The sequence below is a fragment of the Lonchura striata genome, chromosome Z (assembly GCF_050655825.1).
Source record: "Lonchura striata isolate lonStrDom1 chromosome Z, ASM5065582v1, whole genome shotgun sequence".
Lineage (NCBI taxonomy): Eukaryota > Metazoa > Chordata > Aves > Passeriformes > Estrildidae > Lonchura > Lonchura striata.
Genome location: NC_140740.1, coordinates 30828797 through 31072589, shown reverse-complemented (window position 1 = coordinate 31072589; position 243793 = coordinate 30828797). Strand labels below are relative to the sequence as shown.

The window sequence follows — 243793 nt, the reverse complement described above, 5'->3', positions numbered from 1 at the left end:
CCCCGGGCGGGGCTCCCCGGGCGGGGCTCCCCGGGCGGGGCTCCCCGGGCGGGGCGGGGCTCTGGGCGGGGCTCCCCGGGCAGGGCTCCGGGCGGGGCTCCCCGGGCGGGGCGGGGCTCTGGGCGGGGCTCCCCGGGCGGGGCTCCCCGGGCGGGGCTCCCCGGGCGGGGCGGGGCTCTCGACCGCGCGACAGCCGCTTGCCGATGGCGCCCCCTGCCGGTCGCGCCCCGCTGCGGCGCGCGAGCAGGTCGCATTGGCACCGCGCCAGTGGGCGGGGCTCCGCCGTGCTTTGCGCGCTCCTATTGGACGTGCCTCGGGAAGGGGCGGTGCCACCCCCTCACGTGAGCGGGGGCCGCGCGCTCTCGTGCCCGATGGCGCCCCCTGGCGGTCGGCGGCCTCGCGGTCTCGCCACGCCGGCATGGAGGGGAGCGGCGGCGGCGGCGGGGCGGATCCGGGCCCGGCCACGGCCTCGGGCGAGGAGGGCGAGGGCTGCGAGGGGCTGTGGGAGCTGCCGGTGGAGCGCTGCGAGAGGCGGCCCGTGTGCGGGCGCTGCAGGTGACGCGGGCGTGGGGCCGCGGGGGCGCCGCGGGGCGCGCTGAGACCCCGGGCGGGCGCGGTCGGGGCTCGGCAGGGGCCGAGCTGCCCGCGGGGGCACCCACACCGAGCGGGTCGGCGTGAGCGGGGTCGCGCTCGCCCCGTGCGCCCTCCAGCGCCTATGGCACCGCACAGCCCGGGCACGGGTCAGGCTGGGAGGGACCGCGCGGGGTCATCCGCTCCAGCCTCCTCTTCAAGGTGGGCCGTCCCAAAGCACGCCGCGAGGGATCCAGGTGGATCTTGGATATCCCCGGTGACAGAGACTCCACAACCTGTCTGGACAATCTGTTCCAGACACAGTAGAGATGTTCTTCCTCCTGTTCAGGTGGAACTTCGTGTGCCTCAGTTTCTGTTCATTGCCTCTTGTCCTGAGGCCATCATGTCCTAAAAGCATGTACGCACCTCTTGTGTAGCAATAACGTAATATCAATTTACACTGTTGTCCAAGGAGTCGGTAAATGTGGTGGGGAATATCTAGAGGCTCAACACATAGAGTGCTACACTTTTTATCTCTATGCTCACCTTTGAAAAGCAAAGGGAAAAGGGAAGATGTGTCCCCTCAGTGCCGTGCAGCGAGGCACGTGATGCTCAGTACATCTGTGCTGTCTTTGATGCTTTGTCAAAAGAAAATAAGAAACTAGCCTTACCTAACAACTTTACAGCTAATTTTGAAATCCATTCAAGCACTGGTTAATACAGCTTGGAATTCACATGTCTTTTTGAAGAAGGCAGTGACTTCAAAGTACCTCACAATACCTCACAACCTAATTTTATAGTTATGTATGTACATCCTTTTAATGAAGCGAGTGCAGGTTCCTGAACTGAAATGCTTGTGCATAAGTGCCAGGGAAAAAAGCTCAGCACCTATACTGATTGATCTGTTCCTGGTCACTGGTGAAACAAGTGGAAAGGTATGTAATTTTGCTAACAGTGTAGCTGCAATCTCTTTCAAGTGTCAGAGTTCAGAAGCTTATTGATGGCGAGTTTCCTATATGTAAACTGTAATAAAAAAATATGTATTGTGCAAGTCATCGTATTTCTAAGTGTTCACTCTTAGAAAAAGGAGTCAGAAGCAATAGTTGATAATGAAAGATGAAAACCAAGCAGGTGGATGACAGTTGCATTTTGCTGCCTTATTTTTCTCCAATAACTTTTAGCTCGAAGAACTTACTGAGCTGGATGTGGTTCTGTAATATCCCCTACTAAATATAGTGGGTTTTTTTTAAGTTAATTTCCCCCTTGAACCTATGTAAATTCCATGTATCAGCAACATCTGGCTAGCAAGGACACACCACAGGCCTACAAACCACTGTGGGGAGGAATTAAGTTTTATTTTGACTGTGGCTTCTACCTTCCTCCCTTGCAGATAGTATTCCAGGTATGAGCAAGCCAGCTAGAGATTTATACTTTGGGTGATATATTTCTGTTTATATTTATAAGGATTCTTCCTCATCCTATAGCTGCTTAGTTTCCTAGTAACCTTTTGGGTACTCTTTTGGAAAGCCAAAGTTGATTTTTGTCAACTACAGTGCTCTCATTCCTGTATTTATTACTCTTTCAGAGGTCTTAAATGGTTCTGAAAAGTAGGGTTTCCTTTTCCTAAAGCCATGCCAATTCTTTTCATATAAATCATGTATTTTTGTAAGGTTCTACTAACCCTATTTTCAGTTTTAGTTTCTGTTCACATTAGCAATCTGCTTTCTTGAAGTTCTTTTTTTTTTTTAAATTTTTTTTTTTTTGTAATAGTTGCTTACTGCTCAGCATTTCTAGTCCTTACATGGCAAGGAATTGGCTGAGTACGAGTTAACCCACTGTCATCCTTACTGAGCTTTTTAATGTTGAGTTCTTTTAAAATGCTTGTAGAGTACTGCTGTTGTTTTGTTAGTGTGTTTCACAATATCTACTTCAGGTCCTTAAATTTTGAACAGATTCTCTGATGAGTCAAGTACAAAAATGATTTCTAGAATAGGTATCTCTGTTTTCTTTCATAGTAAACATGATGCAAAGTATTTGTCCAGCTCCTCATTACCATGTAGAGTATTAAAACATCAGCTTCCTAAAGAGTTGTGGATGAAGTACTGCTCCTTCTGAGATGTATTGGAACAATGAGCACAGCCTCTGAAAGAAATGTGGGGGGCAGAAAAACCAATGAGAATGAAAAGACCACAGAGATGCTTTTTAAGAAAAAAGGAAAATGTATGGGATATTTTTGTGGTGGTGACAATGCAAGACTAAATTGTACATTCAGTATATTTTTGCACTGTAGTCTTTCCATGCTATTCTTCAAGATTATAGCTAAATTATGCTTTTCATTGATCATGACTTTTGTGGCATGACTTGGAGTTGAAGTGGGTAATGCTGTAACTTAGGGGTGCCTCATGGGAAGCAGTATTACCCTTAACAATATCATGTTGGCTGGGGCCAGGGGTATTTAATTGACTTCCTCAGTTTTCTGAACTCTAGATTTTTGTCATAAGGTTCCTTAATGAATGCAATTTAGGTCTGAATTCAGTACAAAAGCATGGAAGAATGGGCTCTCCTTAGCATCATTAGCCCTGGTGATTCCTCAGGGCAACTGACTTCTGATTCTGATTTATAGAAGTGGCAAGACAGCTGATTGACAACTTGCTAACAAGTGCTCAGTCAGTCAAGATGTAAAATAGGAATGTGTGAGTAAGGATGATAAGTTTTCATTTTGGATAATATGAATGTCACTTGAGTGTCCTGAAGGAATATGATGTTTCTAAGTGGTATGTGTTTGAAACTTCCTAATACCTGTGGTGGTGGTGGGGAAAATAATAGCATTTGTAATAGCTTATGGGGGAGAATTAGAATGAAATAAGCAAATGAGGTATGTGCAGTTAGTTGACTGTTTTATTCTTGAGGAAAGAATTTAATACATAGTCTGTCTTCCAAAACCAAAAGGTTAGTGGTGATAAACTTTGAACTGATAATTTCTTAAGGCTTTCATAGCTGACTTTAAGTATTCTACTTGCTTTCAGAAGTTGAAGCCCCACACCCAACCATTTAAATAGGAGAATAGGCTTAATATAGTTTCCAAGTTGCTATTAGCTTGAAAAACAAAATGAGCAGGCCCCACAACTGAAGTAATGTAGGTCAGCAATTTGATTTTGTGGTGTGATAGTAATTTAACATTTTGAGCTTCTGTGAGCTTCTGTGGGTCAGATTTCAGTGTTTCTTGGATACATAGTGTTCTGTTAGGGAAAAAACTCTTTGGTAGTATAAAAGCCATGAATACACAATTGACTTCTTGCTCTTGACTTTACATATGGAAAATTCCATTGTTATAAGAGAACTTCTGGGTAATATTTTCAGGAGAAATTATGACTTTAAACTGTGAGTGTTATCTGTCGTCTCTGAACATTGCTAGGTCTCATGTAGGCCAACAAATACCTACTGGGAACTGTCCTCTATATTTGCAGGGCAGGTTTATGTTGTAAAGTTAGGTTAACAGCAACTGGTATTTTCTCAGTTCTGCTATTATGTATGCTGCGCTGCTGTACATGTATTTCAAGGGTGGGGGATAAGAAAAGGAGTAACATGAATCTGTTAATATAAATACTCCCTTTGCCTATATCTAAAATAACTACAGTGAATTTGAGTGCTGTGAGGGCTCTTGATAGCATTGATAATTCAATGATGACTTTTCATGACATGGTACTACTTCATATTTTTAGGAAAAATGTAGTGTTCTTATAAAAGTGTCACATATTTGTTAATAATTCTGTTATGTCATATAAGGGCTGAGTCTGAAGAAGCAATATGGGCTTTCTTCAGCACAATAAATATATGCATTTGCTTTATAGCACACTGTTAAAGTATTTAGGTGCAAACATGAATTTTTAAAGTTTGAGTAACAATTGCAGAAAATGAAATAAGCATGCATTAAGTATTTTAGCAATGGCTGTTGTAAGAAGATAGCTTCATAGCCTTTTATTACTTGTACTTCGGGATGATTTTTTTCCAATTGGCATGTTTTTGTTATTACTGTCTGGAGATGAACACCACTTCCTATGAGGACATAATTGTCAATTACCACCCTCACAATTTGACATACTCAGCTGGGGCTGTAGCCTGGTCACTCTGTCATGTCAACATTGCTTACATCACAGAATCTTAGATACTGAATGGGTGAGGTTGGCTTCTGAGATCATCTTGGGTCCAGGACCCTGCTGAAGCAGGATTAGCTAGACCAGGTTGCCCAGGATTGTGTCCAGCTGGGATTTGAATATCTCCAAGGACAGAGACTCCACACCATTCTGGGAATTTCTTCCAGTGTTTGACTCTGTCTGTGTTCCGATGGAGTTTCATAGTTTACCTGAGTGTTTTGCCTCCTGCCCTCATAATGGGTGCTGTTGAGAAGAGCCTAACTTCATTCCATCCTGTCAGTCATTTACACAGGCATAATGTCCTCCTTTGTGTTCTCTTTTCCAGGACAAATAGTCCAACTTCTCAGCCTCTTTTTATACAAAAACATCTAGTCCTTTAGTCATCTTTTCAAAGGCATTTATTAATTTCATGCTATATTGTAATCAGATTAATGAGAAGAGATCTTTTCAGGCTGCTGATTTTGTCCCTCAGCTGACTTGGTTAGCATACTTTTTGATCTGTTGGCATTAAAAAAGGAAGAAGAATATGTCAGGCTGGCCGCATAAGATCTGTGGATAACTCTAGGTTAAGAGGCGTACTCCCAAAGACAAGAACTGTATCAGAGAATAATCTTCTTAGTTAAAACAATGTAATAGGTTTGATTGGCTTCTATTCTGTAATTACACCAAGTACACCTTTTCCTTGGGGATGGTAGGGTATTGTAAAAGAGGCCAAAAATATTTAAACATTGAAATGGAATTGAGCCTTCCCAGTTTAATTGTAAGGAATACTAAAAAATACCAGTGGTTATTTTTCTTGATTTGCTTTTGATTTTTGTAAACATAGCACAAAGCAAAAACCTAAAAAAATACTAATTTTACTTTCCAATCTGTGGGGGTTACTAAAGTAGCTGAAGACTGTTATCCATATACCCAAATAATAGTCGGTTTAAGTGCAGCAAATCCAGTGATTTTTAATGTAATTTCTGGGGTTTACATCTGATATTGGCATATGTAAATTTCAGCTGCAGCGCTGTCTTTTTTGAGGGTAACCAGCCCTGACATATCCCAGAGTTATTTATTATGTAAAGTACTTTAGATCTTGTCTGAGCATGCTGTGACTAACTGGTTTTAATTCAGTTAGATTCTTTTCAATTACCTATTGTTTGTTTTTTCTTTTTCTCTTTTTTTTTTTTTTTTTGTATTCCCTCAGTTTGAGTTTTATTTTTAAAACAGTTTTCCTGTTATTTCAGGTGCATCACTCAAAGCTTCTTCCTTTGTTGAAACAGTATGCCTAGAATTTCTTAGAATTTAGTTTTTCTTCTGAATAGTCTGAGAATGATTTATCAGGGTCATCTGACTTCTTCCACATGTTTTTTTTCTGACTTCTTTCATTGATAATTTTTTTGGTTTGTTTTCCCTTTCAGCTGTGATAATTGTTTGTTGGACTCCTCTCTCTTCCTTTTAATGATTGTATGCCATTCCACCCCCTGATTTCCCATTCACATTTATCCCTTGTAATGCTCCTGTGTGTCCCTTTCTCATTTTTTAAGTCAAATAGTATTCTGAACACTGGATTCAGTTTTCACTTGGCACTTTTATAGCTTTAACAGAATTATATTTTTTCTTCACAAGCTCTGCTTAAATGTTTTTCATCAAAATCTGCAATGCTTTTTGCTCGGAATAAATAACCTCAGTTCAGACTCCTGTATCTGTCAGCCTAATAGTTGTCTCTGCTGTTAGAAGAAGCACACCTGTCTTTTCGCTTGCAAGACATAGTCAACAGATCTTTTTTTTTCTCCATCTTTCTACATACAATTTCTGAGTTACACCAATTATGCCTATGATATATGGTACAAATTTCTTTTCTTTTTCAATTCTTGAACTCTGTTCCTAAATCTATTTAACATGTCAATATGGTAGACTGCAGACTATCTCTAACAAAAGATTTTTTTGTAATCTCAAATTTAATTTCATGGAAATGTTTAGTTGTATTAGTTTACTAATTACTGTCCTTGCAGTACTTAATTTTTGTTTTCCTGTGAACATGTAAAGAAAATGGACCAAACAAGTTCTGAAGGCCTCATCCTACAGCTCTTCTGGCACAAAGTAATAGTTAGTAGGTCATCTATGTTGTAAAGTTAACATGAATTTAACCTAGTGAGTAGCCAAATACTTACTGTGGCTTATCTTTGTTTCTTTCTACATGTGTTCCTTAGTTTTTATATATTATTAATTGATAGTACAATTTTTTGAGAGCTTATTCTTCTTTTTCCCCTTTTTAGAGCAGTCAATCAACTGTTGTCCAAAAGGCAAAAAATATTAAATAACATTGACTATGCATGCATGCTACATTTGGAAGGAGTGCCTTTTAATACACACTTTTGTGTGAATTGACAGTATCAGCTTATTCAACCTTACAAGATTTATTATAAAATACCTTTATTTTCTTATGATATCATGGAATTGGCATTGTAGCCTATATTTCTGTTTAGCACTTTAGCACTTCTATTTATTCCAAAGTCCAGTTTAATGAAATTTAAAGTAGGTAAATTGTGCACTATGAAGAGAGTAAGTGGTTTAAATTGGAATGAATATAAAATGTTCAGGAATTCAATATTTTGATGCTTTTGTCAGATAATGGAAAGAAAATACTCCTTATCTAAAAAGCACTTAGAGTTTATGGGTTAAGTACAGATGCTGAACAGTCTGAGGAAATCTACTGCCAGAAAAGTTAATTAGAGATAAGGCTAGTTTTGTTAACAATGGAGTATATTCTTAACAGATGTAAAATGATAAATCAAGACAGTGGTATTTTATAAAAAAGGAGGATCTGAAAAAAGGTGATTCAGAGGTTCTTAGGGTTTGCTATGTATATGAAACAATAGCAGTCCAATTCACTTTTATAATGGACGGAACTTGTTTTTTCCTTGCATTTTTGAATTCAGTATTACACTTAAGCAATTTAGGAACAAGTCACTTTTCTGCCTTCACCCTTGATTTATTAGAATTGTTGGTTAGAAGCTTCCGAAATTCTCCTTGTTAGAATTTTCAACAAATAAGTTGTAAGGCTGTAAAATCACTATGGTTTAAATTTATTTTGTTTTTAATAGAAGGGGTTGTTAATTGTGCTTTCTAGTAGGAAATTTCTTCATTAAAATACGAAAGAAAGATCAATGAATTCCAATAGTGCTGATTCTTCTGGAGATCTATGTCAAATTCCCCTTGAGCATCAAAGTTCTTTTAAAAATCCTAATGCATGAAAAGCAGGCAGCTAATACAATGTATTAAGTTGATTTTAAGTGCCTTTTAGAATATATCACCTCCAAGTAGGTTAAAAAATAACCCCTAGTATACACCAAGCCTACTTACACCTATAGGTGCTTCATGCCTTACAAAAGTGAACAAGGATGCTGATGAATATGTGCTTTAAACTTAAGTGGTTTTGAAGATATCTAGGCACCCAAATATTGTGGAGCTTATGCCTTTAAAACTGGTTCAGTAATGTCTTTGACGTTTATAATGGTGCAGTGGATATAATGTGTCAAAATCTAGTAAGTTGGTTATGCTGTAATATAATTATGTTCTGAGCCACTGCTTTCATTTTTTATTCAGTTCATGTTGGCAAATGCAGATTTTGTAACTGTTGGAAGAGGAGTCAGGAAGGAATTTAGTAGGGGTGCTGTCAGAGGACTAATGAAGTCAATGTAGCACTAAAACAAATACGGGCAGGAGACAAATGGAAGACCAGCATACCCTTCTTCGATAGACTAGTTAATGGATTTAACTGCATCTGACCATGATGGCAGGTTCTGGTTCTGGAGTAGGGGGTGGTTATGTTTGTCTGAATTTAAGAATATTAAGGGAGTGTTTGAGAGCTTTCTACGAAAGTCAAGCTGGCAAGATACAGACTAGGTAATAGGTTTATAAAATAAACAAAATAAGGAGAGTGTCCCGGTCCAGTGAGCTCAAGCAATCTACAGTTCAAAGTGGGAGAGGTCTTTGTGGGGGTTTATGTTGTGGGCAGAGGTATTGAACATGCTCCCAGTGCCCAGGTAGAAGGCAGGGTGGAAGGTATGGGCAGCCAGCTTGCAGGTGACAGCCAGGTGGAGGGAGCAATAGAGCAATAGCTGTACTGCGGGAGGTTAGAGCTGCCGTTCAGAAAGACACTGACAGCTGTCTAGTCATGAGGAACCTCAGTAAATGCAGCATATTCAAAGCTCAGTTTCCAGGGCTAAATAAGCCCTGGTATCTCTCTCAGCCTGTGTACTGGCCTGCAAGGGAACCACTCCACAGCAGAGGTAGGCAGCAGGGTAAGCATGGGCCAGCAGCATCCCCTGGTGAGAAAAGAGGTCCTGTCCTGTCCTGTCAGTTTCAATCAGAATGTAGCTGTGTTTCAGCTTCACAAAAAACTAATTAAACTTTCTGTGAGCGGTTAAATGCTAGAGCTGCTGGGTTAAATGCTATGTTGCCTGGTGAGACTCTGGTAGGCTAACAGCAGTTGGCTCAAAGCCTTTGAAATTGTGCTTGCTTTGAGTCCCAAGCTGTCCAACTTTGAATTATTTTATGAGTCTGTTTATAGCTTTTTACTGCTGCAGTCTGTTTAAGTTAATACCAGTGGCCTCTCAGACCATGATACTTTTATGAGCATAAAATTAACCAGTAATTATTGTGATCCTTCTTATTCCTGTCAGCTTTTTAATGAGGTATGCAGGTGCAGTCTAACCTTGTTTTTCGTTAACTTTTTATAAGCATGTTTGCTAAATACATACTACGCTAGGAATAAAACTAGTGTTTTCAAGTTAAACAAGAAAGTTTAATTCATGCAACAGACTTCTAACTTTCTTATTTAAAAAAAAGCATTATTGTGGGGTATTTTTTCCTAGGACCTGAAGCCTGCAAAGCTTTGAGTGGTAAAAATCAATGTGGTTCTGAGGTTTGATATGGTGACTGCTATATTAAGCATTAAAAACTATTTTTGCTGAATTGATTGTTTACCTTATAAAAGCATCATCTCCCAGTAGCTAGAAAATTGTTTAGAATGGCTTAATGAATTTGATGCCTGATTAAATAAAAGAGATATTTTGTATTCCATAAAAATCAACATATTTTAAAGAAATAACTTTTTACTGTTAAATATCGGGTACACTGTTTTGAAATACATAATTTTGTTGCATTATATCAGGAAACCGACTGAGTGCTTTTTAATAAGATAGATGCTAGATCAGAATCAGTGTATTTGACAGAAGTGCTGCTCTTCAGAAAAAGGACACTAGAGCGCAGTATAGCATTTAAAGTGCTCTCACAGCTAAGTGGCATCAGGAAGTCTGAACAGCACATTGCACATGGCCTTTTTGGTATTGTTTTATACTGTTCAGTTATTCTGAAGTTTTCTAAGTATCTAAACACAGCTCCATTCTTCTACCCTTCTATGGCAGAAATGAATATTTTACTAGAATACTTTAACTGAATATTCTATTTAATATTTAACCATTTTCACCATACAGGTTGTCATATGAAGCTCCAGTAAATATATATTTTTGCTTGCATTCAGTTGAAGATAAACTGCAGAATCTTTATTTTAATAGTAATGTGTATTCTTTTAAAGGAGTTTTGTCTGATAGACATTATCTACTTTCATGTTAATGCTAAATATAATTTAGGAAGGGAATTCTGTTGTGTGCTCTGTATTACCATAATAAATTATAGCAATACCTTCATTTAATAGGGTTTTAAAAAAGTTTTTGAAAGGAATAAGGGTTAAATTCATAACTGGAAGTAACAGGATATAGCATTGTTTTGTGGATTGAGAGACATAAGAACTTAGCTCTTTTAACTTCTGAAATACGTGTGGGCACTGATCCTGTTTTCATTAAAAATCAGTGACAGAATTCCCTTGACTTCATTTGGTGCAGAAGTGAGCTTTTAATTTAACTCCCTTTTTTCATGTGCTTGTTTCAAACTAGGACTCAGTCTTGGTTTTGTTATTAAAAATAAAGTATATATTTCAATAGATTCTTTGTTTAAAATACTATATTAGATAAGATGAAGTTGCAAGAGAGACCTACATTTCAAGTGTGAAATGACCTATTCCTTCCATGGAGGTAGCAAGGGCGGTTTTATTGAAACTTGGTCAACATGTTTTGAAGATACTGTCACTCATGCAATTCAAACTTAAAACTGAAAAAAACCCATAATCTGACACTTAGTGTTAGAAGTTGTTATTCCTGCCTGGATAGATTTTTGCAATGTTACCCTTAAAGAAAATTTGTAACAATCCTCTTTTGATCAATAAACAAGAAAAAACAACAGTGCAGTAAGATTTTATGTAAATTTAACTTGAGATTTGTAGCCTGCATTTAGACAACTTCAGTTGCTGTTTGAACGCCTCACTGTACTTGGAATGTACTGTCAATGGCTACTGTTAACTGTGTCTTAATCTCAGTTTCCCTGTCTCACTGCAGTTTTAATTTTGAACCTTTATTACACATGGGGTGCTGAAGAACCTGTGTTCCTTCACACCAAGCTACCAGACTGAGAGGGAGAGTCAGCCACAGTTTCTGAGAGTCATGTGTTTGTGCAGGCATGCAAGGCACTACCAAGCCTACCAGACCCAAGATGATGGTGCTGTATTGTTGGAAAATAAAATTTTAAAATTTTATTTAAAATTTTATTTAAAATTTTTATTTAAATTTTTTTTTCCTCTTTCTTGCTTGGATTGTTAGGTTCCTCTCTTCCCTGGGAAATTCAGGACTTTTTTATGAGATGTTTTGGTTACACAGTCTTTCTACTTTGTCTTTTCTTGTGGTAGCATCTGAGCTTGTGAAACAGATTGGGAATTATAAGCTGGCAATGTAAGACTTGAGTTTAACTTCTTTATATCTCAATGGCACACTTTAAACGCCATTACTGCTTCACCTTCTTCAACAAATTTAAAACTCTGCTAGCTGTCTGGCATCAAGTTTGTCAGGGTGCCAGGTATTTTGCCAGACTGTAGAGCCAAGTTGCATGAAAATGTCAACAATCTCAGGCTCATTAGTTTTTGGCTTTCCTGGCCTTTCTGTAATGACTGCAGTGCTGCATAAACTAAATACTATTTTATTTATTTACTCCTATTAGTTCCAGTGGAAACCACAGCCAACTTTAATGTAAACAGTTAAGCTGTTGAAAGAATGTTCTTCTATTGATTTGTTAATTGAAGTTATTTACAAAGAAAGCTGCCTGCCAAAGTCTGCTTCCTTGTTAAAAGTTCAGAAAATGATACAGTGTGGATATTTTGGTTTTTTTTTCTTTGCACCTTCTGTCTTCTAAAGCAGTAGAAGATACTTGTTGTATTGGATATGTTTTCATTAGGCTTGTAAAACTGCCATGAACATACCACGCTGGAAAAAAAAAAACCCAAACTAACTTGTTTGTCATTTATTTATGATTTAATTGGTCAGGCAGAAAGGTTATTTGCCTTGGGAAATGGACACATGAGAACACAGTGCAATTTAAAAGCCTTTAATAAGGTTCGTGCTGCCTTTGTCCGCATTTTTGAAATATATTGGTTTTTGTCTGTATACTTTCAGCATACAAATACACAGAAGATTGCTCATCAAGGATAGCGTACTCTTACAGGGCTCATGCACATGCTGTACTAAAGAATCTGCTAATTTTGTTGGGTAACTAGTTGATTCATATTGTAGTGTCAAAGTCTAAAGGAAATGTCCAAATTAACTTAAAATTCTTACAGTATAATTGCATGTCACTGTGTCGGAGCTCACCTCTAGGTTGGGGGTGGCTCTGTGTGGTGGAAAAGTCTCTCCTCCAATCTGTGCTTTCAAAGAAAGGCTCAGTAGTCTTCTGTTGTCCAGTCTCAAGGTAGTTTATTGCAAGTTATCTAAAAGATTTTCTTCTTGAACTGCTGCGGTTTGCTCAGCAGCTCAGGCAAAGGCACACACACACCCTGACATCCTTTCTGACTCCCGTCTGCTTCTTCTCTCTCCCTGCCCAGGGCTGCTGCTATCTTAATGATACATTACATGTTAAATGTTTATCATTTTTCCCCAATGCCTATTGCCTATATTAAATAATGCCTTTCTACTCTAAACCAATCTGAGTGCCAACATCACCAAGAACATGGAGGTAAGGAAGAAGGAAGAGGGAGGACAGGGCAGGCCCAAATCCCTCCATCTTAAAACTTCTAACCCCCATGTACAAGACCTAAAACCCCCCTGTACAGCACTCAAAAATTCTTCCCTTCACTTTGTGACTATCTCTACTATAATATCTAAACTTTTGTGACTTCTTCCTGCAAAGTTGGTAAATCGTTCCATGGTTCAAATCCAAAATCACAGCTGTTTCCATCTGTGTGCCAGGGTCTCAAATGCTTCTGACCTGGACCCGGAACATCCAAAAATGTCTGAGGGACATTTTGAGTTCTGACATCACTGTAGTGTTATAAACTTTTCCATAACAGCCACTTCACCCATAATTGGTAATTCTCTAGCTACTACATCTTCAATATGTGCTGCTGCTACTACCACTGATAATGACGACAAAATCTCTTGTACTATTTACTTCATGATGAAAACCACTGTGAAAAATATGGTAATGCCAGTGAGTCAAGAGACCTGCTTCAGCTGGGAAAAAGACAAAAGTGGAGTGAACAGAGAAAAGGTTAGGGGGTTTGTGGTGGCGCCCCCTTGCCCTGGAAAGGAAATAGAAGAGAAGAAGATCTCTGTTCTTGAGCCCTCGACCCCAGGGGAAAATGGGGGGGACTGTGGTCCCAAACAATGAAAAACTGAACTGTTGTTTCCTCCCCTCTTGGCAGGGCATCCTTGAAAGTAAAAATCCTAAAGGCAGTCTGTCCATCCATGCATTTAGTGGTGAGAGCACTGGGCATGGAAAGGAGAAGGGTCACCATGGCAAACTTTTTCTCCAGGCGGTGCCATGTGTGACATGGAAACACAGGATCTGGAGCTGTGTTTCTTGGGGGGTCTGTGGCACAGGAGAGACTCTGTTCCCTCGATGGACTGAGTATCGGTTGTTTGGAGGGTGGAAGCCTGATTGGGGTCCAGATTGTGTCTCACTGTGGTTCGTTGGAGTTGGGTGGTGGGGGGAGGGATGTTTTGCAAGGTTTTCATTTGATCTTTGTGTGGTTTTTTTTTCCCTTCTTTAGTTTTCTCTTTTCTTTAGTAGTAGTTTAATAAAGTTTTTTTTCCTGTTATTAAGCTTGGGCCTGCTTTGCTCTATTCTAGATTCCACTTCACAGCATTCAAGGGAGGGATCACATTTTCATGGGGGCACTGGCATTGTACCAGTGTCAAACCATGACATTTACAGATACACATTTTCTAAAGAGAAATGTATGTATGTATGTAGGTTTATTTGCCTGATTTTTGAAGAACTGCACTAGCTGATGTAATTTTCAAAAAAATAGCAAGGTTTTCTTTAATGGGAACTCAGAGCTTGTCATGAATTAATGACTGCTTCTGTCTCTTAGTTCTGGAAAGTCGGCTTTTTAGTCCAGTTTTAGTCTTAAATATAGGAAAATAATATCTTGTAATCTTTGTAAGTAGAGCTTCTGAAATATATTGCTACCGTTGTTCAAATCCAGACCCATTGAACTTTGACTGAAAATCTTTACAACCTGATAGTTGTTTGGTGCTGGAGATGAAATGAGTTGGTGATGTAAATCCTGTTTCTAGTAGCTGGTTGTCAGCAGCTGAAGACTCTAGCTGTTTTTGAGATATATTTGTTGCTTTTTTTTTTTTTTTTTTTCCCAGTTAATGCTCAGGTCATAATCCCTAAAATATATTGGGTTGCTCTGAAAGTAAATGTTAAAATGAAACCACATATAGTCTCTACTCTTGTTTTCAACACTTATGTCGCTGAGTTTTATGTTCTCTTGCTGAGTGTAGGAGCTGGATAATGTCTATTTCTTCTTCTTCTTTTTTTTTTTTTTTTTTTTTTTGAAATAGTGATTTGTGACAGTAAACCATACTCAGAACAAATGGGTCAAACATGATTTCTGTGATGGAGAGTTAAATAATAACAGGTACCTGGGGATGATAATAAATACTGGGCACCTGTAGAGTGATATTTGTGGCTGATAGGAATAGTGGTTTTGTGATTTTCTGAGCTAAAAAGCGTATCTTCATGATATGGACAGCTTGATAATGGACAGCTTTTTATTGCTGTGAATTTCTCCCCTGCCCATTATGTGATTTAACATAATGTTCATGAATGTAATAGGTAATATATGTAAATAGGTGTTTCTTTTTGCCCTTAGTCTCTGCTGGTATTCCTTGATGCCTCTGTGAATTAACTACTGTATTCTTTATTAAGGTTTTCTGAAGTCCAGTGCTCTGGGCAGAGGTCCAGGATTGTTTCAAATTCACAAAGAAGCAAAGTTTCCAAATTGATTGTTTATGATAGAAAATCAGTGTTTTGCATGGGTGGCTGTGGTTAGAGTGGAAAACAGAAAGAAAGGCAAGGGATGTATCTTCTCACCATACCATGTATGAGTACCAACTCTTAGCAGTTCTGCTTCTACATGGAATCTGAGAAATCGACAAGAAATCTAAGTGCTAGGAAATAGTTCTGTGATCTCCTAGCTGCTCAATAGTAGTGGGTGCTTTGTTGTGTGGCAGGGAGCTCTGTCTCCCTGACCCCCTTCTGAACCTCTTTCTGTACGTCTTCTCTGAAGTATCTCTGACTCCATCCCATTGCTTTTTCTCACTGCTCTATCTCTTGACTATTGCATTGCGGCTCGCTCCGCACGCACGGTACCCCCGAGCGGTGGCGTGCTGCGTGGCGGAGGGAAGAGAGATGGTGCGGCCATCCCCCCTGCGAGCTCTGCTGCCCCAGTTACCGGCGTGGGGACAGACAGAGGTGACACGGGACTTGAGATGTGACGAGATGAGCTTATTTGGTGAGCCCCAAGACCCTCCAGGGAGGGCGGACAAAGGTTTTGTACCAGAACTCAAGAGGAGGGGTGCAGGAACAGCAACCAACGAGGGCGGAGCTGGGAAGGAGTTTGAGGTGGGACTAACATATCACAAACCTATCAGGGGTAACAGGGGAGGGGAGTAACACAAAGTAACAAGTAGGGTGTTGAGTCTCACTAAATGGACAGGGAGTGCTTCTGGATGCAGGGAAGGGGCCAGAAGGAACGACAGGGATGTGGTCAGGGAAAGGGGCAGGGAAAGGGAGGCTGGACAATCCGGAGAGGAGAGGGCCGGGGAAGAGCTCGGGAAGACTGGGAACTGGGAAGGGGAGGGGACCAGAGAGGAGGGAAATGAACAGACTCTGAACAGACATCAATCTAAAGAAAAACCACATCACAGCACTTGACCCCATTAGTTGCAGTGGGATTCTAGGTCCATCCGAAGGCAGTTTTTGTTTAAAAATACTGCATTGCTTTCTGAATGCCACTTTATACTGTGACCAAGTTTGCTGTGTTGATAGTACCTTGTGGCAAGAACAGATGCTATGTTTTATCAACTGTACAACTACTCATAGTTGTAAAAAGCCCTCTGGAAATGAACTTGTTGAATACAATGGTAACCTCTATGTAATTAGTCAATTTTATGGTCTTGCTGGTTTGGAAGTTTGTGATACTGCATTAAATGTCTTCTGGTACAAAATGCTAAATTTAATCTGGCATATTTTAGTGAATTTAATATTTACTACTGCGGTGGCTTTTCCTGGAGCTAGATAAAAAGGTCTTGGAACCTGTACCAGAATATATTATAGGTTTAAAGTGCAAAAGGAGCAAGATATAGAAGTTAAAAGAGATAAAATTAGACTTAAATTAGATTTTAGGAATAAATTATTTCCTGTGAGGGTAGTGAGGTGCTGGAACACATGTTCCAAAGGAGCTCTAGGTAACCTATCTCTGGAAGTGTTCATGGCCAGAACAGTGCTTTGAGCAACTTGATCCTGAAAGGTGTCCCTGACTATGTCTGGGGAGTTGGAATGAGATGATCTCACAAATCTTTTCCAACTCAAGCCATTCTGCTGTTGATCCATTGAGTGTTGATCTAAATGAGTGTTTCAGGGAGGATGTTTTTTTTTTTTCTAGCTGACACTCTGGAGGAGCAACAGGAGGAAGCTGATAGTAATATGCTGTTAGATGAAGTCCTGACATTCAAACTCAGGGGCCTCAAGCTCTTTAGCACAGTGAACATTTGATGTTCATTGGAAATGAGCTGCAAAATGGAGAGACACCAAAGGACTCCATAGCTCTCCTCAAGATAGCAAGAGAGCTGTGGTAGAACTTTTCATATGAATTAGAACAAGTATATTCTAGATTTCAGATCAGCTGAGTTAGTTTATTTCTGTATTCTGTTTAAACCTTAAAGCTTAAAGTTGCTGTCTTTATTGTGTTGAAAAGGTTACAAAATCTTTTGTGCAGGATAACTCAATTTTCTTTAAATAGTTACCGTTTTACACCTGAAGGCAATTTGTTTGCAAAATAGATGATTTATATTGTTGGGTAACATATAAACAAATTTTTTCCATTATTGCGTGTAATATTTTCTTTGAACAAAAAATATTACTGTGATTTGTATTAGATATTTTTCCTGTGCATACACATTTAAGTGTATGTTTTTACTCTGGGAACAGAGGTATGTTCCATTAAATTTATTGGTTACACCATTAAAAACCTAAAGTGCTGAAACAAAACCAACTCATACACCTGTTTTATTTATTTATAACTTCTTGTGGGAAGCAAAACTTTAGCAATGTGCCTTTTTTAAAAAATTTATTTTTTCTTTATTCTTTGCCAGGAAGCTGGTGTTACACAGATTATCAAGTGGAAAAGGAAGTCCTATATCATTGTTCTTGATACTCCCTCCGTCTGTGTTTCTGATACTGTGTTTTATGTGGCTATTGACTCTAATAAAGTTCGTAAGGATTTAATTTTATATTTTTATGCCTTATGACCAGTGACTTTCTAAATTTTTTAAAAGAGACAGAAGGAAGAAATGGGAGCTGGAAAACAATAAAGCCAGAATAATCTTCCTAGCCTGATTTTTCTCAGGAAACTTAATTAAAAATAAGGCTTGAAATTTTGCTTGAGTAAAGAATTTTCAAAATAAGCCTAGAAGAAACCCAGACAGTGCTGATGACATGAGAAATTACTCCAGGTATTTTTGATCTGGCTTCTCCAGCACTCAGAGTGCACACCAGAGGTTTGTGTAGTGTCATAAAAATGTTCTGTGTTTAATTATTGGTAACACTTTACAACTGATCTGCATTTTTGAGAAGTGTCTGGCATTAAATTGCTATTTTCACAGGATTATTTATTGAAAGTTTGTACTATTGAATGTTATGTCATCTTAACTTCAGACTGTGGTCTTTTTCTAATTGTTTGGTTAGGATTGTTTCTTCCTAGATGCATAAATTTATACATATCTATGTATACGATCTGCTTACCTATGTATAATCCAGTCTTTCTTTTATGTTCCCTCTATAGCTGTAGTGATTAAGGTAGAGAATGCAAAATGTTTTCTTAAATCAATTTTTAGTTTGTGTTTGTCCTCTAACATAAAAGTAGCAAAAATAGCATTAGTTTTCAAATTTTTAAAAATAAATGGGCCTCTCCTTTTAAACTTCCAACCCTCCCCCCACCCCCCAGCTTTGCAAAACTCCTGAATGTTGTTTTAATACATGGGAGTAACGGACTAGAGTCAGTAAAAACATTCATAAAAGTGTTAGTATTAAACATATGGTAACGTGCAGCTTTTTTTCAGATTTCTCAGGTGGGTTTTGACCTTGAAACTGTTGGTGTTTTGACAAAAACAGTAGAGAAATCTAATTTACTTGAAGCAGCCATTTCTGTTTTGGCAGGCATGTTTTTTAGAAAATACAGTTTGGGGTCTGACCTTGGCAATATGTTTTGGAACATGAATATGTTGCTACAAGTGTTAGTAGTTAATAAACATCAAGTTCTTCCTTATTTTAATATTGGAAACATTGTTTCTAGAACATGTGCTTGGCACACTTAACCTCTGTATGTTTGCATACAAATGTCTACAAATGCTGAGCATAAAACTGCAACTTTGTTAGGTTTTGCTTACTTTGGGTTTAAATCCTTGAATAACTTACCTGTAGTTTTCTGAGTATGGGTGTTTGAATACACTCAGTTGCAATCACAGAATGACCCTTGTTCTTAGAAGAAGCCTTTGGACTTGTAGCAAAGTAAAGTTATGAAGCAAGTTGAAATAAAATAATACAGAGACTTGGAAAGGGCTCCAGAATTAGCTCACTGTTTTCCAGATTATGGCTTATTTACTTTGGGAGTATCTCTGCCCAGAAACAAGTAATCACACTAAACCTGATACCACAGTCCTTTGTCCATATTCAGTTCTGCTGGGAAGATAGACTTAATGTTATTCTGAGTATCATTAATTGAGATATAAATAACGGAGAGAAAGCTATGAGGTCAGTACATGTACATAGCTGTCTTTTTCATGTGGAACATTCTTGCAACATATGGAATTATTAATTTTTTTTCTTTTGGCCATGCCATTGTGATAGGTTACTTCATCATAATTTTTTAGACTAGAAAAGCTGTATTGAAAAACAGGTAGGATTCCACTTTGAGCTGTACTGAAATCGCATACAGGAGAATAACGCAACAAGAATTATCCTCTGTAAAATCCTAATCTCAACCCATAAACCTTTTCCTTAATATTTTGAACACTACTGCTCCTGCCTAGAGCTGATTGCTACTTTGATTTCTAGAAATGAGAAAAAGCTGATGTTCAGTGTTAAAGAAGTTCCCGGTGCTGCTTCTGTAGGGCGAGAGTAAAACAGCATGTTTAAACAAAAGAAAAAGACTAAATGCATTTTCTGCCTAGGTGGCCTTTCTCAGAGTAAAGGCAGCTTTTGTGGGGGTGGAACAGAACTTGGGTTTGTTCTGCAGTGCTTCCTGTCCCACAGATGTGGACTGGTAATGTTGGTTTCATGAACAAATAATGTTGAGGCTTTTTTGTCTCACAAATAACTGTTAGGTTCCAAAGTAAAATTACGGAAGTAAGTCTTGTGCTCTCAAGATGGGGTTGTAAAAGCATGTATTCAACATAATTAGGTACCTAATTGAGTGCTTAAAGTTATGTGATGTATATGCATATGTAAGTAATTAAATTATATTGGGAAATTCTTTATTTGTCATAGTCTGTGCTCCGCTCCCAGATCAAATTATAAGCAGAATTTATTTTTCAGCTATTTGAAAATACTTTCCAAGTAATTTTTTTATTTTTTGCTAGGGTTGATGTTTTTTTCTGTGAGATTAACAAAGCTTAAAAAGCTATCTGTGAAAAATCCAAACCAGTTTGGAAAATACAAAAAACATATACCAAAGGGAGACTTGAAAATAAGTTATATTTAGTGAAATTTGTTATAATTAAACACCCTGAGGTCAGAAATCACTGGAAGTCCTTTTGTGTATATATGAGTGGTAATGAACAGTGTAGCTCATGGGATTGAAGTCAACAGCTAACTGTTCTGGAACAGCTTGCTTTAGTAGATTTTCATGCCTTCATCTCTCTTCAGCAGGAAATGCTATAATGGGGAGACCTTTAACAACTTATCTTGTAAGTGAAACCAGCTGTCGGAGTGAACCAGCTATTGGAGAGAAACCAAGAAGTCACACTTTGTACACAGACCTGAGTTTTTTGACAAACCTGATGATCAAAGAGAGGATGAACTTTGACTTAACAATCAGGGCACAGGCAAAAATCAGTCTCAACAGTATTTGTTGCTTCTAGGTTGTTATCAAAACAGAGATTTTTGTTTAAATTTCTTATATCTGAGAACATTTGGGAAAAAGATAAAGGGATTGTACTAGAGAGTAACCCATCAGACCTGGAAGTGAGGTTATTTTCAGTTCATTCATGATGAAGGTCCCTTGGGTAGCCCACTGAATAGTTAGGTTACAGATTGCTTAATTTTAGGCCCGAAGCCTGGCCATTAATACATCAGAATATGCCAAATTTATGCTGCATTATCAACAGGAAAATGCTAGTACTAGAAGGAACAACAGACATCAGGCTACTGGAATGGTACACCAGAAAAGTGTATCAGAATAATTTCCAGTTTGCCATTAGGCTGATTTATTGTGTGTGAACCTTTTTGTCTAAATACTTAACATTTATTTTTCTGGTGCTTATTTTGAGAAGTACCAATTTCTTGTTTTGCATCAACATTTCCCCCATCCTCATTTTGTATTGTGAGTGGTATTGGGTATATCATGTGGAGAAGGGAATAGCCTCTGTGCCTCAGTAGCTGGAGCTTGAAGTACAGGTTTTAAATTAGCACAGCCTGTCAACTGATAAAGAGGAGCTTATCAGTTCTTACTGCCTTTTTATAATGCTGCTATTTACTATTAAATACTAATATTTGAATGGGGAACAGTTGTACTGATGTGGATCACTGCAGCATTACTTAGTCCACCTGTCTGGGTGCATGCTCTTGTGAGCAAGCAAATTCATTCTCTGTCAAGCTTGTCATGAATTTAATTTGAACCTGTCTTCAGAATTCACTTCTTTGAATCACATCTGCTGCAGTGATTCATTGCTTACTGTCTCTCCTGTGTGGTTAACATATGAATTGTTAACAGTAAAGGTTACAAGGAGGGTACAGGTGAAATTGTGGTTCAAGTCCCTATCACTGCTGAAAATACTGACTTTGTATGTTTTAAGTGTATAGAGTTTTGTTTGCAAAGATGGTGTGATTTTAATTGATGACTACATGTGGTAGTTTCACTGTTAAGGAAATTCTTCATTTTCCTGAGTAGTTGAATAATCTGTCCAAAGAGCTAGAGTGACATCCATCCATGTACATGCACATGAATGTGTTTTTTTCTGGAATGACAGTTCAATTTCTCTGTGAAAATCTTCAAGCTTACTTCTTTGCTTCTGTTTATTTTTGGTCATCCAGCACATCAGTTTCATACTAAGCATAAGTTAATTTCTTTAGATACTGTTCTTCAGCTAGTAATTTCAACAGCTTGAGTCAGTACACTAAAGAATTTTAAATAATTTTTTTGTCTGACTTAAATTAGATGTTCCTAATAAGGCTTTTTCTGTTTTCAGTCTACATGTATGATACATATTTCAGCATAGATAGAATTATAAAAAATTAAAATACATCATGTCTGGGTTTTCATGTGTGTATACTTCTAAAATGTTATATTCTAATAAATCATTCTAAATATTATATAAATTCTAAATATTGTGTTTTCTATTATAGCTCATAATATTGTTGAAATGAACTTGTTAGGAAAGCAGTAGCAGACTTGTCTAATAAGGGTATGGATACTAGTAAGCTGCTCATCTTGAAGATGACAAAAGAATTTTTAGAGTGCTGTAACCCTAACCGAACCGGAACAGGAACACTATTCTCAAAATGCTGTTTCAATGAAAAGCTTGCTTCTTTATTTTTAGAAGTGAAAGGAGTTTCAAACATAAAATTACATGAGGTTTAATATAATGTGGTTAGGGGAAGTTCTTAGAGAATGTGATATGTATTTCTGCAATGTAGTTATATCTTTCATAAACTGCTGATTATCTTTATTGTTCTCTCACTCCCTTTTGCCTTGTAGCCGTCCTCAGAAGGTGTGTTTGTGTCCTTTCCTGCCTGTACATCCACTAAAGGTCTCCACCTGCTTGTATATAATTCAGCATCCAGCAGAGGTGAGTAAGGCTGTTTAACTATGGGATTTGAGCTATAATCCTAATGCAGTAAATGGCAGGCAGGAGGAAACAGCTGTGCTGTCAGTTCAGTCATGCTTCAACCCCAGCCATGAGCTGAGTACCATGCAGTGCCACAGCACTTGCCCCTCTGCCAGATGGGATGGGGATGAGAAGCAGTGGGAGAAAATGTAAAATTTTCTGTGAGAGAGATAAGAGCAATTTAATAAATTAAACAAAGTGAAATACAGGAGCAGTAGTACATCTATTGCTGCAACTAGTAATAATAATAACAGCAAGTGATGCAAGATACAGTGCTCACCACTTGCTGAGGCCCAGCCTATCCCTGAGCAGCAGTTGACAGGTCCTGACCATCCTCAGTTTAAATACTGGGCATGATATTCTATGTGTGACATGACCATGTTTAGCCAGTTCAAGTTGTCTGACCTGGACATGCTCCCTCAAGATTTCTTGTGCAACTCCTCACCGGCAGAGTGTGAGACACTTGAAAGTCCTTGGCTTAGATAAACACTAGTTAATGTACTGATGTTTTCGTTGTTGCTATCAACATTATTCTCATCCTGGATCTGAAACACAGCATTGTATCAACTACTGGAAAAAAATTAATTATATCCCATCCAAAACCAGGGCAATCATATAATGATTTTTCCTTTTAAACTTTATGACTGAATGCCAGTTCATCTGAGTTGCTATATTTGTTGTTCAGTTCTTCTGAATTATTGTATCTTCTGAAGTCACACCTTATTTCTGTAATGCATGCAAGATAGCTGTATAATCCTACTGGGACTGAAATCTACTTACCTTTGTACAAATTGTAAGAATGAAATAACATTATTATTAAGTAACATTAAATAAAATAAAGGCACATGGATGTGATTTGTGGGGTATCCTGTACAAGCCAAGAAGTTGGACTCGATGATCCTCATGGGTCCCTTCCAACTCAGCATATTCTGTGATTCTATGAACTGTGTCTCACAGAGGTGCTTAGAATTGATTGATGGAGAAATGTATTTTGATTACAGCAGTGCTCTTTTATTGATATTAGTGTTCTGTTAAAAATGTGAATTAAGCTATTCATCTTAGTGATGACCTTAGCTATTTCCTCAATGAAAAACTACAGTTCAGCTTCAGAACAGTATGTTTTGGTTTACCAATAGGAGGACATACATTGATGTTTTTCTCTTCAGTTGACAGTGGAGATGGATCATAAGGTGTTTAGAAATTGTACCACAGTTACATAGATCTGGGTAGATGGTGAATCTGCAAATTAGATTGTAGAATTCAGAACACTGTACTCTCATGGTCCAGCTGTTTGCTTGACATCACAGAGCTGCTCAGTCAACATGCAAAGAGTCATTTCCTGAAGGAATTTAAGCAGAACACAAAAAAATCCAATTTTAAAAAAAGTCTTCTCTCACAGGGAAATAAATCAGAAGCCATGACATGTTTGGGCCCTAAATGGGAAAACTGATTTTTAATGGACTGTGTATAATAGAAATCTTCCATGGTACTTCCTACTTCAAAAGTACCCACTGAAGTCAGTTGCTGGGACAAAGAAGTTTAAAAATATGCCAGAGACACTGAATTGGCATTTTAATTGTGTTGAATTTTCTGTTCATGGTGGAGAGTATTAGAAAAAGTCTGCAGATTTTTCTGTATTTATACAGCATTCCTGTGTCTGGAAGACTATCTACAATTTTTTATTATTTAGCAATCAGAACAGCTGTCTATTACAATGGGATGAGAGTTTTCCATTACTCTATATTTCATCATGATAATTCATAAACCAAACTGTCATTGGAAGACCACTGTGGTAACTACCCAACTATATGAGGGCCCTTAGCTTATCAGAGATAAGTCCTATTAAATAGTAGGAAACTAAGAACATCATACAGTGATCTTCAGAAGTGGTCACAGGTGGCGCTTTTGAGCACATAACTACAGAGGTGTACAGGACAAAAGGTAAGTTCCCTTTTCTTGTAGCTGCTCATGCTCAAAACCCAATCAGTCTTGAAGGCATATGGGCCTTTTGGACTGTATCTGATGCTTCAGTCTGCCATTGCATTACAGATACACCCTGAACAGTCAGTTTTAAAAATATCCCATTAAACTAACCAGGTAGAGAATATCTTTCCCCTGCTGCACATCATTCCTGTCATCCGACTTGTGCTTCATTGTTGGCTTTGGAAGTCTGCAGTGCATTGGACTAAGCCTTCAGCTATGATCTAATGGTGCTGTTGAGACTGGTAATGAGGGAAGGTAGTAATGTAGAAAGTCAGGAAAAACATTTACTGTGTTCTGATTAATGTGACTAATGTCTTCACATTCACACTATCCAGAGGCCAAGCACCTGTGCACATACCAGGTATTGTGAAAGGCAGAAGAATCACTTGTTGTAGAAGAGCAGATGACATGTGAGAAATTGTACTGTCAAACTTCCATTTTGCATAACAGCTACATGAATTATTTAGATTTTTATTTGTTGAAGAATCTGATGATAACACAACATTCCATGTTAAGGTGTAAATACTTGGTTTCAGATTGTGTTAGTGCACATCATAAGACTAATTTAAAAACTAAAAATATAGAAACCCAGCATCAGGACTAGTGCAAAGGTAATGAAATTATTTGCTCAGTCTGATTTTTTTTTTTTGCATATATGTAAATATAAATATATACATATGTAAGTAAATAGAATAATTGTAATTTTTCCTTTTTTCTGCCTGCTGTTATGATCCATAGGCCAGTGGCATAGCTAGGTGTACAAGCCCCTTTTTGCCTTACCTTTGACTTTGATTAATCTTGAAGTGATTGCAAGTAGGATGTAGACCAAAATGTACTTCTCAAAACCTGAATGATGTGTGTAACTCAGGACAGAACCCCAAAGCATAGCAGAAGGTATCTGTTTAAGTTTCTTGTTCCCTGCCTTTCTTTCTGTAAGAATTTTCTATGTTAACCATCTAAGAAGAAAATTTAGCCCGTGTGTATTTAATGATTTTGTATATTGATCTAATCTAAGCCAGTAATTAGCTTTGAGTTGCTCATTATAATACCTCTTCCATATAGTATTTCTGAATGAGCAGTAAACAATGTGAGGGGGAAAGTCTTTCTGTTTGCCCCTAAAATTCATAAACAAATATGAAGGAAATATATACGTACTGACTTCAATAAATATTTCTATTAGTTTGAACTGTTGTTTCATTGTAGATGGATAATCAAAACTATCACAAACTCCCAGAAAATGCAAAAAATGCCAGTGCAAAAGTAAATTGTCTTGAGTCTGGAAGGGACTTAGCTTTTCACACTGCAGGTCTGAGAGATCTGTGCTCCTAGTGGTTGGACTACTGCTGAGCAGTGCTCACTCAGCATCAGGGGTGTGCCTCCAAGTCTGCTTTCAGAGGCCAGTAGCTTGGGGGTGGGCAACAGATCGGAGGGCACATATCCAGAACAGCTAAGCTGGGCTGACCAGGGGAATATTCCATACCATATGACAACACAGCTGCGAGAGGTGGGTGGCAAATGGCATCTCTCATTGAGGCTTGTGTAGGAACTGCTACATGTGCTGAAGCCCTATTTCCCAGGAAGTGGGTGCACTTTGCCTGCTGATAGGAAAAGGAGAATAAAATATATTTATTTTCCTTCTGCCCGTTGCTTCTGCCTATCAGATTTATTTACATCTTATTTCCCCATCCCATTCTGCTGAGAAGGAAGAGAGGCTGGTGGGCACCAAGAGGCCAACCAAAGTCAGCCTGCCATGTAAGTCCTTTAGTCCTATTTCTATCTATGTACTTTAGTAGTCACATAATGAATAAACAAAGAGTTGCAAATAACTATTATGCAGAAAATTGCAAATTACTATCTCCGAGGAGAACAAAGGAGAGTAACTTCTCCCTTTCAAACCAGTAAATATAAAATTGCTGGTATGATAATGTTACATACAGACTGGATAAATACAATTTTTTTAAATGAGGAAAATTAGTAACTAATAAAACATTTTTAATGTTAGTTTGATTCAGCTCTTAACTTTCTGTTCTCAATTCCTTTCTGCCTTGCATTTTATATTTTAGCTTCCTATTTATTTAGCTTCCATTTTTTTTAGATTGGAAAATTCTATTTCCTGTGTTAGTAAGAGAATGTATTTGTTTGATAGGAAAGGTAATTCTCAAGTAGGGATATGACATTGCAAGGAGCAGTTGAATAACTTTCTCCTGACTGATGACAACTCTTTTGGTTTTGCTTATCAGAGATATATAGTTGATTTTCTTCCAGTTCCTTTATTACCACTTCTTAAATTCTTATAAAGCAGGGAGGCCTCTGACTGCTGAATTGGAATGTTATTTAATTATGACAAAATAAAAACAAATTATACTGTACCACTGTTGATGGCTTATTCTGAGGTAGAAGAAATTGATGGCAGTTTGAACTATGTTTCTCCCTCCCATTGCTGGCACTTCACTCCCAAGTTACTTTGATCATTGTCTGTCCCTAGAAGACATCATGCTGCTGCTGCCTTGAAAAAGGATGGTGGATGTAGTCGGACAGCTACTTCTTCAATTCCATGATGTTTTGTTTGTAGAGGATCAGGAGATAAGGTTCAGAAAAAGCAAAATTAATAAAAAATTTAGGCAACAGTAATAAGTCTTCAGAAAACTATTTTAACAGTACTTTGGTAGCAAGACAATGTGAGAATGCAGACAGCTGCACATTGGTATTTGTGGAAGCAATATATGCCCAGAATGAGTTAAGCAGGGCCTCATGTTCAGAAATACTCTGTTGTTGAAATAGGGCTCTTAAATTAAAAGGTAAACCAAACCCTTCACCCCTACCTCTGGGGTTCATTAGTTAATGCCATTTAGGGACTGATGTTTGAATGTTCATTGTCTGAATCATCCGACATTCAGGTTGAGAATATTGTAAGAACTTATTTGTCTTACTGGGTTTAAGGCTTTCATGATCCTTACCTGACATTTAGTGTCTTGCCTCCTGCTAGATTCAGCTAATAACCTTCCTTTGTTCATCTTATGACTAATAAAGAAACTGGAACTTCCATTTTTGGTGTTGGCTTGCTGTCTTCACTATGGGCAAGATAAAACTATATGTCTGCTTCCTTGATAGGAAAACAAAATCTGACATCACACAAACTGAAGCTCAAATTGTACTAATTATTGTCTAGACAAAAGTTCATTGCCAGCTCTGCTAAATAAAGCACAGAAATATATTGCTCTTTTTTAGGAGTAGATAGTTTGCTTCAGCTGTTATTACTTCCTCTTCCTTAATTTTCTGAAGTCCTGCTTCAACACAGCTCTCTTTAGTCCTCTTTGAGAAATGAAAAGCCTCTGCTCTCCACCCAGGTGTGTTGGTCAATCTTCCTCACCTGTGGAACAAAGGTGTATTCAGGTGCCTGGTCACCCCAGCTTGAATGGCATGAGACAAAAGTCATCATGGCAGTGTAGGTGTCATTGTCTAGGTTACTCTGAAATGAAGTGACAGCAGAATGTTTGCATTTCACACTGTCTCTTCTTGCAAGAGATTGTTTTTTTTTAGTATCTGTGGAAATTGAGCTCTACCCTAGTTTTCTACTGATCCTGATACTATTTCATTAATGCTAATGCTTTTTTTTTGCCCACTATTTATTATTCTGTGATTTTCTCTGAAGTTTTGTTACTGTTTTTTATACTGATAGCCTAGTTCAAATTTATGATGTTGATCATAGATTAGTTGAGACTGAGTTCAATATTGTCAATCAAAACAATACAATTTGAAGCATCAAGACTGGGGGTTTTTGTCCGGAAGATTTTTGCCTTGTTACCTGCTGAAATTTTTTCTCTGTCTGCAGTCAACAGTATTTGATAGATTCATAGAAGCCTTTCATGATTTTATTCCAAAGTAACTTTTATTTTTTTACAGGAAAGTCGAGTGTTAAGAACAGTACCTTTGCTAGCAGCTTGTCTTCCTCCAGACAAATGTAAAATTTTGGTTGGTCGACGTTTTAACGAAGACAGGTGAGCAGGATTGCCTGTGCATTTTCTGGTTCTCTGTAAGTTATAGGAATATATCTTTCAGTGTCCTTTTAAATAGCCTACAGCACTCTTAATTTTTATTTCAACTGTGCACACTCACTTTTGATAATAGCTTCTGATTTCCAAAGATAGTCAGAAGCACTTGATATTCTTCCTTTAGGTTACAGTTTCAGTTCTGTGCTCTTGGAGTGTTCAGATGGCTACTTTCAAACTCTTATATGTTTCCAGTTCTGTTCTTTCCTAGTACTATTCTATTTTGTTCTTTTTTGATTTACTTTATCTGACTAACCATTTGGTGTCACTGAAGTAAAACTAACAGTTTTTACTCAAGTGTGAGAAATTGAGAAAGTACCCTCATGGTGAGAAACTCTTTAAAATTAAAAAAAAATACATTCACTTTTTCTTAACCTTAAAATTAATTAGAAGAAAACAGCTCTCAGAATTTTTTAAATTATTTTTTTTACATTATTTTTTTTTTCTAATATTCTGAGACATAGGAAAATATTGCCTTCCCATATAGCATCTTTAATCTTGATTAGATGAAGCTAAATCTTACAAACAAGGTCTTGGTGCAAAGCCAGTAAAGTTTTACTGCACACATTTTCAGTAAAGCAAATAGAAATTATGAGTACTTACAAAGGAAATTAATTGTTGATTGAGTTGGATCCTTAGAGGAAATTCTCTGTAGAGTTCAGTGTACAAAAATGTTGGAAGGAAATACAGAATGAGGCTTGCACATCTTTGTGCTGCCTGTGTATTAACTAGAAAACATTAAAAATACCTTGCTTTTCTTTCAGTATTCTATGATAACTCTAATAATTATCTCAATGATTTTAAGCTGCAGGGAGATTTTACTCCCTTCTTATTAAACCTGAAAATGAAATTTTCAAATTGATACGCATCAGGTAGAACACTGTCAATACAGTCTGCCCCTAGTAAATATTTGAATCCTTTTAAATTGATGTTTACAATATTAAAGCTGCTTCAAGTTTGAATCCCGAGGTGTTTCTCTAAACTAGAGGATTGTCTTTAGGTCAAAACCTCTTGTGGAACATCTCAGCCTCAAATTCTGTTAGACTTTGTTGCCATAAACCATGCCGGAGGTGGTGATAGAAATGAACATTTTCATTAGGTTAATACGGATTTTTGTGATCTGTGTTACCCAGGTGTGGGGCTAAAATGTAACACTTTCAGCATCTGTAGTGCCTGCTTTGTACTGTACATGTGAGACTGTAAAAATTGGGAGTGCACAGTTACTGAGTTTATGTCTACCTTCTTGGGAAGAGGAAGGAAGAGTGATGGATAAGAGTTAACTTTCCAGCTTTACAATGTGTTATTGCTACATGTTTTTTCTTCATAGCTATAAATAAATTCAGTTAATGTTTTAAGCAATATTCCTTCCTTGTAAAAACAAAGGAACAGGCACTTTGCAGACTTGTAGAAACATCTCAGTGTTTACTGTAAATGGAAAGGGCTGTACTGGTCCTTAATCTTCTCTTAGGCTGAAAGTCCTTGCTGAAGTATCTTGTGAGACTTCTAAAACCTCACAAATTGCAGTGCTTCATCTTACATTTTTTGCCACATCAAACTAAACAGGATTTGTTTGTTTTCTAGATTTCTTAAAAGCCATGCTGTCTTTAAGCAGTTTGGTACCTACTGTACAGGCAACTTAATCAACCTTGACCCCTGTCAGGGCAAGACTTCTGTCTTTTTTACTTTCAAGAAATAAGTTATTACAGAATGCTTGCTAGTATATTGTAGAAGTATCATTGGTTTGAAGCACACTAAGGCTTCAAATTTGTTGATGCATTGCTTTCTGTTGTTACCTGACATTATTTGTGTCCTTCTCTGCTGCCACTGGGAGTGCATGGTTTGGAAGGGTATAAGCCAGTAAAACTCAAAATCTCTGCTGACCTTGTGTGTGGACAGTGACCTTGTCACTGACCTTGTGTGTGGGCAGTGCCTGGAGATGGAGGCATGATGTGGTGCCCACATTCTTTTCTCTGCATGCATGTAGAACCCTACATGTGTCAGACTTGGCCAAGTGATAACCTGGATGGTTTCCCATATTCTTATAAATATTCATAATAGAATGGTAGTGGAAATATTTGTATTATTTTAGAGCATCCAGCAGCTCTTGGCAACAGCTCTGAAAACTCAGGACAGTTCAATACAACCTTTGTGAGCATAAGTAATTATGGATTATGGTCATTATGGATTTGAGTGAAACCTAAGCCATATGCAGCAGCAGATTTTCTTTGGAAGTCTCCAGCACAGCAGTGCCACAGCTCTAGCAGTGGCATGCCAAGCAGCAAACTAACAGTGGTGAATCTGGAGCTGTCAGAAGTCTGCTTTTAAGGGCCAGTGTACGTACCATCTTAGCTGGGTAGCTCTCAGTGCCCATCACTTAAAGGGGAAGGCATGTTTGCTGTCTAAGTGTATCTTGGTTATTTTTCCAATGCTTTGTAATCAGCATCCAAAATGTATGAAGAGAACAAAGGGATTTTATAACAAGCTCCAGAATTGGGTCCTACGGAATAATTGGCATGACCTGAATGAAAGTGTAACATTTAGATGTCCAATGGTTATGACAGTAAGACTGAAAAATCAGGATCTTATTCTTGATTTGCCTATATTGCAGAAAAGCTGAAGAACCAAGTTTGGAAAGTCTTTCTACAACTTGGTATCTTCAACATATATTGACACCATAATGGTAGAGATGAGAAGGGATTAATCTAGTTTTTTAAGAGCCAGTATGTGATTTTTTTCCTAGTTTTCTCTGTTCTTCCTGCAATCTGGCATTTTAATTCTAATGGAAATATGAGGTGTGTGCATGGTGACTTGGCTTATCAGACAGCGTTTCTCAAATGAAAGACCAGTTCCATCAGTTATCTAAATTTTTTAACACCAAATAGTCAAAGACTTAAACTCTGACATTTTTTGTGATATTGATTATATTAATATCAGATACTGGGATTTCTTTGATGTACTAAAATGATTAAGCTAGAAGTGAACAGTTTGGCATGAGTACTTAGAGCATGGTGGTATTGTAAAAATAACACATTTGCGAGTTGTTAATATTTGCTGTTTTCTTTTCCTTCAATAAAAATGGAATATTATTGTTAATACACATGATATTGTGAGCAAAGGAAGTTGAAATATACAAAAGTGTGGGGGAGAACAGAGGGGTAGCTAAGGCATCTGTTGTCTCAAGTCAGTAAAGTGATTACTTGTTCCTGAATACAAAGTTAAGGTATAATTTACATAGCTGGATATACACTGTATAGTATGGTTTTCTGAAACTGCATTACAAAATCCTTTATACTAGAAGGATGTGTATTAAAATGCTTTCTACAAAGATACAGAACTTCAAAAAAGTGAAGTGTAGTAATATGGGCAAAAAAAGTGCTAATGTCTTTTCCCTGCATTGTTTGTAGACTTGTACAACTACAATACATTAAAGCAGTATATTTGCTATTCACTATAGAAATGTTAGGGCAAAAAACAGTTATTGTCTCTTATACATTAATAAAATACAATTTATTGGATTAATGCTCTTTTTAGGCTACTAATAAAAATTTGTAGGCAATTGTTTTTGTATAATAACACTGTTGTACTCAGGAGTAATTCTGGGCACATATTGAACAGAGATAACAACTGTATCTAATATCTAATTTGTCAAAAATTTGAATTATTTTGGTACCAGACTTTTATAAACAACCTTGTCACTATAGTTTTTAAGTTTCGTTTTATATTTTGTGACTATTTGGATGGGATAATTTTGCCTTTATTTTATTTTCCTGGAAAGGTAATATAATTCTCAAGCCTCCCTCCTTGCAAATATTCACACTTTGGTGATTCTGGATGCTGTGATAAAATTATAGATTCTAATGAAGGAACACTTACAAGACACCAGATGCAAATATTTCTACATCCACCACTTTGTTACTTAGGACAGTGTGGAAGAATTACAAATTTATCTGCTTTGCTCTCTGAAATCAAACCACATAAAGTGCTGGTTCTGCACCTGGGATGGGGTAGCTCTGGCTGTGTGTGTAGACTGGGGAATGAGGTGCTCGAAAGCAGCAATGTGAAAAGGGACCTGGGGGTCCTGGTTGATGGCAAGTTGAACATGAATCAGCAGTGCCCTGGCAGCCAGGAGAGCCAGCCCTGTCCTGGGGAGCATCAGGACAGCATTGCCATTGGGCAGGGGAGGATATTGTCCTGATCTGCTCTGCACTGGGGCAGCCTCAATTTGTATATTGTGTGCAGATTTGGTCACCACAATATAAATGACATTGAGCAGTTAGAGAGCAATGAAGGTGGTGAAAGGCCTCAAGGGGAAGCCATGTGAGGAGTGTCTGAGGTCACTTGGTCTGTTCAGCTTGGAGAAGAAGAGACTGAGGGGAGACCTCACTACAGTTACAACTTCTTGTGAGGGAAAGAGGAGGGAAAGATACTGATCTCTTCTTTCTTGTGACCAGCAACAGAACCCAGGGGAATGGCCTGAAGTTGTGCCAGGGGATATTTAGGTTGGATACCAGGATAAGGCTTTTCATCCTGAGAGCTCTTGGGCCCTGGAACAGGCTCCCAAAGGAAGTGGTCACAGCACCAAGTCTGTCTGAGTTCAATAAGCATTCGGTCAATACTCTCAGGTGCATGATGGTGTCCTCTTGCGGTGTCCTGAGCAGGGACAGGAATTGAGTCAATGATCCTTGTGGGTCCCTTACAATTCTGCATATTCTATGATGTTACGGTTCTGTGATTCTATGAAATACTAGTATATTTGCCAGCCCTCCTGTAGTTCAGTAGTTTAGATCAGAAGTTAAATGGACCACTCGGGAGATTTTGTAGTTTCACTTTCAAAGTAATAAAATGCAACTTATTTCTGTTGATTTTGTAAAGCTGTTCAAGGTAGTTATGTACAACAGATAGGGCACTTTCTAGTGCTTCTTCACATAGAATAATTCTTACTATATCAAATATCAACTAATGTAAAACTGTTTACAGGTTGTGTTTCTTTATTCAGGTAACTTTTTTGTGAGCTTTTTTGTGTGCTTTGCTGTCATGCTATCAAACTAAATGAATGCATTTTTGCCCCTTGCCTCAATCAAGAAGGACTAGATGCAGGCAGAGATCTTCAGGCTGTCACAACTTTTGTCATTCTGTGTGTGAAAGTAATTCGTTATTTTATTTTTCAGGTATTATTTTTCAGCTGGTTAACTGAACATGTGTTAATTTCCATCCAAAACTGTAGTTTACCATATCAAATTTCAGATTCTCAATATAATTTAAATAACATTCTCTCTGGCTATTTTTAATTTGCGTACTATAGACTTCAGCTTTGCAGTAAGTCCAGAACAGTTCCTTTCTGCTGATCCCTCCTCCTCGCATTTTCTCACTCCCTCAGTGTGTGTGCTCTCCCCAGGCTGCAGCACCATTCTGGGCATATTCACAGGGAACACAATAACTCTTTCAGCTTCCTTACTACCAAAACCTTGACAGCCTGTATGACATATGGTAAGACTTCACTCTGTACAGCTAACTGAAAAGAGGTTGTAGTGAGGTGAGTGTTGGTTTCTTCTCTGAACTAACAAGCAACAGACAAAGAAATGACTCCTGAGATGTGTTTCAATGAGAGGTTTAGATTGGAAAATTTCCTCAGCAAAAGGACTGCCAGGCAGTGGAACAAGCTGCCCAGGAAAGTGGTTGACTCACCATCCTGGAAGTGTTTAAAAGACTTGTAGATAAAGAGTTTGGGGATATGGTTTAGTGGTGGACATTGCAGTGTTAAGGATCCAGTTGGACTTGATTGTCTTTGAGGTCCTTTCCAATGTAAACGGTTCTATGATTATCAATGTGTTATTGTTTCTGTTCTTAAAGATTATGCTTTACATACAAAGAAAGTAGATAAACTATAAAAAAGTAGATTAAACAGAGGCAATCTTGCTGGATATCTCTTATGCTACAGTCCTGATCCTGAGAGCTTCTTTCTGAATGTAGAAATGACAGAGGATAGTTACCTTTTTTTAAATCCATGTTATTACCTGATGGAAATTACTACCTTACAGGAATTTTGCCAGTTCACAGTCTTCCAAGCATAGGAGTACTGAGGGAGGCAGAGGCACCTGCCTATAATGAAGGTGAGATAGTAAAAATTATAAGAAAAACTGAGAAGTCCTCATTAACCTGATAGTTTTCTACAGATAATACATTAGCATCTATTCTTTATTAGTAGTATTATTTGCTAGTAAATGTCAGTGTTATATTTTTAAAATTGGAATGCTTGCCTTTCACACTGGATCCATGTTGAATTAAAACCATCTAGAGAGTTTGAGAGCAGCTGAGTAGATATGTAATGAAAATGTATATGATACAAAAATGGGATTATGTTTAAATTACACATTTCAAGAGCATGCATCCCAGAAATAAAGAAATGCTACTGAAGTACAATCATGAGAATGCATGAATCTTTTGTGACAAAGCGGTTCGATATTCAGACATGAATGAAATATCTGAATAGTTCTGCTTAGCAGAGATTGTTTTTGTGCTAAATGGATTATAAAAGCCTGCAATACCTGCTGCAGACCAAAACTAAAGCTGTTTTGTAAGAGAAGCAAGTATTGTAAGTATTTATCTTATGGAGCTCAAGGCCATAGTTGTATCTTACAGCATAACTTTTAAATAGATCATCTGTTTGAACTTTATGTTGGCTGCTGGCCATGTCAAGCAGACAAAAAAATTTGTATTGATGTATTTATAGAAAGAGAAAATTACTATCTTCAGATTGATGTTAGTTTTCATTGTTGCAATAAAAATCTTGGATTGAAGTAAATTACTACAGCTGTAAATTATACAAATTGTTTTTTCTTGGGAATTCCAACATTTTCTGAAGTCTGAAAATCTGCAAGTACTGCAAAGTGCCAATGGAAGTATTGGAAATGTCATTGTGTCTGTATAAAGGATTTTTTTTCAGTATAGTCTTTCTAGTGAATATTCCTTCAATTTCTTGATGTCATTCTGTTTTGAGGATAAGAGCAGCTAAGGGCCATCATTGGCTGTTGATATTCATTACATATGTACTATAGAATTACAGAATACCAGCATGGAAGGCGACTTCAAGGATCATCTGGTCTGAAATTTTTTAGCAAAAACACAGTCTAGACAGGATGGTTAAATCTTACATGTCCAGTGTTGGGGAAGTCATGGAAGTAACATTTGGTGGGAATTAAAGGTATGGAAGGACTAGGAAGAGGAAAGACTAGGAGAGTTGAGATTGTTCATCCTGGAAAGGAGATGAGCTAATTGCAACCTTCTAGTACAGGAATGGAGCCTACCAGATGGATGGAGAGAGACGATTTACGAAGACATTTAGTGACAGAACAAGGAGGAATGGATTCAAAGTGAAAGAAAGTAGGTTTAGATTAAAAATTAAGAAGTTCTTTACTTCTGGAGTGGTGAGGCACTGGGAAAGACTGCCCAGAGAAGCTGTGGATGCCCTGTCGTGATATGTTCAAGGCCGGTTGGATGGGGCTCTGAGCAGCCTGGTCTAGTGGGAGGTGTTGTGGCAAGGAGGTTGGACTGGGATGATGTTTCAGGTCCCTTCCAACCAAGCCATGCTATGATTTTGTGATGATTCTATGATCCTTGGATGAGTATGCATTGAAAACCATTGTTTTCAGTGTATTGTCCACTAAAACATCAGTTGTGGTGTTCGTAATTTGAACTTAAAAAGCTTCATAATCAATACAGATTTGGAATAGTTTTAAGAATTCCTTTTTTTTTAATCCTCTAAGAGGAGTTAAAATCTCTTCTGCCTCAGAATTAGGACAGTCCTGCTCTTTGGAAATGTGGTTTCTCAAGGTAAACATGAAAATAATAACCAGTTTTTTAGGTTTAAGCCTTGCATATTAGATACTGTGTAATGGGAAAAGCCCCTTGCTTTTGATTTTATGTAACAAGACTGGTGGTTAAACTAAAATGATACCAAATTACTATAATGTAAGTAAGGCTTAAAAAAATAGTGGGCAGAGAAGTTTCCAGGTACTTCTGTTTGCCACAGACTTATCTTACAGATTTCGAGTTTCTATTTACAATTATTTTCCTGTTAATTTGGGAAAGACAGGTCATTATGTTTTGTTTTTGTTTATTTGTTTGTGTGTTTGTTCTTTGTAATAAATGATGACAGGAAAGAAACATTGAATCAGTTTGAAACAAACTGTTGAATCAGTTTGGACTGTTTGCTGGAGGGAGGAGGCTGGCAGTGAGGGTGGTCAGGTGGTGGAATACTATCTCCAGGCTTACTCATTCCACATTCATTCATGTACATCCTGTATGGTCCCATTTGAGTCTTAATCTCAGGATCTCAATGTCTTGGACTTCTGTCTGAATTTAACATCTCAAAATTGTTTTTTTTCACATGCTTCCTCAGAGAGTGGTAATGGAATCCAGGTTTAAGTACACCTCATGTGTATAAACTCAAAATTCATTCTGAACCATTTCTTTCTTCCCTAGTCCTCCTCACTCTTACCAATGCTTCCCCCTGCAAGTACACATTATTCTTGCTTGATTTTTGGAGAAGTGGTGCAGGTTCCTGGTTCCTGAAACTTAAAAGCTCCAGGTGGCAGTGACAATAGGAATTTCTCAGTGTGAACTTAGGTATTTACAGTATGCCTGTGTTTGTGTCCATGATCTTGCACCTAGTGGGTCTTGATAGGTATCATGAAGAGCCCACTTTATGTGCTGGCTATTGTTAATCCCATTCTGATATACCTGAGGTGTGCTGGCTTCTCTTTCCACTTCACATGGTGTTTCAACTGCATGTAGCTCTTCTCATCTTACCAAATCAGTTACACCTTATAACCACTGAGGTACTATGTAGAATTAATTTCTTATTTGATGTCACATACTTTGGACAGTCAATCCTTGCTTTATATTTCTTCATGCTTTCTGATTGAGGTGAGACTGAAGACTGAGAAATGAGTTTCAGACAAGTACTGCAGCCTTTATTGCACGACTAGACTTTTCTTGGGTTCTCCCCTACCAGTCTGCTTGACTGCTCCATTCTGGTGAGACCCCATGTGGAGTACTGTGTCCAGCCCTGGACCCTCAACACAGAAAAGATATGGGCCATGGACATGTTGGAATGAGTCCAGAGGAAGGCCATGAAGATGATCAGAGGGCTGAACACATCTCTTATGGGAAAGGCTGAGAGTTAGAATTCTTCAGTCTGGAGAAGAGAAGGCTCCAAGGGAGACCTTATAGAAGCCTTTTGGTACCTAAAGGGGGTTTCAAGAAAGCTGGAGAGGGACTTTTGCAAGGTCTAGAACAAGGGAAATGGTTTTAAACTGTCAGTAGTAGGTTTAGATTAGATACTAGGAATAAATTGTTTACCCTTATGGGAGTGAGGCATGGAAGCAGGTTGCTTACTTATGGCTTTGTTGGTCCCACGTTTGGCCTTCCCGTGGGGGCTCTCCTGACAGGGGAAACCCTCCTGGAGCAGTTTTGTATCAGGAAAGGGAGATGCACTGGACTTTTTTGGTCTTCAGCTTCTTGTTTTATTGTTATCTTATCAAAACTTCAGCACACTATCTGCACCAGACCTTGCATACATGAAAACAGCACAAAAATGGCTAACAATCTCATGTTACAAGGCCTTTTAAGCCTCATCAAAAACTAAGTTGCCCAATTAGGAAGTGACACCTAGATTATTTTCCCTTGTAACCCAATAACAGACCCCGAAAGACCCATAATGCAGATTTTTCTACCCAATTACAAGATACCAGCTAAACCCATGAAGAAAGAAGAAGGAAGATAAAGGAACACAGGACAACACCCTATACCCTCTATCTTGTCCCCATCTACAAAATGCTAAAAATCCTAAAACCTAAATTTCTCACCCAAGTGACATACTATACTACTCTCTATAATCTATTTCACAGTTTTGTGGTCTCTGAAGAAGGCTTTGGAGGCCTTCTCCATGAATGAGGGTCAAAGTCAGTGCTTCCCTGGGAGTCAGAACCCTTCAGGGTGGACAGAAATATTCCCCTTGCCCTAGGTTTCCAAACTTATTGAAACTGTGGCTGTCCTATCCTTGGAGTGTTCAGGCCAGACTAGTTTATGCTTGGCTTTTGAGATCTGGAGTTCTATTTAAATGACAATGTCTTTCACAGGTTTTTATAGACTAAGACAGTGGTGTCCTGCAAAAACTTCAGGAGTTTCCATGTACATTAACTGTACACTTAATAGACAATTGTTACTCCTGTGGTACCATTGACAAACGTAGAAGGCAACAGGAAGGAAGAAGAGAGTGTAAAAGTATGGGAACTATAACTGTGCCAGTTAGTTTAAGTAGTAATTAAAACAAAACCCAAACCAATGGAAATTATAACATTCTCAAAAGTGTCCTATAGGTGTGGACCATTAATTGCTAATATGCTGCATATATAGAAGGATAAAAATGGGATAATTGCAGTAACTTTATGCCAAGTGTTTGAACAAATTTTTCTAGAATATGTGTATTAAATTCTGGTAAAGAATTCAAAATGTCTTCGGCTCCACTACTCATTAGAGTAGTGATTAAGCATTGGAAAATATATGACATACTGCTTTATTCAGCTTTCATTGGTCACTTTTGTGGGATTTTTTGACTTCTCCACTTAGAAGCTGGGGAAAACCAACAACTTCTGAAGTGTTGGAAGGTGAAGGTGATAGATGAGAAAGAGGCATTCTAAGTAAAATATGGTGGAGATGAGTGGGAGCTAAGATTTGAAAGTATGTGTATGTCATGAATACTTTCAATAATTAATTTAATTTTGTTCTTTCTGTGCATTGAAGGTATCCTGAATTAGCAACTGTGTGTAGAAATCCCAAAACTCTAATTTTGTATCCTGGAGCCGAAGCAACCAATTTGGAAGAAGTTGCAGTGATGTCTTCTAGTCCATCTGTTATGATTATCATTGATGGAACATGGAGTCAGGCTAAAGATATATTTTACAAAAATTCTCTCTTCCGCCTTCCGAAGCAGGTGAGTTATAAATTGTAAAATAAAAATTCAAACTTTGTCTAATAGCTGCTTCATTATGATCAGTCAGAAGGGAGTGGTTTTCTGAGGATGAAATCAGCTAACAAGAGAAGACAGCTTGAGCAATTATTTAAGCAATCTGTAAGATTGTAAAGATGATTCTAAATATTGAGGTTTCTACTTTCTCACTTGAAATTTACTTTTGTTTGTTTTTGAGTTAGTGTATGTAACTTCATAGTGAATAATTGTTTTGCAAGATTAAAAACTAATTTGTGTAGAAAATTTTAGTATCTTGTTTAAGATGTTGGAATATATAGATTGAGTGCCGAAACAGGAAAGCTGAAAGGTGAATTTTCATCCTATTAGAAAATGGTCACATCCCTCTCATATGTGGTCTCCACAGTATTAAAAGTTCTGTCTCAGGTAACGTGTTACAAATACTGTCCATTTGACTGTGTGAAGAATTTTGTGTCTAGATCTTAAGTATTTTCATCAGACTAGGATTCTTTGTCTACATTTAATTTTTTGCTAAAGCTGCAATTTTTATTCAGGGATAAAACTGAAAGTGCATTTTAGAAAAATTATTAATATCAACAGGTTTACTAATGGAAAACATAATTCCCTTCATCATTGGATTATAGTTAGTATCTCTGGGACTTTTAAATTGTTTATTTTATTAAAATAATGGACAGCAAACTTATGGACCATTTTACATACAAGTAATGCTTTTAAAAGTATTAAAAGTATTGCCTAAGGCAAATTGGAGCTGATAAAGACTTTGAAGTGATAGAGCAAGTAAAAATGATGTAATGAAAATGTGCTGAGATAGTATACCAAAAAACTATTGGAAAATTGAGCAGTAGTGTTGACTATAATGCATGAAATCTTATTTAACAAAATTAATAAATATATAAATAATTTATATTTTAAAAATCCATGATACCCAGTTTGTTACTTTAATTAACATTTATTTTACTATTGCATTAGATTTCACCAAGTTATTAAGATGTATGTGTGCACTATAAGAAATGAAAAAAAAAATTCATGTTTACAAACAAATATGTTCCTATCATAGGAGTTTATTACACCACAAAGACTAGGTATACGTCACATCTACATGTAGTTTTATAGACACCTAATTTGCCCATAACTGTTTTCTGTATGTTAAGATGTTTTGTACAAAATTTTATAGCCGTAGGAGCAAATTTAGGTGTAGGGTGTTAATCTATAACTCTCTGTACATGAACATGGATAAAAACCTGTAAAGATGTGACAGCCCAGAGAGATTTTCTGGATGGAAGTTGATAACTGGGTACTGTGTACCTTCCCTCCCTGCAAGCTGGCACCTCTGTACAGGGTGTAAGACTTTGCAGAAGTAACGACCAGATGTGATTGGTCACTGGGGTGACTCATAGACTTCATTTCTGAGAAAGTTCAGAGACATTGATTTATGAAACAGTGATGCAAAGGATCATACTTCAAGCTCTAGGGAAAAACATCAGCAGACAGCATGAATATAAAAAAACATTCTTAGGAGATTTGCTTCTTTGTGCGTACTTGAATTCTGTATTGCATTGATTGCAGTCTTTAACATTTGCATTTCTTCATCAATGCTCTACTTTGTATCCGACCCTTTTTTCAAGGAAAGGTATATTCTGCCATCCCTGTCCTTTTTTATTGGGATTGCATTGCTGCTCTTTTTTAAAGGGTTTAAATTCTTAGAGTAAATGAATACAGTGATAGAGTGATTCTTTAAGTATTATGTTAATAAAAGTATTAATTTTTTCTTAAACTGTGGTAGATGGTTTAATCCATCTGGTAAATATGTCAGAGCTAAAATCAATATTTGGTTTGATTTTATTTTATATGCTACTTGATACTTTCTGTTATTCAAATCACATGGCTGTGTTATGATGATATTGTTGGAGTTCCCAAACACAAAAATAGCTTCCTGCAGGAAAAACTATTTTCCCATGCTGAAGTATGACCTGACTGACTTCAGTTTCTTAGATCAAGTTTAAAGGCTACATTTAGTGGTTTGACTATTATTGTAGCTTTATTTGTGCTGTGCTGTGCCAACTTAGACCTTGTTCTGTAGCTGCAATTAGTCACCTGTGAGATACATAAGGCTCAGTGAAGACACCCACTGAGTGCAAAGCAATGCAAAGGCTGTGTTGGACCGCTGTGCATATACATGCATGTTTGACTCAGTTTGGTAATTTTGTGTTGAAATTAGCTTGAGGCACCTGTGCAGCCCCCTAGAAGCTTCTTAATAGTTAAAATTAGCAGTAATGTGGGAGACGGTTCCTTTCTGGGGAGCTCCTGCCCGGCTCCGGCGACTGCCGCTGGTGGTGGTGCAATTCAACATCTGCTTGCTTGAATCCACGCATGCTGTCCCTTTCAAGCCCAGAAGCCTCATATTAAAAAAGTGCATAAAAATTCACATACAACTAGAAGAGAACTCAGGCATCTAACTACATTAGCTATGTACATTTTGGACTTTTCATACAGAGAAGACAATATTTCAAATCCTGAACCAGATTTGGAATTGTCAAATTGTTATGCACTTAGGCAATACCATTGATGATGAGATTTTTTCTGCATTGAAATCTTTGTACAAAATACACCTTATACACTTCTTGTAGTATTACAAATTGAAAAACTGTTGGTCCAGTACAGAAATTCTTTTAATTGTTAATTGGAACTGGGATTCCAATTTGCTGACCTTCTGTTTAGTAGTAGTAATCAAATATGATGACTGATTAGCTTTATGCAAGACTCTCTCTTAATATATGCAGTCTTTGTAGATTTACTTCCATCATATGTAAAATAATACTTGTAAAGCCTCAAAAAATGGTTTGACAGCCTCTTAAAAAGGGGATCACAGTTTTTCATGTACTCAGAGTTAGATGCATGGGAGAAATGCTGACAGGATATCCTCAAGCAGTCAAATTAAAAAAGTAAGCTTTAATGCCAACTTCAGAAAAGCAGAGAACTTGGGCAAAAGTTCAAAACATACAATCAACATAAAACACTTCACAAAGCGTTCACTTGATGCCTCATTCAGCTTAGCAGACTCCAAGCCCATCCAGTTTTAAGTTTTTCAAAACTCCAGTCAGAGGAAATTAGAAGAAAGAGAGAGAGACAGAAAAGCTGTATAAAAGAGCACTTCTGGTTCATGGTGTTCAGTTGATTGGAAGTCCAGCAGGAAGAAGAGTCAAGATCTGTGCTTGCTTCCTGTCCTGGCTAAACTACCCTTCGGCTTTCCTGTGCCCTTTCCCCAGATGGCACTTCCCTCATTGGCTGCTCTGGGGCAAGACGGGCTCCAGGGCCAGGTGTGGAGTATTGCCTCTGTCATGCCAAGTAGTGGTGGCCACTGTAGGGCTGCGATACAGGCCCAGGGGATAGGTGTGTGGGGCGAGGCATCGCCTCAACAAAGGCAAGGCCCAGCCTTTCCTTTATCCCCACATGTGCCCGAAATGTTTCAGCCAGCAATCCACCCAGTCTCTTGGATACCCTCTCCAGTATTTGTACCTGAGTTCATTGCAGCTCACCTTACTTGCTTTTTACTGCCTTGGCAATTCGTTTAAGGTCTTCTGTAGTGTCTACAAAAATTTCTTTTGCAAATTAGAGAACTGTAGAATGGTTTGGGTTGGAAGGGACCTTAAAAATCATCTAGTTCCAGCCCTTTCTACAATGGAGGGGCTACATCAGTGGACAGGACTATGGGAAAGGGATACAGGTGTCATCTATCTGGATTCCTGTAGAGCTTTTGACCCCACACAACTTCTTTTCTCTAAATTGGAGAGAGATGGATTGGATAGGTATACAGTTAGTTGGATGAGGAAGTAAGTGAACAGTGACATCCAGAGGGTAGTAGCTTAGTGAGGGTCAATGGTTCCAGTGGCAATCAATGGCAACGGGTACCGTCAGTGGTCTCTACTGGAAGCAGTGTTATTTAGTATCTTCAGGAATGACACAGACAAAGGGATCAAGTGCACCCACAGCAGATTTGCAGATAGATGACTACAAGCTGAGTGGTGGGATGACACTCCTGAAAGATGGGACATCATTCAGAGGAGATCTGAGCAAGCTCGAGAAGTGGACCTGTGGAACCTGGCCTCATGAGGTTCAACAAGACCAGGTGGAGGGGGTCTGGACTAAATGACCCTTGAAAAGTGCTTTCCAATTAAACTAGTCTATGATTCTATGAAAATAAATAAATAAATAAACCTGAGGTGTTTATGTCTTCCTATGTATGATGGGCTTTCAGCTCAGGTATCCTATCCAAATTTTGCCCAGAGTAGTTAAACATTTTCTTAAATTCAGTTTCCCCCATTTTTCCTATTGAATTTATTTGCTTCATTATACAGTCTGATGGGCTTGAAATGAACTAGAAAAAAATGTGATCTGCTAGTAGGTGAGGTAAATGCTACCATATGCTTTCTTTCTTAAACATTTTTTTTAACTGCTCATATTTATATGAGATCCTAGGAATCCTGTGGTAAAATGCATCATCATAAAGCTGTTAAAATAGGTTGTACATTTGCTGCCTATTAAAGGTAAACATAATGGTTTTGAGGCAAGACCTTCACGGTGATTTATGAATTTGTTTGTGGCAATAAACTACAAAGTTTCAAGGTACCACACAAATGTTCTTACTCAGCACTGCATTTGTCAAAGGGTCATTCCTGCTGAGTTTATTTACTCTCTTCTGTCTGACCTTTTTGTGACATTCTCTGTGTATAAGGTGGGTACAGTCTGCTAAATGTAATTCTGTTTGCAAACAATGTAATCAGCTTGTTAAGAACACTTACTGTTAAATTAAAATACCATAGTACTACCAAAAAAACCCCAAAACCTCAAAATGCTTTTCTGTGTTCAATACAAAGGAAAAGTGTACAAAAGGTGTTGCCAATGATAAGAAACTTTGTTCTTTGACCTCATCAACTGGTTAATTAAAAGCAATGATGCCACTTTATAGTTGATATTCTGTCTTCTGAAAAGGCCCTATAAATTTGAAATGTCAAGGTTATTTGCTGTCTAGAACTCCAGTCAATGGAAGAGAACTTCAGTAATTTGTCAGGCAGGGGGAGCTTTTCTTATCCTCAGCTTCTGAGAAACATGGCCTAAATCTGTTACAGTTTGGAAGATTGTGTGGTTAAATATTTATTAAACAAATAGGCATTTCTGTTTCTTTTCAATTGTTCACTGGCCATCATGTAATATGCCTGAGCAGTTGTCAACACAAACTGGTCTTTGAGATTCCAGAGTTTTGATCTTTCACCAGTCACATTAACATCTGTTTTAAAAATTCTTTGCCAACTTACCTTGTTGCTCTTGTCAAAACTTCATGTTGTGCAGAGTAGCACTTACTGAATTGTGTTTATGGTTTCTGTGTTGCCTCTGCTGGGTAAGCATACATTCACAGATGATAGGGGATGTCTGAGAATAAGTCTTATCAAACAGCTTGCTTGAAACTCTGTCATCATAGGGATTCTTCAGGAGAGCATTCTTAACCCTCTTCTGTACGAATCATTGAAGGGACCTGCCAGCTATTCTCAAGACCTCACTGAGCACTAAAAAAGAAAGAAAGGAACTGCTCATGGAGTATGGAAAGTGAGGGACAAACCCTTGCCACTCTTTTTATTTAAAAGAAAAGACATTTAAAAACCCCATTCTTCTAAGGGTTCACCTTCTTTTCAATTGAAGTGCTGCTGCTGGAGTTACTAGGTAGGAGAGTCCCATGGGCTTCCCCTGAAGGACATCATAAAATGCCACCTGGTCTAAAGCAAATTGTATGGCAGATGTGATGAAATGCTAAAGTGTCAAAATATGTAGACACTAAATTGTAGTTGGCTTAGGGTCTTCTGTCAGCAATTCAATTTGCAGCAATACCAGAACTATCAATACAAAATTAATGCATAATTTAATTTGCTCAGCTCTGCACTGTTCATAGGTGAGCAAATGCTGAATTTAATTTTTTATTTTTCTGTTAATGACGGGTAAAGTAATGAATGAGTTCATGGAGAAACTGTGATGGTTTGAGGTTCATTGAATAGTTATATCATACTTTTTAACAGTAAATGGGGTTTGTGATCTAGTCCTCTGGTATATTCACATAAAACTTTATTTGGGAATTTGCCACTTTCAAGCCTAGGGGATGAAGAAATGAGTAGCATTTTGTTTCTGAAAGCATGTTCAAAAATCAGAGGAATTTCATTTATGGAGCAAGCAGTTACTCTAAAGTGTACTGTGATATTCAGATAAATTCCGTATAGAGAAAGTCAGAACTTCCTTCTAATGTGGTTAGTGCTCACAGACACAAGTGTTATACAGTTTATATTGTATAGCAAACTGTCCTAACACCTTGAGAGTGGATTACAATGAATGTAAAAGTGGAAATATAAAACCATTTGTTAATCTTCACACAGAAAACACCCATAACAGAAGTAAAAGCAAAATATCAAGTCACTATTGTCATCTGGCTGTATCTTAATTGACTCTTATTCTGATTGCTCTCTGAATTTTTTATAAAATCTATTAAATGAGCTCAGGAGATACAGAGAAAGATACTTTTTCTTATCTCCATATTTGCAAGACTTCAGCAAATGATTTTATGAGGGCTAAATAATAAATAGTAATAAATAATAATACTTAAGTGCCAAGTAGTAAATGAATTTTTTTACTGTCTCCTTTTATCTTTATGCTTTCTCATTCTACTTTTATTTGTTACAGTTTACAATTTGCATGAGAGAAATTCAATACTAAATTTTACCATAGAACCTAAAGAAATGAACAATGTCCAGTTTAATTCTGCAATGAAAAGAAGTAACATCATGAATAAAGAGTGCAGGTGGGCAGGAGGCAAATGAAATCCCAAGGCAACAAGGGCCAGCCACAGTGGTTGCAGCAGGGAAAACTAGTAAAGTGTTGTGGTTTGACATGGAAGGGAATTTTCTCAGGAAGTTGGGATCAAACCAATTGGTGACCATGTCAAACCATGACATAAGGCTGGTCCTGGAAAGTATTGATTCAACCATCCATCTGTACTTATGGAAGAAAAACAGTGCATTTTCACTGACTTGTTCCAAACACATTTCTTATCTATCTGTGTATGACACTGGTGATTTTACTAATAATCCCACAGAGTAGCCCAGTAGTCCTTAGAGTGAAGTAGGCTCTGTGAGCCTTGATAATAATTTTTTGTTTGTACATTATATTGTTTTTTTTTCCCTATTGTACAATTTTTGCAGTAGCAAGAAAATTTGTTTTCATTAAGTAGTTCATAAACTTTCCTGTGTATGATGACTTGTAAGATAAACATAATAACAGCTGGTACATACTGTGAAATGTTTGGTGTGGTTTTAGCTGATGTCTTATTACAACAAAAAATTGAAAAAAATTAACTCAAGACAACAAAATGTTTTATGCTATTACTGTAAGAAATTGCTGTTTGAGAAAACTGAGATCAAAGGAAGAGAACTGGGAATTATTTTGGGTCAGGATTGTAGGCATAGTTGAGATATGATGCTGAGCAATGAACAGCATTCTGTCCTTGTAACATTTAGGTTAATTTGAATTAGATTGGTCATTGACATTTTTCTGATCATAAGTATGTATTTATTATCTCTCAATACAGTGACATTTTCATTGTGACTGAAGGGTGTGAGATTATTTACCAGATGTCAGAAGTGTATACTTCTTTATTCTTGGTGCCATGTTCCACTGCGGGGAACTGTGAGGAGTTATTTTAATAATGATGGTTGGAAACAAAAATTAAGCCAAGTAAGGCAGCTATTGCATCTTGGATCCATTTATTGGTAATGAGAGAGCAAGATAAAAAGGAGTTACTCTACCAAAGAGGTCTAGAGAAGGCAGAGCAAGAGGAAGAAAAGAGGGAGACAAAACAGAAGGAAAGAGAGGGCATTACCATTGGAGGTGAGGGAGTGCTGTTGATGTCCATGAGGCATGGGCTCAGGCAGGGACACAGAGATGCAGCAGGCAGGTCATTGGTTAAGAGGATAGGGAGGCAGGGCAGATGCAAGGGCAAGCAAGAGCCAGCAAGGGGCAGGAAAGCCAAAAGGCTGGGCCTAGGGCAAAAGCGTAAGGCTCAAAAAACCTCCATTCAAAAGCAAGTTTTGAAAAGGAAGTCTCAAAATACAAGTCTCAGAAAAGCCCCTTGAATTACCAAGCCGCAAAAACAAAAGCACAGCCCCAAGCCAAAAGCCCACACTCAAAAACCATGTTTGAAAAGAGTCAAAAGGCTAAGAACAGAACAGCCACCTCGAGCTTCTCATGTTACTTTTTATGCCCTGCCTCCTCCCAAAGTCCGCCTGCTGACAGGAGACCATTGGCCCCATGTCCTAGGGCAGTTCATTGGCAGAGACCTTTTACCATCTGACTGGAGAGTGTCTCTGGGGTACAGTGTCTGTGATGTTCCCCTGCTAACTGCCTGTCCCATGTGAGACATTAAATGGTTGCCAAGAGAAGTCTCCCTGGAGATAAGGCTTTCCTCCACCTTCTCCTCGCTGCCTCCTGGACATTTGCAACCTCTCCCTCACATGCCTCTGACAACCACTGTTGAAGCAAAACAAAACTGAATTGACTCCTCACACTTGGGCAGAGGCTTTGCTTTATCTTTTCTCCTTTCATAATTGTTGTCAAACCCTTTGACAAATGTCTGAATAGCCAGGTGCTAGAACAGTTCAGGAGCATTTGCAAATTTTGTACCATTGTACCCATGCTGATATTCTCATGGGATATGAACATTTTGTAAAAAGTAAACTGGAAATATATTTAATTTTGATTGAATTTGTTTTCAAATAGCTAGATTAATTGAATACTTTTTTATTCTTTTACTCTTTCTTTTTGTGTTCCCTTCTGCCCTTGCCAAAATTATTCTTGGGAGCTTCTTCTGCTGCTGTTCCCCTATCCAAGGAAATGCTTTCTGCTATTCACATGCAGTAAGAAAACAAGAAATTACATAAAGCAAAAATAATTAGTAGGTTCCAAAGACCAGTATCATTGCAATGATGCTACATTTTTACACTGAAGTGTTTAATTTTCATTTTCAATATTCTGATATTTGCAAGTAATTATATTTATATAGCTGTGACAATACAAGTAATTAGTTTTTCTTTCTTCATTTCATGACCCCATTATCTACATTCATACTCTGCTCACTGACTGAATTCCCTTGCCACACTTTCCTGTTTTATTAATTATTAAAAGAATAGTGCCACATAAAATATTGAACTGTTGGCTGACATTAATTTTTTAAATGTAGGCAGAGATATTACCAGAAATAATTTCTAGATTTTTTTTTTCTCTAAATAAAAAAAAAAAAAAATACAATGCCTGGAAATTAACTGGAAATGCATAGTCATTTTACGAAATGGCATGAATAGCCTATATGACTTGTACTTAAATATAATTATTTTTCTGTAACTTAATGGCAGTATTAAATTATTTAATTCCTTAGTTATAGGTCAAATCATGCAATTTCAGAAACTAAGACCATAACCAGGTGGTATTTAAATTATTTTTCCAGAATATATAATCCAAATATTCCTAGGCCAATCATATCTTCCTTTATATCTTACCTGTGAATATTTTCCTTTCCTTACACTTTTACTGTCTGTTAGCTCTTAGTTTTTTTGACATTTGGATCTGCCTCATGCTGTGTTCTTTTACAGGTTAAAACTGTTCCTTTTGGGTTAGAACTGCATCTTATGTGCACTTGGACTTCAAGTTATCTGTTTTAACTGAAAACAAATGTATGTTGCATCCTTTAAAGATAGCAAGGCCTCCTGGTTGGTGGCGTTTTGTTTCTTGCTTTTTTGGAGCGGGTTTTTGGTTTTATTTTTGTTTTCTTCTGGATTTTTTGCTTCTTGTGGTTGTAAATATTTATAGAAGAAACAAAGGGGATCATACATGTCCCTCAGGGTTGGCACTGGGGCTGGTACTGTTCAACACCTTTGTTGGTGACAGGGACAGTGGCATCAAGAGCACCTGCAGCAAGCTCCCTGTTGACACCATGCTGTGTGGGGCAGGGACATGCCAGAGGCAAGGGATGCCAGCCAGAGGGATCTTGGACAGGCTTGAAAAGTGGGACTGTGTGAACATCAAGAACTTCAACAAAGTACAAGTGCAAGGTCCTACACCCAGGTCATGGCAATCCCTGACACACCCACAGGTTGGGCAGAGAAGTGATTGAGAGCAGCCCTGTGGGGCAGGACTTGGCGGGAATGGCTGATGGGAAAGGAGCCAGCAGCGTGTGCTCACAGCCCACAGAGCCAGACGTGTCCTGGGCTGCACCAAAAGCAGCGTGGCCAGCAAGGCTAGGGTGGAGATTCTGCCCCTCTGCTCTGCTCTGCTCTGGTGAGACCCCACCTGGGTGTAGGACCTTGCACTTGTACTTTGTTGAAGTTCTTGATGTTCACACAGTCTCACTTTTCAAGCCTGTCCAAGATCCCTCTGGCTGGCATCCCTTGCCTCTGGCATGTCCCTGCCCCACACAGCATGGTGTCAACAGGGAGCTTGCTGCAGGTGCTCTTGATGCCACTGTCCCTGTCACCAACAAAGGTGTTGAACAGTACCAGCCCCAGTACTGACCCTGGGGAACGCCGCTGCCCAGAGGTCTCCATATGGACACAAAGCTCTTTTCCAAAACCCCCTCTATGCAGCCATCTAGGCAGCTGTTTATCCACCAAATGGTCCATCCATCAACCCTATGTGTCTCCAGTTTAGAGACAAGGACATCCTGTGAAACAGTGTCCAAAGTTTTGTGTAAGTACAGGTAGACAGTGTCAATTGCTCTGCCTTTATCCACCAGTAGCTCCATTACAGAAGGTGAGATATCCCCTCTGTAAAGCCATGCTGGCTTTTTCCGTTCACCTCTTTGTTTTCCATATGCTTTAGCATGTTTTCCTGGAGAATCTGCTTCATAATCTTGCCTGGCAGAGAGACTTCTCTGTAGATCTCTAGATATTCTGCTTTCCATTTTTTCAGAAATGTGGTTTCTGTTTCTCTTTTTCCAGTCATCAAAGTCTTTAAAGTCATGTCATCATGGATCAAAGGTTTTGTGACAGCTAGCTACTTTTTCAGGCTGTCCACTTGTGACAGTTGCATGGCAGTTATTCCCTCCAGTATTTTAAAAAGAGAGTGTTCTTAAGATGTCACTTTAAATTAAAGCCAAGGTTTTGAACAAGATAATTTATTTATATTCTTGATTTAAATTTCAGTAGCATGCTGAGACTAAATTTACTCAGCCTGTCTTTTCTGGCATAAAGGTAATTTTACTTCACTGCATGAAATTTCTATAAGATACAGAAAACTGTTTTGGCTTACAGGTAAAAGGTGCTTGTGCAAACTGGATACTGAGTGAAAGATCTTCCCCTGCCTGTCACTTATCTTCTGTCTGAGGTTGTTTTTACAGTAGCTTCCAGAGGATGCTCTTACTGCCTTAAGCACCTTAAAAGGAATTTCTTTCGTAGCTTCTAGAAGGATGGGCAAGATAGCAGGATGAGGTTGTACTCCTGCTGAGATTTTTTTTTTTTGTGCCTTTTGAGTTAAACAAATGGCTATTTTTTTTTTTCAGAAAGGTATTTATTAAAGTAGGAGAACATATGACCAGTAACTAGTGCCTGCTTTAAACAGGGGGACAGATGGTAATTTCTTCCTTCATTCTTGAAAAGTTAAGCAAATTAATTCCCAAGCTGACCTTCTGATTTTCAAAAGACGCTATCAACATTAAGAGGAAGGGATCTTAAGTATTAAGTTTTTTATAGAAGCCACAGAAAAGCATATTATGCCTCTGCCTTTTTTGAGATGCCTGTAGAACAGGAAGAATTGTTTAGTGTGCTCTGTGAGACAGATGGACTAACTTTTTTGAATTCCTGGTGATGCATTATTTTCCAAGTATAATTTTGCATAAAGTTGTATTTTCTTTAGAAAGTAAAGATGGTGAGAGTAAATCTTGTAAGAGCAGTGATGAAGAAATTAACATAGAAAAGGTAGAAAGATACTGATATTAAGGAGAGGACTTAGAGCTTTCTGCTAGATCTCCAGTTCTGTTATTTAAAATAAAAGCAGAAATCAGTTTCCTTTCTTTACTGACTTAAATTTTTAAAATTTCAAACAGTAGGTCTTTGACCCCATCAAGGCAACACTTTTCCTCCCATCAATTTTGAACAGCTGAACAAGATCAGCTGGGTCTTCAGTTGCCTGGAGCATGTCCAAGGAAGGCTCAGGAAGAAAAACTGCCCCAAGTAACACTGTAGGGTCACAATTTTTACTGTGGTTCAAATCCTTTGTAAATGCTCCAAGGCTGTAGCATTTGCTACAGGAATGGTGCACTGGCAGATAAGCCAGTGGTAAGTTAGTGTAATAGTTCGTGAGAGTTGCTGAAATTCAGACTTGTTGAAGCAGAAATCTTGAGTTACAGATAGAAATGAAACTTTATTTTATGTGTTTCTTCCTACTTCTGATGGCTTGGCAATTAAATCCCCAGAGACTCCTTCGCACTTAGAGAGAATAGATACACTAATTTCAGTGTCTTGGATGAATTCCAGTGAGTAATTGCATTCAGATTATCTAAATTCCTCTCTAGTTTGAGTTGGTTGAGATAGTTTCCATCTTCTTTCTTGTTATTTTGGTGAGCAATATTAAACTGGCTGCTGTTTTTTCAACTTGTCATTTCTGTATTTTGTTAGAAATTGATATTCCAAAGTGTGCATATAATTTTGAAATTACTTTGAAGCAAAAGCAAACAAGTTGTTGTATTGTGGTATCTATCATTTTATGGAGAAGTGCTTCTAAAATGTCATAATTGTTATTTTGAAATGTACTTAAACAGGATATTTCTATATACTCATTTTGAACTGAGATTTTGAAGTCTGGTGTAAGAGATAGTGTGATTTTGTTTAAATTAACTGTACTAATATTTCTGTAAATTTTAACTAAATTTGTTCAGCTGGATTTCAGATACACAGGTGACAGATAAAGAATTAGTGCACATAAGTAATGCAGGAACTTGGATGAGAATGTTGCAATACAGTATCTGAAATTATTTATTAACTGCACAAAAGACAATGCAAATTTAGACCTCTTGGTGAAAAATGAAATAAATGATCTTTCTACCCAATTGAGTCTGAGGACAAGTAAATGTTTCATATGTCTAGGCATTTTTTTTCCAAGAAGATACCTTCCTGTACCTGAAATCTTTAGTAACTATACTAATTTGTTTTGGTTTCTGTATTGTTTCTTCTTTGTTTTATCATCCAGTTTATGCTCTGAGTGGGTAGAGTATTGTTATTTTATTGGTTCAGTAAATGTACCTAGTTTCAGATGGGAGCTTTGTTGAGGCTGTCCAATTTGCAGTAGACAAAGACTACCCTGACTGTATTTCAGGTGACTAGGAATCTTTTATTAAGATTGTGCTGCTTTAAAGAGTAGGATAAAATGCATGCTGAAAGAAGCCAAAGAGACAAACTGTAACTGGCAGTTGTCTTCATCAGGTATTCTTCCTCTGATCTCTACCACTCTCTATGGTATTTTAAGTCCAAGGGAATATGCAATTTTTCAGAAAAATGGATGGGAACACTTGTTTCCATCCTTTCTCTTTCTTCTTTTGAAAGAAGAAACTTGGTTGCTGTTGCTGTTAGTACTGGAAAGTTGAGAGCTGCAGTTACAGCTGCAGTTAAATTTTGGCTCCATGGTTGTGTGGCAGTGTGCAGGTCCCTTTTCTTTATAGAAATTGTCTTGCAGTCATTGATAGGTTTTCTGTCTCTGGAATGTAGATTATTTCAAATGTTTTTGAGCGTGAGACCCAAGGAATGAAGTATAGATACAATCAGACAGAACTATTCCTAAATTCTAGGAAAAAAAGCCTCAAGGCGCTATCTAAGGAGGGGGAAGCCAGTGGGTCTGCAGGTGCTCCAGCAGATAGTTTTAGCCTCTGAAGAGATACTCCATGAGGAATGTAGCTGTCAGCTGTTGAGAAATAGTGTGAATATATGTCTGCTTTTCTGCTCAGGACATGTGTTGGAGAAATGATGGACTGAGTTCACCCTGTTTTTTGATATCTAGGTAGAAGTTTCTAAGTAGGGACCACTTCTTCCAGCATAGTTTTCTGTATGCTTCAAATAACTAGGCTTCCTACTCTGTTGTGGAAGATCTCTATGTGGTCATGGAGAGAAGGCATAAAACGAAAGCAAACCTTGAGGAGAAACAAATGAAAATGCTATCTTATTTTTCTTTTCATTACCTACACTGATGTCTAAATTATATTTTTTTCCCTTGTAAGTAATTTTATTCTCTTTTGTTTTTCCATACCAAATTGAAGAAGGTAGGTAAGAAAGGCTTAATTTTTATGACTTTTCCTATATTTGCATAAAGTTTTTATAGTTAACTTACTTGTTACTTCCAGAGTGTCTTTTGCTCTTCTCTTGTTTCCTTTTTTTGATTTTACTATTTTAAATTTCCTTTACATTGGGATAGGTAAAGCAGTGGAATTCCATCTTACTCATTTACATAAGTAAATGAGTAAGATGAAATCTTCAGCAGTCTGCAGTTTTCCTTTTATGAAGGGGATACCTTCAACTTTAAGGAATGGGTAATGGCTTGTAAAAGAGATGAAGGAAAATGAAATATTTCAAATAAAAGGAAAAATGAGAAAAGTGAATGAGGAAAGTATTGAATAAAGTGAGAAATTATAAAAGACTTCTGGCAGGCAAAATGGGAACAATATTATGGCCATGGGGATCGCTCAATAATTTTTTCAAGAAGAAGAAAAATAAAAGACAGTTGATGGGATGAGTTAAAAAAAAGAAAATTAATTTACTCTTTTATAAGGATGTGTCTGGGTTTTTTGTATTGCACTACAATGTTGTTGGAAAAAGAACTGAAAATTTTTGGTGAAGAATACTGACAATGTTGCTAAAACATTATTTGTTTTGCAAATTTCATTTTAGATATATGTGGAGATGGAAATCTTAGGAATAAAGGAATAATATCTGAATTTTCACACAGAGTCAAATAGTATAAATTCAGTGTTGTGTCAACCACTGTTTAAAAAGCTGGTAAAAGCTTTTGGAGCTGTATGTTGAATTAAATTTCCTTTTCTTAAAATAATTTCATTTGCAAGATAGCTTAAAAATGTTTATTACTTCAGGCAGAGCCAGTAAATTATTTTCAGACATGATTTTGTTAAACAAATAGTTCTAATCGGTGACCTAATGCATTGTGTGAATAAATACAGTTTCTAGAAGTCTGAGATTCATAACTTTGACAAATAATATTTTGCCAAGATACGAAGTGTTAATGACTATATAGCTACATATTGTAGCTTTCACGTGTGTGTTTTTAGAGTAATAAAAAAAAAGCATCAGTGAATAATTCTACTTTTGTTATAGCATATCTATGGCAACTGAGATCAGTTGCTAAAATTTCACTTAGTCTTTTTCTAACAAAAGATTGTGTTTCCTTTGCACATTCAGACAGTAACAGATGTGCAATTTTTGTTTGTGATGGTAACTCACTTCTAGTACACTGAAGATTAGCATGGCTGTTGGGAGAGTAAACAGCAAAAAGACAAGTGAACACAGAGGGAAAAGGGATGTGTTTTGCATGGTGTAGAGAATAGGTATACCATGTTACCCATTGTCCTGGCCCGTTTATTTTACTAGAGTTTGCTATTTTTCAGGTGCAGTTAAAACCCAGTATTTCAAGTCAATATGTAATTCGTACACAACCAACAAACACCTGTCTCTCTACTCTTGAATGTGCAGCTGTTGCTCTTTCTATCATGGAAAAAAATAAGAGTATACAAGAGGTATGTAGACTTAAATACCTGAGTTTTTCTTTTATGTATGGTAGAAGGGCAGCAAAGGTACTTAGCTATTAATGTAAAAATTAACAGTTAAAATCTTAATGACATTTGTAATAGTTTTGTTGCATAGCAAACTAAAACAAGAATGCAGCAATGGATACCATTTTTCATTTATTAACTTTAGATTGTTCAAAGTACTATGACTCTTTTATGTTGTGCTCCAAAAGCGAACACAACAAAGTGAACTTTAACTCTGAAAAACCTAATTCATTTTGTGACAGGAAATAAAGTATGTTACTGCATGGAAAGAAATAAATTGTTTTCTCCAAAAACTAGACAGCAGAGATAATCTGAATACCCCCTCACAGCTGTCTTGAAGATTAAATGCTTTTTAAAGCCAGGTCCTTTGATATCCTGCACTCCTCAGCCATGGAATGTAACCCACTGGGTTATGTCTGCCTACCAGCCAGCTCACAACTCTTACATGTCACTGGAGGAATTAGAGACTTAATAGTTCTTAAGTTTATCCCAGGTCAGAGAATACTAATTGGACATTAGCCTTTCCTTGTATATTGTGATCTCACTAGTCTGTGATGGAAGAGGTCATTAAGAAAATATCCTTTTTAATCTTTTGTTGCTGATGTTAGCAATATCAATTTAATAAGCCCTCTGAAAAACACCTACAAGTACTTTTACACCACAGAGCCAAGTCTGCAATTCAATTGTGTGCCCAGAATTTAGTAGTGAATAATATATGAAAAAAGATATAAAGCTCATCCATGTACCCCCTGCGTGCTAGCCTTCACCCTGGAGTGCTCATACTGCTCTCCATCAGCTAGCTAATATTTTTGTACTCAACATCTGCCTACTAAAAAAGATGCCCAGGTCAAAAATTGCTCCTGCAACTGGCATCATATATAGTATGCCACCTCTGTGTCTGCCTCTGTGACACTAGACTTACCTTAATATTAAATTAATTGGATATAAAACCCAGACTTGGACAAAATGTATGGACATACAAGAAAATAAGGTTCAGAAATTGGAACTCGAAAAGATGGTTTTCAAGAAACTTGTGTATATATGTGGGGTTTTATACTTACCTTTTCCTTTGTTATGCTAGGACAACATATTTTTCCTTCACTAGGACTTCTGTCTTACAGTGAATGCTTAGTCTATAGTTCTATATTCATATGAATATAGTCCTGTATTTGGACTCACCCTTACTACTGAGAATTGAGTCAGCCTACTTCTCAAAGACAAAATTTCTGTTTTCTCTAAGCATTGCAGAGAGAAGCATTACATTCATGCATTTTTTATACCATCTCTGAACTGAGTGCTATTCCCAGCATATGAGATAGTGAACTGAAGTTGAGAGTCATGGAAATTAAAAATGTGCACTTGGTTTGATACCTAGTATGTCACTTGATTTTCCTGTGTACTCTTTAGAGTCATATTTTTCTCAGTAGAATCTCAGGTTCTGCTGACTGCAGTTACACATGTGATTGCTTTACACATCTGCACATGGGGCCCCCCTGATTTAGCCAGGCAACCAGCAAATGCAGAGTCTACAATTAGGAACCACTTGAGATAAATTTGGTTTGTGTGGCTTCGTTAATCCTATACAATATCTCTGGGCAGAAGCATGGACACAGTTGAGTCTTCAGGATTGCAGTCTAGCTGCCTTGATCATGAGCCCCTCCTCTCTTCCTAAAACCCTGCCTCAAGGGATTTTTGTGCAAGCACTTGACAGCTTAGTTATTGTGATTTATTTTATTGCAACTCGTTGACCAAGCCACAGTAATTGATTGTAGTCCATTGCAGAGGTCAAGTCAAAGCTGTAACTTACAGTAATGTGGCTGGGGCTGAAGTCAAGATTGAGTTCCAAAGGAAGGAGTTGAGGGATGGCACTATGGAGGTGTTGTATGACTCCTCTGTGGTTCTTTTCAGTACATCTTCTATTCAGGTCCACCTTTCATGTCTCCAAAGGGTATATTTTAATTACATTTATCATCCAAATTGTATTTTATTAGCATTTTAAAGTAGTCATTGACTAAGAAAAAGGATAATAATTGATGTCTATAAAATACCTTACTAAAAGATTGGGATTCTTTTGTCCCCCACCCCTTCATGTTTCTGCAGACTATACTCCATCCGCTTCAAGCTTTATGCTCTTTCCAGCTTCAGCATGGTGCCCAGATCCATCACAGCAAGGAACATCTTCTCAAAAATGGCTTATATGACAAGCCTATGCCAAAGAATAAACGCAAACTCAGAAGAATGGAACTTCTGGTGAATAATGTTAAAATATAAGAAAACTGTACTGACTGTACAGTGGAATTTATTTGCAGCTAGCAAATGAATATGAATCTGTATTTGATCCAAACTTATTAGAGTATAGTTGACTATACTGTAATAAAACAACTTTTAGACCTTTTTTAGACAAGAGCTTAACTACCAATGTAACAAACAGTAATGGACAAGCTTTTTCATTTATGCAGTAAGCCATGTGTCTTGGTTCAGATGAAGGAGGAGCATTCTCATTTCTGTAGAGAAGAGGAAGAAAACTGAACATAATTTAGACTTACATTATCACTTGGGTGTTAGATCTGATCCCCAATATGACTGGATGAATTTATTTTGGAGAGGCTTTCACCAGTACAAAGACACAAGAAATATGAATATGGATGTGATGGAATAGTAAGGCTTCAGCAGTTAGAATTATGTTGAATTACTACAGAGCTTTTTAGCTTCAGTATCTAACTACAGTAGACTTTGAAACCATAATTCCTGATAATCTTCAGATGAACATAAGGCATGTTATTTGGACGGTTCTTTCTAACTTTGAGATTTTTATTTCTGCTATTATTAGAATTTCTTTTTGTAAATTTATATCTATTTTACAATGCAGTTTGGTTTAGTTTCTCTCAGACTTAATTTTTAAATTTTTAAATTAAGTATGCATATATTTTTACAAGAAACTGAACAATGCTGACTTACAAAAAGAAAAGTAGAAAAAGTGATTTTTGGAATTGTAACTCAGGTGCTTTGCTTTTACTTGAGCAAAAATTTGTCTTCCTCAGATGGGGCGATCTTGTGGATATAAATACATCATAGCCATACTCTGACATACAATGATTGTGCTACTAAAGGAATTAAACAAGCCCAGTGTAAACTGCTCTGTAAGAAGTGTGATGTGATGATAAATGATTATGTCTGTGGTTACAACCAATTAGCATAATTATAGATCCTCTAGGCTTCATGTGTTTAGTTTTTCACTTCTTACAGTGATATAACTGTACTTTCTAATGAGAATTGCTAGAAGCAGAAGAATAGGTATTTTAACAGGCTTTCTGAAATAATATTTTATGATCTGGAGGGAAAAGTAAAGTGAAGTAAAGTTTCTGATAATCCTTTCTTCTACATAAATGCCTCCTGCATTTAAGAGATTAAAATGCTTAATGTTTGTCTTTACTGTCAGTTCCCCTCTAGGTAACAACATCAAGCTAATTGGGTACTAATTAGTCTTAGAAAAAGATATTTTGTCTTTAATTTATGATCTGTAAGACAAGATGCTACAGAAGTGGGGTGGGGGCAGGATGAAGGGATGTGTAAGTACAACTAACCAATATTTTTCTGAAAGCTTTTCTACAATTAATAAGAGAGGTCAAAATTAGGTCAGAGATTAGCTAAGAAGTTAGTGACCTTTTGTTTAGGCATGGGGAAGCAATATAATTTGTCTGGCTATGCAAGTAAAGCTTATATAACCTTTTCCTATTCTCCCAGTCTAGATAAATCTGGTATCTGTCACTAAATTCAACAAAGCTGAATTCGTTTTGACAAATCTGAAGCAAACCAGTCTCATATGATTAATGATACAGTAGATGCACTTTTGTTCACATTGGAACAGAGAAAGGGCATGTTTATTCCTGTAACACACCAATCTCCAGGCTAACTTGGAGTCTGAAGTTGCAGTCTTGTGCAATTTGTGTGCGCAGCCTTGTGTGTGATGCTGCTGGACTGGTAATCTTCCTTCCCTGTGCCCTGGTCAATAATTCCTTGGGGAAACACGGGTGTTAGTTAGGCTTCATTGTTAATATCATATTTATGTATCTGGATGGTGTTCACATTTAATGTTGTATGCGTTAATTTAATTTACCTTCTTAAATTCATCTTGAGCAGCAGTGTATCTTTTGTCCTACAGTGTTTTCCTAGGCAGAAGATTAAATAGTATGTGAGTTTATATTATAGAGAACAGAAAGAAATTTGTATTACAGCCTGGGATTCATAGCCATCTGCAAAATGCCTTAGAATTATAGGATCAGAGAAACAGTTGCCTTAATTGAGTTAAAATCCTACATTAAATACTCTTTTATGTGGAAACTGTGCACAGTTTTCATGTTTTTCAGCAAAGGACAAATTCTGCACAGTTTACAAAAAGCACTTTTTAGCTTTGTTGATTCCTCTTCTTTTAATTTTGCTCCTGTGGATAATAGGATTTTGTAGGATCTCATGCTGGATGCATGGAAGCCTTTAATTGCTAATTTCCTCTGTTGTACAATACTAGATCAATCAATATGCAACTGTTACTGAAGAAATTGCAAACAATGCATTGCAAACCTCCAGGCATTTTATTTTTTTGGCTTTTTTTTTTATGTGCCAGCTCAGCTATAATGTAATGAACATTTAGGTGCAGCACAGTAGTCACATGAAGTTCCGTTTCAGGTTTGTGTGAAGGTATTAAACACAAAATACAGTATTTTTAGGTGGAACTTGCATGATTTTAAAAATACACACAGTGTGAGAGGAAGAATTTAGAAAATTTGTTTTCAGGTCTTTTGGATTCAGAATTTGTCAATAAATACATTGCCTCAGAGAAATGAATACTCTGAAGTTCAAACTTTTGACAGAAGCTGTGTGTGTGATGAAGTAGCACTCTTGGTAAGCAATTTCATTAGAATGAATTTAATTTGCAATTTTACTTTTCTGTAATGGTAAATCCGTTTCATTTTTCTCTTATCAAAAGATTAATGAGTGAAACCCACTAGTCTAACAAGATATTGATTAAAAAGGAAGGAATGTGTTTGCTTCTCATGTTTGGTCCTTTGTCCTTGTCCACTTAGTACTTCCAAATACTGCTACCAAAATGAAATCTGCTTTCTATGTTCTGCAGTCTTATGTGTTGGAAAACTGGTGGCATGGATAGCAGGCATTTGAACACATGCAAATATTTTTAAAAGGTGAGCACTATTAATTCACCATATTTTCATAGTCGTAAGAGTAAGTCTATGAAAAAAGACAAGGATGGAAATGTTTTAAAATAAGAACACAAACCACACCTCCCCTTTTGCTTCTTATTAAACAAATGCTCCGGACAAACATAAGTGTATTTTTCTTCAACATTGTACTTTTGTTGCCCCATAAACCCATACTACCAATAAATTACTCTTTTATTAGTTTTTCTTGAGATAAAAAGGAAACTTTTCAAGTTACTTCAAAAGAAGCAGAAATTATTTTAAGACCAAGGGTTTTCTCCTCAACGGCTACGTTAGATAAAAAAATTGCTTATGCTGCATTATTTTCTACAACCTCCATGCTTGTTCCAAAATTTAATTAAAAACTGGACTTTTTAAAAGAGATAGTGGTTCATGCTTTTCTTTTGATATTTGTATGTTTTATGTCTATATACATGAATGCACATAAATTACATATTTGTTTCTGCCTCAAAGCAATAAAATATCCAGTTTACTGTGGTATGTTCCACTGCATCTCTACAGAAATGGATTTGTTCACATTTGCTGATATTACAAATCCTAGTCCTTTTTTTTCTGTCTTTTTAACACCATTCAGTTAATGAAGAGATGTGGCTTTGTGTATGCTATTTGAAGAAAAAGGATTCCTTTGTAATTCATTGAAACCTGCATGAAGATTAAATTGATGTGGCAATTTCTCAAGCATTTCCATTTCAGACCCCTCTTCTCTCTTTCTGCAGTGGTGGCTGACTCCTGTTTGGTACCACACAGGCATGCATATCTTCCCACACTGAAGCACCACCCAAGTGCTGTAGGTGCAATGAGATAACCATCTGTTTCTCACCCACAGTTTCTCCTTCCCCAGTTTGCTATAAAAATAACAGAACTGTGCAGCCATTTCTATGTCCTTCTACAAAATGTACACTTCAGGGACTTTCATATTGCTTTGGTTACAGGGCTTGTTCCTTGTATTCCAGTTCACAATCCTTCTAGACTCCCATCCTTGAGAGCTGCTGCTTTTGTCTCATAGGCACAGATAACAGACAAAAAGGAGAGAAGAGTATGTGTTTTAAGTAGGATGAGAGACTATTGTGGCTTTAACTGAGGCAGCAGCCAAGCCCCGGGCAGGCACTTCTTTGCTCCCCCATCAGAAGGATCGGAAAGAGAATTGGAAGAGTAAAAGTAAGAAAATGCATGGATTAAGGGAAAGACAGTAAAATAGGGAAAGCAAAAGTTGTGCACAACAGCAAAGCAAAATAAAGAACTAATTCATTGCTTCACATGGGCAGGCAGGTGTTCAGCCATTTCCAGGAAAGCAGGGCTCCATCATGTGTAACAGACTTGGGATTACAAATGCCATCACTCGGAACATCCCTCTCTTCCTTCTTCCTCTAGCTTTATTGAGCAGGATGCCATGCAGCCTGGAATATCCCTTTGCCTAGTTGGGGTCACCTGTCCCAGCTGTGTCTCCTCCCTGCCTCCCATGCCCCCTAAACTTCCTCACCAGTGTGGTAGTACAAGCAGCAGAAAAGGCCTTGGGTCTGTGTAAGACCTGCTGAGCAATAACAAAACACCCCTCTCTTATCCACCCTGTATTCAACACAAATCAAACACACAAGGCTGTATTAGCCACTGTGAAGGAAATTAACTCTACCACAGCCAAAACAAGTACAGAGACTTAGGTAAAAGTTGTTTCTTTTGTTAGGGTATATCTGCTATAGAGCTTGGTACTTGTCACTGTGGCTTGGTGTTCCACATAAAACCAGGATTGTCCTTTTTATGAAGTATATCTTAGGTTAGCTGAATTGGTTTAGTGGTTTAATATTTATGAAATATTTTTTTGAATCCCATTGTATTTCCTAAAAGTTGCTGACTGCTTTTGTATGTGAGAAAGTACTTCTGTGACTCATAAGTAGAGCAGAAGAACTGCTCTACTTATGGGACCATGGAAGTAGTAACTGAGAGCCTCAGTAGCTGTAACTGAAAGATTCTTTTGGACTGGAATGCTAAGATTTCTCTCAATAAAGAGAGATATTAAAGAGTATATACAAATTACTTAAAGCACGTGAGGACATACCAACTTCTCGTGTTCGTGGAAGAGAATGACACAAATATTTTGCAAATTAATAATATATAAACCATTTGCTGCTTACATACATGAATGGAAATATAGATAATGTATTTACAAAATGCATTTTATTGTTAGAAGTTTATGACCATTTAAAAATACATTTTAAAAAGAAAATTAAATTTTATGAAACAAAGAGTCTTGCTTCTAGTTGCTTGTTTTCCTTTTATTGTTGATTAATATATATATGTATGCAAAATGCATAGATAAGAGTAAAAATAAATTCCTAGTGGGATTTTGATATGTTCTTTTTAAAGAAATTTTAAGATGGATATACTGAGGAATGGATCCTGTACTTGTCGTGATTAAGCATTTTCAGAATTGAGGTCCCATATATTATGTTTGATTTTTTTTCCATAATTACCACCAGAAGGTAATGAGGAAAAAATTATACTGTTCTATATTAATGTTTCAGCTTATGGTACTTCATTACACTTGAAGTAGTCCTCTAAGGGATTTTAAATTAATCCAAAATCAAGTTCCCTGTTTTTACCAGGGATTAGATAGGATGCCTTCAGTCAGTGCTAGATGTATGTAGGTATATGCCAAGTGTGGAGTCAGTATTGTGGGGAACACTTGGTTTAGATTAAAAGTTCATTCAGACAGTTTTCCCTAGAAATATTATGTGGATTTTCTTTTTCACGGCAAATTAAATTCCATACATAGTGCCTGGTTTTCTTTTTTGATGTTTTTTTTCATAAGAGTTTAATAGAGCTATACACAACTGGAATCTTACAGGTCATTCTGTTTCATTCTGAAATGTATCAATAATGGATTAGTTTATGAAAGGTGCTAGTAGTCAGGTATTTGCCAAAAACAATGAACAGTTATGGTCTGTGACCCTTGCCTTATCCAAAGACACTTTCTTTCAGCTCTTTGAGCAGGCATTTGTAGTAGATAAAATATGTACTTCAGTTATCTTGAAATTGTTGTGAGATTATCATTCTCTTGGCTTTGTTCACCTGTGTCCTGTCAGACAGACAACAGTTCTTCCCTCTGGGGAGCACTTACCTCCCTCTGATCAGTGAGAGTTTCTTTAGCCCAGCAAGCTGAACCTACAACTCAGCCTGCAAAACTAAATCCTCCCTGCCTGTTCAGACAGCAGTGATGTTTCCTTTTGACCCTGTTGTCACTATGGAATTGCAGATGATATTCTGCAGAGTTATTCTGGTACGGTTGGGGCATTATGTGCTTTTGATATGAGAAAGGTGACATCAGTTTCTGTTGCAAGGGATTTATCTGAAATAGAAAAAAAAGTCAGTATTTTCTCATAATAACAGACAAAATATGAAAGCAAACTTTTAAGGGCCAGGTTTTACATTTTACTTAGGAGCTCCTAACAGGAGGTCCTTGTTTGTGTGCCCTTCTCAAGATGCATGGAAAATCACAGCCCTTCTCTTGCAGAAAATAGAAAACCAGTTCTGTCTTTCTATCTCTAGAGACATGTATCACTTCAAAGATGGGGGAAAGGGGGCATGACTGTAGTGTAGCTCAAAACTGCAATGCTGAATATCACAGCTATAAAAGTGAATCTGTGTATGGATGCAACCTCTTCTTTAGGATAAGTATTCTTTAAGTTTTTTAAGGACATCAAGAGAAATGTAAGTGTACTTAATAATCAAGCAAGAAACATTCATTTACTGTCAGCATTGTTGACCTCAGACGTAAATTGCTCTAAATTATTCCTGTTGTTTTCATAATGTGTGTATGAAAAGATGGTACTAAATCAAAGTGATAATGAAGTTTGAGGGAAGGGAATTGAGTATTTTTGGTTCTTTTTTTAAAGATAGTTCTGAAATTCAGAAATACAGGACAAATTGTTAGAGGAATTTAATTAGATGTGGAGAGCTGTATGAGTTACAGAATAAGAGAGTTTCTGACTCTTGATTTGCATCTGCTCTTCCTAGCATCTTGAAATCAGAAAAAATTGTAATGTGAATTTTATAACATTTTAGAGATTTTAATAACATTTTAGATGAAGTCTTCATCTTTATATTCTGTTGAAATAAATAATTTTTAAAAATGTCTTAAATGTGCTCCCATTTTCAGAGATATGAACTTTCCTTTTGTGATATTTTGGAGTATATTCTAATGATTTGGATTAAATTCAATGGAAGTTTTACAGTTAGCAGATTTTTAGTTACCAGGTTTTTTGCCTGTAAAATACTGAGTATATTCTGTCCCCAAAATTACTGAAGCAACCACAGAAGATGGAAAGCTAGTTGCATGCTGTGTATGTTTTCGGCTTTCATGATGAAATATAAACCTCCTGAAATAATTGTATAAATTGTATCTATTCAATATCAACAGGTGGTTTTTATTTCCTTTATAATTTCATCTAAAATTACAGTCATATTAGTGCCTTTATTTTGAGACAATTACTATTTCATAAAATTAGATGTTTGGCAAGTAGTTACTTATACCAAATTTTATTTATATAAAAATGTTACTAATATCTACCTATTTGTATTTCTTCACTAATTCTTAGGAACTTTGTCCTCTGCCCAGCAGGTTATCCATCTTCAAGCCTAAGGTTCTGCTCCTGATGTGTGGCAGGTAATCCATGATCATGAATAAATTCTTCATACACTACTTCTTTCTTGGGAGAAAAATGCAGTGCTTTTGATTAACAATGGAACTTAATAAAGGGGAAAAAATAAAATATGACAGGGTTGTTCTGCTGAGTGATTCTTCCAGTTAAGTTGATGATTTCTACAGAAGCATGCCTCATGAATAATTTAGGTAAGATGGAAGCAAGTGCTTTGCTGGCCAATGATTCAATGAAGAAATCATGTTAGAACCAAAGCATTCTATGTAAAATGCATGATACTCTTAATGCTTATGTTTAAGTATTAATAAGTTTCGTCCTATAGGACAACCAGGGTGCAATAGGGTTGAACCCCAGACAAGATTCATGTATATCACTTCTGAAGCTGTCACAAATGCTCTGGTTTAAAATGGAACCTAAGGGTGACTGTTGTTTAAAATAGCAGCAGGCTCCAGTTTTCAGGCAACCTGAACTGGTTTTCAAAAGGGAGCCAATATTTTACAGATGGCTCTGAAAGCTCTAGTGAAGAAGCAGGTACTCCACTCTATGTTGCTCTGCTTCCTGAAGAGTTAAATTTCTTTGAGTAAACAATCTGAGCAGCAATACAAGCAAGCTTTAATAGAAACATGTTTCAAAAATGATCTATAGTAGCTCATGTAAGAAATGCATAGTAAATACCAACTGTTGTGTTTTAATTTCCATATTCATTAAATAACTATATTTGTTGTGCAGATATGCCATGTTGTGAATGCAGCCAGTGGATGATTGAGTTATACAGAAGATAATGACTTTCATCTGAGAATCTTTCAAGAGTTTAAAAAGGTTTCTTAATTTCTGCATTTTCACTGTGGTGCCAAAACCTGCTAACTTGCTTCTTATGTTTAAAAAGGGGATTTTGAGAAGTTAATGGATTGGTTTTGCCATTCCTATTTGTTTGTTCCATTAGTGCTGTTTGGTAAGGCTAGAGTTCATGCTGCAGCATGAACTGTGTGTGTTGGAGGCATCCCTGAGGAATGTACAGCTGAAGACTGACTTTTGCTTCTGCTTTACCTTCACTATGGCGTTGCACACTAGCATAAGGACTCCACTGCAGCATGTAAAATTTGTTTAAACATCCCAGAGCTGAAAATGTGTTATAATGTGCAGTGGCATTCAAAATTTTACTATAATATCTGGATAGTTACTGCAGAAGTTCCTTTCTCCTTAGCTATGTTATCCCAGAAGTCCTGCCAGCATCACTGACAATCTCTGTCTTGGCTAGTGGGTCTTGGAGCCAGCTGGAGCTGTCTCTGTCTGACACTTGGCAAGCTTCTAGCACCTTACTACAGAAGCCACCCCTGAAGTTTCTCCCTTTCCCCCTCCCAAACTTGCCTTAGAATTGCAGTACTGTGTGCTTGCACTGCTGACGGCACAGCTGCAGGACAAGGTTCCCAGTCCCAGAGCAGCACACACATGAAACAAAGACCAAGATCAAGGAAAAAACTTCAGCTCTAAGGAGTACAGGGACAGGTAAAAAGTGGCAGCTCTGTTGGGATTTGAGCACCGTGGTTTCTTTGTACTGCAAGAATGGTGGGCAGATCCTTACTCAAAACAACCCACAGATGCTCTGGCAAGGATTCAATGATTAGGACTTAAGAGGAAGACAATACTCCCAAATCCTGGAACCATGTCGCTGTGACACAAGGGGAAAAAAACCTTCCTGATTGCAGAGGCAGGGCACCAGTTGTATTGTGGTGCTGGAAGAGCAGTGGACAATAAGTTACCCACAATGGCCCAGGGGGATTTGCCAGTCTGCTGTGGGGTGAAATTTCTTCCTATTACCAGAGCTGCCCATTTCCTGAGCTTGTGAGCAAACCCAGACCAGGGGCTTCTCCTGAGCCACAAGCAGCCAGATAGCTCATGAGCTGAGAACAATGTGCCATCAGCCTGGAGGAGTCTAGCAGAGCCCTTCCCCATTAGGACCTTGGGAGAGCCCTCAGTATGGGGTTTGGGTGCTGCTGCAAGCCAAACTTCCTTGGGCTCATGTGAACAGAGGGCATCACCCTAGGACTTGCTGTGACAGTCCTTGCAGTCATCTTCTGTTCTGCTCATGCTGCTCATGAAGCTCAGGAAAACAGCCTGTCCATCCTCAAACCTCTGCAGAATCACCTTCCCAAACACTGGCCATGGTTTCTGCAAGAGAAGGCAGGCAATGCCTCAGGCATATGGAGAGCTGCTACCTTCTGTGTAGCACTGCAAGCAACAGGCCATGGCACAGGTCACTGCATCCAAGACCAGCATAAGAAGTATGCAGTGGAACTGTTGGAATGAGTCCAGAGAAGTGCCATGAAAATTACTGGAGAGCTGGAACACCTCTGCTATGATGACAAGCTCAGAGTTGGGGTTGTTCAGCCTGAGGAAGGAAAAACCTTCAAGTACATAAAGTGGCAGCATCAGGCACAGCACCAGGCACAGCATTGCCAGCCAGATGAGGGAGGGGATTGTGCTGCTTTGCTCTGCTCAGCTCCTGTTCTGCTCTGCTCTGTGTGGGAGCAGCCTCACCTCATGTGTTGGGGGCAGCTTTGGGTGCCACAATGTAAGAAAGACATTGAGCTGTTAGAGAGTGTCCAAAGGAGGGCAACCAGGACTGTAAAAGTTCTTGAGCGCAAGACTTATAAGGAGGAGCTGAGGTCGCTTGGCACATTCAGCTTGGAGAAGGCTGCAGGAGATCTCATTGTGGTTTACAGCTTCCACAGGGAAAGCAGTGGGCAGTAGGTGCTGATGTCGCCTATCTGGTGACACTGATAAGATACAAGGAAATGGAGTGAAGGAAAATGTCCTTCCCTGAGAGGGTGGTTCGTCACCGGAACATTGTTGCCTGGGGAAGTGGTCATCATGTCAACAAGCCTGAGAGAGTCCAAAGAGTGTCTGGATGATAGGTACATGGGTTTTATTTTTTTATGTAGTCCTGCAAGGCCCAGGTATTTGGACCCAATGATCCTTAAAAGGATCCCTTCCAACTTTTGGTATACTGCAGTTACATCGTTCTACTACACATCTAAGGTAATTGCTTGAAATACCACTAAACACTATTTCCTCATTACTTGGCAATGTAACAGCTTTCTGTTTTTAAACAAGTTGACAATTTGTACTTGGCAGCTTTTGTTATGAATAGAATTAATTGTGTATAGTTCTTGCATACTGTCCTTGTATTTTGCAGTGTGCCCTCTAGGATATAATAGGTTTAATTAAACCTACTCAGTTTTACAAAACATATTTTACTGATGCTCTGTAATGCCAGAGATTTTGCATTTAATGGCACTTAGAGTGTATTGAAACAGTTGTGACATGTTTATATTTTAGTGTTCCTTGAATCCAAACTCTGTTTTAATAAAAAATGATACAGTGTTTATTATGCTATGTTACATAGGTCATTGATTATTAAGGAAGACATCATTTCAGGAAAGTAGATGTGATTGCTCTGAAATGTAACGACAGTTTTAGAAAGATTATCTATACTTCAGGCTCCCTATGCTTTTGATTTCCTTTCAGTTAATTAACTTTAAAAATATTAATTCCAGATAGCAGGATAGATTCAACTACAAATAAAACCTCAGAAATATGGGTTAAACCAAAATAGGTCACTGTATTTTAGTCCTTAAGTCTCAAATTGTACATGGTTGAGTTGGGGTATCTCATGCAGGGCCAGAAGCTGGACTCAGTGATCCTGGTGGGTCCCTTCCAACTGATCATATTTTATATTTCTATGATTGTATGATTTTTAGATAAGTATATGGGCAAAAATATTTCAGAAAGCATTGTAGGATGGTAGTATTTCTTGATGAGTGAGATGCTGTAACTGGTTATGTGTGTGCACAAGCTGTCATGTAGAATAGCTAACAGTTAAACATGGTTACAGTGTAAAGTAAACAAGGTTACATCCTGTGGCTGTGCTTTTCAACCCAGTGAGCTGTCCAGTTAGCCTCAAATGCTCACTGAAGCAGCCTTTAAGCTTGTTCCTGCAATAGTACAACAAGCTAATTTCAGTACTACAAACTGGTATTTTTACTGGTGCCTTTTCTTATTCTTTTAATAGGTTCTTGTCTCTCTGTGAAACAGAAATCAGGTCTGCAATCTTGCTAAAGGTTTCTGACTCAAGCTGAGATTTATCCTTGACAAAATTGCAATTTTCATAGATCACAAACATAGTTTATCTTTACAAAAACATGAGTACTACAGATTTCTTTAGGAGCGCTTAGATTTTGCAACTCTTTCATATTCCTTTGTTGTCTTTTCCTTGATTTTCTACATGTCCTTTATGTTAGGAATTCCATTCTAACCTCCTTTGTGTCTCTCTTGACTTGCCGTCTTCCCAAATTAGAGTATATGCCAAACTGTCTTTCTGAAAGGTTGTATTTAATGATATTTCCTTTGGCTTTTGTCTGACAAGTTGCCAAAAAAGAGAGTACCAGTTTTCCCCAACTAATAAATTAACATATTCTTTCTCTTATTTTTATATGCCTAGCTTTTGATTGGCCAGACTTCAGAATTACTTCTCTGAGTCTATGGAATTTAATTGCGTGTTAATTAGTTATTTCATTTGCCTGAATGTGCTAACCACTTTCTATTAACATTGCTTTCAAAGATCCATTTTTTTTGCTCCAAAGACCTCATATCTCAATGTAAGTTTACAATATTTTCTGGTTCATAAGACCGTATCTTAAACTAAAACAGCAACACAAAATTGGTGCTGTCACAGCATCTGTTTTGTACAAAATGATATGTTTAAATTTGCTCTTCAGGAAGTTCTCACTAATTTTCCCATTTGGGACCTCTTAGGCCTTCATGGATGTTAACTGACAATTTATCAGATGGTAATTTTCTGTAAAGCACTAACTAGACTATAAAATACAAGAGCCAACTCAAAATTTGTGAAATGTATCATAGGTGATGTCTGTGGGTGAGTTTGTAAGGTTGCTCTTTTATCTTACGTAAACTCCGTCCTGTATGTTGGTACACAGCAGGCCATGGCTTTGAGCTGTGTCTGCTTTCTTTGGTGAGGAAGCTCTAGTGTTGAACATGAGCTCTACACAAGCTGGAACTAAACCTTCTCTTTTCCAGTGGGACACAGTACATTCTGCAGGGGCCTAAGTCTGCTGTGGTGGAGATGCAGCTGGCTTGTACAGTGCTCAGTGCATTTAGGCAGACAGGTGTAAATATTTACCAAAGTCCTGCAGAACTTGTCATGTCTGTTCAGTGTGGTCAGAGGAAACCTAAGTCCTCCTGGTATCACCTCCCTGAGCTCAGTGAGCTCCGTGCAGTCCACATGCACTGCCGTGGGAAATACTTGATCCTGCTGATGTGTGCAACAGGACCCGGTACTGCAGGGCACAAATTATGGGTGAGGACATGAACTTCTTGTCCCCTAATTTTCCTCCTGGATCTTTGTAAAGCCTCTTTGACAATGAGACAAAGACCATGATGGCCAGAGGAAAGATATCTTAAGGCATTCTCTGAAACATAATTTTATTTTAAATAAAATTTTAGTGCATCAGAAGTGACTGTAGTGTCTCAAAACCAATATTATTCCTTCCTTGGTAAGGACTTTAAACACAGTTAGTATTTATTAATTAGTGAAGCTGTATTTTTTTTATTTGCTTTAGTGTTTATTAATTTTCTGTCTAGTACAAACATACCATCTTTCATTAAAAGGAAACTTGGTCTCTGATTTCTCAAAGTTCCCAAGGGAAACTTATACTTTTGAACACTAATACTGCTAAAAGTAATGCAAACTAGTAATTTGATTTAATTTGTAGCTGTGGGTAATAGATATGCAGCCTTCAGATGTCTGCTTATTTTTTGTTGATGTTATTGTATAAGCAATTTTTCAGATGAATGGAAATATTTATGTAAAAGTTTGTAGGAATATAAAATGGTAAAAGATTTTAGAAAGTTCAAAAAGGCCCCAGAAAGTAGTCATAAAGCTGAGAAAAGCTGGGAAATTTCAAAACCTTCTCATGGGAAGCTAGGAAAATAAGAACCAAGTGAATACATTTATATTTATCATAAGGAACAAGAAAGAACAAGAACTTACTGATAGTTTGAGATGTGAAAAGTCCTAGATATATGCTTTGCAAAAATAGAAAAAGTTTCAATCTTATATAATTAATTATTGTGTATTATTTGAGGTTCATAGAAGTCCTTTTGTTAATGTTAAGCAGGTCGTACCTGGTGTTCCTGTGTCATCTGTGAAATCTGCAAACTTCAATTTAATGTTAATGATAAATGTGTGAAGGGTTTGTTTTGTAGAGCTCTTTTAGCAAAAACATGAAAAAGAAAGATTTATTATTGTCATCAGATTCTAAAAAATTGACATTCTAAATTCTCCAAAAAATACAGTTTGAAAGTTAAGATATATAGAAGATTATTTTGCCAAAGGGTGGCTCAACGAAAAAGATATGTAAGAAAATCAGTTCACTTTGTGTTTTCTAGCTTTGCTAGTTTTTGTAATGCAGATTTTCCTGTGCAACAACTAAAAACAAATGTCTGAGTCTCATTAGCCAAGGCTGCAGGATCAGATACCATATGTATGTCTCACTCAAATCCAGAAAAGCCTTTAGTCTAGTTAGTGTGCCACTAAAAAATTAGCCAATGATCCTTCGATGAAAAAGTGACTTAATAGCAAGCCAGGTGAGACTGGTAATAGAAGCAATCCCACAAGGGATTGGAGTCTCTAGACCAGACAAAGCAAGTTCATAACACCAAGAATTAAAGACCCTTAGTTCCTTAACAATAAATTTCTGTGTCACATTTTCAGGAAACAATTACCGAAAAAATAATTCTCCAAAGTACAATGTTTCTCCCTCTCAGTATGAATATAGAAATCCAAGTTTTTGGTGTAATTACTCATACAATATGGATAAAAAATCTAGAGTTAACCAATATTCACAGAAATTGCCAAAAGATTATTAGTTCATTTGTGGAGATAGAGCATAGCAAGTCATTCCATCATACCCTGGAAGCAGGTCATGTAACATTAGCACACTGACTGTGATAGTACCTTATGCTAAAGCAGTTTCAGAAAGGACAAAAAGAGACAAAAGATGTATTAATATATACCCAGAAAATTGCAATAGTGATTTCAATCCATGACAAAAGGCACAAAGGATTTCAGCAAGCTTCTTTTTGCCTATAATTGCTTCAGAAGCAGTACTGAGACAAATAGCTAGGGTTGGATGTTGGCTAAGCAAGCAGACTAATGCCACATGCAGTGCACTCAGTGACATGCTGACTGATGTCAGCAGTGTCTGACTGGCCACTCTCCAAAACTGGGCAGCAACTGATTTTCTTTTACTGGTTGTGTGCGACTGGTTGTGTGGAATTCGAGGGAATTTGTTGCATGACTTTTCCTGATCATTCTAAATCCATTCACAAAAGTATACAAAAGCTTAAGGACCTGACATCTGAAAGTAAAAACACAGAAAAGTAGACAATTTGTTTGATGAGTAGGCATAGACAATTTTGTTTGATCCTTTGACTCCTTAGTCAAAGCAACTTTGCAAGTTAGGTGGAATCTTGTTGATAGTTGTAGTATTGGTATTGATAATAATATCTTGTACACTTCATTGTTCACAACAAATTACAGACAGACTCATCAAAGAAGTTTTTATTGTCCAAGAGAAAAATACAGAAAGGAGAATTACAGAAAGTTCACAAAACCTCACAAAAACAATTGAATTAGAGTCACACACAAATTTAGCCTTTCAATTGAGACCTTAAAAAGTCTAGATTTGTCAAAACCTGATACAGATACTAAACTTGACTTTACACAACATTAATAATGCTTTAACTTAAAGTTATAGAGCTTAAAGCAAACAAAAAAAGTACCTTCATATAAAAAAATTATAACATTTTTCCTAATGTTGACTGTGCATGACAGTGCTAACATTATCAGACCAGTGCCAGTTGTGAATTCCCTTAAACTATGTAGGAGTTAGCTCAGGAGAAGCTTAAAAAAATTGTGAAAAGTCTCTAAGACCTGTCAGTGGACCCATCTAAAACTAAATGGACCTGTAGAATATACTAAATCTTATCATCAGGAAATATAAAGTCTACTTATTACCCCTTTTTCACTATTTCCTTCTTAAATGTTTCTCTTTGTGGCAGTTCATAAATATAACAGGCTCTTGCCAGTGACTAAAAGAATTCCATTTTCCTTGGCATTTTTTTTTTTTTCTGTAGATCTAGATGGCCTTAAGTGGCAACATAAAGTATTGTTTTAATAGTCTTTGGAAGCTGTGGATACTTGCTTGTGGACATATGTAAGCACTTGAAGTATTATTTAAAAATCAAGTTCATGGTGTGTATTTTACGTGTCCTGCTCTTAGGGATGTTGAAAACAAATTTTGATTTTTCAAATGAGTAGCCTGTTGGTAAAAGGATTGAGAAATAGCAAATAAATTGATTTGCCTCTTAGGGAAAGACTCTTGTGTGGTGATAGAAAGCATTGTTTAGTCCAGAAATAGCAGTATGACACTGGGGGACGTAGACATGGTTGAGAAGAAAAATTGGTCCAAGGGAAATATGTTAGTGAGGCATCAGTAAATGTGCAGCTGGGAGGGAAGGAAAATAGCTAGCAAATGTCTCCAGAAAAGGAGAGAACATTGAAAAAATGTTGTTAGTGGTTTAGACAGAGAAATGGGAACTGGAATGAATTCGGAAGCTGGTTTTCTAAATCGTATGTTGTATATGCATATGTAAAACTGCATAAAAATGTTTGTGTTTGCATAAAATATTGTGTGTAGCTAGAGAAAGAGAGGAAGAATGTGTGTTTTTTGTCACCAAACTGTGCATAAATAAAGACTAAAATTTGGCTTTGAGTTTTCAAGAACCCTTTTTTCAGCCTCTTGTTCTATAGTTTTTAGTGTCAGAAAAATCCCTTTCAGGGGCTGTGCTCTGTGGTGCACTCTTGGATTAACTTTGTTTTAAAATATATTTTCAAACAGAATGCATTAGTGGAAACCCTAGGAAATTGCCTTGCTCACAGCAGAAACTCCTTGATATATCTGTGAATGCATAAAGTGTTATACACAGAAAAGTACAGAGTACAGTACACAGAAAGTACAATTTTGGAGCTTGTCTCAAACTTTATCCTCCTTTTTTTAATAACGATTTTTAATTATGTCTGTCTTCTCATTCTGAAAATGATATAAATGACATAATAGTGGAGTTTGATAGCTGCTCTCCATTTTTTGACTTCAGTGAGGGTAGTTGGAGGGGAAGAATGTCATAGAGCCTTCAGTAAAAGAAAACCTACTGAGCCTTTCATATCCAATTATTTTTTTCATTGAGCCATGGAGGGAAGTCGGTGAGGTATCTTCTGGTTTGGGTTCAGATTTTGTTAGATACTAGCTCTTGCAGGGAGATTTGGGTGTATGGAGATCTATGAAAATCCAACTGTCAAACAGTTGCAACAACTGTCCAGCTTTATTTCCGTTAAAGCTCAGCAGTGGCGTCTAAACTAAAATGCACACACAAGTGTCTTGGATAAAGGAGGGGCCACCAAGCAGCAATAGCTTTTGCAGATGCTTATCAGTGGGGAGCAAGACCTGAGACCATTCCTCTGAAGACTATATGTAGGAAATGTGTGGGAAAAAACACCAAACCTTTAAAATCTTGAAGCTATATACACATTTAAAAAGTGTCTGAATAGTTATGTAAGACAATTAATAGAGCTAAGGGGGAAAACCGTATCTGTAAGGCTACTTAAGATTTTGAATAATTTATTCTGGGGAATGGATCAGGAAAATTTTGACACCTTGATATTTCAAAAAAACTAACAATGATTTTTTTGATCTCTAAAAGAAAGAATACATCTTATCTGAGGAAAGCATTAGTTTGTTTTTGGTTTTTTTTTCTTGTTTGTTTGTTTTTTTGGTTTTTTTTGTGGGGGGGTTGTTGTTTTTTTAACCTCTGTTTATAATTCAATCCTTGTTTTTTACACAAGAGCTGTTTTGCCGTAGCAACTTTACTAGGACTCAGTAGAGTTCATACGTAGCTTGTAAACAATTATTTTTGTCTTTTTAAACCCTTCAAACTGAAAATTTTGTCATGATTGGATAGAACTGCACATTTCAGGATCAACCATTAGTCCTGAAGACAGACTAATTAGATGTTTGCATTTTGCTATGTGATACTAAGACTTAAATTCTATCAAACATAAAGTTCATGCAATTCTAGGCATCAGTCGATTAGATAAAGGAAAAACAGGTCATTTTCATTAGACTCCCATGACTCAGGCAGTTGATTACGCTGAGAAAACACAGGGACTTGGTTCTCTAGTGAAGGGTTTGCTTTTGTAATTGACTAACTCTTGCCTCTTGCTCTGTTGACCTGCACTAATTTGTAGTATTGTTTGTCATTCCTTATCTGCAGTCAGGTGGGAAGGTTCATATGTAAATATCAACATTGTTAAGGTCAGGGGGGACTGCATCTGTCTCTGTAGCCAGTTAATTTCTAATTGTGTGTACAGCTTGACTGCAAACTTTATGCCACTTGATTCTGCATATCTGTCTGAAAATCTACAGCTCTTGTCAGATTGTCACTGTTTTAATAATATGAAATGAATAATGTAAACAGCTATGGATCATTTAAAAACATTGAGAGTGTCTTCTGTTACAGTGTCTGTGCTGTCACAGCACTGCAGGAGGGTGGCATCCCCTGGGAATTTGCTCCATCCAAACACAAACGAGACATTGGTGTGCCCTGAGTGGTGTGGTGCTGTATCACAGAGGTCCTGTTGTGGTTGCTGTGGAACTCTTTCCTTTGGGGTATCAGGGGCTGAAACTGTGAAAAAACTGCCAAAAAACTTCTACTACAAAAGGTTGCATAAATACTCTTCTGTTGTATTTACCAATGTTTCCCAATATGTCTACACATAGTGGAAAAAATGTGTAAACTGTGTCAAAGGCCTGGTGAGTTTCCAACATTTTTAGAAAAATATTTATTTAGCCTTATTACCAATGCAACACTTACATGTTTGCAATTTTTAAATATCTTGTCAATCCTATTAACTAGAAGTATGGGGACAAAAGTGCTCTAAGACTAGTGTTATTTGGTACTTTCCATAGCATCACATTTCTACTGTATAATTCTTGTATTTTTCTGCCTCCTGTATTTTATTACCTTTAAATTGCTATGAAGTTTCAGTTCTGCTGTGATATATTCCATATCCTGATATATTTTAAAACAAGCTATTTTTAGTAGTAAGCGTATTAAATGTCCTTATTCTAATTTAATCTCTTTGTTCAACATAGTAAGTTTTCTATTTCAGCATGTAATTCTTCTTCCTTTGATGTTTCTTCCTTCAGATGTTTGTATCCAATTACTTCTTTTCCCCTTACTTCACCTTAGCTAAGGTGGCATACATGATAGTGTTTAAGATTTTTTCTCAAATTTGTCCTTAAATTTATCCTCTAGCCTCTTATACTGATACTGCTTAGCCTAAAGCTACTTTTTTATAGTTGTCTAGCTAAATACAAGAAGTCTTGGTGTGATCACTTTGCTAGCAAATGACTGTTCTTTCTCTGCCCTGTAATGAAATAGAGGACCCTTACATGATCTTTTACTTCCCTGCTCTATATTTTTGTGAGCTGCCCCATCACAATCTGCATTTAATTAGTATTCTGAAGAATTTTCTATGCAGAGGTTCTAGTTTGACTTTTTTTCAGGTTGATTTGGGATGTAATTTAGTTTTATCCCAAAGCTTCCTTGTTTTTAAACAGTACATGTATGCATTCATAACCCTCACAGGCATTGTATCAATCAGGAATAAAATTGACACGTTTTCTTCCTGCTAAAGATTATTAATGAGAATACTAAATAAGTGTGTTTTTTCTAACTGTGATTTGAGAAAGAAGTACAAAACCAAAGGGAATTCATGCTTCAAGTTCTTGTTGTGAAGCAGTCTTGAATGTATGGAAAGAAGAATGCATTAATGAACAATCAGCAGTTTCACTTTGGCAAAAGTCAATGAAAGTGTTTTTAATGACAGTGACCTACCTGATCCTCCCTCCAGCATTGCTTATTCGAAATGATCTTCACAAAACAGTGCTAACATGTGCAGAATGCTGAGAAGCATTAAACCCATCCTGCATGTTGTGATGACTAATTGAAAGGAACAGCTTGATGAATTTTCTAGTTCAGTTGTCTGACTTTTGCAGAGAAACTGCATTTCTGAAACACAGCAAGCTGAGACCAAGAAGTTGTTGCCTTTAGCAGTGGATCTTTGATCTAGCTCTTACTGATGTTGCATAGCTGTGAATTCCTCAAGGAATGAATGATGAAACAAATGATGAAACACCAGTTCTGGGTTATATTACTTGCAGATCAGGATGATGGAGCAGAAAAATTATCACTGTCCATATTTAACCCTGCAGCTGTGTTACATTGCATTTCCTTGAGCTCATGCTTGTGTTTATTCCTTGCATTGCTTTCTTCAGAGCAGTGCTGTTTGTGTGTTTGTGGGCCCTAACGGTGATGTATCTTCTTCAGTGAGACTAAGTGTCACTCCTTCCTGCCAAGCAAGTGGAGGTGAAAGAAAGGAAACTAATTGGTGCTCTTGGGAATCTGCAGTTAAATACTGTCCTCCTGTGTGAAATTTCTACATTTAAGAGTGCTAAAAACCAACAAGAATTCCAGAGTTCTCTGTGAGCTCAGGAGGTGGTTGCAAGATCATCAATGAAGGATGTTGAATTCCTCATACAGCTAGTGGAGAGAAGGAAAATATTCCAAAGGTTGTGTCCTGACAGTTGTGTATAAATTGCTTGTACTTTATTGGATGTTATTTTCCTACAACAGCCAGATATTTATCTCCCTGCCTTAGTAACATTGCTGTAGTGATCTGCAGATTAAGAGTGAAAGGAAATGAAAGCAAGGACAGCCCGCAAATGAAAAAGCATTCTGTTTCAACAAGCCCTTTTTTTCCCAGACAGAAGGGAAAGCTTTTTTCCTTTAAACTTTGCTTCACCTTAGTGTCAAGTGACTGAAACACAGAGTGAAGCAGAGAGAGAGAGATGGATAATGGGGTTAGTTCAATTTGGCCTTTATTTCCAAGGTTTGATCAAAAACTGACTACATGATTTGAGGAGAATTGATTTGTTGTTTTATTTAATTTTTAAAAAAATAGTAATTACAGTTTATAAGAACATTGTCACAATGCCCTAAACTTGTGAAACATTGTGACAGAACTGGGTACAGCATTAGTACAGTTTCTAAAGAAATAATATATTATTTATACAGTTCATATCATCAAGAATAATTTTGAAGTGTTTTGTAAATAATGGTTCCTGTATGCAAACCTACAGAGTGCATATTGTCTACATGTGCAGGTACTATGCACAGGCCATAGTGTCTTGGCATAGGCCAAATGACCTATGACAAGACACTATATTTTAAAATTACTTTGAAATTGCTGATAAACAAAGTTGCCTTTATTAGATTGTGGAGCAAAGGTGGCTGTAGCTGGGGGAATTGGAGAGTCAGGGGTTTTCTTGGGAGATTGGTATCAGGACTGGGAGGAAGGAGTCTGTGGTGTGGACTAACAAGGAATAAATACTGGATGGGAATGAAAGGCTGATATTTAGTGTTAAAAACCTGAGAGCATGTGATGTTAGTGTGAGTAAGTGACATGCTCTTCTCAGATAAACCTCCTGAGATCACTTTTCTGATTCTTATCATGTTGATTTGTTAATTTCAATCTGATGTTGATTGTTGGTGTTGATTTTCCCATCTTACTGTCTAAGATATTAGGAATTTCAGCAGAGAATATTTTAACAGTGTTCATGTTTTTAAGCCAGATATCACCCGCCTCTTTTACATGGAGACAAACACTGATGCACTGATGCACATGCTGTGATGCACATAGAGCACTGGATAAGTCAATGTCATAACTCAGAAAAGAAAAAAAATCTCCAACAAGTGAAAATTTGAAGGGAGATTACAAGTGTAAAAGGGAAACTTCAAATGTACAAGTAATTTTTATTGTACTGTGCTGTTTCTATGTAAGTGTTGTCCTTCTTGGCCGCAAGTCAGTGTGCAGTACAATGAAATAATGCTGCTTGTTTAAAACCCAGGAATTAAGTCTACTGCTCTACTTCTCTGGCCTTCTCATCTATCAATATAGGTTTTGAATAGAGCATGCAGCCATGGCTTTGCCTGAGGTATTTGCATTTCCTGAGAGTGGAATATTTTCTTTTTGCAATGCCAGAACATCCCAAGCTGCTGAAGACTTGTGTTGAGGTGATATTGATGCTACTGATGGCTATAATTATACATGTAATTGTAGCTGTGACTTTCTACTCTCCATGGGCCTGTTTTTAACTATGTATGATGCTTTCTTTGGTTCAAATGTTCAGCCTTGTCCAACTTGTGCCTTGTCCAACAGAGTCAAGTGGGGCTGATAAGTAGGGTGATCTTTTATCATATTCTCAGTTTCTGTTGACTTTTCTACTATGAGGGCCGCTTGAAACATGATATCTTGAAGGTGCATATCTTTTCTTGCTTATTCCAGTTTTATGAGTAGAATTTTACAATTTTTAGTTTCAGTCTGAGTTAGCAATGTAAAATGCCTGTATTTATCCTAAGCATTTTCTCTTAAGTTCATGTTTCAGCAGATCCATAGCTAGAAGCAGCAACCTTACAAAATCCTGTTGAAAGAGGCCCCAAATCCTTTTCATTTCCATCTACTTTAGGGTCATAGTCCCATGTAAAAAAAGATGCAGAATTTCAAAGGCTTCAGCTTCTCTGCTCTAATACGCTGGTCACCCAAAGACATTCACTTCACTCTTACCTCCTATCTCCAGAATAAGAATGACTATGTATGTTGTCTTACCTGGAAGCTCAGGTCATGATAGCAATCAAATGAAAAAATATGTGTGTAAATATCCTTCTCTCCCTCACCACAAACCTGTATTAAACCTGTATTATTTAATGGCCAGTTTTACCCCATCATGTTGGTAAAATCATCTGTGATTTCCCCTTTTAGATCCTTGACCTTCTCCATGAAAGTTAGACTTTACAGAATGTGGCAGATCTTGGCAGAACAGAGATCCTTCTAGATCAGTACTGACATCTTCCTGGGATCTGTAGTACCTGTTCCACCCTCCACTGGACCTGTCGCTTTCCTTCTGTGCTGCATCCAAGTTCCTAGTCTTTTCCTCTGCTTCCAAACTGCAGAGGTCGAGGCTGAAAATACAGTGTTGTTTTTCAGTCATTACCACTGGTGAAAAATACAATTAGTAAAGTACCTGCTTGGATTAGGATTAAAGAACTGTTTGGTCTTTGTTTGCAGGACTGAGGAAGGCAGATGGGAGCCAGCCTGGTGCAGTGCAGCAGGGTTGGTTAGCCAGGAGGTGGCAGCTGAAGCACTCCTTTGCACTTGGAGCAAAACCCAGCAGTAAGAACGAAAACCAGCCTGTAAATAGTGCAGATCCTGACTTTCTGCATGGGAAAATGCTGTACTTAATTAAGGCCGTGCTCAACAGAAAAGTCCTAATGGATGTCTGTTTTTATGCAATCACCTCAAGCAGCTCTCAGCCTTTGCATTAATTCTGAGTATTGTTGTGTAGTTGCATTTGCAATTAATTCAAAGCTTGGAAAAAAGTGCTTCTTTGCATGGCTGTGTCTTTTCTGACTGGCTTGAAAATTGCTAGATAAATGCTGAGTTTTGAAGGATGGAGAGCCTGTTTTAATTATTTTGGTGTTTCCAGAGGCTAATGTCCAAATCTGTTGCACCTGGAGTGCCACAGGTAGTCAGAATATAATGCTCCAAATGGCAATGATTTTAATCTTGCCGGTTGGGTTTAAGTGGTGTCAACACAGCTTCCCCATGACTACCAATCTAGTCTATATATAAATAAATAGGCCCAAAATTTCTATTAAGTTTGCAAGGTAACATGAGTAAGGAGAAATCAAAACACAATTCCTGAGGTAGCCCCTGGCTATTTTATCCCTTACTGAGTAGAAGCTTAATATTAGAGGGTGTTGTCAACCAGCCAGTTAATCTTATAGAGGAAATAGCTCTTTCAGATGCTGGGGTTAACTTGTTCAAAAACAAGCTACAGTTTGGTCTGACTTCTTTTTTTGGAAAGAAATTACACAGACAGCTAGAATCATAGGTGTTTAAAAAAATTTTCACTGTTACTGAGATGGAACAGCTAGATGAGGATTCCTGTTTTTGACTAAATTTTCAGAACTGGCAGTCCTTCAATTGTATAGTTTTTAAAAGGGCAAGTTTTACAATTGAAAAGGACACTTTTGTTCCCTATTAAACTCAAACTGACCAAAACCAACCAGCAAACCCAAGAAAGAAAAATGAACAAGAAATGCTGCCCTCCAAAACACCAAACCAAAATCACCACTCCCTCTGCCCCCCTTGGCCCTCCCAAACCCTACCAAAGAACAACAAACCAAATACCAAACACCAAACCAAACAAACACAAATCCTGGTGTCTGAATTGGAATCTGTGCTTCTCCACTGGTCTGAAGACTATCACACTGCTGATAGGGACCTTCAGGACTTTTGTCCTGTAATGTCCTGATTGCTTGCAGCTTCAGGTCCTGTCCCTGTACACAGAATGAAGATGTGTTTAAATCTTTTATATGCTGGAGGCATAGTGGTGACACACCTGTGCCACCTTGTTATGTCCACTGAAATGGATGCAACAACAGCAAGTTGGAGAACTCTAGTACCCAATCAGGTGTCTTTCAACAGCAAAGTCTTGGAAGTGTCCACAGGAATGTTTCAGTTCTTGAATGACAAGGTTAGATGCATAGCAAATGTTGCTCACTCCATGCCAAGTTTCATAGCCAGCATAATTTTAAAAAGTGTTTTTCTACTTGGTGAATATTGATAGCAGAATAAATACTTCTACATGAAACATTTTTAAAAGATTTGCATAATGAACCTGTGTAATACTGCTGCAAATTCATGAAACATGCCTTCAGTACATCTTTCTTTGAAGTATTTTCTCTTCCACTAAGGTCATCTCTTGTTTCCTCCACTTTCCAGTCTAATGGGAAAAAAACCCAGTAAAATCTCCTCCAAACCACCCTCCTTGTTCTTAGTCTAGTTAAGACTGTCCTGATGTCCCAGCAGAATGAGACTTAAGTGACGCATCCATCAGGTGTGCTTTGTGCAGAAGATGATTTCCTGTCAAAGCCACTGGACTGGGGAAGAGACAAATCTGGACCAATCCTCACATCCCTTATAGCCTGCTCATTTCTGGTGCTGAAGTGGGATTTGTATGCACATCACAGGGTTTCCAGGGGATGAAGTCTAGTTCCCAGGCATTAGTCCTGAGCTGCTGGGAACTGTCCATTTCTGTGCTGTTGTGACTTTGGTGCTCAAGAGAAGCGGATTGAAACAAGGATGTCACCTGGGGGCACTACTGTAGCCAGATATTCATGTCTTGTGTCATTTGCATTGGAAAGTTTATGTTTCTAGTAAAGCTGCTCTTTATCAGAAGATTTCTTTTAGCCCGACTACTGGTTATAATTTTGAATGATCTATGCCCCTGGGCAGAAAGACAGCAGCAAATTAATAATAAAGAAACTTGATTTCCTAGGTTGCTTACTATTGAAGGTAAGTTTACTTTATTTGATGAGCCAAACCTTATTTTATCTTTAAAAATTTCCTGCAAAACAGTAACTAGTTCCATGTGAGTTTTGCCAAAGCAAATATTCACATAATTTTATCTTGTGAGGTAAGCTGATATTCCATCACTTTGTTTCCAAATATGCTTTCTACATCAAAAAGAAAGTCTGTATCCAAGATGAGTTTCCAATATCCATGCCTTGTTGCAAGAGACAAAAAATGCTTTGAGAGCATTTATTTCACTCATTTCTGGAATTTACCCTTACACCAAACAGTTAAATCTCTCTTTGGTTTTATTTTTTAGTAGGTAAGGGGAAATAAAAGAGGTAAAAAACCAGCTCTGCTTATGTTTTTGATATCAAATGTGCTGTGATAGAGTTGAAATGAAATAGTAAATAGGTTAATTAAAACCATTGACAGAACAGAAATATTGCTATTTGTGATATCCCATATGCCGAGACTGTTGTGAGAGTCATGGGACATTGTGATACCTTACACAAGTCTTATATTTGGAAAACCCAGGTAATTTCCATCTTTTCTTCTGCACTTGTAAAAGGACCAACTCAACAATGAAAATGTACCAAACGCTGTGTCATGGAAGACTACTTTGGAAAGGAAGGCACTTAAAGTGTTTTCTAGGCAGGGCATCCACTGTTCATGCGAGAAGGATTTTTATCAGTCTCATTTATAATATTTATCATATTTATCATATCTATCTGTCTCAGATCTATGGATGATGCAGAGTTATAAATGTGGCTGCTGGGGGAGAAATGACCAACTCAAGAGGACTGTTCTAAAATCTGATATTTGAGCAGTGTATCTTACTCAAGTGATGTGCTGACTTATTAAAGTGGTTTTCTGATACTCCCCTGTAACATTTCTTGCTTGCATCTATGAAGCTTCAGATGTTACAGTATACCATCATGTCATTGAAGTACTGACTTCAATGATCAAACTTCTGTTTATTTCAATGGTACAAGGTTAAGGCCTGGATATCTGGGTGAATTAATGTACTGATTTAGCAATCTACTTTTTACCCTTGAAGGATCATGCACAAAAAAAACCCCAAGCCAAACCAACCAACCAACCAAAAAATTAATTAATTTCTTTCTGCATTAATTAATTTACATAGAAACAAAGAATGTGTTCATGTGAGTTCATGTGTTGTATTCCTGGCACTGACTGACAGATTTTACACACTTAGATTTTACAATCTCTCTGCCCAAATTTTCAGCTATTTCCCTGGCAGATATGAATTAGCAAAGAAAGATTGCAAATTATGAGCAGAGATAGGACAATGAGATAGGACAATGCCATGATCCACTGTTTGTGACATTGGAACAAAGAATAATTTATTAACTTAATTGATCACCTCACTTTAACCTCTAATTTCTAATAGAACAAGGTTGTATATAGTATCAATGACCTAAGTGTTACTTTTTGAACCTGTTTTAAGTAGCTTTTGGATAAACATGCTACATTTCTGATAAATTATATAGTTTTTTGGTGTATTTCTCTTTCTCATTTTCTGTTTTTTTGATTAGCCAGCAGGACTTCAAATTTCTACTGTGACTCAGTGTCATTAGCACTTGTTTTAGATACTGGAGCCTGTCCAGGGCAGGATTTTATTTCATAGCAGGTGCTTCATCATGTGACTGTAAAATCTGGGATGCAAACAGTGAAGAAATTCTCAACTGTGTGTGTTCCTAGAGCTTTAACTTAACCATTTGTGTAACTCTTTACTTACTGACTTCAAGTCACTCATCTCAGAGGTCTGTCAAAGCTCTTCCAACAAGATGGTCCCTCAGCTGAGGTCCCTGCTTGATGTTGGAACTTGTTGTTTTGGGAAATACGACACTGTGAGAAATTAAATTAGGGTCCTTTGAGATGCACAGATTAGGGAATCTAGTAACTAAATTCTACCCTATGTCTAACTTTCTCTCCTGTTGATCTCTGCAGGCTGATGTCACCTTTAAGTGACTCACAGCTTACAGAAGGGACTTCCCAGTTGTTGTTATCTCCTTCTACATCATGTTATGTAAATGGATGTGAAAATGAGTAAACCTGGTTTTGATTTTTTTGTTTATACACTCTGTCAGTGGTATGAAAAGGAGCAGACCTGCCACTGTGTTCCAAAACACCTGAGACTCCCCCGTCCCAGTTTACAAGAGAAGTTCAAAAAAATCCATGAATACCTGACAAATTTCTGGCTCCATGAGGTAAAGTCCACAGAGAGGGAGTGGTACATTACTGAAAATATATATAATGATCAAGTACAGCATAGGGTATGTTTAAATAATGACTTCTTGTAAATTTTTATTGAAAATTCCTCTATTTGTCCAGAATTGCTCCCTGAGGTCACTTTCAAAAACCTTGGAGAAGTACCAGATTTGAAAGCAGACATCTGATTCAAACATTTTGCAGCTCAGAAATAGAGCTATCTTCTTAGGAAGAGAAAAATTTCCATAGGGACTTGCTATAGATTGTGGCATAATTTGAATTGTGGCAGTGATAGTCTTTGGCTCTTCCCTGTTTAAGTGATGCTTACAGAGCAATTAATTCTACAGCAGCCACCAATATTTTCCCTGGATAGACAGTGATAGAGATGCACCAGAAGTCTAGAAGACTACACCCAGTTGAAATCCCCAGATTACAAACTTTTTGGGAACCAATCTAGTTAATCTAATGGTAAGGTTTCCTGCCCCCTTTCTCCACCTTTTCTTGTGGTAAAATGAGTTTTGCAGTTCTGGTGGATGCTGATCTGGGCTGATGACAAAAAGACTGCTGAAGTCCAGTGGAGAAAGGAGGGGATGCTGGGGAAGGACTAGAAGAAGAGTGAGAGGAGATTGCATGTTAGTGTACTGCAGTATAGAAATGAATTTAAGGAGAAAGACTACAGAAAGATATAGAAACCGATAAAACAAATTGATGTTTGAACTTCAACATGGTGGCAAAACCAGATTTAAACAGATCTATTAAAAAAACTCAAAGCAAAAGAAGAGCAAACAACTCTGCTAATTTTTTAAAATGTATATTTTTCTTTAATTTTTCTTTGTGTTTCTTCTCCTTTTTAATTCTGTTTTGTTCAGAACTGTGTAAATATATCCTCAAATTTTGGATTTTGTCATTCTAATCCTGCAAATCCATCTCTCAGCTAAGCATTAACTACTCAATGAATTATCTGTAAAGAAATCCAGAAGATTTCAGTGCAATAAAACATTCTACTGTCTTGATCATATTATGTAGGAAAGAAAATTGAACTCTTGGACAAACTTCAGACTTTATAATGGATTTATGTGTTTTATAACAGCATTAGTAATTTGTTATGTTTTCATTTATTTCTTATATATCATACATGATGGAATGAAATATTAGAATATCCTGAGTTAGAGGGGACCCACAAGGATAATTGAATCCAGTTCCTCATTGTACACAGTACAGTCCCAAGAGTCAAGGGCTTGAGAGCACTGTCCAAATGCTTCTTGAGCTCTGTCAGGCTGGTGCTGTGAACACTTCTCTGGAGAGCCTGTTCAGTGCCTAACAACCCTTTGGGTGAGGAACCTTTTCCTCATATCCAAACTAAACCTCTCACAATTTCAGACCATTCCCTCAGGTCCTATCACCACAGAGAGGAGATCAATGCCTGCCCCTCCTCTTCCCCTCCTGAGAGTTGTGACTGCAGTGAGGTCTTCCCTCAGTCTCCTCCAGGCTGAGCAGACCAAGTGACCTCAGCCACTCCTCACACGGCTTCTCCTCAAGGCCCTTCACCATCCTCATGGGCCTCCTCTGGACACTCTCTAACAGCTCAATGTCTTTTTTGTGTTGTGGTACCCAAAACTGAACATTAGGCTGCCCCAGTGCAGAGCAGATCAGGACAATATCCTCCCTTGCCCAATGGCAATACTGTCCCTGACACTCCCCAGGACAGGGTTGGCCCTCCTGGCTGCCAGGGCACTGCTGGCTCTTGTTCAACTTCCTATTGACCAGGACCTCCAGGTCCCTCTCTATGCAGTTTCAACTCTTTTAAAATAAAGAATGCCATTCCTTTAAGAAATTAGAAAAGTAACTTTACATTTATTCACTAACCAGAAAAAATTGTAGATCATGCTAGATTAAAAACCTCCCTAAGCTGTCAGAGTGGTCAGATGCAAATTTTCAACTACCATTCTTCCCTTCCCATGAGACTGAGAAAGGGGAAAGTTAATGAATATAAATTATAATGTGTTCAGTTGAAAACAAATGGCTTAACTGCATACAGAATACCAGTCAGAAAACTCATGCATTTTCCACACTCTAAAGCTTCAAAGAAAAGTATACAGCTGGCACCTCTGTATGTGTAGATGAAGCTGAAAATGTGATAAGTGGAATGAAATTAATCTATTGTGTCCTACAATGTTTAATGTCAATATGGCCATTAGAATTTTTATTGAAATGTTTTTGGCTTTTTCTGGTTTTAGTCTGTTCGTTGCCAACAAACATATTTTGAGATCTATACATTTAAAGTTGACAAAAAGAATGGAAAGGACAAAGAATGTAAATTAATTTGAGATGCTTGTGACTATGGCTTCTGATGGGTAAAGAAGACTATATACAATTATTTTGTTTAAACATGGAGAAACCACAGCATAGAGACTTTAATGATTTTGTGCAAGTATTCTGAGGAATGTATGAGACTGAATAGCTCATAGTCCCAACTCTACAGTCTGTTCCAGTGAAGCTCCAGTCCAGCTTCAGGAATGAGGCAATATAACTCAATTTAATTGAACAGTTGAGTGACTTTCTATTTGAAAAAGTGTTTTGCCAGCATCAGTCTCTTTGATCTAAAATAACATCCAATCCAAACAGTTTCCACGTACCTGAGGACCCTCTTTTATGTAATAGGACTACTGAAGGTTGTACTGCAAGGCACCTCTAGCTGCTTTATATTTTTACATAAAATACAGGAATCTGAGCAGTTTAAACACTTCACAAACATAAAATGAGCAAAGTCTTAATTTCCCCAGTCACAGATGATATCAGGCAGACATGAAGGATCCTCCCCAAAGTCTATAGTACCAAATATGCATCACAAAATTCTAAATTTTGTGTCTCTCTGCTGCTACTTAGTATTTGGAATGTGTTTGTTCTGGGGATGTTACCTCATGAGGTCTGAGGGGCTTGTGCTCAGTGTTACGCCTGCAGTCACTGTGTGCCTGCAGAATGCTCCAGACTTGTACATGTAAGTCACAACGAGCCACAAGCAGCAAAGCTTAGCACAAGCCAGTGGTTGCTGTTTTCTCATGCATAGCCTTGAGAGAGTCTGGACACAGAATAACTAATTGACAGAGTGCTTTGATGATCTTAATACAAGTCCTTTCCCGTGGGTATCTTTGCTTTTTTAGAAGTAGTATCTGAATTCTGTCTGAAAATTTTCATGGGGCTCGTTTCTGGTGTGGTACATGAGAGCAGAGTTTGGTTTATTTCCTGACATCTCTCTGTGGGAATTGCTATTAATGCAGCTGATTGTACTAAACCAAATTTTCCTGCCCCTGCTGAAACTCTTTGGTAGGTTGTGTCTAATATGTTGTGAATACTGCCTTTACCCTCATATCTTTTCAGGTTTCCACTTTATATCACTCTTTCTTTATTGTCTTGCTAGGCTTGCTAACCTTTTTCATCCTTAAGTAACCTAGATAGAAAGAATCATTTCTGGCTTTGGGCCCGTAGAAAACAATTTCTGAACTTTTCAGCATGAATATGAGGAAAGGGAACTGTAGCATATGAAACACTTTATGGGCTAAATCTTGACAGATAGTATTATCTTTCAGGAAGAAATAAATGTGTTCACTACCATAATGTGCTGCTTTCTCTGCCCCAAATTCTATTTTTATTTCTGTTCTCCTTAGCAGAAAAGAACAATAATAAAACATTAATTTTACTTTTCTTTTTTTCCTGTTTGAAATATTTTCTAGTCTAACTCCAAAGAGCAAGCTGCAAATAGAGATGAGGTCTTTGTAGAAGACCACCTGCTGATCCTCTGTGAGGCAGCTTTACCCATCCTGAATCAGCTAGATCTCTTGGCAGTGCTACCTTACTCCTTTCAGGTGAGAAGTGGGCTGTTCACAATTACACTTGACTTATTTCCTGGCCCAAATTTTTTATTTTTTCAAGTCTTCAGTTTTCTTGGTTAAGCTTGACATAGAGACTAACTAAAAAAACTCCAAACTAATCACAATTGAATTTTACGGTCAAAAGCATTGAAGGAGTTGCCCTGACTGAGCCATGGCCACAGAGAAGATGGGAGCAGAGCACCTGGGGACATTCCTCCTGCCTCCAGACTGGAAATGGATTTAGTGGAAGACGTCATTGCACGGACACAGCAGTGCTCACTGTGTTGCTGCCTTGCAGCTGGTCCACCTGAGCTGGCACTTCATTTGTGCAGAACTGCTGGCTCAATCCTCAAAATGCCAAAGAGGGATTACTGTGAACTCCTTTTTGTTTTCACAGGAGTGAAAATATTTGGAGTGATAAAAGAGACATTGTGCAGAGTCACAAGCACATCTACTCCCACCCCCTTCATAGACTCTGAGGGTCACTGGATGGGTTGAGTTGAGTTGGGTTGGGGAGGACCACAGTGGGTCGTCTGGTCCAACCTCCCAGCTCAAACAGGATCAAACCAGAGCACATGGCACAGGGCTGTGTCCAGAGAGCTTTTGGATTTCTTTAGAGAAAGAGACTCCACACATCTCTGGGCAGCCTGTTCCAGTGGTTGGTCACTCTCACAAGCAAAGTCTTTGAAATGTTCTATAAGGTTCTGAGCACTAATGAGCCAAATGCCACTAAGCTCTTGTTAGATTATGCAAAATTCATGCCCTTGCACAAATGGATTGTGTTACTTTGCCTAGCTAAGTTCCAGGAATCATGATAATGCTATCATTTTACAAGATGAAAACAATGAGGAAAATGGGTGGGAAAAGGAGAAGCATTTTTAAGCACAAACAGATATATAGAGACAAATTTCAGTTGGAAGTTGTTCCACTTTTTATCCACAAGGGAATGAATCAGATAAATTGCACCTAATTTTTTTCAAAGATAGTAATTAAATTTTTGTATCAGATAACACCATATTACCTGAAGAAAACTTTTATTCCAGTATCAAGGAATGATTTTATTAGAATTGCATTTTAATGGAGAATATGTTAGTTCATTATCAAGTATTGCATTTCATGGTTTGTGTATTCTAAAAACACTCTTGCTCTAGAAAGTTTCTTTTCAGATTCAGGCCACCTTTTTGAAAAGCTTTGTGTGAAGATGCTCTCTTTTATTTCTTTAATATGTCCCTATTTGTGTGATCTAGATAGCAGTCTCTACTGAGGAGGCCACAGTGTGCAATGGGATCTCTTACAGTCAAATACCTAGAATCCTGTACCATTATTCTAAATGTAGAAACGAAAGATAACGCATTTTTTGGGGGGTTTGCTGTTGGTTTTTAAATTTTATTTCTAGAAAATAATAAATAGTTGCTGTAGGGGTAGTAAAACCAGGAAGAACAGAATATGAATTTTATTGGTAATGGAAAAGGACCCAGAGGCTTTGGGATATTTCTTTGAGCAGAGGATGCAATTGCATTAAGGCAAGACTTCATCAGTTGACCATGATGTGAAGATAGTAGGTATGTGAGGAAAAGGCGAGCTGAATATCCTAAAACTTACCTTGAACTGAACTTGTACTGCTTCTATTTCTTCACCAAGGTGTTTATGATATTTATTGACTCTGCATATTAAATGAATCTCTGTAAATTTCAGTTATCCTTCATACTATGCTACAATTTGGCCTCAAACTCATAGATTGAATTTGTTGTTTTGTCTGTATATTTGTCTACATTTGTCTACATATTTCTTTCACAGAAACTTTGCAGGTAAATGCAGCAACCGTAGGATACTTGCAAATAAATAAAAAAATAATACAATGCACTTTCTGTTAAGGATCTTTTACAGCTAGCTGAGCTGAAATGTGACTTAGTTTAGGGTACTGGGGTAGAGAGAACATAAGTATTTAGCCTGAATTATAGTTCTATATGTATTTTATGATCTATCTCTCTATCTCTCTATCTTTCTATTTTACAAAGATTTGCCTGGCTCAGGATATTGATCAGAGTAATGAAGCAACTATCCTTTAACCATTCTTTTAATAAAACACTGTAATTGAGCAGGGATGATTTTTATCCAAAATTATGTTAGAAAATTATATAGCTGCCAGTATGTTACACTTACAGGTTCCCGATCTCTTTCATTGACTTAAGAGCTGTTGAACTTCCTGACTAATATATTTTTATCATAGTTTGGTTCCTTTTTATTTAAGCAGCTTTTGTCCACGTCATTAGTCTATTCCTTTCCACTTGCTCTGTGAAGATTTAAAGAAAAAAACACCAAAAAATCATATGGAAAAAAACTGTCAGTGGCATGGCCTTCCTAGCTTTACTGAGAGCAGTAAGTATTACTGTTACCAAAGGGAAAAGGGTGCTCATCTACAAATTATCGAGTTTCATGGAGGAACCTGTGGTAGAGTGAATGAGCCCTGCTTTAGAGACAGACACGTTCTGCCTCTGCTGCCCTGCCACAGGATCAGCTCACATGATCTGTGTGCAAAGGCATCTGTTAATCCCTTTTGTGTGAGGGAAGGCTGTTCTGAGCCTAAAATGAAATAAAACTGGTTCAAAGGAAATGAAGAGGAAAACTGGAAGAATCAGCTTCATTGAAGAGTTTTAAATGAGCCCTAGGGCATTGTCACTTCTTTTGTTTACACAGAATGAGAGGTTGTTGTTGTTTGGAGTGCAGTGCTGTTCACCTCTGAAGGATCTGGTCTCATGATCTATAAGATGAAAGGTCTGTGGTTTGCTTGGCTCTTAAGACCCTTGCTTCCTGCCTCTGATTTTCTGGCAGCTGAAGGTACAGGGGAGTAAAGCTTTCTGAAGAAGGCTGTTCTCTTCAAGAGAGAAAATTGTAATTATTTCTGATGAAAGGATTTTAAAAGCTTTCATTATAGGACCACTGCAGAATGGTTCTGAGTCTTAAGACAGGGGTTACTGTCTGATATTCTTTACAATCTTCTGGCTCCTTCAGGTTTCTGGTGGGTTTTTTTTTTTTTTTTTTTTTTTTTTTTTTTTTTTTTTTGTGTGTGTGTGTGTGTGTGTGTTTGGCTTATTTGGAAAACTTCAAACAGTTTGGTATCTCTGAGGAGGAAAGGGAAGGAGCATGTATTTCTTTGCTCACAGGCCAGCCCTTTATTTTGAAATAGTTGTGCATAAATACAGGAAAAGGAGTTCAGGAGCTTCTGCCTTCAGAAAAAGCTGGTTGTGGACAAAGGAACAATATTCCCTAAGACAAATATTGCTGAGGAGAAATTATTAGCAGCATGTCTATCAAGCTGAAACTGATGCTGGGCTTTCATATCTAGTACAAAACTTCTACTGCTATCTAGATAATACAGACTGGATATAGCTAACATAATTTTGGTGTTTAATTCCCATTGAAAAAATATTCTCTTTGAGGATAAGATAGAGGATGAGTCATATTTTACTCAGCACATAAGTGTTTATTTTTTTCTAGGAGAAAATATTTGCTTCTACAGAAAGAGTATAAGTTACTTTTCTTTTCTTGTTGTGAAGTACCTATAGAACAAGAAGAAACCAGTCTGTTGAGAACATATCACATTCCACACAAGAAGAATGTAAGCTTTAGGGACTTTGAAAAGAAAGATAAATAAACAAAACAGCAACATGCCTTTTGGAAAAAAAAAATTAAATGTTGCTCAGTTGAAATTGTTCATCATTAGCATCATCACAATGACCTTTTAAATCAGTCTGTAATATATTTCTATGATTTGTCCTATTTACTGTTCTTGTCATAAGATAATTCCTTGGGAGTGATCCATGTTTGCACAGCTATACTGACAATACAATTCTTTATTTGGATTCTTCTTGGGGTAATACAGTATCTTGGCCAGAACCATTAATAAACAATTTAACTGTATTTGTGTCATAATTTTGGTTCACTGCAGAAATAAAATTATTAGACTGGAAATAAATTTAACATCTTCTTCATTTTAAGATTTATTCTAATTAAAGTAATAGAAATATTAAACATGTGAGGGTAAACCTCCATTTTGGATACTACTATATTCCTTAAAAGTGAGTGAAGATTTTTTGGATTTATGTCACTGAAAGCTGAGCCTGGCTTTGATGGAGTCTTCTTGTTTGTCAAGATTTATAACTTCCTGGTGGAGAGATGAAAGAAGATGGATATTTTTTTCTGATGTCCTCCAGAAGAAGGCTTTTACTCTGATTACAGTGTTTCTCCCAAAATTCATAATGCTTTGTGAGTTGAAATGGTGCTTCAAATTCCTGGTAATTCACAATTGTGTGTTTGGGAGCTGGGGCCCTCAGGATTCCCAGATCTGTCTTCTGTGTCAGTGAATTATGTTGTCCAAGTAGAATATTTAACACTCATACATTAAAGCTAGGAAATGTAAAAAAAAAAAAAAAGTATCTCATAAATGGCAAAGAGAAATAAAGTCTGCATGGTCAATAATTAAAAATATAAATTAGTGCTTCACAGTGTTAAAAAATAAGCTAAGCTTTTCAATTTATTCATTTATAATAACAAAAAAGGAGCTTTTCCCCTGCAGACTCAGACATTTTACTGCAACAATCTTGTACACTTGCTACATTGTAGCTTTTTACTGGAGAGAATATAGACTTCTTCTTGAAAGAGTTTCAACAAGTCATTTCCTTAGTTGTTCTCTGAAGTATTCTTTACATCCATGAAGATGATTATGAACCACAAGACTAACATTTTAATTTTTGTCCATTTCTGCACTCCTGAGACAAAATGCCATAGCAACAAGGAGAATGGCAGTAAGGTCATGTGCTCATACCGTGCTCACTTGTGCTGTACTGTTCCAATATTCATTGCTAGATCTTACTATTATTTTCCTCTGGCAGGTGTAGTTCCCTGAAGCCCTGAAACTGAAAAAGCCCTGCTTTTGGCAAGTGGCAAACTCTAGTCACTTCACACCTAAGATGTGGTGTTAATAAAGGACTAGCAATTCTTTATAAAACTTTTTGCAAATTATTCAAATTTGATTTATTTAAAATTATGAAGGAGAGTAGTGAAGTTTTAATGAGCAGCTATGCTGTGCATTGTCTGTGCACAAAGCAGATGTAATGATGCATTATAAATGCTGAGAAAATTTAATCAGTGTAGAAAAAATATAATGAAATGGTTGTTTAAACACTGCAAAGCTAATGTTATAGTAATTAGTTCCCATTGAGCAAGACATGGTGCATATTATCTTGGCTGTGTTTGATTAGTGATCCTGCTTGTGACATCTTGTCTTTTCTTAATACTATTTCAATATAATAAAAAAAAAAAAAATAATCCTAATCCCAGTTAAAAATACAAAAACAAGAATGCCATAAAATTCAGTTGTTCTTCTCCTTTTCTAACAATCTGCATGAAAGTCTGCTCTTGATTTGCTCTGGCTATATATAAGAAGGCTGCTTGAAGACTCTCTGGAAGAACACTTGTGCTTGCAGAAAAAAATTGTTCTGTGGAGGTTGTGGGGGATTTTTTACCCTGAAAATAATACCAGCAATTACTTGTAATGATAGTCATATTTTTCAAAATGTCCTTGTAGAAAGTGGATTGGTGTATACTAAAGCTTAGCTATGTGTTTTTTCTAAGATTTCCTTTAGATGAGTAAGACATGGATTTCACCATTGGTTTGTCTCAGTTCTTCGGGGCCTGTAGGGGGACTTTTTTACTGATAGCTGTATGTCAGTCCCTAAAATGAAACATATAGAAAATTCTTAACATCAGTTCTTTTAGAAACATAAAGCTTGGATATAAATAAACAAGAGATTCTTATTAATCTTGTCTACTGATAATTATTTTTAGGAGCTGATTAGGGCTTTTGCATTAGGAACTGTCTTTAAGTCACAGAGATTCTGAATTGTGGCTGATGTCTTTTAATCACATTGGACCTTAAATGGTAGATGGAACTGAATTATTTTTGAAACCTTCAGTCAATGAGACTTACTCAAGTTTTTAATGTGTGTTCAGCTTCTACTGAACCCAGTAATGAAGGACTTATGAGAATTGAATTAAAAGCCATTAATTGAAAGTTTAGACTCCACTATCTCATAATACTGAAGAGCAGAACAGGAGGAGACTGTTTGCTAATGCTGAGTTGAAAGAGTAGACTCTAAAAGAAAAAAAAAAATCTCCCAGTAAATATAATGGAAAATATAACAGTAAAGTGGACTACATACCACTGCATTGCAAATTCTCTGCATGCTCAGGTCTTCATAAAAGCCAGAAGAGTAAAGATTTATTTCTCACTTTCAAGGAGCATGCAAACCATGCATGTATCTGCCTCCTAATGAACAATAGTAGTTAATTGTTATAAAACATGAACCTTGACTGTAATTTTTACTAGTAAATTGTGTACAAGACCTAAACTGATACTGTTAAGGTAAAGTCTGTTAATGGCTTTAGAGTCAGTAAAAATTTAACATGATGAAAATTGCTAAAAAGATAAAAGATCTTCAGTGAAATATTCAAATTTTTCCTTGTGTGAGTACTTGAAGGCTTTATCAACTTTGTAACAGTTGTACTTTGGATTTTGGAGACAGACTATTTCTAATTAATCTTTTTTAAATGATTTAAATGTTTTTAAAAAACACTTTTTTATGTTTTTGATTGATCACTCAGTTTTGTGGACCTGACATTATATATGTTTTGAATCCTAAGATACATAATAATATATGTTTGTACACTGCATATATATTACTCAGGGAAATTACCCATTCTTTTTGAATCTTTTGGATAATTTTGCAAAACTTTGATTCTATTCAAAGAAATTAAGAACCCACTATTTCAGAAGGGAGTAGCCCACTGATCTCATGTCTAGGTACAGTTGATACAATTATTACTGTTGGCATAACCCTAGAAATGAAAAATGATTTGGGGCTAATTTGAGAAATGAACAGGTGAAGCTGAAATAATTTAGGAGAAAGAAGAAAAGGAACAAGAGCCAGCTGCTCCAAGAATCATTGGCTTGTATCAGTGCAGCATATGGAAGGGCAAATCATAAGTGCATGATTTCATCATCTCTGTGGTGAAGGCTTTGCCTTCAGAACAGTACACAATTTTTGTTGTGAGTTTTTTTTGTTAATAAGGAGGATTGGGTTATTACTCCTCCAGGAGGATCCTGCAGAGTCAGAAAACAAGCCAAGACATGGCTTTTCTCCAGAAATGCTTTTTAGGTCATGGAGAGTCTTAAATCAATAGCCTCAGAGCTAAATTGAGCTGACAGTGAATCAAACTAATATTCATTTAAACAGTAAAATAAAAAACACCACACAGAAAAATCTGTATGCACTTACCTAAAAAGTCTATATACATTTACATAGTTAAACGGTATGGTTTTCCTTAATTCTCATGTTCTGTTTAAAGCTTTTTCTAAAATCTGCAAGATGCTTAATGCCTTCTATCTTTGTGAAAATAAATATTATGTCACTGTGATGCATCCTGCTTTGTTCAGAGACTATACTTTGAACTTACATCTGTAATTGAAGGCATGACATGAGGATACAGGGCAAACCTTATAGGCTGATTTATCTTTGTCAGAGAGGCAGCAGTGCTCAGCACTGAAATCCAGGATATACATTACTCTAAACAGAGCAATTTGTCAAGTAATTTCATTGACACAAATTGAAATGAAACTGAGTTCTCAGACTCTAGAAGTCACTTTGCAACAGGAAGAGTTCATTATCTATGTATACACAGAGGAAAACTGTTCCACAGTTGAAGTTGTGAGAGAGAGACATACACACATAAAACTTAAAACTCATAGGTCACACTTTCAAAGTAAACTAAAAGAGCCTACAAGCTCCAACTGTTCCCTGGCTAATAGCCCATCAGTTCCTCTGAAAATTAAAAAAAAGCAACTGTCATTGTAGTGAAGTCTATCGAGTGTTTCAGACTCTTTTCATTTACAGAAATGTACAAATTACCTGCTTCAAATCTTAGATCAGGCAAATGCCTTCTCATGAATGTGTATAAGAGTGCTGCGTACATATACATGGCATCCCAACCTAAGAAGAATGGTGATTTTTAAGGTTAATGTATTTTATTTCACCTATGGCCTACTTTCAAAATTTATTAGAGATATGCTCCTCTCTTGAAGGTGTGCTTACATTCAAGCCTATTGCTTCAGAAGCCTGATTAAAATCTTTCCTGGATTAAAGCACAGCTGTCAAGAAAGAAGAAGAAATCTGCTATGCAGGAACAAACTCCTCTTTAATTTGCACAGATACTGTTGGGAGGTGAAAAATGCATGGGAAAAGACAAGGAAAGAAAAGAAATAGTGATAAAATTTAGAGCTGCAGGGAAATTTATTTTACATGGGCAGTGTTTTATGGCAGGGGAACAAAACACTGTTGGTAGGCTAAAATTGTTGCAATGGGTGTCTGATCAGCAGTAACATCAGGATGGTCCCAGTGGTGGAGATTTGCCAGAGGGGAGGAATATTGCTTTCCATTGCAGAGTTTCAGGAGTACTTAGGCTCTCTTTTTTCAAATGCTGCATGTTGTCTCTGTTTTTACTTGTGAGGCCACTCGCTCTGGTTGAGCATGACAGTACTTCACGTCCACTTTGCATGTGTGTGGGAGATCCCAGGTGAAGGAGGACTAGTACTCAGGATTTATTTTTCTGCAGTGGCACCTCTTAAAGGCCAACTGAAATTAATGTGCAGGTTTGACTCTTATAGGTTGAAAGAGAAACCGATTGACTAAGAAATGAGTAATTTGAAAGCAATGAAAATTCACCCTGTTATAAATGAGAATTTATTCAGCCAGATTAAAAATAAAAATAATTTTATTAGCGGTCAAATTCTATCTAGCCAGCCATGGAAAAAGACAGAGCCGAGCCCAGGAATCGACCCTGGGTGTGCCACAAGGAGTCAGCCTCAGGAGAGGTTTCCCCTATGCCCACACACCTCCATCCTGGCACAAGCCGTTTTTTTATAGAGAAAATTCCACCTGAGGCCAAGATTTCAGCAATCAGTCTTTTCTTCTATTCAGAGTCCATAGGTTAATAAGATTTTCTTTTTTGGTGATGAGGAGAAATAATTTAATGTCTGGTATAGGTGAATTCCTAATGAGATTTTACGGGAAGGTTGCATTCACGTGGATCTGTCTGAGGATTTCCATGATATCCATCTTGGGCTGTTTACGCGATGATCAGCACCCGATGATCAACACCTGGAGTCCTGATGGGAGTCCAGACATAGCCAGGAGATGGCTTTTACTTGTAAATCAGTTTCCAATATACACCCAGTCTCACCTGCAAGGGTGGGGGGGAACTAATACAACGAGCATAATCTAACAAGTATCCAATATTACATATTTCATACAAGGAATGGTGCAAATTATATTTACTACACATAACAACCCTGATAGATGGAAATTACGTTTACTGTTCTCTATCTAGAAAATGTTTGGGTGAGGCATCCACTAGAGAGATAAATACAGATGGGTGGTATCCAGATGCTTTAGACAAATTGAAAATTTTAAAATATTAGGACCACTATTATCCTTTTCTATGCTTGCTTTTTCCCCCTTTATAATATGCTTCAGAGATGGTAATATTTCAGGTTGTACTTTGATAAATATAAGTCTAATGAAATTATTGGAAAACTGAGAATTACTTCAGGAGGATTATTCACTGCTCTCAATAAGGCTATTTTCTCTTCTCTTATGTTTTTTTTTATCAGAACTTCACTGATATTAGGGACACCACTGCTTCAACTTGGCTGTTTGCCTGAAGGGAGGGTGGCATGCTGTCCAAGATTGAGAAGCAGGATGTTTTCTATTGCCATCTGTGTAGCAGTTGTCCTCTGGGCAGTTTTCCTTATCTCCTGTTCATGGGCCCATCAACGTCTCACCACAGGACTCAGAGGTAACTCCTTCCAGGGACATTTTCTGTTTAACAGATGATCAAGGACTCACCAAGTGACTCAGAATGACATCAGACCATGGTGAGATGCTCTGCACAGGAGGGAGGGGCTAAGTGTTCCCTCCTAGAACCTGGGATTTTTTTTAGACAGAGAGGGACCTTCCCACAGGTTTCCAAGAGGACCCAGCTGGGGTTTCCACTGGACTGACTACACATTTTCTACAGGACCACTGCTCCGACAGAACCACATCTGCCACTCCAGGAGTATGGCAGCCACTCCAATTTGGACTGCTACCAACAAAGGTAGCCAAAAGGGTGTCAGGTTGTATTCTACTTTGTCTGTAGTTTTCCTTTTGTATTATTGCATGTATTTTGTTTCTTTCCCTTTTCCCAATAAATTGTATTTCTGACTTGGAGTCTCTCACTGGTTTTGCCTTCAAATCAGAACACATGCTCTGGACATCAAGGAAAGTTCCCTGGAAAACAAGGCAGGCCTGACTGATAACTTATTTCTTGTGAGTGTTCACAGTAGTTTTTATGATCTACTAACCTGCAAGTATTTGTTGGGACTATTTCTTAATATTATAATCTGTACAGTGTATAACCTGTTATTGTAATGTGTCTCAAAATTATTTCCCCACTAATTCTTTACTTCCAGAAAACCTGTTCAACTGAAGCCTTTCCTGTCAAAAACATGCTTTCTGATTGATATTTGTCACTAGGAAGAAAGCTTCCTTTGAACACTCTTATCCTGCTCTGATCCTGCAGATGTTTCTTTATGTGCTCCTAGTGGGTCTCCTAAAGTTTTTGTGTTGTTTGTTCTGAAACACAGGCAGAACAAAGCTCTGGTTTGCAAAGAGCAAACTGTGCCAAAAGCTGTAAGAGAAAATGTTTATTTTGTAAATGCAAATTCTTGTGCTACGCAGTATTCAAGGAAACAAACGTTAGAGAGATATTGCCATGGGTAGCTTAAAAAAAAAAAAATTCTGGAGTTGCAGTAAATAGTTATAACTAAATTAATAGGCTAGAGATTTCTGGTGATAAAAATGACAAATAGAATTTTCTCAGCTTGTCTAGGAATATTTATTCTTGTAAATGCACCGTGATTTAACCTCTGAGTAAAGTAAACATCTGATGAAACAACAAACTTATTAATATTGAAATGCCTGATGACTTGTTACTAAAAATACTCAGAATGCAAAAGACGACTTTTATGCAGTAGGATTATGAATTTCTCTTCAGTGAAAGTCTTAAATTATACTTAGACAATTAGGCCAGGTTATGGAGTGTACAGCAAATTGAATCAAACCGATTATTTAAATAGGAGGAAATTACATAATAGTTGCATGCTGTTGTAGATAGCCTTGAAATTGCAAAGGACAGCATAAGAAAAAGTAGACAACTTTGTTTTCTGAGAAAGAGAGAAGGTAGGAAACACTAAGGAGTTCAGATATTCATTCCGATAAGTATTCTTCAAGATTTAGAATTGTGGTCTGCATTTTAGAGTGATCTAGATTAATCTGGAGACTATTTGAAAAAGCCTTAATGATGTAGGTCAGAAGAAAGTGCTAGAGCAGCAAGTCTGATATAGACTAAGAAGCAAACCAATTTGTTAAATGGAAAAAAAACCCCAATGTGTTAAAAAATATTGTCCATAAATTTTTATTGAATTTTGATGAATTGCAACTAATGAAAAATATGCATATAAAAATAGAAATAAAAATACCATTACAACAAGCAAGAGAAGTTGTAAATCCAACTGTTGAGAAATCTTTTCCTAATACCTCTTTGGAACTATTTGTCAAGACTGAGACATTACAAGCCAGTCAAGTTCATTGGCTAAATTATACTTAGGACATTTGGAGTAGTTTAGTGGTACACTTAGGGGAATGTGGTGTTGTGATAAAACCCCTTTTCTTGATTACATGTAAACAATACACCAATAAAAATATGAGCTAGAGCTGTAATAATTATGGTTAAATATTGTAAATTTTTGAATTCTGGATATATTTAATGATTGTTTAGTCAGAACAAAAAAGAAAAGTTACTGTTCAAGCACTTTTTAAAATATTTAAAAATGAGACTCTTTAGTTATGGTGAAATTTCAGTTTGGAGGAGAGATACAGTCATTGTATAAAATTCATTGAAGTCCATAAAAATTACTGATGATGTTTTTCTTTCCCTAATGATAAAACATGAATATGTTTGTCATATTTAGAGCCCTAAATTGAAGGATAAAGTTAATATTATGACTGGATTGGAATTTTGCTGGTAGTTTCTAAATCAATCATTATTATCTCTTTGCTTTTATTGCAAGGAAAAGGGAAGACACCAAGCAGTCACATATTTACTTTAGGTTATAAAAAGCCTTATTTATCAAAGATAAATACAAGTATAAATAAAATTCAGGTGGAAAAATGTGAATAAAACTTTTGCTCTTACATTTTATGGGGAAGAGAAAAAACTGTAATAGTGTGTCTGAGGAAGAGCTCAGCTTAAATGGAGGTTTTCTGTTTCAATGGAGAAATAAATTTTTCACCTAAAACAATCAAAACATTAACAAAGAGGGGAAATATGGATGACTATAAAACCTTAAAAATTAGGGTTGTATAGAACACTCTTGAGGGAGTCTAGAGTAATTGTTTTAAAAAGGACAAGAGCACAAAAATATTTAAAATTTCCTGTATATAATAGACAAAGGATGGCAAAGTCCATTTATATATGGGGGTGCTAAAAAGATGATGCAGGGAAGGGACAAGTATTCATAACCATTTCTCTTCTGTATAAATAAATTAGCTGATGTGCCACTATCACACGAGGATGACGTACTGTCCTCTCATCCACTAAGGAGGATGTTCAATAACAATGTTTAAAGATAAATACTACAGACAGAAATCCTGGATGATTTGCTACAACCTAATACCAGTAGTTAAGATGTATTTCTTGCTAACATTAGTATCTAATAAATATGAAAGATTATAACACTTCTGAGAGGTATTTGAAGTAGACAAGGTTATGTGGGATACTTGTTAAATTGTGTTCAGCTTTAGGTGCTGTAATAGATACTGGATTCTATTGAACAAAACTGTAAAGCAGTAAGTTTCACATTTTCCTATGGAAAACAGGTCTTGTTCCAGCAAATTATAACTTTGCTTAAGGTAACCTCATAAAAACTACCTCAATGGCGTTCATTCAGTGAGATTCCATTTTTAAAATAACACTAAAATAACACTAAAATAATAAAACAGTGAATCAAGCATGTATTAAATAAATTCACATTCAAATAGTGCATATCTCATAAAATCCTCTTCAGTTGTGGTATTTCTAGTACATTTGTTGGATCATGCACTAGACAGATTAATTGTAAGCACTAGGTAGGATTTATTACCTAAAGATAAAAAAAGATGGTAAAAAAATTGTTGACTGTAAGATGATAGAGACTGCAAGAAGAGTAAAAATTTGATTTAGTGACCCTACTTTGTATTATTTCAGCATATTTGATTTAAATACAGATAATTTCTGTATTCCAAAGGGGGGAAAAAAAGAAAGGAGTAAAGAACCAAACTGAACTTGTCTTAGAAAAAAATCTGGATGTTGCAGACAACATGAACTCAGAAGAATCTATCAGTGAGTAATTCCATCCCTAAAACATCTGTCCATGCTTTTCTGAGAGTAATCTTGAGTGAGGGAAAATGGGAAGTGTATGTCTGGTTATGGAACACAGTGTATTGTGCACAGTTCTGTAGTCTGGTTCTGAAAAAGAATTAAGGAATAAGGAATAATAGAACAAAATTCCACTGGAATGTGGAATGTAAAGTGCATTAATGTGAGAGCCTTTACCTCAATACATCTAGATATCAACAAAGGCAACATGTGAGAGAACAGCAATGTCCTGAGAAGGAAAGGCAGAGTGCTTAAGCATCATGAGACGGACCAGAAGGAAAAGAAAATGTCTGGAACCAAAAGTCAGACAAATTCAAGCAGGAAGGGGAACTTGTGTCTTCTTTGAGGGAAGGGGGTGACTCAATTGGAGGAGCTGTCAAAGGAAGGGTTTCTTTTCTAATACTCCCCATCCTGCTGTTCTTGGCTTTAGATTGAAAGATTATTCAGAAAATATGTTTTAGCTGGACACTTTAGATTTTAACATCCCTGATTTTAGCCTTCTTACAAGGTCAGCTGGGTAAAATTTAATGGCCTTTCATTCAAAGGGAATGAGCTGTATATTGAAACAATCTTTATCTGCTTTGATACCCAAAACAGAAAGAGTACCTCATGCTGTTAACTCCTCTGCTCTTATGAAAATAACACAGGACAATACATCAGTACCTCAAAAATCAGGAGAATTGCGTGTAGTAGTTACTTGAGGTACTCACAAAATGTAGTCCTCTTTCATCATTACTAAGTATTGTTTGATGTCTTGTGTGGAATTAGGACCACACAGGCTAAAAGCCAGCCTGAGGGCCAAGCTATAAAACGTATATATTAATCTCTGAACATTGCTGTCTATTCCTTCTGCCTGACTGTACTTTAAGGTCTTGCAAATAATAAGTACTAAAATATTTTGGACAATTTCTTCTTTTTATTCTGCTTCATGTAACACAAGAGCACAAAAATTTCTATAGTGGTGAGTGACTCATACTTTACCCAGAGTTAACTTAATCAGCAGTGACTAAATAATGAAGATGCTGCACCTTGGTTTCAGTAAAAGCAGAGATTTCAAAATTACCTTCCTATTTCCTATTAAAAAAGGAATAAAGAAAGTTGCTCTCCTACTTTGACTAAAATGGTCAAATGCTAAACAAGAATTTGCATTTATTTTGTATTTGTTATCTTGAAATGTAAGAAAAAGCAGTTGTAATTTTCCTGAGTTATCTCATTTCTTCCCATGCTAGCTGCAACTTATTCAATATTACCAATGGTAGTCAAGAAAATGAAATGCTCTGGTAAATTTTAAGTCATCAGAAATTCAAGGTTCAGAGGGTCAGTAATAGAATCTTACGTGTTTGGCAGACATAAACATAGCTAATCAGGTTATACAAATTTCTTCATTGTTAACAATAATCTGTGTAATTTGAGTCCTACTGTTTTGCAAATACTTTTTCCAAGTCACTTTAAGAATGAAAGTAATTATTTTTTTAAGAGGGTGTATGTTAAAAATGCACAGGTAATAATGGGGGGGCACAGTACCAATTTAAGTGCAGACTTTTTTGGAGTTGATTTTTTTACTTCTCCCTTGGCATGTTAACAGCAATTTAGCAAATAGTTGAGTGGCACTGGTGTCAAAATGTACTATATTAATGGTGTTCATTATGTCAGTATTTAGTATGGTAGGTACCCTTCAGCGTGTCTAAAATGTATGCTTGTCCAATTGAAATAGTGGAAACCAAAAGAGAGCAATGGGATTTGGACATCTGGAAAGCAAATGATGTGAGCAGGTAAGTGAGCAGGGCTTCACAGTGGTTAGTGTCTTGATAATTCTACTTTTATCTTTTTATTGAATTAATATAAATCTTGGGGAAGGTTTGGAATTTTGTAGATGAAGAGCTGATTCATTGTGACTGAGGTTCTAGTGGGAAAGAAGGCATACATAATTCTTTTTCTTAATGGAATCCTCATTTGTTTAATCACAGATTCACCAAGAACAAGAAAAGGAGAAACAGGAATGACCTCAGAACGCCACTGTGCTCAGAGAGCAGATTTTTTACTCTTTGGTAACTGGTTTGTACCACTGGATTTCAATTTTAAGGTGTTTTCCACGCACTTCTTTTGCATCACTGTCATGAACTGGCTCCATTTTCATCCTGGGGATTGTTACTCCACAGATGTTGAATGGGTACTACTGATCTTGTGTCTATTGTCTGTGTCACTGTGTAATACATTACTTGCCAGAGAACTCCCAGGGAAATGCTTTCACTTATAAACTGCAATGCAGTTGGAAACTTGTTTAAATTCATACAGAAAAATTTTGTATGTTCTCGGAGGAAAAACTTGAGAGGAAGCTACTTCGAGGCTATTTAGCTATGTAGGGAGATATTGCTCCAGTAACCCTATGGAGGCTTGAAGCCAAATTATGATGCACTCAGAGATACTTGCTAAATAAATTGGAGGCTGGATTTATCTGCTCAGTCTTGGAATTCATAATTTTACACAGCTTCCAACATCCATTTCCAATCTCTGGTACGATTGATTTGTCTTTGTTCTGATTCAAACAGGATTTTTCATGGAGGAAGCATGTTTCCCAATAGTAAACACAGTTTCAGACATATATAAAGTGAAGCATCTGCCTCTGAAGAACTTGAGAGATCTCCCATGACTACTATAGGATAAAAAGAAAACAATCGGCCCAAATAAAAAGTTCATGTTACAAGTCCCCATAAAAATGAACATTCCTATTCTAGAATGACTGCTATATCCCACCATACACCATTGAAGACCTAAGTAAAATATCAAGCTGGTTGCAATCATAATTATGGCTTTTTGTATTGTAGAGCTGTGACTTACCATAGCAGCCCATGGCTTGCTGACATTTTGGGCACTTCTTTTCTTCAGAGGCCCTGTTTTGTGTGAGTAGCTTAAAGCAGAATCCTGCATTCAGGCTGTAACTTCTGGTTTAGGAAGTTATGAATGGAAAAGCTGTGTGTTGAATATGAGAGCAATAAAATACCTCCTTTCTCATCTTTCTTGTAATGTCTATATGAATATTTTTAAATTCGTCTTTTTGATTGAAGGGGGTTTATGCTAAGGAGGTGTGGAGTGATTCTTCATATCATTGCTTCTAGTTCAACCCAAACACTAAAGAACTTTGAAAAAAAATTAGTTTAAGATTGATGTGCTGTTACTGTTAATACATGGTAGTAGGTATGAAAATGTCAGGAAAATGGGTGAAATGCATGGTTCTTTCAAAGGCTCCAGGGTAGGTGGTAATCAAATGCACTGTGCAGCCAAGTGGTGCAATGGCATGAGAAGAAGGGAAGCTGCTTGTAGAAGAATGAAAGGAGTCATAGGCAACACCAACCACTGCTGCAGTTACTGATGTGTGTCTGTTAAGTGCTGCTTCCTTTAGGTGTGTCCTCAGATTGCCATGATGCAGAGCAGTACACAATGGCAAGTGACACAAAGAATGTTTAGGCTGCACCCTTTTCCAGACCACATGAGAGTTGAAAAGCTGAAAAATTGTAAGCTGCGGGGAGGACTTTCAAATGGCTGCTTTAATTAAGATGAGCCCATGTATAAAGAGTATGTAGCTTTGTTTTGTTTTGTGCAGGAGCCATATGTCCCTCTCTGCAGAGTTCAGACAGGCTGTGCAGTGAGGTTGGCTAAGGGAAAGAAATAAACCTCTTGCAGGGAGCACTGCAATAGAGATGTGGCTATTTCAGCCTTTGCCACGGGGACCTAGATTACATTTTTCACAGATGATTGGCACCTGCTCCCTGTGCTTGACAGAGACCTTGAAATTGCAGGGGGATCCCTGAACTCTGCTTTCAACATGAGGCTCTATAGAATGCTAAGTACTTTCTGAAATAAGGTTTCAGTTGTCTTATATTAAGCATTCTCACAAAATGGAACATTTTGACCTTGTCATTTCAGTAAAAGGAGAAATGCAGCACCAGTCACCCCACAGTACTGGGATGTTTGAGAAATGTGCTGAATACTGTCTGAAAACTATTTGGCAGCCTAAAAAGATCTGGACAATAAATGCACATATGTTAACCTGTGTTTTGTTGTAAATTTGTACCTGTTACATAGAGCATCTGTGGCTGCATTTGAGCATTTAGGGTGCCCACATAAAATCATCTAAAAGTAATCCCTTCTTTCAAAGCACTTATTTTATAAGGAGATAGATCAGGACTTTGCTGTAAAAGATTTTGCTCTTAATAGGCTATAAAATCAGCTATTCTCATATAGACTGCTGACTCTTCTAATTGCCTTGTTTAAATCAAGCATTGTTTTGCAACTAGAATATTTTTTTTCAAACGGGGGAGATTCACAGAGGTGGTATTAACAAGGACTAGTTGAACTAGAAATATACAATACAGCTTAATTAATGTGTAAAGCTCACTTTCAAAGAGAAAATCACTCCCTCTAACTGCTGTATCATTAAGATTAGAGGCTGAAAAATCTTCCTTCCTGGAGGTTCTTAAGATAAAAATAAATCTGTGAGCTTTACATCTTTCATTTTTCATTTTTATTTCCATTCAGTTTTACTGATTGAGCACAAACTGTAAGAACTCCAAGTGTGTGCACACAAATGAAAAAATAAAGTACCTTTTTTTATAAGCTTCAAAAGCTTCAGAGGGACTGTATTACTTTCACTCAGCAAAATCTACTTTAAAAAAAAGAAGATAAAACCATATTTGATAGTTGCTGAAAGAGGGAATAATACAGATACAGACATTATGGCACAACATGCCATGCAGTTTCAATCTGCTACACTTCAGTAGCTCATCAGTCACAATGAGCCTGTTGTGAAAGGTTTTCTCCTATTTTTATAATTTCTAGGAGATCCCTGGAGGCATTGGGAAATATGTATATTTTTATGTGAGGGACCATGAACAAACTGCCTTTGCTATAATCTGAACAGTTGTTGATTGATAATTCTTATATGAATCCTAAAATGGAGATTTCCCAGCTGTGCTTTATGAGACTTATCATCTCATCTAATACCTATCACTCCTGAAAGACTGTTCCAAATCTCATCAGACTGGAAACATGAGATGGGTGGACTGGGTGATGCAAGTGCACACTCTACAGAGCCCTCATTCAGGCATTGTGTGTCAGCATTTGCCAGCAGACAGCATTTGGAGTCAAGTTAGAGACAGACAATGACAGATTTAGAATCTTGCTCCAGTTGTAAAGGCAGCCCAGTGCACATGCACAGACATGTAGTATGAGGAGCATGCTGAGGAGCTGTCAGTGCCTCCCTGCTATAAACAGCACCTGTGCTGCCAAATGGTGGTGCCACTCTGATTGAGCACAATCAGATCTTTCCACGCTGCTTCCAATTTATGAAACAAATTCCCAGGATGTAATCCCGCTTTCTCTGGGGGTGATTGGGTGGAAGAATTAAAAATTAGGATGCTAGTTCCCCAGTTCATGTGAGTAATTTGCTTGACCACATGATGGTGTGATCCAACAAGGTCTCTGCTCAGTAAATAAAAGCCATTTATATTAACCAGTGGGATGAACAGCACACTCTGTTGTATGGATCAGCCTCCAGAGTCTGGCTTACCTATAGATTCAGGATAAAGGTTTCTCTAGCCTTATCTCTGTGCTGTTCTGAATTGCCTTCAGTCAAATCTTGCCAGTGATACAGGACTGAGAAGTTGTTCACATCCCTCCAGTGCAAAGACGCACATTTTTCTCATGTTACATTTTTCTGAGATCAAGTCAAACTCACTTGCAAACATCACATTCTTTTTCTACTCATCTTGCCAAAACTCGCTTCTTAATATCCTATATAAAGCTTAGCTTAATTTCTATAGCTTGCCATTATGTGAGATGTTCTGCTATTTTGTTTATCTCTAGAGGTAATAAACAGGAAATGGCATTGAGATTTTCTTCCATTTCCTACCCATGCTGCTGTGGGACAAAATGCCCGTAAGAAAAAGAAGCCCACCAAAATTGCCCTTACGCCTGCTGAAGCTGTCAATAGAGCCTGTCCAAGGCACTCTAAGTACTACCTTCCCAGGCTGAAGTGTAACTATGAATTTCAAATTGGCCTTTGCATGTGGATTTACTGTGCACTAGCTGTCTATTAAGACTTCAAATCCACATAAAGGCCTCCAGTAGTGAGTTAACCAAGCCCCCAAGCCTCCAATCACTTATAAATATACCTCAGCTTCAAGGAAACTGTAAGGAGAAATACCCTATGCTAAATGTGGTGTATGTGTTTTTGTACTTTGCTGTCTCATAGTGGTATTAAGGGAAAAGTAAGTGGGAAACTGGGTTGGAAAATGTCAAAGTGGTGGTTGCCTGGGGAACTTGAATTCAGCTCTTTTTGCAGTACACTCACATCAGTCTCTGAGCACACTAATATATAGGGGTATTTTACAAAATTTGTTTCAGCATGGAAAAAAGCAATTAGTATTTTACTGTTACTTTCTACTCAGCAAATATGACTAGTTATTCTGTAGATGAAATTAAATTTTAGAAATTACATCAGAAACTTCATCCTTAGCATATATAGACAAAGTGTTAAGAAACAGGGAGAGGCCTACAACAAGAAGTCTTGGGTTACCTTAATGAATGAGAATCCTGTGACTTATTTTACTAATAATATTGAGAAAATGATGAAAATTTTTAGATTTTATCTGCATTTTTTCTTTAGAACCTCATCTATTGGTTTTATTCTTGTTCATAATATCGAAAAAAAAGGTTAGTATTGAAAAATAAAGGATTGGTATTTCATGGCTTAAAAGAAAATCTGGAAACTGTTACCATGTCTGAAAACTGTTATCACAATGTAATAATCTGAAGTTCTGCAGTACTGCCCTGATGGATGAAGGTGTGCCTGGAGTGTGTGCTGAGCTCAGTAGTAACTTCATATGCAGGAAGTGACTCTTTACAATGTCAACCCAACCACCTGCTCTAGTCCAGGCACTTCTCCTGCAGCAGTGCAGCTCTAGGGGAAAAATCTAACTATTGATTATGTAAGAGTGGCCACTGTGAGCCTGCAACAAGGTTTTTGTGAGAACTGTGCTCTTGCAGTTTGGCCTTTATTTTTGATGCATTTTTGTGAGAACCCCGGCCTTGCTCTGGGGTCTCATGTGGTGGTGAAATTCCTCCTCCAACCCGTGCTTCCAAAGAAAAACCCCACAGCCTCTTGTTCGTTCTCAAGATGATTTATTGCTAGATATCTAACATATTAGGTTCTCGGGCTGCGGCCCTTTGGTCAGTGGCCCAGGCAGAGAGGCACACACACCCTGACATCCTCTCTATCTGCTGTCTTCTTCGTCTCTCCCCCCGCCCAGGGCTGCTGCTATCTTTTATAAGATATATTACGTATAACATGTTTACAATTATTCCCCAATACCTACTACCTACGTTGCCAAGTGTTTTTCTACTCTAAACAAACCTGTGAGTGCCAACATCACCAAGAACATGGAGGTAAGGAAAAAGAAGGAGGAAGAACAGGATCAGCCCACTTTCCTCCATCTTAGAACTTCTGACCCCCATGTACAAAGTGAAAACCCCCCTGGACATGTGTTAAAACCCTCCTGTACAATACTAAAAAAATTTCCCCTCTACTTTGTAATTACTTATACTATACTATCTAACCTTTTGTGACTGCTTGTTCCACCTCCAAAGTTAGTGATTCATTCCATGGCTCAAACTCAAAATCACAGCTGTTTTTCAGCTGTCTGCCAGGGTCTAGAATGCTTCTGACCAAGGCCTGGAACCTCTAAAAATGTCTGAGAGACATTTTGACTTCCCAGACATTTTCTTGTCTTTATACCCAGAATGCCAGCTCTTTTTGCCTCTCAGATCTCCCATATAGTCTGGTCACTATGGTCCAGAGCCCGTTCATTTTTTTGTGTTCAAGGAAGTGTCCCAGACAAGCAGAAGAAAACAAAAATCAATCAGCACCTAAAACAGATGCATTTTTCCTATGAATAAATGATCAGCAAAATTACTATATCTATTTTATATTAAATTTATGTGTGCAGACATGTATTTGTGTTAATGAACTTCATTAGATTGGTGAAATAAACTGCTGGATTTCATTGAAATTAAAACACATAGAATTATTCTGAGATCACCCTGTCCTTCCTGCCTAGCTTTGTGCAAGCTATAAATTATAATAACCAATAAACTTTGCCAACAAACAACCAACTCCTGTTGGCTTTTGTTGTTTCCCCCTCTATTAATCATTCCACAGGGTCTATAGAACCTCACTATTCTACTTTTATCACCAAGCACAAATAGCTTTGGAGAAGTGTGCATCTTTTCCAGAACAGTCTCACAGGGAGATTGTGTGGGTAGGTGAAATATTTTTTTGAGATATTTTCTGATGGTTGTGTTCTGCCAACTGGCTCATCTCTACAACTATTTTCAACATATTTTTCAATCCAAGGCTCATTATTTTTAATTGTCAAAAAAGGTTACGTGTGCTGCATGACAGGACCATATTTACTATTATGAGAGAGCCACTCTTCTAGTAAGAGTCACATTAAGGTGCTATTTTGAAACGTTTTTCCACAAAGGAAATGAAAGATATTTTGTGGCAAGTGGTACCTCTGAAAACTCAAAGCACATCTGTGATGAGCTGCTCCCACTTGCCATTCCAAGTAGATGAGGTCCCTGTTTATGGCATTTCCTATTCAAACACCTGGTGTTTTTAAGAGGTTTTTGGAGAAAAATAGTTTTCTTCTCCTGTGCCCAGAGGACAAAAGGAGTTTCTCTCAGAGAATGCTGTCACCCAGATTGTTCTGTACAAATGGAAAGTAAAGGGAGACAACTTTTGCCTGTATAGCATAAAGCCAAATGTATCAAAATATGGTACTGTGATCCCTGGGTGAGCCACAGAATTGCTTCTGCCCTGACTCTGAAACTCTGTTGTAAATCTTGAAAGAAATTTCTTTATAAATTCTTACCTTCTCCTTTGCCTTTACCACTCACAATATTCTTCCTGAAGCAATTTAATGTTTAAAAAACCCATGAGTACTTTATAGGAGACCATTTCACAGGTGCAGGCATGCAGTGTCCCTTGTGTGGCATCTGAATGCCCTTTATTAACTAGAATCACGTTTTAGTGCATTATCTAACAGGCAGCAAACAGCATTGGCTCCCACGAGGCTGTTGTATTCAGCCAGCTTGTGTAATGAGCAAGGTGGCCATTAGCTTAGGATTCTGCTCATTGCTCTGCTCTGATGAATGCAAACTGCCTGTGCTCCTCAAGAACATTACAAGTATTTGGGAATTGAACATTGTTTACATAAAAAAAACTGTTGTAAAACCTAAAGATGACAATATATAAAGTCAGGCTTTTTTTACCAGTCAGGCCAGCTAGCTGGGAAAGTGTGTGGGAAGAGATAAAATGAAGAAAAGGATAGGACAAGCAGGAGCAAAAACAATACTTCCTTTGTGCAGATGGTTTTTATGAGTATTGCTGTCCAAACTTTGTCTTTGTTCAGCTTTAACTCTTTGTTGCTGTTACAGTCATGAAAGACAAAACTAGATCTTGAATCAAGAAAATATCCTATTTTAGAATGTTTCACAAGACTTTATTTATGTGTAACTTTTTCAGAAGATCTAAACATATTCTTACAGAGAAATAATTATCTAAGTCCTGCTCTCTAATTCATGGATCTTAAGCACTTGCTGAGCTGTTTTCACTAATTGCATAGCCAGTCATTGGCCCAAGCTATGCAACAAAATCATTAGTTACCTAGGTCATATAGTTGGTTGCACTCATCCTTTTCTGTGAGAAAACCAGTATTATATGCAAAGGGAGGCAGAAATTAACTGGACAAGAAAAAGAATTTCAAACTTTGCTTAATAAACTTATATATTAAAAAGTCCATTAGTACCTGTATTTCACAAACCAGAAGACCATGCTCTTACCTTGAAGGTTTGGTGTCAAGATCACTTCCAGCATTCAAAGTGACTTTCTGAGCCATGAACTGCTGAAGAGCAGTCTCATATCATCCTTGTAGGAGAAGGTGCCCTTTATTTATGCAAGATGAGGCAGGAAAATTTTTGCAGACTGCCTGATTTTTGGATGCTGCCCATTAGAGAGAGAAATTTTCACCATTGTGTTTAAGATTTAACAATAAAATTCAGTGTAGACATGAAGAAGTTGATTAGTAAATCTTGGATTTGGTTTCCTTTACCTGAGGCCAAATCACAGACCTCTTAAGGCAGATGTGTGTGTGCATGTGTACATGCAGAGAAGAAACTGAATCCCTCACTTGTTGCTGTTCCGTTCTTTTTGATTCTGTCTATAATTTTTGTGAGGAAGCAAAATCTATAAGTGATTTGAAGTGGATAAAGTTTCACTGTTTGGACTCAAGACAGCTGTGAAGAGTTTAAAATTCTGTCTTGCCTATATGAGTATATTAAAGCTAAGAAATCCCAACTAGCAGACTTCCAGGTGCATTTCATCCTGACTCTTAAACAGGTTACCTTCTTGCCAACTTGACATGGTTTGCTATGGGCATGTTATGAAGGATGCCTGGAGACTGCCATGTGCAGCAGTCTGCCTCCTCACTCTGCCATGCCTGCTGGGGACTCCACATTACTCATATTTGCAACTCACAATTATTATTTCACAAATGTCCTTTAAAATGTCACATGTAGTAGTGAAAATAGTAACAGTGTAATAGTAAAAGTAAATTTTGGAACAAATCCAGCCATCCTGCACAGAGCAGACAAATTCTAAGCAAGAAGACCTTAAAGAAAACTCAGTCTTAATTTGTATAGCCTTATAAATATATAATTTCAGTGAATGTGGTGGTGTGTCTCTATATATATTCTTATGTGTGTATATATGTGCATATATGCATTTTATATATGCCTATCTATGAAAAAAGTATAGGTCTATCTTCATGTGAATACTTGAGAAAGAACAAAGAGGGGGGTTATTAAATTAGGCAAAAAGTGGTTAAAGACCAAACATCTCTGATCAGACATTGTTTACTGTTTTACATTTTGGCTGTTTGTGATTAACCTTGCTAATTAGTTTATGCCTCTCAAATTTTGGATGATACTTCAAGAATTACCATGGGAAAAACCATGAAGAAGTATAAGATGGAGTTGTCAGGAGCTTATATTTACTTGATCTACATAGTCTAAAATATTATGCAATAAAATATTCTTATTAAGAAGGATGTTCTGGTGACTTGAGAGAGACTTCACTCCAATGATGTTTTTATGCAAAATGAGAAATTTTAAATGCTAGATTAAAGAAAAAAATCAAGGAAAAGGAAAGAGAAAGGAACACCTTGGTTGAATGCTTTCAATTTTCCTTATCTCCTCTGAGCAATTATGGATATATTGCTTTGGTTTTATGTACCACTTTATAAAATATAAAGGCCAGTTCAGACATTGGCTTTGCTGATTGAGGATTCCATTCCTACAGTGTCTGTCCAGCACACTTTGTGTAGGGCATTAGTTTTATCCTAATGTTTCCACAGGCATTTACATTTATTAGTGCAAATTGTAGAATATCTTTTTCCACCATGGTTTTGACACCAATAATATCCACTGTGCCTGAAGAGTTACCTTGAAATTTTGGGGATTTATTTACAGTGATATTAATGCACAGAGTAACAGGAATAGGAGTAACATGTTAAGAAGGGAATGTTACCAGATATCTAGAGGGTTACTTCAGATGGATGAGTGATCATCACCTGTATTATAGGAGCCCAAGAAGTGGTAAATCAGCACCTTGTCCATTTTATAGTACTTACAGGTAGTGGAAAAACCTGTTCACGTCACAATTTCTGAAATGTAAAACTAGATCCCACAGGCCAAAAAAAGGCACACTTCCTCAGTGGTACCTGAATGACTGTTAGTTGTAGAGAAAGTGAATTAAATGAAGATGCACACTTTCTGTTAGTCCTGCACTAGAATGATTAAATTTCTCAGTGCTGTTGACTTAGATCTGTCAGCTTGTTTATGATGGAGGCTATGGGAACTGTCAGTGGAGACCTCATTGATAGTGTAAATTAGCCCTGGGTATAGGTAAAGCTTTATACTGTTGTACTAGTGTTAGCATTGACATATGAACAAATGTATTCAGGCTTGGATCTTTGTGTGAATGGATGAGTTTTTTGCCTTGTGAGTTATTATGAAAATTCTAAAAATTCCCTTATGTATAGTCTAAAAATATTTAAAACAGTCAGGAAAATGTGAGTGCTTTTAAAAATCCCCTTTAAAAAGGTATCCATAAGACTTACATCATAAGCAGCATCAAAGTCTTCTAATCTTGATGCTATTTTTATTCACTATTAGTGTAATTAGTTACGTGAATCTGACTGAAGGTATCACTTTACTCAGGAAAATAGAAAAAACTAATTAAAGACATTTTCAAATAGCCTTTTTCAGACAATATTGCAGTGAGTAAGACAAAATGATCAGGCAAGGCAGTGGGAGCAATTTTAGGTATCTAGCAGATTGAAGAAGTGCTTTAATTTTTATTCCTTAATGTGTGCAGTATTAAGCCAGTGGGGCAAACAATCAGCATTTTCTTAATATAGACACAAAGGAAAAGGAAAAAGAATGAGAAGATCAAACTGCAGCCAGACCTAGAAAGTACAGTCAGAAACCTTGTTAATTTAGATTGCTCTGAGGTGGCTCACCATCTTCAAAATTATTTTTGAGGCGGAAACAAAGGACAAGGCAATGCCTTTTGAAGTAAATCCCTTTTTTCTTCTGGTAATGAAGTCTGACAGACTGTCTTTGATCTTTGAAACAATCTACAAACTTGTATGGCTTTGATCGCTAACATAGTGGATGTGGTGTTATTTTCTCTGTGTGTTGAAAGTGGGTCTTACCCAGCCTAGTTAGTACGGTGCTAATTGAGATACAGAGAAGCCTTACCCTGAGCACAGAAGTGAGGTATTTCTAACAGAAGACACACCTGCACTCCTATCCTGTCTTTTCAGAGTGAAAGCCTGCAATAGAGAATCACAGACTGCAGCACTCTCTAGTGCTGCCTCCCCTTGTCATATACTTGTGGTTTTACAGGATTAACACAAGTAGGTTATGTTTATGTCTCTCAGTTTGTATAAGCTTTGTCTCACTGTGTCGTATTTCTGGAGAGTCTACTGGTGCTTGCCAGCAGACACTCTATTAGCACAGTAACATGATGACAGAATTCCCTTTTTTTCATTGGAGTGCTGCACTGAGCACTGCCAGGCAGACACAGGAAACGTGCCTGTGGAGGGCTGCCTCTCTGTGCTGGGGTCTCTTAGGAAAACCCATATTTTTCTAAAGAAACAAACCCCAGGTTTAAGCATGACATTGCAGTTTGATGAATTGTTTCTGAAATAAAGGGGGGAAGTATGAAATTTCATGGCATGTGCTTGGAACAAATGGGCTCAAAAGTCCTGCAATGGGTTTAAATAAGTGGAGCTGATTTAATTATTAGCCACTGATATAATAATTTATGTTAATTTAGAAGGCAAATTTTTTTGCTCCGTCTTATTTATGATAACATTTTAAATGCATTATTCTTCTCTGAAAGCACAAAGCAGAGGAAGGCTGGGAAAGGATTTTCTGCCCTTGAAAATGGACATTTTACCTGTCTGCATGTGCAAATAACCCAGTTTTGCTGGTGGCTGTTGCTTTTATACAGTGATAAACAAGAGCAAATGGTATGGCAAAAAGTTTATGAGATTAAGGCTGTATAATAAGTGTTATCAAAATGTTTTTGAAATACCATATTCTGAGAAGGTTAACTGAGATCATGACACTAAAATAATTTGCTTGGGAATATGTCAGGTTTATTTTTAAAGAAATCACACACTATAGTCCAGGACTGACTTTTGTTTTCAAAAGAATCCATCTAGTGTGATGAATCTAAACAGAAATAGATATACCTGGAAAGTACACAAAACTAACATAAACTGAAGCTTTGAAGAGTCTTGACCCCATATGCTAGGATATCAAGACTTGCTCTGGGATTCTGTAAACTCCACATGTTTTTGGAGAGTGTCATACCACAGGGTGTTTTGAACACTGCTGGTACAAAGATCTGCTGTGGAGCACCCAGTTATCCAGTTCAGTCTTGACAATCATAAGCAGGCCTGGATATGTAAGCTTTTAGTTTAGCCATCAATACCAAGGGAAGAAATAATGCTTTTATGATTTTCTGAGCTTTTGTTCTAACTGAAATATTTCAGAAGAGTGTCCTCTGAAAACTGGCTTCTTTTGTGCATATGTGAAATCAGTATCAGTTATATCAGCGAAGCCTAAACTGAAACCCTTTGTGTTGAACTTTATTGTTGTACTCACCTTTACCAACAAAGGGATCCCAAGATCAGACATAAACCAGGAATATCATACTAGAAAGGAGATGCCAGAGAGTAGCAAACACAACTCCATCTTCAGATCTGGCTTTAAAAATGTTCTGTTTGTCCATCTAGACAGCAATGAAATAGGTCTTGCCTGGGGTTGGCAAAGGCCATCACAAATGTGACCATCACATTTTTATGCTGTGAATTCTCACTCTGGTTTGTCCTATATGAAGGCTTTATAGTTTCATTTTTTTAACATTTTTTAAAATTAGTCTGTGAAGCCATTTTAAGGCCTGAGGAATTTAGGAGTGAGAGAAAAAAATTGTCAGTATAATGATGGTCAGGGTATTTATTATTCATTAAAATGTAAATATACTTACAATTTTAAGGAAGCTGAATTTCACCTGAGGGAAAAGGAGTACCTTCACTACTTTAGCCTTCAAATGCCTAGGCTGTCTGCATTTGATCCTGAATCCTTGGGCATGTACCTATTGTACAAGCAGGTGTAATGACAGAGCTCTGAAGGACAATTCATATAGACCTCAAAATCAATAGAGTGCTGCAAAAAATAATGGAAACCATAAATGTCATGATAAGGAAAGATATTAATGTCAGTTTATGGGCAGGAGACATGACTGACTGAAATAATGTGAAACTGAGGTGACAGGGGGCCTGTGTTCTCCAGTAAGTCTAACTGTTTGCTTATTAAAAACTATGTGTGTTTTACTTAAAGATTTACCAGGAGATTCTCCTTGCTGTCCTGTTGGGCAGCACACATTTAAGTACTTGAGTATTTATAAAATAAAAAAGGACCACGGGAAGATTTTCAGTTATAATGTAAGCTCTGAATCAGTGGTATCAGAGACAAAACTGGATTAATATAAGTCCTTCAAGGGATAAAACACATTTACAGATTAACCCTGACCTCTGCTTAAAAACTCTCAAATTCTCTTTTCCCTAATGATTTATCTAAACAGGGCTGCCTGGCTGCACACAATGAAATGCTTCCTCTGCAGGTCAATTAGCAGGCACCTGGATAAGACTCAGGCTTCTGTTAAAATCCCATTAGATGCTGGTACAGGCATTTCCTGCATGTTTTCTACCAATTTGAATATTGTATCTAGAAATGCAGAGTACATAGTATAAAAATTCTGACAGCTATAAATCTTGTATTTGAAGTGGACAGCTTTATTGACTGCTGCTGTCTCTGAAATGGAGAAAAGGGGAAATCTATTCTATTCTTTTGATTTAAAATGAGAGAGCACTATTTAGGGATGATTGATAGTTGAAAAGTGACTTATCAAGTGCTCCACAGGATTATATTACTCTAGATAATAGGTTAACAGGAAAGAGAGACTTTTGAATTCAAAGGCACTAAACATCATTTTATTGCAAATGAGAAAAATCAGTGCAAGTATAATATGGATATATTCATTTATATTCTAGACCAAACTAAAAGATCATTCTATAAATTATTAATTCCAGTCTAAATATGTGGTCCGTGAGCTATTATCTATCATGCTACATTTTATAATTTTTCATGTCCTGAAAAGAGATATTTTGAGTCCATCCTGAAGATATTCCATGTCCACTCACCCCAGAAATTTATTTTGCCATAGAAAATCTGAGATTATATCAACCTGTTTACTACCGTATGTTGGGTTGCATCTGTCTTGTACCCAGTGGAGTTGTAATTGGGAAGGTCACCAGATTTTATTTAATGTCAGGAAATTTCTTGTGAATTGAGGATAAAATTATGTCTCTGTTGAATCAAACAAGAAAAATGATTTTGCTTTTTGTGGAGCTAGCATTTTACTTGAACTTTTCCACATGTCTATATTTAGGTTATGCTCCAAAGCACACAGAGAACAGATGGGAAAATCATTCAACCTGCCTGTATCTCAAGTTCCTGATCTATACATCTAGGTGGATAATATACACCTCAGATATTTTAATAGTTTTTAATGTTAAAGCATTTGACAGGTTTGAATTGAGATATAATCAATAGGAAGTTTTCAGACATTGTATTATTAAAAAATCTTTATAAAACCACAGTTGTATTGTATAGCTGACTATAAACATATCTCTCAACTAGAATTTATCAAGTAAACATTTTTGAGGGATGATTCACAGTGCACAGTGAAAGGTCTTGTTATTGAAATATTTTGAGGATTACAATTGACTGCAAGAGTTCACTCCATAGCTGGAAGGCCCAGCTGTTTTTAAATGGCTGCAGTAAAGCAAGAGTTAGGACTGGAGGAAATCCAGTGAGTTGTGCAGTTTCCACTAAATGAGAGAACATTATGCCATATTTTATTACTCTTAACCTTTCAATGTTATTTACTTAGAACTTTTGAGACTGTGCCATTCCTACACATCTATAAGACAGAGTATTTTTATACTTTGAATTTCTGTTGGCATTGAAAAAGCAAGGGGTTTTGTTACTACCTGAAGTGTTACCACTTTTATGAAATGAGACTCTGTAACATCCCCAAACCTCCAGACAGCTTACATTGACCTGGAAAAAAATCAAGAAGAAAGTTATATTAGATCATGACCCTGTTTTGAAAGACACACATCCTTGAAAGCAGACAGACATTAAACTGAAGTGACACTTGCTGTTTGTCTGTAGGCAGTTTCTCTGGGAGAAACTAAAATGCTGCTTGTTCTTGATGTCTTTAGTTACAGTCTGAAGATATGTCTGAAAGAATGAAAGTACTTTATTTCTTTAAAGACATTACAATTTTAGATGTGTTGAGATATAAGCTAAGTGTTTAAAAAGTATAATAAATACATGTTTCACCATAAATTATGTACACATTATAGCACCTTTTTTATTTGTTTGTTTTATGAGTTAACTTTACAATTGGGTAAAAGTAGCTTAAGAAAATATTTGTTATTATAAATATTGTTCATGGATTATTTAGACCATTACTTGGATTCACTTTCTGTCTGTCTCTCATGGTGGAGAAACATGAAAAATGATAAATGTGGAAAGTAAGTAAGCATAAAATGAGAGCAGAGGATTTACATACTAGAAGGAAAAATCCACTTTCTGGCAATCAGGCATATCCAGCAGTGCATTTTAAAGCACTATTGGATGGTTTGGATGTTTGATAAGTCACAGAGCCAAGAGGGACACAAATTCTGTCAGAGCAAAGGCTGCTGTTTGTTAAAAACAATAAGTTATTGCTATTATGGCGTAAGAATTGTATCAGAGTTGCTGACTAATAAAAGCCTTGGGCCAGTCTTCTCAGAAATAGCATGAGTGTAAGCTTACCACACCTGTCTTGCTCTCCAGAACTTTATAAAAATAGTAACCACGAAAATGATGCTAAATACTAAGTCATTGAGATTCACAGGTTCCTTTCACTGTAGAAAATACTTTTATTCTGTTTTTTCATACTTTAAAAATTATGGAAGATACATGTATTAAACTTGAAATGACAGAGACAAAAGGAGAAGGCATAACCATGAGGAATGTTTTTCTGGAAATGGGTGAAATTGTGTCTTGGACCCTTTTTAGAGAACTTTTTTCTTTTTAGGTTATCAAAAATGTATCACTGGCAAACAGAGATAGTGACTTCCTTTGGCAATTTATCTCATCCATAAAAGACTAAGCATTATGAAGCATTTATACCAGAACTGCTGTAAGGAAACTTTGGATATATATGTCTTACTCTAAATTAAATGAAAACTATTCATTTTAACTTGTGCATATAAAAAAGAATAATTTGGTCTGAAAATTAGAAAATGATTTATTTTATAGGGAAAGTCAAATTTCTCAGCAATAGTAGAAGTGTTTATTTTTCATTGAGCCCCTCTCTTTACCAGAGTTGCAGACATCTGTAACTTCTTCTGAGGCAGAACACAAATGTAAATGTGTATTTTCTTAATGAGTTACAAAAACAATGGAATTCTAAATGGATATGGCAAGTAAATTCTATTTCTCTCCATTTTCCTGGATTTAATGAGAGTTTTATGCTTTTTATCAAACACTAATGTGGATATCAAGATAGCTAACATTCAAGTGTGTAATTGCCACAGAGGATAGTAGGAATCCATAAATAAAGTAACAATGACCATTTAATTAGGTTTGTATGTTTGTGTTTTTCAGTGCTTTCTTTGTTAATATTTCCTGTGGGAACTCAAAATGTCTTTCAGACATTTTTAGAGGTTCCAGGCCTTGGTCAGAAGCATTCTAGACCCTGGCAGACAGCTGAAAAACAGCTGTGATTTTGAGTTTGAGCCATGGAATGAATTACCAAATTTGGAGGTGGAACAAGCAGTCACAAAAGGTTAGATAGTATAGTAAAAGTAGTTACAAAGTAGAGGGGAAATTTTTTTAGTATTGTACAGGGGGGTTTTAACACATGTCCAGGGGGGTTTTCACTTTGTACATGGGGGTCAGAAGTTCTAAGATGGAGGAAAGTGGGCTGATCCTGTTCTTCCTCCTTCTTCTTCCTTACCTCCATGTTCTTGGTGATGTTGGCACTCACAGATTTGTTTAGAGTAGAAAAACACTTGGCAATGTAGGTAGTAGGTATTGGGGAATAATTGTAAACATGTTATACGTAATATATCTTATAAAAGATAGCAGCAGCCCTGGGCGGGGAGAGAGACGAAGAAGACAGCAGATAGAGAGGATGTCAGGGTGTGTGTGTGCCTCTACCCAGGCCACTGATCAAATAGCTGCAGTCCAAGAACATAATCTGTTAGATAACTAGCAATAAACTGCCTTGAGACCGAACAGCTAAGCCTGCGGAGTTTTTCTTTGGAAGCACGGGTTGGAGGAGGAATTTCACCACCACATGAGGCCCCAAAGCAAGGCCGGGATTCTCACAATTTCCCTCTAAACTGTATGTGCTGCAAATCTCAAAAATTAATGTTTATTTATTGCTTACATAAAAGTATTACTTTCACCACAATGCTTCAAATATTCAGTAACATCAAAGTATCTGAATTATTTTGTTTCTCTGTAAGAAAAAATAGATTTTGGGATGTTTGAGTGAATATATTCTAAACTATATAAATGTAAGCAATATATTAGATACATTTCTCTACCAATGTTATAATTTCCTCTAAAATGGTTTTCAAATTCAGGCTTGTATTCATATATTTACATGTGTTTATCTGCATATTATTTCAGGACTATGAAAAATCATCCTGAAACAGCTGTTTCTCATTTCAGTGAGAACAACTGTCACTTTGGAAAATGCCAATACTTCACTGTTCTGTTGCCATCCAGGACTTGTCTCCAGAACAATACAGTAGATATGTTTTTCAAGGAAATGGATGCTAATATTTCAGCAGAAACTTCCTTTTTTTTCTTTTTTTCAGTTGTGTATGGTGCCATGGAACATAACACACTATTTTAGAACAATTTTTATTTTGTTATCCTGTAGCTTGAATTGGTTATGACCAGCTGCGTGCCTTAGTCTTGGATAGTCATGCACAGTGGTTTTGACTGACAGCCAGGAGTCCTCTGTAGTTTCCAGTGTTAAAAAACTGTGATAAATAAATGACATAAGATAGTCTATAAAATAATATTCTTACTGTGTTTGAAATGCCTACATTCTTCTTGCCTAAATAGGGTGATGTACTAATAGGACTACATCACTTCATACCAATTCAGTATTAGGAGAGGGATATAAAAAAATGAATTAAACATTAATTTACATTTTAAAATTAGTTTTCCTGGCTGTATTTGATCAAAAGGAGGTTCTTTAACTTTTCTTGTAATGAACATTCATTGCTGAATGTCAACGTTTGTGTTTCTGTTATATTTGGCTTCTGAAGAAGCCAAATTAGAAGAAGAATTCAAGAAGAATTTAGGTTTACTGCTGAATGTGAAGCTTAAATATGTTATCAGTAACTGGCTCCACAGAAGGAATTTGAAGTTTTACAAGTTTCATTGATTGAGTCAGGGATCAAAACTAGTTACATTTGTGCTTTTAATCAGAGGAGGATATGACTGCCTAAAGTTCAGATTTTAAATAGGTAGACATATGAAAATTAAATGCTCTAAATGTTTCAATGAGGATTTTTGGAAAAAAAAAAAAAACAAACCCAAAAAAAAACCCCTAAAGCCAAAACCCCCAGATATTTAAAGAAATTGATGAATAAGAATTTTCTAAGGAAAAAAAGGCAGCACTCAGATAAATTGTTAAATGTTACCACATCTTAAAATATTGGTGACATGTCATCCTGTAACAGTGAATTCAGGGAAAAACCATGTTTAGGAGCTCTCTTCACATCATATCTCTTCATATCATCACCTTTTTATTTCTCTAGTTTCTTATGCAATTTCTGGCCATCATTAAGATTCTACTGCCCAAGTACAAGCCTCTAAAAAATATGGCCTGTATAAGCAAGTGTTTAGGTGAACTTTATTACCTACATTAGCTGTAGTGTTTTTTTTAACCTTTAAATTATCAGATAGGAGGCAATTTATGATGTCTTATTTATGAAACAGCAAAATGGTGTTAATTCCTGTTTTCAGCCAAAGTGACTAAGACCCAAAGGAACATGAATATTGCATGGCATACTTTTCAAAAATTACTTTAAAAGTACACTTTAAGCCCTCAAATATTTTAGGAAATTTTTAAAGTTCTACTGATCATAAGTAATTTTTCAGCTGATAGAATCAAAGAGTGTTTTAAATAATTCAACCATGAAGGTATTTATCTAAATTATTTATCTAAATTATGATGCAACATTGTCTGTAACATTGACCAGCACTGGCTGCTTATGAAGAGGACAGGGGGTCATGCATTGAAATATGGAGCTTGAGAGCCAGACAGGGATTGGTATGTGATATTTTCTCATCCAACGGAATGTCATTCTCCATTTAATCTTTATTAAAATATATGCATAACTATGTCTTGAGTCTGGTGTACATTTATTTTCTTAAATGTGCAATTGCTTTCAGTGATGAAACAATTTTATTTCCATCAGCATAAGAAGCATAGTAAAGGTGGCATTTATATGCTTCAAGGGAAAACTTTACTAAAACCAAACTGACATCAAAGTGATTGTGTTTCAGTATTGTCAAAAATACTTTGCTTAATTTGAAGGCCCAACATATTTGTGATCAATTTTTCTCTATTTCCCCATTGTCAAACTCTGCAGTACCATGCTCAGTCATACTGCACAGTGCTAACATCTCTCACAGCATGGCCATGCACCAGTCTCCATGAACCAGCCTGTATCATGTCATGTTAATCTGAGCTGTAAAATATTCCTACCAATGCTTCTCATTTGGTGAGGAAGAAAAACATTGAAACCATTAGAAAACTGGGACTGGATAGTCTCTTTTAGTTCTCATGTTCGTTTTTGACTCTCCCATATTTTTAACTGACTATTTACAGATTTTCTGGCTAATAGATATTCATTCTGGTGTTGGCTGTTTATTTGATGTTGTACTTCTTTTTATCAGTCATTCCTTTATAGTTATATCTCTTCTTACATGATAAATGCACTGGTTGGCTTTTGATTTTTTTGTTTTGGCATTGATCCTGCTGTAGAGATGCTGTCTAGGAAGACATCTCATGACGTCTGGTAACTGATCTGCTGTTTTAGTGTCCAGAATCTTGTTCCTCGAAGTGGAAGTAGACACTGAAATTTGCAACGCAAGGTAATGTGGATTATAGATTTTCACTGACCTGTAAAAACCTTTTACCAGCAGACTATGGTGATCAGGAGGGGCAGCCAGCCTAGAAAACCAGTGGTATCCTGGGCTTCATCCAAAGCAGTGTGGGCAGCAGGATGAGGGAGGGGATTCTGTCCCTCTGGTCTGCTCTGGTGAGACCCCACCTGCAGTGCTGCATCCAGCTCTGGGGTCCCAGCACAGGAAGGACAGGGAACTGCTGGACAAATTCCAGATGAGGGACGCCAAGGTGGGAACACTGCTGCTGTGAAGACAGGCTGAGAGATCTGGGGATGTTTAGAAATATGAAAGATGTTTTACTGAAGGATGTTGCAATCTTTCAGTAAATAAGGGGGACTTAAAAGGAAGAGGGAGAGGCACTTTAATAAAGACATGTTGTGATAGGAAAAGGGGGAAAGATTTTTTTAACTGAAAGAAGCTATTTGGATAAGACATATGGAAGAATTTTTTTACTGTGGGGGTGGTGAGGCACAGGAACAGGTTGCCCAAAGAAACTGTGCATTTCTCATCTCTGAAAGTGTTCAAGGCCTGGTTGAATCGGACCTTGAGAAACTTGAACCTAGTGGGTGACATCTCATTGCCTGTAGTGGAGAGGTTGGACCTGGATGATCTTTCCTTTCCAAACCAGGCCCTTCTATGATTTTATGAATGTCAAGAATAAAGCAAAAATGTGAAAAATTGTATATAAAAATGTCTTATTCTGAAGCTGATTTAATAAATTGGGTAAGTAATCAGTTGCTGCTGGAAAATTATCTCTACACCATACTCTGTTTTATTTCCAGTGAACATAAATGAGTTCCCATACCACAGAGGTGCCCACCTCTCCTTGTCATTGAAGGCAAGAGATAATTCCTTCCCTCTAAGTATACTTGTGCTGCTTAACCTTTGAATGCTGTTTGCCTGGCTGGTGAATAATACTTAAAATGTATGCAGTGCCCACATTTTCTTTGTTTCTTTGTAACATACTTAATATTGAACAACATGAGTTGAAAGAAAGGGTTGGTCTGCAATGTTGAGAGGGAAGCCATCAAAGACCTGTAGGTTGTCATTCAGTTTTTAATTTCTACCTGTTTCCACTGAGCTCTGTTTCCATATAGAAAAAGAGCTAGTTGTTTCCATGACCACTAAAGAAATTGAAGTTGAGAAACTTACTTCACGAAGCTGAGCTTCTTGAGAAATTGTATCCATCTCACCCATGCTCTCAGGCAGTTTTAAGAAGTCCATTGCTGTTAAAGTGAGGAGGAAACCAACTCAAAATTTTGTTCATCTTCTCCTTTTTCCTCCCTTTAAGCAGTAGTATTTTATTTTCTAGGTTTTGTAAAAATGTGTGAGGAACATACCTTTCAGGAAACATGTTTTCCATCTTCAGGAAGGCTCAGGTGGGAGTAAAAGGGGAGATTTAAACACAATGGACCCATGTTTATAACACAGCACAGGTGCTGAGTGCAGTAGTGCACTCTGAGAAAAATGAAACCAATTTTAAAGCTAGTTTACAAAAAACCCCAAAAACCATATAGGCATGCAAATTAGTTTTCTTGCAAGTTATCTGGAAGAAATAATTCTAACTGTGCCTAATAAAGAAATAAATTTTCACTGTGGGATTTGAGCAACATTTTTAGCAATATTTGAAAGCTGTTCATCTTCCTTCAACATAATTGGAAAATAAGCTATTCTTTAACTTGCATTATGTTCTAGGCTGGATTTATAGCAACCTAAAGAATTTAAGCTAGTTACAGATGCATAAAAAGTCATTTATTTTAACTAGAATTAATTTTTGCAAAGCAAGTTTAGCTCAAAAAACATCCTCAGATAATTTCCCAACCAAGGCTACACCTCATTTTCTTGGACAGAAGGTATGTTGCTGAGATATGCTTTGATTTAAGCATATGCTGTGTTTCTCACTTATTCTCTGAAGTATCATCTCTGGAAGATGGTGCTCTTGGGTACTGCAGTCAGCTTTGGAAATGCAGATTTATAGATGCTATCACTGTGTTTATTCTCAAGAGTCTATGCCCCAGTATACAGCACCAGAGTGCTCATGCTGAGGAGCCATTTCTTGGGAGGGATTCATGTGTGTACTTTGTTCCTTACCTCCATCCCAGGAGACAATCTATAGTGTAACTCTGACTTTTCTGGCTGCTTCTTACCTGGTACAACCCTAAAGATTTGATAATGCATTTTTCTTGCTGGTTCTTTCTAGCCCAGGAACATTTTTTAGAACAAGTACAAGATTTTTTGCTAATCAGGAAAGGTATTGGTAGAATTTGCAGTCCCTCTGGAACAGACTGCTCTGGTGTGGATTCTCCATAGTGTCACAAGTCCTGTCCGTAAACCTGCAACAATCCTCTCCAAGGATCCACAGGTCCTGACAGGGGCTTGCTCCAACATGGTCTTCCCACAGAATCACAGTGTCTCTTGGGAATTCATCTGCTCCAGTGTGGGGTCCTGGCTGGGCTGTAGGTGGATCTCTGCTCTCCTAGGGACCTCCCTGGGGACACAGCTGCTTCACCACGGTCTGCACACAGGCTGTAGGGGAATTTCTGTGCTTGGAGCCTGCCCCTGCTTCTGACCTTAGTGCCTGCAGAACTGTGCTTCTGACATACTCTTACTTCTCTCTTCTCTGGTTGCAATTGCAGTAATCAAAAGTTCTGTAAACTTTCTCCCAACCTTAACTCTCTCGGTGCTGCCGACATCCCTGGTGGGCTCAGACTTGGACAGTGATGGGCCCATCTTGGAGCTGGCTGGCACTATTGGATCTACTGGACATAGGGTGAGCTTTTTGCAGCTTCTCACACAAACTGCTGCTGTAGCCCCACCTGCTATCAAAGTCTTACAAAACCCAACATGAGGATTCAGCAAGTGTAAACCAGTGTGGCTCACACTTGACTCATATCAGCAGCAATACTTAGGCCTGTAGTACTACATTGTAAAAGCAAAATTGAGTCTATTATTCATACAGTAGAGGAGATGCCAAAATTCAGACCCCACAAATCCTCTAATAATCACTTTTCAGCTAGTAAAAGCAAAAGAAAAGTGCAAAGAAATTGAACTATCACTCTCTACCTTTAAATTGAAAGATTGTTACTGTATTACACAGTGGGGGCACAGCTCCTTCCCCAAAGAATATTGCATCTTTTAGGCCCATTATGCCCTTCCAGTTCAATGGCATTTAATTCCTATTGCCATTTAACTGCTTTTAAAATTGCCAGTCAAATTAACACATTGCCCTGAACTGTTGCCTTTGGATCTACGTCGGTTAAATCCCTCAAATGTCATGCATTTTTTGTTTTCTAATTCAAACACAAGCTTTAAAAACCCTTTGGAGTAAAACCCATCTCATCTGTCTCATACTCTCGCAGTTTTATTTTGCTGAGACATAAAGTCAATGAGAGTTTTTCTGTAGATGTGTATGGAATGTACAGTGTGTGAGGAAGCAAGGAAATTGTGGAGCAAGTGTTTGATCCAACAGATGGGAAACAGAATAGCAATGCTTGGTCTCATATTTTTGTTTAATTTTGGCAGCAATTAAAATTTTATTCATGACTAAGACCTTTTATTCAACACAGTTAATCCAGAGGATAACTCCTAACCCACTGTTTTTTAGACGATTATTCAATTAAGAGTAATTGCAGGAGAGACAATGAAGAGATGGATATTTTAGAATGCTTTTATGACCCTACTCTGGCCACTGCTATTATATAAAACAAAAATTGGGACAACCCTGTGTGTCCCAGACTTTGTGAAAGTGCTTTGAAAACTGGGGATATAAAAATAATTTTAGATTGAAATTTCTTAGAGTTGTTCAGACCCATTCTTTGGGGGTATGTTCTTAGACTTATTTTGAGCTGAATCTTTATTTTATGCTTTCTTTTAAAAGAAAATTTTTATTTTTATGTTATATTAAAAAGAATTGACAGCAAATTTACAGCTGGCCAGTTTGAATTAAGGTAAAGGGTTGAAGTCTGAAAATTATGGAAGTCATCAAACACTGTAAACCACAGCTTTGTTAGAGACTTAATGATGAATGCTGTAAGAGATGTCAGATATGTTTTGAATTAAGTTTTCACAGATATCCTTGAGCAAAGAAGGACTTAAGGAAGTGTACAAACACTTGGTTTAGGAAACTTGGACCATTTCAGAACCTTGAAGATTCTGCTTTTAGCACAAAACGGAAGTTAATTGTCCATTTTGTCTTGTATTAATAATTGCTGTTATTTGCTCTTATAATTACATTTGTTTAAATATTACTACTATCAGAGACATTTCTTTAAATATTTTTCGTTTTTTAAACAAGAAGATTAAAGACTAGGAAAAACTCAAGCAAAGTTGAAGACTGCCCCCACCTTCAACTTTTAACCTCATCTCATATTCAGGTGTTTGAAATTACCAGATTAATGTGCTCTTTAATGGTAGCTGTATATGTGTGCAACCAACAGAGTTTCTAAAGGAAAAGATAGGTCTAGGGTTAGTTGATGGGATTGTAAAGGTATTTTGTCCTTAAATAAAGACTGGAATAACAAAATCTCATTCTGCTCCAGCTGTGAGGGGCTTAATGCAGACCTGAAAATATAGAGCTAAATGTAACTTCAGCATGGTTCACATGATCCTGCTTCTTGTGGGTGCTGCAGCACCATCAAACAGCTGGTGAGCTGGTGCCATTCCTCCCACATCCTCTGTTCTTTCCAGCTGGTGTGGAAAAGACATAGGAGAGCTTTTTGGGCAATTATCTCAGACAGGAGAAGCCTTTTTGGTGGACTTTTCCAGAGCAATATGGAGGCGGTCAATATTATATTCTGGATTTTCCTCTCAATTTTTTTTTTTTCTGATGAATGACTAAGCTCTGAGTAGTGATCACTGTCTGAAGCTCTGTCTTTCAGGAGTCAGTGACTTTGATCTGAGATGTGTTGGGAATGTTTATGACTAAGCAGTTTATGCAATATTCCCACTGACTGCCTGCAACATAAGTTGTGGTCAGGCATGTGGGTTTTTTTTTTTTTGTTTTCCTTTGTGTAGTACTGTAGCTGCTTTGTCAATAAAATGCTGAGAGAGTCACCTGGGGTTTTTTTAAAGAAATTTTATAAAACAGCACAGATGAGATTCAAATAAAAGCTTATACATTACTTAGACTGTTGTTCTTTCAGTTCAAAAATATGTCTGCACTTTTCGGACTTCACATTGACATTTTAGTGAGTTCAGCTCAGATTACTTCAAAAGGAAAAAGGATTAGTGTGAAGCTTAGAGCAGGGCCTTTCAGATGAGACCTTTAAAAAGTATCATCATTGCTCTGTCAGATGAATGAAGTTCTTATAAAACTCTTTAATCATTATCTGTTCATGGCTCTAGAATAACATCCAGATTCTCAAGTGGAAAAACTAATCATCTTGGGTGTGCTCCTCCTCAAGTTATTTTCCCTTTTAGACTCTATATAGATATGCTACTTTTCAAGCTCAGTGACATACCATTTACACTGGAGTTGGAATGGTGTTTGCATGGTTGAGGGGAGAACATAGATTTCTGCTTAAATAAAAGTATGATCCTTACACTTTTCCCCAGTTTAAATTTCAAGATGCATGTTCTTTCATGAGTCCTTCCTACATGCCACAGAAAATTTCAAAAAACCAAGAACAAATCTGAAAAAGCATTTCCTGTGATTCTCTCTTTCGTTGGTCTGTTGTCAGGTGTGATATACTATTTTAATATAGCAAGGGTTATGGTGTGTTGCTTCTGGACACTACAGCAATTTCCTTCTCAGCTATTACCAAGTTTTTATCTCCTTTTATTTATACTTTGCTTTCTTTTTAATATCTACTTAATCAAATGTTGATATTGTTACTTCTGCTCAATTTATTTCATATCATTGGATAAACACACAGGTTTCCACAAGTATTAGTTTAATAAAGTTTCCTCACTTGCTTTGTGCACCCTGTAGTGACTTTATGATTTGGTTGGGTTTTTTCCTCTTTTCTGTCACTGAAGAAACTGTTCCTACTCTTTACACTTGAAAAATAAACAACCATCAAATAATATTTCTGGTGTCCTTTAAAGAATATTTTTGAAACCTGCTATTTTGAAAGTCAGGCATGTGATGTCTGGGGAGAATTTGTATTTCTAAATGAGTTAGTCTTGATGTAAAATTCATGCTGACCTCAGAGGAAATGCTAAGGTTTGGAAGGGACTGCAAGATTATTCTCAATGCATTTTCTCTCCTCTGTTCTGTTTGCCTGGCAGTTCAGCAGCCATACAATAGCAGAAGATGGAATGTTTGCCTACTAAGTTTTCTATAATAACAGTATCACAACAAATGCAGAATACCTGCACATTTATAATCTTACTTGTGGTCCATAAACTACTCACTAGTGGGAAGAAAAATTTCTGTGAGTGATAGTGATTAAAATTGGTATCACTGCCTTAGTCTGTAAGCTTTTCTGATGTTTAAGCTTCCAGCTTCCTTGAGCTAGACAGAAAAACACATGAGGAGATACTTTGATATTTAGCAAAATGTCTGCTTGGGATTAACTGACCTTTCCTATAAATCAGAATTTAAGATGCCAGCTGGGCACTTTGTCATGTGTAGGGAGCAAGAAAATAAGTTTATGAGCTGTCTGAAGAAAAACATTACACATATATTTCTCTCATCCCGATGTTCTGCCTCTTCTATTACAGTAATGCAAGAGATACTCAGGAAGATTAAACCAGAAAAGGTGTTTGATCTCCATTATCTCTTCATCCTTTCACAGACAGCATGACAACTATGGAGAAGTTCTTATTAATTACTGTTTATTTCCAAAAGAAGCTGTTCCTTGGCTGTCATAAAGGTGAAATTATAAACTGACTTAGCATACTTGATAGTATTATGCCATGTTTTTTACCTACATTGCTAGACCAGCACAAGTGCTTGAAAATTGTTTTAACAGTTTATATTGATAAAATATATGCAGGTAAATCTGTCTGATTCAAAACATTTCCCATAAAAGTTGATTCAACTTAGAACTGCTCAACAGCTGATTTGTTGAGCTGGTATATATAATGATGATTCTTTCATGCATCAGAAAAAAAATCAACTATCTGTGGGACTCAGATGCAGTCAAAGAAAGAAACTGAGAGTTTCTAGCCAGGCAAACGCCTGGGAAAGAGCTGGAGAGAATGTAAATAATTCTTTATCTCTCTTGTTATTCACATTGTTTATAGTTAAGTTCTATCACTGTGTGTCAAGCACTTTGCAGCAATGCTGTGGGTTGTTTTCACTTCAGAACCAATGGAATTGGTCCTTATGAAGTTCTGTATAAAACAGCGGTGTATTTTGAATAAAGAGGAGTTTTACTCTCATGCAGCCTTCTGGTCAGAGTCTCTTCATTCCTGTCCTGCCTCAACAGTGACAACTATCTTTACTGGGAATGTTCCTGTGCAAAACTGAGATAAGTGACAACAAAATCAGTTTCAAGTTACAGGAATAGTGCTTTTTCAGAAGACTGATGACATCCAGGCTTGAGGCAAGGAAGTCCCAATAAGTGCTATCATACTGCCACATGTGAAAACTTCACATTTAGCTGAGGGGGGAACTTAATCTTTCAGCTGCACAACATTACATTTCTCTGGAACTGCTCCTATAAGGAGCTCTGCATGATGCAGTTTAAATGAATGTCTTCACAAACAGTGGCCATATGCAGAAGAGATTTATATTTTCTGCAGGCTCAGCAAAGTCTGAGTTGGTTAAATCTATGCAAAACACAAAATGAAATGTAATGTTGAGAAAATGTGCTACATTTCCACTAAGTACATTCATTTAGGAAGCAGTGGGTCTTTTCTAATCTCAGTGGGATTACTCATGTTCTGCACATTGTCTGTACTTACTCAAGCAACAGTTTCAATCTGGGCTTCACTTCAAAGAAATGAAAAAAAATGTGCATTCTACTCTGTTTTACCAGAGATAATGAGTGCAGGAAAAGCTCCTTCTTGAGCTTTATGAGGCAAAGAGTAGCGTTGTTCAATAAACTGGTGAGCGAAAGCCAGCATGATGCAGTTTTATCTTGATACCAATGAACTTATATTTACATCTGCACATACCAATTAGGAGTTATTGTCATCTCTGTGGAAGACTAAGTGTGCCTGAACACATGGCCATCTCAAGACTCCCTCCCACAGAATCTCCATCATTTTGCTAGGTCCCAACCCTGATTATTCTGGACATGAGCCATTTCTTGCTGCCAGAATGTCTGTTGTTTTTCTCCAGCTTCCCATGGCAGTCTCAGGATAGCCAGATGTCCCCGGGTACACAGCATATCTGTCCTTTGTAATATGAGTGTGTACAGCATGATACAGGGCAGAATGCCACATGCTTCTCCAGAATCTGAGTGCATCTAGGTCCTTTCCTGTGTCTAGCTGGGAACATGGAGCCTTTGGTCTTCATCATATTGTTGTCTGAATTACTTGAATTAGGCCGTTTCCTGTAAGGGTTACCATACATTCTGCAAATGTTTGACCAAATTTATTGTGTGTATATTGGGGTAAAATTCATGACATTAGCTTTTCTGTTTTGGTTCTAAGAGCTGGCTCCATCTTTATCTCTAAACTTAACTATTAATGACTTACCTGAGCTATTCCACTTTTCTCTAGTTTCTGGTGTAGTCACCTGTCATAGGAGGTAGGTGCAGAAGTAGATATGTGGTAGATACGGACTGGGCTCCAAGAATCACTTGGCCCATTGAGAGTCTTTCTACAACAGGGAACTTCTCTGCTAGACCTGCACCCCACTATGTATGTGTAATCATGTGTATTAAAAGCTTTCAATGTGCTTTTCCTGACTAACTTTTCCATTAAGTAAGACTTAATGCTGTTTGTCAGCATTGGCTGGGATAATGGACTTGTATGCGTATTTACTCATCAAGGAAATACAGTCATAATATCATAGTTGGTAGCTTTAGGATTTGTTTTTAACCTTTAACCAAAATTTTATTGAATATTTCATTTATTTTGGACAAGTTGAGAGGAATGAATATCATGGTACTTTTCCAAATTACAAACAACCTCAAAATTGCACATCTGGATTACCAGTTGAGTAGACCTCTGCAAGTTGCATCTCACCTACTGTCATACTAATGATTGTAATAATAGCTCTGTATGAAGTTGATATCCTCTTGCTTCACCCTTTTTATTGCTCTGGAAACTACTCAAGAATAATTAGATCTGTGTTAGCTATTTTGATCAAGAGCATTGGGCAGAGTGATATAATAGTTTCAAATGGATCTAACTTATAATAGGAGAGCATGTAAGAAGATGAATAAAATGACTGAGGGTGTCCTGAGCCAAGACCTAGAGAATTAAAAACAAACTTTCCTGAAAAAGAAATGAGGGGCAAATGTCTGTTAATACAAGATTTTGTAAGTAACTGGCAGGAAGTGTTGTGCATATAGTCTTCTGTGATGGAAGGATGTAACAGGGATGATCTGAGTTGACTTTTTGTAGCCCAGTGACAAAAACCAGCTCATTAATTCACTCTGGACTTCAAATGACTTTTCAAGTTGCTTTTAAAATTTTTTTTAGATCTTGGATGCTTATTCTTTACTTTTGTGAAGAAAATTCTAAATGTATAAATCAGATATTCAAGCTGAAAAGGGTTCAAGACTGTGAGTAATCTGACATGTTGTCTGGAAGAGAAATGTGACACTACCTGCTGTTTCTCCACTGCTCTGCTCTGCTAGCCCAGAGGCTGCCCTTTGTCTGCAGTGTGTCACTTGGGTGCCCATCTGTTTTACATGTCCTGGTCTTCCTGCATATGAGCCTGGGAAGTGTAGGAGAGGAAGCAGGAAACATTTGGAAATTTTGTGCAGGGATAAAGGAGAATTAGCAAGAGAATTTTAGTTTACTGAAGTTTTTTTTTCTGGTTCAGTACATAACTCAAATAAAGATTACAAGCCACAAAAAATATCCTTTAGTACATGTAATTTTAATTTATTACAAAATTCTCTTTTAGATGTTTAACCCATCATGGAAATTCTGCAACATCCTTTCCTCCAAATGCTTTTCTAAAAAGATATTGTGAAAAAAACATTGTTTCAGATTTGCAACATGTAAACATGTAAATTAAGCACTAAAACAAGATTATGGTGCATTAATGGAGTATAAATGCATACCTGAAGAACTCTGTAAATGTACAGCTGAAGGCTACAGGCCTTTGATCACCCATAATGACTGTTAATGATCCACTAGGGTGTAACTAGATATAACTGTATCTGTGACAAGTTTTAAAGCTAATATACATAAATTTTGTATTGATAAGAATAAATATGATCACCATAATCTTTGGTAAAAGAAAAAAATATTATGTTGCAGTTATTGAGGCCGAGATATTAATTCAATGAGAGAATAAAGAAGCAATACTTCTGGAATGTTTTCACATGTTTTCTAAATGTACTTTCAATTTGCAATAAGCATAATATGGGCCTCGTTTTTGCAGTCTCTGTTTTTCCATCTCTGTACAGATTTGTTCCACATAATCCTGTCTGTATTTACATCCATTCACAGGAAGTGCCTGAAGCTGCAGCTGTGTGCTTCTGTCTACCATGACATCAGACTCATGGGGAATGGAATACACGTCATCCAAATAAAATGGACTACTAAAATCCAGCCAAAGCAATTTAGTGTGATTTGGCATTCAGAAGGTGAACATGCCATTGTTGCAGGTGGAATTTATGCCTGTCAGTACATTAAATAAATAGATATAAATTTACATCTGCAGTAGTTGATTCCTTTGGAACACTAGACACCTTCAGAGATCCCTTCACCCAAGATTACTCTATAGTTCTGTTCTTTTAATATTATGTAAACTGCTTTCATTTTCTGTGAAATTACTCTGAATGTAAAATCATATATGGATGGATGTGACAACTGCAGACAAGAAAACATGAACCTAGAAAATATAATGAGGTGTTGAATATGATTTAACACTTCTTTTTCACATTGTGTGAAATTAATTTGTCAGTGTGGACTAAGTAGAAAAAATAATCCTTAAAAGAAGTGATTTTTCTTACATAGAATCTGAAAGAAATAATTAAGATATGATTTGGTCAACATTTAACAGTTAAGCTAATTTGACAGAGGTAGACCCATATCCTAATTGATATAGGATTGAAAATACATTTATCTCAATTTCAAAGAAGTTGCATTTAAAAAGTCTACATTTCAGTAATGGGAGAAACTTTGCACATTGTACTATAAATTAAAGCAAGAGAAAAATATGAAATAATTGTTCAGTTAGCAGGCAATCATTAGGACATCTGTGCAATAGGTTTCATACCATCAATGTATATTTAAGGGTAGAATAGGGAATAAATCTGTCAAACCCTCTAGGCCAGTACCCATACTGAAATGCATGGGGGGCAGGGGAGCTCAGACTGCAGCTAAGGAAAAGAATTAGCAAGTTCATTATTTGAATAAATACTTTCGTTCAGCTAAACAGAATATAATTTAAGGGGTGAAGCTGTGAACCAGACTAATATTATGTTGGAATTTTGCTTAAATACATTTTCCCTTACTGCATCTCGCAGCTCTGCAGTTTCCAGGCATACACTGTTTGTCCAGACAATTTAAATGTTTTTTTGAGGTCTCACAATACTGGGAGAGCTGTCCTTTTGCCATGCAAGGTAGAAGTACACGCAGGGAGAAACATGCAGCTGAAAGTGAGGCCTTGGTATATTGAAATGTCTGATCAATCTGCCATGTGTGGGTCTGGGTCCTGTGGCTAAACACACTTTCAGGCCAGGGACAGAACCAGCCTCCTCTGACCCTAGCTCCGTGTGGCCATGCACAGTTCTTCACTTTGGATACAACAGAATTTGCTCTCTGTGATTACTTCTGCACACAGGAGTAATTTCACTCTTGATACCATAATAAAGAGCCAAAATAAGCTTTTTTCATCAGCCTGGTCAGCTTCATGTCTATTTACATGCAGAATTCAGGAACAATGTAATTGTGTGTTATGACTGGTAAATATTCATTTTTGCTTTGCCTTTCATTTTGCAGCAGTGTGTAGCTGTGCAGACACAGCATTTTGATTTATTGATAGTATTTCTATTTCACACTGAGAAGGAAATATTTGAAGGACAACTGTATTATGACTTCATATTTGGGACCCAGAGCAATTTATTTGTGCATGTTTTTTTCATAGATTACTGTGATTTTCTTTACATAATCCTCAGGAAAAAATATGCCTGGAAGACACATTTCTCGACACCATAACTTATTTTCTGCATGGCAAGGCTTTGCACAAACAGTCTGTGTCTGCTTTGGCCATTCTCTAAAAGTTGAAAAAGCATCAGACAAGGAAGTAGAATTAGATGTGTACACTGCATTTCAGCCAATCAAAACTGTATATATTGTGCTTGAATGACTTTTGAAACAGCTGAACATGGTATGTATGATGAGATATAGAAGACAGTATTGGCCTAGCCCTCTCACTCTCATCTGATAACTCCCTAGATTATTTTTTTTTCTCTATTTGACACAATCATTTGGGAAATCCTATTTTATCTGTGGCAAGTTTTAAAGCTAGTATACTCCTGTTAAGGATATAGTGCATGTACCTTTCCAATAAGTTAAGATAGCAAGAAAAATGTTGCTGTTATCTTGGCTGAAGTTATGGCTCTAAAGATGTTTGTGCACTGAAAAGTAGGTGAAATGGACATGTTTTGACAAAGAAAAATATGTGTTAGCTCTGTTTTATTCACGATGAAGGAGGGAAATGGAAACTATACAGGGTTCCGACACCGATGACTAATATGGTCTCCTGCTAAAATAGATTAGGGGAGCACTGTTCTGCTTTATTCCTCATTCTTTAAAATCTTTAAAATAACGAGTGGCCATGAGAGGAGTACCATTTACATCATAAGATGACAAAATATATGAACAATAGACTGAATTGCTTCTGTAATAGGGTGTCAGCCATTTAAATGTGCATGTTTCTTTACTTTTTAATAAATATCAGTGTTTAGTTTAACAGTGGCAGAGATAGAAGATGCTCCATAGAGGGCAAAGCATGAAGTGAAGAAGAGCAGTCATGGCCACTGTTCCTTGGGTCCCTGTCAATAAGGGACAAATTGGACCATTATATGGCCTATTTTTACCAAACTTGCTTTCTGTGATTGTCTGCTTTCTGATTCATGAGCCAAGAGCTCACTCCACTGCCAAGTCCCTCTTTCACTGTTCTTCATACTACTTGCAAACTTTGTTTTGCTCAGAGGTAGTTTAAAAATTTGTAAGAAAATCGCATTAAAACCCAGATATTAATAGTCTTGTCTTGGAGTGTCTTTCCAAGACTTCTGCTGTTGATCTCCTCATGTGACACTCAGCTACAGACAGGCTGTCAAGCAGTTTTGTTGTACACTTATAAACATTTATTTTGGAAACTACAAAGCTCCTGCTAGGACAAATATAATGCAAGCCTGTTTCCCTAAGATTCTTGCTATCTGCCAACCATTTTACAGTCCTCTATGGCACCCCTTTAATTTCTCAAGCTTTTTTAGACCAAGGTCAGAGGATTCCCACAACTATGAGAGTATTAAAAGCAGACTTACCCATGTTGTTTCTGGAGAGGTAACTTCCCTGTTACCTGCTGCCCACTGTCACATGTGAAGCTGCAGTCAGTGGAGTATGACTTGAGACATGAAATACCAGATTCTGTGTTCAGTTAATTAAGTGGCAGAAATATATTTGTAGATAATGTTAGCAGATGCTAATTTACATACATTTTGATATCTAACACAAGATGCCTTCTATGAGTAACTTGTTAGCACCTACTTTCAGATCTACCTGCTTGAGGTTCTTTGTAATTCTAATTATTTCACTTGGTTGAATTATAGGATCCGCTACATTTTCTTTAATTCTTCCCTTGTTAATACACAAAATATACAAATTCAAATGAGAAATGCCTCTGAATATTTTGTGTGTGTTTGAATCTAAAATATGAATATTAATTATTTTTTTCTGTAACTAAACTAGTATAAACAGAGATATAGGAAGAGTAGCTTCTTTTCAGTTTGATATGCATTTTAGGGCCTCTCTGTAGATCCTAACACCCTTTCTCATCATTGATTTGCTTTTGCTTGGTTTCTTCACAAAAACAAAGCAGTAGCTTTTCACTCTGGATGCAAGTAAACAAGGAATTTTCCCTCAAAAGCAGGCAGTAGTTGCTGTATTGCAGAAGACTACACAAAGTTGAAGTCAATTCCACACTCTTGCCTCCAAATACTGGGGACATCAGTACTCTCAGGCTTGAGAATACTCTCATTATCTCAGGGTTTTTATCAGTCACTCTATCTTCTTCTGATGCCAGTACTTCATTTATGATAGGTTTAATTGATTCAATTTCTTTCAAACCTGCATTCTTTTTTGAGTCACATGCTTGTCAGTTATAATGATGTAATTAATTATCATGAAATCTTTAGGAAAAAAAAAAAAGACCAACAAATCTTTGTTTTTATTTTGCCTTTATTAGTGTTCTTCTTCCTTCAAAAAAATCTCCTTTAGCTTTCTTTTTTTTCCTGGAAATATGAAAATTTGTGCTTCTTGATTTGGCTGTAATTCTATATGATCAATCAAAATATGACAAGAAGTTTCACAATATCAGAAATCTTTCCAATAACAACAGTATCCTGTGGTTCATAAATTCTCTACATAGTTCATCATAATCTCATTTATTTTAGTTTCAGCAAGTTTCTTTCATAAACTTTGCTACCCTTAAATTTAGGTGGTACCACTTGATGTTTACTGCTTATTCCTCTTCTGGAGCAGCTGCTGAAATTTCCATTCTTTGCTGATCCCTTCCTCACAGCAGTCCAAGTACTTCCCTATAACTTGCCTATACCTCGTCTATTTCTTCAGTGTTTTAAGGGTATTGCTTCGTTTAGTTAGGTAATACTAATCTCATTAAAAATTATTTGGCATGCCTGCATATCCAACATTCTAGGAACATTGCAAATGTCCGTATAATATTTTTCTTATATTTTTTATAGAAAACAACTTTAGATCTGAAGATCTCATTATGATCAGAAAAACAAAAAGAAACACTAAAATACCATATGTTGATCTCTTTTTATAATCTGGTAGACTAAACTGGTCCTATGGCCATTCAAAACCAGAAGTGTCAAATAACATCGACAAATTAGTGCTATCTCAACTACAGAACCATTACAATTTTTGGCCCTTTTCGTTCTAGTTTCTCTGAAAAAATGGCATGGGCTATGCACATGGCTACTGACTAATACTAATACTAATACTAATTCTAGTAAAGATTTAAAAGAGTGCCCTATAGTCTTTTTATCCAGTTCAGAACTGTATTGGGACAAGGCAGCAGTTTTAATGAAAAAATGGGTGATGATAATTGTTTTAGTTTAATGTCTTTGTAAACCTGACCTTTGCAGGTTAAAAAAAAATAATAGACTGTTAATACAGAGCTGCTCTCCATTCAGCAGTAGTGCGTGGGTACTTATATGAATATAGGTTCTTTTGATGGTTTTCCAGTAGGTGTCCTACTGAAGTGTGGGGAGATGTGTGTTCTGAGTGATCTGGGCATGAAAATCAAATGAATTCTGTTCTATAAAACCAAGATTATGTGCATGAACTCCTGCTCTGTTAAGAAATATTTTCTATATAATAATATACAATAATAATATTTGATAACATATTTGAAGTGTTTAATGTTGTAATTCAGCTAGCTCTACTCATATTTTATAGAGTCAGACTGGTAGAGAATATTATATAGAAAAGTAGTTTTTATTAGATCTAGTCTGTTCGCCCAGAGATTTATTTTAAATATGGAGACTGAGGACAGTAGAAGAGTAGGGGAAAATGGAAAGCACACTTATATCCAGTGAGGCATATTTTATTTTTTGAGACTTTGGCAAGCGTCAGGAAATAAAACCAGAAGAGCATTTCTGATTTTATTTCATGACGCTTGCCAAAAGCATAATGAAATTAAAAAAAAGTTTTAAGAGTCCCAGCTTGCAGAATTCCTAGTTGCTTCAAGCAAATCTGAGGAAAAGCAAGATACTAAGGAATTTCCTCAGTATAACCTTTTTGTGCTGAGATTTTTTGATACTATGTTATAAGCAAGTTTGTTAGAGTTGCACATATTACTAACTCTATAATGACAAGCTATAATACATTGAACAAATTAGTAGGTAACTTTGTATGTGAATGCCAATGAATGTATATTATAGAATCTAGTAATATCAAATGTATTTATGATTGAAATTATATATATTTTCCAATTTAAATAATAAATATTTTTTGAGATTAATTGACTGATTAATTTGATTGATTCTAGATGCTGGAAATTTTCAGTGCTTTAGTGAAGTCACTCAAATCTTTCAGAGCCTTCAGATCTTTACAATTGGCTAATAGCTATCTTTAGCCATTGCTTGCCTGTGACTGAATTTTAAAATCTGGTACATTGAGCAAATATTCTATTAAGAATCAAATTCTGTGAGGTATGGGGATAATTGATGTAATATCCAGTGTTATGAACTTGTATATCAGAAAAGATCCACAATTAAAGCAACAAAAAAATATAGTACATTACATTTAAATGCATTATGATGTTTTAGCTTTTTCCCTCAGTATTTGCCAGCTGCAATATCTGTTAGTACTGCCTTGAATGTTATTTAAAAAAAAATAAAAATATTAATACAGACAATTTAATAATCTAGGCGTTTGGCTGCTTACAGTTAATGTCCTTGTATGAGATTAGTAAGTGTTTCTATTGGGACACACTATGTGCTACAAGTGCTACACTGGTACCAGAAAAGTTATACTTTCCCTATTGAAATATAGTAAAAAATGTGAAGAATGCCTGGAAGCACAATCAAATTAATTCATACTAGTCATCCATGTTTCATAGTAGAACATTTGAGATGCTTTAGTTTGGGTGAAGAAATGGCAGTGCATCCCATGTGCTACTGTTTTGTCTAGTGAAATAAACAACAAAACTCAAAGGATATAAAATAACTTTAATGCCAAAATCTCACAGTGAAAAGTGCATGAAATCTGAATGTGACACTTGGAAAAAATTACCTTGGAATATCAACAAGAATTAAAATCTTTCACAATATTTTGTAGTAGTACTGCATCCAAGAGACGCAGTACTCCACTAAACCAGATTATCCAAACGAACAATTAGCATGAAGTGTGCCAAGAGACTGTAGTAGACCTATTTTAAAAGGTGAGACAAACCTTAGGACATAATTGGTGTTAACAGTTACTGCTCAGTGTCATGTCTGGGTGCTTTTCTAGTTCAAAAAATATTAGTAAGAAGCTATTCCCAGCAGTATGAGAGTCAATGACATGGAACCCGTCCCTAACACAATCTGGTACTAGTGTTTGCATCTTAAGAGCAGCATTACATGGATTATTTAATCTAGATATATAATTATACATCCTTGACTTCATTATAGTTTGCTTTGTAGAAAAAACAGTGGAAAATGCAAAGCTATACAAAGGACAAAGACAAATTTACGCATGTTTTTAAAGCTATTAGGGTAGAACCATCTAAAAGCCATTTTGCTGATGAATGGTGGGGTCTCCAACAGTAACAAATGGTGTGAATCCATGGTTAGTACTGATCTGTCTAAAGAATAGAGTGGAAAGAAAAATAGCTACCATTTTTGGTACTCCAATCTGGAAACAAACTCTGTATGATGTAGCTGATCCATTATTTCTTTTTTATAATGTCAAGTTTGAACAGCTGAGTGATTTTACCCATTGTAAGATGTTGTAACTCAAAATGTCTCTCAGACATTTTTAGAGGTTCCAGGCCTTAGTCAGAAGCATTTTAGACCCTGGCAGGCAGCTGGAAACAGCTGTGATTTTGAGTTTGAGCCATGGAATGAGTTACCAACTTTGAAGGTGGAACAAGCAGTCACAAAGGGTTAGATAGTATAGTAAAAGTAGTTACAAAACAGAGGGGAAATTTTTTTAGTATTGTACAGGGGGGTTTTAGCACCTCTACAGGGGGGTTTTTACTTTGTATGTGGGGGTCAGAAGTTCTAAGATGGAGGAAAGTGGGCTGATCCTGTTCTTCCTCCTTCTTTTTCCTTGCCTCCATGTTCTTGGTGATGTTGGCACTCACAGATTGTTTTAGAGTAGAAAAGCACTTTCTAATATAGGTAGTAGGTATTGGGGGAAAACTATAAACATGTAATAGGTAATATATCATATAAAAGATAGCAGCAGCCCTGGGCGGGGGGAGAGACGAAGAAGACAGCAGATAGAGAGGATGTCAGGGTGTGTGTGTGCCTCTACCCAGGCCGCTGATCAAATAGCCACAGCCCAAGAAGACAATCTTTTAGATAACTAGCAATAAACTGCCTTGAGACCGAACAACAGGAGACTGCTGAGCCTTTCTTTGGAAGCACGGGTTGGAGGAGAGACTTTTCCACCACACGAGACTCCAGACTAAGCCTGGGGTTCCCACAGTAAGACTCAGTAATACTGTGAAACCCTAAAAATTATGAAGTCTAGCTACTGTACTCTACAACTGGCATGAGGTGAATCTTCAGAATGAAGCTGATTAGCAGCTACATGAGAGACTGATTGGTGCAGTCCTGCAGATGCTGACATGGGTTCACATGAGACACTCATGGTATTTACAGGGAAATACCTGCAGACTGAGAGATGCAGAAACACAGCATTTAAGTTGTATTGCACAGGTTAAATTCACTGTACTACTATAACATAAGCATCCAGAGCAAGGACAAAGTAATTAACTAGTGTGTGAAAAATTCCACTTTTAGCTGTGATTATTTTTTAGGATTATGTATTCTAATATGGGAGTTAATACTGGGTAGGTGTGTTTTCGCAAGGATGCTAAATAGGAAATGGTAACTGAGGAGTTTGACATGAATTGTTAAGTGATGCCTTCTGTATACCTAAACATTCAATCAAGCAAATTGAAAACTTTCTGGAAGATTTATTCGTATACCCAAATTAGCATATGTCCTGCTATACATACTGTAGAGAAATGTGAGACCTTCTCTTTGCTAATGGCATTAATAAAAAATAATTTCCCTGGGATTTTGATGTATTATTGTGTTCATCACCTATTATTGCTTGCTGATAGATTTATTTAGTGCAAAAAAAATTAAGAATTAATCTTTGTCCCACTGGTACTGACATTAAGTGTTATTAGACAAACATTTTTCCATTTAAAAATATATGCTTATAGTACTGTTTTGGACAGGTTAATATGTCTTTACATTTTACAAGAAGGAAGTTTATTACTACACTTACATTAATGCATGTGGAATAATGCTCTCCAAACCAGTTACTGCCACCAGATAAGGGCTGATTTGCTAATTGCTATCCTAAGGTGGAATCAAGGTTTGTCTTTACATTAAACCCAGTAACTGCAGGAGGGATGGTCAGGACCACAATATTCATAACACTACACAGATTTAATATGAGGAATTGTTGATGATGTGCTGTATGAAGATGTTTTTTATTGGTTCCTTGGATATCTATAAGCAGCTCTGAATGCTGAGAAATACTACAGAAATGGTCTCACCTTTAATTCCTTCTTATAGAGAAATCTATTGGTGGTGGCAAATGAGGGTTTGCTGCCAAGTGGGAGTGAGTGAGGCTATTGTCTACCTGTGAAACCATCTTGGACAAAAATGATGGTTTGGAGATAGGGTTGGACTCTCCTGATGCACTGTCTACATCCTTTTTTTGCCTTTCTGTGAGTTCTGTGGTTTTTTCAGCATGGGAAAAATGGGAACAGTATATGAGGAATTATGTATATGAGGTTTGGACTGGAAACCAGACGCAGGAGCCATGTGGTGAGCTGGCTAGTTGTGGCTGCCTGGTTGTGGGTGGTCTCTGAAGTGCCATGAAGCTTTTGTGCAGGTAGAGGTGTTGAAACTGCTCCACAAGGGTGGATTTACACTATGGGCTTCATAATTGCAGGTCTCTATACCATTCATGCTGGAGAAATAATAGCATGATTCGAAAAAGTGCTGGCAGATCTGAAACGAGCTAATTTACAACTTTATAACACAGGTTTCTGGAAATTTGTCTTCACTATTCACCTAACAGTTCTAACCCTTTTCTCTACTGAGCATTGATCATTCAGTTATACTTTGGTCATTATGTACTGTTTGCATCCAGGAAATAATTTTTCTTTTATGCTTTTTTTCACTGAATCTACTTTGTTGTACTTTTGGAGAACTTGCCCCTTTTATAGTAAATGAAACGAATTTCATCTATATAAGGTAGGTTAAAAGACCTGGGTATAGCTTTGGAGGCTCCAATCCCTCACTCCACATCCAGAAATTTTCCACAGGTAGTGAACTAGAGCATAATTGCTCAAAAGTTTCCAGAGCTCTGGCATCATGCCTCAGTAATTTATGTTTTATGTGACTACAATTTCTAGAATTCTTCTATCTTATTCTTTTATGTTGCTCTCTTTGAAAATACTTCACCTTCATTATCTTTAAAGATCAGCACTAAAACAAGATATTTCCTGCCTTTTCCCTCTTTCCAAACCTAAACAAATAAATCACTTATCTTCCTTGCTGTCTCTTTAGTTGACCCACTGTGTTATCTTTAATAATTTTGACCTTGTAAATGCAATGACTTTTATAAGGATCTCAAGATATACTTAAGAGATTCCTCTGTATCAGCAATAAATTTTTTAAAAGTTCCATTATGTTATTATACACTGTCTTTTTTGGTAACAACTTTTAAAATGTTTTTATGGCCTTGCCAGTGTTTCAGCTAAGTGGCTTTATATGATATCCATCCAGAAGAGAATTCAATCTTTATGTTTGCATATTATCTGTTATCTCTGAAATGAAAGCTTTATAAATTTTGGTATTCATTAGGCAAGAAATAAAAATTAATAAGTACCACTGTGAAGAATTTGTGTATTTCCACTGAGTTTTCTGCATAGGTGTATTTTGGAATTATTTCCATATGGTCATATATATATCAGTTTAGTGGTATTTGCCAGAGACTTATTGTCATTAGTTCATTTTAACCAGAGATTTTATCCAAAGGTTTTGTTGTGTTCTTGTCATGTTTTAATGTTTCAAAATAGCATGATGCTTTTGCAATTCCCTATCACAAGCAAGTACAAGGAAATAAAATATTATATTTCAATATGGGGTGAAAGTTTATTCTCTGCACAGTTTACTTCTAAACAAATGTTGAAGGATTGAAGCTTTTTTTAATTTTAGATTTCTTTTTTAAAGTAGGTTTTCACAACTGAAACATTTCAGTTTGAAAATTTTGTAACAGTAATCTATATTGTTTTGCAATCCAAGAATTTATTATCGGCAGTAAAAGCTCTAGATCTGCCTAAAAACCCCAAACTGCTGAAGCATAAAAATTTTCTGAAGAGGAAGTGCTAGTAGGGTTTGGGTAATAAAGTAATGCCTTGACTCATCTCTAATTTAGGTGTGCAGTTTATGAAAGGGATTAATGTTTAACATTGAGGCATAGGAAAAATGTAGCAGCTATAATAGTTTTAAATGCCCTCTTATAAAACATTGCCTTATATTGCTCTGTATCTTCGGCTCAGTCCAGTCATTAACAAGCTGGACAACAACTAAAATGTGCCTAAAGTGTGTTTTTTCCCTCTTGACATAAAGTAAAAATAAATAGCATCCATGTCAATGTACAAAGCAAACCAAATGTCAAAAATGTCCCCTTTATTAGTATTCCTTATTAGCCAATAATTATTTTTTTTTGTTAAATTTGCTGGTTTTCTGAGATTGTTAAAAATTAATCATTAATAGGAAGCAAATGGCACCCCACAACAACACAGTCGTTCTTTGTTAAAATAATTGAGGGTGATTGCACTCATATGGTGGTAACAAATTTTGAGCTACAATTCCAACACTGTTCCTAATTGTCTTAAGTTATAATTGAGTTTACAAGTTTCACAGTCATCCAAGAAACAATATAAAGGAAGGACTGTTTTGTGTGATTTTTTGCAAATTCATGGAAGTAGTGATGAAGATAATTCTTCCAACCCATTCAGATTATAAGGAATACCTAAAATTTTAATTCCTTTTCCTACAAAATTTCCTACACTTACCTGTCTTCCATGTTCTTTGTTTAATGAAAGCCAAAAATAATTTTGATATTTTAGGAGGAGGATGGGAAGGTTTTGATTTTGATTTTATCTTTTTGGGAAACTTGGAGGTCTGCTTCAAGCAGATCTTTCCTAATTTTCTTCAAAGTTTTGCATACAAAACACCTACTTGGGTTGTGGCAAGGCTTAGCCTCAGGTAGCCCAGGGGCACCCTGCTTATAAGCAAGGAAGTTGTCAACATTCATGGTACATTTGGGCAATCAGAACTGAAGTTAGCCAGAGCTGCTAACAGCCTAATGTTGTTCGTGCAGGTGCTGGCTTGGCTAAGAGGAGGGAAGCCCGAGTATGCTCAGATTTTAGATCATTGACTTCATGGTGCAGTTTTGAAGTGGTTCTGGGCTGGCACCCGCTGTGTGCACAGGCTCAAGGCAGCCTTTCATAGCTTGCTCCACTGTATTTTTAAGTTTCTGCCCTAGTCTCCCTTGGAAACAGTCATCTGTAAGAATTCAGCTGCCAGTGTGGGGTAGGAGCAGATGCAGAACTCACAGCAGCCATGCTGTGAGTCAACACAAATTAAGGGTGTAAGACACAGACTGAAAGCAAGAGGAAGCTTTGAGGGAGGACACTGAGCTCAACAAGGAGTCAAACACAGGGCAGGAGGTAGTGTGACAAGGAGCTTGAATCAGAGGAAAGTCTTCAGCTGTTACTGACAAAGAAGAGGTAGGCATTCCAGGGAAACAACACTGGAAAAATAAAAGTGACACCAAGTGAAAGGTATCACAGCAGGCTTCACAAATATGAACTGAAGTGATTAGCAATGGAATGAATGGTGAGACCATGCCTATATCCATAATATTATAAAATAAACATTTTTGGCATTTAAAAAATATTTTGACAGAATTAGATTTCTTGATGCTAATATTAATGAAAATATAAGATCTCCATCAAATCCCAGTAATTTTAGAGGGTGAACAGTTGAATTTAATTCATAATTTGTCTTGAAGTAAACATACAAATAAAGGTGTAAACCATATAAAAAAAACAACTTGAGATAATGAGCTGTTTCTTCATGTTACAAATCTTGAGAGATTTCTTGCTTTGCATGGAAAATCATAATAACAGCATAATAACAAAAAATAATTTCTCTTGAAAAATATAAGAGAGAAAAAAGTCTTCCATTTAGCTTCATGTGAAACTTTGTTTCCCTTGTCCTTTCAAGAATAATCCTCCTAAGGTTGCATGGAATCATATATTTGAAAGACAAAGTATTTTAATGAGTTTAAGGACATTCCTCATTATTGGAAAGGAATTTCCAATTCCTTTAAAGTAGTTTGGAACCCTTTTCCTGAATGTCTTCCAATGTGCTCTTGTTTTATGAATTGTCCTATTCATAATAATTTAATTATGATTAATTATAATTACAGCTCTACTCTCTACCTATGTATTGAAACATTGACTTCTGAACTGCTCTCCCTCTGCAACTATCTATCTCTTGGTGTGAAATTCACAGAAAAATTAAGCTCAGAAATCATAATGGGAAGATTGGAGCATAACTGGGAGAAAAAAATTAATGGTCTTTGCACATATTTAAAATTCTAGCATGTATCTGATGCAATGAAGACAACAACTGAAAACACCCCATGACATATATTTTCTTTTTGTTTTGTTTTGGCAAAAGAAATGAACAGAACTTCCTCTCACACTGAATAGCTTCCTTTTGAAGGACTATAAGGCTCTTTTCCCTTGCTCTCAAATTTTGTCATCCCATTTACATTCTTTGTTCTTCTTCCTTTCACTTTATTTCCTTCACATTTTTGCTCCTATTTCTTTTGCAAGAGTGCAAGGGAAAATGCTTTCATATTAAGCTGATTTTCAACAGCAACAAGTGGACCCAGTAAGGGATAGTGGCAATGAAAAGAATAGCATTGCTGTGATACACATGGTGACAACAGCCACCTTTACCTTTGTCAAAATGCATATACCACATATTAGACTGTTGCAATGTTCACAACGGGAATTGTCTGATTTTTTGCAATTAAGTCCTGAGGCTTGAGTGAAAGTATAAAAAAATCAATGACCTATATCATCAAAACATTCAATTTTAAATAGTCTTTTATTGAGCATTCAAACTTGTCAGGAAATGTGAAATTTTTTTCAGTCTAACTTGGATGGTCTTCAAACATACGTGCAAACATTCAAATGCAAGAAAAGGATGTTGCTTGACTTCTTGACCAAAGAATAGACTAGATTAATCTAGTTTTATTTTCTAATACTAGCTCAGGGGATCATAGCAATAGTTGCACATGGTCTGTTTGTTTGAAAGTCAGCAAGGGTTAAGTGCTTTGTTTTGTTTTCTGTTGAAGTAACTTGCCTGAATTACTGAGCCTCTTGCTACTTTTCAATATCATTTATGAGAATACTTCATGGGATATAGTCACTGAATACCAGTTCTGGTATTTTATGTTTCCTGTGGTCCACTGAATGTATCTTATAATTTGCATTGTGCTGTGTAACTTGATAACATTTTATTGCAGTGGTATGGCACTGCCACAAGGACCAAATTGAAACAGAGATTTTTGGAATTCACTTAAGTTAACAAAATAAATTAAGCATTTGTATTCTTGCTTGTAGAGTTATGTGTTGAATTTTAGCCTTTTACTTAAGGAACCTCTTCCAAGGTACAAAAGGACATAAAAAAATGCAAATTACTGAAGCTTCTTGCATAAAGAACAATACCAAAAAAGGACTGAAAATACAAAGAACCCAGATAAAGAAGCTCCTCTGTCTCCAGGCCTACCAAGACTGACAGACGGTACTCAGATAAGCGCCAAAGGACCAAAAGCACACGCACAGAGAGGAAGAGTTCAAAAGTTCAACCATGAGGAAGACCATGATCTTCAACCTAAGAGACCACCAGAGACCCCTGCAGGACCACCACAGAAAACCACGCGTGCCTAGAAGGGCGTGGACCTCTTTAGCATGAGAGGAGAAGACAGACAAGGCCAGGGGTTGAATATGCATGGATAAGTTGTGCAATGTACTGCATATGGAACACCTTTAGGAATAAAAATTTGGGTTAGACTAAGGCTCAGGGCACAAGTCTTGGAGAGTTATCTCACTTGTGTTGGGTTCTGGCAATACATACTCACTTCATAACTACCCCAAACTGTGGAGTCTATTTATTTATTCTACATATTGCTTCAAAATCATAATACATAGGATAGGTGGCACCTCAGCTTTGGGAAACAAGTAAAAAAATCCTTTCAGAAGAAAGCATAGAACAATTTCATTTGGTGGAGGTCTTTGTATCTTAGTGTAGAACGACCAAATTAATGATTCATGACAGACACATATTCCATGCTGCTGTTCTGGGACATGGTCAGCCTTGGACAGAAGTAACCTTTTGGTATTAGCTGGACCCTATGCTGAAAGACATCAGATCTCCACAGAGGACAGCTGGAACAGCGTAAAGGACATCACAGCATCAGCTTCCACAGTGCCCATTAACTAAAGACCAAGAGGAAGAGGAACATGTATATCTGTCCCTAAGTGCGTGAGCAGTGTCTGTGTGTAGCAGCCCTTCCTGCCAAAAATCAAGGTTTCCCTGCACCCCTCAAAGAGCCATGTTTGAAGAGAAAGCAGAGAATATATGTTCAAGTAAATTGGGGAGCACCCTAGCTGTCTCATGTCTACTTTAAGCAGAAACCACATTAGTTTATGAGTCATTCCATTATTTGGCCCAATAGAAAAATAAGGCTTTCTTGGCCTCTTTTGTACATTTATATAAAGGGCATACGAAATAAAAATTGCAATTAACATTATTTTGAGCATCAGACAAATTCAGATTGTCGTATTTGGTAGTCAGTGGAAGTGGCTGTGCAGAAGGATTTTGGACATGCATATATATGTAGCCTACAGTCACAAAAAATGCACCTCCTTTTACTTTAAATTGACCATTCCTCCTATTTTGAGGAGTGTGAGAGTTATTGGATTGGATGGGAGTTACATACTTTCTTAAAGAGAAAGGGAAATGAAAGCCAAATTCAGAACTCTTGACCAGACAGCTTTCCTTCTATGAATTCAATTATTTTTATGTAAATGTAAATGAAATGAAAATTAGTTAGCTGTTCTGTGCAAAAATTTCTGTTACTTTTTGCTTAGGCTTTTAGCTAGCTGTCCTTGGAACCCACAGAATTTGTGTTTATTTACGTTTGGTGCTCCAAATCAATGCTGACAGCTGTAAATTTAGGCTAATAAATGAATTACACAGGTAAGGAAAACAAGTACCATCTTCTCAGAGGTTTTATAAGCCACATAGCTAATGCTATCAAGAAAACATTGATCAGACACTATTTGATTGACTTTCCCCCTAGGTAGGTATTACTCTTTGCAGCTGATGAAATTGTACCTACTCATGTTTCTCTATCCTTCATATTTCATATTATTAGATTTAGTCTGCTGCTGTACTGGATCTTCCCTACAAAATTGAGCCTCGTAGGCAAAAGCAGAGACAACCTTCCCTCTCTGTCCATGGTCTTCAGGGACAAGCAGTAAAATTCCTTAAAAACCTTGGGAGCTTTTGCTTTTGGAGAGGATGAACACCCCTGGCAGAACTGTGATGCAGGGCAACAACAGCCCTGGCTCCCAGGCCATCACCCCATGCCCTGCCTCAGCAATGCACCCATGCCAACGGGTAGGACAGGTTGTAATTCTGTCTCACAGGAACAGAATTCTGCAAATCACAGCAGCCATTAATCATCCTACAAGGAAGCAGTAATTAAGGATTTCTTGGAGGACTTGTCAAAGTTCTACCTGGGTGAATGGAAAAACAACACAAAATAAAAGACCATCCTGAGAGCAGCAGAGGGCACTGGTGTTTTAAACTCATCCTGATAAGCCCCCAAGGATGCTGAATGCTCTGCAAAATTTCTTTGTACCATTGCATTGGTCTGAACCTCACCTGAAATCCCGTCTGCTAATGTGAATGTATATATAATGGGCCTAATTTTGCTCTTTCATTCTATAGTGAATAGTAAGAGTGACTGCAATGAGGATGAGACATTAGAGAGCAAAACTGAGAGTGGATGAAAATGTTTTAGCTGGGAATGAAAAGAGGCAAACAGGGGCACAACAATTTTTTTTTATGCTTGTTTAGAGAAGATGAGAAAGGTCACCAAATAAACTACCATAGGAAGACTGTCTCTTATATACTTGGTGAAAAATATCAGATGCTGCAGTCAAAGATTTTTTTCAAAGCATATAAAACCTCACGTGTGTTGAAGGGGAAAAGTCTGGCAATTTGCAACATTTTTTACAGTCCCATAGCTAATACCTAGATTCAATGAAGGCTGGAAAAAAGCATATAGTATTTCACAACCTAGTCTGCAGTTTACTGATGCTAAGCTGATGCTTTAAAATTAACAGCTATAACTTCCTCTGTATGTTTTATAATGAAATACACTGATCCCTTAAAAATTATGAAGCTCTGCAATTTCAGCATTTGATTTAGCCTAGTGGTTTTATCATGTCTCTCTTTATTCATAGTCAAACTACACAGCTGAATGAAGACCCATTAAATTCAGCAGAGGTATTAACAACTGTATAATCTTACCTGTAGCTACTGTCAAAACTGGTTTTCTCCTACTTGTCTTATTTTTTTTCTTTTTTTCCTTTCTTTTTTTTCTCTTTTTTTTTACCCCTCTGTGTCTTCCAGAACTGTCCTAGATTTCTGCTTGAGTCACCTCCTGACCTAGAGTTCTAGCTAAATAAATTATAATATCCATTATGTTTGAGACTGTAGGCACCTGAGGACACACCAAATGACTGTCAGTAATGTGATGTCAAAACTTGCTATCAAGGTGAAGATCTCTGCACCACTTTGTTGGCATTGAACATTTTCAAAATGTTGGCTTTCACAGAATGCTTTCTTTTTAATTGCCTTCTGCCAAGCAAAAAACATTAGCCTGCTTCTGGCATCTTTATTGTTCCAGATGTCCAGATCTCTCATGATACCCTAAACCAGAGGCATCAGGGTTTTACATTTTGTTATTAAGTTGTGCTGCTAACTCCCAGCATAAGAGCATGTAACTGAGGTGATCTGTGACTATTCAGAAATGATTATTCTCTATACTCTTTGCCTATAACTTACAACCATAAGAAAACAGAGCACCGGAGAAGTGTCATAGCACAGCATAAAATTTTAAATATTATGTTTCACTTGAAGATTTTCCATCTCTGTGAGGTGAGGATAAGGGAAGTAAACTTCTTAAATTCCTCATGTTACTATTCAAAATCTGTTTGCTCACTTCCTAAAGCAGAATATTGTTTACATCACCACAACTGATGTCTCAGAAAATCAACCTTTCTTACATTTTAAGATTATCGAAATATCTGTCTATGTACTGATATCTAAATATAGCTGTTTAATCTTGGTACAGTTCTGTTAATGGTGCTACCTTCTCAAATTATGAGAGCAGTCTAAGACTCAGAAAAAACTTCAGTGGTACAAATGGATTCTGTAGTTTTGAATTATGAAGCTTTTGTTTTGTTTTGTTTTGTTTTGTTTTGTTTTGTTTTGTTTTGTTTTGTTTTGTTTTGAAGAGGAAAGGTTTTACGGACTGGTCTTGTTGAGACTTTTTTTGCAAGATTACTATGAGCCTGTTTGGTGTTAATAGCAGGCCTAATGATGTAAACAAAAGAAAGATAACTATTGCAGAAAGCAGACCTCTCAAATTATCAGTCACGGTGCCTGGTCATGAGACACAGTCACATCTACAAGATACCAACACTTTCCTTCAATACCACTTTTCCTTAGACAAGGTATAGTTTGCATCTTTCCTGCAATAACTCAAAATCCTTATATCTTTATTTTGGTTAAAATAATCCCCTTGAAAGTCTGTTTCTTACAGCACTGTAACAATATATTAATAAAAAAATAACTTGGATTAGTACTTAATCACCCTGAAGGGTGATGGAGAATTCAGTTTTTAACAAAGCTAAAAATTAAAACTTTTAGGTGTAAGTGATGAAGAAATGGCAATTCTTTTATACAGACTAATAGCAATAGAAAGAACCAAACAGGAAAAAAAATGGAGATAAGATCCACATCTAACAAAAGCCTATTCTGACATTTTGCAGAACAAGAGGTATTGCTGTATAATAGATTCTGTATTTAAAAAAACCATAATTCCAGAAGTAAACAGTGAAACAGTGTATTGTCATGTGGTTTTTTTTTTTTTTTTTTTTTTTTTTTTGGTGTGTGTCTGTTAATTAATTTCTTTAGATCTAAAAGGTGTTCATAAACAGAAAATTTTTGCTCAGGTATACTTTCTGTTCATTGTATCCACAGCATGTTTCCTACTTTTTTAAACTGTTTATGTTGAGATTCGCAGAGAGACAACATTTCATCTTTGATACCATTTGTATAAATTGTTTAAATAATCAACCTGTAAATGACATAATATGTAATAAAATTTTCAAGGATAACCAAAAAAGAATAAAAAAAGAATAAAAAAAGAATAAAAAAAGAATAAAAAAAGAAAAAAAAACCCTGCAAGATATTTTGTGGTACAAATACTTATTTTGAGGTTAAAAAATTGCATTAATTTTCTTTTGCCTTTTGTTCTTAAGTAATTCTGTCCTCTTACTACTGTTTCTTATAAGGTCAGTTATTACCAATTTGTTTTCTTGACTCTTTTAAAGCTTGTTGTAAACAACATGCTGTAAACATCCAGTGCATGTGCACAGGATTTGAGTCTGAGAATCAACCTTAACCCTCTGCAGTTCTACATGTCTTTCTGATGGAAGCTGAATGGATAATTTAAAGTATTTTTAATTCCAGAAGGAGCCAAAAGGCAAAATCTGGGTTATACAGAGTAAGCATTACTATTTCTTTTATTTGGCAATTTGATGATACAGAGATAACTTGCCTGCTACTGGCAGTTTTTGCAGATTTTAGCTGTCTAAAATGGCTTGATTTCCAATTTATAGGGTTTTCTTTGGTTTGAGAAAAATGTAGATAAATTGAGAAGTGACACATGTTGTTTATTGCATAATATGAATAGATAATATTCACATCAGGAATTTTTTTTCTTGTTGATAGTTTCTAGGGATTAGGAAAATAAATAAAAGCCTTGTGTTGGTAACTGAATGTAATTTGAAAGTTTTTTTCTTTCTTCTGCCTAGCTGCAACTACTAAGCAATTAACACATTTGTGATTGTCCTTTAGCTTCAGCAGAGGGGATATTTGATTTTTAAAAAAAACTACCTAGAAGCATAAATGTCTGTTACTTGCTGTACAATATTTTGTAGGTTAAAAAAAATATCTCCTCTTCTGAAGCCATATCATTGGTTATATAGCTTTAATTCATACCTCTTCATTATCAAGCAATTAATTCTGATTATTTAGAGCATTAACAGTAAGAGTCGTTGTCATGAAAGGTAATACATGAAGTGCTCTTTTAGCTCCCAAACCCCACCCCTAAGTCACCCATTTGGCTGCATATGTGTGCAGCCTATGTGGTCCCTATTGATGACACTAGGTAAATTGCAACTGACACAGTTTGGAATAGCTAAGTACAATATAAGGTGCAACTGCATCCAAAACACCCCATAGTGACAAAATCAGTGGATTTTTGATTGAATTGTGCTTTTTAATTCTGCGTTACTGCTATCAGTTCACAGTATTTAAAATACCTGACTGCTGTTGTACTTTCTTCTGTCATCTCCTGCCCATTCTGGTTTTAACCTTTTATCAAGGTGCTTGCTTAATCTAAAAATGTGTGAAAGTGATATAGGTGTCTCAATAGATTTGGTTTACATTTATATTTAGTGATATCTCTAAGGTTCACAAACCACCTTTAGTGATATCTCTATGATTCTGTTACCTCTAACTCTTCCTAAGTTCCACACATCAAGAAGGCAATAAAACACGTTCTCTTCCTTTCAGTGTATTTTCAGCAGTTTCACTTATGTTAGTTTTCCTACTTCATAGGTGACCATTAATTTTAACATGTAGAGATGTTATTTTATTTGTTGAGATGAATGTTTTTATTTTGTAAGTGACTGCATATGGTACGAATTTGATAAGAGACCCATAGCTTTCTGCAGTGCCAACTTTATTCACTTTTCAAAAGCATCAGATTACCTGCCATTGTAAATAAATTTTGTCAGCTTCTCAATAATTCCTCCATTGGTTTGCTTTTTGCTATTGATTTCTTTCAGAGAAATTCACAGAAGCACATTAGATCCAGATGTGTCTAACATGATCATTGTAATATTCTGAGGCCTCGTTTGCAGCTATTGTAATTTTAATTGGGTAGAGAGAAGTTTGGATATTAGATAGAATATTCTCTCTGGTGTTCTAGGCTGGCAGTAATTGCTCTTATCTAAGAAAAAATCACTCAGTTCCCTTACACACTAAAAATGTAGATACAAATGTTCAATTTTAGTATTGATTCACTTTAGGTCATACATTTGGAGATGGATTTACCAGTTTAGACACAGATGCTCAGTACCTGTTAATTTTCCCACCTTTATACTGTATGCCAAACACATGAAGAGTGAATATTGACTAACTGCTATGCAATATATAAAGCTTTTTTGTTTATCTGTTCATGTGGTGTATCCTTCCCTTTGCTCCCACAAGTTTCAGTTGCTTCAATTTAGGGGATGCAGTTTTGGTGATGATAATTTAGTATGCAGAGGCTAAATATATTTAAATATTTCAAAATATCTCATTCTCTCCCCATTTTTCCTCTCTCAGATAGCACACACTCTCTTTTCTCCTTGCCTCTCTCTACCCCTTGTACAATCTCTTACACTTGCCATCTCCTACACTAGTTTTTGTAGATAATTCATATCCAGCACCTTGGTTATGTGTTTCTTTACTGCCACTCCTTAATTTAGTCTTGATTTGAGATGTTGGACATGCCCTTTTCCTACTCAGCTTTTCTATCCATGCCTCCTCTTTCTCTGCATCAGTCCTGCTACATTATAAATCCCCATGCACCTATTTTCAGTCAGAGGTTATAGCTAGAGCCCTTGTCCTTCACTCAGTGGTAATAACTGACCTGTTACCATCTGGCTCAGACTTCATGACCACTTACTAAACATGCACCTATTTGTTTTTCCAGAATGACTTATATAACCCTCTCTAATTCCTCTCACTTTTGTGTAGTGTCTATATAAAAAACAACCTGGAAAACAGGTTCAGTTGTCAGTGTTCTGCAAAAGTTTCAGAAATGCACACTGTGCCTTTCCTGGTTTTCTTTTGTTTTCAATTTCCATTTAATCTGGTTGAAGGCAGGCATAATTTATTTTCTGTTTTTGTATAACACCAAACAGTCTATAATTAGGGCTGCTAAACAGAATGATAAGTAATATACCCATGTGTAACTCTTGTATTAAATAAATTTAAGATATTAGTAAAGATACTGAGAAAAGGGTAGTGAGATAAGAGATCTGTTGAAATAAATATTTTGATTTACTATATCTGCTGAAGTTTTGACTAACCAACAGAAGAGAAAGACCTTGGGGCTCTTTGGAATAGTTTCTGTAAACGTTTGCACCCAAAATGAATGGCTTTTGGGATGGGAATTTTTTAATACTAATGAAGATTTAATTTGTGTGGGGTTTTTGTGGGTATTTATCACAAACTTCAGTGACAATGTGATATGCCACAGAGGTTACTTTGAAAAACAAAAAAAATGACCCAAATGTAATTCTCTAATTCCACTGTCTGTATGTCTAGAAATTTCAGTCTTCTTGTTTTGGTTAACAGCATATAAAGAAACTATTTGAACTGACACATCAAGGTTCTGAACACTTAATATTTTTAAGCTCATGAAGATGCAATGAGATTAATAATTCCTATTTTTACACTGGGACTATAGCATGATCCTTGTTTCTATCAGCTTTTTTAACTACTAAATGCTAGTAAGTATTAAAATGGTCTTCTCTAAATGATAGAATGCTCTTCCATATGTTTTGAGACTATTTGAAATAAGAAGAAAAAAAAAAAAAGAATCAAACAATTAAAATTCTGTAACCTGGCCAGTAAAAGAGGTTTTTCTGGAGGGAGTGTGGTGGAGTGAAGTAATAGAGTACATTTTTTTTTTTTTTTGCATATAATATTGAGGAATAATTATATATTTTTGTATTCTTGATTTTAAAATTATAAGAAACTGATGGCAGTGCAGAGCACACATCATATATAGAATTAAATGACATTTTTTTCCCTGATAATAACTCTTCATGTATTTATTACATATGTGCATAATGTCTAAGATTATACAGTTACACTCTGCCTGCATAAAAATGTCTCCTGATACCCAAATTGCATGGAATTTTTCATTAAGGTAAAACATTTAACATTTCCTTTTATCTCCTTTTAATATTCTTCTTTCTTTACATTTAGTTTGCCTATTAAAAGAGTATTTTTTCAAAAAAGCATTTATTCTTTGGATAAAAATCATTTGTACACCCCTCCTGCCAGCATTTTACATCCTGTTTTGAGGTCATGAAAGGAAACTCTTTCTTACTCACATTTCATTAAGAATTATAACACTGCTGTCAGCAGAATACAATAGCTGTAGAGTAAGCTTGCTACCAAAAGTCTCTTTTATAATACATTCTTTATAAATATGAGTCAATGGAATGAGGACATGATTAATGCTACTGAATTTATAGATAAGCCTAAATTAATATGCAGCACATGAGAAGGAATAAGTTTTACCACATTTCTTTCTGCCAATTGGAAGTGTATCATTAGATCTATGAAGGCCTGGGAAGCAAATTTTTTAAATGCCGAAGGCTCCATCAATTACAGGTCTGGTGTAATTAATGCTGACATATATAGCTGCATTTTAGTGCTCCTCAGCAAGAAAAAAGGAGACAGGCAGTGACTTATAAGGTAGAGAAACAATTGTGATCTGCAAAACAGCACAGTGAATTGATCTAAGCTAAATAAATTGCAAAAGTTAACTTTCAGAACTCGAGCTGTCACTTAATTATACAAAAGCAAAACAAATCACTTTAAAATTAATAGATATTTTGCATTTATAGTGCTAAATAGAAATAAAAGAGCTCAAGATTATAATAAGAAAAAACAAATGGATTACAGAATGTCTTTGTGTTGTCAATGCCACAAGGTAAAAGACCTGGTTTAATGAGTGAGGCAAGGAGAGTAAATATCCAAAATGTCTGTGTAAGACTCCGGTGCATACTAACCACTTAAATATGTATAAGTTAAGCTGAGGATGAAAGGAGCCTGGAGCAGAACTATGTTTATGTAAAGAAGAACAGAGGATCTTGGCCTGAATTAGGAAGAAAAGAAAGGTTCAAATGGATGTGGTGTATATTGAGAGGTAAGATGTAAACTTCAAACAAAGGAAGTTACTTAACTGATATAAGAGGAAACAAGAACAACTATCAGTAAGCAATGTGTGAAAGCAATTAGAAGAACATTTCTGGCCCTCAGAATAGGTATATTGATTGATCTATCTAGGTTTCTATCTGAAAAAATAGGTAATGCCAGCTAGTTTGTAAAGGTGATTTTCTCTTGATAGCTATTCCACTATCCTAGAAATTTACCTTTTATCCTATTCTCATATTTCTGAGTATTCTTGGGATGGGGGAAGCAGTTATATCACTAAAGTAATGATTGTTCCAAGCCTTTATTTGCTGGAGAAGGAAATGAGGAAACAAGGTCCTTACACTACACCTGCACTTCCAGGTTGAAAAAAGCACAATTATGGTGAGAAATGGTTTTATTTGTTTGTTTAGTAATTTTTCAGGGAAAGATGAATTTAAATAAGTATAATTTTTAACCCACAGAGTGCTTATAAAAAAGGGCAGGGTGGATCAAAAAAAGGATGAAGAGAAGGGAAAGGCCTAGATAAAATTTTCTTTTGAGCAAATGGAAATGAAGCAAACAGGTCCTTGTGCTGGGTCTGGAATGTATACTTTTTGAGAAATGCAGGGTTTATGGAAGCATTCCCTGAGTTTGTGTTAGCAATATTGTGACACACTTGTCTTGAATGAAATTTGGCATAAATGGATTTACAGACCTCTGGGATAAAAAAGAACTGCTCCAGAGAGCAGGAAACACTTCCCTTGTGGACTAAAACTACAGCAATTTGTGAGAAGCAATATATGTTTCCTAGTTTCCTTCTAAATTGTTGAATACTGGCTGTTGCTGGAGGTAAGACATTGGACTTGATGTATAAATGGTGCAATTCAGTATGGGAGATCTTATTAGTCAATTTACTTTAAATTGAATTACTAAGAAAACACATAAAATCAAGTTATGTCATAGAAAAAAAAAACTGTGAGAAAGTGTGGTGCTGAAGTTCTTGTATAATAATTAGAAAATGAAATACCACATAATGATCTGGATTTATGCATTACAAATCCAGAATTAGATTGAGGAAATATAAATAAATTTCATATACACTTCCTTTACCTCTGAAAAAATGTTTAGTGTCTCTGAAAGATTGGTTTTAGTTTATTAAAAAAGGAAAACACCCTTTGGTTCAGTTATTAAATTGTGCTTACCTGGATCTAAGAATACATCGTGGGTGAGCTGGATATACTGTTGCCTTCCTGTAGCATATGTAAGTGCCATTAGGCAGTAGGGTTTTGGTGGCCCATGGAAGGGTTTTTTAAAAAAGATCATTATCTACTAGTTGCTACATCACAAAGTATCGTCTTTTACATTGGTTGCACTGAATGGGTTAGTGCAACACATTTGTATTATTGAAGTTAATGACACATTTAATTAGCAGTGATAGTGAAGAAAATATAAAGGGAGTTTTCTTGTCTTAATTGGAGGACTGTACAGTTCAGATTAATATCATTACACTAGAAATGTTGGTCTAAGACAGAAAACATCTATGCTTTTTACTTTAGTAAATAATTTCCCATGTAACCACTATATTTTCAAAGATTGTTTCAAATCAGTACTTCAAGTGAATTTTCTAATTTTCAATTAAAGTAAAAAGATGCTAAATAGGTTGCTAAATAGGTGCCTGTTTTGAAAGAAGGAATAGCAAGTCTTGCCTCTGATTCAGGACACAGTAAAAAAAAAAACAAAAAGACAGACAATGATATGGACATGCAATTTCTTTTCTGACCCTAGAAATCCCATTCTGCATTTATGTGTGTCTGCCTCCAGGCTGCAGTTCTCTCCAAAGCCCAGTCCGTGGGGGAACACTACCCTATGAAAGAGCACAGCACTGAGTTTGGGCAGGACTTCTGATTTTGTTCAATCCCAGACTATTTATTTTCTATTAGCATATGGTGTGAACATTGTATGCTGTAAGCTCGGTGGTAAAATGAGTATTTGATACATGGAAACTTTAATTATCTGAGAGCATTAGCCAGTTTGAAAATTCCTGCTCATGTCAGCCTGACTCCTATCTAAAGAAAACTTTTCCCTTCCCCTATTCATTTGTTGGTGATACTCTGAGTTCAGGCAGTTTCTGCTATTTTGTGGCTTCCACCTTATCCTCTTAGAACTTGTCCACAGGCTTTTCAGAACAAAGTTTGCTTTATCCTCTTCTTCCTTGTAAATGACTATGCTTCTTTAGTGAACTGTGAAAGGGGAAGGTGAGGAGGAGTGGATGTAGCACATGTTGCTGTGTTTCCAATGCTTTCTCTGTCCCATTAGAGAAACTCTCAAGAAGTACATTGTGCTATCTTGGCATAAAGTGCAGATTGATGCCTTCCTGTGAATGCTGTATTTTGTAACAACTCCTTGATTGTCATTTAGAGGTGTTTCCTTCTGTAGTGACTGTGTTTGATTTGAAGCAGCTGTGGCATGGGAGACTCCTGTGGTCACAACCTTCCCCCTTACAGGCTCTGATGAGACCTGGTTCCCATGACACTGTAGCCTGAATCAGTTTCAGGGGGCTGGCTGTGCATGTGAGGCATTCCTGGAATGGATTCACACCCTCTTGGCCAAAATGTTTTGCAAGTTTGTTAATATATTTGTTAACAGTTTGCCTAATGATTTCCATGGAGAAGAGAGAATTTCTCAGACTTTTTTTAAGACAACTGCTGTATAGCAATTTATTTGGGTAGTAGTTTGGCAGTTAGCAAGATTTTTAGCTAATCTGCTGTGAAGCTATCCCTGGGTGGGTTAGACAATATTTTAAAATCTGACAACTAGGATATGCTTTTTTTTCCCTAATGTGTTTCTTGAATTGTGTTGGTTTAGTGCATAGGCTCTGTGACATTTCTATTACAGAACAATTAAAAAATACTCTGATAGATGAGGTCTCCAATTATGCCATATCATCCATGCCATAACCTCTCATTTATTTTTAATTCTGCATGCAGCCATGTTCAAATGTCAAGGTACCTGCCATTTCTTGTACTATGTTTCCTCCAATCAATCTGCTAACAAAATATCTTCAAGTTTTTGTAATCTAATGCTGATTTTGAGCAAAGCCCAGAATTTTATTAAAGTCAGACTGTTAAATTGTAACTTTGTCATGTGGAATGAGTTCTATTAAATCAAGCTATGTATATTTATACACTATAGGGCCTTTCTTCTATTGTTTAATCATGATTTTACAGTGCAATTTTTCCTCTTACTGAAAAGATGAGGACTATAAAAAGAATATTTTACATTATATACATAAAGAAAAACAGTTTTATTTCAAAATTACTTTTTGATTTTTGCTTTTCAGCTGTCATTTGTTTAAGGAGCAAAATTTTGATGACCTATTTCTTAAATCTACTGCCATATTGACTTAGTTCCTTATAGAGTAACGTTTGTAAATGAAACTGCTTAATGAAAAGGTACTTAATCTCTCTGTAGATTATCACACAACCTTGTTACCACACCAAATGATTACTCATCAATCTTACACAAATGGCAAATCCAAGAGCAGTACTGAGTGTTATAGCCAGCAATTTCCAGAAGTCCTGGATAAGAGTTTTCCGAGATGCCCTGCATATTGTGTACAGCATAATTCTCTTATGATAGAGAATTAGCAATAGTACATTGTTTACCTTCATATGCTGGTCTGTGTACAAGGAAGTCTTTCACTTCAAACTACTTAACAGAGGTAAAAATAATAAATTAACTTAAATGTAATATTCAGAAACTCTGTGTTCTGTAATATTCAGAAGGAAATGTGCTCAGAAAACACATTTGTAGCAGAAAGAAAGGTGGAGAGTAAGGACATGTACACCATTTCATTTCATCCTGAAAATGTACTTTTTATCCTTGAAATGAAATGATAAAAAATATATGGAAAGAACAAGGTGAGGGATTTGGAGCTTCTGTTGATGTGAAACATGAAAGAAGAAAGAAAAATATTTGGATATATTAAAAGAAAAAGTGTGAGACTTTTCATGTTAGAAACTATATTCATGTTATACAGTCTGTAAGCTGTGAGGTGGTAGATCCTTAATTAGAGCTAAATTTAACAAGTAGCTCCTCCTAATAATGTAATATTTTTGAAGACCTATTCAGTGACGTATTTTCGGACTTCATCAACTGCCAATTATAGAGAAGATTAAGACTCTCACTGTTGGCAGTGTTTAAATATTACATCTGTTGGTGACTTCCTTTACCCTCTTAGGAATATCTGATGTGAGCAGAGACAGGTTGTTGGAGTTCAGTAAGCATGTTTTATGATTGGATGATAATTCTTTTATTTCTGAAGGGGAAATAGTCTGGAGGCTTGTTTATGAGTTTAATAGGACAAATGAAATTGTGTTGTGCTCTGCAGAGGAGATTTCTATTACATCTGCCAACTTCATTCTGAACCTGTCTTTCAATTTGTTTCTCCCACTGTGTGGATTTCCCTTTTATCTCTGTGCCATCAGCTATAACTCTGCAGAAGCATTCATCATAATTTAGTTGCGAACACTTTATTTAATTTACTTTACATAATTTATGTTACAAACACTTTTAAACACTGATAATATGTTTTTTTTTTGTTGTGAAATGGAAAATGTTGAAATTTATAATCCAGTCCCGAACCTTTAATTATTTTGTCTTTTAAGCTTCTCCCTCTTTCTTAGTTTCTTCATGCTTTTTGCAGGTATTTCAGTTCAATCACAGAATCTTTTTTGCTTAAGGACTTGAAAAGAATTGTGTTTCGGGGATTTTTCATTAGTTTTTCCTTGTCCCACTCCTCTGTCTTTAGAAGTTGTTGTCAAACATAAGAGAAGTTTCACTGCAATGCAAGAGCAAGGCTCTGAAAGAATATTAGTTTTGTGTCCATTCATAGTTAAGTGGAAAATCAAGGAGAAAAATTTAATTGCATTCATATATAGCATTCCATGAAAACTCTGTGTCTAATTACAGTGGGGAGCACACACCAGGGACACTAGAAAGAGAAGACACCTTTAAATGTTTCATCTTTGACGGGGCCTTTTGTGACCAGATATGATCCAAGTAAGAAGAAAGTAGTCCAAGAAAGAAGTATCCTTGCAAGTTATACCCCATTAAATGTGTCATTGATGAGTAGGTTGCCTGTGAAGCATTTGTCACAACACACATATTCTGCCTAATTATTAATAGAAAGTGTATTTTTTCTCAGTTGTTTTTTCTGATTAACAACTTTCTGTGTTTTAAGATTGCTTGGCAACTTGTATACTTGATATAACACAGTGATTTCACCTGCTCTGTTATGAGTTAAAGACTCCAGATGAGCCACTCAGTTAATGCAAATTATACTGGATTTCTGTATTTTGTCCCACATATTATCCACAGGAAATTATTCTTCCCCTTTACACATTTGTTATGGGATTCTCTGATTGTGGAACAAATGTGTTGCTCTAAAAATGGCAGCATACATGCTTCTGATTCTGGGAACACAAAATGGCTGCATAGAACACTAGAGCAAAATAGACTTTAGGGCAACTACCAAAAAATCCCCTCAATTGCCTCTCTGGAATCTCCATCTCAGGAGAAAAACTTTGGCCTGTTACCATTGACCATCATTCTGGATCTAATACAAAAACTTCCAGCAATAATAGCTGAAAAGTGAACATATATTAGCAGTTTTCATAATGCACATTTTTTGTGTTTTTTTTTTTTCCCCTCTAAAACATTTACAATATTTTCAGGCACTCATGAGATAGAGTATTGTATTCTGAGCATTTTGGGTCTAAGTGCAAGGTATCTGTGCATTCAAAAAATTGTCTGCAACATCTCTACCCTTTTTTCTGAAATTATGTGGCCATTTCTACTGTTCTTCAGCCATTTCAATTGTATCTGTCAAGTTAAGGAGCTAGCTGACTGTTTATGTAAGAACCTGCTGGGAAGCCTGAAATTTTGAACAAAATGACCAGAAAAACTAAGATTGCTGATAAAACATCCTGAGATTCAATTTCTGGGACTATTATTGAAATGTCTCAATCTCAGCAAATATTTACTTGGACTGAACTTCCGAATATTCATAAATAGAAAAAGAATTTGTAGAGCCAATCTAGTGCTTCATAAAGAGAAAGAAATCAATAATATATACTAAAATAGCCATAGCATAATGTTCCTTGGATAGTTTGGAACGCATTGCATTGGAGGAAAGGATCTCAACAAATCCTGGGGCTGAATTTATAGTCGTAAATAAACTTTAAGCATCTTGTGTATGTACTGGTTTTGCATGACACATAAAGAGAAGTTCCATATATGCCATCTTAACAAATTTTGAGCAAAGCTTTTTTCAATGCCCAGTTCAGTTTATGGACTTTCTTGTTTCCTCACATATTCTCAGTGTATCTGGGCTACCTGTATACTATTTAGCCTTTTTGAGAATCTCCATTTTTTATTTTTTTCTAGTATCAGCCAAGCAAATTTTTGTTACTCATTGGGCAAAGATTTTACTCTAAAATGATGCAGTGCAAACTTCCCGAGTCTTTATTAATACTAGTATGGTTTTGATTGTCCTTTTGGTAGCTGAGAGACATGTTTAGTAATCAGTCCGATGTTAACTGTCTTCAGACACAGGTAATCCTTTGAAAATATAATTCTGTTAAACTACCTATGTTCATCTCTGGAGAGGAAAAGCTCTGCTTGTAAAGTCATAATTAAAAATAAATTGTGATTCCAAACACAAGTTTTGCCTTAGAAAGAGTGACTGAAATGATAGTAAGCAGGGTAAGAAGAAAGGCAGCATGCTCAAAGGAGTTAAAAGGGCTAAGTACAAAGGTTGTCATCATATCCAGATTCATGGGAATCACTGTTGTGTGAACTCCTTACATCTTGTCTGATTTACCCTTCAATTTGAATTCAGCTACAAGAACTGAAGGAAGAAAGCAGAGAGGCTTATATGAAATCACAGCTCATATTACTAAAATGATTGATTTATACAGCTGTAGTTAGGGAACCAGATTCTTTACATTATGAGCTTGACCATCAGCCATTTACATCTTAACTTCTCAGTTTTAGAATGAAGAATTTTGTATGTGGAGTATTTCCACCTTCGCAATAAATAAAGAAGCACATCAATGACAATACCACTGGAAAACCCATTTGAATGTGCCTAACTTCATTACAATTTGATGTGACATTAGCAGCTATGAATTACTGGAAGAGTATTTGCACGATAGGAGCCCTGCTGGTCCAGATGGGATGCAGATTAAATGGCCAAGTTAATTTCCCAGCTGGGAGCTCCAAAGGGGTCTGAAATAAAATCACTTACCCACTACAGTACTGCACTGAAAACATTCAGTACTTCAGTTAATAAGGATAAAGGGACACATCAAGCTGCTGAAGGATTGCTATAATGAGGAGACAGGGTGTAGCAGAATTTACTTCTTCAGATGCTCCTTGTTTTCCTCTCCAAGCTGCCATGCTGGAAGAGCAGGTGCTACTGCTCAGGAAATCTCTACAGCAGAAAGACTGGTTCTGGCCTTTGGGACCATAAAATGATTTTGTCACCCTGACATCTGAAACCCCTGAATGCACCCTTTGTCCTATTGCATCCTTTTCACAGGGCAGAAAATCAGGTTATGTGTCATGCTCAGAGAACTGGAAGAGGACATGTATTTAAATGACAACTGTTTTAGTCACTGGATAAAAATGTACACCGTGACTAGCCGACATGACAGTTCCTAGGGTATTTGTAAAACTGATTAATTTGTGCTTTTCCACAAAACTGAATGGAACCCATCTCTTACATGCAACTAAACTTATTTTTGATTAACAAACAAAGCTGTGAATAATGTCAGCTTACTAATGGGTCCAAAGATAGAATTTCTTTTGCCTGTTTGACAGACTCGATTCTCTTGCACAAATCCAAGTCTTGCCTGGCTATGCCTGGAGGCAGATACACTGCTGCATGGGATTCTTCACTTCTGTTGATGAGCACTGTTCTGCCAACACATTAAGCTGTTTCTGTAGATAATTCTTGCACAAATAAAAGAGCATATGTAAAATCTTAATCCCATTTCATCGTGTATGAAGCAGTATTGCTAAATTAAGACCTCCTTTCCTCCTATGCTAAATCTTTGGGTATCTTTTAGGTCTGAACCAGTTGCATGTCTCATTTTGATAAATATTCCTGAAGGAAGAGCCAGACATGTCCTCATTTTTTTAATTTTAATCACTGCAAATTTTCTTGAGGAGAGACATTGGAACAATCTACCTCGGCTGGCATCTCCAGCTGGTGCTCCTGAGTGAAGTATTTAAAGCCTCCAGGGAGTGGTGAAATGCAGCTCACATGGCCCTGTGTGGAAACTGCTGCCATGTCTCTGTCCTTCACAGGGAATTTGCAGAGACCTACCAGTTAGCTGTCTGAAAAAAGCAGGATGAAACAAAAGACCACCAGCTGGCCCATCTATCCACCAGCAGAAGAAAATAAAAGCAGGGAGTAATGGCTGATCCAGTAAAACCAGGTTTATTATGTGAATTAATTCTGGGAGAGTTAAGTGGTTTTGGTAAGCATTACACCTCTACATAAAAACATACAACATGTGCAACTGGCCCTCAACGTGGAATAAGAAATATTAATGATTTCTTTCTACTTAATTAGACACTGTCTCCAACCCTTGGCTTGAAGACCTATCCTGGATGCAGGGGTAATAAAGCAGTAAAGCCCTCCTGACCCTCCCCAAGACCTGGATACATTGCACAGTTATGTGATCCATGCATTTTTGGCAGTGAATGTTTTCCTGCATTCTGGAGCATGTGTTGGATCGAAGATGCTTAGTTTAAAGGCCTTCTTGCTCTAACACTTTTTACTCTAACGCAAAGTTTTTGTAAAACAGACCAGATGTTAAAACTGATAAAATGTGTTGGCCAATATAATTTGAATGACCAAAACAAGTTACAGGGGTCATAGTGTGTGTTTTGTTTATGGTTAGTTGACATGCTATAACTGGAATATTTTGACAAGGAGAATAAATCTTTGTACTGTTAGGATTTAATGAGCAATTAAACATTCCATGACTCCCTCTAAATGAAACAAAGGCCTGCAACAATCTCAGAGGTCAGAAAAATATATAATTACAGATATAATTGTTAAGAGTTTCTATTACTTTTGCTAGAGATTTAGAATCAGAATGCTCTCAAAATTCAGAATCATAGACATGGAATTATCAATATTTACTGACCTGATGATATACAATGATATTATTGTGAGGGTGCCGAAGATTTTTTTTCACTTCAGATTAAGCTGAAAAGGAAGGTTTGATTTGGGTTTTCTTGTACTATATTCATATGTGGAATACAAATTCACATGCAAAGCGTCTTATGTGGTATTACAATACAGCTGATGTAAGACATAATATCAAATTTGTCCAGGATATTGAAAATGGACAAATGGAAAAAAAAATACAGCAACCCAAAATTTCTATAGAGTCAAAGGTTCTGCAGGTGCTTCATTCAGTGTTGTTTCTCCACTGCATGATACCGACTTCAGTATCAGCCATCACTGGGTATCCTAAGTATATCTGAAATCCTGCGGTGATGTAAATATACTGTAAAAGTTCTGGTTCTGTCTTTTGCCTATTAAAATCTTCAACTGAACTGTATTTTTCTGTTTTTTTAAACACTGAGAGGATGTTTTCCTTATTTTTCAAATAAATTTTTGTATGCCAGCTATAAAAATTCTAAGAATTTCAGCTTCTGCATCTTTGCAGTAAGTGATCTAGTTCATTGTACAAAGAGGTTAAAATTAGCCTTCATAAAAAATCTATTTTCATCTCACAGAATATCTTTTAGCCGATGTCTTTTTGTATTTCATAAAGTGTCTATCTCTTCATGCTTAAAAAGCTGGTGTTGTTTTGCTTAGCTTTGATCAAGTCACGCTCATTCAGACCATGACAGCCTTAATTACATCCAGAGATATGGTAACAAGGCAGGCTTTTTTCTGCCTGGTATACTTAGTATCTTACAGTATATCATTGATTCAGATTTTAAAATATTATGTATTCTTTTGCTTGTAAAAAAATAAAAAAAATCAACTGATATGAAATGAAGGTTGCTAGGATTTCTTTTTCGCTTTTAACATATCCATATATTAGCATTCTGAGATAAGTGGAGCTGTGTGGTATTTTCACACTTAAAAATTACACATGCACTGTAAGAAGTCTCAGCTCACAGTTCCTGGCTGCCCCATGTGGCTTTTGATGACATACAACTTGATAAGTTTATGCTGATCATATTCTTTGTTAGGTTTGTTGACTATACCATTGTTTCAACTAAGGCTTGTTGTCTGCACCCTTTAAAATAATGACACACCACATTCTTTACTCTTCTTTTTAGGAAAGCTGTAGCTGCACAGGGAAAGGATTTGTGTGCTTCTGCAAACACGAGTGCCTTAGAGCTTTTTGAGCTGTTTCAGAAACAATAAAAACAATTATTGTTTTTTACTGGATCAGATTTCAGCACAGCTGTAATTTTTTCTGTGTGATCCAATGACACACAATAGATGAAAAATACAATATTACTGTTTACAGATTTGCATTTAAAAATATAATTGCTTTTGATTGTTCAAATCCAAGTGTAAAAAAATTTCATAGAGAACAGATAATATAATATTTCTGCAGAAATATCATATTATGATATTTCTCCCTTCTGAAAAACCGCTATTGTTAATTTCATTTATCTGTCTTTGAGCAGTGCTTAAGTCTCAGTCCCAGCTTAGATCATGTTTTGCATGGATATGTATATCAGTGATGGTTCAGAAGCTGTTTTTTTTTTCTTTCTGAATAGCTATTACAATTCACAGAATATGTACTTTTGGAGGATGTGGGCTTGACCCCAGTTACTCTCTTGCTCTAAGTGAGCAAAACAAGGCAGAGTCAGTCTTAATTCAGCCCATGAACAATGGAACTGAAAGTATGGGAAACTGGTCTGTGTTTTGCAGTGGTCATCCAGATTACTTTCCCATGCACATAGCAAAATACCATTTGGGGATTTTATTTTTGACACAGAAGAACATAGTTATAATATTTATTTTATGCTCACGAAAGTAGTAGAAGAAATACTGAAAAATCAGCTTGTTTCCCAGTCTTTCTGCTGAATAGGACATGATTGTTGAGTACTTGCACTTGTCCACTCACTTTACTCCAGGAGTAAGCTCCATACCATCATTATTACCTCATTTACACTGCAGTAAACCCCAGAGGCCTCAGCAATATTTAGATTTTATTCTCCTATGCATTGTACAAATAAATAAGGAAGGTAGAAGGACTTTGCTTAAAGAAGCACGCACATTTCATGCTTGAAATTCAATTTTCCTCAGCACACTAGCAATTGGCATCAGGTATTTTCCATAGTGAAAAAGAAGAAAGTTGGGAATCCCTGTAGGACTCTCTGAAAGCATATGATGAAGAATTTTGAGAATCATATGTCCTTTATGGTTCACTAGGTTGCTCCTCACCTACTTAATATAGGAGGAAGTACATTTATATGTACAATAATAGTTTTCAGCTTTCTGCCTTCATCCCCGTAAGTCAGGAAAATTTACTACATATGCATAACATCTGGTCAGGTGTCTTGGCTCACTATGTATTGACTGAAGATGGCAAAATAAGAGGATTCTTCAATTCACCTGCAGTGTCATCATTTCAGGAAAGACAAAACTTAAGCCAGCTGGTGAAAACAGTTGGTTTTGCAGTGGGTCAGTTGCATTAGCAGCATGCCATGTAGGAAATATTACTTTATTTTATGCTTGACATATTTTAAGATTTAAAGATTTCATTAACTTCAGTGACAACACAGAAGCATTCCAGGGCATGACCATGCTGAAGCAGTGGTAGGATTAACTGTTAAACATAATTTTACTGAATAAATTATGATACACTGGGGAGATATGAACTTTCCTGCAGATGCTCCTAGGAGGTTAGATTTAGGGCTAAGCTTGTTGTAAAACAGAAGTTCAGGAAAACAAAAGAGTTTCATAACCAGCTTTTTAGTTGTTAGGCAAGCAATTACATGACCAGGTTGATTTTTTTCCTTTTAATTTGAGGTAGGGTTGGGGAGGTTGAGATTGGGGAGGTTTTACATTATGTGAAGTGCTTCTGGCATTAAGCTATTAGGGAGAGCAAGATGGGTTTACCCATTAGGTTGTGGTAAGTGAATGCAGATATAAAGACTATGTCAATTGTGTCAGTGGTGAAGGCTTTACCACACAGATTGTGAAAAATTAGAGGAAGGCAGGAAATAATTTATTTTTCTAACAACCTATTTCACATTTACCACTTGTACCTGTTGAAGCTGAAAATGCTCCCCTTGTTTTGTTCTTTTGCTGCTGGCTGTCTCTCTTCTTTATTTGACAGATATTCAACACTTGAGGCCTCAAGTTCAGATGAGTATTATTAACAGCAACCATTATGGTCCCCTGGGGATTAATTTTACGTAGTGTGTGTGTGTTTTCACAATAGTTTCAAGATGCTGGAATGCAGATATATTTCTAGTAAAAAAATAGTTTGGACAGGTTGATTCATTTAGCTACACAGCAGGGTCTAATTGCTTTTCTAAAGTTAATTCCCAGTGAGGATTTTCCCAAAAGAAAAACACTACAGTAGCTATTGCTGTGAATGAAAGTTTTTGAGTGAAAATTTAACTTCCAAATTCTTTATTTAATTGCATTTTTTTCAAGTCTCTCAAAATGAAATAACTTAATCAACTAGATGCTTCCAATATGTTGTTCTAGCCATGCCCTGTTTATAAAGAACTAAAGTCCCTGAATTTTCTGAGGAAATTAAAAGATTGTTTGCCTTGTTCAGAGTTAGGGTGATTTTTTGGTTCAAGTTTGTTAGGTCTGGGGGGTGTTTGGTTTCCTTGCTTGGTTGCAGCTGACAAAGCAAAAAGACCTCTTTGTCCCTGTGCTCAAGCTGTGTGTGAACTCTGGTGGAATTCTGAGCAGGTAAAACAACACATAGCACATCCTGCAGATGGCTAATAAGAAGCTCCTCTGTTGCAGACTTTCCAAGCAGCAATTTTGAAACAGAGATGACACATAAATGCTTTTACTGATGGTGTCATATTATTTAATGGTGTTTGATACTTTCAAAATAAAAAAAATAAATATTACATTTTTGTACTCTCACTGGGTACTGAATTGCAGATTAAAGTTTCTTATGTATTTATGGGTTGCACCTAGGCAAAATCTAGTATAAATTATATTTCAATGGTGATTTGATAACAGAACTGCAGCAAATATAATATTTTTTCACATATTTGTAGAGAAGTACTTGAGATGCTTAAAGTACAGAGGCAAAAGTAGATCAAAAAAAGAAATTTCATATAGTGTAGCCCAACTTTGGTTGCAGTGGAAGTGTAGGAGCTCCGAGGAGGCAGGAGGTATGAACTGGCTTACACATACTTAGTTCTTCTGTCCCTGTGAAGAAGATGGTTCTTCTTCTGATGCCACTTAGACCCACCAGACCGTCCCTAGGTTGTAAGAGGCTCAGGTGGGGTATGTAGAATTCTCCTTTCACTTTCTGTCCCAACAGAGGCAGGGGCAGGATTACCAGTGGCTAAAAAATACAGAACAGTGCCAGAGAAAGCAATCTTTAGGGTGGCAGTTTCATGGACAGCCACTCTGGGCAATCACAAAGACAGTTTTGAGCTCCTTTTCCAGTTTGATGTCTTAGGTGATATGTAACCTTTCTGAACTCTCTATATTTCATCCTTACTGAAAAAATGACTCCATTTTGAAATTAAATATTGATTAGAGTCTGATAGATTTCAAATTTTGCAATGAATGTGTTCTAAGTGAAAGTCAGAAAGTGACTGAAGGAACAGTTTGAGTGGTCTTAACTTGCAATAGAATTCATTCTTGGCAGAGGGTGGAAAGCCCAGGAGTAAGGTATTGTTTTTAAAGGCAGTATGAGACTTTTCTACTTGAAATACTTCCCAGTACTTGCTAGCTAGCATGAACCACAACAACTGCTATATCACGGCACAATTAAATCCTTCTAACAGCTAGCTGGTGTACATCGTGTTCCCTTTAATTTATTCTGATCAGTTGGATTAAAGAGGTCATTTTCAAGTAGATGTTCATTGCAACAGCACCTTGAAAGCCATTTTGGTAGTGCACTAACTACAGTGATGTTTGTTTTGAGTTTTATTCAAGAAATCAAAAATAAATATCCTATAGAAGAGATGATAGCTTACTTTTAGGCTAATTAAAATTTTTGATCACTTTGGAATCTTTACCTTGTTTCTAAGTAGCAAACAAGTACTAAGGATTAGGATTTTTTAAAATTTCAAGGTTATTTAGCTGTAGAACTAAAAACAATTATAAAAATAGACATTCAAATTTTTAAATATTTGCAACGAGTGGGAACATCTGTCATGGCCCCTTATAGTTAAGTAGCATACATCAGGTTGATTTTTCTCTCTCAAATTATAACAGATTCCATGTGGAATTCTACTAAGCAGGGAAATGTATACATTTTAATAGTCATATCCCTTTACATTTGAGGAAAATTAGATGTAACTTTGACATAAATATTAATGTAAAACCTTAAGGCAAAACCAGTGCATTGTAGCAACCTTAACTGGCATCTCAGAAGGAATGTTTCCAATAAATTGTCTGGTAGTGCTATGTGAATTGATTAAAATAGTGAATTTGCCATTAATTTAATGGGAGGTAAAAAACCTGAGCAGGGAAACAGCAGCTAGACTTCACAGATTTAGAAGCAAGTCTCATTTGGAGGCTGTTGAAAGACTAGTCTAATGTAGTAACAAGGCAGTGTGTTACCCAACAAAAAACCTGAAAGTGTGTTGTTCCTGTAGGAATGAAATAAAATTTAGGACTTTGATACTTTGTCCACAGAAGAAGGAGAAAAAACTATTTTTTTGTTCCTAAATTATAATTAAAATTTTTCAATCCATGAAAATCTGATTGTTACAGAGTCTTAGACTGACTAACAACTTTATTTTGTTTAAAACTGTTGCCTTTTGACCTGGCCACCACAGCCTTGGTAAAAAGTCTCTCTTCCTGTTTTCTTAGGCTCAGTTAGGGTATGGGAAGGTGATAGAAGGTCTCCCTGGAAGATTTTATCTTCCACACAAACAACCCAACTCACCCTGTGCTCATAGCAGAGGGGCTTCTGCACTTGGACCACTTTTGTAGCGCTTCTCTGGACCCATTGCAACAGATCTGTGTTTTCCTTTTGCTGGAAACCCAGACCTGGAAGCAGTTATCCAGGTGGGTTCTCACAGAAGTGGAATAGAAGGAGAGAATAACTTCACTTGTTCTGCTGGCCATGCTTTTTTTTTTCTGCAGCCCAGGATGTGATTGACTTTCTGAACTGCAAGCACACACTGTGGTCTCACGTGCAATTTTTTCATCCACTTGTATCCTTTCACTTGGTCTTGCAGAGCTCCATGAGGTTCAGATGATTCCACTCCTAAAGTCTTTCAAATACCCTCTGTTTGGCATCCTTTCCCTCCAGCAGATGAACTGCACTACTCAGCTCAGTGTCCACTGCAAAATCCTGAAGGTGAACTGATCCACACTATGTTGTTGATTAAGGTATTACATAGTATCAGACTGAGTACAGACCTTGAAGGCCACCACTCATTACTGACTTTCCTTTGGACCTTGAGCTCAAAACTTCAGCTGTTTGGATGTGACCATTCAGCCGACTCCTTATCTGCCGCGCTCCTGCCCCAGATCCCTGGTCTCTCTAGCCCCGGCTAGCTCTTCCTGGGGCGAGAGTGGGCGGTGGAGGCACCCTCCGCTTTTTTAACTTTAACTCCCCCCCTCAAAAGGATACCCACATCTTGGGAGTATAAGCCCTTCTGCGGCACGGACAGTTTGGCACCCATCCTGTCTGATGGAAAAGTGTGCTGCAGATTTTACGATTGGGGAAACGGAAAACGAAAAACAGAAGACCACCCCACCCGCTCTTTCCCAAATCCTTAAAGCTTCCCGCCCGGGAAGGGAAGCACCAAAGGGATCTTTTCCCCGAAACCCCAGGGGAAAAAGAAACCCACCAAAGAGGGACCCACCCTCAACCAAAAAGGACAGGGAAAGTGCCAGGGACCCCAATAAATAAAACCCGGGGGTCCAAGAGGGAAGGGCAGAAACGAAAAAACCCAATCGCAAAACTCACCGCGAGTGAATCCGACTCCAGCGGTGCCTTCTGGAGCTGCCGGATCCGTCCCCGGGAGTGCCACCCACTAACACGTGGGTCTGCTGCTACCAGGGTAACTGACGGCCAGGGAGGACGCTTTTTCGGGTCCGCACGACCCTAAAAATCCTCAAACGAGGGGTCCAAAAACGGGGCCCCACGTTGGGCGCCAGCTGCCGCGCTCCTGCCCCAGATCCCTGGTCTCTCCAGCCCCGGCTAGCTCTTCCTGGGGCAAGAGTGGGCGGTGGAGGCACCCTGCGCTGCTCCCTGATGGGGTTTAGAGGGTGCCTTCGTGGGTCCCTGGGCGGCGTAGGCAAGCCTCGTCGGTGAGGAAAGAAAGGGCGGATCCAGCTGGGGGCCAAGTCCACTTTATTCGGGCCAACGGGCCAAACGTGCAGGAACAGGGCCAGCCAACTGGAACCCCGAAAGGGGTCTGACACTGGATTATAAACCTTTGGGGAGGGGTAAACCTTTAGGGAGGGATATCGGTAATCCAATGAGGAGAGGGGAAGGGAGTGGCTCCGGGATGGGGTGATCTGACCTGGTCCAATGGGGGGAGGATATGGGAGGGGCCCCAGGCCCTCGTCCAACCACTCGGTGCCTTGAGCAGAAGCTTCCAGATGGAGGGGAAGGAACACCGAGTGACAGACAAGGCACCTGGGAGGAGACAGGGGAATGACTTTGCACTTTCCAGAATGATGGACAAATACTGGAAAGGCGGGAAGGGAGGACCAGGCGGGAAAACAGGGAACAAACCAAGTGATAATAGGGGTGTACAGGGGCAAACCAATGGATAATACAGAAATATTAAAACATATAAATTGCACAACTCCATACTTATCCAACAATTATCCAACAGTTATCCTTTATCCATAATTTCATCAATTTATCAGCAACAATGCTGTGGGAGACTGTACCAAAGTTGTGACAGAAACCTAGATAGATGACATCTATCTCCCCTCCCCTCCCCTCCCCTCCCCTCCCCTCCCCTCCCCTCCCCTCCCCTCCCCTCCCCTCCCCTCCCCTCCCCTCCCCTCCCCTCCCCTCCCCTCCCCTCCCCTCCCCTCCCCTCCCCGCCATTTTTGTACATTTATGGGCATTTATTTATCTTCCAAGATTTGTGACCAGAGTCCTGATAGCATGGACTGTATGTTGATGAAGTTTGGAGTTCCCTGTAAAATAAATACCTCCACAATCTTTGTGCTTTAATTATATCCTCTTTCTCCCTTTTGTGCATTTCACAGTGTGTCTAATTCCCGTCTTTCATTGAATTCTTGTTTTAGGTGCAGTCATTGGACAGGATTATTAAAAAATCTGTGTGCCATAAATCTCACTGGCTTTGTGGGCTTTGTGTCAAAGCCAGAAAAGGGCCTATGTGTTTTGCAAAAGATGAAGTCAGGCTTAGTCCTAGGAAAATTTCCATCCTATAGAATTTTCTGTCCCAACATCATTCTTGTGTCATCCTTACCAGCAAAGGTACTCTGCCAATATTGCTTTTAGTAGTGGCCTTAACTTTGACATATCCAAACTGTGATGCCTACACATTCATATCAAGGCATGAGATGTGTCACTAGTATTTCAGTGTAAAGAAATTGAAAGTCACCTTGCCTTGATAGTAAAGACTAAGCTGAAATGCAGGCTTTCACTACCGGTTTTTCATATTAGAAATCATCTCCCTAATAATTCTTATTTGAATAATTCTAAATTCTTTAAGGCAGAATTAACCAATTTAATTGTTTGAGGTATAGGCACTGATTTTCTTAAGCATGTTCTTGAGTTCATTTAGGTCATGTGGGAGGAACATCAATGAATCTAAGTTTCTTAAAAATTCCTACACAGATTTATTTGGAATCATGAAGTCATTAATGCTTGTGACGCCTGAGTCAGTACGCAGAATAAGGAAGAAAAGAAACCAATGCCATTTGGGATAGAATAAATAATCAGAGAAATATCTTACCATCAGTCAGTCATCTAGTTTCCCAGCTGTGGTGTCAAAATCCTATAAGCATATAACTTTTAATTAGATCCCGGAATACTCCCAGCTCACTCTTATCAGCCCCTCATAGAGGAGCAGGCAGTGCATGTGTAACAGTTTGTGTAAGTCTGAGGTTCTCTCTGCTGGCAACCCATTTTATTCTTTTTTGGTCCTAGTTGTTTCAACAGAAGGCTGTAAGAGATATATGTGTTGTGCTTTGCCACTAAAATGCTATTTATGCAACCTTGCTTCTGGATAATATCACCACAAAGTCACCACTGAGCCACAACCCCACCAAGGAGGAAATACCATGCAGCAAGCAGCTTCCACTTCTCATGGAGCCACAGAGTCCCCTGGTGACATCTCCATCTCCTGTTCTGTATATTGCTAGAAGAAGACTTTCCAGTGTAAAGGGCTTCTAAGCACATTTTCTAGGTAGTGGATACTCTGCTTGAGGAGATTCTGTCAAAGGGTTTTCCTTCTGACTGCACTTTCTCCCACCCCCCAGAGATGGCTAGTAGCACATTGCCTTCAGTTTTTGTATTTCAACACTGGTGTTTCCTATTTCCTAATGGGGTAATGCCAAACTCCATTTCTCAGTCTATGTGTGACTGGTTATGTGCATGTGTGAGTGAGCACCTGCCTTTTGCACGACTTTGTGTAGTGTAGAAAATTGGTCATGTGTGTGGGCACACACTGCTGGAAGATGCTCCTTTCTTTAGGGAGGTTGATGAGGTTTAACCACATCGGAGATTTTCCAGTGATCTCAGTGAATTTGACCTGCTCTGATATTCATTTGAAACAGATTCCTGTGTTAAAAAGCTAAGAATAAGAGAACATTGTGAAATGTTTTTTCAAAAACCAGATTTGTTACCTGATGTACAAAAAACTGATGATTACACACTTGAGGGAGATACTGATTATTTATTTAAATGTTTCAGAAGCATTGGTGCTCAGTGGTATTTCACAAATCAAACACATGAACTATCAACAATTTCTTTTCATTTATATATTTTAGCAAATAAAGGCTTTCGTGTTCAGTGGCAACAAGTTACATAGTTCTTATTAGCTAATATTTTGTCTTCTACTGGTTCATGATTCCCTCACCTCCTGTGCTAATTAGTCTGCATGCTCAGTCTTTCTCTTCCCTTGAGTCAGTGGGCTTCTCAGGTTTGTGGTCTGTGATCACTGATTCCTCCGCAGGAATTACCTTTTACTCAGTTGGAGCTGATTTGGTGGTACATCCGTCCCAGGTTTTGTTACCCTTCCCCTAGGTCTGAGGTCACTGATGCATGTCAAGCCCTAAACCTTAACAAGACAATTCTTCCAACAAGTATTGTGTCTTTCTAAAACCTGCACATGACTTATAAAACAGCTGCTCTCTGTTTCATGGATTAAGTAACTTTTCTTCTTGATTAGGCTTGAAAGTGTACAAAGATCAAACATCAAAAAACACCTTTTCTCAAGAAAATTTTAAAGATTACACATTTTGCAAGTAATTAGTAAATGCCACCTGTATGAAGTAATGCGTAGGAAATAGTACTATCTGGTTTGTTTGCAACTACAGAATTTGAAGCAGTACATTTTCTTTTGCTGTTGTCATGGTACATAAATATTGGCTGGCCTACCCTGGTTTGTTTTTTGGCACAACTTGTTACAGATTTCTGAAAAATGCCTTTCAGACCTTGATATATGCATAAATAAGACCTAATAATTCACAGTCACATTGAAAATCAACACATTATGTTGATAGTTAAACAGTGACAATTTTTAAATGTGCTTAACAAGACATATTTACCACAATTTAATATTTTTTTCCTTCTTTAAACAAAATTTATAGCTGGATAAGCATTATATTGCTCAAAATAAAATTTCTGAGCACAAGGATTAATAAAAGGTGTCTCTATAAGCATTTTTAGGTCTTAACTTTGACTCCTTGCTTTCAGTAACCCTTTATGATATAATATGCAGGTAGAAAAGATGTCATATGTTATTAGAAGTGATTCTGGAAAAGTCTTGAAGTGATGTTAGTTTTGATTTGTTTATTTTTAAACTGTCATATTATTGATAATATTTTTCACATTGGAACTCGATGAAGGCTTGATATGAAGAACTGTTTATAAATGAAGTGGAAAAAAATTATGACTTTACTTCTATTCTACATTGGCATTTAACCGAATTTATAATAATTTATAATTTATAATTAAGAATGGGTTGATTGGGATAAGAACATTCAATTGGAAGAATCTTTACTCATTGTGTGCTGCAGAATGAAGTTTAGTGTGAATTCCCAAAACTATAATGAGAAAATAAGCCTATAGAGCTATATGTCTATATGTCTAAGGATATATAGATGCATAAATATTCCTGGGCAATAATAAGTTTACTGGTTTGCTATGGGTTACACGGAGTTATGGCTTAATTCCAGCCCTTTGAATTCAAGTCTGTTTGCTTGAATATTCTAATACTGTAGAGTAGAACCACTCTTCTCATTTCATGAGACATCTTTTGAAAACCTGATGCAACTGTGGTGTTTTTCTGAAAATTATTGTCTATACAAACATAGGCAAACCCTCAAAATTGTATTCATAGGACTCCCTATCATTTTTTGTATACATGGTTTTTTTCCCCTTCAAGTTGCTAAAAACATACACAAAACAGCATGATGACTATAATCTACAGAACAGGTTTTGAAAACAATGTAGTACCAGTGAGGGTCAAGAGATTAAAGACTTTACCTTTGCTTTTACAATCATAGAATTATTTGGTTTGGAAGGGACCTTATTAAAGGTAATCTAGTCCAAACCCCTGCAGGGGCACCTTGACCAGTTTGCTCAGATCCTTGCTCCACCCGACCTTGCAGGTTTCCAGGGATAAGGAATCCACCACCATTTGTAAAACCCATTCCAGTGTTTCAGCACCCTCTTTGTAAAAGAATCTCTCTCTTATATCTAGTCTGAATTGACTTTTAGTGTAAAGCTATTAGCTCTTGTCCTGTCACTATATTCCCTACTGCAAAGCCTGCTCCTATCTTTCACATAAGCCCCCTGCAAGATTAATAACGTATTCCTTGTCTTCTGAAAGCTGAACAACCCCATCTCTCAGCCTCTCCTAATATGAGAAGTATTCCATCTCTCTGATCACTTTGACTCTCCTCTGACCCATTCCAACAGATCCATGTCTTTCTTGTAGAGGATCCCAGAGCTGGATGCAGCACTCAAAGTGAAGTCTCATGAGAATGGAGAAGAGAGACATAATCACCTCCCTTGAACAGCTGGTGCCTCTTTTTTTGACACAGCCTTGCCTGCAGTTGGCCCTCTGGGCTGTGTTAATACAGTATTGGTTCATGTCCAGATTTTCAGACACCAGTTGTCCTAAGCCCTTATTGGTAGGTCTGCTCTTGATATCTTCCTCCTCCAGCCAGTAATGATAGCAGGCTGCCTCATTTGAGGCACAAGAGCTTGCACTTCACCTGGTTGAACCTCATGAGATTCACCTGGGTCCAGTCCTTAAGCTTGTTTAGGATGTCACCTCTAGATGGTGATTACTCAACCACTTCCTTATCCCTTGAACAACCAGCGATCAAAATCTCACCTCCATCCAGTTTAGGGATAAGGATGTTGTGGGCTGGCTGTCAAAGGCCTTACTGAAGTCCAGATAAATGGCATGATCGGTGGTGTGTCTTTAATTTGATATTTGTTCAATATCTGTTCCCCCCCCCAATCCCTAATCTCCTCCTCTCCCCAGTTGTCAGTATTCCCTAGCTCTCCCCTAACCCCCTCATCTCCAAGTTGTCAATTCTCCCTTTCCCTGCCCCTTTCCCTGGAATCTTCCCTGTCATTCCTCCTAGCCCCCTCCTCTGCTTCCAGAGCATTCCCTGTCTGTTTCGTGAGACTCGAAACCCTATTGCTTATTTTGTGTTATTTCACTTCCCTGCTTCCCCTGATAGGTTTGTGATGGGTTAATTCTGCCCTAAACTCCTCCCCTGCTATTCCCTCATTGGTTGCTGTTCCTACACCCGTCTCCCTGAATTCTTGTATAAAACCTCTGCTCCCCCTCCCAAGGGGGTCTTGGGGCTCACTGAATAAAACCATCCTGTTCACCCCCAAGTCCCGTGTTGCCTCCGTCTGTTCCCGCACCACCGACTGGGACAGCAGAGCTTCACTGGGGGAGCGGCCGCCCGTTCTCTTCCCTCTCGCCGCCCAGCACGCTTCCGCTATTGCGGCGAGGGGAGCGCATGCCGCGCTACTACAGGCATGTGTAGCCCTTCCCTCATGCACTGACAGAGCCACTCCATCACAGAAAGACACCAGCTTGGTCAGGCAGCACTTTCCCTTGATGAAGCTGCGCTGGCTGTCTCAAATCTCCTCCCTGTCCTCCATGTACCTTAGAGGAGCTTCTAGGAGGATCTATTCCATGATCTTCCTAGGCACAGAGTTGAGGTTGACAGCTTGGTAGCTCCCAGGAGCCTCCTTTCTACCCTTTCATAATATGGGTACAAGGTTTCTCTTTTTCCAATCATCTGTGACTTCAGGTTATTGCCATGACTTCTTAAATACATGAAGATTTACTTGGCAACTATGTCAGCCAATTCCTTCAGGACTCTGGGATGCGTCTCAGTCAGGTGTCACTCACTAATATATGTTCAGGTTTCTCAGGAGGTTTAGATCTGATCCTTCACTGTGAGGGATTTTGCTTTCAATCCTTTCAAACCTTTCAATCCATCCCCTTGAGAGGTATGGGAAGAGAGACTGCTGTTGAAGACAGAGGCATAAAATGTTGTTGAGTACTTCAGTCTTCATCCATTGTTACCAGTTTGCCCATCATGTTCATCGGGGGCTGTACACATTTGTGATCTTTGTTTTCAGGTTGATACACCTGTTAGACAACCAGACTGCATTCTTCTGCTCTTCCTGGGATATCTTTCCTCTGTCTGTACATTTCCTTCTTGACCTTTTATTTTTCCAGCAGGTCGTGACTCAGCCATGCACATCTCTTATATTCCTGGTTTCTTGCACCTGGGAACCAAGATCTTTGGGTCTCTGTGGAAGGTGTCCCCCAAAGTTCTACCAGTTCTGCTCCTCTCCTATGTTCGTGAGGGTATCTTCCCAGAGAATCCTACTAACCCTCTTAAACCTTAAACACCTGAAAGTTTTCTTTAGTGAAATTTGGGGTCCTGAAATTTCTCTTTGCTTGACCCCTGCACTTGAGGTCTGTGAAGTCTGTTGGTGCATTATGACTGCAGGCTGTTTCCAGTCATGCATCTCTGCCCAGCTCACTCATGCTGGCCACCACCAGATCCAGTACCACATCCCCTCTCCTTGGCCTGTCTATTATTTGACTAAAGATGTAATCCTTGATGAACTTCAGGAGTTTCCTGTATTCCTTAGAACTTCCTATGCAACTTTCCAAGCAGGTGGTTGTTGGTAAAGGAATGTTTTTAACTCATAATTAATTTATTTATTCCTGAATTTAGAAGGTGAAATTATTCTAAAAAGTAGTTTGTAGTGTATATGCAGTGATGCTGAAATTTTCAATGTGATGCATTTATGAAAGGGACTAGGTGACATCCCTGTCTGCCATGACAGGGAACAGGGTCCTAGAAAGAGATTTTTTTCAAACCTGGATGTTCTGTAAAATAAGTTCCCACAGTTAAAAAAAAAAAAATCTCTTTAACATAGGTTTTGCATTTAGAGATGTTAGACATTTTCATTTTCCTTCATTGATTAATTAGGCAAGATTTAAAAGTTTGTATTATTGCAACTATTTTAGTCTGTGCACTTTAATCTTATCCATTAATGTCTTCCTTGTTAGAACCTTTTGATATGTTTGAAGTATGCTTTCATGTTTCAAAACTACAGACTAGTTTTTATCAGCAATATGTTTTTGTAAGAACTTAGTATGAAAAATTTAGTATAGAGTAAGAATATACTTAAAGAAAGCATAAAAGCTTTAGATACTTAAAATTACCTAAAATGACTTATTTTAAAAAAAGACCATGAAGAAATTAATTACTTAGTTCAACTGCAGCCTGGTAATGCTCTCTGCAAAATGTATACTTTGATTTTAGATACTACTGTTACCAGGGGAAGAAATATGTTTATTTGACTGTTGAGATGTGCAGTTTACTTCTTACATTTAAACAAAATATCAAGGATGAGAAGTAATAATATATCTGCAGAGATTGAATCATCAAAGACCATTGCCAAAGTGAAAGATCCTACAGAAAGATAACCTGATTGTTGCAGGGCTCTTCCCTTTTATGTAGAATTTCATGGTCCCCATCAAAGTCAAACTCTGTGTGATTTCACGTTGACAACTCTCACTCTCATGGCAAGGAGATAAATCATACATAGTGTATCTGAAATTATATATTGTACATATTAATAAAGTTATATATTATATGTAGTACTATATATTATGTAGCTCTTTGTATATACACATTCCTGCACACCCACACACATACATATACACAAAGAGCCAAGTTCAAAAGACAAGTATTTGAGCTCTTTACCCTGTTTTAGACTATTCAGCTTTTTGTTCTGTCTTCACAACAGTTTCTAGAAAACATGGAAGGGATCCAGATGCTGAAGTGTCCCAGCTGTGCTAGAGGGATAGTGGAATAATTTTCCACCAGAGACCAGAGGGATATGGCTTATCCCTAATTATGGGTGTACCAATGCAGGTGAACACTTAAAAAAAGGTTAAAGAAATGCATATGGAAATTTCTGTAGCAATTGTTACTTTTAAATTCGCTGAGTCTTTATTATTCAGCTTTCCTTTGCCAAACTTTTCTGCTTGCTTCATTGTAAGAAAAAGCTATAAATGACCTGTAAAGAGTACCTACAGCTTGTCAGAAGATTTTATATAGTTTTGTATGTAGCTGAAAAATCATAATTAGAAATATATATTTGTAGTTGTTGAGAACTGGACTTACAAATGTTAGTATAGCAGCATTAATGCTTTCTTCTGCTAAACTAGGATTTTCTGCATGTGTGAAGACTTTTTTTGCATGGTCATCAATGAAAACTCAACTTACAACACAGCTGAGCAAATAAAAAAGAAGATTTACAGGAATTAGTATAATGCAAAGGAGTTTTTTACATTGTTGCAACCATCCACATAAGGTTTACTTATGTACCTCTGTGTTCATTAATTTTTTTTCCCTTTGATGATATTTAGTGTTTTCACACCTAATTTTGAAGTTTTTAAATTAGAATCCAAAGTTACTTTTAGACTTGTTTGAACCAAATGACAGTTTGTGGTGCTTTATTTATTATTTTTTTTTAATCTTCTATCAGCTACCATGTCTAGAATAGAATTGGTGATTGGAAACTGAAATTGAGAGAAACCATGAATACAGTTATAGGCAATATCAAACATGACTAGGAGTCATCAAACATGACTATGAAAAATAAAATCTTAGATGCAGCTGTAGAAATATCTTAAGGTGTAGTCTTCATGTCCACTTCCTAGTTTGCAATATCCCTTAAGATAATTAATTTAAAAATTTGCTGTTGCACACATTTTCAATAAAACTGAAGAAAATGTCAATCTGGAAATTCTGTCTTACTTGAAAATGTTATCTCAATAATTTCTGATTGTAAAATGTGCAATAGATTTTTATAGATCTCAGGCATAGCACACTTGTGAAGAAAATTCTGCAAGGGGGATAAAAAATACATTATGCTGGTTAAAGAAGAGGAAAGTCCCTGATGAACCTAGAAAAACAAAGAAAAGGACCACAAACTACTCTAAACTGAAGTAGAGGTGTGTCTCATACTACTTTTTATGTACTAATTCAACACAGGATTCACTCTCCTACAAGAGCCCCTGGAACATATGAAAAAATGCCACTAACTCCTCTCAGACTTTGCAGAGATAGGAGAGTTATGGGGGTGATGAGTAGTGAGAGAGTGGAGAATAGGAGAATTGTTTTACATTGGTAACAGCATGCAGGCACTCTCTAGGACTTGTCAGAGCTGAAGTAACAATTGTATTTTTTAATTTAGGATACCTTGATGCGTAGAGATGAGCTGATGCAGCTTTTGTATGCAAACAGCAAGACAATTTTAGCATGTATTTGGTTTCTCACAGAATTTTTCATGTAAAGAGAAAGGTTCCATTTTTTCACTCATTTACATTCAAGCACAGGTTCATTTGCAGAACAAGTTTGTATGGGAATAAAGTGGTTTTCTATTGTAGCAAAGGACAAGATTGCCTTCTTCTATGTCAGAATAGGTGCACTGAGGGTAAGTAACTTATTGCTTCATGTTTAACCTCAGGGGTTTGATCCTTTTTGTGCCCTTATAGAAGAAAAGCTGTCACAAAACTGACACAGGGCTGCCTCCTGGCCAGGCCTTAGTTAAAGGTGCTTCCAGACAATTTGTAAAGAATGTTTGGGATAGGTGATGACAATATATTCAGGGAAGAGGAAGGCAAGTCAGAGCCGTGTTGCCCCTATTGCAGTTATTTCCCAGAGGTATGTCAGGAAATCATGGAGCAGGACTGACTATAGCTCAGATACACTTATAACTTTTGTATCAGTACAGAACTTCTGTGATGTGTATTTGCATTCACGTCTTTTGATGACTTTTTGCCCCTCAGTATTGTCTACCAAAAGTGTGCAGTGCCCCTCTGTTTTGTTGACTTTGGTCAGCAGAAAACTTTGGGAACACAAGATGCATCCTGTGTTCTCAGATCCACCACTGAAGAAGGATTCTTTCTTTTCTTTGCTGTAGAGTGACTTCATCCACCTGATATCTATGATGTCTACATTATCTTCTATTCCTCACTATGACATGGAAATAATTATAAAGATAAGCAGAAATCTTTCAGTATTAATTTTATATTCAAGCTAGTGTTTTGGAAGCAAGTGTTGATATGGGACATGCTTAAAACATCCTGAATGCAATAAATGAAAAGAACAGACTTTAAATTATGTGATTGGTGGTGGCTTTCTGGTGCATAAATGATTGAACTGAAGTTTCAGGCCTAAATTTACACATGGTGAGATGGGTAAAGGATGTTGCTTCTGTGCACACCAACCATGATTAAAGAGGGAAAGTGCTGCAAGAGGTGAAATATTTTTGAAGGGACATTTGAAGACTGAATAAGATAACAGTATGGGTTTAATGACAATGACAGCTGATTATTTATGTTTTTTTTCTGCTGGAAAAGGATTTAAAATCATCTATATTCAATCTCATTAACCTTGTATTTAATTCCAGAACTTCTGGTGTTTTCTAGCATGCTGTATTTTGCAAACAGAATCCAGAATAACTTTTATGTTTAAGTCTTTCTTTTTGCTTAAGCCATTACTATAAAATAGAGGGGGGAAAAAAGCAAAAAAAAAAAATATACAGTATGTTCTGGGGAAATCATCTTTCTATTTCTTTTTAGACAAAAATTTGATAGAGGAGTAATGTTATTCTACCTAAATAGAATCCAAATGTTTACCATATACAATGAGAAAGAGGTAAAGCATTATCATACCATCATTTTCTTGTTGTTTCGCAAAATTTTTAAATGGCTGGAGATGATTTAATGATTCCTGTCCAGTGAATCTAACATGTGGGAATGACCGCAGACTATGAATTGCAGCCTTTGGCGCATACAGACCTGGAACATGTAAAATCTGAAAATAAAGGCAGGCAAAATTTTTACTTTCTACTTTTCTTTAAAAAGTAGTCAAGCAAATACTTCTGGACTCTTCTCCTATACTTTTGGACAGTTCCCTTACTTCTCCTCCTCTCTGACCTCACTCTATTGCGGTCTTTGAAGACATTTGTGCTAGTGCAATGAAAGCCAGAACATGTGAATATTTGGCTGAATTAATTTATTTATTAAAATTATCCCATTATGGCTCAAAGTTTTCTCAGTACTGTTAAATGTTATTTCACCTGCTCAAAACAAAGTATGAATTTTTATCAGTAACTGCTCTGTTTATGCTGTTTCAGATCCTGACATTGCTAAACAATAATGTTGGAAAAAATTAGTAGGGACAATAGGAAGAAATAATAATAATAATTTTTCACAGCAGTGCAGTACTCTTTTGAAGCACTGCTAGGTCATTTCATCATGTGCTTTGCTTCAGGTCCCTTCTTACAGAAAGGAACTGCATGGGAAAAGTTAAAGTGTCAGAAACTTTGACTTCAGAATAAAAGGCAACAAACATGAATGACAGCTTTTCTTGATCATTAAAATAAGAAAAAAAGCTGTTCCTGTGTACACTGTGCAGGCCCCTTTGGCTATACAGTGTCTGGCTGGGAAATGAACAGAACATTATTTCTTCTATTTATTTTTTCTTCTTTTACTATTGCAATTAACAGTTTCTCAGCTTTCAGAAAGAAACTCTATATCTTCTTTCATTAAGACTTTATATGTGAATACCTGCACACTAGAAAACAGCCTTCTCTTCAGTGCTTGCCATTTGAATCAGCTCTTACTTTACATAGGAAGCCAACCCCAACATTTTAAAAGTTTTTTAATACAGTGTTTCTATTCTAGTGGTGGAAAAGCAATGTTTTGAAATGTACATTTGAAAATGTTTTGTATCAAGCTGAGTCTTGTATGGACACACTTTGTTAAATCTGCAAGACTTTCCTTCTTACCCCATTAAATTCCATTATCAGAATTGCAGTCTGTGGCTCAAAGTCTTAAAGTTTTACTGCTAATAACTGAGCAGTTTCTCTCAATACCGAAACAAAATTTTCTTTTCCAGCTGTAAATCTAGTTGTTGGCAATGGTCCCAAAATTGCAAAATTTCTTTCAATTTGACAATCATTGAGTATCACAACATCATTCATCTAAGAAATAGAACCAAAACAAAATAGAAGTAGCAAAGAGTCAAGAAGAATGATAATTTAGAAGACTAAATATAGACAAGTAAATCATTCTACTCAATATGAGTGAATAACAGCTGCATCTTGAACTTACTCAGGCTTTATATCAGAAAAACATGTTGCTGCAAGTCTGTCTACATCAGATTTTACCTTCACTTGCAAGTATGAAGTGAAAGAACAGAGACAATCTCTCTGGGATTTAAGGATGAGAACTCTCATGCATTAATTTTGGTTCCCAAAATATTAATGTGCTTATATCTTTTCTCCCATTGAGAAAAAGGATTAGTTTCTTTTTCTAACCCTCAAATTGGGCTTTCATTTCACCAACAAAACAGTTGGTGAGTATGATATTTCAAAACAGATTTTAAAATTTGTGTGAGCTGACTTTTCCAAGTGGATAGTAACCATCTGGACTTTTCAATAAGTCAATATGCATCAAGGAAAGAAGCAGAATTCTAAGGCAAAAGGAGCTGTTTTCAATCACTAAGCTTCTTTACCACCTTTTAGTCGGAAGGTGTTGAGTTAGAATGACATACTCTATACTTTCAGTAAGCCTGGTACTTAAATATGCACTATCTGTTCCAGTTTTGACATAGCCATGAGAGATCCTACCACTGACACCAGTTGTCCGTCACAGTCAGCACTTACGTCTTGGTATTGTAAAAGATCTGATTGTGTTATTGCCTTATTGATTGCCTTACTGAAGTTAGCTGGTTTCTCTTGAGTAATACTGAATTGCCTACATGTTAAGGTGTCAAAGCCAATCTCTTTGAGGATAATGGGCATGTCATCTGCCCTATAGATCCTTCAAAGAAGATCTGCTAGTTTGGTGCTGTCCTAGTTGGAAAACAAGTTGCCCCTAAAAGATGACGTGACTAGGACCCGAACTCTGTGTCCACAGTGAACAGGGCAGGTAATGGATCTGTTTTTTTTTTTTTTGTCCAGTGTGGTGTGAAAGTTCTAAATATATATATTGAGGGGTAACGGTACTAGTTTATTTTCCCAAAGCCTACCTGATTGTGTTGGCAAAGTGTTAGACATCATTTAAGGTATTCTATACCCTCCTAAACTTCTTTTAAAAATAAAGTGCAACCCCCATTCTCTGTGAGTCTGAACGATCAACAAGAACATAAAGTACTTTGTCTAGAATAAGAAATATGTCTGTTAACAGTAACTCAGCTGTAAGGTTCTTCTGTGTTATTTCTCTAAATGGTAGAACTGGTTCAGTCACTCATAGTAGAGGACTTTAATGTTAGTTGGTAGTTTTCACTTAGCCAAAATTCAGTGCATTAAACAATGCAGTATAAGTTTACAATGCCTTGTATAAGGCACTATTTACAATGCACTATATAAGTATACATAGTTTTATAAGTTGTATGTTTTTCATGAACTGCCCTTCTGACAGTTACTTATTTGTGATCGCATTCTCCCAACTCTACTTGCATTTTACAACTAAAGTATTTCAGACTGAAAGAAATTACAGTGAAACACAGCAGATTATGATCCAAAGAGTGAGCAGAACCACCCCATCCTCAACCTCATGGCATTCATTTAAGCTACACCGAGTTGCAGATGGCCACGATAACTGCTGTCATAAGGTGAAAAAACCCCACCCTGGACAAATGTCTAAACATAATTTTAAAGACTGGAAAGTTTGTGATATTTCTGTACTCCATTCACACTAAGTAAAAAAGGCAAACTTCATAAATGGGCTGTTTGAACTGAACAGAATAGAAATTAATTATTTGCATTTGTCCACCAGGGCACAGCACAACACTCTTCTGTGCTCTTTGGATTCCTAGTGTGTTTTAAAAATAATGGATGTTCCAAATGATTTTGTTTCTCATATTAAAAAAAAAATATTCTTCTAGGTCCTCTGTTGGATGTTACAACCTCTCACCCACTATGTATTAAGGAAATGGTTAATTTGTTGGTGATGAAAAGCTCTCCCCTGTTTTTAATAATTAGATTATTTTAATAATTTTAATAATTAGATTATTTGTGTTAATGAGTTTCATAATATCCCCGTATTTTTGCCAACTTTCTTGTTTTTCCTTTTGCAGTTTTCATAACACCTCCTTTGAAATAATAAAAACCTTTTCAATAGTAACTAAAGCAAAACCTAGATAAGAATCTAATATTGAGACCCTAGATACACATATGTCCAATGTTTGATAACAAGAACTTGAATTGACTTCTAATGCTGTGTGTGGTAAATGTATGACTGGAGAGGGACCACAGAATTAACACAGGAAACTACTTAGACTTTCTCTGAACAATTGGGCCATGATAGCTGCAAAGAGAGGAATTGTAAGAAAAATGTGTCTGGGTCTAGATTAGGTATAGATTTCATGTTTTAGGTTGTTGACACTGCATAGATGTAGTCCTGGTATATTTCATTTTCATAAACAATGGGATTTCTATTGTTCATGAAATAATTCTGTTTTAAAGCAATAAAATTCCGTTTTAATGCAATAAAAATATTTAAAATAGTATATATTTTATCTCTCTGATTTTAATATGATTTTTTTCAGACTGTATTATGGACCTCATTACTGCCCTCTTTTACTGAATTCTGGGCCTGCCACAAGATATTGTTAATGAATGTGGAAATTTAAGGCATTACAAAGAAATCAACTTAGTTTTGGGGGTAATTTTAAACAAGTTCTTAACTATTGTGAGGTTTTATTTAAAAATAATATTCTAAGATCATAAAACTGTGTTCATATCTCAGGTTCTGAGAATACAATACTGTTCATGTCCTCCTGAAACTGATGCAATTCAAGAAGGATTTTGGAGACATAAAGGAAGATCAGCTAAAGCAACAGAAAGAGGGATGGACTAATTCTATCTTCGATAAAGTCAGAGAGATAGAGAAGAAGGTACAAAGAGATCTTAAACTGTGGATTCAAGATCCTTGAGAGAGTAATTAATAAAGGCTTTGATGAGACATAAAATCTAGGCTGTGCTACATGGCTTTGTATGACAGCCTTTGGATGGTATATGAGGTACATATCTGCTACTGCATCAGCTAAATGGGCAAATGGAAAATTTGAATATGCCATTGGTAGCCAGCACTGAATTCCCAGTCATAAAAGTCAAAATATGTATATAAGCATTTTGACAAATCGTTTCACAGAAACTTAGAGGTTGAAGTGGAATTTGAGGGGAATAGAGATTCAGTTAAATGAGATGAGCTGTATCCATGGAGGAAAAAGTGGGTTAAAAGCAAGTTTCTAAAGTAATTTGTGACTTTATTGGAAATCACTTTAAGAATTCACAAGAAATACATGAAATATGATAATGTTTCATATTGGTGCCTGAACTTCCCTCCATGTTCTGAACCTTTTCATACCCTTTGAGCCAGGACAGGTATAGAAACATCATACTGTGAAAGTAATAACCAGTGAACAGGGGCATGATATCATGAGCAAGTAATGTCAGGAAGAGGAAGTAGGGATAATGGTCAGCTAATGTTTTTAAGTGACAGAGTATAGCTTCTCCTCCTTCTAATACATTTTATGCAACACTTGGGATCTCACTGTGATCCCTTTCTAGTTTTGCCCCTAATACTGGGGCTGAAACTAGTAATAAAGCTTATTGCTTCTGACTACAGACATATGTTGCTTAAATTAAGTTTATGTATCATCTTTCTAGGAATACTTCTCACTTCATGTGGAAGATGTTATGAAAATATCATGAAAGTTCAGTAGCTGACATCAAACTACCTTTATTCAACAGTTTTTCAAATAAGTTTTTGCTTTCTCAATTAATTTTTTTCTTTGTCTCAGCTACATTCTAGTCCAAATTTGTATCTAGTCTTGATACAAAGGAAGAAAAATGGAAGACATTGACACAACCTATGACTACACAAGGAAATGTGGTGATGGAGACCTGATAAAATCTGAGTTAACAGCTGGTAATAAAATCTCCTGTTCAGAGGTTTTTGCAAAATCAAACTTCAAGATTGATCATTAACACTAATGAAGACATTCCAGATATTTTATTGCTATTTTTAAACAGGTGTCTTTTGGCAGATCACAATTGTCTCTGAGGAAATAAGGAAAAATAGGGGAATATTTCTTTGGTGCTCTAGCTCAGTGACTTGCTGGAAATAAAATGTTCTTAATGACTCACTGGATTGGGCTTTTACTCCTTTGTCCTGTATCTGCAAGTAACTTAAAAAAATTCATAAAAGTCCTTTTTCCTTCCGCTGTATAGCCTGGATTAAATTAAAATCTCATTGCAAATGGGATCTTTGTGTCTCTTTCTAATTTTTTCCAGATCTTGAGCAGTCATTCCCAGACAGCTTCTTTTACTGGGTGAGCTACTATAAAATAAGGGGATCCTGCTCTGAAAGGGGGTTATGCAACATTAGCATGGTGTGAGTACTGTACTTTGATTTCTGGAATTTCCATGGTAATCTGCTCAATTAACAGCTGAAAGTATATGTCTTCTGACTGTCCATTCTTGATCAGGGAGCTAAGAGTTGTATTGTAGCCTGTAGGGAGTGCTGCACTCCAGTACGGCTTAGGTGAGTGGAGATGAGAGATCTCTGAAGGCTGCTCTTAGAATATAAGGTTTATTAGGGATGGAGAAAGGTCTTGCTTGGAGCTGCCAGACACAGCACGTGGCAAGGCCTGAGGGGATGGGGGAGGGGAGAGACAAGGGGTAGAGAGGATTCTCTAGGAGAGAGTGGAAGGTCCAAGAGTGTGGGGATTCCAAGAGAGGGGAAGATCCAAGAGAGGGGAAGATCCAAGAGAGCGTCTGGCCCCTCGGAGACCCCTTATCAGGGAGCTTCAAGGTGGGCTGGAACAAGACTTGGGCCAATGGGGCCACAGACACCTGATGCTTCAGGGGAGGGTTACAGGTGTTGGATGAACCATACATTTTGGGGGTTGACATAGAACAGTCCATTTGACTTTTGGACCTATCTGTAGGTAAGGGCATTGTCCAGCCAGTAGGGGGAATTGTTTTCATCCTGGCTGTACTATTGTGAATCTTCTGCCAGGCAATTATATTTATCCATCCTTCCCAACAGGAGCCAGTAAGCAGTTTCAATAGAAAAAGCAAAGTGTAAAACCTCTTTTTCTCATGGTATAATTTGCTCAATAGGATTAGATAGCGTGAAAAGAAAAATTACCGGATTTGGGTTAGAAGGATCATTGTCATCAATTAAAGCTTTAATTCTTTGCGGGTGAAAGGGAAGGTAGCCTAGCACTTGGTACCTGATGTCTCCCCTGTTGACTGCTAGACCTAGAAATATGAAAGTATTGGTGAATAGTGAATAGTGTGACAAACTGTTCTCATTCTAACTGATCTCAAAAGAGAAGTGTCTCATGTGGTCTCCTCTGGTGAGGTGCCAGGCCCCTTTAACTGAGTGGTCAGTGCTCCAGGGTTCTCACAGGGCTGAAAAGGAGTATGCCTGCCTTTATCACATCCTGAGAGTTACCTAAAACCCAGACAAACACAAAGGCATGAAGCACTCAGGTAAGAGCAAGAAAAATATTGTGTGATCTTGTGTCATACTAATCATTGCTGTTTACCTCTATTTCTGTCATTTGTGGTTAAATCTCTCATACAAGTTCAAAGAACTGGCAGCAGTATGTGGGTAACGATTACAAAGAATGTGCAGGTAGTAAAGATAAGGGAAAGCAGTTACACTATTTTGCTTCTAACACACAAGTCATCTCTGAGTGCTTATACTGAGAAGTACAACACACCTAGCTGGTTGAGCCAAAAAGGTCAGTATGTCATGGGACTTGTTGAAGAAGAGAGCTGCGTGAAGTGAATCATTCTTGATTTGGTCTCCATCAGGCAGAGGAGCAGTAGTAAACAGAGAAATGTATAATTTCAACTACATCATATGATGATTTAAACTAAGGTGCTGCTGAACTCATATTATGAGGATTGTATTAATTTTTAAAGATTTAAATTCAGATGTCTACATTTGGATGATGGTTTGAGTAAGGTGAGAAAGTATTGCAGATACTGGTAGGCATCTCCATCCTGACCTGAAATGGCTTGAGGCAGTACTGCTTGTATTGATTATCTATCCCTATTGACTACAATCAGACATATAAAAGAGCTGATAGTCATCCAAGAGTCAGTTTGGAACTGTCTTATTTTGCCTTCTATGGAGTTCAGTGCAAAGATTCAGGGCAAAGATTTTAAAGGTGCATTAGTCTTGTAAGTGAGACTTTTAATATTTTTCTTCAGTTTCTCCTTTGCCTAGTGTCTTAAGTGTTGAGAATTACTGAACAAGCTTTATTTGATCATCCATAAATGACAACTAAGATAGTGTTTGATGATTCCAGAGTGAGCACTTCAAATGCACTCTATGGAACTGTGGACAAATCAGGCAGGTAATGAAGTGTCATGGTTTAACCCCAGACAAAACCGAGGCACAGGCAGTCATTTGCTCATTCTGACACCAGCAGGACTGGGGAGAGGGTTGGAAGGATAAAAGTAGAGAACTGATGGCTTGAGATAAAGACAGTTTAATAGGGAAAACAACAGCTATATAAACAAGGAAAATGAAACAACGAATGAATGCAGTGCTTCCCATGCCAGGCAGATGTTCAGCCATCTCCAGGAAAGCATGGCTCTGTCAGACACGACAGTGATAGAAGACAAACACCATCACTCCAAACATCTCCCCCTTCTTCCTTCTTCCTCCCACTTTATGTCAGATGCTCTGGAATATCCCTTTGGTCAGTTGGATCACCTGTCCCGGCTGTGTCTCCTCCCAACCTCCCAGGCATCGCCAACTTCCTCACAAAATAAAAAAGCAAAAAAGATCTTGGCTCTGTGTAAGCGCTGCTCAGCAATAACAAAAACATCTCTGTGTTATCAACACTGTGTTCAACACAAATCCAAAATACAGCCCCGTGACAGCCACTGTGAAGGAAATTAACTCTACCCCAGTCTCAACCAGCACTTGTGGGTAAATATACAATCTGGAATAGTATGCTACAGGATTCAAAGTTGGGAATACAGCTGTGTTGCAGAGGATAGATAGATATGATTGTTCTCGTAGCTAGCCAAATGTTACTTCTACCCTTGGATGAGTCCTGGGGTGAAATGGACTGTTCCATCCCACCCCCCAAAAGATTGTGGCTCATCCCACACCTCTGTACCTTCCCCTAAAACATCAGAGTCTGTAACCCCATTGGCCCATGCCTTGTCCCAGCCCACCTAGGAGCCCCTGATAAGGGAGCTCCGAGGGGCCATGAGGCCTCTTGGACTTCTTCCCGGTCTTGGACTTCCTCCCCTCCTCCCCCCCTGGGGCTTCCTCTCTCCTAAACCCTCCATTTTCTCTCTCCCCTCCCCCATCCTCCTAAGCCTGGCCATGTGCTACGCCTGAGAGCACGAGGCTCGGGCATTCCTGGATCTCCAATAAATCTCTCTCCCCAAGAGCAACCTTCAGAGATCTCTGCCTCCCTACACCCCCACCGTGCAGGAGATTAATCATTCCACACAGCTGTCCTTTATTCTCTGTTTATTCAACTAAAAGAAAAGAAGATAAATACAGTTGGGACTAAAAAAGAAATATGCTCACTAAAGAATGCAAAGTCTTAAAGGAGATATGTTTTGAGAATTACCATGGATATGGGAGTGTGATAGAAAGAACATATTCTGAACAGGGAATTGATGGAGGAAAAAAATTACAACCTGAATTTCTTGTTCTGAAGGAAGAAAAAAATCTTTGAAAATGAAATATTTATATATTAAGTATATAAATACTAATTTAATTTTATATCATTATGTGAGACTACCATATTGAGATCTTCAATAACAGATATTTTCTGTTTACTATTCCATTTGAAAATGGTCATTGCACATTTATATAGTATCTTGACATTACTTGGTAATACACAAGTATTAAGGGGTTAGTTTTTATTAATTATAAATAAGTTTTTATTAATTATAAAAAAAAATTATTTATTATTATTTATTACTAATTTATTATTAAAATAAGCCATTAAAAGAAGCATTACATATGCAGCTACTGCCCTAATTATAGTGGCAGTAAGACCTCCTGGGTCATCCATTCAAGTCTCACCTTTGCTTGATTCTTCATCATGGGGATGCATCGGTCTTGAGCTTGGAGGAAGTGGTGTTTAAATATTAGACTCCCTTCTTTGCTAGAGCTCTATCCCATGGGATTCCTCTAAGTAGGTCCCTGAAGAGGCCAGTTACTCCCCAGAAGACCATATTTTTTCCCCAGACAGCCATATTTTTTCTCTCTGTCCTGCTATCTTTTCATTCAGTACTGAACTCCCCAGTATCTCTGGTCACTACAGCCAAGGCTGCCCACAACCTTTGCATTAGCAAGGCCTTTCTTGTTGGTTAGTACTAGGCTGAACATCACAACATTCCCTGTGGGAGTCTCGCACGATATAGCTAACCCAACCTGCTTAGGTTGTCCCAACAGGTTAATTAGGTTCATACCTAATCTAAGCCTGCTAAACTTGTTACTTAGGCTGTCCACAGTTGAACTTTGAATTTGAAAATTAATTATTGGTTACAAGCTGTTTCTTTTGACGCTGTAAGCAATATTGTTGTGCCTTTGTTCTGTTTCTTTTTTGGTGAAAGCAATTTAAAACATAAATAAAGTCAAAGTCAGAATAAAAGATGATTTTATATACATTCTTTCCAGAATACATTAGTGCATTTACTTTCTAAATATTTGATAGGGCAGCACTGATTTTCCAGAAAGATAGTTCATGTGACTTTTTCTATTTCTAAGAAAAAACATATATTTTAAAACAGTTGTCAGGCTTTTTTGCCAAAGAGAAAAATAGGAATTAAATGCTATAAATTTCTCTGGACCTGTTTTTCTCCTCTTATTGTCCCTTTCAGTCATCTCTATTTTGCAAGTTTTCTTCAGTTTGTTTCCATTGGAGAAAACCTCAGATGAATTATCCATTTATTTTCCCCTTCTTTCAAATAAATTCAAAATTGTGTAATCCAAGGACAGAAGAAAAAGAAATATTCCATCATATTATTTCATTGACTAGTGGAGCAGAAAAGTGAAATAATAAATATTAAGTATTCAGATATACCATTAAAAAAAATGAAAAAAGAAGTCTGCCTTCTCAAAGAATTTCAAAGTGCTACATAGTTATGACTGTGATCAGCTCCAATGACAAATCCTTAGGGTTACATTTGATGGATAAGTAATTTAGCATTATAAATCGGACATATTTTAATGTTGATTTGAATGGCATTTAGCAGATGAGCTCACCATGGTCTCTATACCTGCACTTTGTGCCATATGGGAGATTTTACATTCACATATATAGTGATTTCATGCTGCAGCTAATCATCCTTCACAAAAGGCTTTCAAGTAAACATGTGTTTTCAATTGTTCTGCAACTTAAGCTTTTCAAGGAAAGGACATTAACTTCAGTAATTATATAACATTTTCTTGCTAAAATTGAGTGTTGATTTTAGCCCTTCTCTTTTCCAGATATTTTTTATGTAATCATATTACTGAAATAATGGAAGGAACACTGCTCCTGACTTCAAGATTTTCTTTATAATGGCAGTAATACCCAACTCTTTACATTTTCGTGGTAATACCATTTACGCTGTCTATAGTACATCAATAGGGGTTAATAGATTGAACAGAGAGTTTTTTTAATAGTTCTTATAAACTCATCTGTTGCAGAAGATAGATAAATATGATTATCCATAAATAATACAGCCAGGATGAGAACAATTCTCCCAGCTAGCTGGACAACGCCCCTGCCTACGGATGGGTCCAGGGGTCCAGTGGACTGTTCCATCTCACTCCCAAAAGATGTATGGTTCACCCTGCACCGGTATCCCTCTCCTAAAACATCAAGTGCCTGTAACCCCATTGGCCCAAGCCTTGTTCCAGCCCACACTGAAGCCCCCTGAAAAGGACGCTCTGAGGGGCCAGATGGCCTCTTGGAACTTCCTCCCCTCTCTTGGAACTTCCTCCCCTCTCTTGGAACTTCCCCATCTCTTAGAACTTCCCCTCTCCTTGAGCATCCTTTTGTCTCTCCCCTCCCCCACCTCTAAGCCTTGCCAGGTGCTGCGTCTGGCAGCTCGAGGCAGGACCTTTCTGCATCCCTAATAAACCTTATACCCCAAGAGCAGCCTTCAGAGATCTCTTGCCTCTCACCACAGTTATCTGTGAACAGAGCATCTACATCAGGGTCAGAATTTGTAGGTATTCTAAAGTAGACTTTTAGTGGGTGGATTGTAATACCATAACAGAGCCATCCCTTGTTCTCAGTAGTAACCTATATTCAACAGTTCAACTTTGTCTAATTGTGTTCCATGAAAATTTGATGCATTTATGCCTTAATATGATAGATATTTTCATCTTTGTATAGATCCCCCTATAATGTAGTTATATTACCTCTTAGATAAATGAACAAGTTGAAAATATTGATGGTGTAGGGCTAGCGCTGTTTCGAGAAGTCTGCCTCTTTTGACTGACTCCAGCTGAATGACTTTCTGAATAATTTTCCTTTTCGATATCTCTAGATATTGACATCAGAACTGAACATGACTTTTTCCAAAATGAAAGGAGATATTTGGGTTACCAGGACAGGAGTTAGTTCAGGCTTATTCTCTGGTTTTTCTTCTCTATATGTTTGAGAATGAATATGTTAAAAATGATACATTATTAAGGACGTAACTGTGTCTTTTGTGCTCACTAAAGTCTGGCAAAAGTTTAAACTAGAGGATGACACTTATACCAGCTCAACCTTATCACACTGCTTTTTGATTTCTTATCATTTAAAGGTAAATTTGGAGAATAAAGGGTGTAATCACACTGTGGTTATTGAGTAGTGCAGGGACAGATTATGCTCTATGAACCATGAAGACTTTTTCTTCTAAGTAACAAAGTTTTACTTATTGATGAGGAAGCAGAGCTGAGTACCCCATAAAAAGCCTAATATACTTTATTTCAGATTAGATAAGGACTGAAATCCCATGTTTTACTGCCAAGCACAAAATCTTCTCAGAAAAAAAATTAAATAATTTATCTTTTTATCTCACATATTTAAATAATTTTAAGGAAATTCTAGTCATAGAAATGGGATGATATTAACTGTGTTCTGTAGATTCCTTCAAAACCAGGTAGGATTAATGTTTACTTTAATGGTTGTAATACACTTACTTCATAAGAGTACATTCTGAGTTTATTTCAAAAACAAACAGTTAAAAGTCAAATTTCATTACTTAAATGCAACTAGTTTAACATCAGTGTTTTTTTGACTATAATAAACTCTAGAGTCTGCTTGTCCTGACAGGAAGATTTTATCTTCCAGGGTTTGTGCAAAATATGAAAATATTTTAGTTGTAGAGAAGGCTGCTACATAAATATGATATGTAGTGATGCTTGGCTATCAGACAGAACACAATACTGGGGACAATTACAGTAATTACAGTACCTCCTAGATTGCAAATATTAAATGCATACCCATCCTTTTTCACCTCTTGTTGCCTCCAGCTATCAAGCTATCCTTTATACTGTTGTGCAGTACTTATTATTAGGTCTCACGACACTATTGTAAGACTTTATTTGTGTTCCGTTTTGAAAGTATTCAATTCTCTCGGTCTAGGAGTAGAAATCCTCATGGCCACATTAACTTCACTGGAGTTTTACACATTTGTAACAGCTGTGGACTAGGATCTCCATTTTTTTATCAGGCTGATACAGTATATTTTGGAAATCCAGCTTTCAAAAGACTACTCCACATGGCGTGGACTGTGAAATACTTAACATAACAGAGCAGAAAGCACAGGTGACTCTTCCCTATTGAAGAAAAGACAGATGTGGCTCAATTGTCTTGAAATTACACAGAGTATTTCCATAGCCTTAGAGTCTTATTCAGTCTACTTTTTAAAAATAGAGTGAATGTTCTGATTTAGAGGAAATGTTGCAAGTAACTCATAGTCAAATCCAGGATCTGTGATATACGGACCTCTGGTGACTCCTCAGGCAGCACAAATATGTTGTGCATTTGGTAATCCCATAGCTGTTAGGCATGTCTGGCTCCTTGGGACACAGCAAGAAGCAGATCAGCTGCCAGTAATTTAAACACTCCAGCAGTCCCAGCTTTGTGTGGGGTTGATCCTGATCCCCAGCACTGAGGGTGCCTCTGGCTCCCACCACGGCCTGCCCTGCTCCCTCACTACCTCCCACAGAGAGCTTCTGGCCTTCTTTTCAGTCAATTAGTCCTAGAAGAAGTGAATATTCTACCAAGAAAAGGTGAAATGTAATCCAAATTCAATTGCAATTCAGAAATCATGGAGTCCAGGCATGTTTGAGTCTCTAATGACATACAAAATGAAATGGTTGTCATGAAAGTGTGCTGCCCACAAAAGACCAAGGAAGTATGGCATCTTCTGCTTGCAACAAAGCCAGTAACCCAATTTGGGAGCATGCCAACATTAGCCCCTTTTAATTAATGCAAAACTCAGTGCAAATAACGAAGTGGCAAACTTCCACTGTACATATATATATGTGTGTGTATATATATATTTATATACACACATATATGTATAAACGCTATACATACCATTTTCCAAAAATCTTACTTCCATGTTCTGGCTGCCAGGGAATACCAATACCAGTGGTAGCATAAACATGTCATTGATAATTTGTTAGTCTGCCCTACTAATGACAGAACCTGTGACTATCAAAAATAAGATAAAAAGATTTCTTAAATAATATCTGTCACTTAAAAGTGCATTGAAGGGCTTTATTTAATAAATAACTTATTAACAAATACAGCACTGCTTGCAGAGGAGCTGTGTAATATAAGATTGTAAATGTTCATGTGTCTAGTTAAATCAAACATCAGTAAATACAGCCCAGACAAGTTAAATACACAGTAGAGAAACTAATTTTTTCCTTCCACTCCCCCCATTAGCTCTTTTCTGGTGTGGGAAAACCATCTAGGCTCTCTAATATTTGCATTTGATTGAAGTTGCTTTGTGACCTCTTAAAAAAATTCCCAGTTTTTGAGGCTTGCTTTCATGTCTTAAAAGAAGTCCCAAAGAATGAGAAAAGAATGAGATACATGGGCACTTTCTCTGTGTGGCTTTGCTGGTCTCAATTTGGTCTACACTATGTGTCTGTTCATTCAGTCTGTGTACATACTACGGTCATTCATGCCTGACTGTAGGATAAGTGCAACCATAACACAAGGAATGAAAGAAGTAATCATATTTTACTACAAAGAACAAACTAGATTTCTCAACATGAGCTTGTAGTATTGAAGAAACTAAAAGTCTTTTAGCTTTTAGAAAAGCCTCACTTTGAGTAAATTGATCTTTTGCAGGTTGAAAGGCTGGCCTTTTTTGAAAATAAAAAGACAATATTTTCTCTCTCTCAGAAAGTATAGAAATACACTGAACAGTCTTTGCTCGATGTAAAGATTTTCTGACAGAGCAAATACTTATTAAGTGCCCTAGCTGATAAGACTTATGATTTAAAATTTTTCTGGTAATTCACAGTTTCTTTATTAATTAACAGGAAATAATTTCTTAAGAAATATCTGTATACTTGAAGCTACAGTGTAGTAACACTGCTTTTCCATCATGAGTGATTACCTGGGCCTTGTAATATATACTGCTTGTTGTACTTGAATGATGACAGACATTAGTTCAGGGAGAAGGGAGAGGGACTGCAGAGTCCAGGTGCTCCACTGTGAACCTGGAGTGGAGAGAACAGAGAGTTCAAGGGAGTGGTGACACATAAAATATAAATCTGCACAGTAAGTTAAGCTTTGCCGTACTTATTTGTATAGAGGAGGTTAAGGTGAGAAATTAGTCAAGAAAAGATGGAAATTGAAAATAATTTTTTCCAATGTCTGTATTCATTAACAGAATTAAAACCAAAACTGAAAGCTAAAATAATGATTGGAAATATTAGAAGTAAAAGGATAAAATTTTGTAGATGTCCATGGATTTGGACATATAAGATCTTAAAGGTGTACCTTTAAATTTTTGAGTATTTACCATTTTATCCTACAAAGACTAATAATATCTTATTGTAATTTTATACCAGAAAACCCTCCAAAACTTAGGATGAGAGATTTTTTAACCTTATTTTTATTACCTACAGTTTGATGCTTGGTTTATGCTAGCTAGGCTCACACTGCACTCAGTGAATCCCAGCAATACTTGTGGAGGGTAGTTCAGTCCATTTATTTCTGTCAGTTGACTTACGATGGGTGAAATTGCCTCCTGGAGTTGCATTGATTATAGAGGGTTATTACATGAAAATAGCTGGCTTGCAAGAGCATCTGGGTTCACCCACAACTGCAACTTGAGGCTTGAAATTTAAGAAAAATATAGTTGGGCTTTCTTTTTATATTAGTTTATGGAGTGCTGAGAATAAAAATGTAGGTAAGGTCTATAGCAATAGACTGGATTAATCAGGAAGAAATTAAAAATTTCAGTCCGTTTACAAAAAATACCAAAAGTTAGGTGTTGACAGCTTAGAGGTACAATGAGATTTTCTCGTTCAGTGCTGGCAACAAGAGTTTTTTATGCAAAGTCTCTCAGTAACTAAGAGCAAGAAATAGTTTGTTTTTGTTTTTTGTGAATATATTATGTAATAAATTTAAAACAGACTGAGAATGAGAAATCCTGAGGGGAAAAAAATGCATCAAGCAGTAATCTATTTTGTAATTACTGAACTGCATGGCAAATGGGCTACTGACATCTGTGGGAGGCAAATTTTCCTCTTCAATTTGTATGTAATGCAAAAATTATTTTTCTAACTAGAAGATGAATGATGGTGGAGGAATTAATTTTTTGCACAATAAAAGCAAAGGTCAATATTCATAGGCCTCCATAATTCTGGAAAGAACTTGTTTAACTCTCTGAAGCTGAAAAATTGCACAATTTCCACCCTCCACCTTTTGTCATGCAGGCACCAAGTGTGTACACCAAGTATTCAGGAGAATATGTCAGTGAGTAAACTTACTGAAAGAAATGAGAAAAAGAATGACTTATGCATGGAAAAGGCTGAAAAAAGGGTAATAACACATGTTTCCTGAGTCACTTTTAAGTACAGTTTTCCAGGGAAAACATAAAATGTGAATTTTTTGTCAGATTCATAAGAAAAAATTTGTTCATATGATGCTCTGCACTGTGTGTTGGGTTTGTGGTTTCTTTTTTCCTCACATAGGAGGCAACATATTAAATTCTGCTGATCACAACAAAATGGAGCAAAAGAAGTTGAAATATACTACATAGCTTTATATAAATTTTCTAATTAGTTGTTTCAGGGAAATAAGTCACTGCATTTCCAGGAATTCCATTCAGGGAAAAATAAGCTTACTTTGGAGATATTCTGTGTAGAAGGGAACAGATAAAAACCAAAGCAATGATAATGCAAGCTGAAGAGCAAAAGTAAACCCTTAACAACAAATTTTATCCCTGAATGAAAGACCACTTAATTATTATTATGGCAGTTAACCACCATAATACCTTTCTTGGAAAAGTTAGAGTATTTTTGCTTATACAGTACTATTTTGTGGAAAGGTGAGAATTTTTAGATAGAAAATCACTAGTTTGTTCCTTTTCCAAAATTAAATTTTCATTTTTATCTTCATTTATCTGTGATTCATAATATTTTTTAACCATTTCTAGACAGGTCTATTGAAGAGCTTATAAAAATATGGATTGTACTTATATTTTGAAGTATAAGTAATTAAAAGGTTAAGAACAACTAATTATTTTGTGAAATAAAATATACATACAAAATAACCTACAGCTTCTTTACATTAAAAAAAAATTATATTTAGATTAATTACATTTCTACTATTGTACTAACATTCCTACTTATATGATCAGATATATGATATATATAAATCATATTTCATATATGAATGAAATGAAAATACATATATCATTCATTATATATACATACATACACACACATACACACATACACACACATATACATGAAATAAAAATTACATATTTTTATATATATATATATATTTTTTTTTTTTTTTTGATGTAGCTATGTGATTTTTCTGCCATTAAACATTATAGAAATAAAAAGAGCAACACGTAGTTACCTGTATGGCAGCTGAAGAAAATACAATTTTAGATACCTATACTGAGTTTCAAAGTTCATAACTATCAGGTTTATCTCTGAGGTTGTCTTCTTTTTCTTCTTTGAACATCTAGGGATAGATAAAATCTCAGATCCACAAAGTTTTTCTGTAACTGTAGAGCTCCAGACCTTGTCAGACATCTTAGCAGGATTCTGTAACTTACTTCAACCCTGTATTTGCTCATTGTTTAATGGCAATTTTGGAACTATCTCTTAGGCAGCACAATTTCTGACCAAACTAAACAATGAAACAAGTGGAGAGGAAATAAAAGTGTTCTATACAAAACTCTAGAATTCTGTGCAGGACTCAGAAACACTGTAGGGAGTTTCCCAGAAGGCAAATGTATTTCCCAGTTGATGAAAGCAGTTTGGACTACTGAAAGATGAAGATAAAAAGAAAAAAGTCCCAGCTTTATGTAAATAGCTCAGTAAAGCTACCTGATGTAACATATGTGCACAAATATTTTACTGCAGAAAGGGATATTGTTTTTTAACAATAAAACCAGTAGAGCATTTTTAAAGTTCTTCTAGAATAACCTTTTAAATTACTGATATTGTGATACATTAAAAAGTCAAAGATATTTATAGTTGTTGGAGACTCTCAGAAAACATCCCTGGAGAATTGAAGCACATTTGGAAGTACAGTAAAAGTAGGCTTTCCTTCTTAAAAATCAATAGCAAGTTATAATTAATAAACATAATTTAAAAAAGAGAGAAAATATTCTTTTCTGCAGGTAGAAGAAAATAATTTCTGTTATCAAAACCATAAGTTCTTTTCTTTTTTCCTTACTTCAGAAATCAGTAAAACTGTACTTGTTCCCAATCCATCTCATCCAAAAAAACCATCAATATCCCATTTCAATGTCCTTCCTATCCACCCATGCATGCACATTATTTCAGGATTTCCCTCGAATTGCTGAGGATTCTCCTAACATCTTGCTCTCCTCACCAGCAGCAGTTATCATCTACATCATGCAGGGAATATTGCTGTGGAGGCTGCAGCAGAGGAGCAGCAGCTATCACCCCTATGATACCAGACTGGGGTCATATATTGCCTCTAGCCCTTTCCACTACATTTCGTAATACTTGGAGATTTGTTGTGGTGCTCCAAGCTGGATTTGTAATGTTCAGAGAAAAGCGTAGAGAAAAGTGTTGCATATTTTCCTTCCCAATTTCTTTGTACAGAGGGGATATGAGATTTATCTTTCTTACAGACTTTATATTGCCTGGAAATTTCCACTATGACAAGAAATAGGGTCAGCTGACAAATTTTAATGGGGGATTCTAAGGGGATTCTCTCAGTCTTTCCAAATGCTTTGTTTCTTGGGCCACATCTATCTATTACAGACAGCCAAACCCTACAGTTGTATCTATAAAAGTAGATTTTATAGTATTTTTTTTTCCGTAAAAATATGGCAGTTTATAACTGTGGTCTCTCTCTAACAAGGAAAGATAATACTGTAGCTTAATTACAGATAATATCTTCTTTTAATCTCAAATCGAACTATTCAGGAATTTCATTACTGCAGAGGTACTTTTTTTTTTTTAAATGCAGCATATATCCAGGTGTGTCCATAGTGATGTAGGATTGTTGGTTAATAAAATAAATCAAAACTTTCTTGTTAATGACTAAAGAGATTTTAACTTAATAAAAACAGAGGAAAATTTGCTGTAAAACTCTTACATATTGTGATGGCTTTTTTTCTGCATGTGTTCATTGGGGATATATTGAATAGCTCTTTTGGTGAAGCCACAATTGAAATTGATTTGTCAAAGCAAGAGATCTTTTTTTTATTGATGCAAGTAGTGAAAAAATGGAGACTGTATTAGGTGGAATGCGACTTTCATTGTAATAGGATAGCACTGGTTATCATATTATATTGGTTATTATTATATTGGTTATTTTTAAGGATACCATAAAAAATTTATTAGGTCCCAGTCACTTTCTAAAAAGAAATAAAACCAACCAAACAAATTCTCTTTCTTCCCTCAAAGAAAACCCAACTTAAAGCGTCTTTCCTTGGACTGGGCTTTTGTCTATTTGACACATAATTTTTGTTTCCTTGTTGTGCTTGGTCTGTTAGAGAATTCTACAGTACACAATGTAAAATGCTGCTATTACTCATCTACATTTGTGATGAAGTATATAATTCTTGAAAAAACATCTTACTTAAAATTATCAGAAATTTATTATTAACTCTTCTCATGTAAAACAGTTCAGTAACTCACCAAAAGTGTAAGTTATGATATGAAATATATTTGCTCAAAGAATTTAGTTTTTTCCCACTTACAGATGTATTTTTTTTCCCAAAAACTTTACTTACTTCTTCTTTTAATTGGAAGACGATGAAAGCCTATCTAGGAAACTGGGAGAACTGGATATTTTCAGAGCATCCTGATGAGGAAATAAATTTTGTTGAGACATTTCTAGAAGCATTGCTAGGATACTTATGGTGACCTTAGGTCATGATGAGAGCCAGGAGCAGATAACAGTGTTTTGAAGAGTTGATTTTCCATAGCAAGTGTCCCCTCATCTAGAACATGTTGACTAAAGTAATTCTATCTTTTTTTTTTCCCTGAAGTTCTAGTGTATTTAATAGGGTTTCATTCACTCTTCTCCCCTCTGATGACAGGATGATCTCCTCTGCAGCCCAGCTTTGGGAATCATCATTATTCCATAAATCTGTGACTATCAGAGATATTTTATAATATTAAAGGACCTCAGTCCATTAAGTGGGAAAAATTGCTCAAGCTGCAAGTATTATACAACCTGAAAACCAAAGAAAACTTCCTATGCCCCTTTTTTCTGTCTCTGAGAAAAACAGCATAATTTTCTCTAACATAGACAGAATTTCTTATGATTGTACATGCAGAAATTTATTAAGAAAATGTATTTTAAATAGTGTTTTTGTTACTTGAAAATTTACCTTGAAGTAAATTGCTGCTTGTGCTTTTCATGCTGAGTATTCATTTTAGTTGACAGAAAAAATGTAGTACTGTCCTCTACCAGGACAAAGAAAAAAAAAAAGAATCTTTTTTGGCATCTTTAAATACTAATCATAGTTTTATGTAAATACTTTGAAATTTCCTTTGCAGCTGTGCTTCATAGCATGCATTTATTTTTTTTCAAAAAACTCTTCAACTACATAAACAGTTTCTATATTGCATGGCTTTTCTTAAAGATAGTATCTTAAATGCTTACTCATACAAAGTACTTTAAAAGGAACTGCTAAAGTACAAAAATTATGATGAAAATGTATTTCTGCAGGAGTGAGGGTGAACTCCAAAGTGAGTTTAAAGAAGAAAGTCTACATCTAATTTCTTTTTTATACTTTTAATTGATTTTGTTTACTCTTGAGGTACCTAAAAGTCTCAAACATAGACTATCTTAAGGAATACTGCATAAAACAGTGAGTGAAATATATTAGAACCTGAAATATGGAATATTTCAACATATTAGAAGTGAAACTGCTACACATCAAGGTGATTTTGTCCTATGGGCTCTGATTTGGGTTTAAGGGGAAAAAGTGAAGAGGACATCCCAGCCCCTGCCCAGAAGCACAGCACCTGCACTGTTTTCTTTTGCCCTCTGCCTGCACATGTGGCCAGTAGAAGATAATAAAGGTGGATTGCATTGGGCAGGTAAGGACAAGGGGAAAGAGAATAAGGTAGAGGTGCTACTCTCCTTAAATAACTGTTTTTTCCAATGATTAAGAAAAAAGCTTTCCTACAAGAAGAAGAATCAAAATTTCCAAACATATTTTGGAAACTCACATGAGAGTCATTAATTTTTTTAAACAACAAATTACAGAAAGAAAAAAAGCTACGTAATACAGAAGAAAATATTAGCAAAGAAGTCCAAATCAGTATTCTTATTGCATGTATTTTTCTCTATATAGCCCAGACACTTTGCTCTAGAAATAGTGTATATATAGATATGCTGTTCCATTATACATAAACATTGTTTAAATTACTTTGTTTGACCCACATGTGATTTTATTTTTCTGTATACTAATAATTTCTTTCTTTTTGATAATTTTTGTGTCTGACAAAATAAACAGACTAATGAGTATTAAAAAAAAATCTGGTATGTTTAATTTTTCTTAATGAGAAGACACTTCTGTCTTTGCCCGAAATATATGAAACAACATGCAGAGAGGCTGGCCTTGATACATTATATGACATCTTATGCAATGTCCCAAGTACTGTCTGTGTTTTTTCTTCAAAGGTACCTTTTCTTTTGAAGGAAATTTTGTTTGTTGTCAACCTGGGAAACAACCCCTAATTTTTAAAGGATTTTTCTTCCAATGTTTTTACTGGTTTGTGGCATCTTGTAGCTCAAAATATTGCTAATTACCTCTAAGCAGAAATCATTAAAATAATACAACTCAGAAAAAACGTAAATGTTTATTAAATTTTATATGAGACATCAAATCTGAAAAATACATTTTCTACTTCAAATTGCTTTCTAACTTGATTGACCAGGAAATAACAAGTGGTTTTATTTTTTTTTTTTATTATTTTTTTTCCTAAGTGTATTTGAATATATTTACCTTAGACTAGTTATTAAAAACACTGCCTCTTTAAGCAAAAGGAGTGTTTATTTTTATTAATTTAATTTATTTTTAATATATTTTATAGCTGACCTCCTGGTAGCACTATATGCCAAATGGACTCTGTTAAGGTGAAGGATATTAGAAAACAGCCTTGATAATTTTTTTTTCTAATTTACTTTCTAATAGTGAACTTATTTAAACTTCAAGACCTTTTCTACTTTTATTAAGTCAACTTCGTGAAGCTATAATAAATAATTCTTACTCCTTACTACAGAATTATATTTTTCATGTAATTGTTCTGGGATAAATGTTCATTTGAGTTACAGTCAGGTTTGCAAAGTGAGTTGCTTTCTGCCAGAAGTTGACTCAAACATATGCAGTTTTATAGGGGAGCAGAGGGAGACATTAGGCACAATTGTGCAGTAAGCATCAAATAGGCAGTGGGGATTTTATAGATGAAAGAAGAAGTCATGGCTTCCATAAAAACATTAAATGATTTAAAGAATAAATTTTACACATAGGATAAACATACAAAAAATTACGATCTGAAAGTCTCAGGTTTAAAACTGCTATATCACAAAAGAATAATTTGTGCCAGACCGTAAGTTATTGTTATGTAAACCTCTTGAGTCACCTACCAAAATCTTAGGTACTACTGCCAAACAAATGTCTGTTCTTGGGTTATAATTGATGCACTATATATTAGCTGTAATCAACCCAAATCATAGCAATTATCTAAATCACAGGTGCAAAAATTTTTAATAAGGTGGAAAAGTCTTGCCATCCAATCTGTGGTTACACATGAAAAGCTTACCAAGGTATGTATTTCAAATTTATAGTTACACTGTAAAAAGTTTTCCATTTCTTTAGTCTTATGCAAAAAATTAACTTGTGTAAATGTGATCATAATAATATGAAGATACAGGGAGAATATAGAACTTCTTCCACTACTGACAGAAATAGTTAATTTGTTTCACTAATTAATTTATTTCTTTAATTAATTTGCAATGTCATTCATTTTTTTCCCATATTCACACAAGTGTACTGGCAATAAATTTAATATACTAAAAATGTAGGACTGGCAGACACTAAAGACCAACCCTTTATTGATACCTCAAAGCAAAATGAATGTGCTCAATGAATATGACCATTCAGAGTGGTGTAAGGATTTGTGTATTGCTTTCTTCCATACAACAAACCTTAAATCTCAGAAATTTCTCCCTAACCTGTGGGAGCAAGCATGTGTGCTGCTGTCTGAATGTGCAATAAAATACCATCCCCAGCATGTGCCTGGTTTTCTAACTTGACCCTGTGCATACAAGCCCTGGAAAGATCTGGTTTTTGCTTTACAAAGACCCATGCTGTTGGGAAGGTCCTGCTGCTCAGAGCAGCTGTCAGGGCTGAGCAGCGAGCTGAGTCTGAGAAAGCCCTGCAGGGCTGTGCAGCGCGGCTGCCTGCCTTTAGTGGGTACTCTGCTACTCCTGACCCGCGCAAGCTTTTTATTCGTTCCTTGTTCTTGGCAGCTGTATGTCCTTTCTTCCAAACTATTCTGAATTCTAGGCCATAAGAGGGACTTTTTCTGTGATGTGTACAGTGTAACTGAGAATGAGAGGATTTTTTCGTTGGCAGACTACAAATTTTATGTCTTGTGATCTTTCCTTTGATTTATTTTTAACTTACAGTTATCCTTTTCATACAGTATCCAAGTCATACTCCTGGTCTGGATTGGGTAATTTTCAAGTGCTTTAATTTTTTTTTAATGAATATTTACTAGAGAGAGAACTCTAAATGTCTTTCCTGATTTACAAAATTAGTACTTTAAGTTATTTATGAAAAAATTCACCTTTTGTCTTACATCTCCCCATCTTCCCAGTGTTCAAAGGCCATTAACAATTTAGAGAGTTCTTAATTGTCGTGTGACAGTCATAAAAAAAAAATAGGTATTTCTTACGCATTTTACAAAAAATGAATGAACTGAAAACAATTCTGAGTTGGTCATGCCTGAATTTTAAACAAAGGCTTACCAGGGAATAATTTGTCTTCATAAATGTTTTTAAATTGTCATTGCTCTGAAGTGCTCCCAAGGGGTAGGGGTTTAAAAATTCCAGCTGATCTTCAGGCTGCAAAGCCTTTTGTATTAACTGAAGGTCCCTTGCATTCCTTGCTAATAACCTTAACAAGAACAGTGTTTTTTAATAGTCAGGTTAGTCTAGGCCAAACAGATAGGGAGCTGTCACACTTAGGAGACTGGAGCTAAGTGTCTAATGCTTGACCTGGTGGGCAAGCTATTAGAAAGAGAAAAAAGAAGGTTAATTTACCAAATGCTTGTATAAAGGTCTAAGCATATTTCACAGGATAATCCCAGAAAAATGCCTTGCTTAGGAACTAGGTGATGAAGTGGTCATGATATTTCATTGGGTTTTCTGTGAAGTCCAACAAGGTGCTGAGATCTCTCTACTGAACTGATCACCACCAGAAAGTCCCTTGACTCTTTTCACACCCAGCAGTGTTTGCAGTCTGTATTTGTGGCTTCAAAGGTAATACCTGTATTACAAGCAGTGACTATTCATAAATACAAATTTTATTCTAAAGGTGAAAGTGCTTCTAAAATACTTGTTCAGTCATTTCCATTCCACAGCAACAAATATTGTTGCCTAGTCCTACTGTCCGTTAATGAACATACTTTGCCTAATGTATGATTTCTTTTACAGCCTGTGTTAAAAACTTTCTCTTATTTAGTGTCTTTAACCACAAGTTTTATTCAAATATTTTTAAAGATATGAAGTTTTGAAGCTTTAAAAAGCCCAAATTATAGCACTATTATTTTCCTGGTTGATTCCTGGTGAAAGAGACTACCTTGTAATGAATGAAATGATTTATGACTACTGAATATTTTCCATTGCTGAAGCCAAGCTAGACTCCAGACCCTGGGGAGAGTTTTGTAAGCCCATTATACATTCTGGGAAAATGTAACAAGAAATATCCTTATGATTTTTATCAGGTATTTAAAAAACTGGGTTTCTTTAATACATTTTGCCTGACTATTTAAATATTTTCTATATGAGATTGCTGGAAAAAATATTTGTGAAAATGACATCTGAAGAACATCTATATAAAATAGAGCATTTATACATTATACATTTATAATGTATAATGTTTATACATTAATCCTCAGCTATCCCACTGGAAAGCATAATAAGAAAGCACCCAAATATCCCCAACATCTAGTATATTGTCATTGTTTATATAGAAAGACCTAGATAATTTGATGTTTGAAGTAATATAGTTAAAAATATGTATTTCAAGTATCATTATGGACTGTGATCAAAAGTAATGTATAGGAACACACAAATCTCCCATTTTTATGGGAAGTGATCATTGTGTTGACTTGTTTGTAAAGATTACAGATTTGAGAAAGAAAACTGAGAAGAAAACAGTCTGGTGGGATTAATTTTTATTTTGTAAGAATGAAAACATTTGGCACCTGGAACAATTTCTTTAAAGTGTGGCACATGATATGCCAACATCATGTAGAGAAAAACAAACTTCACCTATGTCTTTCTCTTTTGCTTAGAAACCTGTTTGGTTAATACACACCTCTCTCTGTACTTGTTGGCTGTAGAAGATATGAGCAGACAGAAGCAAATTTACCTTAGACCTTGCTGCATGAACTACAGGGTCATTCTGTCTTTTGTGCAAATTTTTGTGATATATGAGACATTCTGTCTTTCATGAGATTTGGGAGGACATTCAACAGTTTTCTCCTTTGTAGTTTCAAGAGGACAACAGGAAAGTAATATTCTCCTAGGGGCTATTGCTTTTCACATAGCTTTACTTCCCATGAGTGTCTTCCAGCTTTTTCCTCAGACCACTATCCAGACAAGGTATCAGCATACACTTATTCCTAAATATCACTGTATCTCTCAGGAAAGCTTCTTCTATGACTCATTTTTTCCTGTTCCTTTAAGATGGACGTGCAGACTCTGTAGACTACAAATGAAACAGCAGACTGAATATGTGCTTACAGCTCCTAAAAGTAGCCTCCTTAAAACTGCCTTCTTCTAATATGAAGATTTTATTTTTTACTTGACAGTACAAACAATGGCTTCTGCCCTACATTCATACATAAATATATATATCTATATATATGTGTGTAGCTATCTACATATGCATATATATGTATATATACATGTATATATATATATATATATATATATATATATTTTTTTTTTTTTTTTTTTTTTACTTATGCATATCTATTATTTTCACATTGCTGCACATCCCTCTTTGGCTCCCCCAAAAAGTGGTGTGATTTTTATTTCTGAATAATTCTATTTCAAGCCTGACATTATATACTTGATGCAGGACTTGTATGCAATGTCAAATACATTACAGTCTGGTTAATTTCTGAGCCATACAATTAAGATATTTAACAGTGTTGTGGCCTACATTTACTGTCCTCACTCATTATTCAGGCTCCCATCACACATTGTATTCACTGGAGGTTATAGAGAAGGAGTGGCACAGCAGATCGAGTCCTCACATCTCAAAGAATGGTTGACCTTAGGACATATTGTACTGTAATGTGATGGAGAAGAAATATAAATAATGTTAAACAAAAGAAAACGCACCAGCTCCTTGCATGTTAAAATAAGAGTTTAGACATGGCAAAATAGCCTCTAGGTGTATGTTCATCTTTGATCTTCTCTCAGATCCTGGGCTGATTTCTCTTGTTACATTGCAAATGAGCAAAATAAATTAATTTCTTAATATCAAATCAATTCCAGGATACCAAAATAAATGTTCAAGAATTCCCAGCATCTATATTACTGTGCTGTCTGAAGGGAAAACTCAGTTACAATACTTTCACAATAACTTGGGGACAGAGGCCAACTGCTCAGCACATAGAAGTGTGCCTTTAGAAGCATATAGAGCTGCAGAGAGGTTTTACTGCCTTGGAATGAATCACAGCATTTTCTGCAGTCTCTTCTGCAGAATGGAGTTAGCTCAGCTGATTGAGGAAACCTCTAAAATCACCATGTAACTACTCAGATTGTTCCTAGGCAATACAATCCAGAAGTAAAGTGAGGCAAGACCCTGGAGTGCAATGAAAAGTAGCAGGAGGAAGGAAGACATATTGGGTGCTAAAATGTGTAAATGAGAAAACAATGTGCCTGGCTTTGAAATGTCACTCCAAGAATTAGGTGTTCATTAAGAAAGCAAATAGTCTATTTTTAATGTTTTCAATAGAAAATTAGGTTAAAATAGAACCTCCTGTATCTGCTGATCATCTTTATAAAACAGTATAGAAGACATGCCTAATTCTGATTGTTCTCTGGAGGCAGTGTCCCCAACAGTGGTAAACATAATGCTCTACATAGCAGAAGTACAGACATACATTTTAAATATGTGATGTGTAGTTAGTTTTCTCATATTGAACTAGAGAATAAAAGGAGATATATAGCAAAAAGTACACTTAAATGTACAGTATATACAAAGTATAAATATAAGCCATTTATGTAAGTAATTATTTAATTAAAACTATTTATTATATATATTTATATATAAAATATTTATATATATTTATATATATAATATAAATATATATTTAAATTTAAATTATATAATTCTTATATATAAGAATTAATGAGTATTAACTGATTGCTTTGAAGCTGAAGACATTTTTTGTTTACTCTAAGATTAAAAATTAAATTAAACCTCCCCAAAACAAACAAAAAATTCCCATATTTATATGACTGACAAATTTCTTGTTGCACCCATAACAAAAACAGAGAATATTGACTAATATAGCAATTAGAATTGCTGCTTTCATCAAATGCCTAAGATTTGTAATTATGTGTTTCAGGGCCCAAATCCAACAAATCACTTAAGACCGTGGTAAAAGTTAAGCCTATGCTTAAGAACTTTTTTGGATCAGATCTTGAGATATGAATGCTCACATCTCATGACATAGAAACTTTGGCTAATTTTCTTAAGAACTGCTATGAAATTTTGTCTCCCACTACAGAAAAGAGTGATGTTACATTTTCTGGCACAAGCCACTCCCTTTATCCTGAACAGCATCTCCCGAGTACTGTGGGAGCAAGGATGCTGTGCTTGGGCTTGGTAAGCAATTTGACATTGTATTGCATATACTACTATGTTCATAAAATAAATCTCCATGCGTCCCTCTGCAAAGTGGCTCTCAGCTGCTTATAAAAATAACTCAGCTGAGAGCCATTTCAACCAAGTATTTCAGCTGAGATTTTGGCAATACATAATCCTAATAATAAGGAGTTAAACATAAATATTGAAGGAAGAAAAAACCTCATAGCTTTTCTAATAAATTGTTTGTCAAGCTATTGTATGTAAATTATTGCTAGCCTGCAGAAATTCAGTTTCTTTTACTAGTAGTGTAGGAATACACGTTATTCTTTTACATTTTAATTTCCACAAATATAATAATAAAATTTTTCTCAGGAAAAGAGATTTGTTTCTACCACAGTTAAAAAATAAGTCTCTGAATTTTATTGAACATGATTTTGCCTTCAGTATGTTTATTCTCAGTGCCCCTCTTCTAATTTAAAAATAGAATGAAATGGATACCTCAAGGAGAACTAGAGTGTGACAGTAAAATCCAATATGGAATCCATATTCTAGACAACTGAAAGAAACCTATATTTCTTTTTCCCTTACATGATTGCTCCATTATTCAAACTCTAATTTGTCAAAAACCTGAAGAGAAAAGAATTTAGCAACATGAGCTGGAAATCATCAGAAAGACAGGCTAAGATGAGAAGAATTTCAGAGTTACAAAGGAACTATAGAACAAACTTTCGATCCTCTGCCGTGTAGAGCCTGGTTTTAGATATTTATTTTGATCCCAAGAAACTCCCTTTATCCAGTCCTAAATATCTGATCGCTAATATATCACTCAGGTAATATTTTCTACAGGAAAATTCTGTGAACACACCAGTCTAATGAAATATCCTCAGTAATGGTCTCTGTAATTTCTCTTTTATTAGCTTTGTCATATATATATATTATTTGACTATATCCTCCTGGAGACTTCTTAAAATTAGGAGGTTTTATTCCTGCCTTTCCTTACTACTTCTCTAAACTGGGTATTTAAAAATGTTTTAATAACTCCTGATAAATCAGCTGTGTTGGAGTTTATTACTGTGCTTTTTTTTGCATAACTTCCCACCAAGGTCTTTCTGCTATTACATAATACAGACTTGAACACTGTAGGGTACATTTTAATTCTCTAAACAGAGTTTTCTGAAAATGTGGACAGAAATTTGCATTAATGTCTATCAAGTCAAAATATAATGAAAAATGTTTACGTGTAGAAAAAAATTGGTTTTTTATTAAAATATGTAAATTCCCAGAATATTCCATTATTTGCTAAAAATCAGGAAATTCTTAGCATAAATAAATAAGAAAAGAATGCTATTTTTGGACATTTAAGTTGACATGCACCTAGAAAGAGATATTTCATCTTAGTATACTGTGCCTCAAAAGTCAATTTCCCATTTACAGGCAAATGGAAAATAAATCACTTTATGTCACTTTGCTGAGAGCAAAGGATGTTTAAAATAATAATGTCAGTATAGCATGATATTTTCTCTTCCATCAACTCTGATGTCATGTTTGATACTATGTTATTGTGTTATAGGTCCCAAGATGAAATGATTGGCGTATGAATAATTTTGACTTTGACCTAGGAAAAATTGGGAAATGATAGCTTGTCTAAAGGATTTATCTTCTGACTGTTGGAAAGTGTAAAACAATCTTAAAATGTTCTTTAATGATGCCTCTTTTTATGCAATGCAGCTCAGGAAAATATGACCTAGTACTATACTATGAATTATGGTAAAATGCAACATTATAGTGGCACATGTATTTGTCATGAAAACTGATAGTAATGTAGGTGTCCAGTGTCTAAAAATCTGGTTTAATACATCACATGTATTTGTTGTGACAGGTACCACTGAAAAAAAAAAATATTACCTGTAGTTTGCTGTGTGATTTTTTTTCCTGAGAGTTACAAATCATATTAATGTCTAGGGTCCCAATTTTGTGTCAGATCTTAGGAAAAAAATATCCTGTGTAGGGTGCTGACTACCTTGTAATTTTTGGAATTATGTCAGGATATTATTGTAGACTACCAGCAATTCTATCTTTCCTAGTATATTCCTATAATATAATAATCTGCCCTGGAAATGGTAAACTTCTTACATCCAAAATCTTCAAAGCAGAAAAAATAAATTTCCCAGGTATTCTGGGAATGAACATTTCCTGGATTCAGTGCAACATGCTTTTAATTACATAGCATAGGGTCAAATCATCACAGATCTCCTTTGCCAAGTTAACTTTTTAAACTAACTTTACAATAGATTTATATTTCCTGTGGATATGTAGTAGTAAAGCCAAGCCTGTCTGATTTTCAAACCATCACAATTTAAAGAGCTATAATTCATATTTAATGAAGAAAAATTTATAGGGAAACTTCCACAACCATGTAACAAGAGACTTTATGAGCAGGTTGTTTTTGCTTTGCTAAAAGCCCTTCACCTTATCCTTTAATTTTATAGGCTGATGCAATGTGTTTAGAGGAAGTTAAGTATTTTGATAATATTTTTATAAAAATCCTAATATTAGAAATAACAAATTGTTTGGAGTTACATGGGATGCTGGCAAATTTCCTGATATGTCTAGAAAATCTTATTTTAATGATGAAAGTGATATTGTAAGCAGTATAAGGAAAAGAATCAAGTCTTTATGTCACTGACATTGATGATATAGATTTGAACTCAGAAGTCTACATTCCCTTTCTATGTAAGTACTAAGTTAGGGCATGAAAGCAACACAGTGAATAGGGCTGGATTTCTGTAATGCCTTGGCAAAGTATGATGAAATCTTAATCTTACAACTGCATTAGGAGTGCCTGAACTCAAACATTAGAACATGCTTTTCCATCTGACTTAAATAAAAAATTAATGAGAAAAAATTATTGTGAGTCTGGTTGGGAATTATTTGCCCTGAATTAGTTAAAGCCTAAATTTTAAATCCTCATCACTCCTCTGGAAAGAGCGTTGTCAACTACAGGTCATATGGAGAAGATGAACACACCTGTGATATCAAAAATATTAAAGATTACAAGAATAAAAAAATAATTGGAAATAATAGAATAATTAAAAAAGATAAATTAATATATCTGGAGAACCCAAACTTTCTTGCAGAATTAATGTTTTCATTCATCTCCATATGAATCATAATGCAAGGGATGTTTTAGTGCTGAAAACCTGGTAGAATAGCATTGCAAGAGTAGGTTATTCTTGTTTCTGTGTCTGCTGCCCAGTGCAGCTGTGAAAAGAGACAGAGGAAATGTTGGAAAAGGGCACAGCTAAAGAAGGGTTAGTGTAAAAGACATCTCCCTAGAACACCCAGGCATGGGAAATTTTACAAACTTTATTTTGGAGAGCATCAATTGTAGTCTAACTACAATTGTAGTCTAACTACAATTTCTCCTAGCATCTATGTCAGATTTTTGTCTCAGAGTTCTGCCTATACTATTTGAGTTCTTTGGTTTATCAGGAATTCAGTGTTCAGATCAATATCTGTGAGAGTTGAAGCTGGACTCTGCAACTTTGCTCCCATCTCCTGCCTACAATGGAACTGTTCTAAACCCAAACAAGTTTTTTTGGCTGAGAAGATTTTGTGTTGTCACTCTTGCCCATGGAAATAGGCATAGAAAAAGCATAAGAATGACTTCTGCTGTTGACAGAGAGCTGGGATGAAAAGACCCTGTAAGTGAAGAAATATCAATAAATATTGAGTGATCTTGTCCTGAAGGGGTGATGAACTTGAATTATGCAGAAGGATTATATTGAATTATACAAAAGGATTATACGTGAACATATTTTATCTAAAGTGAAATTATAGAAAAGTCTCTAGGAAAAACCTCTAGGAGAATGTATTAAGCCTTCTGATAATATACCAACATGAGTAATTAAAACTATATTGCTTTAATGTAGTTAATACTAAATTTGGAAAAACATGGCAATAGACTAATATTCCTGATTTGGAAGCAAACAGTCTTGCACAAGATCTTTCTTTTTAAATATGCATATCTTTATGGCTAGAGACAGTAAATTTTACTTTATTGAAGAGTCACCTGTGTTGAAGAGGCACCTACATAGTGCAAGACTCAAGTATGGTACTGGCTCCAAAGCTGAAGGAATGACTCTTCTGCCTCTGACCAAAGGTCATAACATGCAGTGTCTGACAGCAGCTGTTAGCAGAAAAGGAATATGCATTCCTCAAGTTTAGGTGTCCAACAAGGACATCAAGCAGAAACAATAGATTAAAAAAAGTTGTATTATGAGGATGGTTCCTCTGTACCAGTTAGAATGTGTATATTTCCATTGTACCACTACTCTGTGTTCTGAGTTGAAAAATCCTTATTTACTTATTTATTCGTTTGCTTTAAGATGCTTCATAGTGACAATCATCTTTGTCACCTCATATATAGTTTTTCACTATGTATAATTTTTTTTTCTAAGTTGGAGCAATTTGTATTTTTCACAGAATTCAATATATGGGTGCATGCATTCATTTTCCTTATTACTTTCTCATTCTTTTATAAGATTCCTAATGTTTACATCTATCTCCTGACCAGTGAGCTGACATTTCCAGAATATTTCCCACAATGAGTCAGAGAACACTTGAGAGGTAACACAAGTTCAAACCCTATGTTTGCAGCCATTCTTCCCAAAGTTTATATGAACTCAGCTATAGTTCTACTTGGATACAAAAATCCCAAATAGTCTATTAAGTTTGTCCTCTTCTTTTAGTTCTTTCATAGATCCTGGACACTAAAATATAATTCCATTAAGTGTAATTTCTGAAGCCCTCTTTCAGACATCATGGGGTAAGGGGAATGGAATAGAGGTTTCCAATGTGAATATTGCTGCTCCTGATCATGTAAAATTTTATACAGATAACTTTTCAAATGTCAAATTAATGCACAATCTAAACTTAATGCTCAAAAATACCTTAGATTTGGATCTATTCTTCATTATTTCATTTTAAATAATCTAGAGTTTGAAGTTTAAATCCATTGAGATTATGTGAACATTAGGAAAACTTTCCCTCTCTTGATGCTATTTACTGCTGTAGCTCTAGATATTTCTCCCAGGACTTTAAACCATTAAAAAGATGAGTATCCCATACTTCTACCACAACAAAGAAATTAATTATCTTAAAGTTAAAGCCACTTTTTGTTTTATGAATTCAGTACTGGAAAACTGAAATCCCTGATGTGGCAGTGTTGGAAAAATTATAGTTCAAAATAATGGATAAACCAGGCAATTTTATGAAGGTCTGGCCTGATTTTGTAACAGTGACATATTAACTGTTAACCTTGTGGCAAATTACTGCAAAGTCATTGATTTTATTATATATTCATACTATTTTTATGGGATGCTACTTGTTTTGGTCAAATTTATGGTGCTTTCAACTTTTTCTTGGACATGTTACTATAGGTCTCTGTAATTCTTTACTAGTCAAAAAAATATTGATGTACTAAAAAGTTAGTCCTCAGATTCATTGAAGAAAAAGTACAAAAAATTTAGTTTTGGCCAGCAATGCTTTACGTATTTAGGTATGGAAATAAGAATTGATGTTTTTTAGACATCTAATGTACACATATACCTATATGGTAATCTTATTTGCAGGTATTTTCTGTGTAATGGATGAAACACCTATATCTTGCATTTTTTGGGTGGCGTCTTCCAATCTCAATAATGCCCCATGGCACATAATGTACCTTTGTGGAACAGGAAGCACTTTACTGTAAATATCTGTTAGTAAACTCAGTTAGGGTAGGATGTGCAAAAATGTGCTCCAAAATACATGTCTAGTTCTTCCAAGAACATAAATTAGCTTGTGTGAGTAATGTGGATGTTCATGAAATGTTCAACAAAAAATGGTAGTCTAGACATTTTATTGCTGGCAGCAGCTTTAACAAAATCCCTTCAAAATACTTAGAAAATGTTAGAATCCAAGATCCATCTAAGCCACAATACTTCTGTTTCAAATGAGGCAAAGGAAAAGCAATTTCTGAATATTAAGTGGGGAGAGTAATATTTTTAAGATGACATTTTGGATTTGGGTCTTCAAAATATAAAGCTGAGATTCATAGGGAATCTAATACCCACCAATAAAGAGCTAAATACCTATTCGTAGTTACCAAACTATGCATTTTCCCAGGCACCAAGATCTTTCAATTTTTGAACATAACAGTGTGCAAAAAACAAATTTACAAGAAGACAAAGATGTGGAGGTTCATAAGCCCATATACATTACTACATATATACACTTAATGGAATTATATTTTAGTGTCCAGGATCTATGAAAGAACTAAAAGAAGAGGACAAACTTAATAGACTATTTGGGATTTTTAAGTGTTTTTCATGCTGATCAGCTGGGGGTAAAATTTTACGAATCTCAGAGGAGATATTCCTCAACAAAAAGTTTTACATTTAAAGATGAAATTCAGGTTTTTCAATGAGACTAATCTATGAGTACACTTATGAAATATGGAAGAAGCATGCTGAATTCCTCCACCAAGTAGACATATGAAAGAGTTTTAGCCATTCTAAAACATGATATTGTGAAATAAATTGGATTGCTGTTGGAAAATGGCATCAACTTATTTTTTGCTGAGCTTTGGCTATGTAGTGTTTTCTGTAGGAATATTTAAAAATGTGTCTGTAGTGATTGTCATAACGTAAAAGCATAAGAAGTACCATACAGGGATGAAAAAATATTTCTCATGAGATTTTGACTAATCTCTCTTGCAAATTCAAAACACAAATTAGGAACCTTGGAAATTCATCCATTTTTTGTACAATTTAGTGCCATGAGTGAACATGCACTATTATATATGAAAGTACTGGAAAAAAGTACCTTTTTTTGTAGAATAGCATAGGTTTGACACAAACCCTAGTGGTTATAATTTCACCTCTCTGTGATTATGCAAATACAACATCACATGAACTTCAAAGTAAATTTTGGTGTTATATGTCCACACAAATGAAAATTAAAAGTTTGTTCACATTTCTATGTGCAAAACGGTGACTCACAGTAAGAAATAAAATCAATTAGCATACTCTATAGATGCCAAATATTTTTTCCAGGGGTTATGTAAATATCTTTTCAAATTGGCTCCGCTGTCCTTTGAGAAAGAGGAGAAACTTACTGTGCCTGGTCTCCCTCAGCATTCCATCTCCCCAGACTGGTATCCCAACCCAAACAAGAGACAGATGTTTATGACTACAACTTGTTAAGCCTTCAGGGTTGAATGGCTCTGCATCTGATGTGTCCTTCTGAGTAGGATTAAGATGCTAGGGAAAAACTCAGTGATCATACTGAAAGAAGGCAATGGTCAGTCATAAGTGGTGTATAGGTCTACATGAACCCATTGTCTATCCCAGTTTGACAGCTTTGTACAGTGGCTCTTATTTTCTTAATCCATTGTTTTACTCCCTCTCTCTGCAACCTGATCTCTTCTCATTTTGGTATATTTAACTTATATAGTTTGTTTCAAACAATTTATACCTTTGACATTCTCATTGGTTCTACCAAACAACATATATCTATAAGAATGTACTGTATAAATCAGGGAATCCAAGAAACTTGTGATGAGAATGGGAACAAATAAGATAAAATAGGTAGCCAGGGGAAGATGTGTTCAGCTGAATCAGTATGTCATCATTTTAGCCGTGCACCAAGAGTCTCATAGGATAACTGACATCAGTTATCAGGTGTGATTTTGACAAATTTTTCTCTTGTAGTGTGTTTTTATTTATATCCATAAGCTTCCAGTTAGTTACACCTGAGTATAATTATAGTATAATTATGTACTGTAATTATATACTCTCTATATATAATAGAGCTTGTATTATTATTATGTATCTCTAGAAAGAGCAGGAGGTATCTTTTTGTTTTTCTAATAGTATTAAAGAAGCTGCTTTATGACATTGCCGCGCTCCCGTCCCAGATCCCTTTTTGCCCCGGCTAGCTCCCGATGGGGCGAGAGGGGCAGGTGAAACACCCTCCACTGGACCCGGCAGGGCTTTGGAGGGTGCTTCGTGGGTTCGGAAAGCACTGCTGAATCCCGCGGCGTGATAAGGAAGAGAGACTCTTGCTAGGGCTAAGTCCGAAGTTTATTGCAGCCCAACCGGGGCTACCAACACTTGAACAGTCCTGCTAACAAGAGCACCTGCAAGGTGCTTGCAGCATATTATAAACTGAGAGGGAGGGGAACCAGTCGACCAATGGGAGTGGAATAGGGAGTGGCTCTTGTATGGGGTGACACATATGGGAACCAATGAGGGATGGACGTGGGAGGGGCCCCAGGCCCCTCTCCAATCACCCGGCACCCAGGATGGAAGCTTCTAGGTGTATGGGAAGGGATACCGAGTGACTGACAGGGAGCCTGGGAGGGGCAAGGGAATGACTCGGCACTTTAGGGGAGGATTGACAGATGGGGTAAGGCGGGAAAACTAGGGACAAACCAAGTGGAACATAGGGGTACATAGGAACAAACCATTACATAATAAAACCTGTAATAACACAACTCCACATGACATCTTTGCTGTATTTACTTTACCTAAATGTACCTCAGATGAGATTTCTGCTTAATCTGTTCACTGATTATTGATTGATTATTTGTTTCCAGCAATTGTTAAGTGTATATACTAACTATAGTTGGAATCAGATATTACAGTACTAATTTGATATGAAAAGCATTTTTTGGTGATGTACTGAATTCAGGACAGCCTGTGGCATCTAATTAGTATTACAGGAATCTTACCAGCTAACATTAAGAAGATTAAAATACATACTTATACAATATAAACTAAATAGAATGAATCCTAAAATGAAGACTTTGCAATTTTTTTCACTGGTTCTGTATTGAATTGAGAGGTGAATTGAGAGGCAAATTGTGAGGCAAAATGTGTTTCACAACTTTTTTTTTTTTTTTTTTTAAGATATTTTTGTTTCTAGTATCCTCCAAACTTCTAATGTTGAAAGATGTAATTTCATTGCATAGAGCATTGCAGAAGGCTCTTCCAGGCAATATTGCTGATTGAGAATACATAAATCTGAGTGTTAGTGGCAATTGGCAAGTATACATTGTGCTTGTTTCTAAAGTTCTCTTCCCCCCGTCCTTAAAGCTCAGATAGTTTTTACAGCACCCAAGGCAGGCGGTATTCCTTAATTTTTTGTATTTTACATGTTCTTTTACTTGGAATAAGCTGAACAGGTAATGAAAGAGAAAAAAGGGAACAAAACCCAAAGCACAAGAAACGTATCTCTCATTTTGCCTACATTTCTGTTTTCACAGCAGTCTGAGTTTGTTTTTGCCTTGCTTTCTCTCCTGAAGGTTGGAAAAGTGCCAGTGATGCACGTAAGCCAGATGTTTGGAAGTTTGCAGAGCCAGCTACTTTGAAAAAAAAAGAAAAACGTTAGGGAAGGGACTTCTCAAGGGCTAGACATTTGCTAATAAATGATGGAGCTCTTTTTTTTCTGCAGATGTTCCATTCTAACAGAAGGAAGATTCTTTATTTAGTTTAAGGTTTATCTTGATTTAGCTTTGTTCTTTTGTCCTCTGCACTAGAGATGCATGCTTTGTGGATGATACTTTGTGCTTTCTATGTGTCCCTGGTGTTTGGGAAGCTAAATTCCTGTTATATGTTACTGCAATGAAACATCCTGGACCAGATTTGCTCCTTAGAGAGATTTACCCCTTGCTGAGTTTGTATCAAAGGGCCCAGTTTTACAAAATGTTAAATAAACTCTATTTCAAAATCTAGGAAATAAGACTGCTATCAGGCAACACTGGTAGCCATGCAGGATCCGGATCTAAATATGCGTACTTGGTTTGAAAGAGTTTTTATTTCATTTCATCTTTAGATTAAATACAAAGGTTTAAATAAATATCAGTGCTGATTGTTTACAATTTTCTCCCCACCATGGCTTTAAACATTTATTATTCTGACTCTTTTAAAATACACTGGCATCTTTTTATAGCTATATTAAGCAAACCTCCAGGGCAGCAGACAGGGCAGGGCATTATTCTGAGATTAAGGGAAGAAAATGAGAAAGAAGCATATGAACAAAGGCAGACTGAACAGGAAGAGGATCACGCTCTTTTTCCACTGCTGGAGGAAACCACAGCCCCTATTGCGTGTGCTTTGAAAGTGATTATCTCCAGCCACTAGTGCTCTCAGAGTCTAATCTGCTGATTCCTTGGCTTTTTTTTCATCAGGGTTGGAAATGAGACATCAAAAAGCATTAATATCCATTATAGCAAAGATCTAGACCAAAGGGACCATTAGCTTATCTGTGTAAAATATTTGCTGGATAAATTTTGTTTCTCAAACACATAATTTTGAGGTGATAATTTACTATTCTCAATGCTTTCATTTTGCAAGGGAGTTGACAGCTATTGTGGAAATTAAATGTATCTGGCACTGCAACTTCATGTGCTATCACTTTGATTACATTATATATATGCATCCAAGGATTTTGATTGTGGAACCACAGATGTCTGGGGCTTGGCTAATAAAAGACAGAAGCCCTGTGTCAAGGATAACTGTCTCTCCCTGGGAAGAAGAGACTGAAGTGCCAGACTTATGTCCTCACACTGTGAGGTCGCTAATTAACTGCAACAACCCAGAGTGGACCAGAGTGAAATCAATATATTAAACCCCACTGATGGCAAAAAAATCCTCAAACCTACAGTAATTTAGAAACAAGAGCAATGTATGAGTATGAAAATACTAAAAATTTTATCCCTTTTTTTGGTGGCTGTTCAATTCTTTCCTAAGATTTTGATAAGAGTAATTTTTGTTTGTTTGTATATCATAGGTCTGTGCTACGACACTGGTCCATTTATCACCCTATTAAATTGAATTACTTACTTAATTAAATGTTCTGTGCAATAGCAGTACCTGATGTGCATAACAGATAGCAGTGCAGAGAATGTCACAGTGCAATACTGGGCTTTAATTTTTGAATAGTGTTGACTGGACTGTCCAAGGTCTTGCAGTAAGACCCAGTGCTCCTTTGTTCTAAAAGGCATTATTTTCTCCCCACTGTCCCAGACTAGGGCTGTGTCTTTTGGTCACCTCACCAACAGTCTCACACCACCAAGAAGCCCAGATTCTTCAGTTACTCTGTCAAGAGCTTTTGTTTGCCATCAGGACAGGCGGACAAAATGCAAAAGACTTGCAAAGAATTGTCTGCAAATCGGATCTTTAGATTAAAGGGGGCAGTGTGAAACGTCAGTTTCATCCTGGTCAGCAGCCCCTCTGCAAGGTCTTGCCAGATCACCTGTCACTGAGCACTTCGAGAAATTTGCCAGTGGGCAGTACAAGACCTTTCTCAGGAATTGGCTGTGGAATATCTCATCTGGAAAGAAGAGTAACCTATTTTCAGAACTAAATCCATAATTAATTTCTTTAATTTAGACTCTCCTTCAACAAAATTTTTCATTCATTTGCCATTTATAGGTGTGGAAGCAGATAGGAATCTAACACCACATACTGTCTTGAACACTGGTGCACAAAGCATCAATCAGCCTATGTTCCAAGGTGGCAGAAAGCAGCATTTAAATGCTAAAATGACAGCTTGAGATACCTGCAAAATTATTTATTAAAATAAATTGGCACATTAGATAAGCAGTGCATTACATGTGCATAAATCAAAAGTAATATTCAGACTCTGTTTGTTCACTGGGCTACTTATTAATGAAAACATGAAAATCTGTAAAATAGTATATACAGAATTAGTGATATTTTAATATCAATATCATAATGGTTATTATGGAAGTCCATTTCCAGGACAAACTGTATTTCTTATTAATAGGGTATAGGAATCTGCTCTCATTGCTCTACTATCAGTGGAAAAGAAAGGGAGGTCAGGGTAAAAAACCCAAAAATTTCAATTATATTTACAGCAGCAGCTGAAGGGGAACAAAATCAATGAAAGGAGCATACCTATTAGAGACCTGTAGTTGCCATAAAAGTGAAACTAAATCACACTGACAGTGTCTGAGCTTCAGATAAATTGCTTTGAATTCAGAATGGGAGCCTGAAGAAATAATGGAAATGATACTGCAGTTGTTGAAGAAAGGAATAAAACTTTTTATATCTGTTACTTCTCTAGATTTTTTAGTATTTCATGGATCAAATGCTGATTTGTTTTTTTATTATTATTATTTTGTTTCTCTAAGAGACAGAACAATGCTGTCAATCACTTTGGCACTGACTTAGACTTTTATGTGGTTTTTAGAGATGTGATATTTCTCTTTGGTAGTCATTCAAGGTGACCCATAGTTAAGTCTCAGTTCTTGTTACAAAAACCCAAACAACAACATAGAAACGCAAGAGAGATGAGATGAGATGAGATGAGATGAGATGAGATGAGATGAGATGAGATGAGATGAGATTGAGATGAGATGAAATAACTACTTTAAATTTACTGTTTCAATAACTCTAAAATTCAGTTCATTTACTGTGACATCTGCATGCAATAGAATATTCTGCTGGTCCCTGTGAATTTCGTTTTCAAGCGTAGCTGCACTTTCCAAATTCAAATTCACTGTAGCTTTTGGTTCTGAAAGACTCAGAATTTAGCTGTCATATTAATTGCCTTAACTCCACAGTTTACTTTCTGCAATACCCCTGAGAAAACTGGTGCAATCTAGATTTTACAATAATACATTTTATAAAAATTCTTTGATTTCTTCATGAATGGAAACTTCATACATGAATTTTGCTCATGTCTTCTCAGAGAGCCCTGTGTTGATGACCAACCATACTCAAGTTACTTTTACTTATACAGAGGAGGCAAAAAAAATTGGGAAACAACCAGAGTGCATTGGGAGAGAGGTTTCTCCAATGCTTATGCTTATGTTATGGAACCCCTTATACAAGCATTGTGACCCTGTTGCTGTGCTTTCCAGATTATGTATATTATTTTTGCTTAATTTGATACACTATAGTTTGTTAATTGTAATTTTTTTTGGTTTTGTAGAACATATCTTAGATGCTGATAATTGCTAAGATATATATATATATATATATTTATAGAGTCATGAATTGTTGTTAATATCAATGTGTTACACCATTTTATTGATGAAAAAGAGTTCATCCACATTTGCCCAAGGGCTTCATATTACATTTGTGTGGAAAGGACCTAAACTCTGGACTAAAATCCTAGCCACTCTACACTGAAATGAAACTCAAAAATATTTCAGATATTACAATAGATTTCCTGCAGTGCTAATTAAATTTGTGAATATGTGTGTGTGTGTGTGAGAGTGTGTGTGTGTGTGTGTGTGTGTGTGTGTGTGTGTGTGTGTGTGTGTGTGCATGTGCATGTGCACATGTGGGGATTCAGGAAAGACATTAAAAAGAATTCTGTTATTCCATTTGATTTCCTTTGGGTGTTAGAAACATCTGAGTACTAGATGGCATTATTCATCCTTTGCTTCGATGAAAAGAGCTTTTAAATCTTCTCTGAGTTTATTTCAGCTTGAAATTGAGTATGACAGACCACCCACTGCAATTCAATATTTATTTAATTTCCTATTTATTTAATTTCCTATCTTTAAAAAATGTTGCCATTTAAAAGTCTTCCATTACAAAAGGCCTTTTCAAGTATTAATTGTCTTGTACAAGTCAGTGTTGATGAATTTTCACATATTTAGCAATTTCTAAGAGCCAAAATATAATGATAAATTTCACCTGTAAATAAGAACTACTTCCTCATCTTGTACTGATAAAATTGACAATTCACACATGTTAAAGGGGTGGCATAATGGAGTATTCCTGAGATTGTGGAATAATTCATGATTCTGCATTGTGGATTATCTACATGATTTTTTTTCTCAGAAAGGTTGAAAAGGTTGATAACTTATTTCTAAGGTGTATTACACAATTTGCATGGTCAAGTTATACAAAGCCAAGTTGGATTGCTCTGCAAGTAGTAGCCCAACACAAATGACACTGTCTTTTTGATGAAGGACAAACTAATTAATAGAATTTTGTAGGCTGCTGCTGAAAGTAAAATGTGGAGTTCACTGTATGTGAAGGACTGTCTCCAAATTTGTGAGTGTGTGTTTGGCTGATATGTTGAACAGTTTGCCTATAAGAGTGTGTGTACTCACATATCACATATCATAGTTAACAATTTGCTAGAAGTAATACACAATTAGCTTCCTCTGGAAAAAACCCCAATATTACTTTTATTTAATGGAAAACAATGTGCAGACATTCATGACACTTTCATTTGGAATTAAAATCAAAACTTTGTCTTAGAAAACCTTGACTACTTTGAGATGTGCCAGATCATGATCCATCTTCTGATGTATACTTCTGATTCTTTACATTCTAAACCAGCTCTGGCCTAAATTATGTAATTAAATATTCCTTAAATTTTTATACAGATCTGTTTAGGCTTTCATTTGTATTGGATTTTGGGTAATATTTACATTTCTTGTGTATCCTTGCAATGAATTTGTATAGTAAAATATTTCACCAACAGCCTTTCAAGTAGCTGTACTGTATGTCCTTTAAAGGCAAAGATTGCTGAGTTTTTTTAAGGGGTTGTTTCAAGAGATTCATCCTGGAGACACATTAAAAAATATCTGGAGCTTAAAAAAAGGCATATTTTTAGATTTTATGAAAGAGTTCAGACCTGTCTGCATTCATCTTGTCCCTCAAAATCAAAGAACAGTTTTCCACACTGATATCCTTTATATTTTTCTGAGCTTTTTCTATGTTTTTCATTCCCTTCCCATACTGTTCCCATTTTTCATGTTGCAACAGAGAAACATAATAACAAACCAACAGTGTTCACAATTATACACTCAAGACACAGCCATTAGGTTATCTAAGGGTAGACTTTATTAGGCTTACCCACTCTAAAAGCCAGCCTTAATGAATTGTATAGGCTGGAGAATTTGTTGATGTGCATTTTCGACCTGGAATCCATAACTGAGGTAATCCTGGAAGCAGATGGTTCTCAACCTGCTCATTAGAGAAGAAAACAAGGCAAGGGAAAGGCAAGGAAAGGTAAGGAAAGAAAAAAGGCAAGGCAGAAAAATGGAAAATAATGGGAAAGACGGAAGGGAAGGGAAGGGAAGGGAAGGGAAGGGAAGGGAAGGGAAGGGAAGGGAAGGGAAGGGAAGGGAAGGGAAGGGAAGGGAAGGGAAGGGAAGGGAAGGGAAGGGAAGGGAAGGGAAGGGAAGGGAAGGGAAGGGAAGGGAAGGGAAGGGAAGGGAAGGGAAGGGAAGGGAAGGGAAGGGAAGGGAAGGGAAGGGAAGGGAAGGGAAGGGAAGGGAAGGGAAGGGAAGGGAAGGGAAGGGAAGGGAAGGGAAGGGAAGGGAAGGGAAGGGAAGGGAAGGGAAGGGAAGGGAAGGGAAGGGAAGGGAAAAGTACTTCTGTGATTTATATATTGAATCTTCCATGGCTTTATTTTTTATTATCACAAGGGTTTGGTCCATTTACATGGCAGATGGTCAGAAAGAAATTTCTGACTCTACTGCTGGAAAAGAGGCTGATGTGCAGTAGCTTATTAAGAAAAACATTGTCATTAGGAGCTTTCTTCTGAAATAAAAAGTATCCCTTTGGTATGAAGGCCAAGCCCATAACTCCGTGATAATATAGAATAAAGGGAGACTAATGAAATCTCTGTAGATCACCAGCAGTGGAAGCAAATTGAGGCTGTAATGAACCCTGAAATGCTATCTGGCTTGCCATATGAAGTGATTTTTGACACTTAAAAAAAAAAAAAAAGAGAAGAAAATTCAGTCTATCAGCAATGCTTCAGAGACTAGGGATGCCTCAGGCTATCATTCTATTCTATTCTATTCTATTCTATTCTATTCTATTCTATTCTATTCTATTCTATTCTATTCTTCCTAGACACATATTGTATATCCCATCTTACCACTTAATGTTAAATAAACCATCCAACTAATAACAATAAAATTAATTAAGGATATTGCTATAGTATTTTCTCCTCCCATTCATTCATATAAAACATGTTGGAAGAGTTGGAAGCAAAGCAAAAAGCTGCTTTGATTTTAACTTCAGCTGACTGATATGGATCACAGTGTATGTAGAAACCTTTGGTTGAACACTTTTATTGAAACATTAAAAATAATCTCATTCCACTAAGCATCCCACCAGTGTCTTTTCAGTTAGATTCCAAGAGTGAATAATAATGATCACTTCAAGGAAAATACCTATCAGATGATTTTGCAAGCCAAATAAATGAATGAAAATTGAATGTTAGTCATTTTTATACAAAATTTCTTCTAAACATAATGCTGCACCATTATACTGTGTAGGAAGGGTTGGATGTGTTTTAGCATCATAGAAAACTTCCAATCAGATGAGGCATATGCTGTTCTCAGAACATATTTCTCTACTCTGTGTCTCTTGCAATGAATGTATTTGAAGGAATAATCTGAATATTTAATACATGACTCTGAGTACAGTAAATTGAATTAAGTGAAAACTTCAGTTGTGTTGTCATATCTGGTCAAATGGAAAGTATTTTGCATTTACCCTACAACGCCTTCCCTCTAATTTTATGGATTAAGGTAAAAATGTCTAAAATAAGTGATAACTCTTTATCTTTCTGCTGCTAGTTTCTAAGAAAATTCTATCCTCTTCATCTGATACATAGAAAAATTAAAATTAGGCTTCAGAAGACAGTATTTTTTCTTTTTTTGAGACAACATCTTTCAGATGTACTGAAATAGTGGAGATTTTTTTCCTACAGAAATGAATTTATCTATTTCAACAGAGTTCTAAATAATTTTACTTTTGCAGTTAAGATTATACTGCTCAAAAGTGAGACAAGTTTTTTAATTGCTTGAACAATCCATTCATGGAAAGCAGATGGACAGTTAAAACACAGAAGAAACAGAAATTGGCAGGGGTGAAAAACTTAAAATTACATAAGCAAACAATTTGATTAACACCTACTTCATACTTGGCATAAAGTCAATACACAAAGGCATGGAAAAGAGGCATGTATGTATGAACCTGTATAAGTACAGGTACTCTTTATTTGATAAACTGTTGAATTGCAAGATGAGCAACATTATAATGTAGTTTCAACTGCTTTCTTACTCCTGCTCATTTATCTGTCTTTTCTGGATTTGTGCACAAGATTGCAAGGCAGAATTGGAATATAACTTCATGTGGTATTTTTTGTCCTGTGAAATGAAGAAACTTATTGCATGGCAAAATGGGCTCATTTAAACTGCCCACCAATTTAATCTGACAGATTAATCTCATGACCTTTTTGTGTGTCAAGCCCTCTGAAAGAATGCCTAGCTGGTCTGTGAGTGCCTGCCTTTCAATATTGTTTGCACACCTAATGTTACAGGCAGACATCTGGTGGGATTTTCTTTAGTTTTGAGGCATTAAAATTAAAGGATTTTAGAGTCCAAAATCTGCATCCCTTACTTGCATATTTAGGCACAAAAGCTACTTTTCTTCATACGAAAGCAGAAAAGTAGCATCAGTAAAAGTGTAAGAAAAAAGCAGGTGGTATTCCTTGAATTTAGGTGGTATGTTTTTAGCAGTTACTTCTGTTCTCAAATGCTCGATGGTAAAGTCTTTCTATTGTTTTGCTGAAGGAGCCTGATAATAAGATAAATAATAATTCACCATTCATCTCTGGCCTCAGCCTGAAAAAGTGGAAGATGAAGGTAGAAATAACATCAGTGTATAACATTCATGTGTGCTGCCTGATCTTTAGTTGATAGAAATGGGTCATTGGTAAGCTCATTCTTAAATCAACCAGAGATACTGAGAGCTTAAATTTAGATAATTTTCCCCCCTATTTTGTGTTTGTAGCTGAAAAATCACTGGCTATTTTTAATAGTGAAGCAGCCACCAGGCAACCATTGTAGTGCAAGAAAACATCATGAAGGGTATGCTTTTCTCATAGCCTGAAAAACAAAGGCCTACATTTATCTTCCTTATGGTTTAACTTTATTGTTTCATTTCAAAAGTCAGTTTTATATTTATTAAGGTAGAATAATATGCCATCAGTCTTATAGGCAATGACAAGCTTCAGCCACAGCATATAGTACATAGAGGTTAAATATACAACAAAAAAGTAAAATACTTGTCTATTGAATTATTTAACCTATGAATGGAATGGAATGGAATGGAATGGAATGGAATGGAATGGAATGGAATGGAATGGAATAGAATAGAATAGAATAGAATAGAATAGAATAGAATAGAATAGAATAGAATAGAATAGAATAGAATAGAATAGTTCCAGCTGGAAGGGACTACAGTGATTACTTAGTCCAACTGCTTGACTATTTCAGGGCTGACCAAAGCATGTTCAACATGGGGAGACTTGGGGTGGCAACTATCTCTCAAGTTAGCCAGTGTTTGACGACCCTCTTGGTAAATAAATGTTTCTTGATGTCCCATCTAAACTTCACATATTGCAACATTGAGCCATTCTCGCTGAACCTCATGGAGAGCTCAGCACTTCTCTCTGCCCATACTTCTCAGGAAGCTGCAAAGTCATGAGGTTACTCACAGCTTCCTTTTCTCCACATTAGGCAAGCCCAAAGTCCTCAGTCTTTCCTCAGAGGATATGCCTTCCAGCCCTCTCTCCAGCTTGGTTTTCATCCTATGGAAGCATTTGAGGACCTTGGCATGCTCCTTCAGTGGTGGGGCCTAGTGTGTGCCCAGCTGAGTCTGCACCTGTGCTGAACACAGCGGGACAATACCCTCTCTTGGGTGGCTGGCCATGATTTTTTTGATGTGCTCCAGGATGTGGCTTACCCTCTTGGGTGCCTGGAAACACAGCTGCTTGCACTTGAGCCTGCTGCCAACCAGCATCCCCAGGTCCCTTCCCGCAGGGTTGCTCTCCAGCCACTCTTCTCCCAGCTGAGATCTGTGCCAGGCATTACTGCCTCCCAGCTAGTTAAATTTCATGCCACAGATTGCTCAATGCTCTCTAGATCCCCCTGCAAGGTCTCTTGTCTCTCAAGTGAGTCAACAACACCTCCTAATGTGGTATTATCAAAAAGCTTGCTAATGGGGTATTCCACTCCTGCATCCAGATAACAGATCAAAATATTGACAAGCCCAGCAGTGAGGAATGAGCCCTGAGGAGCACCGCTGGTGGCTGCTCAGTACACAAGGATGCTGTGAAGGACAGTAACAAAAGCATCACTAAATGCCAAAAAACAACACATCCACCACCTTTCCTTCATCTTGGATGCGTGACCTTACCCTGAAGGAGATCAGATTCGTTGAACAGGACTTTCCTTTGTGAGCACATGCTGACTGCCTGATTGAGTTGTTCTTTAAATGCCTTTTGGTAGCACCCAGTCTAACAAAAGGCTCCACAATTTGTCAGGTGTTGAGGCTAGACTCACAGATATATAGGTTCCCAGGTCTTCTCTTAAACTAGAAAAGCATGGGCCAGTGCCCTAGTCAGTGAGGAGTTCCTCAGATTTTTCTAACTTTTGATAGCTGGTGGAGAAAATTCCTGCTATAACATCCTCCATCTACTTCAGTTCTCTAGATGCATCCCATCAGGCCCATGGGATTTGTGAACATTCTGCTGATATTGCTGGTCTCTGACAAATTCAAGGTCCAAACTAATGGGAAGTCACTGTTCCCACACTCTTGGAAAAAGGCAGTCCAAGGTCTATCAGGATAATTAAAGGCTGAGGCAAAAACAAAAAACCCACTGAATGCCTCACTTCATCTTCACCTTCTTGTCAGGTGGCCACCCCCTGTTGACATTGCCAACAAGTATCACTCCAGTATTTTCTTGGACTTCCTCTTGCTTTTAACATCCTTAAAGATCTCTTCTTGTTGTCAGACACAAAACCTATCAGTTTCAAATTGGATAGAGCCTTTCATGCTTTCCGATGGCATAAACACACACCCCAGGTCTGTTATCTTCCTACAAAGCCTGACCTTGCTTCAGAGACCCTACAATTACTTTTCTCCTCTGGAGTTCTGTGAGGACTTCCCTGTTCAGCCCAACTGGCCTTCTTGCTTTTCTTAGGGCATAGTTTTTTTGCTGGAAGCTGATATGAGCCTGACTAGAAATGAGTGGAAGAAACAACCTATTGTGACTGGCCCAGAGACCCCATGCGGGGCACTAAAAAAGGTATTTGTCCTGGTTTAGGGCAAGTTTGGAAGAAAACCTCTAAAGGGGTTCTTCTAGAAAGCAGATTCAAGTGGACCCTCCCCCATCTGGTTTGGGAAAATATTTCCTTGGAGAAAAGTGTAAAAAACCTGTTTATTTAACAGGCAAAGCATTGACTACCACAGAAAATGTGCAATATTAAACAATAAAACCTCTTGACACTCTGAAGAGATGACAAACTCAGAAAGTCCCTCTGTGACCTGTAGCTCAGCTCACCCAGTCTCTTATCAGTCCCTCCGGCACTGGAGATGCCAGGGCCAGGTGTGAGCTGCCGCTGCTCTTCTGGGTGTTCAGTCCAGAGCAGGTTTGAGCAGGTCCAAAGAAAAGGAAAAGCCACAGTCCAGGGAACTTCTTTGCCTCAGCTCACTAAAACTAACAAAGAGCAAAGGAGAGCTCTGTATCGCTGTCCATCCACAGACAACACAGACCAGGAACAGGAATGTGGAGGAGTGAGTGCAGTTTCTGAAAACAAACTCTGCTCTTCTTCTCTGTCACCCTTCACTCTCAGAACCAGTCTAAAAAGTGCAAAACTTATTTCTGGGCTAGACTAATGGGGATATGAGCATCATAAAGTCACCTCAGGACAGGTAGTTGAATACCAAATGTTCTCTGTGCAGAATCTTGATCTTGTTTGGAGACTTGTATATATTTTAGTTTTCTGTCTCTCAGCTAGTCCTCATTTATTACATAACACACAACAGATTAAGAGTAATTTTGATGCAAACCATAGTTTTTTTATTTTGGGGGTGTTTGTGTTTGAGGCATTCCCTCCCCTTTCCTCCCACTTCCACCTTTGAGTTTTCCAATGTGCTTGTCTGAGGTTTAAGTAGTACATTAATTGAAATGAAAAAAAACACTTTCCAAAGTTACAGGCAGGAGAACATAACCATAGCTCAGAAATGGTCTTCATATCCTTCCTGTGATTCTGTTTAAATGTGTTAGGAGCTGCCAATGCAAATTGACTCTGGCACCTTTCCCTGCCCATCATTAAAGGTCAAAACCCCACAATGATCTGAAGTACATAGAACAGCTTTTGGCATCTGCAGAGCTTTCAAACCTTTGCTAGTTTCAATGGAGATTGGTCAAAGACTAGACAAGACAGAGTCCCAACTAAAAGCATGCAACTGTGCATGGACTAAAAGGAAAGCAGTTAGTGAAAAGCATAGAAAAGCCAAGAAAATTCATTAAATACAAACAGAGGTACTTAACAATTCTCTGGATGAAAAATAAGACAGGAAGAGGTAGGAGTGGTCTTATGGAAAAGAGACAAGATAATCTGTAGTACATATATATACTGGACAGAAAAGCTTCAAAACTACAGTGATGATATCCTGCTATAAAACTTTTAAACCTTCCTTCTATGAGTGGCTTCTTTCTCTCTCCCAGTAATTTGTCAAGACTGATGAATCGTGGTACACTCACTCCAGCTAAAATAAACTTTCAATTTTAGAACTTCAGTTCTTTCACATATTTTTCCTTCTGGACTTTCAAAGGGGAAAAAATACACATTAATTCACAACTAAATTCAAGAATTCATAGCTGAATATTTGTTTCCTTGAAAAAAGTTGTAAATAACTGGGAAGGTAAATGTATCTTTGTAACCTTTCAGAATAGTGGTTTTAGCTCTGCTCTTTGTTTTAAATAAGTGATATGTAGATGCACAGTAGCAGTTATATTGAACTTCCAGTGTTGAAGTGCGATTTTTTCTTTAATGCATGTCCTGGGTTGTAAGATAAGCTTGTATTCCATTTGCCATCTGTTGAAGAAAAAACCGGTTGGACAGGTTTTTGTTATCTCTCTCAGAGACAATGGTTTTGCCCTGTAGAGGCAATGGTTTGTTTATACACCATTGACTGATTCAATGAAGGGCTGGTAAATGTAACACCGTGAGGGGTCCCACCCAGAGGGGGGAAGCCAAGCACTCTATTGTTGTTTAAAGGGGTAGCTTTTTGGGGAGAGGAGGCAGCTCTCTGGGCGGGACTCCGAGAGAAGCAGCTCTCTCTCTCTTCGCGGGATTCCGGGAGAAGCAGCTCTCTCTCTCTTCGCGGGATTCCCAGAGAAGCAGCTCTCGCTCGCTCTCTCTTCGGCGGCACTCGCAGCGAAGCAGCCGGCGTGCGCTGAGCCAACGGCGGCGGAGCTCAGAGGCAACCCCGGCGCAGAGGAAGACCGGCCCCACTGCCACCAGATCTTCAGAGGAAAACTATACCCTTCTAAAGATCACCTCTGCAGCTGCAACTCATCAACTATTGCAAGGGAAGCAATTGTCCCAGCAGAACTGATACTGGCATTCCCCAGGTTCTGGACTTTTTCTTTCACTGGTTTTGTTTGTACCGATTGCATTTGCCTTTTTCTTTTTAAATTGTTGTCTAGTTTTCTCCTAGTAAAGAATTGTTACTCCCACTCCCATATCTTTGCCTGAGAGCCTTTTAATTTAAAGATCCTGGTAATTCAGAGGGAGGGGGGTTTGCCGTTCTCCATTGCACAGGAGGCTTTGCCCTCTTTTACAGACTCCTGTCTTGTCGAACCAAGACAGAATTTGGCGCATCAACGTGAGGCCCGAGGGCATTGAGAGGGAAAAAGGATTAACAGTTCTTAAGTAATTTGGTTTTTTGTTGTGTGTAAAAACATCTTCAGCATCACCATGTGGTCTAGTTTACCTTGGTTTGGGTGGCATGTGATCGTAGCTATATTTTTGCCATTTGCAGACCCTTATCTAAAAATGGGTCCTATAACTAAGGCTACGGTGTCTGTTATAAAGTTTGGCTTCTGGTTAATTGGGTGAGGAATTCATGGATCTTTAATTTCCTCTGGAAGGCAGGTACATGGATTCATAGCTACCACACGTTAAGTGTATGTTTTTGGGGTTACTTTAATAACGGTACCTACTGCGAGGAAATAGCACCTGGGCAAACTTTCTCTCAACCTTTTAACCATCTTTTTGGGTCTGCTCCACCAGTTCTCAAAGGGTTAAGATCCTTTATAAGTGCTAATGATACCATACAATGGGTGGTGTTGCTGATAGTCCTGTTATATTTAGCATTCAGAGATAAGGGAAGATTAACCTGGATAACTACCCTCACACCTACACCACAGACTCGAGATGCTGCTGCTCCAGAGCCTGACCCTGCCCCACAGCCCACCTCAGAAATGAACCGCCCAGATTGGGTGAGGGTTCTGGTTAAGGAGATACGAGAGATGCTGAAGGAGTGCATTTCCCCAGCTGGTGAGAAACCGGCCCTTTGCCTTGAGGAGGGACAGTCTAATAGTACAGCTGTGGAACCCACTAATGTTACAACTGTCCAGGTTCCAGCTGAACCACAAGGGCAGTCACGGTCAGCAGCAGTGGCCCCGGTAGAAACAAGGAAGTCTAAGGTGAAAGCAGAGCACCCTGCAGATAGGGACAGGAATGGAGGAACCTCACAACCCACAGGGGAGCCAGAGATTGCTATCATCACCGAGTCCCTGACGTACGAAAGTCTTCGCAATCTGCATAAAGACATTGTGCGACGAGGGCGTGAGGCTTATGCTACCTGGCTACTCCGGGTTTGGGATCTTATGGGTACAGGCGTGCAGCTGGACGGTGGTGAGGCAAGGAACTTGGGACCCTTGACCCAGGACTCGGGTATAAATCAGGTTTTTGTAAGGGAACCAGGGTCCCTTTCTCTCTGGGAGCGGCTCTTAATGAGTGTCAGGGAGAGGTTTGTCCACAGAGAGAGAATGCAAGAGCACCATCATAGAATGCGCTGGAAGACCCTCGAGGAAGGGATCCAACAGCTGAGGGAAGTGGCAGTATTGGAGGTACTCTTTGGGAGGGATGGACGACACAATAATGACCCTGACAAGGTCAGGTGTACAGGACAAATGCTGTGGAGTCTGGCAAATCTTGGGCCATCTCAATACGCCACCTTCATTGCAACAATCAATGCTGACACCCACCGGGAGACAATAGGTTCTGTTGCCAACAAACTTAGGAATTATGAGAGTATGATTAATGGCCCAATGCAGGCTCATATCTCAGCTGTGATTAAGGAGTTTAAAGAGGAGATGAGGGAGGAGATAAGGAAGGTTAATACAGCACCCGTGAGAGTCACAGGCCCCAGAATCAGCACCCAACAATCCCCAGCTAGAGAGAGAGGGTACACCCCAAGGGCTAATCTGTGGTTCTTTCTGCGTGACCATGGGGAAGACATGGGGAGGTGGGATGGGAAACCCACTTCTGTCCTGGCAGCATGGGTCCGTCAACTCAAGGAGAGAAACTCTAACCAGGGGAGCTCCACCAAAGTGAAGGTAGCCTCAACCTCCCGTGACCAAGCTTGTGGGTACGATCTGTCAGACCCCCTTGAAGGGACCTCTAGTATGTATGCCCAGGAAAGGAATGATAACCAGTGTTAGAGGGGCCCTGTCTCTAGCCAGGGAGAGGCACGGGAAAACCGGATCTTCTGGACAGTGTGGATCCGATGGCCTGGCACATCAGAGCCACAAAGATATGATGCTTTAGTTGATACTGGTGCACAGTGTACTCTGATACCATCGGGACATGTGGGGGCAGAGCCTGTTTCCATTGCTGGTGTGACAGGGGGATCACAACAATTGACTCTGGTGGAAGCTGAGGTGAGCCTGACTGGGAAGGAGTGGAAGAAACACCCTATAGTGACTGGCCCAGATGCTCCGTGTATCCTAGGCATAGACTTCCTCCGGAACGGATATTACAAAGACCCAAAGGGACTCAGGTGGGCTTTTGGAATAGCCGCTGTAGAGGCAGAAGACATTAAGCAATTGAACACCTTGCCTGGACTGTCAGAAAACCCCTCTGCAGTAGGACTCCTAAGGGTGGAAGAACAACGCGTGCCAATTGCGACCTCGACAGTGCACCGCCGGCAGTATTGGACGGATCGAGATGCCGTGATCCCCATCCACAAAATGATTCGGGAGCTGGAGAGCCAAGGGGTGGTCAGCAAAACCCACTCACCCTTCAACAGCCCCATCTGGCCTGTGCGCAAATCTGACAAAGAATGGAGATTGACTGTGGACTATCGTGGCTTAAATGAAGTGACTCCACCGCTGAGCGCTGCTGTGCCGGACATGCTGGAACTCCAGTATGAGCTGGAGTCCAAGGCAGCAAAGTGGTATGCCACCATTGATATTGCTAATGCGTTTTTCTCCATTCCTCTGGCAGCAGAATGCAGGCCTCAGTTCGCTTTCACCTGGAGGGGCGTGCAGTACACCTGGAACCGACTGCCCCAGGGGTGGAAACACAGCCCCACCATCTGCCATGGACTGATCCAGGCTGCACTAGAAAAGGGTGAGGCTCCAGAACACCTGCAATACATTGATGACATCATTGTGTGGGGGAGCACAGCGGCAGAAGTGTTTGAGAAAGGTGAGAGGATCATCCAGATACTACTAGAAGCTGGCTTTGCCATCAAGAAGAGCAAAGTCAAGGGACCTGCCCGAGAAATCCAGTTCCTGGGAGTGAAATGGCAAGATGGACGGCGCCAGATTCCCACTGAGGTCATCAACAAGATCACAGCTATGTCCCCACCAACCAGCAAAAAGGAAACACAAGCTTTCCTGGGTGCCATAGGTTTCTGGAAAATGCACATTCCTGAGTATAGCCAGATTGTGAGCCCTCTTTATCTGGTTACCCGAAAGAAGAATGATTTCCACTGGGGCCCTGAGCAGCAACAAGCCTTCACCCAGATCAAGCAGGAGATCGCTCATGCTGTAGCCCTTGGCCCAGTCAGAACGGGACCAGAGGTCAAGAATGTGCTCTACTCTGCAGCCGGGAACCATGGGTTGTCTTGGAGCCTTTGGCAGAAAGTGCCTGGGGAGACTCGAGGCCGACCACTGGGATTCTGGAGCCGAAGTTACAGAGGGTCTGAAGCCAACTACACTCCCACAGAGAAGGAAATCTTGGCTGCCTTTGAAGGAGTTCAAGCCGCCTCGGAGGTAATTGGCACAGAAACACAACTCCTCCTGGCACCCCGACTACCGGTGCTGGGGTGGATGTTTAAAGGAAAGGTTCCTACTACCCACCATGCCACTGACGCCACATGGAGCAAATGGATTGCCCTCATCACTCAACGCGCCCGTATTGGAAACCTGAATCGCCCTGGGATTTTGGAGATAATTACGAACTGGCCAGAAGGTGAAAACTTTGGTCTCACTGATGATGAGGAGCAAGTACAAGTGGCAAGGGCTGAAGAAGCTCCACCATACAACCAACTACCAGCAGAGGAGACCTGCTACGCTCTTTTCACTGACGGTTCCTGTCGCATCGTAGGGATGAACCGGAAGTGGAAAGCAGCCGTATGGAGCCCCACACGCCAAGTTGCACAAGCTACCGAAGGAGAAGGTGGATCGAGCCAACTCGCCGAACTCAAGGCCGTCCAGCTGGCTCTGGACATTGCTGAAAGGGAGAAGTGGCCAAAGCTCTACCTTTATACTGATTCATGGATGGTAGCCAATGCTCTGTGGGGCTGGCTGGGAAGGTGGAGGAAGGCCAACTGGCAACGTAGAGGAAAGCCAATCTGGGCTGCTGATATATGGAAAGACATTGCCTCTCGGATGGAAAAGCTGACGGTGAAAGTCTGTCATGTAGATGCCCATGTCCCCAAAAGTCGGGCTAATGAGGAGCACCGAAACAACGAGCAGGTAGATCAGGCAGCAAAAATAGAGGTGTCAAAGATAGACTTAGATTGGCACCATAAGGGGGAGTTGTTCCTGGCTCGATGGGCTCATGATGCCTCAGGTCATCAGGGCAGAGATGCCACCTACAAGTGGGCACGAGACCGAGGGGTGGATCTAACCATGGACAGTGTTTCCCAGGTTATCCATGACTGTGAGACGTGTGCTGCCATCAAACAGGCCAAGAGAGTGAAGCCCCTATGGTATGGTGGGCGGTGGTCCAAGTACAAGTATGGGGAGGCCTGGCAGATTGACTACATCACACTGCCCCAGACACGCCAAGGCAAGCGCTACGTGTTGACCATGGTGGAAGCCACCACTGGATGGCTGGAGACTTTCCCTGTACCTCATGCCACTGCCCGGAACACCATCTTAGGCTTGGAAAAGCAAGTCCTGTGGAGACACGGCACCCCTGAGAGAATTGAGTCTGACAACGGCACCCATTTCAAGAACAACCTTATCAACACCTGGGCCAGAGAACATGGTATCGAATGGATATATCATATTCCCTATCATGCTCCAGCTGCCGGCAAAGTTGAACGGTGCAACGGACTCCTTAAGACTACCCTGAAGGCACTTGGTGGGGGAACATTTAGAAACTGGGAAATTAACCTGGCAAAAGCAACCTGGATGGTCAACACCCGGGGGTCTGTCAATCGAGCTGGCCCTGCTCAGTCAGAACCCTTACACGCAGTAGATGGAGATAAGGTCCCTGTAGTACATATGAAAGGTATTTTAGGGAAAACTGTTTGGATTAATCCCACCTCAGGCAAAGACCAACCCATTCGTGGGATTGTCTTTGCTCAAGGACCTGGTTACACTTGGTGGGTAATGCAGGAAGATGGGGAGACCCGCTGTGTACCACAGGGAAACTTGGTCTTAAAAGAGAACTGGGTGTAAGATTTCATGGTGTGCAGATGGAAATAGAATAAGGGGTGGATAATGTCCTGGGTTGTAAGATAAGCTTGTATTCCATTTGCCATCTGTTGAAGAAAAAACCGGTTGGACAGGTTTTTGTTATCTCTCTCAGAGACAATGGTTTTGCCCTGTAGAGGCAATGGTTTGTTTATACACCATTGACTGATTCAATGAAGGGCTGGTAAATGTAACACCGTGAGGGGTCCCACCCAGAGGGGGGAAGCCAAGCACTCTATTGTTGTTTAAAGGGGTAGCTTTTTGGGGAGAGGAGGCAGCTCTCTGGGCGGGACTCCGAGAGAAGCAGCTCTCTCTCTCTTCGCGGGATTCCGGGAGAAGCAGCTCTCTCTCTCTTCGCGGGATTCCCAGAGAAGCAGCTCTCGCTCGCTCTCTCTTCGGCGGCACTCGCAGCGAAGCAGCCGGCGCGCGCTGAGCCAACGGCGGCGGAGCTCAGAGGCAACCCCGGCGCAGAGGAAGACCGGCCCCACTGCCACCAGATCTTCAGAGGAAAACTATACCCTTCTAAAGATCACCTCTGCAGCTGCAACTCATCAACTATTGCAAGGGAAGCAATTGTCCCAGCAGAACTGATACTGGCATTCCCCAGGTTCTGGACTTTTTCTTTCACTGGTTTTGTTTGTACCGATTGCATTTGCCTTTTTCTTTTTAAATTGTTGTCTAGTTTTCTCCTAGTAAAGAATTGTTACTCCCACTCCCATATCTTTGCCTGAGAGCCTTTTAATTTAAAGATCCTGGTAATTCAGAGGGAGGGGGGTTTGCCGTTCTCCATTGCACAGGAGGCTTTGCCCTCTTTTACAGACTCCTGTCTTGTCGAACCAAGACAATGCAACAAGTGAAAAGTGGCTATTAGTCCTTGAATAAATGAAAACAATTAATTTGTAAAGCACAGGAAACAGAAATAACAGCAGCAATCTACAAACTGGAAATACAGTAAACCATTTTTTGTTTTTAGTTTGACTAAAAAAGAGGAAAACAAGGTAAACAATGGAAGACTTCCACAACAAAGAATATATTTTGCTTGACTATAATCTACATTGTTTCTAGATGAAAAAATGTCAATAAATCAAGTGTAAAAATAGTGTCTTTAGGAATACTGTTACAGTGCTCCTGCCAGGTGCAGAAGCCTACATGAAACCAGGGCTAATCAGAAAGTCTTGTGGGGTCTAGAGCCAAGTCTTTAATGGTATCTCGCACCACAGAGTTTATTTTCTGATTGCTTGTAGGATGTCACCACAGCTCACCAATTTACTCCTGTAAAACTAAATA

At 37.2% G+C, this 243793-nt stretch overlaps 1 protein-coding gene across 28 annotated transcripts; it reads left to right on the top strand.

Annotated features, from left to right (window-relative positions):
- Positions 1–349: 349 nt before the first annotated feature.
- DTWD2 (DTW motif tRNA-uridine aminocarboxypropyltransferase 2) lies at positions 350–121551 on the top strand. Of its 28 annotated transcripts, XR_014951532.1 has the most exons (11): positions 13731–22393; positions 24952–25309; positions 26077–26167; positions 28319–28413; positions 39268–39457; positions 55161–55289; positions 57426–57575; positions 65152–65219; positions 80540–80644; positions 88795–88926; positions 98660–99252. XR_014951532.1 is itself a non-coding variant. In XM_085567468.1 (9 exons), the coding sequence occupies exons 1-9, from the start codon at positions 13456–13458 to the stop codon at positions 88838–88840; spliced, it is 1143 nt and encodes a 380-aa protein (XP_085423594.1). In that variant the 5' UTR covers positions 683–13455; the 3' UTR covers positions 88841–99252. The 28 variants fall into 28 exon arrangements, 19 of the variants coding, with proteins under 19 accessions (XP_085423607.1, XP_031363366.2, XP_085423605.1 ...); XR_014951527.1 differs by lacking the exons at positions 24952–25309; positions 26077–26167 and adding an exon at positions 361–555 and having other exon boundaries at positions 22303–22393; XR_014951525.1 differs by lacking the exons at positions 24952–25309; positions 26077–26167 and adding an exon at positions 683–13724 and having other exon boundaries at positions 22303–22393.
- The last annotated feature ends 122242 nt before the right edge of the window (positions 121552–243793 follow it).

Coding starts and splice junctions, on each gene's coding strand:
- DTWD2 (XM_085567468.1), top strand. CDS start 13,456: ATGGGGGGGACTGTGGTCCCAAACAATGAAAAACTGAACTGTTGTTTC. Junction 22,394..28,318: donor TAATTCAGCATCCAGCAGAG/GTGAGTAAGGCT, acceptor ATTTTTTTACAG/GAAAGTCGAGTGTTAAGAAC. Junction 57,576..65,151: donor TCAGAAGAATGGAACTTCTG/GTGAATAATGTT, acceptor ACTAATTCTTAG/GAACTTTGTCCTCTGCCCAG.